General features: G+C 52.6%; 16 protein-coding genes across 24 annotated transcripts; 9 read left to right on the top strand and 7 right to left on the bottom strand.

Annotated features, from left to right (window-relative positions):
- Positions 1-18291: 18291 nt before the first annotated feature.
- On the top strand, positions 18292-27633 carry SEPTIN5 (septin 5). The gene is made up of 11 exons (XM_065739315.1): positions 18292-18381; positions 21421-21517; positions 21879-21965; positions 22516-22639; positions 22791-22925; positions 23582-23699; positions 24006-24107; positions 24587-24683; positions 25730-25865; positions 26764-26866; positions 27006-27633. Exons 1-11 carry the CDS (start codon positions 18292-18294, stop codon positions 27060-27062), a joined length of 1146 nt encoding a protein of 381 aa, XP_065595387.1. The 3' UTR covers positions 27063-27633.
- Positions 27634-32186: 4553 nt separating this feature from the next.
- Positions 32187-86761, top strand: GP1BB (glycoprotein Ib platelet subunit beta). Its single transcript, XM_065739328.1, has 3 exons — positions 32187-32291; positions 32870-33809; positions 86750-86761. The coding sequence occupies exon 2, from the start codon at positions 32955-32957 to the stop codon at positions 33549-33551; it is 597 nt and encodes a 198-aa protein (XP_065595400.1). The 5' UTR covers positions 32187-32291; positions 32870-32954; the 3' UTR covers positions 33552-33809; positions 86750-86761.
- SGSM1 (small G protein signaling modulator 1) lies at positions 40252-63516 on the bottom strand. 2 transcript variants are annotated; one of them, XM_065739285.1, is made up of 26 exons: positions 63498-63516; positions 63367-63410; positions 58064-58139; positions 54056-54218; positions 53243-53395; positions 52655-52722; positions 52273-52418; positions 51744-51875; positions 51488-51612; positions 50332-50399; positions 49748-49911; positions 49442-49571; positions 48150-48329; positions 47215-47353; positions 46790-46854; positions 46301-46446; positions 45878-46006; positions 45561-45743; positions 44415-44486; positions 43598-44179; positions 43289-43413; positions 42194-42276; positions 41888-41997; positions 41579-41675; positions 41196-41363; positions 40252-40754 (listed from the first exon to the last, which is right to left on the bottom strand). In XM_065739285.1, the coding sequence occupies exons 1-26, from the start codon at positions 63514-63516 to the stop codon at positions 40666-40668; spliced, it is 3456 nt and encodes a 1151-aa protein (XP_065595357.1). In that variant the 3' UTR covers positions 40252-40665. The 2 variants fall into 2 exon arrangements, with proteins under 2 accessions (XP_065595357.1, XP_065595358.1); XM_065739286.1 differs by lacking the exons at positions 48150-48329; positions 63367-63410; positions 63498-63516 and having other exon boundaries at positions 58064-58135.
- LOC136050113 (sodium-dependent serotonin transporter-like) lies at positions 66564-71783 on the top strand. Its single transcript, XM_065738731.1, has 13 exons — positions 66564-66756; positions 68112-68246; positions 68352-68571; positions 68734-68872; positions 69008-69142; positions 69583-69686; positions 69820-69947; positions 70110-70222; positions 70297-70428; positions 70500-70599; positions 71066-71166; positions 71376-71543; positions 71703-71783. The coding sequence occupies exons 1-13, from the start codon at positions 66564-66566 to the stop codon at positions 71781-71783; spliced, it is 1749 nt and encodes a 582-aa protein (XP_065594803.1).
- CUNH12orf76 (chromosome unknown C12orf76 homolog) lies at positions 72678-73001 on the top strand. The gene is made up of 2 exons (XM_065739330.1): positions 72678-72816; positions 72889-73001. Exons 1-2 carry the CDS (start codon positions 72723-72725, stop codon positions 72972-72974), a joined length of 180 nt encoding a protein of 59 aa, XP_065595402.1. The 5' UTR covers positions 72678-72722; the 3' UTR covers positions 72975-73001.
- Positions 75673-85357, bottom strand: ANKRD13A (ankyrin repeat domain 13A). Of its 3 annotated transcripts, none has more exons than XM_065739283.1 (16): positions 85311-85357; positions 84633-84775; positions 82499-82631; positions 82251-82375; positions 81825-81870; positions 80996-81139; positions 80362-80557; positions 79732-79798; positions 79520-79601; positions 78973-79031; positions 78593-78729; positions 78089-78246; positions 77516-77629; positions 76741-76892; positions 76467-76525; positions 75673-75997 (listed from the first exon to the last, which is right to left on the bottom strand). In XM_065739283.1, the coding sequence occupies exons 2-16, from the start codon at positions 84729-84731 to the stop codon at positions 75799-75801; spliced, it is 1770 nt and encodes a 589-aa protein (XP_065595355.1). In that variant the 5' UTR covers positions 84732-84775; positions 85311-85357; the 3' UTR covers positions 75673-75798. The 3 variants fall into 3 exon arrangements, with proteins under 3 accessions (XP_065595355.1, XP_065595356.1, XP_065595354.1); XM_065739284.1 differs by having other exon boundaries at positions 84633-84711; positions 85311-85353; XM_065739282.1 differs by lacking the exon at positions 85311-85357 and having other exon boundaries at positions 84633-84831.
- GIT2 (GIT ArfGAP 2) lies at positions 85813-107541 on the top strand. 4 transcript variants are annotated; one of them, XM_065739306.1, is made up of 20 exons: positions 85813-85926; positions 88570-88703; positions 89200-89312; positions 89662-89767; positions 90130-90216; positions 90363-90493; positions 90606-90700; positions 91250-91295; positions 92777-92825; positions 93491-93563; positions 93923-94020; positions 94197-94308; positions 95028-95170; positions 95638-95787; positions 98054-98302; positions 99446-99535; positions 102420-102502; positions 102608-102790; positions 106829-106892; positions 107322-107541. In XM_065739306.1, the coding sequence occupies exons 1-20, from the start codon at positions 85875-85877 to the stop codon at positions 107532-107534; spliced, it is 2271 nt and encodes a 756-aa protein (XP_065595378.1). In that variant the 5' UTR covers positions 85813-85874; the 3' UTR covers positions 107535-107541. The 4 variants fall into 4 exon arrangements, with proteins under 4 accessions (XP_065595378.1, XP_065595377.1, XP_065595379.1 ...); XM_065739305.1 differs by having other exon boundaries at positions 92774-92825; XM_065739307.1 differs by lacking the exon at positions 99446-99535 and having other exon boundaries at positions 92774-92825.
- A 3496-nt stretch (positions 107542-111037) lies between these two features.
- On the bottom strand, positions 111038-116344 carry TCHP (trichoplein keratin filament binding). Its single transcript, XM_065738730.1, has 11 exons — positions 116207-116344; positions 115133-115786; positions 114978-115034; positions 114073-114141; positions 113501-113674; positions 112917-113029; positions 112540-112606; positions 112076-112248; positions 111821-111902; positions 111444-111629; positions 111038-111238 (listed from the first exon to the last, which is right to left on the bottom strand). Exons 1-11 carry the CDS (start codon positions 116342-116344, stop codon positions 111038-111040), a joined length of 1914 nt encoding a protein of 637 aa, XP_065594802.1.
- GLTP (glycolipid transfer protein) lies at positions 116299-118457 on the top strand. Its single transcript, XM_065738692.1, has 5 exons — positions 116299-116445; positions 116962-117023; positions 117106-117239; positions 117391-117541; positions 117786-118457. Exons 1-5 carry the CDS (start codon positions 116343-116345, stop codon positions 117966-117968), a joined length of 633 nt encoding a protein of 210 aa, XP_065594764.1. The 5' UTR covers positions 116299-116342; the 3' UTR covers positions 117969-118457.
- A 1920-nt stretch (positions 118458-120377) lies between these two features.
- Positions 120378-125743, top strand: TRPV4 (transient receptor potential cation channel subfamily V member 4). The gene is made up of 15 exons (XM_065738691.1): positions 120378-120721; positions 121333-121505; positions 121654-121806; positions 122073-122213; positions 122286-122584; positions 123296-123475; positions 123543-123701; positions 123774-123866; positions 123982-124055; positions 124146-124311; positions 124437-124503; positions 124615-124931; positions 125109-125236; positions 125404-125525; positions 125601-125743. Exons 1-15 carry the CDS (start codon positions 120378-120380, stop codon positions 125741-125743), a joined length of 2559 nt encoding a protein of 852 aa, XP_065594763.1.
- Positions 125744-128476: 2733 nt separating this feature from the next.
- Positions 128477-139166, bottom strand: FAM222A (family with sequence similarity 222 member A). Its single transcript, XM_065738690.1, has 2 exons — positions 139079-139166; positions 128477-130254 (listed from the first exon to the last, which is right to left on the bottom strand). The coding sequence occupies exons 1-2, from the start codon at positions 139164-139166 to the stop codon at positions 129068-129070; spliced, it is 1275 nt and encodes a 424-aa protein (XP_065594762.1). The 3' UTR covers positions 128477-129067.
- Positions 139167-177215: 38049 nt separating this feature from the next.
- On the bottom strand, positions 177216-187912 carry MVK (mevalonate kinase). Its single transcript, XM_065739281.1, has 10 exons — positions 187799-187912; positions 187582-187729; positions 186556-186703; positions 185500-185655; positions 182986-183089; positions 181968-182013; positions 181099-181189; positions 180563-180679; positions 178321-178474; positions 177216-178210 (listed from the first exon to the last, which is right to left on the bottom strand). The coding sequence occupies exons 1-10, from the start codon at positions 187868-187870 to the stop codon at positions 178059-178061; spliced, it is 1188 nt and encodes a 395-aa protein (XP_065595353.1). The 5' UTR covers positions 187871-187912; the 3' UTR covers positions 177216-178058.
- Positions 187913-188110: 198 nt separating this feature from the next.
- On the top strand, positions 188111-191985 carry MMAB (metabolism of cobalamin associated B). The gene is made up of 9 exons (XM_065738729.1): positions 188111-188205; positions 188360-188415; positions 188484-188577; positions 188653-188710; positions 189530-189602; positions 189990-190087; positions 190388-190452; positions 190759-190818; positions 191188-191985. Exons 1-9 carry the CDS (start codon positions 188111-188113, stop codon positions 191273-191275), a joined length of 687 nt encoding a protein of 228 aa, XP_065594801.1. The 3' UTR covers positions 191276-191985.
- A 3979-nt stretch (positions 191986-195964) lies between these two features.
- Positions 195965-214874, bottom strand: UBE3B (ubiquitin protein ligase E3B). 2 transcript variants are annotated; one of them, XM_065739278.1, is made up of 26 exons: positions 214665-214874; positions 214451-214571; positions 213181-213240; positions 212739-212843; positions 212543-212639; positions 211944-212029; positions 211186-211268; positions 210115-210220; positions 209346-209466; positions 208525-208702; positions 207931-208100; positions 207076-207243; positions 206238-206409; positions 205337-205455; positions 204644-204758; positions 204197-204296; positions 203766-203885; positions 203260-203436; positions 203063-203173; positions 202813-202950; positions 202320-202385; positions 200604-200662; positions 199103-199285; positions 198569-198680; positions 198109-198201; positions 195965-197668 (listed from the first exon to the last, which is right to left on the bottom strand). In XM_065739278.1, exons 1-26 carry the CDS (start codon positions 214823-214825, stop codon positions 197477-197479), a joined length of 3213 nt encoding a protein of 1070 aa, XP_065595350.1. In that variant the 5' UTR covers positions 214826-214874; the 3' UTR covers positions 195965-197476. The 2 variants fall into 2 exon arrangements, with proteins under 2 accessions (XP_065595350.1, XP_065595352.1); XM_065739280.1 differs by lacking the exon at positions 198109-198201.
- Positions 214875-215953: 1079 nt separating this feature from the next.
- KCTD10 (potassium channel tetramerization domain containing 10) lies at positions 215954-224589 on the top strand. Of its 2 annotated transcripts, none has more exons than XM_065739321.1 (7): positions 215954-215987; positions 216786-216999; positions 221018-221187; positions 221573-221662; positions 222236-222288; positions 222991-223186; positions 223913-224589. In XM_065739321.1, exons 1-7 carry the CDS (start codon positions 215985-215987, stop codon positions 224129-224131), a joined length of 945 nt encoding a protein of 314 aa, XP_065595393.1. In that variant the 5' UTR covers positions 215954-215984; the 3' UTR covers positions 224132-224589. The 2 variants fall into 2 exon arrangements, with proteins under 2 accessions (XP_065595393.1, XP_065595394.1); XM_065739322.1 differs by having other exon boundaries at positions 215956-215987; positions 221576-221662.
- Positions 224590-226944: 2355 nt separating this feature from the next.
- Positions 226945-248685, bottom strand: MYO1H (myosin IH). The gene is made up of 32 exons (XM_065739297.1): positions 248656-248685; positions 240841-240999; positions 240329-240444; positions 239365-239563; positions 238846-238926; positions 238248-238427; positions 237820-237918; positions 237562-237675; positions 237261-237332; positions 236559-236678; positions 236110-236177; positions 235704-235809; positions 235234-235314; positions 234698-234789; positions 233335-233429; positions 233094-233140; positions 232585-232665; positions 232020-232125; positions 231749-231866; positions 231383-231496; positions 231039-231115; positions 230682-230750; positions 230122-230206; positions 229781-229940; positions 229591-229674; positions 229412-229505; positions 228912-228967; positions 228665-228800; positions 228205-228272; positions 227989-228086; positions 227253-227352; positions 226945-227084 (listed from the first exon to the last, which is right to left on the bottom strand). Exons 1-32 carry the CDS (start codon positions 248683-248685, stop codon positions 227061-227063), a joined length of 3129 nt encoding a protein of 1042 aa, XP_065595369.1. The 3' UTR covers positions 226945-227060.
- Positions 248686-258280: the final 9595 nt, after the last annotated feature.

Raw genomic sequence — 258280 nt, 5'->3', positions numbered from 1 at the left:
TGTGGCTGTCTGGTCTATAAAAGCAAGGGAGCGTGCAAACGATTGATGAAACACCGTCTCTAATGCTTTGAATCGATGGCTGAAAGCAATCCGGGAGCGAGATAATGGGTTTTTAAATCTCACGTGCCTGGGACTGCCAGCCGCCGGGTTTGGAGGCGTCTCCTCGTTTGGGTACGAGGGATGTTGTCAGCGCGCCGGTGGAAGAAGGGGTGAGAAATGCTGAGATGGCAGCGCAGGGCTGGAGAGGCCGAGGTCCGCGTCAGTTGTGCGGGAGCAGCAGCAGCTCCGGCGCATCCCGCGCTGCGCTCGGCGCCGTTACGGCCCCTCCCGGTCTGGGGGGGGGGGGGGGGGGGAGCGGGGCTGCCCCGCGCCGCGCATCGTGCGCTCCTACAGCGGAGGTTGTCGGGGGGGGCCCGGGGGGGTCCGGGGGTGCCGGGCCGCGGTGCGGGGCGCCGTGCCCGCTCGGGGCGGGGCGCGCTGCGGATTGGGGCGGGGCGGGCGCTGGGGCGGTCCCCGGGCGCACCCCGCGCTGCTGTCGGCGGCGCCGCGCTCCGGCCGGGCAGGGCCGGCACCATGAGCACCGGCACGCGGTACAAGGGCAAGCCGCTCAACGCAGGTGAGGCGGCGGGGACGCGCGGCCGCTCCTTCCCTCGGCGCGCCGCGGCTCTCACGCCTCGTTCTCATCCCTTTTTCTCTCCCCTCTGCCGGTTCCCGTCCTCGCCGCCCCGCTCCGCCCGGCCCGCCCCGCAGAGGAGAAGCAGGTAGGTGGAGGGGGGCTCCGCCGCCCCGCGCCGGCGCCGCGCATCCGGGCTACGGCCGTTCCGTCGCTGCGCGTCCCCGCGGTCGCGTTTCTTTCTTCGCTTCCCCGGTGCTTTGGGTGTGGGCTCGGGCGGAGCGGGAGGGGATCCGGCCCCGGCTGCGCTCCCCCCACCCCCACCGGGAGCTGCGCGGCGCCGCGGATGGGAGCGGGGCCCTGAGCGCTGGGGCGCGGGGTGATGCGGTCGGGTGATACCGGCGGGATCCTCGCATCGCCGTTCGGTATTCAGAGGCTTTTTTTTTCTCTCTGCGGCGGTTGAACGGCTCCGTAAGGGGGAAGCGGCGGAGCGATGCGGGCAGTCCGCCGCGCCCGGGCTCGGGGAAACCGTCCCGCGAGGGTGGGGCCGGGGGAGGCGGCTCGGGGTACCGTGCGGCGGAGATGGGAGCGGCCCCGTCCCGCCCGGCTCGGGTTTGCTCGTCTTTGCTCCTGGCTCCGCTCCCTCCCCTTCCTCCTCTTCCTCCCCTTCCCGGCCGCAGCGCCGTTGTGCAGCGGCTGCGGAGCTCCCCCCGCGCTGCCGGCACCGCTGGTCCCCATAGCGCAGGGAGGGAGGGAGGGAGGGAGGGATGGGTGGATGGATGCTGAGGAGTACCTGCGCGACTCTGGAGCTGCGGACTGCAGCGAGAGAACAAAGTAAATGTGGTGGCTGCAGGGTAATGGGGCTTCTTCCCCGAGCTGTTGTGTTTTTAGCTACTGTTACGTAGGCAGGTGTTAGTACGTTGCTATTACACCGATTTTCTTGGGGGGAATCGGGCCGTGATTGTAGGTTGAAGCAGGTGATGTGCGTAGCTCCCTAACGCTCGTTCCCAGCGTGAGGAGGGGGGGAGGCAGAGTGCTTCGCTGCTGCGATTCCCCACGGCCTTTGTCACGCGGTGGGGGGGGCGGGCCGGGGCCGCAGTGCCTTTCCCCGCGTGTGCTGCTGCGTGCTGGTGCTGAGCAGGAGCAGCTCCTGCGTGACAAAGGCTGTGGGTCTGCGCCGCTGCGTTCCACGCGGAGGGAAGCCGAGCTGAGGATGCCGAGCAGCTCGATGGAGGGCCAGCGTACGGAGCACAAACGGTGCCGTTATTGTTTGAGCGCGGGTGTTCTGTGCCACCGTGTGTCGATCCACGTGCATCTGGCAGCAGGAGCCAGTCTGAAAGCTTTACTGAAGCTGCAGTGCTTGCCGGAAGCAGTAACGAAAAAATGATCGTGTATATGTATAACAAAAGAGCTAAGCGAGGGCAGAGCAATGAATTGCATGCAGCTCTTGGTAACATCTTGGTGTTCTGAACGGCTTGCTGACTACAAATAAATAAAAGCGGTGTCAGAGGATGTGTGTTCGTCTTCCTTCGTAGTCTGGTTGGGGCTGACGTGCTGTCTGGGGTCAGGGGACTCTGCTTTCTGGGTCTGACTGCCAGATGCTCCCATTTATGAAAAGCAGTAGTTTCTCCACCTCCCTGATTCCCAGTTTTCTCACATTCTCTGCTTCTGATGTCAGCTCACGTTTGACACCAATCTCACTTGCCATTGAAGTCAGTGTTTCCACCTTTCCCAGGAGGGAAGGGTTGTGGTTTAGGACCCTGGACCAGGAAAGGCAGTTTCTGGCCTGAAGCTGTACAGCAGGTTGCTGGGTGGGACCACGCTCCTCGCTTCAGCGCTGCTCCAGTTGAGTTGGTTTCTCTCCTAGGAACTCAGCTGGAGCATCTTATGGGGGATCCTGGTGGGGCACGGGGGGCAGGTAAGCGGCCGCTAACAGTGCGTGCTGAAGAGCAGGCCACGTGGAAGGGGAGCAGAGCAATTTGTCCAAGACTGTTTTGAATACAGATCCTAAAGGGCAAACGATGGCAGCTGATGGACGCTGCCGAAGCCCGAGGTGTTGCTGTGGGTGTACGGGTGACACCCCCAGCCAGACTGGATGCTCCTGGCACGCTCCTGCAGTACGTGTGTGTCTGTCTGGGGTGCGACCTTGTCACGTCACTGGAACGGGCTCCTGCTTGCTCAGTCCCGTGTCTCTAATGTTCTTTGAAGTCCTCGTTCCTCTTCAGGTCAGCGGGATGGGAGCACCTCCTTCCCGGGCTGTTCTCTCCACCGCATCAACTTGCAGAGCTGTTTGGGTGTGGGTGCAGAGGTGATCTGGTGGATCCAGTTCTGTCAGCGGGTTTGAAATTACGGGGCTGTCCCTCTTGTGTTCAGCGTGGTCCTTTATTCCACTGCAGCATATTTTGAAGTGGTCTGATTCTCAGTGGGGCGTGTACGTGGGGGTACAGTATTTAAGGGAGGTGCTGTGGTTGTTAGGCTGAAGAAATGGTGTTGGTGTGAACGCAGGCATCGAGAACTCCTGAATTTGTGGTGTTTTTGTCTGGTTTTAAGATTTGGGATTTTACGTATTCAAAATCTATGGCTTTTATTATTTCTTAGGGAAAAACAACAACAGAACTCAGGGATTTCCATTGTTCCTGCAACAGTAGATATTGCAAAAGCAGAACTGTCTCCCATCTAAAATGGCAACTATGCCAAAATAGAGCATCAGTTTCAGGCCGACCTTCAACCTAGTCCTGCCTTGTCAGATAGCTTTGGCAGGTGGAAATCCCCCATTTCCCCTCAGCCTGTTCTGAGCCACAGCCTTCTCCTTTATGGAGAGGAACCCAGAGGGGCTCACGAGAACCATGTGAGCTGCCCTGAAGGTCCCGCTCTGCGCAGGGCACAGCTACCCGAGCTGTTCCTCAGTGCTGTGTGATGCATCCAGTGGAGACGAGCAGAGTAAGAGTGGGATTCCCATGCCCTGAGCTTGGTGAGGATGACCTTCGTGTCACCCTTGATTTCTGTGTAGGTGTACGTGCGATGAAAATGGATTAGTTGAGTTTTGTGAAATAGGTGATGATGAAAAGTGCTGTGTGAGTAATAGGTTCTGATGTACAGCAGCCTGCTCCTGGGCAGTTCCTGCTCTCTGTGGCATTGTGACCCAGTCTGTGCTGGAGCAGCTTGGAGGGCTCCTGACTGCGTTGGATATCTGCAGCACTTTTATCTCCCATTGAAGTGTTTTCCTTAAAAGAACTGCTCTTGTGATCTTGTGGCCTGGGGAAGGTTCTGCTTGTGCCTGAGTTTGTACAGAAGCACACAGGGCCTGGAAGACAAGCAGAGTGCACTCTGTCTCAGGGTTAATGCTGTGATCCTATAGCTGTGGCTCTTTGAGTCATTGGGAGGGGCGGGAGGGATCTGTTCCTATGCACACATCTGAACACAATCTGTATCCATACGACGGTGTGGGTTGTGCTGAGGGTTTTGCTAGCAGAAAGCAAGGTTTTCTGTTTGCAGCAGGCGAGGGGGATATTTCAGCACAGCTGGATTGTCTCCTGCTGCTGCACATTGCCCTGGGTGAGGCTGCTTCACTTTGACTCCCTTCCAGCCGATGTTTTCCAGCCTTGGTCTTACATCCTGGCTCCTTCCGTGCTGGCCAGGAGCGGAGCCACGCGTTAGTCACAGGGTGACTAGAGGTGGATACTGGAAGCACTTAAAGCAGCACATCTCTGCTTGTGTTTCTGTTGTCTCAGTGTATCTTGGCTGGACACTGTTGGGTGGAAGCTTTTACTTCTCTGCATAAAGCCTTGAGTGTCTTACTTTTAAAGGCGGTGATGCTTCCTTGTCCTCCAGACAGGGCTCAGTGCAGTGTCAGGAGCTGTGCTGGACTGCAGCAGGTCCTGGGCTCAGCCCCGCGTGGCTTTGTGCTGTGCCTGAGTGTGAGCAGCCCTGTGCCCCACGGGTGGGTTACTGTGGGCTGGGGGGGTCAGCTCCATCCTGGGTGCTTTTGGCTCCTTTTGAATGTGTGTTCTTTTTTTTGCTTGGCTTCTCGGAAAAGGACTGTAAAAGCAGGTCAGCACATGGCGAGGTAGTGAAAGAGAACTGCTGGAGAGAGAGCTGGGCACAGCCTGCCTCCTGCTGCTGCTCAGCTTGCTCTTCAATTATGTATGCTCCAAATGGGGGAAGTGGTCGTCAGCACGGGGCAGGGGAGAGGTCCAGCTCAGTGCCACTAGCAGTGTGCAGTGTATGAGAAGGAGGTGTCTCCTGCATGGAGATTTTTGTCCCTTGAATGTCTCTGACCTGCTTACACAGGAATCTGAAGTTCTGCTGTTGTTGTGTGAGCTGTGCAGGGCCCTTTTGGGCACGTTAACCAATGTGTAAGTGTGTCAGGTGCTGTGTCCTGATGCTGGTGAAGGAGCAACTGTCGTTTAACCCCAGGGATTTGTGGCACTGTGCCCAGCTGCTGGGTTGCAGGTGCTGGGATGCACGAAGGGTGGTTTGTAATTGCAGAGGTGAAGGTGTTGCTGCCATCTAAACAAGGAGGAGCTCAGTCCCTGGATGCTTTGAAGCCTCCAAAGTCCAGCAGTCTCTTACAAGTCCTGATGCTCTCAAAAATGATACTAGCTTCCCGTGGATGCTTTTTCTGCTTGGCTGTTGTAGCAGGAAATAGATGTAATGGGTTATGACAGTCCTGTCCCACCCTCTGAGCAGAGGCAGCCCAGGAGTTCAGTGTGTCGTGGTGCCCATACATCCACCCTCTCTCTGTGCCTGAGCTGCTGGTCACTGTGTGCCCCGTACAGCACTGTGCTGGGGCCGGGTGCTCACACAGCTGGAGGCTCACTGTGCTGGGCCAGGTTGGGTCCCTGCTGCAGCTCTTTGGAGCTTTGCTAAAGGAGCTATAGATGTTCAGCCCGAGGGGATCCCCCAGCAGCTTTGGGTCACCCCACGGCTGCAGTGGTGGCTGCTGTGACTGCTGCTGCCAGGCAGAGCCCACCTGTGCTGAAGCCAAGCTTGGAGAGCTCTGCCCCATCTTTGATGCTTCAAGCACTTCTTGCTGAGATAGCTGTTAACTCAGCCAAGACAGTTTCTCTCTTGTTTCTCTTCCAGTTCAAGTGATTTCTGGGCTATGTTTTTTCTGCATAGCACCATGTGAAGTGAGGGATGCCTTCCCTGCTCACCTCCACAGCTCCCTGCCTGACCAGCACCAGCTCTTTGTCCCCTTCCTGCCCCAGGCAGACTTCCTCAGGCAGTGAAATCTCACAGAGTCCTCCAGTTCTCGAGAAGGACATGTCTGGCATCTCTGATAGATGCTCTGTGTGACCTCTGAGCTCTGTGGAGCTTATGCAGGCTGTTCCGTGGCATGCTGGAGTAGCTCCACGAGGGCTGGGCTGTGTGTGTGTGTGTGTGTGTGTGTGTGTGTGTGTGTGTGCGCAGCGTGGTGAACCCGCAGTGCAGGAACAATGTTTGTGTGCTGCTGTGCACTCCTTTTGCCCCTAAGAATCATCCCTGGAGCTGTGAAGAAGTTTGCAGTCATTGTGTTCCCACGGTGATGTTCAGGAGCTGGATTTGTGTGTGGTGCATCAGAGGAGCTGGGATCAGGTCCCAGAACACGTGCTTCTCATCAGTACAGTGTGCTGCTGTTCATCCACGATGCATCCCATGAATGCTGTTTGAAAGGAGTAGTGGAAGGTGGAGCTGAGTGCTGGGAGGAAGGCTTTGTGTGTGCAGTGCTGCCCAGAGGCTGGGCTGTGGAAAGCAGCAGGGATCATTCTGCTCCCAACTCAAGAGTCCTCTGTATCTTGAGGGCCGAATGGATTTGTACTCTTAATTCCCCCTCTCTTGTATGAGGGCATTTGCAGTGTGTTAATTAGGATGCTGCAGCTTGCTAACACTTGGCTCTAGGCTGCAGTGCCTTCCCTGTGGGTCTGTTACCCCCAGCACTGTCACAGGGCTGGGACAGGGACGTGCCCAGGGCTGCAGCAGAGCTCAGCTCAGTGCTGGCTGAGGAGTAGAAGGGGAAGTGAAACCCTGTGCAAGCATCTGCAAAGCTGTGATGCCAAGAGGGGAGGAGGGTTGTTTAGCTTTAGTACGACCGCCTACTGCTGAAGTCCGAAAGAAAGAAAAGCCAGGAGCTGATTTCTGGAAGAAGATGCAGCCATCGCTGGGGGATGCTTGAGATGGCAGACAGCCTGCTGGGTGCAGCTGGGCACTGCTTGGGGGCAGTGCAGGCAGTGTGATGTGCTGGGACCTCACGCTCAGCTCTGTGAGCTGGTGGAGCTGCAGGTCACCTGGGGGTGGGAAGGCCCTGATGGGAGTTCAGCTCTGGCTGTTCTCACACCTCTGGGGTTGTTTCTCTGTGCAGCTACGCTGGCTGGCAGCAGAAGAGCTTGTGGCAGTGCTGGAGCACTCACCCTGAGCTGACTGCTGGGTTGATGGGAGCAGTCTGCCCCGTCCTCAGCCTGGTCTGTCCTGCGCATCTGCTCAGAGCCAAAGAGCTGGAGAGCCGAGCTCCTCTGCTTGCCAGCTTTGCTCAGCTCAGATCTCTGCTCTTCCCGGGAACTTTGGGAGTGCCCTGTTTGTTTTGAAGCTTGTTATCAAGAGTGTCCAGGGTGTGTGTTGGGGTGCTGGGATGGCTTGCTTCCGCCTGACCCTCCCGGGGCAGCTGGTGCCGTTCTTCTGGCCCAGGAACCAGGAGCTGGGAATGCAGGCTTAGCAAATAAAGAGCATGAGTGCTGGCTGCTGGAGCTGTGCCGTGGGGAGCCAGCTCAGCCCGCTGACCTCTGGACGTCCTCGGTGCAGGGATGAGAGAGGGGAGAGAACATCCACTTGGCTTGTGGGAGAAGAGGCTTCGGGGGCCTGACATCCTTCTGCTTTCTGTGAGGCATTGCCCACGGGTACAGCTGTGATCTGTGCTCCTGTGGCTGTTCGTTTTGCCTCGCAGACCCCTGAGCTGTGTGCACGTGAAGAAGAGCCTTTCTCTGCTGTCGTTTGTGTTACCGTTATTTTTAAGGTCGCTTCCCAGACGCATCACTTTGCTTTCAGCAATCTGTAATGGCTCCTGGCCGCTCTGTCAGCGTGGGAACTGCTCGAACCCTGCCTGCCGTGCTGAGCTCGTTCCTGCCATGATGTGTAAAGTCTCTTACATCCACTTTTAAAATAAATTACATACTACTGAAATTACATATCCAGGTGAAACTTGAGTCACAAAGCTGTTCATCTGCCGTCATGCCCTGCCAGTGGTGTCCTGTTGGCTCTGTGTAGTTCAGAGCTCTCCTGAGTCTCTGCATTTGCTGTTAAGTGGTGTGAAGTGCTGTGAATGTAGAATTGGAAATGCCCATCTGGACCAGGAGTAATTTCCCTTTGCCCAAGGCTGCCCATAAAGAACATCAGGGATGTGTGTGGCCCTGAGGATGCTGTAGGGCCTCTGAGCTGCTCAGGCAGCAATGGGAGGAGCATGGCAGCCTCAGGGAGCTGCTATTTGCCTTGGTGTCTGGGGGTGGCTTGCAGCAAAGTCCTGCTGCTGTGATGGCACAGTACTGAGATGAGCAAGTGTGTGCTCACAGCTGTAAGGGGGGGATGCTGTCTGGGAGCATCTCTCCCAGAGGCTGCATGTGCATCCCTGCATTGATGGCTCCTGTGCCATGGCTGGAGCACGTGGAAGGGAAGCTGCTCGTGCCTCGCTCCTGAGTTTAATACTTTGCTTTTTGCTCACTTTCAAGAGCTCTCCTTCCCTTGAAAGGAGCCCTCGGCAAAGTGTATATTTACGAGGGAAGCGGGAATTAGGGCAGACAGTTATTTATCAGGACTTGGTGCTTCTTCTGGGCAGTTCCTCCTGGCACATGCTTGAGAAGGACTCCAGCTCCATGGAGCAGCTGAGTGTGCTGTAGTCTGCCAGAAACCCTGGGGCTGATGCTTCGGACCAGGCCTGCAGAGGTGAGAAAGCCAGAGGTGTTTGTATGTACACCTCAGTACTGTCACACCGATGCGTTTGGGATCCTCTGAAGCATCACCCCTGTGTGGGGGATGTGTTTCTGGGGAGCAGGAGTGTCCTCTTGCCACTTGGATAAGCATCACCTGGCCTGCCCCACCACATCAGCTCACACCGTTTGACTTCACAGGAGTTTAAGTAAAGCCAAACCAACTGGATGGAGCTTGGGGTGCCCCTTCCTCAGTGCCTGCTCTGTTTGGCCTGCTGCTCCTGTTGCTGTGCCATCTCATAGCTGTGTGATGGCGTTATTTTCAGCAGCCCTCATTAATGTCAGTGAAAGCTTTTCTGTTTGAGCTGGTAGGGCCACTCCACAGCAGCTGCTCAGGGGCTCCGGCCGGTGCCAGGCGTTCTGCTGCCTGCTTTGAAAGCCCAGTGTCATTTGAGCATCCCCCTGCTCCTCCTGTGGTCACAATGTCACGGGCAGGTGTTGGTCAATAGAGGAATTGTTCTCTTGGTAAACAAGTGGTGGTGTTGCTGGAGTTGTCCTTCAAGTAGCAGCAGTGCAGGGTGCACGAGGATTGCTAATGAGGGACATCACGAGGCTTGCTGGCCTGAAAGCTCCCTGAACCATCTTATTGTTCTCTGCAAAGTGTGAAGATGTTCATTCGTGTATGCTGCATCCTGTGCTGCATCCTCCTCTGGGACGTGTTCGGTCCTTGCAGGGTGCAGCTCTCAGCACAGTGGTGGCCCTTTCCAAGGGCTCTGGTCCCATCTGTGGTGGCATCACTGACAGTGGGTGTCCAGGGAACGCCTGGGTGAGGCCCTGCTCTTGCTTTTATTGTGTTGTTGGCTGGTTGATATCCCAGGTTGGCCTGGAACAAGGCTGGGGAACAATGGGCTCTCTAGGAGCAGCAGTCATGCTGTTCAGCCCAAGGATGCTGTGTGATCTAGAGAAACTGGCATAGAATTGGCAGTGCACGAGGTCTGGAGTTTGTCTTTCATCTGCTTGCAGGAAATTCTAGAAATATGTGGCATGTGATCCACAGCTGTGCACACCACAAGCATCTCCATTGCTCCTCTCCCCACTGCACTCACAGCAGCTCCTGTTACTCCATGGTGGTGAGCAGTTAGCACGCTCAGGGCTGCTTTGGTCCCTGCACACACTGAAGGCTGTGTGCATTTCGTGCATGGGCTGCAGCTGGTCAGGGTCTGAGCAGCACGTGGGTTGCAGCAGCTGTATTTGCTCACAAAATGGCCCTGAGCACGTGGTGGCCACTACTGTAATGAGACAGGGAATTGTGGAAGGGGCTTGCAAAACCTCAGTGCTTCTCTCTGCAGAACCAAGTCCGATGTGAGGGAGGGGACGGAATCGTGGCCCTGGAGGAGAGAACAGTGTGACCATAATATATCTTGGCTGTTACTGCTTGAGGCACTGCTGGGCACTGTGGTCAGCTCAGTGCTTCCAAGAATGAGATACTGATTCATCTGTGGTCAATGGGTTTTTAAAATGATGCCACTAAAGTCAGTCTGGTTGCTCCTTGCCAAGCTTGGCTGTTGCAGGGCTCTTTTCCTTAGGACGGCCCTGTGCTGCTGACCTGAATTTCCATCCTCCTTGCTCAGCTTGGTTCCTTGAGGTGGTGGGCTGAGGACTGCAGGGAGGGGAGGCTGGAGGGTTCAGATGGCAGCTGACTGGGAGCCAGAGATCAATGAAGTGTTGAGCTCTTAATGGGGAACATGCTCTGTTGATTTGGGTTTCCCTCCCCACCCATCCCACTCTTTCTATTCTGTGGCACAGTTTTGAGAGCAGTTTGAGAACGGAAGTGATCTCAGACTGGTGGTGACCTCATCCATCTCCAGCTCTGAGGTGGAGCAGTGTTTGGAGCTACGACCACAACTTACGTTGTGTTTTGATGCTGCAGGCAATGCCCGGTGCTTCCCACTCCCACTCTTGGCACGTGTGGGGTGAGATCTTCCACCCCAGTGTGCCAGTCGCTCCTCTCTCCTGAGGACTCTCCCTGCTAGGTCCTGGATCTCGCTGTTTGCCAGGGCTTAGGGCTGTTGGCACCAGCAGAGCTGCCATGCTGCTCGGGGAAGGGGTGCAGCTGGGCTGTGGTGCCTGCTGCCCTGCACGGCGTGTGTGCTGGGAGGTGGGATGGCTGTGGAGTGTTTTCCTTCTGTTCTCATCTTCCTAAATGCTGGTGGAAGGGGAGGAAGTGGGAAGGAAAAGAAGACAGAACAGAGTCCAAAGAGTACGGATGGGGAAGAAGCTGTGCGGGAAGCGCTGAGGATCAGAGCAGTTCCTGGTGAAAAGTCAGGCCCGTGCAAATGCTGCATGCAGAAACCAGTGAGGAATTCTTCCTGACGTGGTAGAAGACCCTTCTTCCTCTTCCTCTTGAGGTCACTCAGATTTTCTCCCACCCATCTGTGGCTGGAGCTCTTGGGCTGTGCTGATGTCCAGTAAGCCCAGCACCGTCTGACTGCTGAAGCTGCAATGCCGAGCACGGCCCTGGATTCTGGGGTGTGATGGAGTGCTGTGGTGAGCACAGCCTCTGAGTGCTGTCTCACAAGTCCTGCGGGGGAGTCCAGACGCTTCCCCTTAAGCCTGGATGTCTTCTGGCACAAGCTCAGGCTGAAATGATGCTGAGCTTTGGCAGGCTCTGCCTGGGAAAATAAAAGCAGTCTTCTGTTGCATCTGTGTAGCTGTAGAGGAACCTCCCTGACGCTGGGTAGGCAGTGCTGAAGGGGGATAAGAGGAATTTGCTTTTCTCTTGGCCTCACCCCAGGTGGTATCAAGACTCCTGCCCAGATATAAATTCCCTCCCATCGTTGCTGAACAGAGAGAATTTAACTCTTCCTGGGATCAAACAAGAGACTTCCCCTGCCCCACTGCCCCTCTTCCCTCTTGCACTGGGGCAGGGTCTGGGGACAGATCCTGCCGTTTGTGTCAGTGTGAGAGTTTACAGTCCCGTCTTCCTCCTTCCTGCTGCAGAGCTGTCTTCTGGCCTGTATGTGATGTAGTGGTCTGTAAGTACGTGAATAACCAGGGACTTGGTGTTAAGATGTCGCCTTTCTCTCCCCTCTGCTCAGCATCCCCCAGCTCTGCTGCTAGCACTGGGGCGTGGAGCTGGGGAAGCGTGGCTGGCTGCGTGACAGAGGAGCTCTGCACCCCGAGAGAAGGGCTCAGTGCCGTGGGAGCCCCGAGGAAGACTCAGGCTGGTGATGGAGGACCCGCAGTGCCAGCTCTCGCTGCGTGGTGGGGCTCCGGCCCTTGGCAGCGCTGCCCTCCCCTAAGGAGCCCTTGAGCCCCGAGCTGTGCCACTCCGTGGGGTACAATAACGCTAATGTGTGCGGGCGGCTGCATGATGTGGGGCTCGCGTGTCGGGAACAAAGCAGCCTTTGTGGCAGGCCCTGCCGCCTGCAGGAGGTTTGTCAGCTCTGCACTGAGGCGGTGCTCTGAGCCCAGGGGCTCCGGCTGTCCCCTCTCCGTGGGAGCTCTGTGCTGGTGACAGCGATGCTCTGCGTGGGGCTCGTGAGGGAGGTGTTTCTTGCAGAGCAGGCTGTAGCACCGGACTCACTGATGGAGGATGCCCTTTGAAGAGCAGCCACCTTTTCCAGCTGTGGCTGGGCTGCTCTCTCCAGCTGCTGTCCCGTCCCTGGCTGCGGGGCTGGCACAGAGCTCAGCAGAGCTGTGTCTGCAGGAGCTGCTGCCAGGACACTGAGCACCCCCTGCAGCACCGTGCTGCTGCTGGATGGGATGCGAGAGCGAGGATGGGCCGAGGAGCTGGTAGTGGGTTGAGGAGGCAGGACAGGATCACGTTGGAAGAATCCCCTCTGTGAAGCTGTGTTGGGTGCTCGGTGATTTTGATTCTATGGCAGGTTTATCCAACCGGTGGCTGTGATATCCCAGGCTGCTCCCTGGTTTATCCAACTGGTGGCTGTGATATCCCAGGCTGCTCCTGCCACGTGGTGCTCACGGTGTGTCCTGGTATGCTGTCTCTTCTGACCAGAGATCACCGTTCTCCAGGAAAGCTCTGGTTGGTTGCCACTAAGCAGGACAATGAGGACTTCGGTGGGAAGGAGAGGGGAGTTTAGCACATGCTCTGCCATGATTGCCCATCCACCACTGGCACCGACCCTTCAGAGGGAAGGGAGCTGCAGGGCCTGGGAGGGCAGGCTGGGAGGAGCACGAGGTCACTTCTGGCCCCAAAGAACACTGTGTGATCCCAGAGAGGAAGCAGCAACCACAGGAAGAGGGCAGTTACTGAACCCAGTTTGCCAGGAATTAAGCAATCTATTTCAAAGCATGAAATTGAGCAAGAGAACTCCTTCCCTCCTGAAGCAGGTGAAAGGAGGAGGCAGAGTGCTGCAGTCCAAGGTATCGAGCGTGATCCAAAAAGGTCTTCTGCTGTTTTGCTGCAAACACAGTCTCACTATTTGTATTTTTTTCCCATCCTGCTTAGCATCTCTGATAAGGAGAAGCAACACTCAGCAGTTCCTGACTACCAGTCTTAAGGCTGAGGGAAACACTGTTTAAATTCTCTTTGACACACAGCACAGTTTGATTTAGATTTTCAGTGACCTGAAGTTTTCTCCCATCATCAGAGCATTTAAGAAATTGTAGATCTCCAGTCGCTGCAGAGCAAGCAGCAATTTGTGCAGCAGAGGTGTGGCCAGGCTTAGTGTTTGCTGGAGCAAGGAGGTGGGGGGAGAAGGGGACAGGGAAGCGTTGGACAGCATCCCCTGCCTCCCCAGGTGTGATGCAGAGCGGCTGGAAGGCTCTGCAGTGTGTGCTGGGGGGCTGAGAGCTGCAGGGCTCTGCGTGGGCTCAGGACGGTGTCCATAGGGAACACTGTGTGCTGCAGAGTGTGTGGGGCCAGAACTGACAGATCTCCTCTGCAAAGCTCAGCCTGCACAAAGGGATTGGTGGGGGAGCAGTGGATCCCTGCGGGACAGCTCTCCGTTGCCTTCTGTAGGTGGAGATGTTGTGTCTGTGGGGTTGTATAGCAAACATCAGGGCTTCTGGGACCAGCACCGCTTCCCAGAGAGCAGCAGCTTGATGGCAGGGCAGGATGACATCCCTCCACCTGGCAGCTCTGTGTTGGTTCACCCATCTTTCACGGTCACTCTCCCTTCCTTGGGTTTTGTTTCCTGCAGGAGGATGTGCTGTGATCGTTTTCTGAGAGCACCTCCACCCCCACCGACAAAGATGTGCTCCTCTGAGCCCCTCCCCGAGCTGAATGCGTCGTGCTGCCGCTCACAAACCAGCCGAGCATCACTGATTGCATCCTCCTGCTGCTGAGCTCACTGCTCTGATGGCAGCGCCCTCGCTTGTTTTAATCATGCTCATTTCCTGTGTCACTCTGGAGATGGATCAGGGTGCAGGTGTGGGAGGAAAGCTTCGCCAGGCTGAAAAGGACAAATGCTTCTGCAGTGAAATACTCAAAGCTGTTGTGCAGCTCGCTCTGCTGTTTATAATGAACCAAGAGAAACAACCAGGGGAGAAAGGGAGCAGAATTTCCCTGTGACTAATGCTGCTGGATTGCACAGGGCTGCGGGGGAACTGCCAGGCACAGAAACCATCAGGAGGAAAAGGAAATGGAAAGGGAATCTAATTATCCATCTGCAAAGACACACGTGGCCGTGAGGCAGGGCCCAGCCCGGGGTGGGCTGAGGTTTGTGCAGTGGTCAGGGGGCACTGGGAGTCCCACGTGGGGTCGTGGGGAGCTGCGTGGGGCCACGTAACTGTGTTCTCTGGGGCAGTGCCCCGTGCTGGGCTCCAAGGGATGAAGCTTTGCTGCTCAGCATGGCTGTGTGTGTCTTGGTGAAGTGTGGGCAGTGCTGTGTGTATATCAAAGGAGGAGGATGAATGTCAGCACCTCCCAGCAGGCTGCTCAGGCTCAGCTGGGCAGGTGCTGCATGCCCAAGGGTGAGGTAAGGAAGGTGGAGGTCGAGTGTGCATAACAACTGTACTCTGTTAGTGCAGAGCAGCTGTGTGGGTCAGCAGAGGGAGGGTGGGAGAGCCAGGGGGTCAGGGGGCTGCAGGGGACTCCAGCTTGGAGGATTATGGCTCTCAGGGCCTGGGGCTGGCATTCCTCTTGCTGGATGTCTCCCAAGATTGAAGTTTACTTCTGAGCACTGCCTTTTTGCCCTTGATTAATGGAACTAAAAATGATCTGGTGAGCTAAGAGAGGGGTCATTCTCCTCTCTTGTGAGCATCAGCTACTCCTAAAGTAGTTGTAGCAGGGAGACCCAGACAGAAGTTGGGAACTGTTCCAAGGCAGTAGGTTGTTTTTCTCCCAGTATGATTTTTGGTGCCTGCTGGGAGGTCAGCATGATTAAAACATCTCCTTGCAGAGCTGGGAGCATCCGCGAGATGGGCGTACTGGGGATGAACCAGGAGCATCCCTGCCTGAGTCCCTTTGGTTTGCCCACTGCTTGCTCTGCAGGGCCCCTGCTCGGTGTGCAGTGCCTGGGCTGCCTTCCCAGCCGTGCCTCAGAGCAGCCCTACTGGTGGGTGTCTGATGATGCTCGGAGGCCACAGTGTCCTTTGGCTCAGGATTCAGCCTCTTTGGTAGACAGGCCTGATCCTGCATCCCTTACTCACATGAGCAGTCGTCTCTATTTCAATGGGACTACTCGGTGAGTAAGGATAGCAGGACTGGGACCACTACCTGTAACCCTGAAGTGGACCTTCTGTAGGATCCTGTCCTGAAATTTGTACTGTTTGTGCATGTCAGTGTGCAGCACAAACTTTCAAAACTGCTGATGCTTTTGGCACTTGGATGGAGAGCTTAAGAGCTGGAGAAGCAGTGCCCTTCCATTTCTGAGGATATCATTACTAGTTTCCATTCTCTCTCCAGAGGGCTCCCAGCTATTCCTAGGCCATGGGACGAGATGTACCTGTTTTTCTCCCAAGTGTTCCTGTTCTGGCTTCCCTGGGGCAGGCGGGGCCCAGCACTGCCTCTGCTTTTCCCAGCTGTGGCTTTCAGATGAGAGGGAGAGAATCTATGTAAGCCTGATTCATGCGGCAGATTCGGTGGAAGCAGAAGGAAAGAAAGCCAGCAGCAAAGGGAGTGCTGCAGCCCTTCCTGCGCTGCCTCGTTCCTCCTCCTGTCTGAATGGGACAAATCTGTCACCTCCACCTTTCCCTAAGGTCGTCAGTGTGTTTGCAGTGGAAGGTGCTGGTGCCTGGGACTGTACACGAGGCAGAAGCAGTGAGGCCTTCCTGCCTGGAGTGCAGGGCTCTGTCGGGTGGCTGGAGCCTGGCCAGCACCATATATATTTAGCCAAGGACAGAATTTCCTCTCCCCACCCCAGCCCCACCTCTGCTCTGTGCTGTTCTTGCCTATCATAGTGTTGTTTCTGCTCCTCACTTGTCACGTTTGCAGCTGTCTGCTCCCACAGCATGGCACTGCACTGTGTGCTGCCCATCTCTGCACTGCCTCCTCTGTGCCCGAGTGCTGTGTGTTCTGCAGCGGCTGTTTTGTTCCCAGCTGCACTGGCAGTGACAGCACAGCACTGTGGTGGCTGTAGCTCGGTGCTGCTGGAGGAGCACAGCTCCTTCTTCATTCCTGGGGCTGATGGAGCGGGTGCAGCCCTAGCAAGGCGATGTGCTGCTCTGCAGGAGCACCTCCACACTGCCTGGTGGTGAGTCCTGCTTTCTGTGAGTTGACATCTAATGCTATGAAGTAATGTGTTTTCTCTCCTCTTCTCAGGGCCCATTTTCAGCCCTGCAGGCTAGAAATCCCCTGTAACAAAGGGGAATGTAGGACACTGCTGCTGTGCCCAGCATCCCCTGCACTATCAGGTGTGGCTGCCAAGCTGGCTTCTAGGAGCCAGAGGAAGAAAGCATTTGGTTTTGCTCTGGATGAGCTCCACCTGCGTGGGGAGGTAGGGGGTATCACAAAGGGCAGAGACAAAATAAGGCTTGGCTTGGCTGTCCTGGGGGGTTTGCACATGGACCAACCTGAGCCTGTGGCTCTGGGTGTGCCCTGAAGCCCATCGCTGTGTTATGAACATGCTCTCTCTGCGTCCTGGCTGGATTTCCTCCCTGGCTGCCAGTCCTGAGAGCTGCGTGTGCTGTAGGAGAGCTCAGGGCACTCGGGAGACAGCAGCTCCTTGTTCCTGTCTGTGCTGTCAGCACGGTTCAGGGCCGTGTGGTTCTGCCTCCACCAAATCAGCGTTGACTCCATCCATGATCCCACGGCAGAGGAATGCTCCCGCTGGGTGCCGTGGGCTCTGAGCACGCAGCGTGCTCTGTGTGCCCGGGCAGACACATGCCTGTGGTTGGAGGCCGTGTGGTCTTCAGGAAAGCATGTTTCGTGGTGTGAGAGCTCACGGAGCTTGGAAAGAGTTTGGTTGCAGCCCTTGTGGTTTACAGCGTGGAAGGACAACACGTCTGTGCCGTCACAAGTGAGTTTGGATGTGTCTCTGCTGTCCCCAGGCTGTTGCTCCTGCTGCCCGGCACTGACAGCATCTCTGCTGCTCCTCAGCCCTGCACGAGCTGCAGGCCACGGCGGTGGAGTGCTCCAGGCAGGGAAGCAGCATCAGATGCTGGGAATCTAAGAGGAGAAAAAGGTGTCATGAGCGTGGCCTGACCCGCTGCTGAGTGGGAGCTGCTGTGAGCGTTACTGCTCCCTGAGAAGCAAAGCAGGGAAGAGCTGCCACGTGAGGTGGAGCAGAGATGCCTCTTTTGCCACACACAGATCTCAGTGCACGCTTCCTGATTGGTGTTGCACTCAGAAATGAGTGGGAATGAAACCCAGCAAGCGGAATCAAGGGTGCTGATGGCATCCTTCGCTGTTTGATGTTTCTCAGCCTTTAGGCAGCAGGGTGAAACACTGTCCTGAGTCCATTCTCTTTTCTCTCCGTTTTTCCCCCTCCCTGTAAGATGGCACTGTTGAAGCCCAGGTTCTGGGACCTTCCTGCCCTTGCAGCAGCTCCCAGGCCCCACGTAGCTCAGTACTTGGCAGCAGTGACGTGGGGGAGAGCCCTGGCTGGCATCCTGAGGGCAGCCTGGCTGATCACAGCCCCTGGGCAGGGGCTGCAGAAGCCCGTGGCTCTCAGCGAGGCAGCGGGGGCTGCATCCTGCCCCCCGTGTGGGCAGAAAGCTGCTCAGGACCCCGTGTGTCAGGTTGTAGGTTCCCCCGGTGCTTCTGTCTCGTGTGCCTTTGTTTCGTGTGTCAGCTTTTACTCCCAGCTCCTGGAATCGTGTCATCATGTGAAATGATGAGCTTTCGTTTGTTTCGGATAAGTTCACGTGCGGTTTCTGTGGCTGCACAGAAAAGCTGAATTGCAGGCCTGATGTGTAGGTTCCGGGCCCAGGCTTGAAGGCTGCATGATTTTCCTGTGACTGCTGAGCTGCTGCTGGGCTGGATCCACGGGCTTATCAAATACGCAGGCTTCTTCAAGGCTCCGGCAGCTGCTCTAAGGTCCGGAATAGGTGTGGATTCAGCGATGATGCTCCAGGAGCACCGGGCTGGGCAGCAGGGAGGGACCCGCGCTGCTCGGAGCCCTTATTCCGGGCTGTGCGGGGCTCCTCCCGCACACGCGGGGGAGGAAATCCCGGCAGCCGTGGGCGCCCGCTCACATCGCACCGCTTCTCCTCTCCTTCTGTCGCGGAGCCGCCCCGCGCGTGTGTGTGCGGCCGTGGGCGGGGGTGTGGGGGGGGGGGGGGGCTGCCGCATGGCTGTAGCCGGGGCTGGGAGGGAGCACATGGGCTGGGTGCTCTCCCCTCGGCCCGCGGTGCGTGCGCGTCCTGCCGGCCACGGCGATGGATTCGCTCGTCCTCCAGGAGCGGTTGGTGGAGAGGCTGCTTTCCCCGCGCACGCAGGCACAGCGAAACCACCCCGCCAAGCCGAAGGTACGGGGCTGCGTTGATCGATGGCCGGCAGCGGCACGGTGCCCGAGCAGAGGGGCGGTGCGAGGACGGCGGGGAGCGGCGGGGCTGCAGGCGGCGGGCGGGGGGATGCCATGTTTCCGAGCCGTTATCTCGGGAGCGATTCCCTCCTGGAATGGCCGCGTGTGCCCGCAGCAGCCTGCTTCGCGTGGCCGTGGCCGGGCTGCGTTTGCCGGCACGTTTTCTGCTGCAGACGTTGGTGGGTGAGGGGGATCCGCCGGTGTCCCATGCCCGAGGAGGCAGGTGTCCCAGGGGCAGGGCGTTTATGGGCTGTCTGGCGATGAAAGGAAGCAGAGGGTCCCCTCCTCTGCGGCAGAGCCGTGTTGGTGTGTGTGGATGTGGGTCCGGGCTCCTGCTGCCCCACCTTCCCCGAGCAGCTGGCAGCACGGTGACGCGCTGCTGTGCTCCTGAACGTGAGCAGTGCATTTAGGGCTTGGCCGGGCCGGGAGCACCGTCAGGATCCCAGCACAACCCTGTGGTCTGTGTTCCTACAGCGTATAATTTTAGCACTTTTGGATGCACTCAGTAAGCCTCATTTATCTCCGGGATAAATGGTAGAGATGCATGATGTCTGCCTTGCTCTGATTAGCACAGCCATAAAGGGATGCGGAAGGAATTAGGAGTGATGGAGACCTTGCTGCACACCTACCTCTATCCGTGGCTGTAGGGCAGCAAATACCTCGCTAATGGGGATCTCTCCCCAGGCAGGGCCTGGGCTCGGACCTGCCAGCACCTTGTTTTGAACCAACAAGGGACAGCATGGCCTGCCAGGAGCTCAGCACCCGCCTGGGTGGTGGAGGATGCAGGGATGCAGTGTGCTGCTGCGATGTGCCGAAGGAGGTGCAGATGTTTTCTGCTTGTCCTGGGGGTTTCTGTTTAAAGCAAGGTCCCAAGGGGCAGCCACATCTTTTGGTGGGCTCTGCTGAGGTGCGTGGGGCATATCCTTAGGCATGGGACAAAGGCAGCACAAGGAGGGGTGCTGGCCCTACCCAGAAAGTCCCCTTCTTCCACCAGCCCTCCCCATGCTCCTGTCAGTGCTCTTCATCCTGACAGCATCCATGTTGTGAACTAACACAGATGCTGAGTGATGCAGAGCTTTGAGCGAGGCAGGCACCGGGCTCAGGAGGTTACTGGGGCTCTTGACATGCCCCACCGACTCTGGCACAGCGAGGTGCCTTGCTGTGGCTGGGATAGGAGCATGCACTGTGTGTCTCAGTGCTGAGATGGGTGAACCGTGGGATGCAGTGGCTGCAGTGCAGGGGTTGGGGTGTTCCTTCCCAGTGAAGGGCTGTCGAAGGAGCTGAGCCCTCTGCACTATTTCCCCTGCATTTCTCACCCTTTGCTTTGTGCACGTGGCGGTCACTGGTTGGGCAGGGAGAGGTGGAGCTGGGGAGGGAAGCTGTCCCCAGAGCTCAGCACTGCTCTGTCTTATTGCAAGGGGAACGGCCACCTGAGCCATGCCAGATGGGATTTGCATTTCTCGCGGAGCATCCTGTTTGTGCTATGCTATGGGGAAGTACCAGTGCTGCAGTAAATCCTTGGTTGGGCTGAACAGAAACGAGATCAGGTTCAGCCAGTTACACCTGGCTGAAGTAAGCAGGGTTGCACCAGAGATCTCTGCTGTCAGCCTTTAGTTATCTAGCTGCAAAAACAAAAGAAAGAACAGCAACACGCCCCAAGCTCAGCCATGGTTGCATTGGTCTGTGCCTGGTGCTGTTTCACGTGTTAGGTCTCTGGACAGAGCAGGCAGTTTTCCTTCCAAAGGTTGTTATAGGTTGTTATATGGGTCCCTTCCCTGTGCCCAAACTAAAGGTTGGCTGTATGAGCAGCATGAGGGGAAGGAAGGTGGTGTTTGTGCAGCTGGCTGTGTGCTTTGGTGGTGGCTGTGGTTGTGTTTCGCTGGGCAGCACAGCAGTGAGAACACAGCAATGGGAGCTGGGGCAGAAGGGGACTGCTGTACGTCACTGCTGTGCTGCTTCCCCTGCCCTATGCAGCTTGTGCTGACCCTCACTGAGCCTTTGGGGTGGCTGTGCAGTGTCTCCCAGGCACCTGCCATCACTCTTCACAAGGTCTCAGCACTGCCCTGGGATGTCAGCCCCTTAAACCTGTCAGCAGTGTGCTTTGGGCCCTCTCTGTTTCTCCTCACTTCTCTCTAAGTACATTTGCTCCGTTCCTTCTGTGTTTCCTGGGTTGTGGGCCTGGCTTCAAAAGTATGCAAGAAGGTTTGCCAAGGTCTGCGATGCTCCTCGTGCACTCTCAGTGCCCCTGTGCAGAGCACACTGTGTCTGTGGGGCGGCTGCAGCATCTGTGTGGTCAGAGTGGGGACTGCAGGGCAAGAGGTCATCATCCTCTGGTGATACCATCTATAATCCCCACCCCAAAGGCACCGTACCACTGTTCTCAATCATTCTGCATCACCCCACTTTTGTGCTCCTTCTGCTTCCATCTCCTCAGAAATAACCCAGGAGATTGCTCGGGATTTCCTCTTACTCAGCCAGGAGTGGCTGTGGCACAGCAAGAAATAAGCCCCTCTCGGGTCAGGCAGAAGCCAGAGCACTGCACCTTGAGCTGCACGTGGCTCGGGACTCTGAGTGCCCAGGGATGCTCATCACAGAGAGACTGCTGTGGGCTGCACTGCTCTCTGTGGGAAGAGGGGCACAAATCGTACGATCGTAGAGGTTTTCAGGTTGGAAAAGACCTCTAGGATCATCAGGTCCAACTGACAAGCCATCCCCCCCGTGCCCAATAAACCGTGTCCTTAAGTGCCACATCTCCACGTTCCTTGCATGCCTCCAGAGGTGGTGACTCCACTGCTTCTCCCTGGGCAGTGGCTGTGATCAGGGAGAGGTCCCTGAGTCTCAGGGATGCGTGTGTTCTGCCCCGCACCGCTGCCAGGGCAGGGAGCCACCTCTCCTCCACCCCTGGGCTTTGTCTCAGGGCTGTTCAGCTCGAGCAGGAGTGGTGGCACACCCTGACCTGCTTCTGTCCGCCTCTGCCCTGCAGGACCATGAGAAGCAGTACGTGGGCTTTGCCACTCTGCCGAACCAGGTCCACCGGAAATCTGTGAAGAAGGGTTTCGACTTCACCCTGATGGTGGCAGGTGAGGCCGCCGTGGGGGGGCTGTGCCACGCCGTGGGTGTACAGAGTGGGCCCCGAGTGTGGCTTCTCCCCCAGAGGGGTTGGTCTGGGTGGTTAAGGTAGGGCCAGATGGGGACTGAGGGAGAGAGGGGAAGACAAGGGTGGGAGGAAGAGCTGCAAGAGCACGCTTACACAAGGCATCTTGCAGCAGAAGTCCTCCCACTGCTGGAAAAATGTAATGCCCATAAAAAACTCTTGACAGCTCATCTCTCTCACTTCCTCTGGCTCAGGATTCAAAGCCTTGCTCAGAGTTTTATTTGTAAGTCAATTAGTGGGTCACGTTGCTTGCTTTTCCCTCCTTCCTTTTGCACTTTGTCAATCAGGAGAGTCGGGTCTGGGCAAATCCACGCTCGTGAATAGCCTGTTCCTGACAGATCTGTACAAGGACAGAAAGCTCCTCAATGCAGAGGGTAAGTTGGGGACAAAGGGGGGTGAACAGGGCCTTGTATGCACAGTCTACCCTGTCCTAAGGCCCAGAACTTTGTCTCCTTGCTTCAACAGCAGCTACAGGCAGGATTTTGTTGCTGTGGTCTCATTTGCTGGCTGTCGAGGCATTAGTATTTGAGGATAAAGGGTTTGGCTGTAGGATTCTTCAATGCCATGAAGGAAAGATAAGGCTGCAGAGCAGCACTAGCTCTTTGGGATGAAGTGCTGAGTTTTGTCTTTCGTTCTTGAGTATCAGAGTGCAGCAGAGATTCCCCTTCCCAAGTGATGGGACAAAATGTTGAGAACAGCAGGACTCCAAGCAGTACAACAGTTTTTGTGTCTTGCCAGAGGTGTGCCTGCTGCCAGCCTCCCTTACCTCCCTTCTCCTGAGGCTCCTTAAAGGATGCTCAGGGTTTTTTGAATCCCGTGTTAGTCCCTGTGCTCAGTGATGAGGAGAGAGCCAGCTTGTTGTGGGTGCGAGTTGGGATCCCCACCGTTACTGCAGGGCTTTAACTCATCTGTTCCTGTTCAAAGAGAGAATCAACCAGACAGTGGAGATTGTCAAGCACACGGTGGACATTGAGGAGAAGGGTGTCAAGCTGAAGCTGACCATAGTGGACACGCCAGGCTTTGGAGATGCAGTTAATAACACTGAATGGTGAGCAGGCTGCTGCTTGAGCACATCTGTTCTCTGTGAATGCTTCACTGAAAGGGGCTCTGGCAGTGGAGACGGGATGATGCATCACAGTCCCTAGGGACAGCATGCAGTTATACACATGGTTTGGTTTTGATTGAATTGTCCTTCTCAGCTGGAAGCCCATCACTGACTACATCGACCAGCAGTTTGAGCAGTATTTCCGTGATGAGAGCGGCCTGAACCGAAAGAACATCCAGGACAACCGAGTGCACTGCTGCCTCTACTTCATCTCACCCTTCGGGCATGGGTGAGGCCTTGCTGCAGGGATGGGGCACCACTCAGGCTGGAGGGAAGACCTTTGTGCTCATGGGCTGCCCTTCAGTTGGTCGTTTGCTGTCTGGGCTGTTGGTGCAGGTGGAGAAGCACCCAGCTGCTCCCCTCGATGAGCACAGCTTCCCTCCAGCTCAGACAGGACAGACTGCCCATAATCAGACAGAGCTGATTTCCTTCAGGTCTGCAGTCTGGTTTTAAAATCAGGAGAAATAATACCACACAGACTTACATCTTCCTATCTTATCTACCTGAGCCTGACCGATGGGTAGGAATGAGAGTTTTAAGTTGCTGTCAACCCTGCCAGGCCTTGCTGATCTGTGTGCCAGCCTAGTCCAGAACAGCTGCAGGGGCTGTGCTGGCTGCCTGCGACAGAGGACAGCTGGTGAGAGGCCAGGGCTGCGACCTGAGCAATATTTAGTCTGTGGGATGAATACTCAGCCTGTGTCTGCACGACACGTTTCAGCGTCTGAAGTCTGAAAATGCAGCTCTAGCTGAGGGCTGCTCCAAACTCTTGTGACAGTGCTGTCCTTTTCCTTCTTTTTGGGGACAATGGGTGAAGTGGAAGAGGCTGGAGGGGGGGGAGCTGCTCGTTGTGTCCTTGCTAACCATAATCCTCCTCATCCCTTGCAGGCTGAGGCCCGTGGATGTCGAGTTCATGAAGGCTCTGCATGAGAAGGTTAACATTGTGCCCCTGATTGCCAAAGCTGACTGCCTGATCCCCTCAGAGATCCGGAAGCTAAAAGAGAGGGTGAGATGCTCTTCCTCCACAGGAGTATGTCTGATGTGCTGAGGAATGAGAGCAGTGTATGTGTAAATATATATAGTGTACAGGTCTATTTGTGTGTATATATATATTTAGTATCCGCAGATCTAATTGCAGCAGTGCTACATGAAACCTGTGAGAAGGGAAGTGGTGACTTCAGAGAGGCCAGCTCTCCGGGGAGCATCAAATCCTCTCCCCATCTGTAGGCAACGGCAAATCCGTGGTAGTAAACCCATTGTTTCTGTATTGTTCAGTGTGGCATCCTTCTGTTCTTGTCTTGCATGGACTCAGATCCGGGAAGAGATTGACAAATTTGGCATTAAAGTGTACCAGTTTCCTGAGTGTGACTCTGATGAAGATGAGGAGTTCAAGCAGCAAGATAGAGAGTTGAAGGTAAGGAACCAGTTCAGTGAGGGACTGGGAAGTCTGGCTCTTGGGTGTGTTGGTTGCTTTGGAAGGAAGCAGAGCTGTCCGTTGTGTGCCAGTCCTGTGCAGTGATGCTGGTACCCAGGAGGCAGCCTGTGTTCACGTGGGAGGCAGGCTGGAGAAGGGGGCTGATGTCCTTGCTGGTGTCATGAAGTGTGGCATAGACACCGGACTTCAGGTGTCCCACTGGGTGGTGCTCCCCAGGTGTACGTTTAAGAAGGCAGCTGAGCTGTATGGCATGAGAAGGTCGGGCTGGGCATCCAGCCACCTGCAGATCCCAGTGCCTGAGGCTTTTCTCTGTAATTGTGTTGTGATATCCCGTGCACGTGTGGATGTCCCTGTGTCTTTTCCATCGGCACCTTCCTCTTCGTGTTCTCTGCCTGAGCTTGGCCCTTGGAGGAGGGATCCTCTGGCAGCCACCAGCTCAGTGTCACCTCTCATTCCAGGAGAGTGCTCCTTTTGCTGTCATTGGCAGCAACACCGTGGTGGAGGCTAAAGGCCAGCGAGTCCGCGGGCGGCTGTACCCATGGGGCATCGTGGAAGGTAAGTGCAGTGCCTGGAAGCTGGCCCTGTGGGGCAGGGAGGGATGGGGAAGGGCAGAGGTGGGCACGAACAGCAGAAACTGCAGTGAGGAGCTCACTTCTGCACGGCCTTGACCGACTGCACTGCCTGTGGCACACAGGAGGGTACGAGGCAGGGCAGAGAGGTGCTGTGAGCTGCCTGCTCTGTTCCTGAACACAGCAGTCTCTGTGCTTCTGAAGCTGTGGTGCTTTGTGGCAACACAGGTCCTGGGAGGAGCCTGGGTGAGGTGCCCTGCAGTGGGGCTGCTCTGCTGTGTGTGGGTCCTTTAGAGCAGCAGTGAGCCCTGGAGGGAGGACTGGAGGCTGTACTGCCACGTAATGCATCTGTCTCTTTCTCCTCTTCTAAAGGGAGAAAGTTCATAACGTCCATAATAACCTTGGAGTGGCTTTTGCTGCTGTTGCTGACACCTCTGTGCTGGCATATTGCTGAAAGGTCTTGCAACTTTCGATCCCAAAATGCTGTGTGTGTGCATGTGGGTTGGTGTCAGCTGCCTGGGGCCTGGCCATCCGTGGTAACAGCAGTCTTTCAGCTCTCCAGACTGCTCCCTGCTTGTAGCTTTGCTTCTCGGGGGCTGATTCAAGTTCCCTACTGGAAACCACCCTGCCTACGGTGGCCTTACAATCAATCTAAAATTTTGAGAGGATGATCAATTTGTGTCCAGCAGTTGCTGCCCTCACTGGGGTTGTAATAATGTCATTCTATGTACCTGGGAGCAACGTCTTCTCTCAAGTCTCTGCTATATGTGTTTAATTAATCCTCTTACCCAGAAAAAGTCCTGGGAACACAATGACCTCAGCAGCCTGACCTCAGGGCTGACAGCCACAGAGCATCACTGAGCCTGTGCCAGGGCTGGGGGCAGAGTCTGGCACAGGGAGAGAGGGGTGGGATGGGGAAAGGGCCCTGGGTGGATTTTATTTCAGGCCTGGGTCCTGGGACGTGGAAGGGACTCTGTGGATGGAGCTGGTGAGGTGTGATGTCTGGGTGCTCACCTGTTCTTGCTTCTGTAGTGGAAAATCAGGCACACTGTGACTTTGTGAAGCTGCGGAATATGCTGATCCGGACGCACATGCACGACCTGAAGGATGTCACTTGTGACGTCCACTATGAGAACTACCGAGCTCAGTGTATCCAGCAAATGACCAGGTGGGTCCCTCCCACTTTGCTTTGGGGTGGCAGAGGTATCTTGCTCTCTGGAACCGGGGCTACTCTCAGAGCCTGCATGGGAAATAGCACTGGAAAGTGAAATAGCAAATCCCAGCTTGCCTCCCACAGCCTGAGTCCACGGTGGGGATATTGCTGAGAATCCTTGTTCCTGTTCACCAGTTCTTGCACAGATCTTGGAGAGAAAAAAGCTCTTCAGAAGAGCTGTCCCTACCACTGGCTGAAATGCATCCAGCCTAATGAAGCGTGGGCTGAACTGTGGAGACGTTAGCTGTGTGCACTGCCAAAGAGAAAGGTATTTTCCAGCTGAGGTTCTGTCCAAAAGACAGCGTGACCTTTGGGATGCTGCTGCTCCTCAGACAACAGAGCCCGAGCAGTTAGCTAAGTGCCTCACACCTCTCCAAACATTTCTCTGCTTTCGACTTGTTTCGACTGCTTTCGAAAGGCACTGTGGCCGTTTCTGTCGGTGGGATAAGGTTTCTTCTGCAGAGAAATTTTGGAGGGGGATGTACCGAGCTCCGGAGCAGAAACTGGCTCAATGAGGGCAAACAGTGACTCCAGGCGGTGAAAGCCAGAAAGTGCCATTTAACTCCCAGCTTTTCTACAGCGGGCTCCTCCGACGCTGGGAGGTCAGCTTCCCTTTCTCCCCCGCAGATGTGTTTCTCCTCAGCGTAAGCCCGGACTGAGCTTTCTCTGGCAGTTACCCCCGGGTTTCTATTTTGAAAGCTTTTGCTGAGTGTGCTCTCATTCTGCATCCGAATGCGCCCGCTGTGCCATGGTGCCCCGTGGGCTGTGTGTGTGTGACCAGCAGCCATCGGGTGCTGACACCAAAGCCATCCTGAGCCACAGCTGACTGCGTTTTGTCCCTCTCTGTCTCTAGCAAACTGACTCAGGACAACAGGATAGAAAGCCCAATTCCTATCCTGCCTCTGCCGACACCAGACACTGAGACGGAGAAACTGATCAAGATGAAGGATGAGGAGGTGAGAACCGTTTCTGCCCAGGCCTTCTTAGTGCTGGAATCTTCCCGGGTTGCCCCACAGAGGCTGTTCTGGGGCTTCCCATCCCTGCCTCCCACCATCGTGGGCTCCTGGGTGATGTGCTCTTCTCTGTGTCGTGCAGCTGCGGCGGATGCAAGAGATGCTGCAGAAGATGCAGCAGCAGATGCAGGATCAGTGAGGTGCGGGTACTTGGAGGGCAGAGGGGACCCCCAGCGACCATCTGAGGCCTGCCAGGAGCCGTGGATGTTTGAAAAGAGGTTTCCCATTGTATAGAGACTTGTGGGCAAGAGCTGCGCTCGCATCCTCTAATTTATTAGCAGCAGTGCTGGCTTTGCAGTCAGCTGCTTTGTGGAGAAGGCTGTTCACTTAACTGTTTACTGATGTGTATTTCTTCTTTTAATGATTATTCTCTGCTTTCTTTTTTGTTTTCCTCTTTCTTTTTCTTTTTTATTTTTTTTAAAGGAGAATAGCTTAGGAAGTCTCTAAGACATCCTTAAGAAAGAAAGAAAGAAAAGAAACAGATTTCCCTTTCCCGCGTACTAATCTCTTGTTTGTGAATGCTCTGGTATTTAAAGTCCTGGTTTCTCTGGTGTACGAACTTGAAGAATATCTGTGTCAATGCACGTAAATGTTTACTCCTGACTGAGGTGCTGTGCCCCCTCCCTGCTCCCCCTCGTCCGGGAGCAGTGCAGTTGTTGTCAAAGCAGCCGTTCCCTCCTGGCAGTTCAAGCCGTGCTGCCCAGAGCCCAGGGGTTCTGTGTGCCCTGAGCTCAGGGCTCCTGCTGGCTGTCTGCACAGGTTGTTTTGTTTGGCTTTTGTTCCAATGGGTTGGTTAGGTTTGTTATTCCTACCAAGAAACTCCAGACCTTTGCACCGGGCAGCAGGGAACTGAGCCCCAAAATGTTCATTAAAAGAAACAGCTTCCACTGCCTTCAGCTGTGTCTTTCTGGCAGAGAGCATGAGCAGCGGAGGGCTGCCTGTGAGGAGGTATGGGAGGGATGCCTTCCCAGCCCGAGGCAGGATGGAGGGGCTGGCAGGAGCCCCACAGCTGGGAGCACAGGGCCCTGCAGAGGTGGAGGGCTCTGGCTCTGAGGAGCAGTGCAGCAGCTGGACTTCACGGCTGTGCCTGCTTTGGAGAGAGGGAAACACTCAGGCCTGAAAGCCCGGTAGCAGCCCGCGTTTCTGAGCTTCTCCTGGGGAAAGGGGCAGTTTCTGACGCCTATAGCAGAGATCTAGGAGCTGCCTGAGCAGACAGGCTGCTGCAGGGAGCAGGGGGTGGCAGGGGCTGTGTAGGTCAGAGTGGCAGGTGACAGGAATGGCAGACGTGGCCCTTCCCCTTCCCTTCCCCTGGGACGCAGCCCTTCTCCCCCTCCCTGGTTCTTTGTGTTTCAGTGCCGGGAAAAGTGATGGCTCTGCTGGGCAGAGATAAGAGCGCTCTGGGCAGCAGCTTCTGTCCTATTTTTGTTTCCTGCAGTATTTTTAACTTCTTGCCCAGCCAGAGGAGAGCTCATGATGTGCCTGATGGGGCAGGACTGACCAGCAACACTGCCGGGCTCACAGGGAATCAGGGTCTGCTGGAGGGAGACATCTGGCTCTTGCCTCCAGCTCCAGGGAGTGCTGCCGTGGGATGGCCCCTTCTGTTCCTTTGGCTGCCAGACCAATTTCTCTGTCCCCTTTCTCCCTTCGTGTCAGATCTCATATCTTTGGCTTTTCACAGTAGGTCTCCCTGTGCACAAGGCGCAGTATTGGCCAGGAATACCCAGACCCTGAATTCTGTTTCTTGGTGCTGCATTTCCCTGGTTCTCCCTGCAGGGCTTTGGAGCTCTGAGCAGGGCTTTTCCAGGAGGTGCAGTGGCTGTTTCCAGTAATTCCCTGTACTGAGCCTCTGCTCAACCAGAACATGGGCTGCAGGGACAGGAGAGGGGCCCAGTGTGGAAGGACAAAGGAGGAGTGGAAGCCCACTGATAGAAATGTGCAAGCTGAGCAAGAGCAGTGTCCAAGGCAAGTGTCTCCTAAGCAGCCTTCTGCTGCCTTGGGGGGCAGGATGTGGGGATAAGCTGAGCAGGACAGGGGTGCAGGCAGATAATCTGGCTCTTATCCTCTGTGTCAAGCTCGTAAGTGACAGTGGAAGGGCCAGCCTAGGCAAGGGAATGGGTTCAGCTTAACTTCAGTCCAGGACCAGGTGCTTAAGGAGGAAACACAGTCTTTCTCCCTGCAGTGTTTGTCTGTGCAATGGAGTAGCTGGAGGTAGGAGCTTTCTAAAGGTTTTCTGGAGTTGGTTTGCTGCTGCTGGAAGCAGGGGAATGCTGAGTCCTCAACTTTATCCATGCTAGTGTAGCTGGAAACACCTTGCAGTACCTGTCCCCTCGTTTCTCACAGGAGTCTTGTCTGTTAGGAAGATGTTCTGTTACGGATGAGCCCTGTCCAGACAGACATAGTCCTCTTTAAAATAGACTTATTCCCAAGGAAAAACTGAAAGAACCCCAGACCTTTGCTCTTTAGCATGCACATAAGAGAGGTGAATTTTTTTTTATCCTGGGCTGTGTGCTGGTGAGAGCACAGCAGGCTCTGGTCACAGGCAGGCAGGATCTGCCTGAGCGTGCATCTCCCTCGGGGTGAGGGAAGTCTCCATCAGCTCAGCGTGCACAGCTCCTAGATCAAGTTGATAGTGCCAGCTCTGTTCTCTGCAGCACTGAAGTCTTCAGCTACCAGCTGCAAGGATGCTTTGTGAGGCACTAGAGACAGACGCAGCTTCTACGGAGGAGCGGAGGTACTGAAATCCGTGTTGTGTAGAGAAGGGTCCCTGCCCAGAGCATCAGAGCTGGGAGGCTGCCTGGAGGGGGATTAGACTGACTTTGGAGGAGGGCATCAGGGACCTGGACTGTGGCTTAGGAGGTGACTGTTTGTTAAAGGGGGACTGTTCTGTGCGGTTGCACTGAGCTGCACAATAAGCTGAGGAGATACACCAGAGCAAGTGCAGCTCAGCTGTTGTTGGCAATGAGAAGCACGGCTCGGAAGGCAGCGTAACACCTCCCCTCCCTCACATGCAACCTCTGCACCCCCAGGTACGTTCCCACACTGCCCTGCCGAGCTGCACACGGCAGGGCTGTCCCACTCAGCACAGCCATTGGTCTTGTTGGTACGATGTCTGAGCCCTTCTGCCTGGCTGGGGAGGCTGAACTCCTCATGTGCTGCTGCTGTGCTGGTCCTGCCTGTGCAGTCCCTCCTGCTGCCTCCTGCATGCCCCCCTAGAGAAGGAGCTCTCACTTCTTGTGCTGTGCAGTGCCATTCCCTGCTCCTTCTCACAAACCCAGCCATGCTTGCTGTAACACTGGCTTGCTTCTACCACGTGACTTCCTCACCCTTCGCTGCACTCCTAAGCTCTTTGTTTCCTGTCTGTCATGTTAGGTTATTATAATATATTTTTTGTAAATTTGTTTGAACGTTTTGTCATTGTGGGGAAAAAAAAAAGAAGAAACCTTTTAAAACATATCCATTTTATTAAATGATTATTGTTATTATTAATAATGTTTACTACCTGAATTGATCAGTGAAATAAATACATTAAAAAAAAAAACAACCTATTTCTGTTTGATTTTCAGTCTTCCTCAGCAGCATCGATGATACATGATGAGCAGGAGAGGACAGAAGGACTGCTTGTCCTTTTATCCACTCCCATCGGAGCAGGCTCCATGCAGGCACACCAGTTCTGGGCTGTGCTTATGTCAGAGGCTACACAAGCTGATCCTGAAGCTCTCCTGTCCTAAGCTTCCCCTAAGAAGCAGTCTAAACCAGCAGTGGGTGGGATCCAGTCCCAGGAAATTCCTCTGTAGGAGCTGAAGAAGTGCTGCTGTGCTGCGTGCGGAGCCTGGCCAGGCTCTGGCTCAGCCCCACAGCACACCCAGCCCGAGCTCCTGCTTGTGAGTAGCCCCAGTGCATAGAAGTGGACGTGGCTGAGCAAACTTTGTGTTGTAGCTGAGCTTCTACCAAGTGGAAAGCAGGAAAAACTGGGTTCATTTGTTAGCCTGGATCCCTTTCTTACTCTGCCTGCCTGTCACAGTGAAACAACTGGAATGATCTCCAACCTGCTACAACTTTAAGGTTATTTATTTTATTTCAAGCATCACAATTATCCCTTGGTTAGGGACAAGTTCCACTTTTGATTGTGGTCTGAGTTGTCCTAATATCGGTGTTCCTGGTTCGTTGTGAGTGCTTCACATTCCGACAAGAGCAGAAACAAAAGAGTAACTGTGGTGGCCTCAGCACAGCCAGTGCCTGGAGCCTGGCCCATGGCACAAAGATGTCTGTGAAGGTGTAAGAACATTGAGAACATTCTGCCACAATGTCCTGAGTATATTTTTGACCCTTGTACGTAAGTTGAACAAGTAATTGTTCGAGTATTTATGCGATGCAACTTCTGGATGAAGGATGTGGTCTGTTTTTCTCAGGAAATGCAAACTTCACTTGCTGAGAGCAGACAGCTCCCTGAGCTACAAAAGCAGCTCCTTGGAGCACTATCTTCCCCACTCTGTCCTTCCTGTGCAGCCAACCAGCCTTCACTGGGTGCAGGCAGTGAAGTGAGGAGTTGTATATTACCTCTATCAATCAGGAGAGGATGCACACGGAGCACGTTTCTCCTCGGCTCAACCGCCAGCAGGAGCACTGGAAAGGTTTCTTTCAGATGCCCCACTGCTAATTAGGAGCAGGTTTGTGTCACTGCTTGAAGAGAGATGGCAGGGACAGCACGCTTACAAGTGCTAGGGCTCACCACTCTGCAAATGCAGTCTTCATGATAAAAAGGGAAACCAAAGACCACGTTGCTCAGGGGCTGCAGTGCCGTTGGTAACATCACCTTCCAGGTTTAAGTGTGTTGTTATTACTTTGTAGTTGAGACTCTGTTGTTTCTGTCCGAATGGTGTCCTCTTTTACCTCCTTGTCTGCCCTGCTCGGTTCTATGAGCTTGTTCAGAGGGTCAGAGGATAAAGTGGGGCACTTGTGTGCTGGGGCGCTTGTGTGCTGGGGTGCTTGTGTGCTGGGGCACTTGTGTGTTGTACTTGAATCCATTGCACTGTTTGGTTACTTGTTACCCGGAGCATACGAGCACAGAATCAGCTATTGGTGCTGTCAGTATCTCCTCCAGCAAAAGCATTTTGTGCTCCTGTTTCTGGGAAGGCTTGCTTAATGAAGACTCTGCTTCCGGCGACATGCAGCAACCTTGTAGGATGGCCTCGTGGGGGAGGGGGCCCTGGGGTGGGCCCGACCCTTATCTGGAGAGCCAGCTGCAAGGGGACTATCCGGGAGCTCAGCTGTGCAGCTGCAAGAGCTCCTGCTCTGGCTGGGCTGCCTGAAGACCTTTCTGCTGTAGGTACTGTAAAGCCAGAAAGCAAGCAAGGGTTGTTCGACCTCGGTAAGTCAGCAAAGCGACCTTCTGTTCTCGTTCTTTTTCCCCCTTTCACTGAGCTGACGGGCTGCGTGGAAAAGCAGCGCCTTGGGGCAGGCATGTGCAGCACTTCTCTGAAACAAGTTACAGCGGCTTGTGTTCAGTGATGTGTGAGGCTGCACTCCACGCTGCATGTCTGCTGCAGCAGCGCCTGGAATAGAAAATCCTGGGGATTTCCTCCCTCAGGGGTCTATTCAAAACTGGGAAGACTATCTATAACTCGTGGTAATAGTGCTTGATTTCTGAATCTCCTCTTGCAGTTGACGTGAACAAAGCTTTGCTTACAGATGGAACTCGGAGCTGTGATGAGGTGTGGACAGTTAGCACCTTAGCAATGCTTCTGTAGTAGTGCTGAAAGTATCAGCAGCTCTTACATGCTTCTGAAGATGAGTGGAAATTAATTGGATGGCTGTCGCTAAGTGTCCCAGTGTCCATCAGCTCACGTCCCTCTCCAGACTCAGGGCTGGAAAGACCAGGAGCATTCCTGCTCCTGTAAATAGAGGCTGAGAGGTGTCACAACACCATTTGAACTCTGTTCTTTTCAGATCTTTTTACTCCTAGGGTCTGTGGTGTGTCCTTGCCTGATCTCCACCTCACCCACAGTCAGCACAGGAGTGTTTGCAGGTGAAGATGAGCAGTGGGATTCTCTTCTTGTCCCTCCTTGGCTTCCTCCCACTCGTGATACCTACCTGCCCTCCGCCATGCAAGTGTGCCACCAGCATTATCGACTGTATGTCCAAGGGCCTAACTGTAGCAAAACTACCAGTGGCTTTCCGGCCATCGGCTGAAATTATCAACCTCAGTTACAACAGGCTCACCTCCATTCCCAGCGGGCTCTTTGATAACCTGCAGAGCCTCCAAGCAGTGCACTTGCAGGGCAACCCTTGGGAATGCAACTGTGACATCCTGTACTTGCGCTCCTGGCTCCAGTGGCAGCAGAACCGGACCTTCTACAGGGATGTGAGATGTGCCTCCCCAGCTCACCTCCGGGACCGGGTCATCGCCTATCTGACGGAAGATGAGATCGTCTCCATGTGCCAGTACTGGTACTGCACCCTGGCTCTCTTCTCTCAACTCGTTCTCGTCGTCCTCCTTTTCCTCCAGGCCATCTTGGTCATCTTCATCGTCGTCTACCTGCGGAGATTTCAGAGAATGGCTGCTGAAGCCCGGAGCACCGCCCGAGATCTGTGCCAGCATGCAGACACCTGGTCCCTGCAGGAGCAATAGGAGCCGTAAGAGTGAGGTCCCCCTCTGCTTTGGGTGTTGCTGTGCAGAAGTCGTGTGGTTTATGAGACCAGAGGGGACTGTTTCGTGCAAGGCCTGATCCCGAGTGCCCACAGCAGGACCTGGAACTGATCAGGCACTTGTCTTGTTTCCAGAGAGCGGATCTTGTGCTTCTTAATGCTTGGAACGCTTCAGCACGATCTCCATTGCTTTGCTTTTGCTGAATTGCTGAAAGTACGAGAGTGGGGTTTTGGTTGGTTTGTTTAGCCTAAGGAAACCTTAAACTGCAGCAAGCAGAATGACTCCAGCTGCCGAGCTGCAGTGCTCCAGCCCTCCGTGCTGCAGCATTTCTGTACTTTCCCTGGTGCTGGTGGTTGCTTTGGGTGAGGCCAGGGGCAGAGGTGAGCAGCGAATGGGATAATGGAGGAGCACAAAGCGTGCTGGGATGAGTTGTCTTGATAGAGCCTGACTTGATTGTGCTGCTGCCAGGCTGCAGGACGGGCTGTGTGCTGCCAAAGGATCAGGGTGCTCCAGGCAGCTCCGTTTCTTGAGAGACACTGACGGGAAGAAACAAAGAACAGCAACACGAAACTACACCCAGGTGTGACTGCAGCCTGCATGGTGCAGAGCTCCAGACCTGAGGCGTTTAAGGCAGGTTGGCACTGCTGGAGGAATGGCCATCCCACAGAGAGCCAAGAGGAGCACTGCTGTTTCAGCATCACGGGGCTTCTCGCTGTCCCAGGGCACGTGGGAGGAGAGCTATTTCAGAGATGTTCAGAAATGACTTCTACTTTTATTGTGTATTTGCATATGAAAATGGAGGCTCCCTGGGGCTCATGGGTGTTTTTTATTATTGTAGTAAGTATTTAGAGGAGAGCACGAGGTCTAATTCAGTAGGTTTCTATGAATGATCATCTGTCTGGAATAAAGGCTTTGCAAGCAGCAGGTTGCAGTGCTAAGGTTTGTTTTGAAGACAGTATGTACATACATACTGCATATCTAATTAAAGGTAAATATTCCTTGGGACAGGACAAAGCAGTGCTGTACGACATGAAAGATGTGAGTGGGTTTAGTCCAAGCACACAAACAACAAAAAAACAAGGTGAAATCACCCTCTTTAGGTCCCGAAGTCATTGGACTGTATGGATGACACGTCTGGGCCTCGTGGCACTGATGTGCCATCCCCCTGTGTCACAGCTGCTGTGTGCCACACGCTGCCACTTGTGTCACAGGGAAGGGGAGCTCTGCTCACTGCTGCTAAGGTGCAGTTCCTGGAGCTGCTTCTCATTCTGACATGCAGGCTGGGTTTGCTCAGACGAGGGCAGCAGATAGCTTTTCATCTCCTGTTTGCTGGTGAAACCAACGCGAGGTGGGGGCCTGGCACCTCTCCCGGTGTGAAAGCTCATTAGTGGTGGCTGTGAAGCATCAATCCTCTGCAAAGGAGCTCTAGTTTTCAATGCAGCATCATTGATGATGATCCAGATATGAACTTAACTTCCAGGAACCCAAGTTCACCAGCTGTGGCTGACAAGGCACAGCCTGTCCGTGCGTTCGGTGTGGACCAAAGACTGGAAGTTAATTTTGTTTCATTATTATTTGCTTTATTGCTATTATTAGTGCGACGACAAGAAACGCCAGCAGCGCTCCCCAGGGCTCTTGCTGTTGGAAGGCCCTGCAGCTCTTCCTTCTGGCAGTCACACAGAAGTCTTGTGCTGCTGTGCTGCAGCACGTGGGGCTTCAGAAAGAATGGGAAACAGAGATGGGAGATGCATTGTTCAGGAGCCACTGGGACAGCCTCACAAACACAGTTTGTGGGGTGTGCCTGTCCCTCCTCTCGATGCAAGCAGAGCACGTTTGCACACCGAGGACCTGGTCTCTGGTGATTTGATTGCTAATGAATATCAGGTAATTAACACATCCACAAGGGCTGGTGGAATCCCATCCTGGCGTTTCCAAGCCATCCATCTGGGGGGGAGCATCTTTGTCAGCTTTTGAAGTTCTTCGCTGCAAGTTCAGCAATCAATTAAGCCTGCACTAAAAACTGGGGCTGTGCTATTAGTGCAAACATGCCCTGAGAAGCAAACATACTAAGGATTAATTAAATACCAGGTTTTATTTAATTAAGCCTCTTCTCGTAAGTATATAAAAAGCAGGAATCTGGAGCAAGCACCTGACCTTGCCTTCTCTTCCATCCCATTTTTAGAAGTGCATTTAGGCTCGGCTCTGCTTAAGACACTGAATTCAGGCTGATTCATACCTGTTTTGCCGCTCTGTGTCTGAGCACAAAGCCACGGGGGTGCTGGGGGGCACCAAGTGCCTGCAGTACCCCCTTACCTGCAGCAGGAAGGCACCACGACTGCCGTGCTGCCCACCCAGCCGACCCCTTCCCTGTCCCCATGGCAGTGGGCCATCCTCACCCGTGAGCTCACACTCAACATAGCACAGCCCAGGCTCAGCCATTGGAAAATACATCAACCATAGAGAATAGAGCTTTAATTTTTCTTTCTGAACAACAATAAGGAACGGTTTACATAAAAAATAAAAGCAAGAATAAAATAATATAAAACAGATATTATAGCACAGTGTGGAATTTAAATCATCTAAGAACATTAGCAGCACTTCTACAAATATATTAAAAGCTATAGTGCTCGTTGACCTCAGATGGAGCAACTCCCAGAGACCAAAATGGCATCCAACATGGAAAAGCAGCAATCAGTGCAGGGCAACACAAAGCTGGCATACTGCTTCCATTCGGACACTCACAGCCCGGGGGTCCCAGCACGAGGGAGGTGACAACCGTGGGCCTAAGGTGACACCCAGCTGGGCTTTCCCCTGGGAGTTTCTCTACTCAGCATTCTCCCATTCCTACAAACTGCACCATCCCCACGGTGCCCCCAGCCCCACGCAGATGCAGCTCTGCCGGTCCCTGCTCGGTCCCCACGTGCAAAATCAGTTTTTAAAAGGAACTGAATGATTGAACTGGACGTTAAGGTTAAATATGCTTATCGCTCATCTAAAAAGAGAGCACACTGAAGGAATGGGCCAGCTGTTCCAACAGCGTGCCTCCCCCAGGATGGTTCAGACACAGGTTAGGACAACCCAAGCACCCCAGGCTGTGGGAAGCTACAGCTCCCAGACAGCCTCAGCTTTGGGCCACAGTGCTGTAAACAAAAATGTGGTGAGTGAAACCATGGACCACGGGGACATCAGGCGTCCCCATGGGGGTGTGCTCACAGCAGGCAACAAGGATGCTGACCTTGAGCAAGGTTACCTGAGGGCCCAGCACGAAGTGGCATTTCATCAACTGAAAATCTTTAGAGTGGAGTCCTGAAAACCAGGTTCTGGTGGGAGTTACAGCACATCCCTTTGTCTGCAGGTTGTGCACCACCTCCAATTTGTGCTCATGAAAGGCTAGAATGCAAAAAAATAAAAAATAAAAAAATAAATTGCCCAGAACTGCTTGGGATCAGTGAAAATTCCCCAACAGGGAGAAAACATTGGACAAGTGTCCTGATGAAACTGCTGTGGGTGCACTGAGCAGAGGGTCGGGGCTGCCATGGGCAGAACTGTGGGTCTGCAGCACTGAGCCTGGGACTGTTTGCCACTGCAGCTCCCAGTGCAGCAAAATGGGGCAAGAAAGGAAAACTGGCTGTCCACTTTACACGAGTAAAGTAAGAAAGAAGATCCTCATTCTGTGACCCTGCTCCTGGTCACCCGCGTGGGATCCAGGGCTGGGCTCACAGCTCGCCCACTCCCAGCTCCTGCATCAGGAGTGATCATTTATCTGGGTCTGTTTTTGATTTACCAGGGAAAAAAACACTGCTGATCCTCACGTACTGAGCACAGTGAGGGCTGAGGGTGGGTGTGCTCAGGATGGGAGCAGAGCAGGGCGGCAGCAGGAAGCTCCCAGGCAAAAATCTCTCTCAGTCTTCACGAAAAATGTCAGAAGCAAAGCGACTCAAACACTCACCACAGCAAAACTCCTCTAACAACCACGCATTTAGGAACACAGGCGACTCGTATAGCGTTCACATCAGCAGCACTAAAAGAGGTGGGCACTAAGAGTTCATCAGCAGTGGAAATGCTCAGGTGTGGGAAAGCAGGCCAGGATCCACACGCTGCCATCACTCGGGGCTGAGCTCCAGCAGCAGGCAACTGAACTGCCCAGAGCTGGGAGCACAAGAGGCCAGCCCCAGCCTTGCAGCCATGGGGTGAATCACAGCTCAGGGCACTGCTGGGATGGAGCATTCCTCTCCGAGGAGCCGGACAGGACGACTGCATAAGGGCAGGCATCCCCACGGCAGGCTGCTCCTGCTTGGCTGCAAAGGAGAGTGGCTTTAGGAGCAACTGACATGGAAACTGCCTGGCTGCGTTCTTTGGATCTCCAGCTGCTTTGCAACCCACAGCAGAGCCCAGCTCTGCATCGTGCACTCATGTTAACCCAGGGCAGGCACAGCCCTGCACAGCTCCAGGAGAGCTCTGAAAGCTGGAACAGAGCTTCTCCCCCCATGCTCCCTGTTTCTTTCTTAGCCACAGTCTGAAAATCAGAGCTAACCTCGAGCCAAGCAGAGGGGACAGCGGTGCCTCTGCACACACCAGAGCAGGGATGGGGGCACAGCATGGGACAGCTGCAAAGAGACCACACGGTTCTTAGAAGCAACACATTTCCTCTCCCTCCTCAAAAAATAAACCACTTAGTTCATATATTTTTCTCTCTATAACATATATATATATATGTATATAATATTATATATAGACACTATTCTCTGGTAAACATTTACAAGATATGTTGGCAACACTGAAAAGATATATCTCCATTTGCATCACAGCACACACTCACACACTTTGGTGCACACAGACACACGGGAATGTACAATCAATAAATACTTTCCTTCCCTAAAAGTTACTCAAAAAAAAAAAAAACCCAACAAAAATCCCAAAACATTGCTATTGAGTGGCCCAAAGACACTCTGTTCACACAGACAGCAAATACTGTGCAGAATTTCTTGGCTGTTTTTGCTTGAAAACCAAGAGAAGAGAACCAGAAGCGTGAAGGATAAAGTGTCAGCGATGCTGCTTGTCAGGACCGAGTTAAGTTACCTCCTGGCTCCTGTCCTTTGGAGGGGATGGGGCAGAGCACTGCCCTTCCCCTTTGGGAGGGGCCATGCGGGCCGATTCTGATCTATGGAGACCCAGGAACAATCCGGTAGGGGCACAAGCATCCCACCCTGCTCTATGCAAGGATGAGAGGTGGGCATGGAAACCTTCAGCTGCTCTCCTCCCCCTGCAGTTCTCCTCTTGCAGGTTTTGGGGCACACCGCTGCTCCCTGCAGCCTCTGCATCCCAGCACTGCAGGAAGGCCACAGCTGATTCACTCCCACTGCAAACTCCTTCACCACAGACCTTTCCTGAAACAAGTTTTCTTTCCTGCAGCTGTCTGCCTGTCTTTTTTCTGCAAGCAACATCTAACACATGCCATAAGTCATTACAGAGCACAGCCAGCACAGACACGTTCCTCAGAAGGGAAGGGCCCCTTTCCCCTGCTGGCAAGCAGCACTCCAGCAGTAGGAGAAGAGGAGGGCCCTATGGCACAGAGGGCAGCACGCACACATCACGTGGAGGGGAACATATTTCTTCATCAAAACTCAAAGGAAAGAGCCCTTAACGACAGCTCCAGCCCAGCATCTCCGCCGTGTTCCTGGCAGCCCCCTGTGGCCATGGCAAAGCCCTCCCTGGCTGAGCTGGATCTGCCCATCACCAACACCTCTCCTTTTCCTCTATTATTTTTTTTTTTACCTGAGTTGAGAAATGAATCCAAATCCACACCACAGCCATTGGACGACACAGATGCTCAGCTCCACGCTGGGATGCTGCAGAGGCACTTCACGCAGCATGCTCCAGGGCTGCAATGCTGGAGAGCCACTGCAGGAAAGGTGGCTGCAGTGCATCTTCCAAAAGCAAAGACCACTCAGAGACGTTGGGTGAAAGCAGCCCACCAGGACCTAACTGAAGACTTTTCATGGACTCGGGGGGCTTTCTGAGCAGCCCCATAAGCACTCAGAAACCAGCAGGCACCAAAGGGACCATCTCCAGCACTCAGCTGTAAGCAGCTGGTCTTTCAGCTAACAGGGGAAGAGACAGGCACCTTCACAGGGGAAAGTCAGGACAGCCACTAAGTTAGGAGCTCCCATTTGCCTTCCAAGGAGCTCTCCCCTAATGTGTGTTGCAGAAGGACGAGTAGGAGAGAAGATCCCTAACACAAGCAGCTAGAATAAGGCAGGCATGAAATCCTCATGTCTGGAGCTCCCAGACAAGGCCAGGACCAGATCTTGGCGTTCAGAGGCATTACAGAGGCTGAATTTTGAAAGAGAAACCCAATGCTGAATTTGGAGCTCTTCCAAAAATCCATCTGCAGGCAAAACTCTTGTGTGCTCAGATACCGTAGTAACAAACAATGTAAAAACCCCAGGGAGAGAACAGAGCCCTAAAAATACTAAAAGGGATGCTATGCATCAAGGGACGAGATCAAAAGAAGAGGAATTTCTGTGATCCAAGTCCCTCTCTGCTACTGGCAGAACCTCAGATGTTGGTAAGAATCCGAGCACTGGCAGCATCCCTGCCCTGCCCGGGCTCACAGGGCTGGCTGCATTCCCCACACCACGGGTAACAGCCGTGGAAGGAAGCAGCTTTATTTCCCCAAAGCAAAGACTGCAGAGCCTGGGTTGGCCCCTGGCAAGTCTGCTCTCCCAGCCCCCCAGCGCTGATCCAGGATGGCAACTGCTTCTGCAGCTGGGGGGGTAACCATATGCTGCACCTCCACTGCAGCAGGGCCAGGAAGGGGCTGCTGGGCCCTACCTCCAAAGCAAGTCTTTAGCAATGCAACACAGCTGTACAGATCTTTGGTTAAGTCACTGGAGAACACTGTGCAGACCTGAGCCGGGGCCCCCAGCCCTAACACAGCACAGCACTTGCAGAGCTATGGGTACTGCCAGTTCAGACAGCAGCGTGTGTCCAACTACCTGACTTCCACAGGTGTGGCACGTCGAGAAAAGGGGAGAGAAAGCACTGGAGGGGGAGTCCCAGCCCTCTGTCTGGATGCCTCGTCTCCCCAGGTCCTTCACTTGTTCTCGATCAGAGTCTGCACTTTGTACACAAGGTCTCGAGCCAGCTTCAAGATCTGCTTGGTGTTGTGCCGCTCGGCCATTTCTGGAACACAGACAGAAGGAACCCACATAGAGGCAGCAACCGAGTGATTTGAGGAGCTCCCCCAGGTCCTCCTCCGCCCCACAGCCAAGCTCCTGGCAGCAGCAGAAGCTCTGAATTCACAGCCAAGTCCCCAGGCACCACCCCCTGTGGTCCCCTGACTCTGAATGGCCCTCCTTAAGGAGCCTGCAGGAAGCACAACCCATGCTCAGAGCTGCCTTCAAGCACAAGCAGGGCAGGCTGTGGCCAACGATGGCTCCCCAGGTGTCATCTGAACGGCTGAGAAGCAAGAGAGCCCTTTGCCACCACGTTCCAAACATCAGTGTCACACAGCGTACGCTCTGTTCGTTTTCAGCATCTACCAGCACTGTCAGGACGTGACTGCGTACAGCCAGCCAGACGTGCTGCCTGCCTCTGAGCAGCCCAGCAGAACACACACCGTACCATTGAAAAACTTGATGATGTCTGTAAAATCCATGTTGTTCTCCAAGATGATATCCCGGTACATTTCCACCAAAGCCAGGGCTATGAAGAGCACATAGTGGGCAGAGGAAACGTGTGCTGCTGCCCAGATGGTCTCCCAGACAGCAAACACATCGTCATACACCAGCTCTGTGAGGAGAGGAAAGGCCCAGCAGTCACACATCGGCCACAGGTTTCCATCAGCCTGACTCTCACACATCAGCCACAGGTTTCCATCAGCCTGACTCACAGCAGCATTCGCTGGGGAAGACGTGCCGGTGGTTTCTTCCACAGTGTGGAAGCACAGCAGACCCTGCTTTCAGCCCCCCTTCACTGGTCCCAGCTGCCCCCCTCCCTGCACACACCTCTCTTGAAGTCCAGGAGAAACCATCGGTAGCAGAAGTAGAAATGAGTGTAATCACCATTCTGGTGCATCAGCTCAAAGAGCTCAGAGTCGAGAATCTGACAAGAAAAGCCAAAGGAAATCCATCAGTACACAGCAGAGACACCAGCGTTCCTCTCCCTGCTCCCACGTCTTTGCCCCGGCACAGATTATCCCCAGGCTCTCCTTACAGCCTCCCTGCTCCCCCACTTCCCACAGCAGCCCCTTCTCAGCCCATCTCAGGAACTGCTCTCCCTCAATGAGTTGGGAGCCCACGCCAGGACCGCCCTACCTGGATCAGAGATCTCATGTTGGCAAAGTGAGTGTCCATGGCTCCTCCGTGGGGGAAATTCTGATTCATCCTTTTCATGAGCTCAGTGAAACAGCTGAAAGCCAGGGCCTCTGCACGGGGACAATGGTCACTGCTCTGCTGCACATCACCGCAGCTGCCCCATGCAGGGACAGGAGCATTGCTCTCACTCCACACACACACACACACACAGCCAGAAAGGCACAGCAGGGAACCCCCCAGGGCTCCCAGCAGACCCTCTGCACACCCCACTGCAGTGCTGGGGAGAGGGCAGAGCCCTCCACTCACCGTCATCCAGGATGACCAGGAGAGGGGCCAGCAGGTCGCACATCCCCTGCACGTAGCCGATCTCAATGTGCTGCCAGATGTAGCTGGGAGAGAAAAGGAAAGGCAGCATCAGCCCCCACACCACACACCAGTGCTGCTGCTCTCTGGCATGTGCCCTGCCTTCAGTCCTCAGATGCTGGCATTCTCTGGAGGATGCCATGAGCCCATGGGTGCACTCAGGGCAAATCAGATATGTTTGTTCCACTGCACCCATGCTCTGCTCCCCTGCAGCCGGCCTGTAAATGATTTAAGTTCCCGTGGTGACTTTTAGGGAGAGTACAGCCCTGGATCAACACTGCTGCATGGAGATGGGCGCAGGGAAAAGCGAAACCAGAGAGCACAGCAGGGGCACGGTGCCTGGGCAGAGGGCAGACCTTGTGCTCTTATCTCCCACTCTCACCCTGCCCCTTCATTCATCCCCTTGGCTGGGGGACTGCCAGGGGCCCAGCATCCCAGGAAGCAACCAGCCCTGCAGAGATATCTTCACATATTTGGTAGCGAGACAAAATGTGTTCAGAAAGGATTCTGACCCACTGCTGGCACAGAGAAACAATCCTTTTTTCAACCCGCTCACCCTGCCCCTTAGTTTTCCAAATCCTGCTGCATCGCAGGTCTCATCTCAGCAGAGATCTCCAGCTCTGGCTGCCACAAAGAGCGACAGCTCCGACAGAACAGCAGCTTCTCCTCATATTTGCAATATGAGTAATGATGTTTTAGCCTCTGCTGCCCCTGCAGCAGCCACAGCAGCAGAGCTGGAGCTGCTCTGAGTCGGTGCATGTCACACAGCAACCTGTTAGTCACAGGGATAAGCAAAGAGAATCAGCAGCACCCCCAGGTCTCCTTGCAGAGGCACCAACCACTGCACTGCTTCAGGCACTCCTCATTAGCACCACAGCTCCGTGGGCTGATCCTCACGCTTCATTTTCCAGGTTTATCCCTTGAGCAGGCGGGCTGTGCTGTGTTCACACCCAGGGGGCCCCCAGCTTTGGCCCAGGCCGTGCTCACGGCGTGCCCAGCACCCTGCAGGGCCTGACCCCCACCCCACCCCGTTCCCACCTGCACATGATGTTGCGGAGCTTCTCCAGGTTGGTGGGGGTGAAGTACCAATAGTTGCGGTCGCACCGCTGCACGTCCTTCTCGATGCGGTGCAGGTTCACCGTGTACATGTCCAGCAGCTCTGGCTGCCAAAACAACAGCAAAGTTGATTTGTTTCCAAAGAAGAAACAAAAGAAGGCATCGAGGCAGCGTGCAGATCAGGGTGGAAGCTGGACAGCCCCCCTGCACACAGCTGGTGGATTAGCACGGGGCAATGGCAGGTAAACAGTGTGAGGCTCACAAAGAAACCCAGCAGGGACCAACACTTACAGAGTAGGTGACACCCGTGGAGGAGATGGGAGATGCTTCACTGTTGGCCAGATCAGCCACAGCCAGTGAATCCAGCTGGGGGTACAAGCTCTCCATCTCCGGCTCCTCAGAGAGGTTATCCTCACTCTCCACCAGGCTTTGCTTTTCAGCTTCGCTGTCTGCCCAGCTCTCCACCACAGTCAGGGCCACAGCATCACAGCCACGCAGGACCGCTGCCGAGCTCTCAGTCACAGAAACAAAGTCCACGCCTCCACTGGGGGGAAATTCCCCTTCCAGGCTGTCCTGGCCCTGCAGCTTTTCCTCCTGTGGGGCTCCATCCAGGTCCTGCGGGGCCGGCTCTGAGCTGCCCACCCTCCCCTGCGAGCTGGCCGAGGACTTGGTGGTCTCCAGGGCACTGTCCTCATTGCTGAAGCTGCGCTCTGAGAAGCCCGAAGCAATGGAGAAGTTCTGGGAAGAGGGGTGGCCCGAATCAGGGGAACACGTGCCGTTGGGGACGGTCCCATTGGGGATCTTGCTCTGTTTGCCATCTTCGAGCTGAGCGTCTGCTTCCGTCTGCTCCACCTCATCGACAGACTCAAACACCTGCACGGAGCAATTCCCGGGCATAGGGATGGGACAACCCTGGAGATGTCCTCTCCCTCGGGCTCCCTGTCTGCCCTCGGAAGCTCAGTGCTCGGCTCTGCACAACCCCCCCACTCCCTGCTCCCGAGGACCACGCTTTACCCAGTGTTATCTGAACATCTCTGAGACCGACCGATTAAACACATTACACCTCCACATCCACAGGCTGCACCTCGTGTGTGATGTCTGCTCTCACCTGTGTGCTGGAGCTGGAGTCGCTCTGCAGCCGCACGTGGTTCTGTCGGCCGGAGCTGCAGCTCTGCGAGGACTGCAAGAGGGGGAAAAAGCAATGAAACGGTCTGGGGGGGGAGGGGGCACTTGCACCATGCTGCCAGAGGTGGGCACTTCTGCAGGAAAAGGGGGAGGTAAAAACGCACACAGTAAGTTCTCCCGTGCCAACCATGTCGATTTCTACTAATCTCTGTGCTAATGTGGCTGCAAAGCGACTCGCCCCGTCTCACTTTACACGAACGATGAAGTCACGGGCTATAAAACAATCCCTCAAAGCATATCACTGCTTTTTTTTCCTTTAAGAAAAGGGCAAACACTGATGCTTCAAGCCAGACTCCATCAAGGCAGCCCCTCCAGAATCCAGCAGCACCGTTCCCTGGCTCCCAGCTGAAGCACAGAGGGACGCGTTGGGCTGTGCAGTGAGCAGCTCAGGGCTATGCCCTGTTCCCCCTGAGCCTCCATGTGATGGCTGGAACTAGCAGCTGCTGCACACAGACCTGAGTGTACGGAGCACGGCAACAACATCACAGCGAAACAACGGGGTTTTAGGAGAACACGGTGCTTTCAGGAGCTGTCCCCACCTAGCACTGTGGGTGTTTGCTGGGCAAGGCTCTGCCAGAGAGAGGAAGGGCGACAGCTTTCCTCCATTACCATGGGAGCGTTTTATAACAGCAAATAATTACAGGTTAGGGTGGGAAAAGGGTGAAATTTGGTATGTATTAACAGCCATCTCCCCTCCCAGCACACGTTCCCTGTGCAGGCAGTGAGCACAAAGCCAGAATCACAGCAGAGATGCTACAGGGATGGGAACGATGAGCCAAACCACAGCCCCGTCCTGCTCCGTGTCAGCCCCGGCACGGAGCACTCCCCGCCCTTCTCCTGACACAAACAGACCCCAGAACACCAAGGGATGCTGCACAGGACTGGGGCTGTCCTCTGCCGGGACCCGCTGCCCTGCTTGCAGTGCAGCATCCCTTGTTCTTCCCAGTGCCCGGCAGCAGCATTCAGTGCTGCTGTGAGAAGCAAAGCCAAGCCAGCTCCTCTATCAGACAAGCAAGACTTATCTCGGTCCCTCCCTGCTGCGTGCTGACAGCCACTTCTGCTCTCTCACCTCGTTGCTGATGGTCGAATCCCTGTGCATCATCCTCTGGATGTGGGAATCCAGGCTGGCCCCAGAGGAGCACTTGGCCAGAGCTGCTGCATGTGACTCCTTCTCCCTCTGCCGTACGATGGCCTCGCAGCCCAGCCACTCTGCCATGGTGTGCTCGTAGCAGCTGCGGATCTGCTCATCAGCCTGCAGCACCAGGACAGAGGGTCTCTGAATGGCGTGGGCTCTTGGCAGGCAGGTGATGCCCTGAGCTCAGGATCACCTCAGGCACTCCAGTGCAGCACACCGGGCCGCAGAGCTGGCAGCACGCTCATACCAACCTCTTTCCTTTCTGCTTCCGTCATCCCAAACTGATAGTGGCCCAAAAGGAAGGGCCAGACAGCCTTCCTGATCTCGTGCTGGATCCCACCGTAATAGATCAGCCGCAGCAGCTCCTGGTCCTCGTAACTCTGTGTGAAGAGCTCTACATCAGCACAGACACAGCCAGGACTGTGGATGCAAGCACTGCCCCAGCCTGGCTACCTCCAGCACCCAGACCACTGCCAAGATGCTGACCATCACATGCTCATCCACTACAGCAGCTCACTCAGACCCCCACTTGGGCTCGAGTACAGCCAAAAGCCCCTGCAGATGGGCATTTTGGGAGTGATCAGCTCGCTGCAGCCACAAAGTAGCCCACCAGAGCTACCCAGGGCACCGCCGTGCCTCTGTGACCCAGAACATCCTGACAGCACTGGCCCTACCGTGCTGTCCTCCAGGTATTTCTGCCATATGTCCACAGTCAGGCCCGAGCTAGCACTGCAGGGCACGTCGGGAGACACGATGCTGTGGTTCACCAGTGCAGAGAGGTGGGTTCGCACCGTGGAGAGGTGTCTGCAGTAGGCCAGCCCTGCAACAGGCAGAAGCAAACACTCACCCTGGGGAACTCAGGACGAAGGGCGAAGTGCTGGGGACAGCTCTGATCAATCTAGTCCTTGGAGGAGATCCTCTGAAGCCTGCTGGGACGAGCTGGCATCTCACCGTCTTGTCCCAGCAGCCCTGATGCTTGCTGGGCTGCAGGCTGATCCTCAGAGCAGAGTTCAGCTGTCTGCTCCAAATCCTGAGCACATGGGGCTGATCCTGGTCCCCACAGCCACCATCCTGCTGCCTCAGCACCACTCTGCCCTGAGCCCAGAACCTTATCCCTCGCCCAGCACACATCTCCAGGCACCACGGACTCAGCAAGTACTCACAGCCATAGAAAGCCCGGGAGAGGATCTGGTACTTCATATTGTCACACAGGAGCTTCAGAGGAGCTCTGCCAACAAAAACACACCGGGTGTGAGGGGAGGAAACGTTCACATGCCCTCACACTCCTGCTTGGATCTGACTGCTCCAGCTCTGCCTTCACTGATGCACCTCGGGAGCTCTGCTCAGCGTGAGAGCAGCATTCCTGCATCCAGGAAACAGACACAGAGCAGCTGAGATGTCCCACACAGAACCAAACTTCTCTTCACCTGGACACATCCCACTTGCACCTGCAAACAGCCCCTGGGCTCACACGTGAGGCTGGAATAGCCCTCGCAGTGCAACTGCTCGTTTGGCATCCACCAAAACTCAGCTGCAAGCCCTGTTGCACCTGAGCCTATTCCCCAAAGCAGCAGCAGAGCCCTCCTACCTCTCGTGGCTGCAGCCGTTGGCCGGAGCACCATCAGAAGAGCCACTCTGTGAGCAGGAGGAGCAGGAGGACTTGCGGGTGCTGGGCTGCCACATGGGAGGGAGGCCTGGCCCATGGGTGTCCATCAGGTCCTGGGGCACTGCGAGGGCAGAGAGAGGAGTCAGCTACCAGCACTGCCCTGAGGTCGGGCTGACAGAGGATGAGCAGCTGCAGAACCCTATTGCATCCCAAGGAGACTCCAGCAAGCAGGCAAGGCCTGCAGCAGCTGATCAGAGAGCAGCACCGGGGAGCTCTGGAGAAAGGGGAGGAAAGAAAGAGCATTGATGAGAGAGAGCAATAGAATCATCTGCTAATTAATGCAGTGCCTTCAGCAAGCTAATCTTAAAGCACCGAGTGCTGACTGAGGCAGAAAACAAACCTCAGCACAGAGAGACCGCAGACAACAGACTGTCACAAAGATGAGAAAAAACATGATTGAGAACTGCCGCTGCCCCAGGAGGAGAGGACTGCTGGAAGGGAACAGCGTTCAACTCTTCAGCACCAGAATCCCATCCAAGCCCCAGGGAAAGACAGGAACATCGAAATCACAAGGCAGGAGATAAAGATCGTGATGAGAGAAACAGCAGGAGCGCTCAGCAGCCCTCGTTGTCATTTGCTAAATTCCTGCTGAAACTGAGTGCTGTTGCATTGGCCTCATTCTGCAGACTGGCTGTGTGCAGGCCCTGCGTGGTGAGCACTGCACTGGGAGCTGCTCTGAGCTGGAGCAGCCCCTGCCCTCCAATCTGGGTAAGACAAATGCTGAAATATTCCTATTAAAGCCTTTTCCCTTTCCATCATATGGAGCCTCTGGGTCAGTGACACAGGACACCTCTGCAGGAATCATCAAGTGACAACACAGCGAGCAGTTGCACCAGGCACAAGGACTGCTGCATTACATTGATGCTGAGTGGCCCCCAGAGCTGCCAGGGGGGGTCGGGACACGGTGGAGAGAATCGGAGACCATTTGTGGATCACCACCACCTTGCTTGCAGCTGGAGTCCTCACCACCTTCCCTCTCCCAGCAGTGACGGAGACCACAGACGCAAGGAATGGATGAAAGTGACCACTAATGGTAACTAGAGACACAGAGACAGGACAGGGGCACGAATGAACGCAGGAAAGAATTTGTAAAGGAAAAAGAACCGCTGCAGTCCCACTTCCCTCTGGGAAAGTCTGTAGGAGCTGCACAGACCAATGACACCCGCTGAGGTGACAGCAACAACTCATTCAACAGAAGATTTGGCCCCTGGCGCAGAATTTTAAGGGGTAGATCAAAAGGAAGCTCCAGAAAGGAGCATCTCTATCAGCTATTTTAACCTCAATCAGATTTTTATCTGACTCACTGGGTTGTGTTAGTCAGCTGAAGGCAGAGGGAACTTATCATCTGCAGTGATGCCCCAGAGGAGTCACAGGAGGTGCGACTGCCCCCTTCCAGCCTCAGAAGCATGGAACAAGACTTTGATTGCCTTCCATAGCTTTTCCAAAGCACTCCACAGGCTTTCTATCACAGTTTTGTCTTTCCCCTTCACAAAGCCATCTGTGACGTTTGCTGAGATCAAAAAAGCTTTCTGCTACAGAACAGGGAAGACAAATGTGCAGCACTTCAGCCAAGCACGTTGTTCCCATCCTTCACAGCTGGGCGCTAAGAGAGGTTTCTGGTCTGGTGGCTCCAGCAGCATCACCCCCCTGCTGGGGGTGTTTGGGGGTGAAGGCATGTGAGCCTGGCCAGCAGCACACAGAGAGCTGCTGCCACTGCCCTGTGTGCTGCAGCAGTATGGAAGGAACACAGCTGGACGTAGCACAGCACTTGCTGAGTTGGCCTGGTGGGAGCAAGAGGAGAATCAGTCCTGTGGTCCTGTCATGGTGAAAAATGACCCCATTCACAGGCCCCCACTTCCTGGAAGGAGGAAGAAAACGTGACCAAAGGGAAGCACGCTGCTGAAACAACGTGCAAGATTTTTTCTCCTCAACTGTACAGGCACTTGAGGCCCGTTCTGCAGCTGCTAAGCTCCCCATGGTAAGTGGAAAGTATAAAAACACATAGCATTTAATTAAATGCTATAAGCAAAGCCTGTTCCTCTGCAACTGCTCCCCGGAGCGATGTGCACTGCGTGCCCACCAGCTCCACGTCCCTGCTCACTCACACACCAGGTAACCCACCCAAAATGTTCCCCGCCAACGCACTCACCCAATTCAGACTGTGTCCCAGGGTAGATGATTCTGAAAACATAATCTGTGGCTTCGTCATCTTCCTTGTCAGATGCGGACTCGGAGGAGCCCTGGGGACTTCGCTTCCTCAGCCTGGGAAACACCTTCCCCTGGAGAACAAAACCTGCTCTCTGCAAAGCCCCACCACGCAGGGCAGCTCCTGCCCAGCACAGCACTGGCTCCAGTTGCCCAGGGCAGCAGAGCTGCTCTGAGACATCCCACATCACGTGCCAGCAGGAATCCCCCATGCGTGGTCTCAGGAAGAAGTCCAGCTCTGCGTGCCTACCTTTCCCCGTTGGGACCACAGGGGTGGGTCCAGCTGCCCGTGGGGCAGGAGGCCGTTCTCCAGGCAGGACAGGAACTGCAGTAAGTGCCCTCCTCTGGGGAACCGCAGTGGAGGCCTCTGGATCCCATCCTGGCTCACCAAGACAACCGTCCCACCGCTGTCTACTATTAGCAACAGCAACAGCAGAGAGAAGACACACACACACATGAGCGAGGGAAACATTACTAGTCAAAAAATGCAGAAGGCAGGCACGAAAGCTCTGGGAGTTGCCTCTCTGGCATGCAAAAGGAGGATTTTCATCCCCGTTTGGATTCCTTCCTAAGTCCATTGCAAGCCTGGGGCCCCGGAGAAAGGCTGCGTGGGAGATCAGCCCTGGAAATCACAGAGCACTGCTTGGCAGGGAGTCCTCTCCAGCCAAGCACCACAGCCAGGAGCTGATCTAAAGGATTTCTTAGAAGCAGTTACAGAGCAGTGACCACCTGCTGAATCAAAACATCCCATCCCCATACAGGCACACCCCAGAGATCCAACGATGCTGATGGCAGGGTGGAATCAGCCCCCAGCAGCCCCCCCTCTGGCCTTACCTTGCTGGTGGCAGTGCAAATAGACGATCTCCTCCAGGCGAATAGTCATGGCATAGTCCCAGTACACACTGGAAAAGAGAAGGAGAGCAAGCTGAAGTTGAGGCATGCGTCAGGCTCTGCCTCTCTTCACTGCAGCTCCAGATCCTGCCTCCAGCTATCCCAGCACCAGGGGAAGCTACAGAAAGGCTCAGTCCCAGCAGCAGCGTGAGTGCCACGAGGCCACAGAGTGAGTGGCAACTCCCACCAGAACAGTGCTTCAGATGAAGGTGCTGTGACACAGCTCACACAGTGATGGGAGGTGGGGAAGATGACCTCTGGCAGCTTCATACCTTGTCGTGCGACTCCTTTCCTCCTCGGTCACGTCTGGACACTGGGAAGTTTTAGAGCTTAGGCTGATGCCCAAGACAAGAACTCAGAAAAGCAGTGTTGAGATGAAAATAGCAATTTAGGGGGAGGGTACCAGGTTATAAGGGAACGGCCCAGATGCCAAGGAGAAAGGGGAGATGAAAAAAAACGCAGGTGAACAAAACCCAGAGCGCTAAAACTGAGAATAAACAAAACTGTCAGCAAGTTTCATTGAAGATCTACCCCAGGCCAGAGAAAGCACTGTCCTAAATGCTGCAGCTCTCCTGAAGGATTTGTTTTGCTTTTTTTCCCCACGGGCAAATTGGGACCTGATGTGACTCAGCAGTTGGTCAAAAGACCAGCATCTCAAAATGCCAGCATCTCAAAATGCAGCCCTGGGCGAAGGGGCACAGCCATACACTGCTCAGCAAGTGCCTCCCGAGCAGACCTTTGGTTGAGGAATGAACTCCAAGGGCTCTGTTAAATCAGAGGGATTTTGCACACCTGCACAGAGGATCAGCTGAGACAGCACTACAAAATGAAACCCACTGTGTGACCGAGGTATCATTATCCAGGAACTGGTCTGCAGATAGCCTTCCTCATTAACGAGCTTCTCACCTTCCTAGCTAAATCAGCAACAGAGAGCTCAGGGGGCAATGCATCACACTGCCGGGCACCTTTCAGAACCCTCTGCAGTTACCAATGCTTCCAGCAGAGATGGGCTCCACTCACAGCATCTCCCACCACCACAGAACCCATGGGAACCTTTGGCCCTTCTGCCCCGTGGGAGCACAACAGGGAGCCAAGTCACCTCTTCTCGTAGTCCAGATCCCCCACGGAGCCATTCATCAGCTGGTTGGGAGTCCACTTCAGTGCCATGATGTCAGCAGTCTGGTGAAGGGACAGATAGCCCGGGATCGCCTCCATGTCGTCTCGCTTGAGAAATGGGGAGAGAGAGCTGAGAGATCTCCCAGATGAGAAATGAGCCTGTCCCCTTGTGCGTCACAGAGCAAGCTGGGGCAGAGCCCCGCAGGAGGAGCCCAGCGTTTGCCCCTCATGGTACTCACTGGCTGCACCAGGACGTTGTTTTTGCCATAGAGGAGCGTGGCTCGGGAGTTCTGGTGCAGTGACTCCACGTAGTCCCTGGCAGACAGCGACAGCCGATCGTCCATACTGCCACTCGAGTGCCTCTTCTGAATCTGGAAGAGATCCACCTACAAACATGAGGTGAGCGTGGACACCTCCTTCTTTCTAACAGCTTTACTTGAAAGCTCATTCCCTCCTCACGGATGCTCAAGAAACTCTCTGATAGAAATCTCTCCCTGTGCATCCCTCCCCTAAGGGGATTCCTGGCTCTGGCCAAGCTCGACTCTACTCACAGAAGCCCCAGCAGTGTCCTCTGTGTGCAATAAACTGAGCAGACCTCAGCTGCCTTCTCTTACAGTTCATAATGCTGCTCCCTAAGGACAGAGACCCCACAAATGCCACGCCACGTTGGTCCAGCACACAGAACTCCCGGCTCGAAGATGCGAATCACCTCCACATTTCCACCCTGCACGATCAGCCTGGGAGCTGTGGGGCTGCCCCCCAACTCACGCAGAGCGCCGGGCGCTTGGTGGGTGAGTCCTGGCGGCAGTGGGAGCTGTGGATGCGGTGCCGCTGCACCAGCTCGTCAGCAGAAGGATCCGTCCAGAAGTGGTCAGCAGTCTTCATCTTGGTGTACTCCAGTGCACAGGGCCCCACTGCACAGAGAAAACCACAGACACGAGGGACTCAGCTGCGTTATTCCAATGACCAGAGCGGGGCAGCACACTCTGCTGCACCACGTAACAGCAGCAAGAACTCAGAGGTGGTTCTGCCCAGCCAGAGCCGGTAAGTTATGGAAGATCTTACCAAAAAATAATTGAACTGGGATCACAGAACCGTGAACTCAGGTTTGGGAAGTGAGCTACCGAATAGGGTAAGAGGAAAGCGTTACCCAGCAAAGATGCAAGAATCGGTCCATCCACAGGATCCATCAGGAGAGCTTCCTTCTCATAGTATTTACTAGAAGAAATGATAAAGAGCAGCATGCTGTAGCACTTCAGCCCCCTGGAAGAGCTGAACGACAGAGACTGAGGTTTGAAAACACTGTAATGCCCTCCTCTGTCTGCTTCCCTCCTTGATGGTGAGAGGGCAAGGAGCCTGCTACAGCCTGCTCCTACTAACTGTGACCATCCCGAGGGACAGATGCCCTCCTGCAGCACAACACAAGCATCACTGCCCCAAACAAAACATTCCTGGGGCTGTCCACTTCACCAGGACAGGACATCTTAGCACGCAGCACCCAGAAGACAAGGACAACACGGTCCACAACAACCATTCCATCATCAGGGCATGGCCTGTCCACTTCTGGGAGTACCCAGGGCTGGCCAGCAGGGGCACATCAGCTGGAGTCCCCGTGCTGGGAACAGAGTGACACAACTGGCACAGAGTGACTTCTCCAGCCCATGTGTCAACCAGCAGCACCTCCAGCACGACTGGAGTAATCTGCAAAGGGAAAACGTTGGCTGGTGCCAGCACTCACCTGCTGTTCTCTACTAAGTAATGCACGATCTTATCCAAGACCTTATCAAAGAGGGCTGTGCGGATCCAGAGGTGCTTGATGGCCTGAGGAGACAGGTTGGGCAGCTTCGGCACCTTGCGCACGTTCTCCGGGATGCTCTGGGCTTGATTTCGTCTGTAGAGCCAGAAGGCAAAAATCAACATCACCAGAGACTGTTCCTTTCACCTGCCCCATCCCCTAACCCAGAAGGCCCACGGCTGTATCTGAAAACTGCCTCCAGTAAATCTGTCTCCAATTGTAAAGGCACTCTGGAACAAGTCTCTGCCCCAGCAGAGTCCTCAGCTCCACAGATCTTTCCCACCGGTGCCTGAGGACAGCGGTTCATAAGCATAGCAGCTTATCTCAGCACAGCTGAAAGATTCCTGCCCCCAGATAGCTGCTCCGTTCATCTCCCTGGGTCCTGTCCAAGGGTGCACAAGCCACACTTAAACAGAGGTTGAATTACTGCAGGTTACAGCCCTGTACAGTGAAGCAAACCAGGTTTGGTTCCAGCTGGCTTAACGCACCGGTCCATAAACCGTGACAGTTTGGGAGCAGATGTGTGTAGCTGTCCCTGCAGCGTGACACAAAGGGCAGAGGAAGGAAAAACGACAGCTCACCATCTCCCAGAGAACCAACCCGTTCACTCAGGATGTTAAAAGCCCAGGAAAGGACTCTGCTCCACTGGAAGAGCAAGCTCTCAAGGTGGACGTTGCAATCCACGGCTGCACTCAAACTCAGCACCCCCATGCCAAGATGCAGGCAGTGTGTGGGGCAGCAGCCACGGCGCCTTACGCGTTCTCGATGAGCTGCTCCAGGTCCTGCACCTTCTTGCAAAGCTCCTCTGCCAGAGGGAAGCTCTTGCCCACCTTCATGAACAGGGCTGCTATTTTGTTGCTGCGCAGGAATCCCGCTGCCCTGCGCTTCAGCCCGTGCAGGACACACGCTTCCACAGCAGCTGCAACACAGCAAAGGCATTACTGAAGCAGCAGAGCTCGCAGCTGTGCTGCTCCCACATCACCACGGCCTGGCCCCTGCTGCATGCATGACCTCACCGAGCGGCAGAAACGTTTCCCAAGAGGAAACCGATGTCATATTCTGTTCCTGCCTCAGCAGACGGAAGGTTAAGGCACCCAGATGTTATTTACCCAAAGCAGCAGGGAGTTTGCGTGGTCTTTCCTTCTGCCTATCAGTTCTGCTGACTGTACAGAGAGATTATTTTAGTTATGTTTTAGTTTAGGTATGCCAAGATGCAGGTGCTGCAAAGAAAAGTTAACTGTGCCTGCTGCAGCGGACCCGGGCTCTCTGCAAGTCCCTGTGCACGACCTCAGGGGCACCTTGCATGGCCCTGCTGAGGGCAGCTCAGCTCTCCCCAAGCTCTGAGAGCAGGGGGGGTCGGGGCACCCAGCTCTGCTGCACAGGAGCCCGGCAGCAGCTGCACAGAAGGATGCACACGTACGCACTGCACCGGCCAGTGCCCCTGGGAGGGCTTGGGATGGATGTCTGGAGTCAGACACACACTTACTCCATCAGATCAAAGCACTGGAAAATGTCACAGCCCCACGGTCCCATGAGCAGTGGATGTGTCTGTGCCAAGCAGCTCCTCTGGCACATCAGCACCCTGCTTCCTGCTGCAGAGCCAGCATGCCCAGCCTCCCTGCAACCGATGCTCCTCCTGTTTGGGAAGGCACTTTCCTACAGCTGAACAACACCATGGACACACTGAAAAAGCCACTTCATGGCAGTCCATACACACCAGCTCCCAGGGCTGAGAGATGCTCCCATTATCTCTGCCATGTTTGGTGCTATACCCGAGGTCACCGCAGAGCATTGGGTCTCCAGGTGCTGTGAGATGGCAGGAAAGCAACAGGTTTGGCCAGCCAAGCCCTGCTCACCCAAAGCACCCTCTAGGAGCACCCTCTGCATGGGTACCTGGTGCCTAAACAAGACCTTCCTGGGCTGCCCCTGCTTGGCACTGCATGCTTGATGCACAGTCAGCTCTGCTCTGAGTTTCCAGCAGACAAGTCAGAGCACTTGTGCTTGCACAGAAAAGCCAGCAGATTGCTCTGCTGACATCACGGCCACTGCAGCACACACTGCTGCCAGCTAGGGAGCAGCACACAGAGCTCCTGGAGCACAGAACCTCCCAGCACACCACAGCAGCACGGAGCAGCCAGCATCCATCCTCAGCGCTGCACCCAGCAGCTCTAAAAATGCTGCTCCTGCTGGGAGTGCAGACTGCAGAGAGGGAACTCTCCCTGTGCTCTCCCCAGGGCTCAGAAGCTCGAGTGCACAAACTAAATGCAACCTGCCCTCATTAAATCCAAGAGCAACGGCATTTTCTCTTCTAACCTTATGATTTTTGGAGCCCAGTTTCTTATTTCCCTCTGTCCCCACTGCGAACATCTGCCCTGCCCATCCCTAAGGGCATCACAGAGAGCAGAGAGTGCATGGCATGGGTGCTGTGTCCGGCTGCACCCAGGCCAAAGACTGCAGAGCTGTCAGAGCTCCCGAGCACGCTCCCAACCCACCTGGCTGAGCACGGAGGTGAGCTCAGTGCTGATGCACACACCGTGCCCCATGGCAGGGGCAGCCCCAGCGCTGCCGCCGGCCCCGTCAGCTCCCAGGGCAGCGTGGACATGACAGGTGCCAGCTCGTGTTTGTCTGCTGTCAGCGAGGGCAGCTGCCCTTTGCTGCCAGCCCACTGCTCTCATCAGAAGGGGTTCGCGGTACGCTGGCTGCACAGAGGGCTGGGAGGATGAGGAGGGCCCTGCGAGGAAGGCAGCTTTCCCCAGAGGAAAGGGCAGCTCTGCTTAGCCAGGCTCGAGCACGCTCTGCTTGTCAGCAGCGGGGGTTATTTATAAGCTCCCTCTGCTCACCAAGAGCTGCAGCAGAGGAAGGTGTGCAAAGCATCCAATTTAGAGAGCAGCACGGCCTGGCTCCTGGTCCTTCCACCACCCGGTGGCATCAATAAGGAGCAGAAGGAACTGACGAGCCCTTGTGCCTGGGCACCTCAGCTCCGTGCTGCAGGCGGCTATAAATAATTGCAGGCTGCAGAGCCTCGTGCTGCACAGAATGACTCACACCTTGAAGCCTGCTCTGCTCCTTCGATGCCGTTCAGAGCACAGAGGCATGCAGACCCCTGCTGCACCTCATCCAGGAGCCTGGGACCAAAGGAAGAAGGCACCTTCTGCTCTCCAAAATAGGAAAGGAGAGCTCACCGCCTGCTTCGCTCTCTGCTTTTGTGTGTGCCCATGGATGCTCCGGTCTCATTCAGAGGTGACAGTGCCACACAAGTTAGCAGAGCAACTCCGAACATCGCTTCTGTCATTTACATCCCAGGCTTCAAGTCAGCAAGCTGCCCTTCAGCAGTCTGTGCACGGAGGAGGGCTGCTCCCCCTCTGCACGCTGCCAGCAGCATTTGCTCAGCAGCAGCCACATGGCCCCAGCATGGGCTGTGCTGAAGCACAGCTGAGTGTGGCTCAGAGAGAGTCCCTGCAGAGCAGTGACAGTCACAGTGGACACAGGATGGCCCCCTCAGCAGGAGGAGCCCCGGGCTGAGATGCAGGTTAGAGGTGTTGCTTGCTTTTGGGCAGCCTTGGGCTTCATGCTTTTTCCCTTAAAGAAACCTGCAAGGCTGAGGTGTGCCAGTGCCTGGCAGCAGCTCTCCCATAGAATCACTTGGGTTGGAAAGGACCTTAAAGCCCCCCCGGCCCACCCCTGCCGTGGGCTGGCTGCCTCCAGCTCGGGCTGCCCAGAGCCCACCCATGGCCTCGGGCACCTCCAGGGATGGGGCACCCACAGCTCTAGGCAGCAGTGCCGGGGCCTCACCCCATAAGTAAAGAATGTCTTCCTAATGTCAAACCTAAATGTCCTCTTTTACTTTCAGGCCATTTACCCATGTCCTGGCACTGTCATGCCCTGTAAAAAGTCTCCCAGGTCTCCCAGGAGGGAGCAGGAGCTCATAAGCTCCCTCCAAGCAGGGCAGCTCTGACAGAACATCCTCTGCAATGCCAACTGCTGCTGCGTGACACCTAACACTGCTGAGAGGGGACTGGGAAGAAATTTAAAAGCACCTGGGCAGATTTAGACTGAATATGAGAAAAAAAAAATTGTTTACACTGAGGACAGCTACGGTCTGAGGATGGGGCTGTGAGCGCTGCTGGAGCTGTGGGTGGCCCTGGGCTCTGATGGCAGTGGGAGCAGATGGCCTTTAAAGGTCCCTTCCCAGCTCAAATCATTCTGATTCTACAGAAGCACCGTTGTGAAAGCCAACAGCCAGGTGGGAAGGCAGCAGGGGTCCTGCTCTTCTTCCACAGAGGTCACTGCTTTCTCCCCATAGCAGCAGCTGCTGGGAGGAGGCGGAGGCAGCCGGCACCATGCCAAAGCACACTGCAGCTCGGGGTGAGTGGGTAAACACTCGACACGGGCAGGGCTGGGCACACAGGCAGCACAGCACGTGTCCAACCAACGCTGTGTGCCCGCAGCTGCTCACCCTGCTCCATCCCACCTGCAGCACGAAGCTGAGCAGTGTCGTCGCCCTGCGGCGCTGAGGGGCTGCCTCCAGACCCAGGGCACCCCGTGCCACAACAAACCCACTCAGCCTGCCACGTTCCCTTGTAAGCAACAGGGTGACACTAATTGGGTTCTGCACAGACAGGACATTCACCCGCCCCGTCCAGCACTAACCAGCTCCACGGGGAGGACACACGGACAGTGTGAACAGAAGGGTCAGAGCAGCAGGAACAATCTCATTTTGCCACGGTGACTGCAGAGCCTCCCCCTGCTCCCCCAGGCACTCACCACAGAAGGAGATGATGTGGCTGCTATCTTCATGCACAAACTTCCTCGTCACCGCCTCCTCCATGATCTGCTTCACCTGTCGAGCAAACAGCAGGTCAGAGGGATCGTGGAGCTCCAGCCCCAGGGCACAGCGGGACCTGGCGAGGAGCGGGCACGAGATGGACAGTGTGGGAAACGGGGACAGCACCGGCTGTGACCAGGAACCCCTCTGCGTGGCAAGGCAATCACACTGCCCGCCAGGCGCTGCTCACGGCACATCCCAGGCGCTCATTTCAGCTGACTTGATCAGAAGGAAGCTGTCTTGTAGGTTGTACATCAGGAGCACAATTATGGGAAGAAAATAAATGGTGACCCCATGTGGCTGCCTCATCCCTGGAGGTGCCCAAGGCCACGTTTGGGCCCCTGGGCAGCCTGGACTGCTATGGGGGCACCCAGCCCATGGCAGGGGGTTGGAACTGGGTGATCTTCAAGGTCTGCTCCCAAGCACCCTTGCTCTGCAGTCCTTGGTTTCAGAAAATGTAGGGTAAAAGGCTCCCGGGGCAGAGGTGTGGGCATACGAGCAGCTCAGAGCATCGGGATGTTCTCTTTAAAGGCAAAGAGAAGAGAAAAAAGGGCAGGTCAAGAGCTGGCCAAGCAAACCTTGCATCTGCAAAGCCTCTAATGGCCTCGTTGGGGGAATTAAGCTCCTTAGGAGGATAAAATCAAGGCCAGTTATGCACAGCTGGCAGGCCAATAAAGGAAGCCCTGTTATGAAAATGGGTTAAGAAAGAAGTCTCACCGTGACCAAAGCCTGCAACCACCCCTCTTGGTCACAACACCCACTGGGGGGCATGGCAAGGCCAGGCCAGAGAAACCCCAAAGCCCCCAAATAGAGCTGGGAGGTTCTCCAGATCAGAAATTCCTTTTGCAGCATTGTGATGGGGAACCACCAGGGGAACCGTGAATCATCCAAAGGTGTAAACGAAGGATCCCTATTTTAAACCCTAAAAAAAAGCAAACAAACCCCAACCAACCTGGCAGAAACATGCGGTGTGTTACCAAATAACAAACATAAAACAAGCTGCCAGGTTCACACTGAAGCTGGAGATGTTTGGCAGCTGCTGGAGCCCATCGCCCACCCCACTGGGGGCTCCAGCTCGGATGGGCACCCAGCTCAGTGCAGCAATGCACAAACAAACCCTGCCAGGAGATGCAGCTCAGTGGAAAATTACCCACTGCAGGGAAAAAAAAAGATGGAGAACCCACAGCGCTGTATTGACTGAGGTTATCGCACTGAGCCACATAAATCAGAGGGATTTAAAGGAAGAGAAGTGGGAAGGGCACTGCAACAAGGCCAGTGCAAAGGGCTGCATGAGAAACAGACCCTGTGAGCGAGGGCGTCATGGCACAAAGCAATCCCCCCTTTGCCCACACAGGGCTGTGCTGGCCAGATGGAGGTAACCCCAGAGGAACGGGGTGGATGCTCCATGGGAGCAGAATGCTGCTCCCCACTGTAAGCACAGGGCAGGAGGTGCTCCACCTCCTGGATAAACTTTGTTTGCTTTCCTCGTGTTTGCTTTGCCACCTTCTCATTCTCACTGCTGCTCTGATGACGTACTTGGAAGTTAATTCCAGTACTGAAAAATCCCATCTCCCCATCAGCTTCAGCACAGTGCATCCACACGGGAAGCCCTCGGTGTAACCTGACTGCTCCTTTAATTGCTTCCCTCAATCAAGGTCCCGTTCCAAGAATAAGCTCTGGTTCAGCTCTGCAGCAGTTCCCCACAGCCCAGGCAGGGCTCGGCCACGCAGCACTGCCACTTCTCAGGTCTCACACAGTGCTAAGGGATCGCTCACTGAAACAGAAGCAATATTACCATATGGGAACAGTCCCCGTGGTTTGTATTTGCAGGCAGCGTTCTGCACCAGACTTTCTTTGGAGGCAGCAAGTTGAAGCCATAAATCCATACGTGCAGTGCTAATTTAAGATCACATAAGCTCACGCCATAGCTGGTGCTGTTCCCGTGGTGCTTGTCACACACAAACCTCCGTGCCATCTGCTGGCACTGCTGGCACTGCCATCACGTGCTCGGCCAACACCGCAGCGCTTCGGGACAGACCTCAGCCACATCTCTGCTTTGAAGGCTCAGCCTGGTGCTCGGTTCAAAGCCTGCACGCCCCGACGTGCTGTGGGGTGCTGGGCAGAGCTCTGGCAGCTGAAAGGGGAAGGAATGCTGACCTCGGTCCCTGAGCACTGGGAAGGATGAGGATGAGATCCAAGCAGAGGATGAGACACCAGTGCTTTTATCTTCAGAAGGAGAGAAAATGGCCCCCAGCGGTCAGGAATACTCTTTTTCAGAAGAGATCAATGCAGGCAATCGAGAAACGCAGCATTAAAGCCTCCTGTTTATTTCTGATACAGGGGCCTTTCCAGCAGGCTGACCGTGCTGCTCAAGAGCCCCTTTCATCACAGAGCCCGAGCTTTTCATCCACACCTTCCTTCTGTCTGAGCCGCCCTGACCTGCACACAAAGCCTCACTTCTTCAGTTCAGCCTTGAGAGCACTGACAGCAACCACCACCCGCTCCTCAAATCCCAGTAACCTGGAACTAACCCATAACCTCCTCAATGAAAGAGCTGTGGACCGGCTGGGAGCACAGCCACATGTGCACAGCTCACAGGAGGATGCCACGCTGCAGGAATACTGCTCTCAGGGGTTGCTGTGCTTGGCCACGAAGCAGACAGCACTGCTGCACAGCACGAGCTGACCTGAGGGTGGAAGGAGACCCTGCCTGGTGTGGCTATGTCTGCCCCAGAATGAGAGCAGCTGCAGCAACACCCATCCCAGCGCATAAGGAGCCAGCATGTCCCATACAGATGGAAGGACAAGAGCAGGCTGAAAGCCAACTGACAGCTGGAGCAGGTCTCAGCAACCACGTGCACCCCTCCCAGCACAGCTCCCCACTGCTACGACACTCACAGCTATTCTCTGAGTGGCAGGTCGAGTGAAAACTAAAGCAGCAAGGCAGTTCTCTAATTTCATATTCCCTCCAGCTTTCCGTGCAGCTAATTCCAGGCCCAAGGCAGCACAGCCTGTATTTCACGGGTGACATCTGCTGCCCCACCTATTCTCATACGCAGGGCAGGTTGCCCAGGGGTAGCCAAAACACAAAACTCTACTGAAAAGAGAGAAGAAATAAAAATAAAAGGAGGTGGGCTGCAGTCAGCGTATCTGCAGTCAGAAATTCAAGCTGGGATATTTCGGGGTTTGTAAATCAGCTTCGCTCCGTCTGACAAAGGCTCTAAAAGAAAATGGGAGAAGATGCGATGTTACTGTTCCTGGGTAACAGAACTCCTCCAAGAACCCTCCTGCCACTCTCCCCCTGCAGTCTGCTGACAGACAGTCAGTTTTGCAGCTTTCAAGATCAGTTTGATTTATTATAACCATATGGGCATACACACACACACACACGAAAATGACAGCGACAGCCCAACTCATTTCAATCCACAAATCCACTGCAGAGCAGGACTTCTTAAAAATAAAAATGCATTAACCATGGCAACAACCAAATGCTGGAGTCCATTTGCTCACTGTAGTGCTACGGACAGATCCAGCTATTGTTTACCTATCTCTTCTCATCAGACATTGTCTGCAGGATGTTTTTATTCCTCTGGCTATTGTCCCACGGGTACGGACGTGGTGTGGTTTCCCCAGTGTGATCCGTAGCTGCTCCCATCCCAGTGGACCTCACTGACACATGGGAACCCCACCAGATCCCAAAGCACCACAGCACGCAAAGCAGGTTTGTTCTGATGGGGTGAGAACATGGAGTTCTGTGAAGGGCTGAAAATGCAAGGGGTGGGAAAAGAAAATGAGGATTTCTGCAGTTGGCCCTTAATAGCACTGCTCCAAAGGCTGCTCCAGCTCTTGACTGAGCCTGAAGTCAGTCTAGAAGAGGGAGAGGGAACGAAAATAAAAGAGCAAAAGTGGAAGCAAAATGGGTTTAACGAGCAGAGAGCGGGCAGTGGAACACCCCACCAACTCCCAGCTTCAGGGACGTCGCTGAATAATCGCATACAGAACCCACGGGCTCACATCTCCTGTTTTTGTGTGTTTTTTCTTTAATTGCTAACAGAGCAAAGAGCGCAGAGCACAGCTCTGGCATGGAAGCCCTGCACCTGTGTGTCTGCATGCAAACAGCCCGGCCCACGGGGCCAAGGGCAGCAGCACCGTGCTGGGAGAAACCCTTGGGGCAAGCACAGCTACACACTGCCTGCGTGCCAAAGCAGCCACGGAGCCCAGAGCTGTGAGACTGCCTGGGGAGAGAGGCTGTGGGCACCCCATCCCTGGGGCATGAAAGGCCAGGCTGGATGGGCCCTGGGCAGCACCCAGACCACGGCAATGGGGTTGGGACCACGTGACCTTTAAGGTGCCCTCCAACCTCAGCTACTCTATGATTTTATTTAAAGCTCTGCTCTGCATCAGCACTGCCCTCCCTATAGGGCGCTGTCAGAAGGGCACATCACAGCCCTCGGCTCTCCTCCTTTAGGTACTGTCCTCCAACACAGGGACCCTAGAGAGAAATAGAGAGGGAGCAAAGCCCAGCACTGGCTGCCAGCGTGGAAGATGCTCGTGTCTCCCAGCCGTGGAAGATGCTCGTGTCTCCCAGCCGTGGAAGATGCTCGTGTCTCCCAGCCGTGCCTGCTGAGGCCCAGCACGCTGCAGAAGGAAGCTCCGTCCTCCTCCAGCCGTGTGCCCCATCCCCACCTGCATCCTCGGGAGGAGCCGCAGGCAGACGGCGATAATGAGATGTCGGCTTCACCCAGGATGCTAAAGAAATGTCACAGCCTTTCGCTGGTTTAATAGCTGTCGCCAAGGCAACGAGTGGTGTTCCTCGCCACCACGCCCGGCTCGGGATTAAAGGTGGGGAAGGGGTCTGGGGTGAACAGACGCTGCGCTGCCAGCATCCCCAGCCACGCTCGCTCCCCGAACCCACCGGGGATACACAAAGATGCTCACGCGGTCAGAAAACACAACACCGCCCGCTCCCAGCGCCCAGCAGGGCCGGCCCGCAGGGTCAGGGATGCTCTCGGGGCCGCGGGGCTCCGGGACACATCGTCTCTCCGCAACGGGTCCCACCCGGGGAACGGCCGCCCCCCATCCGTCCCCACCGCCCGGCGCAGCGCACGGACGGACCCCGCGGAGCTACAGCCGCCCGAGGTCGGCACCGCCCATTGCCGGGCACGCACCCACGGACACGCGCGGGTCCCCACCCCGGGCCGCGAGCGGAACGCCCAAGCCGGGCACGGCAGCGGGGCACCCACCTCCTTCTTGACGGTGCGCAGCAGCCGCTGCCGCGTCTCCGCTTCTGCGGGGAGAAGAGGGGAGAGAGCCCCGTTAGCACAGCGCGGTGCGGACCCCCAGCCCTGCCCGGCCCGGCCCGGCCCGGCCCTACCCGCCGGGGCCGCCGCCATGGCCGCGCTCCGCCCGCAGAGTGCCGGAGGACCGTGCGGTGCCGCTCCGTGCCGTGCCGTGCCGTGCCGAGCCGTGCCGTGCCGTGCCGTGCCGGGCCGAGCGGGGCCGCACCGCCCACCGCGCCCGCCGGGGTGGGGCCGGGCCCGGCAGCACCAATCCCTGCGCGCCTCCGTGGGACGGCCGTCCGTGGGGCGGCAGCGGCTCCGAGTGCGGCGTTGCCCTGCGACCCCAAACCGCCCCCGTGCCCGCGGTGGGTCCCAAACGCTGTCCCTGCCCGCTCGGCCAGACCCGCAGCCAGGTTTGTCTCCTCCTCCAGCCGGGGCTCCGTCCCCTCCCGTGGGGACCGCGATGCGGTTTGTCCCCTTAACAGCGTGGGTCCGTTCCTGCGGCTCCCCGCAGCCCCCATCGCCAGGCAGCCCGCTTTTCCTCCAGCCATGCAACCCCTGCACCCCCAGGCCCGCGACCCACAGGGCTGGGTGACACGGGGACGGGGTGACACGAGGACGGGGCTGTGTCTCACGTTTTGGCCCCGCAGAGCCGTGCCAGCCCACCGTGCTCCCGTGGGAAGAAGGAGATAAGGAGCTGCAAAGCCCTAATTCGCAGGAGACCCGGAGAGCTGGTACCAAAATCACAAACACTTCAACGCAAGCCCTGGCTCGCAGCTCCTATTAACGTATCTTCTGTTTTTCTGTTCCTTATTTGATGTTCCAGGACATTTCCATAGAAACAGCAGCCTGGCTCCCCGGCAGTCCGGTTTCCACTAACCGCAAACCGCATCAGCGCGGGGCAGAGGGGTTAAAGGGCCGAGGATAACGCGGACCTCATCCATCCCCGCACTTCGCGTTTGCGCCGGGGCGCGGAGGAGCGCAGTTTCCTCCCGCACCGCTTCACGACGCCGTTCTCTCGCTGACACATGAGGACGGCACCCGGGGGGGCTGTGGGTGCCGGGGACCCCGGGCTCACCCGAGCGGGCAGCACACAGCTCTGCCCATCTTATCCACGTCCCGCGGTGCCGCGCAGGCAATTAAGGCAGGCTAATGAACAGTGACGAAGGCGTCGCAGCCTCGTGAAGCTCCGCCTCGGAGCTCTCCTCCCACTGTGAGCTCTCACTTTCTTTATCCTGGAAAACACTCCCAGGATGAAAGATGGGCGGCACGGGGCTGAGCCCCGATTTCTGGAGAGCTTGAGCAGGAGCACGCCGAGCTACGCTTAATGTGATTAAGTTGCATCTCTGCGTATCACGCTGATTAAATTAAACTTCCCACTGCTTTCTCTGCGGCTCAGTTTTGAGACCGCAGTTCACCTCTCTGCGTTTCACAGTGGGGGATCGGGCTGGGCTGGAAGTGCTGCACTCATCAGGGGGGCACGGGGCTGGGCTGGGCTGGGCTGGGCTGGGCTGGGCTGTTTGGAAACTCGCCCAGCTCGGGGGAAATTCAGATTGCAATCTGATTTCAGCTGCGTTTCAGCAGCACGCTTTCAATGCTTTTTGGATCCGGGCGGCCCTGCAGCCGCCGTGCAGTCAGAACGGTTCGGGTTGGAAGGGACCTTAATTTCCATCTGCTCCCGACCCAGCGTGGGGCCCCACGCAGCCTGGACCGTCACGACGGAGCTGTGGGCGCCCCTGTTCACTGAGGGCAGTGGCACCAGACGGCCTCTGGGGGCCCCTTCGGACTCAGATGATGTGTGTGATGCTGCGGCAGCCATGGACGCCAGGAGGGGAGGACTGGGACCAGGAGAAAGGGAGCTCTGGGGAACGGCCTCTCAGAGCACCCGGGATCTCAGAGCCCACTCCTCATGGGGTTGACAGCAGGTGCCCGGGGCTGGCAGTGGGGCGAGCCCTGTGCTTGCAGCTCAGTGGGCCGGGAGCAGCCTGGGGGGGTTGGGCAGGCCGGTAGCATCCGAGCTGCGGCTCGGCAGCCAGACCTCCCCGGAGGAAACAAGGGTCAGCTGCAGGAGAAGAGCTGCTCGTTCAGTGCGGTTGCTATGACATCAACACTGTCACTGCTGTCACTCACATCGAGGTCTGTCGGTGGGATTAAGGCCCGGCACTCTGCTCACACACCGCCGGCCCCGGGGGGGGCACGGAGCCCCCGCAGCACAGCAGCTGAGTCGGGTCCACTTCGGTTGCTGGAGGGTTTCATACCCACACCCACGAAACAGGAGGTGCTGCTGGGATTCACAGCTTTGAGTGACACCGGTCCCCTGTAAACCCACAGGGGGATGAACCTGCAGCGTGGGGGGCCGGGGGGGCACTCAGCCCCGTGCAACAACAAGCCATGCAGTACTGTACACGGGGCATTTCCAGCAGGTCCCCGCGCCGTGCTGCAGCACTCACCGTGTTGGCGTCACGTCGTCACAGCAACCCTCCCTCCGTGTCCCGTTTTGATCTCGTTTGTAGTTTCTTTTAATTACGGATGAGGGGTGCCTGGAGCACCGTGCCCACAGCCTGGTGCAGGGCTTTGCTGCGTGCTGCAGACAGCACACAGCGCAGGGAGCTGCCCGTTCTGCCTGCAGTGAAGTTTGCTGTTAAACTGTCAGATGGGAGAGTGCCATGGCACTCAGTACTGCACCATTCCCACCCCTCCAAAAAGAGCATTTGGGCTGCAGGAGTTATTCTGCTTCCCAATGGTACGACCACTTGCACCTCCTGGAGCCCGAAACACCTCTGATGGGGGCAGCAGGCAGAGGTGCATCCAGCCTGCACATTGCACCAGGGACAGAGAAACGTTGCACTGAGAGGAACGGGTGCACAGCCAAACCACCACCTCTGCCTTACCCACACATCTGCGTGCCAGCGAAACCCACCCCGCCAGCAGAGCGCTCCCTTGGATGCAGGGAGCAGGGCACGGAGCTGCGAGCCCCCCCACCCCTCCTGCACGGATCAAAGCACGGCTCTCCCCGTCGGAGCCGTGGGTTCCCAGCTGGAGGTGGGGACACATAGGCAGCCAGACCCTCCCCTCCTCGGATCTGTCATCAGCTGGAGAAAAATCCATCCTCCCCTCCCCAAGTTGCTCACCTGACCCTGCAGGGCTCGCAGGGGCGCAGAATGGGGGAGCGCTGCCTGGTGCCTGCCAGTCCCCCCCAGCAGGATGGGGGTCCCAGAGCTGTCGCTGTGCCCCCAGCCCATCCCCGGGACAAGTGGAGCAAGAAAATGGATTTCCTCCTCTCGGTTGTTGGGTTTGCCGTCGACCTGGGCAACGTGTGGCGCTTCCCATACATCTGCTACCAGAACGGAGGGGGTAAGGACACTGCTGGGGCCGCTGCAGTCCTCTGGGGGAAGGAAAGCTGTCTGCGGGCTTTGGGTGCTGGGAACTCGCTGTTGCTTTTCTGTGTTTGTCTCTGGCTGCTCCAGTTCTCCCCACTTCTCCTCCCCTCTCTCCTCTCTGTGCCTTTTCTCCTTTCCCAGCCCTCTCCCACCCCATCCCCGGCACCGTCCGTGCCCTCCCCGTCGGGATTGGAGCTGTTGGGCACAGCAAACTGCTCTGGTTTGGGGTGATGGAGCTGCACATTTGGGGCGGGAGGCTCTTGCTGATCTTAGCACCGGCTGCAAGCAAACTTCTGGCGGGTGATGCTTTGAATAACCCTGCAGACATCCTCGGTCTCAGCTCCGAGCCACACAGCCACGGTGCTGCGGTGTGAGCCCTCCCAGCTCCACCAGCACAGCCCTGCACAGCACGGGGTGATCCCGCCCTAAGAGCTAGAGGAAGGTGGAAAAGCCCCATGAAGGAGGAAACATCTAAATGACAACTCAATAAATTGCTTTAAATAGACCAGAATAAGAGCAAAAAAAAATAATCATATTGAATAGAAATCATAGAAATTACAAAGGAGGAATGAAAATGTTGAGCTCTTTGCAACAGCACAGCGGATTTAATTGCCGAAGTCGGCATTCGGGTAACGTCCTCTCGAGCTTGGGAAGATGAGAAGGAGATAATTAGTACCACACTCAAGGCTACAGCGTGGATCCCAGGTGCCCCACGGAAGCAGTTATTTGTGGCTGACTCCCCTGGGACCGCAGTGAACTTCAGCCGCTCTCCATTGAGAGCTGCGGTCCCTGGGTGGGAGCTGGGGGGGGGGTGGACTCCTGGCCACGACCAGCCCGCAGAGCAGCGTGCCACGAGGCCGGGGCAGCAGGGATGTGATCCCTCTCACAGAGAGAAGCCGTGGGGGTTCAATTAACTGCACCCAGCTGAGCTATCCCAGCAGCACAGCGAGCAGCTCCGCTTCTACGGAGTCCACTGGGCACAGCACAGCTCTGCCAGCAGCACCTCGGGATGAATAATGCAGACAGCAGCGTTAATTACTCGTATCTCGGGGTGGCAATGTATAGGCAGCGAGATTCCCCTAAAACTTTGAGACCTAAGAGGTGCACGGTGCCTCAGCCCCCCATGTCTGCCTGGTTCTGCTCATTGCATCAGCCCGGGGCTGAGCGTTCCCAGTGATGCACCCACGTGTGAGCTGCTTGCTGCAGGGCACCCCGAAGCCTGCCTGCATCCAAATGCCCATCCACACTCCTTCCTGACACATCCCTGCGCACGCTCACCGCATGCTACAGGGCTGTGGCAGTCACCCCACTCTGCTCCTCACCCCACAGGAGCCTTTCTCATCCCATACACGCTGATGGCTGTTTTCGGAGGGGTGCCCCTCTTCTACATGGAGCTGGCCCTGGGGCAGTTTCACAGGACGGGTGCCATTCCCATCTGGAAACGCATCTGCCCCATCTTCAAAGGTGAGCGACTCCCAGCCCCACACAGCCCCACCAGCCCCACAAAACACCACCGTCCCCACGCTCAGGGAGAGGCTGCGAGAGCCTGTCCCCCTCCTCTCTCCACAGGCATTGGTTTTGCCATCTGCATCATTGGCCTCTACGTCTCCTTCTACTACAACACCATCATCGCTTGGGCGCTCTACTACTTCTACTCGTCCTTCTCGGGCACCCTGCCCTGGGCGAGCTGCGACAACCCCTGGAACACACCCAACTGCACCAACTACTTCGGGAGGAACAATGTGACCTGGACCAACTCCTCCAGGTCCCCTGCTGAGGAGTTTTACACGTAAGTGTTCACGTGTGGGCAATGAGTTGGAGTTAGGGCACGTCCCCCAGACAGCACTTGGCTCTGCTGCGTGAGGAGCAGGACCTGGGGCCTGGCAGCAGGAGTACCACTGCCCACGGGCATCGTGGGGGGATGAGACCCTGAGACCCTCTCCGGCCGTAGGAGGAAGGTCCTGGAGCTTCACAAGTCCAGCGGTCTGTACGACGTGGGAGGGATCCGCTGGCAGCTGCTCCTCTGCCTCTTCCTCATCTTCACCATCGTTTACTTCAGCCTGTGGAAAGGGGTGAAAACCTCCGGGAAGGTGAGAGGAACCCACACCAGTGCTGCTGCAGCCCTGAGCTCCTGCTTGGCTAAACGTGGGGCACTGCCTCCCCCCCACCCCCCACCCAGGTGGATGGGTGCTCAGTGCCACGGCTGAGGGCTGCCTCTGCTGCAGGTGGTGTGGGTGACAGCCACGCTGCCCTACCTCGTCCTGCTCATCCTGCTGGTGCGCGGGGCCACCCTGCCTGGGGCCTGGAGGGGGGTCCTCTTCTACTTACGTCCAGACTGGGGCAAGCTGCTGAGCACAGCGGTGAGTCTCTGCCTACCCTCCCTCCTCCCCCACCCCGAGGCCAGCAGCACAGACCCCTCCCGCAACGCACACTCACCCCTGCCCACTGCTTCTGTGGAGATGAGACGCCCTGGATGGGCTCTTGGAAATGTAAATCTATAATTGAATCACCCATCTCATTGCCGCTGCAGTTTGTTCGAGCCCTGCTCTCACCCCTTGACAATAGGCTTCCTCTGGGTAATTACCAGGCGACACTTGAAAATTCTCATTAAGGATAACCAGGGCCATGCTGCTGCCTGGACCAGGCACAGAGGCTTCAGGCTCCCCTGGGCTTCCTCTCCCCCTGGGCACAGCATTCAGGGTTAGGGTTGGCCCGTCCCTGAGCCAAGGGGAGGCCTGCTATGGGGTGGGCACACCGCAGAGCTCCTGGCCAGCCTCCAGCTGCCTGCTGCTTCTGCCAGGTCTGGGTCGATGCTGCTGCGCAGGTTTTCTTCTCCTTGGGTCCTGGATTCGGCGTTCTTCTCGCTCTGGCCAGTTACAACCACTTCCACAACAACTGCTACCGGTGAGCGCCGGCTGCGGGATGCGGTGCAGAGCCCCACGGCCACGGGCTGAGCACTTCTGCCCATTTCCCTGGTGGGTGGGCAGGCAGGGAGGGCTCAGCAGCTTGCCATGTCTCCCCGCCTTCTGTCTTCCAGGGACGCGCTCATCACCAGTGTGGTGAACTGCCTCACCAGCTTCCTCTCGGGCTTCGTCATCTTCACCGTGCTGGGCTACATGGCCGAGATGCGGGACGTGGAGGTGGAGGACGTAGCCAGAGATAAAGGTTGGTCCCCTGCTGCCCCAGAACCCCATCCCACCCGGCCTCGTGGTGCCCCTGCTGGAGCTGGGGGATCTCCGTTCAGCCAGGGGTGCGTGGAGGGCAGTGAGGTCCCACTGCTTGCCAGCACCCAGAAGAAAGGCAAAGCCAACCTGTGCCCCCTCCTAGGTCCCAGTCTGCTTTTTATCACCTACCCCGAAGCCATCGCCAACATGGTGGGATCCACCTTCTTTGCCATCATCTTCTTCCTGATGATGATAACGCTGGGGCTGGACAGCACGGTAGGAGCCCCCGCGGCAGCACTGGCACGGCGGTGGGGAGAAGATTCTGTCTCATCCCTGCGATCCATTGGCAGTTTGGGGGTCTGGAGGCCGTGATCACCGCCGTGATGGATGAGTACCCCCAGGTCCTGGCCCAGCGCAGGGAGCTCTTCGTCCTCGCCCTCATCACGGTCTGCTTCCTGGGCTCACTGAGCACCCTCACCTATGTGAGTACACCACGGGGAGGCTGCGGGTCTGCACTGTGCCCGGCACTGAGCGCGGTGCCAACCCACTCCAGGGCGGTGCCTACGTGGTGAAGCTGCTGGAGGAGTTCGGTGCTGGCTGCTCCATCCTGGCCGTGGTGCTGCTGGAAACCATAGCTGTGTCCTGGTTCTACGGTAAGAGCGGGCACTGGGATGGGACACAGCACTGGGATGGGACACAGCACTGGGATGGGACACAGCACTGGGATGGGACACAGCACTGGGATGGGATGTAGCACTGGGATGGGACACAGCACTGGGATGGGACACAGCACTGGGGTGGGACACAGCACTGGGATGGGATGTAGCACTGGGATGGGACACAGCACTGGGATGGGACACAGCACTGGGATGGGATGTAGCACTGGGATGGGACACAGCACTGGGATGGGATGTAGCACTGGGATGGGATGTAGCACTGGGATGGGACACAGCACTGGGATGGGACACAGCACTGGGATGGGATGTAGCACTGGGATGGGATGTAGCACTGGGATGGGACACAGCACTGGGATGGGACACAGCACTGGGGTGGGACACAGCACTGGGGTGGGACGTGCACCCTCTCAGCCTTGCCCCGTGACAGCTCTGTGCTCCACAGGGATCCAGCGGTTCTCCCACGATGTGAAAGCCATGCTGGGCTTCGCCCCGGGGCTGTTCTGGAAGCTCTGCTGGGCGGCCATCAGCCCCGCGCTGCTGGCAGTGAGTAGTGCATTTCGCAGCCCCTGCACTGCTGTGCTCCGGGGCGAAGCTCAGAGCTGGCAGCCCGGTGTTTGCAGGAGCACCGCGCGGCCCTGGGGCCCCGAGGGCTGTGCTGCAGCCAGCACACAGCCATGCAGGGCCAGCAGGGCTGCCCGGTGCCGGGGCACATCCGTGCACTGCTTCCTGACGGCCCTGCTCGGGTTCTGCAGTTCATTGTGGCCAGCTCGCTCCTGGAGCAGCCGCCCCTGGCTCTCTTTGGTTACCAGTACCCGGCGTGGAGCACCTCGCTGGGGCACCTCGTGGGAGCGTCCTCCTTCGTCTGCATCCCCGTCTACATGGTGTACAAGCTGGTCTGGACACCGGGGTCCCTCAAGCAGGTCAGAGCTACATCAGCACGACCCTGTCCCCACGTGTCATTCTCCTCTTCGACTCTTTTGGGGCCGTCGCAGCCCGATGGCAGAGCAGCAGCTCGGGCTGGCAGAGCTCGAGGTCCCACTGCACGAAGGGAACCCATTGCTTCTCCCTTCCTCCTTCAGCGCCTCGCTGTCTGCGTCCGGCCGGAGAAAACGGCACGAGAGCCCCAGGAGGAGGCGGTGGGCATGGAGCCGGCCCCATAGCATCTCCTGTTCCCGTGCGGCACTCCCTCATCAGGCCGAACCGAAGCTGCTGTCGCTTCCAGCGTGCTCTGGGCTGGCTGCCCCACGGCTGCGGGCATCGGGCAGCTCGGGGCTCCAGCAGCGCGTCGGGGTTCCCTTTCAAAGAGAAAACAAAGCTCCAGCCGTGAGCAGGATGTGTGTTTTTGGGCTCTGTGGGGTTGGTCGCCGTGTCTGGCTGAGGGATGCCCGTGGGGTCACCCGTGACGTGCCCTCATCCGCTGCCCCCAGAGCAGAACAGACGTGGAGGGCGCAGCCGAGAGCTGCGGGCACACGGGGGTGGGGAGAAGGTGGGGATGGGAGACACAGGGAGATGGGACAACACGGGTGGGGAGGACACGGGTTTGGGGGTGACACGGGGATGGGGGCAAACAGGGATAGGAGATAGCGGTATGTGATAGGAGGAGGGGAAACGGCTTTAAACTAAAATGGGGGAGATTGAGATTGGACGTCAGGAAGAAATTCCCACTCAGAGGGCACTGAGACCCCGGCACCGCTGCCCAGAGCTGTGGGTGCCCCATCCCGGAGGTGTCCGAAGCCACGGGTGGGCCCTGGGCAGCCCGAGCTGGGGGCACCCATGGTGGGGGTGGGCTGGGGGGGCTTTGGGTCCCTTCTAACCGAAACTGGACGGCGCAAAGTGGAAGTGGGGAGAACACTGAGATGGGGGGGGATGGAAACGGAGAGAAACAGAGGGCGGAGCGGGGCGGGGCGGGCGGCAGGAACAGGAAGCGCCGCGCCGTGCTGCAGCGGGGAGCGCGCAGAGCCGAGCCGGGCCGTGCCGAGCCGGGCCGTGCCGAGCCGGGCCAGACCGAGCCGAGCCGAGCCGGGCCAGACCGAGCCGGGCCGTGCCGAGCCGGGCCAGACCGAGCCGGGCCAGACCGAGCCGAGCCGGGCCGAGCCGAGATGACGCTGCGGGGCTGGGCGCTGGCCGTGCTGGCCGCACTGAGCCCGGCGGAGCGCAGCCGGCCCTACGCCGTGCTGCAGAAGCAGAACCTGGGTAAGGTTGGGGCGGTGGGGCTGCGCTCTGTGCGGCGCGGCGCGGTTTAACCTGCCGGCCTCCTCCCCGCAGTGCTGCTGGGCAGCATCCTCAGCGCCCTGCTGCTCACCATCGTGCTCGTGGCCGTCTGCGTCTACAAACCCGTCCGCCGGCGGTAGCGGCCCCGCGGATCGAGAGGGCACCGCCGCCACTCGCGCGGACCCCACGGACGCCCGGGAGCCGCCCCGCGTGGGGTCCGCTGAGCATCGGAGCCGTGGGAGCCGCGCCCGGATCCCACCCTTGCATTCCTTTGTTTGGGGACCAATCGAGGCGTTTACACTGAAGTCACACTTGCGTACGGATGCTGCTATTTGTTTTGTTCGTTTTGCACTGCCGGGAGGAGTAACTGGATTCTGCTTGTGAAGTATTACTTGGTATTTAACGTAGGGGTCGGGGCTAGTAATTTATTGTAGGTGTTTGTTACGAGCCGTACCTCCAGAGCAGAGGAGTGGGGCAGCTCAGCAGGCCGGGTCCTGCTCCTCGTGGAGCTGCGGGTTCCCTCTGTGCATCAGCGAAGGAGCCCGGCCTGGACCACACCTCGTTTCTAATCTCAGCGAAGCACAAATGAGGGAGCTAATGGCAGGATGGTCCTTTCTGCTCTTGGTTGCAGAGCCCGGGGCCCTTTGTTCCGTGTAACTGTGCCCAGAGCTGTGGGTGCAGCACTGTTTGTGTTCATTCTTCACCCCCTGCTCTGTCTGTACAAATAAAGGAGAAGTAAACACTGCAGGACTCCTTTATTTATTCATGGACATTGAGCTGCAGCAGGCCCACGTCCCAGCTGGGAGCTCACTGCTTGCAGGACAAGGGAGAATGAGCAAAAGGATTTCCAAATGAAGCCCAGCACAAGTTACCAAGGAACATAACTGCATGAAACAACAAGCCAAGAGCTCATACTGCCCCACTTCCAAACAAACACCAGAAACGGGGCGGATTTACAAGCCCCCAGGCACAATAAGAAGTTATTCATGGGTCCAGAACAAAGACACAGCTCTTTGTGACCAAGGTTCTGCTTTCCCTTCTGAGCTTCAAGCTTGTTCAGGAAACAACCAGGCAGGCTGCTTCTGGACAGCAGTGTTAATATGAGCATACAGTGCAAGTCAGTCCTGCTCTCTTCTTGTTACATGCAAGGAGGTGTGTACAGAACTGCCTGAGAGCCCCAGCAGCCCCCCCTCCTTTACTGAAGACAGTTCACTGATCCCCATTTTGTTTTTTCCTGCTCACCCTTGAAACACCCACTAGGAAAAAGCACAGTCAGAGGGCACTCTTAGAAAGGTAACAGCACTCTTTATTTCCGCTGGAGGAAAAAAAAAAAAACCCAAAAAAACCACCCACAAAACCCAACATGATTTCATCTTCCACCCCACAACGCTGCCAAGAGCTCAATGCAAAGCTCATTCCCTTTTCTGCAACCCTGGGAGTCACAGTAATCCTCACAGAAAGATGCAGTTCCAACACAGCCCTCTGCCCCCATGCAAAGAGTCACATTCCCCATCCCTGCAGCCAGCAGAGAGCTGGAGGGCTGCAGGCTGCACTGCTAAGCATGCTGCACACACTGAGTTCCCACTGCTCACTACAGGAGGAAAAAAAAAAAAAGCATTATTGGTTTAAAATGGAGCATGAAGCTGCCAACCATCTCCGCTTACGTCCTCACGATTTTAAAGGGGCTAACAGTTGGCTGCACAGAGCTGCCCTGGTTTGCTGGGGGAGAAGAGCATCCGTAGCATCAGCTCTCACAGTGCTGAGTGCATGGTACTGCAACGTGGGGCTGCTGGAAGGCCTTCCTGAGGCACACATCACTGCGTGCTGCTGGAGTACACTTGAGAGCCACAGTGTGAGTACTGTAAACACGGACAGAAGTGCAAGTAGAATAGCTACTACTCTCATCGTAGGAGGAAAGACCTGAGGAAAGCTGGTAAAACCTATTTCTGAATTGTTACACCATTTCAAGAAGTGTGGTCATCGTGGCTTGGTTTAAAATCAATAAAAAGATTCAGATAAAAAAATAGATGTATTTACATGAAGGATAAGCGTTTGAATTTTAAAAAGCAACACACATTTTCCCTTTCAGATGTGAGAATTAAAAACTGATCTTGCAATAATTACTCATTAAAATCTCACCCGACTTTTCTCCTGTTGGAATTCAGCAGCACCCACACACATGCACACACACAGGGATCCCGAGAAGCACCTGTACCTATCCCTTAATTCCTTGCTGCCCTCTGACTATGGGAACGAGCTGGTGTTGAATCACTGCAGAAAGTGCTACTTCAGGAGGATGGTCCCACTCCAGGAGCTAAAATTGCACTGGCTGCTTGGTTTGTTCAATTTCAGAAAGCACTGCTTCAATCTCATGCTTGGATTAGCTGTTCAAGTATAACATTATCCCTTGTAAGCAGGAGCATATGATAAAAGGCTCAGTGACCAGAGGAGAAATAATCACATACAAACGAAACTAACAGAACATCTGCCAGCATGAAAACTACCCTATGTATGTAAATGCATACAGATACCTTCCACACGAGAGCTGGAAGGAACAGAGACAATGGCCTTGAATTATTCTGAAGTGACTATGCAGATGAGCATTTCTTTGGTAAGTAATGAAGTTTCCCTTCTGAACTCCTCGTAAATCATGTCTTCAAACTTTGACACAGCCCACAACCCTGGTGCTAAGCAAACCTTCCACCTGCTCTTCAATAAAGATGTTTAGGTAAAAAAGTGTCACAGCTAAGCTGCCAGATTCAGAATGCCCAGTTTCTGAATCTCCATCAAAACCGAACACCAATTTAAAGAGAATCATGATGATCACGATCAGCTGATGACTGCGATGATGACAAAGAAAGAAGCAGGTGAAATGTTTACTCAAGCAATCCAGGAGCAGTCTTCAGCCTGGGAGCTCTGAAAGCCTTCAGCTTCGCACGGATTTGGTCACCCTTACTTCTGGAGTTATTTTTCCACAAGAGAAAGCTGTAAGACTTGCTGCAGCTCTGCATCTTCCTCCTCGCGGCGCTGCTTCTCTCGCTCCTCCTGCTCTCGGACGGACAGCTCCATGGCAAGCTGCAAGTCTTTCTCAAAACTAGAAGGTTCGCTAGGGCTGCTGCACTGTGAATTACCCGTGCTCGTTAGGTAGCTCTCCTGCAGTGCCCTGCAGAAAGGCAGAGAACTTTGAGAAGGAAAAGAGGTGGAGCTTCTTTCGCATCTTCTACAGTGATCCTCCTTAGCAACCTGAGTTCAATCTGCAAACCTGAATCAATCTTAGGGGCAGAAAGCAGCTCTAACAGCCGTGTATAAGCTGCTCTTCCAGGGGTCCTCAAATATACCAACACAGAGGGACCAAACTCACAGCTTTAAGAGCAGAACAGAAGGGCTGTGTTTAACAGAGGAAAAACCAGTTACATGTGCAGGTCAGTTCTGGAGCTGAGCTAAAGGGACACATTACACAGACCAGAAAGCCCCTCTTGCTTCCTGAAAAAAGCAAAGTTAAAAGCAGCACAGCAAGACCGACCTTAACTCTGTGCATTTGCCACCTATGTTCAGAAAATAAATTGCTTCAAGCTACTGTTGGACATTTTTTGGTCTATTGCACATGGCTTAGCACAAAAATAATTAGTTACCTCTGATACTGTATACTGAAGTCCTGTGAATATGCTCCATTGGGATGTGCCCCCACTTCCTAGAAATTGAAGAAAGAATTCCAGAGATTTGTAGTGCAACTTGCTCAGTTCTTCTTCAAATGAAATTACTCTATTTTTCTCCTCTGAGGTTCTTGGAAAAACCCATCCTACGTGGCACTTTGTACATAATGATTTAATTTAGAGATACAGCTACTGCTGCACGTTTCCTGTCAAAGCTGACAGATCTGCACTGAGCAGACTACAGCACACTTACTTTATTCCCACTCGATTCCAACAAACTCTGCTGAATAGCAAACTGCATGATCTCATTATCTTCATCGTGCACATGTATGTTCCTACCATCATCTTGGATGTGGTAAGATTTGGGGATCTCAAACACTGACTGGTCAACCTCAAAATTAGCACCTATGGAAAGAAAATACAGTTAAAAACACGACATAGAATATTTTTGCAAGTTGTTAACAGAAAAAACATCTGTCAAACAAGCATGGTAGTAAGATACAATACAGTCTGTCTTAGATAAGGCAGCTGAACCCTGACAAAACCACAGCAAAAGAAAGAGGATGCAAAAGATAAATACTGCAGTAGCTCTGACTTTGCTGAAGTTATTTGTAATGGATGTAAAAGCTCCTAGGACAGAGCAGTATCAGATACATGCAGTCACAAGCATCCCACTCAAACATAACTCCTCACCTGAAATACCACATGGACTGAGCTGTCACAGCAATTTTTTATCTCACTTCCCATAGCTACAGCTTTCCTGCTAGCTGCAGTGCTCTAACTGAATGCACTACAACTCAGACCTCCAGAAACCTGGGAAAGGTTGCTACAGTTCAGCTGAGTCAGTTCAGCAGGCTTCAAATGGGCAGAATGGCATCATACTACCAGTGCCACACACTTCTGATCATTGCTTACACACCACAGCTTCCTCTCACCTGTGAACATTTCATTCTCTACAGTTAAGCTGTCTCTCTTCTGTGCACTCCACAGACTGAAACGCAGAGATGCCATCCCTGCATCCTTCTCACCTGAATCCCCCTGTGCACCTCCAGCCATTTGTGATGAGGTCCTCTCAGCTGTCCTGCAGCTGTTGACATTTTCAAATGTAATTCGAGCATTCAGCACATGAAATAAGGGAATTTCTATTAAAAAACAAACGAGATCTTTATCAAAAAGAGAAGTCTGTCATTCGTTTTCACACCTGCAGCTGCATATAATTTCACACAATCCATAAGCAGCATGCCACAACAAAGTGAACTGCAACTCCTATCACCAGGAAGCTGCCCTTAGTCATTGTGACTCTGCCTCCAGGTCTGTGAGATTACTTAAAAGTAAGATTTACCACACCGAAGACATTGAAATCACAAGAAAAAGGTTAGAAACAGCTCATTCTTACTAAGTTACCATCTTAAAAATCATCCTCCTATACTGGTCAGAGAATTTGGACTCTATGTTCCCAGGCATATAAATGGCATGCATCTGGGTCCTCAGTTCTAGATAGGGCAAAGATGACTGGTAGAACTAACATGGGTCTTGTACATCTGTGCTGCAAAAACAATACAAAGAGTGGAAATGCTAGAATAAAGGCTGTTAAACATTACCAATTTTGACCGGGAATCCTGGTGGAAAATCCAGAGTGATGAAATCCCTAAGCCTGGCAAAATGAGCACTAGTTCTGGCCATCAGATCAATGATTGGAGTGACTTGCTCCACGAGGGACAAGGGAAACTCCTCACTCATCCACAGGGTTGCTTTAAATCTGAAAGGGTAAGTTGTATAAAAGGATCCTAAGTTTACAGTTTTGGAAACTGAAAAAGCAAAATATGTAACGCTTCCACCTGCTTCATACAAAGAGCAAGAATGGTTGTCCCTTTGAGGAACCAATCCATAGGACTTTACTGACACCTGGCAATAGGGAAGGGTCAGATGTTTGAAGATACAGCACTGAACTAAAAATCAGTCCACAGCTGATTGCTTCAACATGTCTCTTTTCATTAACATTACAAGGAGATTAAAACTGTATTGGATGTTCATAAAATACAGTCTCCAGAGGCTAGAGGACTGGCAAGAGGCAAACTAGAAACAGCTGAAGTTTCATTTCTCACTTCTGCGTTCGAATGGTGACTTCTTTGGGTCTTCCTATGTCTCTGCCTTTCAAATCGAACTCTGGATCGAAGTATTCCTCTGGAGTAATAGCAGTAGGATTGTTACTTGTGGCATACTCTGTTGTCTTCACTGCACTCTACACAGAAAGGGAGAAAAAGGCCCAAGAATTACAAAACGAGCATTATATGCCTCTTAAGGAGCTCATTCTCTTTTAGCAGCTAACATATCTCTATCTGCTACATCAAAACTGTCCAGATTCAATTAGATTCATTATCTAAGCTGCTGCAGAGCTAAGGAAATAGGAGCAGAGCCCACGTGCACACAGCCACCAGAACAGACCTCTGTGCCACAGGGGCCTGTGACAAGGTCAGACACTCACCTGAGCACCATACTCGTGCTCCACTGTACCCAGAAATGATTCCAAGGGGTTCCTGTCAGCTTCAGACAACATGAAGAAATAAAGTTTAGCAGCAACATTTCTGTACACAGCAAGCTAACAACCAAGGCTTCTAACCCAGAGCACAGTAAGCCAGGCACAGTTGATAGAAAGCCCATGCTTCCTGTAGGCTTCAACAGGCAAGCCCAGGACCTAAGGGTGACAGAATAAGATGAATACAACATCCAAAATAGAAACATCTGGAAGTCCTTGCCTCTATCATCAGATTACAATTATTCACAGTGCCCCCACCCGCTGACCCCCAGGGCAGGCCTATGTTTCTGTATGAGGTCACCATCTACTCATCTTACACGTCAGTTTAAATACTAGAACGGATCATGGAACCAGAAATGAACAGAAAGCCTGAGGAAACAAAGCCCAGATGAGCCTTTAAACCTGGCCAAAAAAAGTAAAGGCACAAAAGCATTAAAGAGACAACATCAGAGAGCCAGTGTTGTACTTAAGCCCAGTGATCCCGTAAGAAAACTACCTTTATATCTTTTCTTTTCCTCTTCTGTTAAGTGCTCCGTTCTGATTTTTGTGACTACATTTACATTGTTTGCCATGTACACCTTTAGAAGAAGAGCAGAGGAACAAAAATCACCACAGGTTTAAAAAAACCTAAAATACTCAAGAAATCAAGGCAAAACACAACACTTCAGTTAGCTATAAGACCTCTTGTCTGTACAGAGCAGGCTTTACCTTTGCTTCGTAACCATTTACACCTTCCGCTTTTTCTGTCTTCCAAACCCAGAATCCAGATGTGGTTCTGCCAAAAAGTGAACACAAGTGTCTATACTGTTGCACCTCTACACAGCCCATGGTCCATCTTTTTCCCCAAAATGCTCTAACAAACATTTGATAGGTTATTTGTTTATTAACCCCAGACAAAAGCACAGGTCAACCCATCCTCGTGCATGCACACCATGACAGCACTAAGAACATCGTGCTGCTCCCATTCTTCAGGTCATGGAAGGAGCCCAGAGGCTCAGTCACAGATTTTAGATTCAGATGCAGACACTTGATCCACAAAGGAGGAAGGCAATCTAAAATAAGCGATTTAGTCTAGCATTCAGCTTTCAATGCTGAGATGATTTCAGAAGTAACCTGACACTGTGGTTTGGGTGCTAGCATTGCTGTCTAGGAAGACTCTGTCCCTGGATGTGTAGATGCTGTATTAAATAAGGCTCACTGAACACCACATGGACTAACTCTGGTCAGGAAGTACCAGATAAACAGGGTAAGGACACTGCTAACACACAGCTCACTTGGAAGGTGTGACCATTAATGAACTTGCACTGCTCATTTACTACGAGGAATGCTGTACTTTACCTTTCAAAGGCAATGTTTTTTGTATCAAGGCACGTGTTGATAATTGGAGACGTAAGGCGCCTCTCCACATCTCTCCTTTTGGGTGTCATAGATCCCAGTGTCAAACGCTCCATGTGCTGGGAAATCTCAAAACGTTCCGTGGTAACAAACTTCTCATCGTGGTTGATCTCGATCAGCTCCGCCCAGCCCTCAGCATCTGCTGGAACAGTACCTCTCACTTTAAAAGAGAAACACCACACCAGTTGTGCTGCCCAATGAAAAACTGAGAACGTGCTGCATCTCAAAACAGAGGGGAAGCCAGCTCCTTGTATTTGGCACGACGAGTTGGAGCTGTCTCTAAAATTGCATTGCGTTTGGGGGCAAGGGGATGGAAGGGGGAAAGTATGCAGGAATTGGAAGTAGGATTTTAACCCTATTGTCAGATGCTGACCTCAGGTTAACCCAGGACAAAGAAGTCAAGCTGCTGTGTTAAAGCACAGAACACCACCTCCAAGACATTCATGGAGAGATGCACAAAACTTGCTTAAGATGCAGCACTCAGCCTCAGCAGGTGTGAGCAAAACCAGGGTTTCTCGTTGTGTTTTATCCAGTGTTTGGCAATCAACACTGCTGACATGCTAAAGAGAGTGCATACCTTCTCCCTTGAAGATCAGGCTGCGCCTTCCCCTCTCCCAGCTCATGTTTTCAAATCCCAATAACGTGATATCAACTCGCAATTTGGCGCCGCTTTTCCAGATGCGACAGACATCACTTGGACAAACTCTGGAAACCAGTGGGACTAGAAAAGAAAGCAAGTGATGCATACATAGAAAACATTCAAGACACTAAGCACGTGGGAAAACTGAATTCAAGTAGAAGCGCTATTCCTAATGTGAACTACTTTGTACTGCAACCATTATTTCACAGGAAGCAAGACAACAGCCCTCGCTGGCTTTCAGAGCAATCAGCTCAGGGGCAAAACCCATTATTTTAGAGATAAGCACAAAAAGGAATGAGACATTAGTTCAGACTAAGATGTGAAATGGGCTAAAACCAATCTCAGACTGATAGATAGCTGTCTGGAAAATGAAGTCAGCTGTAAGTCCTAGCATTCGTTCCTTTAAAAGCAAAGCAGGTACTTCCAAGAAGCCTGTGCATCTCTATGCCAGACACACATGGCTGTCAGTCATGGACAACCAAAGACACAGAAGCAAGACTGAGAAGTCCCTTCAGTGACTCTGACAATGATTAAAGTTTCAGTCAAAAACAAACAAAAAAACCCAAACTCCACAAACAGAACAGAAACAAAGAACAGTTGTGCTCCAGAAATACAAAGGCTTATTCTGAGAGGTGATGGTAAGTACTCTGCAGAGCAGGCAAGGATGATGCCAATAAATCTCTCTGCATTGCTTTTGTGACATTTGTACATGAGCAAGTCCTTTTGTCTACTGCTCAGAAGAGGCACCAACAAGTAGGATGCTTACCCCAGCTAGTGAACTCCCACTTCATTTCCACATAAAAGTCAGGAGTCTGGGAAAGGAAAATACTCCGTGAATACTTCACAGAACAGTTTTAACATTCAGTACAGCATTTCCCATGAACGTTTTAGATAAAGGAAAGCCTAAAAAAGAACAGAGCCTCAGACTAACAAGCATATAATACTTGAGCCTGCTGTTGCTTTATAATGAGCTACTCTTCCTTGCAGTAACACCTTAACAGTCATCCTTGAGCACTGAAGCTCACGACTACAGACTTCAAACTAAACTCAGGAAAAAAGGCTCCACCTCCCACAGGTCTATGCAGTATGTGAGCTGAAAGGAAGGAGCACAGTTGTACAAATTCAGATTAACTGGACTCTGAACTGAACAGCAGCAATCAGATCTACAGCCTGGAGCCAACTAAATAACCACCTCATTAATCTTCTGGAGTAATTCAGGGACTCCTCCAAGAGTCCTGGAAGTCTGCTGATAGTCTCGGTGCTGCAGAATCATATGGACCATCTCTGGATCTCCTGTGCTGACAGCCTCGTGTAAAACTGAAAGAAATCCAAGTACAAGCTGGTTTCAGTTTGCTTTCTGAGCAAAATGCACAATGCAGAATCAGCCAAAGCACAGCATCCGTCATAGTACACCATTTCTGTTTTTAAAGTCATCTTTACCTGTCCATCCCTGTGCATTCTCTTTAGTTACATCTGCCTTGTGCTGAAGAAGGACTTTGGCAGATTCTATGTAACCCAAGGAAACAGCAAGATGCAGCAAGGTCCGGCCCCGGGGATCACGTTGATCAACATCCTGTTGAGTATCCAAGAGATAAGTAATGCTGACGTTGCTCTAGCAAATGCAGTTAACCACTGCACACTGAGAAGAGTTCACATGAAGCTCATCAGTAATAATCTAGGAGTCAGCATTCCCTAGGTATTCCCACACAGCTCATGCTGTGCAGTCACTCTGTTTGCAGACACTGCTGTGCTGCCCTTCTGCCTTCGGTGTGCTGCCATCTCACTTCCCCACCAAAACAAAAAGAGAAGCAGGACAGGGCCTACGAACTGGTGTCACTATAAAACACGACTGAGCTCCCAGTGATGCTTCTCATTTCTCTTCCTTTAATTATTTCCCCTTCTGAAGCAGTCCCTTTTAGGAAAGGACAGCTGTGTCCTGTGTGCATTGTAACGTGCTCAGTTATCAGCTTGAGAAGGAGAGCACTGAAGGATTTAACATACAGCAGAACAGGAAGAGGAAAAGAGGGGAAAAGAAACAAAACACCCCAACAGGTGATACAACACCAACTTTGTGTAGCACTTTTTGAGAGCATAGAAGCAAATGGTAAGTTACAAGGCATCCATTTGACTGACACACACAGCACAATGAAGAGCAAATGCATTTCGTACAAGTCACTAAAAATAAAGAACTACACAAGCATAAATATCCAAAACATGCAAGCACAACATACTCATACCTTACATATCTTTCACTATTAGCTTAGAGATTTGAAACAGAAGAGCATCTATAACTAAAGGAAAAGGGGAAAGTCAATAGCAGAACAGGAAAGTTATTATGCAAGTTAACGCGTTATCTGACAGCATCAAGTCTGAAAGATCACACACAATGGGGAAAGCTTCAATTTAAAGCATTCTTTCCTCACTTCTGTCCTGGAATACCCATTCATTCACTTCCCTACTTCCTACAACTCCAACGTTTGTTGCACTAACTGGGGCAGGACCTCTGCTAACCAGTCACCCACTATTCCACCCCTCCTTGCCATTCCCAGTGCAGCTGGCAAAGTGCCTTTTGATTCCTTCACACACCCCCCTGCCAGCAAGAAGCTTATCCCAAGGAAGCAGGAGGAAACAGATCTTTGGAATACTTTAGAGGGAAAAAAATTATTTAAAAGCAGATAAAGTGAGAGCTGGACATGTTCCACCTCAAAATGCAGCTCATTGCCTCACAATGCAAAGTGCTTGAGGCAGGGAGGAGCACTCACAGGTGCAGACTCAGCATCAAGATGTTACTGCAATAGAAATAAACCAAAGCAACGTGCCAGCAAGGTTAAGGACTCCGTTAGAGATCAAGATGATGTGAATTAGGTGAAAACTAATTGCATTCCAAAGATGCTCCTTAAAAAAAACAAAACCAGGAGAGGTGCATGCTCTCAGCAAGCATTAGTAAGTTGTGGAGCACTGTTAGAACTGAGGATGGCAATCACCAGTCAGGGATGGCACAGCCCAACTTGGGATCACGTCCTTGTGGTGCCAGGCAGAATGCAATGAATGTGTTCTGCTCCCCACCCCCACCCCAGTGTGCACCTGAGCTTTTGCACAGTGCCTCAGCACAAAGGATGCCCACAGCCTGAGTTCTGCTGCAGCACTTCAGACTGTTATTCCCTTACGTCATTACTGTTTCTCCCTCACCCATCCCAAAGAGGGAACAGCTTTGTATTTTTCTACTCTGAAGCATGAAACAAAGAGCCTATTTTTTTTTTTTAACAGAGATGCTGAGGACACTCCAGCCAGTATAAAACTACTGCCCCTAAATGCCACTGGTGCTCAGTGAGCTACAGCCTGCTCTCACCTCCACCAGCAGAAGCACTGCTGCACGCTGGTTTCCTACAGAGGTAAGCAGTGCTTACTGCTTTTCTTGCGCTGAAAAGCGATTCAAGCCCATCGCATCGCTACACCTTCTTACCTCACTCCCAAACCCACAAATAAACAGGTGCAGAAGGAGAACAGCCCCACCAGCCCAGCACAGAGCTGGGGCACAGCCGAGGTTCTCCCTGCCTGGGAGGGCAGCAGTTACCTGCTCCTGCAGCTCCTCATCCAGCCGCCGGTACTCATTGTTCCACACCAGGACGTGCAGGGGGAACGCACTGCTGGCCCTGCTGGGGGAGCTCATCATGCCACACACCTGTAGGAGCGGGGGAAGCGGGCAGCCTGCCCTCACTGCCCCCCGCTTTATTTAGGGACACCCCACACAAAATCCACACCCTGACAGGACTGCTCCCCGAGACCCCCGTCCCTCTCCCTCAGACCCCTCCTTCAAACCACTATCCCCAGGCCCTCCTTCAGGTCCCTGCTCCTGGGGTCCCCTTTAGGTCTCAGCTTCTGCCCCCCAACCCTTGTCCCTGAGGCCACGCCCCCTCCCTTCCCCAGACCCCCACCCCTTTCCCTCTCCTTCAGGCCCTCGCTCCTGGACTCCCCCTCGCTCCCCTTATCCCGAGGGCCCCTCTATGGTCCCAGCTCCTGCCTCCTCCCCCACTATTCCTTTCACTATCACCCCCCCGATCTCCATCCCTGAGGCCCTGCTCCTGTCCCCCCACCCCGATCCCACTCCTGCAGCCCCTCCCTGAGACCCTCCCTCCTCCTCCTCCTCCCCCCCAGCCCCCACGCTCCCCTTGGTGTCCCGTTCCTCGGGCCCTGCTCCTGGTCCCCGCAGGCCCCAAATACTATCCCCCTTCCACCCAGGCCGTCTCCTCACCCTCGACCCCTCGTCTCTTCCTTTCCCTCCAGGGCAGCGGTGGGGACGACCCGCAGCACGGCAGGTGCGGGGACAGCGGCCCCGCGCTCAGCCCTCAGCCCACCGCCGGGCCCCAGACAAGCGGAAGTGGCTCTTCCCAGCTCTGCCCCCGCTTACATACGGGCCGTCCCGCCCACCGGCTCTGCCACCGCTCTCCTCGTGGGGGGGCACGGAACACGGGGTGCATCGCTGGCCGAGGCGCCGAGCGCGCACTGCCCACCCCCGCCTGCGGGCAGCGTTGGTTTCGCCCGCTCGCCCTGCAGCGGAAGTAGGGAAGACGAGCGGCCATCGCGGGTGAAGGCAACGCCTCTAGCTGCCATCTTGAGTCAGGGCAACGCAGCGGCTACGGCGCCGCCGCTCTGCCCCTCTCCTCGCGTTGGCGCAAGCCGTTTCGTGAATAGCGCCGGCGGCGTAGCGGGCGGTGTTGCCGTGCGCCTGCGCGCTGCTGGCTTGGCTCGGCCGCCCGGCGGGGCTGCGGCGGCTCCGTGAGCGCGGCAGGAAGCGGCCGCCCCGCTCCGCTCCGCGATGTCCAAACGCCTGAGGAGCAGCGAGGTGTGCGCCGACTGCAGCGCGCAGGGTAGGGCCGGGCTGCACCGCGGGGCCAGGAGGAGGAGGAGAGGGAGGAAAGGGGCGGCCGGGCCCATCCCCACCCCCTCCCCTCAGGGCGGCGCGGGCAGGTGCCGCGGGCGGGGTGGGGTGGGCCGGGAACTCGCCGCGCTCCGCTGGGCCGCGAGGAGCGGGTGCTGGCAGGGCGGGAGATGGGTGCCCATCGCGGTGCTTCAAGTCTCACTCGGGTCCCCGTTTCTGCTCCTCTGTCGCTGTGCCGCTCTCGCGTTCGGGACTCTTTGTCCGTCCGTCTGTTTGGAGGCAGTGCCGTGTGCTCGGGGTCCGCCTCTCCCGGGTGGGTGCGTTCTGTTATTCGTGTTTGCTGTTCGTGCTTCTGTTCTTTGGATCTTGTCGCCGGAGGAGGCGGCGAAATGAATTAAAACGCTGCAGCGGGAGTTGGATGGAGACGGCGGGGCGAGGTGGGGCAGCCGGGCGGGCTTCGTGGGGAAGGGAAGCGCTGTCTGAGCGGACCCGAGCGCTCAGGGCCCGGCACTGCTGCCCAGAGCTGCGGGTGCCCCATCCCCGGAGGTGCCCGAGGCCGTGGATGGGCCCTGGGCAGCCCGAGCTGGGGGCAGCCAGCCCACGGCAGCCGTGGGATGGGGCTGGGGGATCCCTGCGGTCCCCTCCATCCTCAGCCGTTCCGTGGTTCACTTCAGAAAGGGTTTATGTGTCTCCTTGTTGAGTTTTGTGTTCACGGTAAGCAGAGCTTGCAGCCTTGCTTCGGTGCTGGTCCCACCTCATACAAGGCAGCGTGCAAGTCGGCTGTTAAACCGTGGTGTCTGTGCTGAGCTGAGGTTTGTTTAGCTGTGCACTGTTTGTTGGGTTTGTCAGGGCAGTCTGCACACGGCTGGGTCACAGCCAGGTGTGTTTTTGGGTGATGTATGACAGCATCAGCAGACCTGATCCTAGTGGAGAAACCTGCTGGCTTATCCTTGTGTATAAAGAAAGCTTAATGCTTTGTTAAAAAAAAAGAGCCCCTTCTTTGATTGAAAGCAGAGTTTGTGGGGCTGCTGGGAGCTGCAGTGTTTGAGCCAGGTCTGCTTCTGGGGCTTCCCCAGCTCCTATTTGCTTATTTGGGAAACACAAGTGGTTGTCCTGTGCACAAGGAGAGCTTACGTCCTCTTTTCTGATGCGTTTCCGATGCTGGGGCAGGAGCTCGCTTCTCATACCCGCAGAGCACGCCTGTCCTTGCACACTTCCTGTTTTGAAGCACTCTGCCATGTTCCTGAAAGCGAACTCGAGAGGTCTTGTGAGCTTCTGTTGTGTTCTGCCATTGGTGAAAGCGTATTGGAGTTGTATTTGTACCTGTATGGCCTTTAAAAACAGTCTGAACTCCAACACAGACCTGAAATATCAGTCCTCCTCTAACTTGACAGCTCTCTGTCATAACCAGCACTGCTCCCTTTCCCCCCACCTGTTACTTGAGAGCAAGAAAATGGCACTGAGCCATGTGTGAACGGAATGGAAGCCCACCAGTCTTGGTGGAGTTCGATCAAAACATCACTAGTGATTAAGCCAGTGTGACTTTGAAAGCAGGTTGCAGTGCTGAGCTCCCACTGCTGTTTGAGCAGCCTGGTACGTAGTGTGTGTGAGCTCAGGTTACCAGCAAGGCCTCTGCTTTTCTCTTCAGAGGAGTGCTGCAGCCTTCTTTCTGCAAATAAACTTACTTTGCTGTAGCTGAACGGAGCTGGTTACGTTGCACATTGAGGTAAAAGCTGCTGGTGGCTGTTCATCAAAGCAAGGCAGTAATGTTGGTGAGCAGTGACTGGAAGAGGAGCACAGCAGCTTTCAGGAGATCACATTGGTGGATGACTGAGCGTGTGATCAGCCTGTCTGTAATGAGAAGGGACGGGGTTTGTTAGTCTGGAAGGATGCCTCCAGTCTTGGGTTGTTAGGTTGGGGTTTTGTTTTCCTCACTTAGAAGTGAAAGTTGTTAAAAGGATGGAATGGTTTAATAATAAGCACTCCAACTCCTTATTACTTTGTTTTTGAAATGAGATTTTTTTTCTACAACATGCACTTTAATTTGGCTCTGGGCTACGTGATAGTTATCATACATGAGTGGATGCTGCCTTCCCTTGTGAGCTGCGGCTCAAACGGGTTTGCCTGCATTGCCTTCAGCACGTACAGCATCAACTCTGCTCAGAAACCACAACAGTGATCAGATCTCACGTTTCATGGATTCTGTATATTTCTTGCATGGGTCACAGCAGGATATTTTTGTGATGCACAATTGCTTAGATGTATTCTGACACGATGCAGAAGATCTCTCATCGGATATGGGCTCATGTTGTACTCATTCAGCCTCAAACCTGTTTCTGCATTTGGAGTTAAGTAGTTTTCCAAAACAGAAGGGATCTTGAATTCCTTTTTCCTCCCGCAGTGTGCTAGCTCTGACAGTCTGTCTTGCTGCTCAGTTTCTCTTCCTGCAGGGTTCCTGGCCCACGGAGCCTCTTCTGTCTCTGACAGAAACTGCAGTTGCTTCTGAGCACTGCACTGAGAGCAGTAAAGCTGATGTTAAAAAGCAGAGATTCTAAAACACAAAGTCATTTTGTGCTCTGAAATAAGAAGACATGTTGCCTTCTGTGGTTGTAATCCGTGTTTTCTTTTTCAGATCCTTGTTGGGCATCTATAAACAGGGGAATTCTGATCTGTGATGAGTGCTGTAGCGTCCACCGGAGTTTGGGGCGTCATATCTCTCAAGTGAGACATCTCAAGCACACACCATGGCCTCCCACACTGCTGCAGGTAAGGAGAAGAAACATCTCCTCCTTCGTCAAAGCTGGGATTTCTTTGTGGTGTTTCTATTTAAGTATTATTACTATTGATAGCCCTTTATTTCTCTTGCTTTCTGCCATGGAATATTGTTAAATTCAGTAATATCGATGTTTTTTTTTTCATTTGATACCTTTGTTTTGGAAAGGGCCCTTCAGTTTTTCTTTCAGACTGGTGCAATGCATCTGCTTCTACCTAAATTTTCAGGGTATAACAAGCCTCTCTTTTTGGTAGAGATGTTCTTGTGGAGAGGGAGAATTGTAAGGGGGTTCATATGACTTTCCACGCAGCAGCCTCCTGAACATCTGCTGGGCTCTGATATCCCAGAAGGTGTTGGGCACTAGTACACAGAATATGAGCGTGCCATCCTGCTGCTGGGTTCACAGTACCTGCAGCTTTCTGATGAGTCAGTGTGTGCAGCTAGCAGCAAACATTCTTCACTCCTGCCTGTATACATTTTGGATTTCAGATGGTTGAAACACTGTATAATAATGGTGCTAACTCCATATGGGAACATTCCTTGCTGGATCCTGCTTCTGTTATGAGTGGAAGGCGCAAAGCTAACCCTCAGGATAAAGTGCAGTAAGTGGAAAATTACACATCTTTCCTTTGTAGAAGTGTGATTGTTTTATTCAGCAGTGACATAGGCAGCGAGGTGTACGTAGGAACCTGATCAGTGTTTACCTCTAAGAAAAATAGGCTACGTCCTAGAGTCTGGTGTTTGTAAGAAGATGTTCTGTGTAGTTACCAAGTCTACACTGGGTTACTTTTTTAATAAAAACATTTCTCTGTGTCTGACTTTGCTTCTAGTTACATGCAGAGATCTACTGCAATCTTCACTTGCTCTAGAAAAAGGAAGATTGATGTCTGTCGTTTTGAAGGCACTGATATTTCTTTTCTTTCCGTTTTGTTGCTTGGGGTTTCTCTGCAGTCCCAACAAGGCCGAATTCATTAGAGCTAAGTATCAGATGTTAGCATTTGTCCATCGCTTGCCATGCCGTGAGGATGACAGTGTAACTGCCAAAGATCTCAGTAAGGTGAGTTTTTTGGTGTTTCTTCTTCATCCTGGCAGTGTACGGGAGCTGCAGCTGTGTGTAACAGCACGCTGAAATCTCACTGAATTTAGTTGCTTCTGACTTAAGTGCTGCTGCTGTTCAGTGCTGTTATGTAAACAGACACAGCCTGACTTCAGCCTGGAGCAGCTTTTTTATGTAAGATATGAACGTATAGAAAGTGTGGAGCTGCAGATGGTTCAGGGACATTGATTTAGGTTAACTTGGGGAAAAAACGTTACATAAAACAAACATCTGCAGCAAGAATTCTTGTATAACTGTTTCTAAAGGCATTGCTGGATCACTGTTGCTGCCTTTGGGTTAAAAGAATCCTCCTCTTTTTTCAGCAACTCCATTCCAGCGTCAGGACGGGGAACCTGGAGACGTGTTTGCGGTTACTCTCCTTGGGAGCCCAAGCCAACTTCTTCCATCCTGTACGGACCTTTCGTTGTTCTGATGTGTGGTCTGTTTTTAGTGTTTGTAGTATTTATGCAGGTTTCAGCTGATGCACGTTATTTTCCAGCTGTGTATTCAGAACTGTAGATGAAATAGTGATGTGCTTTTTCTGACTGACCTGTAGGAGAAAGGAAACACGCCGCTCCACGTCGCTGCGAAGGCAGGACAGACTTTACAAGCAGAGTTGTTAGCAGTGTATGGTGCTGATCCTGGTACGCAAGATTCCAATGGAAAAACTCCAGTTGACTATGCAAGGTAGAAGGCTCTGACGTGTGGTGTTTAAGGGTTAATGTTTAGATTTTTGTTTTTGTGTAATGAATATACGAGTAACTAATGAAACTCTTCTGTCCGTGTTTGTGTAAACCAGACAAGGTGGGCACCATGAGCTGGCAGAGCGCCTGGTAGAAATTCAGTACGAGCTCACTGACAGGTTAGCTTTCTATCTCTGTGGCAGGAAACCAGGTGAGTAGAAAAATGTGCTCCCCATGATCTTTCTGTGTTAATTTTTGGGCAGTTCAATCTGTGGTATATATTGTTTCCATGTTACTACACTTTTAATATCCCTTTCATATATTATAACATTAAAAATTAAGAGCTTATTATATGTAAGGTCAGATGAGTACTCTGCAGGATAGAGTGCAGAAGCACTGAACTAAATAAACTATGTAGTTTATTCTCATTGAAGTGCAAAAGTGGAGGAGTGCCCAGTTCAGTGTGTGCCTCTCTGAAAATTTTTAGCCATCAAGTTCCATAAAGGCACCTGCATTGGAATTGAAGTTTATTTAGGAGAAAAAAAAGAATTTTAATACGGTTAATAAGACTTAATTTGAATCTTTTACAACATGAGCAAATCGTGGTAGGAGCCTTCTTTTAAGACTTGTAGCTTCCTGTAGTTGGAAAGTGAGTGATTGCTTGCAAGATTATCTGTCCTGGGTTTGCACGTGTTCCTGAGTTTGTCTTTGTGGTCTCCCACTAGCAGCCTGTTAAAATATAGTTTGTTTTCAACTCTAGATCATAAGAATGGACAGCACTTCGTTATACCTCAGATGGCAGATAGGTAAGTTTCTGATCCCGTGACGTGCCTGAAGCTGCCTGTAAACAGACAGTCCTTCACAGGTTTAAAACTTTCCTCTTTGAAGTAACTTCTAAGCTTGTTGACATTTTAACTTTCTAATATGTGCTTTTATCAATCTTGGACAAAATCAGGGCATTTTAGAAGCTTATTGTTTGTTAAAATGCAGATGGAAGAATTAAATCAAACACAGGGATATTTCTGGGAAAGAGATTTGGTAAAACAATGTGAGGATCTGTTAATTTCCTGATACTGCATTTGAAACAAAGGTTCATAGAAGAGCAGAATTTCTGTCAGTGTTTATACTTCTGGTCATGTGAGTGCTCTTAAGTTTTGGTTGCAGTCAATTAAAATGTTTTTGTATGAAAGATATCAAGTATTAATCATAAGTCATAAACGTTTTTCTTTTATTGCCACGCCATTGGAAATAAGACGGCTGTAAGTAAACTGCTCTTCAGTTTCTTGCTTGTAAAATGTCCGTTGAAGTCTGTAAGACCAATAACAGATATAGACAGAGACCATGTAGTTATTGGTAGGAAAAAAACCTAACACCTGCTGATTGGATCTGTGACCTTTAATTTGGTGTGTTCAGCTGTTGGATTAAGTACAGTGCATAGAAGCTTGCAGAGCAGGGTACGCGTCGCTTGGCACGCTGCGTGGAGAAAGGAGCTGATGTGGGGGAAGCAGCTTCTTGGAAGGTGCATTTGAAGTTGCAGAGCATGGAGTGCGACTCGACTGCCTCACCTCTGCCTGTTGTCCTTTGCTGGTTCATTTTCTATGATTTTTCTTACATAGGCAACAGCCTACGTGATTCCCTGTGATGTTTAATCATGCAGAGATTCACTTGAGCTGTTTCATCTTTGTAGTTCAGGGATGTCATCCCCTGGGTGATATAAATATGGACTTAAAATTTGTCAGCTTCCTAATCTGTGTCTTTTATGATTAATTCAGTGGAACTGCAGAATTTTCATCTTGTGCCCCTTGTTCAGGGCTGGGAACTAGCAGAACAGATTATTTCCCAGTTGGTACAGGGTATTGCAAAGCAGGGGCCTGTGGCTGCAGCCCTTTGGCAGCCTGATGGTCACATACCTCCTGCATGGAACAAATCCTGTGTGTTTCATATGGACTCAAGTTCTGGTCACAATTAGCATGTTTTTCAGGTTCTCTACAGAAAACATTTTATTGCTTTACGACTTTATCACTCCTGGAGCTATGCAAATAGGTACTTACATTCTGAAGGGTTGTTGGGATTCTTTTGATTTAGATTTAGTTTTATTTAGTAAAGCTTAAGAACGTGCTAATTAGTATATGAGTAATATTGGAAAGATTAATGTGTTACAAACTGTATAAAATACTAACAGATTAAAGAGTGTCAAATAAAAGAGATTTTAATCATTGAAATGCATGGGATTTATATTTTTCTTAAATGCTGTAGATTTAATGATCACTTTTTGATTTCGTAGCAGTCTGGATTTATCAGAACTTGCGAAAGCAGCTAAGAAGAAGCTTCAGTCTGTAAGTAAAACTTCTGTGTGTGCTGTAATGTGGCAAATGCTGCACTTCATCTTTCAAGCTGGTATTTCAGCTACTATTAATTTCTAAACAACATACAAATTGTGACATTTAAATGCTGTTATTTGCTTTTAACTTTCTGGGAAGCCAAAATAGAGCGTTGCTGTCTGCTGGTTAGTTGTTGGTAGTGCAAACTGTCTGGTGTCAACAAGGTGTTAGTGGCCAAATCCTTGTACAAGATAGGTTAGGGAAGAAGCTTTTAGCTGAAGGAAATTGGACCAGAAGATGACAACTTGTGGCTGGAGGAAGCACAATCATGATGATATTGTTCTACTCAGCAGTGTCTATTTTGATATGCTGGTACAAGTTCATTTAAGTGCATAGGTAGCTACAAGCAGGAATCTGTCTACGTTGTATTTGGGCAAGTTGGGGTGAGTTGACCCCAGCCAGCAGCCCAGCACCAGCATGTGTTCCCTGCCAGCAGGACTGCTGGGTGACTTACACCTGCTTAATACATAACTCAGCTATGCAGGCTGAGAAGCCAACAGTTATATAGGGTAGAAGTCTGCCCACAGAGAGCAGAGCTGTGCACTTCTACTTTCAATGTTACAGAGATCTTAATAGGTTCTGTTTGATTTTGAGCTGTAATTTTTCTCTTCTACCCCTAGCTAAGCAACCACTTATTTGAAGAACTTGCCATGGATGTGTATGATGAAGTTGACAGGAGGGAAACAGATGCAGGTGAGTGGGATATATATTTGTATAGGACATAAATTGTTACGTCACAAAGAAGATGCTAGTTGCAAGCATGCATTCTGTTTAAAATACTTTTGTGTTGAGAAATTACTGATAGTGGTAGTTTCTTCTACTGTGTTGTCTTCAGGTGCATGTTCATTTAAAAAATAATGTGTTATTTTGTTTGGTTTTGCTTTTTCCAAGTAAAGAGGACTCGGGGGGGGGGGGGTGAGGGAGGGAAGTTTTGGTTGAATGGATTGATTTTTGTGCTTGAAACTTTGGTCTTTGTTTCTTTGACAAAAACACTGCCAATCAGCAGAGGCAGTTTAATCCCTTGTTATTTTTTTTTCCCCTTCCTTGGGCAGTTTGGCTTGCTACTCAGAATCATAGTACGCTTGTGACAGAGACCACAGTGGTTCCTTTTCTTCCTGTAAATCCGGAATATTCCTCAACCAGGAATCAGGTATGTGATCAGAGGGTAAAGAAGTTTTGCATTACCTCTTCCCTAGAGTTCTGCAGACACCTACACTGAGCTGTCTGCTTGCTGTAACTGCTGCAGTCTTTGTTTTGCCTGAAAACTGTGCTGTTCATCTAGTATATGGCACCCTTTTATAATAATTATGTTATTCTCTAACTTAGGGAAGGCAGAAGCTGGCTCGGTTTAATGCTCATGAGTTTGCTACGCTAGTTATAGATATTTTGAGCGATGCCAAACGAAGACAACAGGGGCATCCTCTCTCTGGCTCAAAAGGTGAGTTTTGGTTGGCAGCTCTTCTTCACGTTTCTGCACACAGTCTTGCAGTAATTCAATTGGTGTGATAGGGTAGCATCATTCGTATCACTGAAGAAGGGAACTTAGTATAATGTTTTTATATGACAAAAAGAACTAAATTAGCACGTGGGTGATGGCATCATATGTTAGGCTTCAAAATTAATGGCCAAATAGGGAAGATCTGTATGTGAAGGCTGATTTTCATAATGCACACATCCCACTGATCTAATTGTAACTCAGGACCGTGGCTTTATGAAAGCTGTGATTTGATAGTAACTTGATAGAGTTTTCCAGAAGGCTCCAGAATGGTTTGAATGATTCTTCATTTAATTGGCACTTAAAATTAATGTCAGTTTTTAGATGCAGTTTATGCCAGCTTTGCTGTAATTGGGATGCTTCTGTGCTTATTGTTAATTTGTCTGAAGGTGTCTTTGTTCTTTCTTGAGCATCATAGCCATCAGAGAGGACAAGTACCCATGCCAACAAAAAAACATAGCTCAAGCCATAATGCTTTTGGTCAACATTTGAATCTTCAGGTGGATCTAAATTAAGTTATTTTGAGCTGGACTAGTTAAATATCTTATTACAGTGTGTGCTGTCTCTCTGGTGGAAGAGCTTATCTATTTAACTATTTTTATGCACTTCCATTTCTCCTCCAAACTAATTAGTACATTTTTAAAATGGGTTTTGATTGACAGAAAATGTGGAACTGATACTCAAATCAATCAGCAATCAACATAGCAGTGAAAGTCAGGATAACGACCAGCCTGATTATGACAGTGTTGCTTCAGATGAAGACACAGATCTGGAAACAAATGTCGCCAAATCAAATAGGCAGAAGGTAGGTTTGGGGTGTTGATGCACACACCAAATGTCATTCGTAAAGGTAATCTGAAGTCGAGGAAAGTTGACATGTATAAATAATCAGATAATGAATATTTTAATTAATTTTCATCTTCGTTTTGAAGGGAGTTATCCCTCAGTATTTGTACTTTCTAACAGAATTAGATGTTGTGATGTAAAGAATTTACACTGTAAATAAAAGGCACCTTTAGAAGAATAAACGGTGCCACGGTGTGTGTCTTAAGGTGGTAAGATCTAATTGCACAAATGAAATTGGATCTGCTGAAACGCCTTACATGGTGTTGTACAAACGTTCACTTCTTTCCACTAAAAAAGACTTTGGGGAATATCAATACTCACTTGAGTTTTTTAGACTGTTCTTGGGAATAATGCAGCATGGTGAGAAAGGGGCAGTCATTGTCTTGTTTTCTTTCAGCAGTCTCAGTTTTCTCTCTCTGTTCCTAGAGCCTGGATTCAGACTTGTCAGATGGACCGGTGACAGCCCAAGAATATATGCAAGTTAAAAATGCACTGGTGGCTTCTGAGGTAAAGATTCAGCAGTTAATGAAAGTGAACATCAACTTGAGTGATGAGCTGAGGATCATGCAGAAAAAGGTAACAAGCACAATGATATAACCCCATCCAGTGATGTGTTTTCAATTGCCCAGAAGAAAACTGCTGAACAAAGATGCACTGACCCAATATGAGGATAGTGAGAAAACCTTTTAAAATGGACCTGCTTTAGAATCAGACAGGAGGTAGGAGTGTGTTTTTGAGCTCACTATCCTGGTTGTCATCCTAGTCTAGAAAGGGCTGTCTTTTTCTTCGGATGGATTCCTCTACCTAGTGTTAAAAGCCCTGTTTAATAATAGTTACAATACTGCAGTACATATAGCATGTCCTGCAGGAAGCTTTCCTTAAAGTTGGCTTCAGAGTGTTCAAGGTGTCCTCTTGCAGGAAAATCTGTGCTCAGTATTTCTTTTTCCTGCATTCTTTTGGGGCAAGGAGAGACACCATTGACCTCTTAGGATCTGAGGCCCAAATAATTCAGCAAATTCAAATATCCTTGTCTATTCAGTGCCAATTTTTTTTCCAGTTGTGTTTAGCCTTTGAGATCTATTAGAGTGGTGACTACAGAGAGGAACCAAAGAGACCTCAGGATGTTTTCTTGTGTTTTTTTTTTTTTAACAGCTTGTACTGATGAAGGATTTTTCTGCATCAGTTGACTTAACTTTTCATTGACATTGAGTTTCTTGAAACAGTTTTAATCTACATGTGGGGAAAAAAAATAGGGCCTATGAATTAATGACACTTCAGTGTATGCTGATGTGGTGTGGCAGAAGAGAGATCATTTTGAAAAGCAGCACAGCCAGGGCTCACTCATCCTGGAGATGCTGCACTCGTGTTATGTCCTGGTGATGTGCATAGCTGTGGGACTTGTATAGCTCAGTGAAGAAGCAGTGCAGCAGTGTGCCCCTGTGGGACTCAGGGCAGGGAGGAGCAGTAACAGCTGGGTTAGCTCTGAGCTGCTGTGAACTGCAGTTCAGTATGGGAATTGTCTGCTGGGCTATTTGTGGCAGGATACCAATATGTCAATGGATGTCATTCAGAAAGCTCTCTTTTATTACTTCATTTTCTAAGCAAGAGCTTTGAAGGTCACAAACCTATTAAAAAAGAATTAAGGAGTCCACCTCACATATCACCTTATTAGCTAACAGAGTGCCTGATCTTTTGCATGACTGTTACTCAAATATGCTAAGGAAGAGGCAAAGCTATGCCTGATGAATGCCACTTTAAGGTAGATCATGGCTAAATGAAAAGGAAAATAGTTCTGTTACTTCAGTGGGTATTCTGATGGGAAAGGGAAGTTTTCATGCCTGCAGATTTTTCTAAAGATGTATAGGTGCTTAAGAGCTTGCTGTGTATTTGCATTAGCTGCTGGTTTAAATGATACCTAAAGCAGATTATAAGGAGTGGCAGCAGCTGGGAGAAGGAAACCACAAATCTTAGTTCTAGGAAAGAAAGTGATTTGAGTAGGACACGTTCTTGAGGTTGTGTACGATGCCACTTAAATGCCAGCAGCAAACACAATTCAGTGTTTGAAAGGCCATCGTCTTCACTCAGTGCATTGTTAGAGAGTTGCTGATGGATACTTTTTTCCTACATTTGTTCTTTACGATGTGTTAATATAGCAAACTTACTCTGAGTAGCTCCATAAAAATTCGGACTTGTTGCAGTTTTACTATCCATGGACTGCATACAATGAAAGAAAGCTTTAAAATTATTTCTTGTTTGCTTCTTAGAAAGCAGTAGCTGATTCTTTGTTTTCATAAGCTAAACTCTCCTCTTGCTTTGCAGAGCAAGCTCTGGTTTTCTTTGCACTACCTCTGATGTCTGTGCTTTAATTTGGGCCTTTTCAGATTTTGTGGGCCTTGTGTTATAATCCTCTTTAAAGTTCTCGTGTTGACTGCTGAAGGGGATCACCTTGCTTGAAAGAATTGTTCTGCTGGCAGTCCTTCCCCATGCATCCTCTTTGTGTTATGTGGTTCACATGCCAGAACAACCAGGCTGGAAGGAACAGATTGTGTGGTTTTTTGTTTTGTTTTTTTTAACTGCAGCAGCCAATTTTAAGCTCCAATTTGACTTGCATCCCAGCAAACAAGTGCTGGAAATCGGCTCATAAATATTTGCCAGATCTGCAACGTAGACATTTCTGTGCTTGTACTAAACACATCAGATAGGTTTTTGAAGGATAAATCAAACCCCAGCTCCTGGAAGCTGGATTTGCTAGTAAAGCAGACAAGCGTGTGATGCCTAGTCGGTTTGCTTTTGACGCTTGCTATTAGAAAAACAAAGTCCCACTGCTAAACGTTTATTTCAGCTTCAGACGCTGCAGAGTGAAAATACCAACCTCAGAAGACAGGCCACAACAAATATATATCAGGTCCAAACTGGTTCTGATTACACAGACCCTACCAACAATTCTTCCTTAAAGCGGCGACCGTCTGCACGGGGTAGCAGGCCCATGTCCATGTATGAGACTGGATCGGGTCAGAAACCCTACCTCCCCATGGGAGAGGTCACATACCCAGAAGAGAGCATAACGAGACTGCAGCCCTTTCCTCCACACGTAAGTAACACTGCTGATGCTTCTGCATTTCTCCTTTTGTTGAGCTTTGCTGTCTCTTTCAACTATTCTCGCTTGCCAAAGCTGCTTTGGAGGGAATTCGAACTGTGAGAGTTGTTACTGTTTGCTGTATTAACATGTCTGCAGGAGCTTGATGTTTTGAAAAGTAAAAGCTGTAAGGGCTCTGGAATATTTAAGCTGGAGCTTTTGGCTTCTGCTCAGCTGTTTCTTTTAACCACAGTACGTTTCCAAATATCAACGTGTGACTGAAAGCCAGGAGGGAGGTAAAAAAAAAATAGTATTCTGAGAAGGTAGGTACAACTCATAGATTTATTTCTTGAGATATACAGGTGCATGACCATTTGTGGAACCCTAGGAGATAGAAAAAAAATAAGAAAAACCTGATGCCAGCTGTTTCACTAGGCAGCCAAGTTTCCTGTTCTGAATTTGGAACTGGAAGCTGAAGGTGGTTTACTTCTGTTAGTTGAACAAATTCTTCTGGATTCATTTTTTCTCATATGATGCATTGGTAGTGGAGAGAGAGCTCTGTTTTGGCCATGAGGATTCTGCACTGATGTGGGAGGAGGGAAATGCTCTGTTCTGAGGAGGACAGTGAGTGCCCCAGGGAATCAGTGCAGAATTTTGTGTGTTCCCTCTCCTTGTCCCTCCCTGCACTTACGTTAAAAAGAACTGCATAGTTTTAAATTTGTATGGTTTTAATGCTGTTGACATGTCAGTGTTAAAGGCATTTCTGACAGAGGAGCACCAGAATTCTTTCATTGGTGCCTGTGCAGAGCACAGCAGTGCTGTGTTTGGTCCTTGGCTTTCTGTGTTGTTTTGAAATTTGGATAGAGGCAGTGGTTTTGAAGCACTATGGTGGAGGCTCCTTAATTTGGTATTATGGGGAATGTGTTTTATTCTCTGTGAAATTCAGTGCCTCTGAATATCAGGATTAGAATGGCCATGAAGCCAATTGAATATTGAATAGATTGAGCCTGCTCAGGCTCAGCCACATTCTCAAAGTCATTCTTGCTTTATGTCACCTCTCACAGTTTTAAGAATGCTCCTTTATTTCAGTTAAGGATTATTTGTGTTTTGTTTTTGGTGTTGGTTTGCCCGAGTGTTTTTCTCTTTCCCATTTTTTAGATCGGGAGGAGTGCGTTTGTGACCTCCTCTTCATCTCTACCTTCCTTCCCCTCCACGCTTTCCTGGTCAAGGGATGAAAGCACCCGAAGGGTTAAGTACCTTCCCAATTTTACCTGGAGGAGGTGGCAATCTCCGAGAAGGCTTCTGCCTCTGTCCTCTCCCCTCCTCTGCTCTCTTGCCTCCATGCTTGCACGAAGCAGCGTTTCATCCCTTTCCGTGCTGTGGACACTCTCCTCTCTAACTTCACACCAGCTAAAATCTCCAGCGTTTAACCCCGTGCACAGTCACTCCAAATCACTTGTTGAGCTGCGTAACAATGAGAGCAGCCAGAAGACAAGTTGGCTGCTGTTTGGAAAGGAATTTGGCAAGCACTCACTGATGTTTCATAAGCCAAAGTGTAACTCTTCCTATTGACTAAAATGCACTGCATGAGGCACGTGCATGTCCTAACTTCTGAGCCTGCTTTCTCTGGGGGCCATCAGTCTGCACCAGTCCACATCGATATGCACTGATTGTTTATCTTACAGGTGTTCATTGCTTTGTTTGAAGAGAGTTCTTTAAGCATCCAAACACATTGCCCAGCAATTCTTCCAGTGTTGGCTACCCTGCTTTCTGCTGACCTTAACAGATGGAAGTCAGAACTGCTGTTAGCAAGGCTGTTTTCAGGTCAAGGTGAAGGACGCTGAGTGTATAGAAAGGAGGTTTACATGGTATTCCATCAGGCTTTACAAAACTGTATTAAAAAAAAACCCACCTGACTTCAGGGAAAAGAAGTAGCAGTGTTAAACACATTCTGCAAGCTCTCATTGTTCCGAAGGTGCTGTCCTGACTGCAGCTTCTTGTGTCAATGCGAGCTATTTGGGGAAGCCTCAGGCAGCTTCTTAATCTTTTCAAAACATTTTTCACTTTCTTGTAGCAGGATGTTCAAATCTTACTCAGGTTCATTTGTTAGGAGAAGCCTTAAATGCCACCTTGCATGAGGTCACGTTCAGCACAACTCAGCAGTTGATAGCATGGTCTGTGCCAGCTTCTTTTGGCCTTACTTTTTAGTGTGGGAAGCTTATAACAACTGTAAAAGCAAGTTCTCTTTGCAGCTCCAGTATAGCATCCATTTTTGCTGTGAGGAGGCCCTGAGCAGCTAAGTGCATCACGAGCTCACGAGTGCTGAAGGTGAGCAGCCCTTGCTCAGCTGTGGCCGTGTCACCAGCACACACTGCTTGCAGGAGGGATCTTCTGTCATCACAAGGAGCTGATTACCTCTCAAGATCTTGCTGATCAAACCTCTTTAACTTTGAAGGACATAAGGTCCTTTTGGGTGTTTTTAGATGTTTATGGCTCATTTCATAGAAACTTGTGAGTAGCTTATATTCATTTGGTCTTATATGTTCAGGATTTAAGCTCATCTTAAAGCAAGACTCCCAAGAGTAAGCTTGAGAGGGAAGTGTTCATATTTCTTCTAAGACGTAACTGCTTTGGAAAAGATCTTTTGGGAAAAGTTCTTTCTCTTTTTGTTCTGTGTGGTTAACATCATGAGAACAGTACCATCTCACTCATTTTCTTGGAAAATCGTTGCAGAGTCTCTGCTCAGATTTTTGACATGACACAGGACGTTTCTGAAAGCAGTCTGTGGGTTTGGGTGCTGGGTGGTCACACTGTGGCTTCTTTCCACCAGGATAAAGATCACGCTTTCCAAATCCTTCTGTCTTTCTTCTTATTATTCTGCCTCTAATGTATTCCATATCAATTTAGAAAATAGTAGACTTACAAGGAGTGCTAGCTATTAAAACTGCAGACTGTGCATATGAAGTCCTTATCCTCAAAATGTATGTCACTTTCTAGAGTTTATCTTTAGTGGCTGTCCTCAGAGGTGAGCATTCAAAGAATCCTTGTTTTTCTTTCTTCTGTGCAAAGTAGCTTTAAAATGAATGGAAAGCATTGGTACTCAGGTGTTTGAATTTGGTGGTGGTAGCAGTAGGTAAGTAATGAATGGAATAGTTCTTCACTGAAAAATGTTTCCTCGACACATTTTTGGTCCACCCTCCATACAGAAGCATTGTTTCCTAACTGAGGATCTGGGATGCTCCTTGGAGGTATCTCTTATGATCTAACGTTAGAGATTCCCTTCATCTTGACCTCAGAGTTTCTGTGGAGCTCCAGCTTGGGTTCTTCATCGGGAAATGCAGAGGACCCTCTTGGTGAGCAGTGGGAGCTGACACTGAGCCTGAGCTGTGTGTGCAGTGACACTGATGTGTCTGGTTCTGGGGGGCTGAGCTGTAACGGGTGCTTCTGATGAGCATTGCAGTTCTTAAGACTGGACAAGGCAGATGTGTGCTAATCTCAGGGCGTGCCAAAAGATGTGGATTGTGCCTCTGAATTGCAGGTCTGCGTGAACTGCAGATTGGTCTGATGTTAGGTGTCCCAGGAGCTTGTAATGCCAGGTCAAGAACTATTCCAGAAAGATAAGCTTGGTCAGAGAAGGAAGCCTAGCTGTGTATTTCAAAGTCTGCTTTCGGTTTCTCCCTGACAGAGGGAGAATTCTCTTGTATGTTAGCATGTGCTGGGAGAGCAAGTGCTTTTGAGCTGTTGTGGTGCCAATATGGTCTCCTGTATTAGCAGCCCTCTGTTTGGGAGGGTAAAAGAACAAAAACAAACCCAGACTTTGAACAGAAGTTTAGAGTGAAAAACAGCATCACCCTTGCCGCATGGGTTGGGTGCAAAGCTGGTCTGCTTGAGATTAGGAGGTAGAAAATATTGGGCTTTTGGCTCTGTGAGTAACCATCTTTTGTTCTGTGGTTGGCCTTAACTCTGGTTGATCTGTCCTCCCACCCTTGCTCAGGGGACAGCAAGGTTCATCAGGCTGTGGAGTAGCAGCTGGTGCAGGGGCTGTCATGTTAAGGAACAAGCCACATGTGGGATGCACTCTTGGGGCTCTTCTTTCTTGCATGGTGCTGAAACGGACCTGCCTTTGTTGCAGGCCTCGAAGCTGGAAAAGCAGAGCAGCGTCCCTGAGAGCGACTACGATAACACCACTGCCCCTCTGGAGCTGGAGGAGACAGGGTAGGTGCAGTGACATGGAGCTAATGCTGCAGCACCGTGCTGTGGGAGGTCGGTGGCAGTGGAGCTCTGCACTGCAGGGCTGACCTCAGCTTTGTTCCTCGGCAGGTCGGGCAGGAAGGGAAGGCAGAGGAGTGTTGTTTGGCAAGGAGAGGGATCCATCCCTGAGGACACCGACACAGCCCCCAGCTCCAGTTTGCCCAGCACAGAAGATGTGATTCGGAAGACTGAGCAGATCACAAAGAATATTCAGGAGCTGCTGCGTGCAGCACAAGAGAACAAGCATGACAGGTAAGGCACGTGTGCTGGAGAAGCTCTGGAGGTTACGAGAAAATGAATGAAATGCAAGTGATGTCAGAAGCACAGCTACTAACGGTGTTCATGCTGGACATCCTGATTTCACACACGTGAAGGTGTGGGTCTGTGGTGTTCCCTGGTGTGTGGGAGGATGTCTGGGGTAAGCAGGGACAATGGAAGCACATGCTCCTGGCCAGAAAGCCAGTGCAGGCCCCTGCAAGACCGGGAGTGCGGGGCAGCAAAGCACTTGGGAAGACTTGCTGCAAATTAGGACTGTTTTTTAAGATAAAAATCAAATGAGTGTTGCAGAGAAATTCTCTTGAATGTTCAGACCTCAGTCCTTAGGTGAGGACACTCCACAGAAGTGTGATGGTAACACTAAGTCTTGTTCCAGGAAGCACACACAAAGCAGGGAGCATTTGGCTTTCCTGTGTGCATGGCAGGTAATGCATAGCTTCAGCTCCCTTGGGGAACTGTGGTCCACATGAACAATTAATTTCCAGAATAGCCATGAGCAGGTAAATGCCTTAGCCACAGACTGCTCATCAGGTAGTGCTCCTGCACAGCTCTTCTGGACTGTAACTAATAGGTGCATCTTCCAAGTACAGACACGTTTTAGATCTGGAGCAGTGTTGGTCTCCAGAAGGGCTGAACACAGCAGCTGCAGCTCTGACTGAGCTGCATGTCCTGCCTCCAGCCCTGAGTTCTGTGCCCATCTCAGCCCATCGAGCTGCTGGTGATTTGTTCAGCCCTCACTTCCTGCCTTGCTGTGAGAAGTGCACAACAATGGGCTGCTCTTGTTCTGTGTTTTTTCCTTCTGCTACTTTTCTGTTTTTAGAAAGGACAATGCATGGCCTTTCCTTCTGCTCGGGATGTCGAGTTGGAACATGTTAGTGCTGGGCTCCTTGCCCCTGCCCATAACCTCTCCCACAGTGGTCCTTTGTTTCTTGATTCTCACAGATAAGGAGCAGGAGTAAGAGAAGTTTTAAGTGAGTTTGGGTGTTATGTACGTTGTGGCTTTCAATATTTGAATTAAAAAAATCCTTGGAAAAAACAGTGCAGTGTGCCTAGCTTGTAGCTGTTAAATTGAATAGCTGTGTGAACAACCTGTGCTCTTCTTCGTGCTCCCTGTGCCATGTGTGGGCTATGGTGATTGCCACTACTTTCGTACATGAGTATAATCTTCACTGAACTGTGAAGCTGTTGTTTTCCTGTTTCCCAGCTTTGTCTCAGGGGGTTGAGAACTGCTGAGGATGGAGGAGAATGGATCCTCTGCTCCCTCCCTGCAACAGGGGAGCACTTCTTTGATAAACTGACTTAGCTGGGGACGTAACAGCTTCCAAACTCCTGCAGGCAGTGCTGTGTATAAAATGCACATAGATGCATCAGTGATCAGACAGCAATAATGTGATGCAAGGGTACAATCTATTAATGAAACGCCTTCTTCCTTGTTTTTATTTCCTCACTTTCTTCCATTCCTTTTCCTGTGCTCCACTGCCCAGTAGACCATTCAGGTGTGTGAGCACACTCAGGCTCAGACACAGCCTTGGCTGCTGCAGCACCGTGGTTCCCTGGGCCGAGAGAGCTCCCCTGCAGCCCGCTCCTGCCTCCTGGTACTCTGGCCTCTGTCCCTGCCTCCCAGGCACAGTGTCCTTTCTCTTTCTCTCTGCTGCCTTCCTCCCTCACACGCTGTCTGCACAGGGGGTCCTTAAAGGCTATGCATGAAGTGCTTGGGATCATGAGGACACTTCAGGTTCAGGTGCGGTTCGGTTGGAGCTCCCGGTATTGATTTGATGCGGAGCAGAACTGCAGACTGAACTGAGCTGTCCTGGTTCAGGAGGTTCCTCTGTCTCTGTTGCACCTGCTGTCCGTGGAGGTGATGAATTGTACAGCACAGTACGTGCTTGCAGCTTCTCTGCACTGTTGCAAAAGTAGCAGAGTTTTCACAGTTCCCTGTGTGCAGCGTTCCCACTTTTCAGCTTCAGGTCTTTAGCTGTTGAATACAGCCAGCATATTGAGCAAGAAGATAATTCGGTCTTGAATCAATTAAAAAAAAAGTGGTTAAGTAATGTCTTCTAACCTGGCCAGATATTTTATAAATGCCTAAAATAAAAATGAAGTGAAATGTTTTTGATTGTACGAATGTAAGTTCCCAAGATTTAACCCCCGGTGTTATCACCAGTGATGTGTCAGAAATGCAGAAGAGGTTGCCACCAGTTACTGGTGATGATGGATTCTCTTTTCTGTGGTGTCCTCCTGGGACGTGTGTGGACACATCCAGCATGCAGGTTATTTCACTGGCTTACCGAAGCATTCAGACTGCAATAAAGCCATCCCTCCAGGACACACCACAGACTTCACAGTAACTTAGAGATGTTGTGAAACGTGCATCACAAATCTTCACTCCGGTACTTTTAGGGCTTTATCCACCTTGCTGGAGGGATAATCAGCAGAGCTGGTTTTCACCAGGTGCAGTGCTGCTCAGTGTGGCTGGCAGGGAGCTCGTTAAGTTTTCAGTCACTTGCAGAATGGAAATTGCAGTGGACTTGGAGGATTTCCCCCACTTTTAGGGTATTTGGAAGATGCAGTGTGATTTGAAACATACAGAAATACACTCCTGTTAATTTATTTTGTAAAGCCCTCTTCCTGCATTGCCAGATGACCCCACTGTGCTGCTTGCTTCTCACTGTCTGTGACTGACCCATTACTGCACAGTGTTGCAGGATGGCTGCAGAAAACCACTGTGGGTTTTGTTGTTTGGTGTTGATGCTTGGAAGGGCAGTGATCTCCTGAAACCTACGGCTGCTGGAGACCTTTCTGAGGCTCTTTGGCTCAGTTAAGATGGAGCTGTATTAATTAACTAACCCTGAAATGCAGCTTTTGAAGGATCAGAATGAATCTGGAAGTAAAGCTGTTGACTAACAACGCAGCAGCTCGTGGTGAACAGATTTAAGATGTGTTTTGAATGGACTAATTTTCATCCAGTGTGCAAGTGAGAAGCGAAATGTGTGAGGACTAATGGAATCTGCATTCATTTGGTGAGCTGTCACTGATCAACTCCACAGCATTCCTGGATGTTTAGCCTTAAACTGAACCTCTGTGGGAGCAGTTGGTGTGTAAAGCTGCATGCCTCTGTGAACTGTGGGATGAGAACTGTGACCTGTGTGTTTGCTGTGTCTTAGTGCATCATGAAATGGATTGAAACGAGGACTCAGGTCTGTTTTTAGCTGCTTAGATCCTTAGTGGCTGAACTGCTTTTCCTGGGGTTGTGTGGTCTGTTCCAGTTTATGCAGAAAGGGCTCTTTTAAAACAAAGGGAGATTTTTCCTGAAACAGCAGCGAGTTAAACTGACACAGATCCCACGTGGAGAGGGATGTGTTTGTGTCCACTTCTGGTTGTCAGCACTGCACTGAGTCAAAAGCAGTTGTTTTTTCCCCCAAAGTGACACCAGATTTCAGCACTGTCAAATGGTGCAGTCCTTACTGTGTCTGACTTCACACACGGGTTTCCCTGGGCACGCTCTCTGCACACTGCCAGCTCTGTGTGTAGTGCAGGCACCAAGCAGAACCAGCTGAGCAGCTTCCTGCTGAGTCTAGGGGCAAGCTCTGGGGCAGGGAGGAAATGCCAGTTACGAATTAACGTGCAGTTAATATTCAGAGACACACGCTTTGTAATTGCATACAAATTGGGGCTTGGCATAACAGATGTGGTCAGCCCTTCCTTCAAGCAAACACTGAGCGAAGAGTAATGGAAACTGAAGAAATAATTTTGTGTTATTTCAGTTCTGCTTTTCTCTGAAGTCACAGTGTTACACACCAACCTGAGCTGCAGTGCTGGGTAAGGAGGCACCACGGATCCCCCACGGAGTGCTGATCTCCTGCAGTTGCCTAAAGCACAGCCTGTAGAGGTCTTCTTGGAATACAAACGGGGTTTTGTTACCCAGTTGTTTCTGGAATGATAGCCACTGAGCAGGGAAACTGAAGAGGAAGGGCTGCCCAGGCACCATGAATAATGCATTGCCTCTTTTTGCAGCTATATACCGTGCTCTGAGAGAATACACGTGGCAGTGACAGAGATGGCAGCCTTGTTCCCCAAAGTGAGTATGCTTCTGGCTTTGTTCTTTGTTGGATCTCCTTGCTGTAAACGAAGAGCAGAAGGGAGGGGACGTGACTCTTCCGTCCTTGTAGTTACTCACGTGCTAATCAGGAAAGGTTAATTATTCAGGCCTCTAATTTTACTCTTGGACTTTCAACTTGACAAGGTGCGTGCAGCTCATCAAAACCTGGAAGCGAGTTGCCTTTTGCTCAAGGAGTCATGGGGCTTTACCAGGACTCAGCTAGACCCCCTGGTTTCTTTTTGAATGCCACTGCCTGCGTTCCTTAATGCAGATGCGTAGACCTTTCTTCAAAGGAAGTTTCAGGGCGTGAGCAGCAGAGCCTACCTTAAAGAGCACTGGTTGAGCCGGGTAGTTACAAGCGATCCTAAAACACTGTTGTCCTGTCTGGCTCCACTTCTGCTTTCCCAGAAACCCAGGTCTGAGCTGGTAAGGACTTCTTTGCGCCTGCTGACATCTAGTGCCTACAGACTGCAGTCCGAGTGCAAAAAAACCCTTCCTGTGGAGACGTGCCCCACCACAGACATCCAGCTGGTCACACAGCAGGTCATCCAGTGCGCCTACGACATCGCCAAGGCGGCCAAGCAGCTGGTCACCATCACAACCAAGGAGAACAACAACTGAGGCACGCTTGGCTGCTGCTTTTTTCTAAGGTTGAATTTCAGATGTAGGTGTGGAACTGCTGAGATTCTTATGAGGAAAAACTAAAGGGGCAAGAAACTTTTTTTTTTTTTAACTCAGTATTATTTTTGCATGTTTTCTAACAATTTTAATGGTTAATTTAACCCACTGCCTTATTTTGTGCCTGTGTTGCCAGTTTAGTTACAGATAATAGCATGCTGCAAATAGCTGTTGAGCCAATATCACCCACCAGCATCGTATCAAGCTCTTGCTAGATGTTTCCTTGGGGCCACTTGCTGCTTTCAGATATTGCTTGCCAAATCCCCACCGAAGTCAACTGCACATATCAGAGGGCAGAATCCCCCCCTGGTCTGTCCTTCCTGGAGCCTCGTGTGCAGTGCTGCTGCTGCTGGAGAGAGCTGCAGTGAAACAGGCCCTGAAGGCTCCAGGACAAGTGCCCAGCAGCAGCAGGAAGCTTGTAGTCCTGGTGATGGAGTGCAAGCCCAACGTGACCTGTTCCCATATCAACTGTTGTGCAATAACAGTACGTTTTTAGTCTGCTGAAACGACAGTAGCTGTGGGCATCCAGCTTGTTACATGTAACTAGACAAGGTCGTTGTCACTTTATCTGTTTTGGAAGGAATTTGAACTTTAATAGTTACTTCTTTTAGTTGTCACTATGCCATTAATATATTACGTTTGATGTTACTTTAGGGCATTAGTGGTTAAAATATTATCCTTTGTTTCTGGCTCAGTAACTCATTTTGAAGTTTCCTATGGAGCTTTTCAGTCATCTTCAAGGCAGCACCATGTCTGCAGCAACACGGATGCAATTTCACTGAAGATTTGTGATTTAAAAGGAAAAAGAAAAGGAAGTTATAGTGCCAGTTCAAAGTGTCTGCCATAGCATAGAACCTCTGTACCTCTTTGTATCCAAATGTGAAAAGATTTCTCATATGCAGGAAGGTTTGTGCAGCGTTTTCCAGGCTGTCTGAACATCCCATGCTAGGCTGCCTTTAGGGAGGTGGTCGGTGTGCATTTCCATTCCTAACAGCTTTATGGCACTCCAGAAAACACCTGAGGCCACAAGTACAAACAAAAAGAGCTCTTTGGGAGTCTGAAGGGCATGGAAAAAGGGCTAGCATTCCTGCTCACACCCTCGTAGCAGTGCTGTGGTGGTGAAGGAGCCAGCTCAGCGTGTCAGCAGCTGATGGGAACCTTCAGAGTGCACAGAAACGTTTGAGGCAGGAGCTGCTTGGCAGACAGGGCTGCAGCACGCAGCCTGCCAGGGAGGCTTCCTGCTGGAAAGAGGCTTCCTGCCTTCCTTCTCAGGTCACACTGTGTGCGTGAACACCGAGTGCCCTCACGCTGTGGGGTTTTTGCATGTGGTACTTAGCTCTGTTTTTTAAGTAGGAGGGAGGGGACTGAGAGAGTCGGTGACAATCCAGTAAATTAATCTGCTGCAGGGTGACTTTTGATTTTCCCTTTCTATGCTTCTGATCCTGGAGCTGTCTCTAAGCTGGCAGAAATGCAGACAGGCCGGGATTAGAACTGAAGGAGACGTTTAATAAACCTACTTCCAGATTATGCTGCTGGCAGTTAAATACATTGGTAATCTTCTGGCAGCTTGTTCGTAACGTGATGTCACTGAAAGGCAGCAGATGGCACTTTTGAATCTCTCTGGCTTTCCTTTAACACCTTCCCTGATTTCCAAAGCTGGGTGACCCTGAGTTTTCCAAGCTGGTCTCAGTTTACACCTGAACTGAAACAAAGGTGAGCAGCTGCCAGGCCGTGCTGCAGCCAGGCTACTCCAGGGTTTCCTGAACAGCCCTCAGCCCCTTGGAAGGCCTAGCTATAAAAACAGAGCCTGGAAGGGATTGATTTTTGCCTTCTGTCACTTCAGCAGCACTTCTGGCGATCCCCACCATCTCTGAACGAGCATTTATTCGATGGTCATCGTCACAGAGCATGAAGCACAGAGCATGAGGTGTGGGATGTGCAGGCTGGAGGAAGGGCAGAGGTGGTCTGAGCTTATGTGCTATGTCAGATCTGTTCTCAGAGTGGAGAGGTGGTCTGAGCTTATGTGCTATGTCAGATCTGTTCTCAGAGTGGAGATCTGTTCTCAGACTGAGAGCAGAAACCAGCCCCAAAGCGCTCAGCACTGCGGGGCAGAACACCCGTAAGGTCCTTGGTTTTGTTGTGTTGTTTCCTCAGTAGATGCCCTTTATTCCCTTGTAAACAAACTTGCTTTCTTTACAGTATACTGCATAGGAAAGTAAAGAATGTTTTTGCCTTTTCCAAAACATGTATTTTTCCGTGTCATGCTGTCTGATTAAGCTTTTGTTTACTGTATTACTATAAAATGCTAAAACCTTTTCCACGTGTGGAAGTATTTGGGATTACTTGTCTGTATTCTGAGTTCCCATAGCTGAGTCAAGATGGATCTGAACTCACCAAGCCAGCTCAAGTGCTTGGCCTGGTTTTAGGCAATTGCAGTCGATGACAGCAGTTGAGAATTAAGTGTAATCATCAGCTGAAACTCCCTTTGCTTTCTGCACTGCAGTAATTTGAAAGTAAAAAGAAACTAGAGCAAGTGCTCAGCTTGTAATTATTCATTGTGAAACAAGCAAGGGAAAAAAAACAAAGTTCATGGAAACCTTCAGCACGTTCTGGAGAGGAACTGGACACGTGAACGGTCACTGCCATGTTATCTGTCTTACTGATCTGTGATGTGTGATGAAGCGACCCTTAAAAGGCAGCAGGGGCTTCCAGGCTCTTCCTGCTTCCTGGTGGGAATGGGCTTCTAAAGCTTAAATAGGAGACAGCAGCTGGAGGGGGACAGCCCCTGTCCTGCAGGAGGCACAGCTCCTTCCACGATTTAGGTCCAAAGCACAATTTGATTGCTTTGCTGTTTTGACCCAGGGCTGCATCACAGCTCCTGAACAGTTCAGGTGGAGTGCTGAAGCATGCCCAAACCCACACTGAGCTTGTGCTCAGCTGTGCCACAGCCACGTACCCAGCAATGCACCCTCTGCGTCGAGTCGTGCCCTTGTAGGCTAATCCAAACCCTTAAGTATTTCAGGAGCTGCTTGATTCTTTCTGTCATCTGCAGCTTCATTTTGTGCTCACTCCTCAGCTATAAAGGACAACCATCTTTAGGCCCACGCTGCTTTTGGGTAACCAGAGGAACAGTGGAACAGAAAACCACTGCAACGCTGTGGGCTTTATCTTTGGTCTTCCACACGTGCTATCCAGCAGGCAGAGTGTACATCAGCCAACACAGAATATCTTTCAAGAAAAATCAGACACTTTTTGAGGGTTAACACTGGTGCAGTAACATCCCCTTGCAGCTTTCTCTGCCCCTTCTAGCTACTCTCTCTCCAGTGACAGAGGCAAGGTACTCTGCTCCTGGTTTAATATGAGAAATGTGGTCTCCTGGTTAAGCAGGGTAACTCGCATTCAGATTTGCTTTCAGCAGCACAGAAGACCGAACCACAGGAGGAGTCCTAACAGCTGATAACATTCATGTTCACATGAGGGGCAGTCACCTCTCCTGGTGAGGAGGACCTGTCCCTGCTGCCCTGCTGTGCCACGTGCCTTTCCTGCTGCACCAACTCCACGCAGCGCTGCCTGTGAGATCTCTCCTCTTCCTCCTCCTCTCTCTGGCGCTGCTGCTCCTCTTGTTCTCGTCGGCGCCGTTCTGTCAGCTGAGCAGAGACAAGATGAGGGCTGTTACAGGTCACAGAGATTCAGGCTCGGCCAGAGCACGTGTGTGGTTGGAGGCAGCAGCACAACAGGCTTAACAGAACGGATCCACTCGGAGTGGATCCCTGCAGTGGCACTCTCCCACGCACTTTGCAGAAGCAACAGCATTTTCCACACTTCAGTGTCTCTTCGAAAAGCATACTATACCTGAGCTTCCAGCTCCTGCCTGCGAGCTGCCTTCAGTTCCTTCTTGTGCTCTCTCGCTCGCCTTGCCAGTTCTTTTGCCTCCTCGAGCTCTTTAATCAGTTGCTCTCGCTGCTTTATGGACTCTTCCTGTGCCCGTCGGTTTAACTCCATCTTCTCCTGGATCTGGCGCTGCCTGCCCGCAAGGACCTGCGTGAAACGAGAGGGCTGAGAGACAGGGAACAGGCCAGACTTAGAAACAAAGCTGGGGAAACCTGAGGACTGTTCGTACTGAGAAAGGCACGACAGAATACGGAAAAGCTCGGGTTCAGAAGGCTGTGACCCTCTGGAGGAACATCAGCTTTGTCAAACCGAGACACCTCGTTAAAAAAAGTCATCACCTCTTTCATTAGGCGATCTCTGGCTCTCTTCTCTCTTTCCCATTCTTCCTCCCTCTTCTCCCACACTTTTCTCGCTTCTTCTCTAAGGGCGAAAGAAAGATTCCTTTCCAAGGTTACTCACAGTTAAATAAATGGGCACATCTTACAGCAGCAACCTCTTTGTAACGTCCACCTGAGTAGCACACAGAAACTGAGCTCTGCCGAGCAGGCGAGGAACTCAGCACACACGTTCTCTTTAGACAGTGTGATACACACCTAAAAATGATCTGCAGCTCTGCCTCCCTCTCCTTTTCTAACTGGAGCTGCTCCTCAATGACACGTCTCATCCAGGCCACGTCTGCGACAGCTCTCTCTCGTCGTTCAGACCGGCGGCGCTGATCCTCATCTTCTTTCTCGAGGAGGGCTAATAAGATTTGTCTGTCTGTTTCCTTGAGAAAAGCCTAAAGATTAACATGCATCCATCCAGCAGGCTCCCAGCCTGTGCACTTCTGTACTCGGTACAAATCGCTGGGGACACAGTGGCACGGGTGTCTCACACAGACACTCTGCCAGCTTCTCTGTGATCTTTTCACCCCAGCCCTGTTCATAAGCCAGAAGAGGCTTCCTAACTGCTTATCTGTAGGCACCGGAGGCAGACACGTACAGGAACACAAAGAACAAGCTCCTTCAGCATGCAGTATCCATACATAGTGTATAAATCAAAGGGTATTCTCTCTTACCAGCTCCTCCTGTATCTGCTGGGCTCGTCTCTTTAGCTGGGCATTACACTGCTGCCTCAAAAAGCGACTGGAGGAGAGAAAACAAAGCTTCAGACTAACTCTAAAGCCCTATTTTATTATATACCAGCATTCAAGAAAATACATTCATGGCAATAAAATACATAAAGGCAACAAAGATGCCTGCTACTTCTACCGTGAACAAAAAGAAGTAACGGCACCAACACACTTGCTAGTTAGCTGTTCTGGGCACTTCCAACAAAAAACAAGCATTTGTACCCAGCCCTGCTACTTAAAGCACCTCCTCCTGCTGCAAGCACTGCCGTGGTCACAGCAAGAGATGCTACCCATCGCTGCCTGCAGCTGCACTGATCCCATACCCAAGCTCAGTCTTCTTCCGGTGCTCTTCCATTTGTTTTCTTTCCTCTTCCAAGCTTTCCAGCTCCCACTGCTGCTTTAATAAATTATCTTGTTCTTTCTTCAGCTTTGTCGCCTGATATTTTTGAAAAGGAAAAAACAGTGACCAAGACAGTACTTCAGAGAGCTAGGAAGTCCCAGGGAGAGCCCTTGGACCACGCTCTGCTCCTCTGCAAGCACACAGAATCATAACTGTGGTAGATACTCCACATCATTTGTGTCTTACTCAGCATAAAAGATGAGGTGAGGAGCTGAAAAAGCCTTCCACCCAAACCTCTCACACTCAGATGTTTCTATGCATCTTTTTCACATCTGGTACAGCACAGAAGAGTGCTCATATTTCAAGAGGAGCAGATGAAGTGTACCAGAAGTCAGTTAACGTGCATTCATGGAGAGGTCTGCACTACTGACACTATGCAAGTCACAGCTGACTTTGTTCCAGCTTTGATCTAGGGGAAATCTGGAGGGGAGAGGTCAGGTCAGCGTTGCTGTGTTTCCAAGTGAAGCAATGAACTTCCTTCTCACATGAGGAGAAACTGAAGATTACCTCTGCCTCCCGTAATTTCAGTTCTTCTATCTGCCGAAGCAACATCTCTGCTTGTTTCTTCTCTTCCAGCTGACGCTGCTCTTCCTCTCGTCTCATCCTTTCCAGAGCTTCCCTTCGTGCCATTTCATACTCATTTTCATAATACTCTCTCTCTTCTCGTTCAGTTGCTTCTTGCTTATTGAGCCAAAACAAAGCATTGCATTTCAGGTTAGACTAAAGCTGAAGAAACAGCCCGAGGCTGAGGAAACGCACAGATCAGATCCCTGGAAGCTGACACACGTTTTAAGATACGTTAAGGAAGAAAACAAGGACTAAGCAAAACTACAGGTCTGTTCAGCAGATGGTACTGGATTTTCTAGGAGACGAGACACTTGCTAGATATGAACAATGGCTCTTAATTGAAAACATCCTTCCCAACAACTCCTGCCATTCTGCAGACACCAGAACCTCCCACCACTACAGCTGCGAGCAATGCAAACTCAGCCAGCTCCCATTCCTCCTGCAGCCCAGTCCTGGAGGTTCAGGAAGGCCAGCTGTGTGCAGCCTGCATGTTTCAGCCAGCCCCAGCTTACCTGCTGCTTTTGCTTCAGCTGCTCATCCCAGGCCTCCACCACATGCTTCTGCTGCATCTCCGACTCCAACTGCAAAGAGAGGCAGCACTGCCATCAGAGGCTTTCCCAGTGCCAACAGGACCCAGGACTGCCTGGAGCCCTGCAGCTCGCCCTCTGCACTGCTGTCTCCAGTGCTCACAGGTCACAAGCTCAGGCTGATGTCACACAGCAGCTCTGGGACACTGCAGCTGTACTGAAGCCAGTTTTTGGAGCAGCACGTCGGCAGAGCAGGAAGCAGGGAAACACCAACCATCTTTACATCACAGGCAACGAAAATCTGCTTTCAGTAGCAGAACAGATTTCTGGCCCTTTGAGAAACATCTGCTTTGGGGTGAGCTTTTACAGTTGGGCCTTTTTACTTCTTTGCCTTCTGCCTGTCAGACCTTGGGACAGTGACTGCTGGGAGTGGGGGTGAATGACATCAGCAGATGTGTGATGATGCTCAGGTTAAATTTGGAGTACTACTGCAGAGTCCTCGGTACAGGAGAGATGTGGACCTGATGGAGCACGGCCAGAGGAGGGCCACAAAAACGATGGATGGAGCACCTCCCTGTGAGGAGGAGCGGAGGGCTGTGCAGCACGGAGAGCAGCAGGCTGCGGGGAGAGCTGAGAGCGGCCCTAAAGGGGCTGTACGAGAGGAGGAGGCAGTCTTTAACGGGGTCTGTGCGACGGGACAAGGGGAAAAGGCTTCAAACCGAAAGAGGGCAGATTTACACTGGGTATAAGGCAGATGTTTTTACTCTAAGGGCAGTGAGGTGCACGGAGAGGCGGTCCCTGCGCACACCCACGGGGCCGCGAGCACTGCTGGAGCTGCGCGTGTCCCTGTGCCCCTTCCCACCCAAACCGCTGTGACGCCGAGCACTCACCTCCCGCAGCTCAGCACAGTTCCGTTTCCAGCGCTCGCGCAGCATCTGCTGGGCGACCTGCGGGAGCGCGGAGAGCGGCGCGGGAGCACAATGCACCGCACGGCCCCGGCACCGCGCGGCCCCCCCCGCAGCGCGGCCCCCCCCGCGGCTCTCACCGTCCTCCTCCGCCCCTCGCGGGCGGCCTTGAGCTCCGCGCAGCGCTCCCTCGTGGCTGCGTGCCCCGTCCCGCGTTCCTCCCGCAGCTCCGCCTCCAGCGCGTCCCGCTCGGCGCCCAGCAGCTCCCGCAGCCGCTCCCTGCGCTGCTCCAAGCGCTCCGCCGCCTCCCGCCGCCTCGAGCTCGGGCTGCTCTCGCTCCACCGGGCCTGCGCGGAGCAGCAGAGTGCGGCGCGGGCGAACGAGCGGCTGTAGCTCTCCCACTGCCGCCGGTCCCGCTCCTCCTGCTCCCGCCGGCGCACAGCGGCCCGCATCTCCATGGCCGTCGCTGGAGGCCGCCGCGCGTCGCCGTGGCAACGGGTACGGGCGCCGCCGAGGGACAAAAAGCATCGGCGCCGCGCTTCGCGGAACGGAGCGGCAGCGCGGGGAGGGCCGTGCCTGAGGGTTTGAGTCTTCACGGCGCGGTGAATGTTTCGGGCGGGCGAAAGGTTTGGGTTTCCTCGGCCTGACCCCGAGCGCGGCCGCCGAGCACCGACCGCGAGGGGACGAGGTCCGGTGCTGCCCCGCGGCTCCGTCAGCGCAGTGCCCGCGTTGTGGGGGACGGCCCTCCCGGGGGCTCCGCTGGGGGCGGGCCTGAGCCGGCCGCAGCTCCGAGCCTGTAAGCAGGAGAGCGGCTTCGTACGCAGCCCGAAGGCGGTGGGACGGCTTTAAATGTTAGCAATAAATTCGCTCGGAGGGCGCTGAGGCCCCAGAGCTGTGGGTGCCCCATCCCTGGAGGTGCCCGAGGCCGTGAGCAGCCTGAGCTGCTGGCTTGGTGCTGGGCTGGGCTCGGTGCCGGCTGCTGCCCGGGTCGGGTCACCGAGCTGCGCGCCATCTGCCCACCGTGAAACCTTCACCTCCGCTAAATAATTCAGTGCCACTCGATCGCAGCGCCTGGCGTGGGGCCCGGCTGTACAGGTGTGGGCATACAGGAGAGCGGGCGGGGGGGCGCGGGGGTCCCGGCGCGGACCGCGTGCTCCCGAGGATCGGCGCGCCACAAGCCCCGCCCCTTCGTGCGATAAGCCCCGCCCACTCACGGCGGCAAGTCCCGCCCTCTCGTTCCGATTGGCGGCCGCGCTGGTGGGCCGTGCGCAGGCATTGGCTGAGCGCTGGGAGGGGCGTGGCGCGGCGCGGCGCGCTGCCGGGTCGGTGCCGGGTCGGGCCGGGTCGGGCATGGCGCTGCTGCTGGAGCACGAGTTCCGGCCGCTGCCGGCGGACAAACAGATCGAGACGCTGCCGTTCCTGGAGGCCGTGGCGCACCTGCCGCCCTTCTTCGGTAAGAGCGGGGCGAGGGGGCTGCGGCACCTGCTGGACCCGATACCGGACCGCGCCGGGACGCTGCCACCTGCGGGCACGGGGCGCTTCCCAACCCCCGCATGGTGCAGGCGCGCCCTGCCCGGTGCCGGGACCCCCTCCTGGTCCCGCACCCCCCACACGGGTTCCATCCCCCCCCCCCTCCCACCCCCCGGTCCCGGTCCGCAACCCCCCCCCGTTCCGCCCCCGGTCCCGCCCCACTCCCCCGCCCCGCCGAGGGACGCTGCCCGGCGGCTCCGGAGTTGCGTCAGGGCCGGGCGTGGCGCCCCGTCCCGTCCCGTCCCGTCCCGTCCCGTCCGACCCGCCGAGCAGCAGCGTTGGGAAACGGCCCGGCCCCCCCCGGCGGTGTCCCGGGATGGAACGGGGCGGAAAGGGGCAGAGCCGCCGCGCTGCACAATGCGGCATTGTACTCCGCACGGGGACAGCCGGGCACGGGCCGAGCCCCGCGCGGTGCCACGCTGACCCCGCGTCCCCGCAGACTGCCTGGGGACGCCCATCGTGTACTCACCCGTCAAAGCCGACCTGGCCGGGAACATCAAGGTACGAGGGGGTCACGGCCCCGTGCACGGTGCTGCGGGACTGGGGGAGCCCACCCGGACCCCGCAACTCTGCGCCCTTGCAGAAAATCCGGGCGGTTTATGACTCCAACCCCACCAAGTTCAAAACGCTGCAGAACATCCTGGAGGTGGAGAAGGAGATGCACGGCGCTGCCTGGCCCAGGACGGGCGCGACGCTGGCGCTGATGTGGCTGAAGAGGTGACACGTTTACCCCACTGTGCATCACCGCGGGGCTCAGCCCGGGATGTGGGGCTGGGGGTTGTGTAGGGCTCGGGGTCAGACTGCAGCCCCACACTGGGTTGGGGCTCCAGGGCTCGGGGTCAGGGTATCGGTCCCCATCTCCCGGCAGGGGCCTGAAGTTCATGCTGGTGCTGCTGCAGAGCATCTCGGATGGTGAGCGGGACGAGGAGCACCCCAACCTCATCCGCGTCAACGCCATGAAAGCCTACGAGATCGCGCTGAAGAAGTACCACGGCTGGATGCTGCAGAAGCTCTTCATGGTGAGAGGGGGATGAGGTGTTCTGAGGGGTGTTTCATGGGGTCACAGAGCCATTAAGGCTGGGAAGGACCTCCACGATCACCAAATCCACCACGTCCCACTGGTTGTGTCCCTAAGGAGACGTTTCCAGACTGCTGCTGATGGGGTCATCCCGGTGTGGGGTGGGCAGGGGGCCCTAGGGGTCTCATTGGGTTTTGGGCATCCCCGCAGCCAGGGCTCAGCTCTGCTCCCACCCCATCCCGCAGGGCTCGGTCTACGCGCTGCCCTACAAGTCGGACCTGCTGAAGGCTTTAGAGAAGGGCAGAGAGGTGAAGGAGGAGGAGAGCATCGAGAAGATCCATCAGTTCCTCGTGAGAGTGACGCCCATCCTGGATGCCATCTATGAAATGTACACCCGGATGAACGCCGAGCTGAGCTACAAAGCCTGATGGGGTCGGTGCAACAGCAGGGCCACTTTGCTCCACAAATCCCATTCTGCTCTGGATCTGCAGCTGATAGCCCCTTTTCTAAAAAGAATAATTAATTTTCTATCGAGAATATAGCAATAAACCAATTGTACCCGGGGGGGGGGGGGGGGGCACCTCGGGATCTCCCAAACTTTTGTACCACAGAGGAAAAATCCGCGTTCCTGGGAACCCTCTGCTGGGAGTGACGCTCGGTGGGCGGCCGCATCCTGACGGTGCCGCTGAGCCCTGGGACTGCCCCACTCCTGACCGTGCCGTGGGGTCCCGGGCACCCAACGCCGCTCTGACCCCGCAGCGGAGGAACGGAGGATCCCAAACGATCACCATCCCGGTACCCCCAACCCCTTCGGCGTCGCGGATGGGAGCGGTGCCGGGACGTCCCGAGCTCTGTTTGTCGGATGCCTTAAAGGACCTTTCACAGCGGGAAGCAGAACTCAATAAATCTCGCCTTAACCTGGAGCGCAGTGCGGGACCGGGGCGGGGGCTGCGCCGGGGGCGGCCCTGGGGCGGGGAGCGGGGCGGGACGGGCACCGGGATGGGCACCGCGGCGGCGGAGCTGCGGGAGCTGCGCGGGACGGGCGGCGGGACGGGTACGGGGATGGGAATGGGACGGGTACGGGGCTGGGACGGGTACAGGGCCGGGACGGGGATGGGGCCGGGCCGGGCAGCGGACAGGGACGTGGGCAGCGGGGGCTCCGGGGTCCGCGGGCAGCCACATCCCCAGCCCCAGGGTGAGGGTGACCTCACAGAGGGGGCTTTTGGCTTTGGGAAGGCGCTGGGGCTCGTTGGGGTGGGCTCTGGGTTCCGCGTTTCCCTCCAGCCGGATTTCACTTTGTGCCTTAACGTGACGCAGCCCGGTAATGGGGCGGCGGGACGCTGCCTGCCCCACCGTGCCCCGCAGGACCCAGTGCGGCCGTTGCCGTAGCCCCGGGGTGGGCAGGGGGCTGCGCTGGGCTCGGGAGGGCTGTGGGGCCGCGGTGGGGCCGTGCCGCGCCGAGCCAGGCATTGACTCATTCACTCCGTGGGGTGAGGACGTCTGAAAACCAAAAAACCCAAATAACTGAAAGAGCCAAAGTCAACCCGATTGACAACACCTTTCCTGGCAGCGGCCGTGCCGTGGGAGTGCCCCCACTCAGAGCCCGACATCTCCCCAGCAATTCCCCCCCGGCTGGCAGCGCTTCCCCCACACTGCCCCAGTGACCCCGTGGGCTCACTCCTGCGTGGGGCTGCAGCTGATGGCCGTGGGGACGGGGACGCACGGCCCCGCTTTGTGCTGCTACGGGTTAAGCCCCAGTGCAAACCGGTCCGAGCCTCCAGGAAGAGGCAGGAGCCTGATTTCCACTTGCGTGCTGCTCAGGAGGTTCCCCCGCCGTCGTGTCCCCTCTGCCGGGGTCACACGCACCTGGCTCTGCTCCTGCGACCCTACGGGCGCTGCCAGTGGGGGATCCCCATCTGGGGGCTGCGGGTGTGGGGCTGCAGAGTGCAGGGCTGCAGTACGTCGGCCTGGCCAGAGCCAACCGCTGCAAAACCGCTGCAAGTCAGACCCACGCTGTGCACTCCCCTCCCTGCAGTGCTGGCGGCCCCCGGCTTTGGCAGCCGGGGCTATATTTGGGCTGTGCCCTCTGTGCTGTTCTCCAAAGCCGTGCTTTGCTGTGGTTTGGGCTGGGATTCGCAGCACAGCCGAGAGACGCTGGGTGCTCCCTGAGCTGTTCCCTGTCTGCTGCTGGTAACGTGCAGAGCCCGTGTTTGCCCGGGGTCGGGTGGGTGGGACACGGGGTCCCCGCAGCTTTGGCAGGTGCTCGTGGAATTTCGTGCAGGAAAGGCAGCTAGAAGGAGATGCTGCCTCTCCCGGGGCCGCACTCCCCGTTGCCCGTGGTCTGTTGTGGCTTGTCATACAGATCTGCAGGAAATGATATGTTTTCCCCGTGTGCTTTTTCTGTCTCTGAACCCCACAGGGCTGAGGACGAGGGCTGAGCAGAGGCAGTGCCGGGGCTGAGCGCTTCGGGACCTCACGGTGCGTTTTGGTGGGGAGGGGGGCAGGGGGGGCACGGGGGTGTTTATTGAAATCCATCATTTCTTAATGAAATCCGTAATTCCTTGTCAGAATTCGTTTCTTATATATATATATATATATATGTATCTGTGGTTTCAAATTGAAATTCATCATTCCTTATTGAAATGCACAATATATTCCACTTGTCCCCTGGCCGGGCCGTGTCCCCGTGCTGTGCCGGGTGGGTGGGCATCACATGATGCCAGGGTCAGGGTGGGACCCTGCTCCTGCTATGGGGCACGGCCATAGGGTGCTCATAAAGGAGGATGGGAAGGGTGCCGGGGAGTGACTCCAGGTTCCCTCTGCTCTCAAAGGGGAGTATGGCAGAGCCCGAAGACCCCCGCGACGCCGGGGATGCGCTGGGGGATGACTCCTTCCCACTGTCCTCACTGGCCAACCTGTTTGAGGTGGAGGACACCCCGTCCCCCGCTGAGCCGTCCCGGGGCCCCCCCGGTGCTGGGGACGGAAAGCAAAACCTCCGGATGAAATTCCACGGGGCGTTTCGCAAAGGTGCCCCGAAGCCCATGGAGCTGCTGGAGGCCACCATCTACGAGTCCTCGGTGGTCCCTGCACCCAAGAAGGCCCCCATGGACTCCCTCTTTGACTACGGCACCTACCGGCAGCACCCCAGCGAGAACAAGCGCTGGCGCCGGAGGGTCGTGGAGTGAGTATGGGGGGCACATGGGGACGCCGGAGCCGTGGGGTGCAGTGCTTTGGGTACAGGGTGGGATGGGGACAGCCCCCCCCCAGGGCTGTCCGGGTGATTTCAGGAGTGCTGTGGGTGTGGAAATCGGGGCGCCGTGGGGCCGGGATGTGTCCCCCCCTCCTCCCCCGTCTCCTCCCTTCCCCGCGCCGTGAAAGAGGGCTCTGTGCCGCGGCCGCTCCCTCCGGTGCGGGCGTCTGGCTGCCCTGGCATGAAAGGGCTTTTCAGGAGGGCCTCCGCCCTGGGTCTGCGTCAGGAAACCAGAGCCGGGGGGGGCCGCCCGCGGCCGGGGCACACAATGCCCGTCTGTGCCCGGCACCTGGGGGGGACCCGGTGGCATTGCACATCCGTGGGCTGCGAGTGGACCCGAGGGGTGCACCCCATCCCTGGTGCTCCGCAAAATGCAGCAGCACCTGGCTCCTTGGGTGCTGCTCCATCACTGCTGCACGACTGCTCTCCGTGGTCACCCAGCGCTGGGATCTAGGAGCACCCCAGATGGGTGCACCGGAGGGAAACTGAGGCACAGATTTAAGGAATCAACCCCAGTGCGCAGCTGTGCTGTTCTGTTGCAGGAAGCCGGTGGCAGGCACCAAGGGGCCGGCTCCCAACCCGCCGCCCGTCCTCAAGGTCTTCAACAGACCCATCCTCTTTGACATTGTTTCCCGGGGGTCCCCGGAGGGCCTGGAGGGGCTCCTCTCCTTCCTGCTCACCCACAAGAAGCGCCTGACGGATGAGGAGTTCCGAGGTGAGCACCTGAGGTGGGCTGCCCCGTGACTCTGCTGTGCCATGGAGGGTCCCCAGCGGTCCCCCCACGTCCCCCATGCCCCCAGTGGCCATACCCAGGAGGCACCAGGTGTTTGGTGGGTTGGGGTCTCAACACCTTCCATTCCCAGAGCCCTCAACGGGGAAGACGTGCCTGCCCAAGGCGCTGCTCAACCTGAGTGCAGGCCGGAACGACACCATCCCCATCCTTCTGGACATAGCTGAGAAGACGGGCAACATGCGGGAGTTCATCAACTCACCCTTCCGTGACGTCTACTACCGAGGTGGGGGAGCATGAGGGGACCACGGGGAGGTGGGAGACCGAGAGGAGGCGAGGGAACCATGGGGAGGGAGGGGACCACGGGGAGGTTTAAGGGCCGAAGCGATAGGGATCTGGGGAGGATGGAGGACCCCAGCAAAGCTTGGGACCGGTGTGGTGGGGATGAAGAGCCCTTGGGGAGCTCAGGAACCAGACTGGGGGGCAGCGGGGAAGCTAGGAGTCTGCATCTTGGGGCATGATGGGGAGCACGGTGACAGGGATGCCACACAGGTCAGACAGCGCTGCACATCGCCATTGAGCGCCGCTGCAAGCACTACGTGGAGCTGCTGGTGGAGAAGGGCGCCGACGTGCACGCCCAGGCCCGTGGCCGCTTCTTCCAGCCCAAGGATGAGGGCGGCTACTTCTATTTTGGTGAGCAGAAGAGACCGACGGCGCCACGGCCTCATCCCCAGGGCTGTCCCCAATCACGTGCTGTCCCCACAGGAGAGCTGCCCCTCTCGCTGGCCGCCTGCACCAACCAGCCCCACATCGTGCACTATCTGACGGAGAACGGGCACAAGCAGGCGGACCTGCGGCGCCAGGACTCACGCGGCAACACCGTGCTGCATGCTCTGGTTGCCATCGCTGACAACACCCGCGAGAACACCAAGTTCGTCACCAAGATGTACGATCTGCTCCTCGTCAAGTGTGCCAAGCTCTTCCCCGACACCAACCTCGAGGCGCTGCTCAACAACGATGGCCTCTCGCCGCTCATGATGGCCGCCAAGACCGGCAAGATCGGGGTATGGCGACGCTGGGCCTTGTGGATGTGCTTTGGGCTAATTAAACCCTCTCTGCATCCCATCCTTTTCCTAATTAACCCCGGGCCCTTGTCACATTCTGTTATAGAATCATAGAATCGTTAAGGTTGGAAAAACCACCATTGAGTCCAACCATTGACCCATGCCTGTGACTGCTCTAGATCATGTCACTCAGTGCCACACCTATCTAACTTTTTCTTGAACACCTCCAGGGTCTGTGTCTCTATCACCTCCCTGGGCAGCCTGTCCTTTCCTGTTGCTCACTGTAGAATCATAGAATCACCAAGGTTGAAAAAGGCTTACAAGATCTTCCAGTACAACGGTCCACCTACCACCAATAGTTCTCTTTAAACTGTGTCCCTCAATACAACATCTAAGCGTTCCTTGAACACCTCCAAGGTTGGTAACTCCACCACCTCCCTGGGCAGCCCATTCCAGTGCCTGACCACTCTTTTGGAGAAGAAGTATTTCCAAACGTCCAGTCTGAATCTCTCCTGGCACAACTCGAAGCCATTCCCTCTAGTCCTATCACTAGTTACATGAGAGAAGAGGCCCCCCCGCCCCATCATGATGTGGGTTGGTTAGAAAAGCCCAAACTACACCAATTTGGGGATTGCAGCAGCATCCCAGCACCCAAGGGTGAGTGGGAATGGGTACAACCCTCGTCCATCCATCCTCTTGGTCCCCCATCAGATCTTCCAGCACATCATCCGCCGGGAGATCGCAGACGAGGATGTGCGACACCTCTCACGCAAGTTCAAGGATTGGGCGTACGGCCCCGTCTACTCCTCGCTCTATGACCTCTCCTCACTGGACACCTGCGGGGAGGAGGTGTCCGTGTTGGAGATCCTCGTCTACAACAGCAAGATCGAGGTGCGCGGGGAACGGGGAACGGGGACTCAGGGCTGGGGTCCCCGCTGAGCTGCCCACGTCCCGGCAGAACCGCCACGAGATGTTGGCCGTGGAGCCCATCAATGAACTGCTGCGCGACAAGTGGCGCAAGTTCGGTGCCGTCTCCTTCTACATCAGTGTGGTCTCCTACCTCTCTGCCATGATCATCTTCACCCTCATCGCCTACTACCGCCCCATGGAAGGCCCCGTGAGTGTCAGGGGACACGGGGGGCAGAGCGAGGCCTTGGGGTGATGCTGATGATGTGTACTCTCCCCACAGCCGCCGTACCCCTACACTACAACCGTCGACTATCTGCGGCTGGCCGGGGAGATCATCACCCTCCTCACTGGCATCCTCTTCTTCTTCTCCAATGTCAGTGCCAAGAGGAGTGGGTGGTGACATCCCCATGTCCCCAGGCACCGGTCCCACTGTGATGTCCTCCACACACCGGAACCCAGCCCCTCTCCAACCTCTCCTCTCTTTCCAGATCAAGGATCTCTTCATGAAGAAGTGCCCAGGTGTGAACTCGTTCTTCATCGATGGCTCCTTCCAGCTGCTCTAGTAAGCAGGGATGCCCATGGGGCCTCTTGGGGTTGGAGCATCCCTCCGCTTGATGGGACAGTGGTGGGCAGCAGTCATCCCCTTCTGCAGCTTCATCTACTCGGTGCTGGTGATCGTCACGGCGGGGCTGTACCTGGGCGGCGTCGAGGCGTACCTGGCTGTCATGGTCTTCGCGCTGGTCCTGGGCTGGATGAATGCACTCTACTTCACACGGGGACTCAAGCTGACGGGGACCTACAGCATCATGATCCAGAAGGTGAGATGGTGTTGGGGTCTTCTGGCCTTCCCCGAGGTGGTTGGGTAACCCAAGTGATCTTTTCCCTGAGGGACCACTGCAGCCCCCAGCGTGGGGCTCAGAGCCATCATCTCTGACACTTACAGATCCTCTTCAAAGACCTGTTCCGCTTCCTCCTGGTCTATCTGCTGTTCATGATTGGCTATGCCTCAGGTAGGGCTCCATCCTGCTCTCTTCCTGCGATGGAGAAGGAGATGCCCTGGCAGCATGGTGTCCCATCCTCATGCTTCCCCCGCAGACTCTGTCTCTGTTGCTCCTCCCCAGCGCTGGTGTCCCTCCTGAACCCATGTCCCAGCAGCGAGTCCTGCAGCGAGGAGCACTCCAACTGCACTTTGCCTACCTACCCCTCATGCCGAGACAGTCAGACCTTCAGCACCTTCCTTCTTGACCTCTTCAAGCTCACCATTGGCATGGGTGACCTGGAGATGCTGGAGAGCGCCAAGTACCCCGGTGTCTTCATCATTCTGCTCGTCACCTACATCATCCTCACCTTCGTGCTGCTCCTCAACATGCTCATTGCCCTCATGGGAGAGACCGTGGGCCAGGTGTCCAAGGAGAGCAAGCACATCTGGAAGCTGCAGGTACGGCATTGGGAGTGTGGAGCTCCATGGGGTCACCATGCCACAGGGCTGCCATGCCAGGGGGTCACCAAGCCTCGGTGTCACCGTGCCAAACTCCATCCGAGCAGCACCACCTTGGCGAGGGACCCCGATGCCTCCATCCCCAGGAGGCTGAAGGGTCCCTGGTGTCCCCGGCAGTGGGCCACCACCATTCTGGACATCGAGCGCTCCTTCCCTCTCTTCCTGCGGAGAGCGTTCCGCTCTGGGGAGATGGTGACCGTGGGGAAGGGCACAGATGGGACCCCCGACCGCCGCTGGTGCTTCAGGTAAGGGCAGTGACCTACAGTTCCACGATCCAGAGGGAGTGGTGAGGCTGAGATCTTGTTAAGCCAAATTAGAGCAAAATGGTTTGCACTAATGTGGACCTGAGTGGCACCACAGGTGCCGGGATGGCCTAGGGACATGGGGACATTGAGCTCCGCCCTCTCCGCAGGGTGGATGAGGTGAACTGGTCCCACTGGAACCAGAACCTGGGCATCATCAGCGAGGACCCGGGCAAGAGCGACACGTACCAGTACTACGGCTTCTCCCACACCGTGGGGCGGCTGCGGAGAGGTGAGCGGGGCGGGGGCAGCCCGAGGCCCAGGGCCGAGCATGGAGCCGGGGGCTCTGAGCGCTCCGTCTCCGCAGATCGATGGTCCACGGTGGTGCCGCGCGTGGTGGAGCTCAACAAGAGCTGCCCGGCAGAGGATGTGGTTGTGCCATTGGGGACCATGGGCACGGCAGAGGCGCGGGAGCGGCGGCACGGGCAGACCCCCAGCTCCCCCCTCTAGCACGGACTCTGCCTGGCCCTGCAGCACCATTGCGTGTCTGTTCCTCAGGGATCTGTGCAGCCGCTGTCCCTGCAGTGCCCATCCCGCTGGGCTCCCGCTCCGGGAGCTGGGTGCTGGGACCTCCCCCTGCCACCAACCAGCACAGCCAGGGGGCTTTTGCCACAAGGTTTTTCTCTTGTTGGTCTTTTTTGTTTTGTTTTGTTTTGCACAAAACGGCTCCGACTATTTATTTCGTAATAAAGCGCAGCCACCACGGCCTCGTGTCCTCGCGTGGGGGCAGCGTGGACCCGCATCCTGCACCGCGGGTGTGCCCCGCCGTGCTCAGCGTGCACGGCCGTCGTGCACAGCCCTTGCACGGCCCCCGTGGCAGAGCAGCCCGCTCCCGGAGGAGGGCAGCACACACCGCGCGGTGCCGGGCTGAGGCTCGGGAGCACCGACCCGGGGACGCCGGCGGACGGTGGCACGGTGACGCGGTGGCACGGCAGCACGGCTCGCTGAGCGAAGGGATGACCGAGCAGAAAAAAAGCACGCTCCGCCTCACGCCCCGACGGCTCCGCCGTCAGCTCGCACCGCGCCGTCTCCGCTTAAACGTGATTTACATCCCTCTCCCGTACCGCGGTTTAAGTGTTTCCCCAGGGGGAGGGAATGAAGAAGTTTCATTATCGCTACTTAGGAAGGGCTGAGCGCTCTGCTCGCGATCAGCCGAGCTGCAGGCAGCTCTCCCTTCACGCCGGGAGGAATTCGGGAACGATGCTCTTTGATATCCCCGGCTGCGCCGCTGTCCTGGCTGCAAGGCTGCTACCTCCCGGCGCAATGGGAATTAAACCCATTCCCCTCTCCCCGTGCAAATTCTCAAGTCCTCAAGGTGCAGAGACGTGCACACGAGGGCTGTGCGTGAGGCTGGGGCTGCATCTGGGGTGGGTGTCCATGAGATGTGGCTCGGTGACAGTGGGGACACCGTGGCCATGATGGTGGCAATGGGAACACCACAGCCATGGCAGTGGCAATAGGAGCACTACGGCCATGCTGGTGGCACCATAGGATTGACCCTGTGCTCCTTCCACTGCACGGTGGCACAGGGCTCGTGTTTGCCTCATCCCCACCCCCCCGCGCCCCACAGCCCCGTGGGCACAGCCCCCACCTCCCACGCCGCCGTGCCGGCGATGACAACCCCAACAAAGGGGAGAGAAAAGCGCTCGTCATCCAGCACGAGGAGCGCGGAAGCAAATTTATTTTTAGATAAATCTAAAGCTTAATTTGTGAAGCTAATATCAATCAAAATGAGAGATGGGTTTTTTTAAGTCCTTTCGCAGCCGTGCCATTTATATTGCCTGTCTCTCCTCCTCGCTCTCAGCCTGCAAAGGCGGCTGCGAAGTTTAATCTCAGCCTGGCGTGTGCCTGCCTCGAAAATGATGATGATTATTTTAATAGGAAGATATTTGCGGAGCAGAAGAGCCGTCCTTCCTCTGGCGGGGAGAGGATGCTGCCATGGACGTGGCCCTACCCCGTGTGCTGGGGCGCAGCTCAGAGTGCTCCTTCCCACCTCTGTCTGGCACGCAGCCGGGCTGTGACACTGCTGGGTGTCCCCATGGGACGCTGCTGTCCCTTTGCTTGTCCTTTTGCCCCAGTTCCTCTTTTTGTTGCCTTGACTGGCTGTTATGCTCGCTTGCTGTCCCCACAATTACATATGACAGAGAGCGACCAAAGTGGGTGGAGCTGCTCTGCCTCATGCAGTCACGGCCCCATCCCCGTCCCCGTGCCCGTGCCCGTCCTGGTAGGTTTGGGAAGAACACATGTTCACCGTACCCTAATGCAACCCACTTGTCACTTGGGATGGGAAGCTGCCAGCTTTATGGGACAAATAACTTCACCCAGGTGGGAGCGGTGCCACACACCCGATGGCATCGAGTGGGGACAGCGCTGGGCTGAGTGCTGCCCCAGTGCCCCAGTGGGGGCACACCCCACACACATGCGTGCATCCCTCCTGCTGCCACCGCCGGATTAATGGATCAGCAGTGTTAGGAGGTTATTTATAGGTGCTCCTCCGTGCCCTAAAATCCGCGGGGTGAAGTCGGGCTGGGGGTGGGACAGCGGGTCCCCATAGGGCTGGGGGAGAGCCACAGGAAGCAAACAAAATCCAGAGCACACGTCCAGTGACATCCTGGTTTTACTTTGGGAAAAACAACATCCGGACACACAGCTTGCAGGTTTTGTGGTTGTTATTATTATTTTTTTTTATCTCGTTTGTTTTCTCTCATTTTTAAAACAATATAAGTGCAGACAGCACTTCTCACAGTAGAATATAATGGTCGATTTTAGTATAAAAAAAAACATTCTCAGAGATTTGTAAATGCACTTAGTGCTTGAACAGGCCTTTCAGGGATACAGTACCTCTTTTCTGAGCACAATCACCTTAGGTTTCATTGGGGTAGGGTTTCGGTTTCCTTGAATCATCAGGAAACATTTTGTGATGCAGAGCCTTTTCTAAATGAGCAAACCTATTAAGCACATAATTACACCGAGTGGATAACGGAGCGCAACGAGCGCTTCTCAACTGCTTAAAAAGAAAGAAAAGGAAGAGAGAAAATATGAGGAAAAGGAAATACGCCATACCCCACTCTGGTGTGAGGGCTGCATGTGGTCCTACGTATTGTCTGCCTCTAGAATGGAGCAGAAATATAACAGGCAGTCAGAAAAAAAAGGGGGGAAACAAGGAAGTGGAAAAAAAAAAAGGAATCAAAGAAAAGAGAGAAAAAAAAAAACCTAAAACCTTGGAAGTCTGTAAGATGGGAGCAATGCTGTGGGCTCATCCCCCTCGTTGGCCAGCACCAAAGATGCGCGCTGTGGGCAACTGAAAAAATGAAAAGAAAAAAGAGAAAAAAAAAGAGAGAAAAAAAAAAGAAAAAATCTGTTCAAGTTTTCAAGTGTTTTTTTTCTTAAATAGTGTCCAGGCTGTCCCCAGTTATGAGCTTTAATCAAAGCAGTGCAAGTTACGGACTTCAGCTAAAGGTGAGCGCGGCGGGGCCCTGCCTGCGGCCCACGCCGTGCGCAGAGCGGAGCTCCTCTCCCTGGATAGCAGCAACTCGTAGCGATTCCCTGTTCACATTCGTGGAAATAAAATGATTTCTGAGCTATATAAGACAAGCATTCCTTCATCCTTGGCTTCCAGCGGGCGCACCCGGTTCGATGAGCCCGGTTCCGTGCCAGTACCTGGGGGACCCGTGTCGGCAGCCAACCCCAACCAACCCCATCACCCCACCACGGCCTCGCGGCGCCGGAGGGCCCGGCCGCCATCCTGGCTTTGGGAAGAGCAGCGGCCGCCCCTTATCTGTAGACGGGCAGGCGGATGTGGGCGTGCTGGTGGTCCAAGAGCCTTGGCACAGACACGGTCTCATAGCCCTTGCCCAACATCTGCTCCTTGATGCAGGGCGGGTGGATGTCGTTGATGAGATACTCCAGCGACTGGAGGCTGCTGCTGAGGATGGAGGTGTTGCAGAGCGCCTTGCTGGGCAGCCCGTCGGCCGGCGGCACGCCGAGCTCGCGCGGTGCGGGGCCCAGCTCGGGCGGTGGGTTGTAACAGTCGCTGGTGGGGGTGACCAGGACGCTGTTCCACGGCGGCACGAAGTACTGCCCCACCGCGAAGTTGCCGTGCATGCAGTTCAACGGCGACGAGCTCACCTTCTCCCCCGTCGGCCCATAGGGCCGCGAGGCGGCCGCGCAGGCTTCGGGCGACTTGCTGAGGGCCCCGCTGCCCCCGCTGTACACCCGCAGGTGCTGCTGCTGCTTCTGCTGCCACAGCAGATAGTCCACGCCGTCGGGGTACAGCCCCGCTTTCGGCCCCAGCGCCGGGGTGGAGCCCAGCGGCAGCTCGGCTCCCTTGCGGCACTCGGGCAGCACGGCGTAGGCCGAGGCCATGGCGGGGAAGGCGCCGTGCTTGGCCGGGCTGGGGTGGGCGGGCGGCAGCGCCGGGCAGGCGGGCTGCGAAGCCTGGGCCTGGCACTGCTGGTTGAGCTGGTAGATGATGCTCTGGATGGAGGGCAGGTTGGAGGGCGGCAGCGCCAGGCCCCGGCCCGCCAGCGGCAGCGCCGAGCCCGCCACCGTCACGTTGGGGGGCACGGGGCCCTCCAGCTGCTTCTGGTGGTAGCTCAGCGGGCCGGCGCAGGAGGGGCCTGGGGCTAAAGTGCTTGAGGATGGGTAGGGAGCGACGCCGGCCTGCGCAGGAGACAGCTTAGTCCGCTTGCCCTCCGCGTTCTTCACCACGCTTTTGCTGGAGGCTTTGACGATGGCCAGGAGGCCCTGGTAGCCGCCGGCGTGCACGGGGTAGGGGCTGTAGCGCTGCCCCGTGGTGTCGTAGCCATTGACCGTTCGGTTAAGGTGCTTGTGCTGTGGGACCCTGATGTTGGTGGGGAAGATCTTGATGGTCAGCGGGCTGTTGGCCACTTTCTGTGCATAGGCGTCCAGCTCGGCGGGGCTGGGGTAGCGCGGGGAATGCATGGGCGCTGCCGTCTCGCCTGCAGAAGCAAGGCACAACATCAGCCCCACTCCAAGACCCGCGGCCGTCCTTCAGCCTCACCCACTCCTCCTCCTCCTCACCTCCTCCTCCAGCATCGCCCTCCCAACGGAAACGAGGTCACGGCACAAACCTGCCCCCTCGCGCTTCGAAAGTCACTTCTAAGTGGCCTAAAATAAACCCGGTGTGGAGAATGGAAATGTCACTTTACCCAACGGGGGAATCTTTCTCCGAGATTGGATTTAAACTACATTATACAAGCAATTTCATGGGTGCTTTGCGCTGCTACGAGAAGCTCACCAAAAATGGAAAAGCATTGCATTTACCAGCCATAAATCAGCAGTTCCTATAATGAGCACAAAAATGTCACTTTTATGCAATTTTACAGATGAACAAAACTGGTGAAATTAACTGTGGTAACCTACTGTAGTCAGCAAAAGCCACTGCAGGGAAAAAAAAAATTAGATATGTATATATTTTTGTTCCTTTCAAACTCTTTCCCAAGCAAGTTTCTGCCATTCTGGTGTGAAAACTCATTTGTCGTACCCATTATACTTTCATTTGGAGTTTATCTTGAGTATCCAATGAGCCACCAACTGTGAAAATGATTAAATCTACAAAATCTATCTAATAGATGGAATAAATTAGGTGTTTAAAATCTGCACACGCGCGCACACGTCCACACCAGCACGTGTGTGCAGAGGGGTGCTGGGTCCCAGTGCCCATGCATTTGCCTCTATCCACGGAGACACTGCTAACAAGGAGCTGAAGGAGGCAGGCCCCATGGGTCTATCCACCGCCCCATTACCTCCCCACATCTTCCAGTGTGGAGAGGGCTCAAGCACCGTGTTGCTCCAAAAAGTCGCGAGCTCGACTGGTGGACACCTGCCATCCCCAGCCCACCCCACGCCAAGTGCCACCGAGGACTCTCGGGGGCCCTTCCCTGTGCCTACAAGAACAAGGCCTGACTTTAAAAGCAGTACTTAGGGGGATGCTGGCGCACTCGCAGCCCTGGGCCCTGGTGTACAACAGCCATGGGGGAGCAGGAACATCCACGGGGAGCGAGGCCATGGATGGCCACCTCTTTCCTCTCCATTAACACGGCCTACCAGCAGTTTAAAAGGCAGAATGGCACAGTGCTCACCAGCCATTTCTCCCATTAACTTAATGTTATGGGCTTTTTACAGGTGTCTTAAGTAGACACTGTTATTAACGAGTATATTAAGCCAATTAAAAGCAGGTTCTTTGAGCAGGATTTAATGTTACAGCCTCTAGCAGCAGAACGTGGGCTCCGCTCATGCTGGGCAAACCCACCCAGTATGACCAGTCCTGGGACCTGGTGGGGGACTGGGGACACCTGCCCAGCAGCACCGCGAGCACCGCACATCTGCATTCCCCTTCACGCCGGCACCGCTGCCCTTGGAGGTGGCAGCGTCGTGAACGCTCAATTAACATGACACTAATTAGCTGGTGACGCTCGCAGAATCCCTAATGAACCCATTCCACCGAGGGAGGAGAATACTCCTTTCTGAGCAAAAATAAATAAATACCAAAACAAAAAATGAAAACCAGAGAAGGGGGACTGGGTGGACGGGCGGCATCGCCCCACGCAGCGGCACTCGTGCACGGCTGCCAGCTCGCCCAGGGGGAGCCAGGAGGAGCCAGGAGCCTCCTTTGTCGCCTTCTTCACACCAGCTGGGCTGGATTTGACAAGTCACAAATTCAGTGTGTTGTCACATATCAGGGTGACGCACCAAACCCCCACTGGGAAAATTACAGAGCTACCAATTTCCAAGAGGCTCCTGGCGCGCTCCCGCACGCTGCTGGTAAGCGGCTCCCCCTCTCCGGAGTAATTACTGCTTTCTAAGGGCTGTAATTACTGAGAGATGCAAACTCTCCCGAAGCAGTGCCGTCACCCGTCAGGCACAGACAGCCTGCCCGACGCTCAGCCGGCCGCCAGCAGCTTTCTCCCCCCCGCCCCCTTGAAGCTGAACCCTTGGGGACGTCACGCCGAAGGTGGGGGCACGTGGTGGAGCCCCCTCTGCTCGGAGCAGTGAGCGGCTCATCCACGCAGCCATGGCAGGAGGAGATGTGGGGGATGGGGAGGCAGCACTGTGATGCGGGTTAGTGGGCGCGGTGGTGATGGTTGGTGGTTGGATTTGATGGTCTTGGAGTCTTTTCCAACCTTAACGGTTCTGAGTGGGCACGGTGGGGGTGGGCTGATGGCTGGATTTGATGATCTTGGAGGTCTTAATGACTCTCCGAACAGACATGGTGGTGAGAGGATGACTCGTTGAACTTCGAGGTCTCTTCCAACCCTTATGACCCCACAGTTCCCATCCTCACAACACCCTTTGGTGCTTGCCTCTCCCATCGGGTGCCACGGGACATCTCCCACCTCCTCTCACCTTCTCCCCGGATAACACACAGCCAGCTTTGGGCTCTCCCTCCCTGGCTTGCTCTATTTTTCCTGCACTCAATAACAGCTAAATAATTGAATCTGCTCAGCAGCCAAAGATTTGTTTTGAATTTTATTGGAATTTTAAATTGTTTTGTTTCTTCAGTATTTTATTACTGTAAATGGAAAATGCATCGCCCGCAGTAATAATCCTATGGCTTTTTATATTACTCCAAGCTTCTGCTCAAAGCATTATTGGAAAGCCAGGCAGAAATGAGAAGCCATTATAATGGCAGCATAGGCTTATAAGATTACGCCTCCAGCTAAACAACTTTTTACTTTAGCAAATTGGCCACCAAATTCGGTTCAAGACACAGATTTAAAACCCAGGCCCTGACAACGTGGCAATCCGAGATAAATCTTTGTTTATGGATTGGGGCAGCCTCAGCCCTGCTGTGCTCCGAGGGAAAAGCCTGTGCAAAATGTCTGACAAAAGGCACGGGAACGCTTTGCCACCAGTGGCAAGAGAAACTGGACGAGCTGTGCCACCCGGAGAGCTCCCACATAGAGCTCACCCAGCACTGGGACAACGTGCTCTGCTCCCACGTAGTGGGGAAGCCTCAGCATCGCCAAAGCTCCTAAAATAGAGCAGCAGTCCCCTTCTCTCTCTGTGAAACTTGGAGCAGCTTTTCAAAGCCTAAATATTTGCACAACACTTGGAAGAAAACAAACAAAGCGTGGTGAGTGTTGACAAACACACAAAGCCCCGACGCTGGGGTCCGAGTTGCTGTTGACAAAGCTCCATGGGTAGCAGTGGCACCACAATGGCACCGGGGAGGACACGTGGGGACACGTGGGGGTGCTGCCCCGGCTGAGCTGCACTCGGGCTGCCCCTGCCACGCGCCTTCCTTCCTTCCCTGTCGGGTTCTGCTGTTTTCCACCCTTTGAAGCGCGGTGGTTTCTATGGTGATGGTGTCCCCAGGATGGGTGCTCTGCAAAGGCCGTGTGGCGGACGCAGTGGAGGGGGTCTGCACCTGCGTGGTGCCCAGCCCCCCGCCAGCACTGCCTGGGGCACACAGCAGCCTCATGGCATCCCCGGGTATGGCACAGCGGGCTCTGCCACGCCACCATGGGATCCCCTGCTAGCATCGCTCGCAGGAGCCCCTCAATGGCAAGAGCCCTCCAGTTGAAGGGTCCCCACGGTGGGAGCCCCCAGCCCTGCTCTGCACGCAGCTGCCACAGAGCAGAGCCACCCCGCTAGGAGAAAAACGCACAGCGGCTTCAAGGTCTTAAATTAACAACAACTACAGGAATAATAGCTGCAGAAATCCATCTGAATAAACGTAGGTGGCAAACCTCGAGCGGCAGCAGCGCAGGAGCCGTAATGTGCAAAGACAACAAAATTCATGACAAAGCACAAAGGGAAGAGCAGGGCTTTGCCATCCCGAGATATTCATCCATTAACACGTTCCCTTTTTAGGCTGACATGTCATTTCAGACGGGCCTTTTTTCCTCCCCTTTATTCTCTCCCTTGAAGGAGCGCGGCGTTGCCGAGGCGTTTGCTGAATTGGATCACCTCAGGGCGAGCACTTTATTATCTGCAGTCAAAGCGTCACCACAAATACCAGTCTACACACACATGTGTCACTTTCTATTTGTCTCCTCGCCGAGGTATTAGCACTGTGTGCTGCCGTGGCCAGCAGCCGGGCAGGAGGCGTGGGGGTGCTGGCTCTGGGGGCACGCTGATGTCACCTCTGTGTCCATGTAATGGCAGCAGGACGGCACCCCAGTTCCACCCCAGCAGCACCACGATGGCACCCCAGTTCAAATCCAGTGGCATCCTGGGGCCACCCCAACCCTGTCCTGGTAGCATCTCAAGGCCACCCCACTGTCATCCTGATGTCACCCTTATCCCACCCTGATGCTGCCCTTATGCCATCCCGGTGCCACCCCACGGCTGACACAGTGCCAACCCAAGGCCACCTTGACGCAACCCCACCAAGCAGCCACCGATGGGAGCAGGAGGGACCCCTCCACAGCCCTGCAGCTCACCCCTGCCCCTCACTCTGTCACTTGGGCCAGATGCATGCCAAGGACAGCGTACTAACGTCAGATCTTGTGCCTTTCATGCCTGTGGTTGGTGTGACCGACGGAGCACAGCAAAGCTCCTGAAGCCACAGCTCCCATTGAGGCCCAGGTAGCAGAGAAACCCCTGCAATGGCTGAGAAAGAGTGATGGGGAAAAGTTTGAACGCAAATAAAAATCACTCAAGGGATGGGTCACCACGGGCTGAGCGCACCCAGAGCTTCAGGCCCAGCTCCATCCTTGACGACCACGGGGTCTCACCCAGACAGCATCCCCGTGCTCAGCTCCCTCACCCACCTGTCTCCCCCAGCACACGTGACCGATCGAAAGTGTTTCTGCAGCGTTTCCTGGCAGGGAAAGTGCAAGTCAACAGCACATTTTGGGCATGGCAGTTAATTGAACTCTTTTTTTTTTTTATGGCACGTATATAAATACGCAGAACCGTCATTAACCGATCCCTTCCAGAAACTGAAAATGAAAGAATTAATCTTATTTCACTCATGTGTAACCCCTCATGAAATTAAAATGATATTTTATGGGTGTGTACAAAAGCAGAGCTTAGCTGCAGCTACTCTAATGAAAATGCCCTTGGTGTAAGTGGAACTGTGTAATGAGAAGCCATTCAATGCAGTTTTATCCCATATGCAATTAAAGAGTTTTATCACTCAGAGGTGAGTTGCCACGGGTGCATCCCATCGTGCACAGGGAATCTGGGATGCCCCAGAAGCAGCTCAGGACCCATATACGCACAGCTCAGAGCTGCCCCTGCAGCATCCAACCCTACAGCAGTGATGTCTGCAGCAAAAGGTGGCACTTGATGCGAGCACGTCAGCCCCCTTTTGTTCCACAACAGGGCCCCGTAAACAAACAGCGCTCGTTATCTCATCTTTCTAAAAGGCATCTGAGAAAAATAAAAAGGGAGCAGAAGAGGAGGGAGAACACACAGCTCAGCAAAGCTCCCGATGTGCCACAAACAGGTGGGGTCGTTCCGCAGCCCTTCAGTGCGTCAAGGTAAGGACACAGCATCCCCCTCCTATGCAGCTGTGGTGCTCAGAGGGACTGCTTTGGCCCTCCTCATCCTCCCTGTGCTGTGACACCGGGTCCTGCACTGACCCTGAGCCAGGCATCCCAGTGAGCAGCAGCCATGTGTTCTGGGGAACGTGGTGGGAGTGGGAGCGAGGTGAGGGCACGCAGCCACACTGCCTGTATGGCTGGTGGAAGGAGAGCACACAGAATCAGGGCAACGTTCCCCTGTCTGCAGCTGGGCTGCACAGTGGAGCGACCTTTCCAAGCAGCCTGGGCTTCCCTGCACTAATGGGGCAGCTGGGAATAACGAGACGAGCCTGCAGCTGTCAGCACCACAAATGGGCAGGTGGAGAAAGCACCAGCAGGACAAATCTGGCAGGGACAGAGCCCTCTGCCCTCCCAGGCAGACCCACAGAACACCGGGGCATCCCACAGCCCCAGGGCTGCAGCACCACGAGCCCCTGCACAGCCCCGCAATGGGCAACTCAACGTGAGATGTCATGATGGGAGTTCACATCCTAAAGCTGAAGAGCTCGAGGGGCTGCCCACCCCTGCTGGCTAACACTCCACGGCCCGGCCAGCTGAGGGCAGCACGGTGGGCTCCAGAGGGGGGCACTCAGAAAGGGACATTTTATTGAATATCAGCCATCGCTGCGGGAGTGAGAGGAGCAAAGAGTTTGGCTGAGCCACGAGTGGTATTGTTTGATTTATAATTTAAATAAAGCTCAGGGTTCCTGTATCGCACACGGAATAAAATGAGAAGGGAGCAGCCTGCCGGGCTTCATTGGAGGTGATATTTTCCCAAGGATGCTGCTCCTTCTGAAGCTCCTGATCCCCTCTGGAGTGGGGCACCGTCCCAGCGCAATGTCCACCACACAACAGCAGTGACAGCAGTGGCTGCTGCTGTGAGCATCTCGGTGCCAGCACCCACAGGGGTGCTCGGGGGTGGCTGTGCCACAGCGCAGGGCACCACGTGTTGGGGCAGGGGTACAGGGAACAACCGGGGGGGGTGAGGCTCCCACCACGGGCAGGAAAATGAATCCGCTCACCTTCTACGTGAAATTAATACAAAAATTAATCAGTGGCACCGGCGGGGTAATAGGATTTCACAGTGGTGCCGGGCCAGACGGCCGATGTGCCGAGAGCCAGACTCATTTAATATCGACAGAAACAATGCCAGAGGACAGAAATAAGACCCATAAAGATAATTACTGAGATACTCAGGAGCAAATTAAGTAATCAGAGGCACTTCTAAATTGTGTCTCATTTTAAGAAAATGCTGTCTTGTCCGAGTAGCCTGGCAGGCACTGCGGGACGAGCTCCTCCCTGCCCCGCTCCCCGCAGGTGCCATAAATAAAGAAGGGAAAATTGTATTCAAAACCAGATGCGTGGCCCTGAATGTCACCTGCAATTTAATTTGAAATAGCAGGAGGCAGAGAGGAGAGAGACATGCTGTATTTTCCCATAATGAGCGGAAACATACGGTCAGCTCAACTTTGATTAAGGTGACCTGGCCAGCAGCGAGCGCGCTGGGGGAACGCGGCCACGCCGGGGGTGGGAGGGATGAACCCCAGAGTGTGGTTCTGCCCCACGGGTGGGGGCCCCCAGCCCCTATGCACTCCCCTCCTGCTTGGGTCAGGCTGCAGAGGCAGCTCTGCGAGGGATGCAGTGTGGGGATCCTGGGGCAGAGGACCCTTCTTGGGACACGGGTGGCTGTCACTGCTGGCGGTGCTTTGCTGCGTGGCAGCACCACTTCCAGGCTCTCAGATTGTGTTGTTTTGGCATCTCGTCCATTTCAGGAGCTGGGAAATGACATCTCAGCAGGATGGCAAATCCCGGGAAGCACTGACTCCCCACACCAAGCTCTAGGGTGCTGCTCCACTGCAGCTGTTGTGACAGACCCCAGCCCTCAGCCACCCCCAGGATGCCCAGGGCACACCACAGGCACAGGCAGCTGCATCCTGACCTCAGCATCACAGCGGGCACAACACAGAGCACGCGGTGCTGTGCTCCTGGGGTCCCCGTTGCACCCCACCAGGCTCTGCCCTGCAGCTCCTGGCCTCGTGGGCACAGCTCCTCATTAGCACATGGCACCAAGGAGCACCGGGAGCCGCAGCCCTCGCGCCAGCCCCGTGCTGCTGCTCAGGCATGACGGATTAGGAATCATTTTACAAGAGCAACATTCATTTTCCTTGCAGACACTAATAGGGAGGAGACCTGAGCAGCACAGATTCAGTGCGAGCACACGGGCCCTGCCTGCTTTGCCAAGGCCACGGAGAGCCAAAAGCCCAGAGGTGCCTGGGTGCAAAGTGCTTGAGGGGTCACTGGTCCCATCCGCCCCGTGCCCCACACGGCAGCCCCAGCTCCCACGTGTACCCCTGGGCAAAGCTGGTGCCACTCTGTGCCAGCGGTGCCAGGGCACCCAGGTAGAGGGGAAAACATCTCCGGGAAAATACAGATCATTAAACAAATGCCTAGGGGCTGTCACACACTAACAAGCAGAGCTTTAGCAGCTGATTTGTCTTCAGCCTGCAATGTTTAAAAATCCAACTGAGACCAGCAGAAAAATATCCACTCCCCTCTTTAAAACACACATTCATCACTTGAGAATCTTAATGCGTCTTTCCCAGCCGGGGAGGTCAAACATGCCTGCCTAAAGCAGGCTCATTAAATATACATTTAATCATGGTTTGGATTGAGAGACAAAGGCTGGGAGAGACAGGTGCTTTACTGGAGTGACCTTTTGGAACCCATTTTAATGTAACTAGTTTACAGCTTATCTGAAAGGCCAGCTCGTCGGGAAGGCGAGCTGCAGCAAAACTGGGAAAGTAATTACGGGGGGAAGGGATGGAGGGAAAGGAGGGAGTGGGGCTGGAGGCCTGGGAGCTGTGAGCAGGTAGAGGCATTGTGCCGAGCTTTGCAGGCGGTTGCACGAGGTTTTCTGAAGTCCCACTTATCAGCCCCGGCGACCCAATTTAATTTGCTTATCTTGTCTTCTTCCTCCCCCAGCCCCCCCACCCCCGCTTCTCCTGCTCTTTTTAATTATCAGTTAAATAAATGTCTTTTCCAATAAGACAAGGAGCATCAAAGCAGCAAGCGGCGCGTGCGTGCCCTGGGGATGCCGAGAGCGGAGCACCAGCTTGGCTCCAGAGCATCCTGGACATGAGAGCATCCCATACCTGGGAGCATCCCGGATCTCAGAGCATCCCAAACCTCAGAGCATCCCAGATCTTGGAGCATCCCAGACCTGAGACCCCCCCCCCATCAGCCCCACAGTGCTGCGACGCCATCCCTCCCCGCAGCCCCAGGCACTTACACTTGCGTGGCTCCAGCACCTTGTTGGGGTTGGGGCAGGCCAGGTGCTGCCCGGGTGGGTTCTGGGTTCGCTGCAGGCACGCCAGCATGGTCCAAGAGTCCCGGCCGGCCGCTGCAGCACCGTGCACTGCTGAGAGAAGAGGCAGCAGTAAGGAGGGGTCCGGCCACAAACCCGCACCCACCGCTGGGCAAAGCCTGCACGCACGGAGGCTGGGAGCTCCCCCACCCACTGCGTGGGGGCCTTTGCTCTTTTGGAGATAAATAAATAAGTATGGAAGCCTTAAATAAATATGAAGCTCTATAAAATAAAGATGAAGGGCTCAGTGGGTGGTTGGTGCTCCCCGTGATGCTTTCTGCTCTTCCTGAAGGAAACAGAGCAGCTCCTCCTGCTCCCGGGGACAGCTGCAGCCATTGGAGGCACTGCAGGGATCCGGCCCGCAGGCAGCAAAATCCTGCTGGGTCCTGGGGTGTGTAAAATTCCAGCAGGAAAATCTGCAGGGGCTGTTCCCACCACCAATCTGAACTGCACGTCCTGCACATGGCACGTCCTGCAGGAGCCACCGTGGCACTGAGCGAGCTGTGGTGGCAGCAAACCCATCCACAGAGCAGCGCTTTTTGGTCCACATGAGGCGTCAGCACTGGATGTCACAGAGGGTAGCTCACTTCCCCAGCTCCACCACAGGGACCGCTGCCCTCCCAGCTCCATCCTCACCCCTTGGAGAGCTCCCTCACATCCTCCCGGTCGCAGCAGGACACTGCACAGTGCATCCTTGTCCTGCCCACACCAGGACAACGCAAGGTGGGGCCAAGAGCGGCAGCACAGGGACTGCAGCCCAGCAGCACAGACTGCTCAGCAGCCACAGCAATCACTGCGCGATCTTTACTCCCTGTGCACAACGGGCGGACGCTGTTGGGAACCATTCCCACCCACCTGGAGCTGAGCAAAGGCTGCAGGCCTTGCTCCCAGCCACCAACACGAGCCTGGGACCCCGAGCTCCTGCCTCGTCCCCAGGGTGGGGACACGGCAGCCCCCAGAGCTGCAACATTTGGGATCGGAGGCACTGAGAGCAAGGTGTGAGGAGCAGGAGGCGAGGAAGAGCCGCGGCACACGGAGCAGGTGTCTGGAGAACCCAAATGGTGCTGTTTTCCCCTAATAATGAAGTATTCATGAGTAAAAGCCTTTTTCACTACTTTCTTAAGATACTAATTTCACAACAAGCGCCTTGTTACCATGCAATTATTCCAATCTTGCATTTCTCCCAGATTCCATCTGTCCTAGCGCTCTCTAAATGAAAGACAATCATGTAACCACCTTTCATTATTCACTATTTTACTTTCAGCAAAGGTACCCTGAAAGAAATGATTTCCTCTGAAAGGGACTTTTATTCAGTTTCAAAACCAATTTTCTCCTATTACTGTCTTAAAAAAAGGAGGAGGGGGGCAGGGAGGTGTTTTTATTTCGCGCATTACATATCCTTTGTTAATGCAGCTCGCAGTAAAAGCAGCCGTATCCATTTTCCGGCTTCGATTTCTGGTAATTTTAAAATATGCCATTACAATCAGGCAGAAATTATACAGTTTGAAAAGAGAATGAAGTGCTTCTTATTCAGAGCCTGAGCACACTTGACTGCTCGGGAACTGGCGTGCCCCACGGGGACCGGGCCCGGCTGCGTCCCCCACCCCCAGCGATGGCTGCGGCCGTGGGAGCGGGGATGGGACCCCCACCCCGGGCTGTCGCCATCTCCCACCCCGGTGCCTCGGGCTGACCCTGGCGCGAGGTGGAGACCTTCAGCCCCCGCACAACGGGCTCCTGTCCGCTCGGTGGCATTTTGTTAATGCTGCCCACAAAAGCCCTTGAATCAGCTGATGGGAGTTGGACGCCGCGCCGTTCGAACGCTTAGCGCCAGCTTAGTGAGCTCCATCTGCACTGGAGCTAATTCCAATCAGCAGGATCCGATTTAGTTCAAGCTGCTCTGGCTCTTTCATGGCAAGAAAGGCAACACTCAGCAGTTTTATGCCCTGCCCCGAGTCACGGTGCCCCTGCCAGGCCCACGGCCGCCACGGCACAAATCACAGCAGGGCTGTGGGGTGAGGATGGGGCTGCCCGGCTGACAGCCCCACAGCACTGCTGCCAAGGGTCTGGGGATCACTCCTCCTTCCTTCCTCTGCTGGGATGGGGACAAGGTTAACCCCGAGCCAGCGAGCCCCCAGCAGGCGCTGTCACCATGGTGTGCTGGCACAGGGCACCGCTCATCACCCAGGGGCGTGCAGGGAGCAGGAGGCGGCAATGCCCTGCTCCCGAAGGGTTGGGGACACTGTGTCCCCACCATCCTCCTCCTCCTGCCTCTGTTCCAGCCCCGTTCCCACTGCCTCCCTCCCTGCCCCCCAGCCTGCTAATTTCCAAGCCCTATCGCTCCATCGGACTATTTATAAACCCAAGGTCTTTGTGACTTTAATAAAAAAAAATAAATACCCTCTGTGTCTAAAGCTCCAATGACAGAAGGGTTTGGCACCTTCTCTGACATCAGAGGCCGATAAGACGGTCTTATCTCCTCCGAGAGCCCCACGAAGGTCCCTCCAGAGAGATAAGGCCAGCGCAGCTGTCGATAGAGGCTTTCATAGGCGAGGATTTAGATAAAAGAAAATGTGACAGGAGGGGGGGGGGGGGAAGAAAGGGAACTTTCAAAGTCTCAGCCTGAATTGGGTCTGTGCCGTTCGCCTCGGCAGAACAATGAATAAAGGGGATTGCAGAAGCTGGCCCCTTGTTAGGGAAAGAAAGGGCCGTGTCTGCCACCACCGGGCAGGGATGCACGGCGCTAACGAAGCTGAGCGGGCACCGCATCCCCAGCGCACAGCCCGGCTGGGCAGCGGGGTAACGAGCCAGGGGAGATGGAGAGGGGCAGAATGGGGATGCTATGAGCCCTTAAAACGAGCAGCAGGCGCGGGGCAGGAGGAGGACGAGGGGCAGGAGGAGGACGTGGGGCAGGAGGAGGACGAGGGGCAGGAGGAGGACGAGGGGCAGGAGGAGGACGCGGCACGCGATGCCGACAGCTCAGCGCAGGAAAGGTCACCTCGCGGTAAATCACGGGGAGCGTGAGAGAGAATAAAAAAGAAAGTTTGACGACACCTTGCCCAGGGCTGCAATAAAGCACGGCGTGCTGCTGCCGCCCGCGACCTTCCCCTCCGCACCAGAACATCTCCACCGGGGCCGGCTGCACCGCGCGCCCCGCTCCCCTCCGTGCTCCAGCCCCGGGCCTTTCAGGGGGCCCTGTTAATAATTAAATGTTAATCTAAAAAGCAATTTTAGCTGCAGTGCTGCAGATCTGGTTAGAGATTACATTAGCATGTAAGAGTCAAGGGTAATTTTCTCTAACCCCTCTTGTGATCTTTAAAACCCGCAGATCTTAAAGCGACACCGGCTCCTCTGATTAAAATTGGAAGCCGGGGTTTGTAGCGGATAATGATGCTGAAAGTGATTATTATTCTGCTGCTCAGGGCCGGGTTAGGGCGTGGGGAGCACGGCTGCAGGGTGCTCTGTGGGGACGTGTAAGCAGTGGGGCACACGGCTGTGAGCCGAGGCTGAGCCCAAGCTCAGGTCCTAAAGCACATCCCAAAAGCAACGTGTGTGAGGCCTCGTGCTCCTCAAACTGCTCCATCGCCTGGGGGGTACAGACTGAAGGCAGAGGGTGCAGTGAGCAGGGGGGGCACGGGCTGCTGCGTGGGAACAGCACGGTGCCTCCATAGGGACACGAGGACGGGCACGCGGCCTCAGTGCCTGCTCAGAGCAAGGCTGCTCATTCCATGTGCCAAGCATCCCCACGTACGGCATGTCGAGCCCCTGCCTTTCCCCACAGAGGAAACACCTTGCTGCCATTTCCCGAGTCTCCTCCAAGCCACACTACCAACCCAAGGGACCAGCAAGGAGGTGGGGACCGACGGGCACGGGACTGAAGGGTGTGGGGACGGGGATTGTGTGGGGACCTCTCCATCCCAGCAGAGCCCCAGGCAGCTGCTGGGACGGGGCAGCAGCACAGCCAGGCTGGCACTGCCTGTCCCCAGCATCACCTCGTGCCAGCTGCGACAGGCACCCGAGTGTTAGAGCAGCAGGGAGACGAGAGGGAGCTCTGAGCATCCTCTGCCCCGGCAGGATGTGGGGCAGGACCCGTGCAGGCAGCAAGCTGGTGCAGAAAAAAAGAAGATAAAACCCACCAAATAACCTTCTGCTTGCACGCAGGGCCACAATAGCCGTGGTGACCCCGCGAGCTGAACGGCCGCGGGAGCACAGAGCGCAAATTGAATCAGAGCACAGAAGTAAATTGCCTCCTGACTGTTACAAACGATCGGATGGAAGAAATGAGGTATCAGATGCGTCCGTAACAATGGAATTAAAAAAAAACAATTCAAGTGCTACTGAGCACTTGCAGACATCCTTGCGGAGGGCTGGGGCGGCCTGGTTAAATTTATGTGTCAGCTTTAAGGAGGCCTCTCATCAAATGAGCTATTTTGGGCAGAGATTAAAGATCTATTTTCGCCATGAGCGGGAACAGCTCTCTCTAACAGGTTAATGATGATTCTGGAAAGAGGAGCGGGCCCCTGTGCCGTCCGTGGCTCTGATGGAGCCAACAGCATCCCAGAGCTGAGGGCTGTGGGGTTGGGATGGCAGCGTGGTGTGGATGGGACACGTGGGATGCTGTGCTCCATAGCCTTCTCCCACCACTCTCCACGCAATGCCCCGGCTGTGCCCCGGGGAACGCTCCCACCGAGGGCACCCTTGGCTGTGCCATTCCATGTCCCCAGCTCTGGTGTGGCCATCTGCCACCGCCGGGTCCCCGAGGTCTGCGGGAGCTGCCAAGGACACCTGCAGGCAGCACGTGCTGGATCAGTGGGGCTCAGCTCCGGGAGAGACTCCCACACTGCGGTGCGGGGGAAGAGCGGCCTCAGCACAGCTGGGGGATGGGGAGGAGCTCGGGGACACCCACGATGTGGGACAGGAATGAAACGCTGGCACCCAACCACGGAGCAGGACTCTCCTTCATTCCCGTTCCAACACAACCTCAACAGCATTCCAGAACGGGAAAGCATCCCCACGGGACACGGGCAGGGACCTGGGGCCACATCCTGCACCCGAGGACCAGCAAGCCCAGTACCCGTCCTACACCCGAGGCCCACCAGGGCCGTTCCCATCCCATAGCCAAGGCCCTGCAGTGGGGGCTCATGGCAGCACCCAGGGCCCTGAGCACCCATGGGCACCGCAGCACCGCCGCAGCCCCGCGGAGCTGTGAAAGAATCCGACCCAGGAATTCGGGGTGGATCGCTGCCGAAATTCCTATAATCAAAGGCTTTCACAAAGGCTCCAAATGCAACCAATTACCCCGAAAGGCAAGGCAAGAAAGAAAACAAATTAACGCTGTTTGCACGGAGCGCTCCGCACCCTCCGCACGACCCCGGCCCCGCGTCCCCACGCACACAAAGGGGCTCTGTCCCGGGTGTGGGGCGGCCACGGACCGACCCCCGGCACGGATCCTTTCAGTGTGGGGCCGCGAAAGGCGCATTGAGGCCGCCCCATGCCCGGCAGACGGAGGCCATTCACAGCGTGGGCTCCATGAAGTGATGCTCGCTCTGCGCCGCGGGGCTGGGGGGAGGAAAACGGCAAAAAAAAATACCCATCGCGGCAATCAAAAGCCGCCCCACGCCGAATTCCCTTCTTTTAAGGTCCGAAAGGAGCCCGCCGCCATGAAGTCCGTTTCGCGACACAACGCTGCGGGGATCCGGACCTCTCTCACACGGAGGGGGGGCAATGAACGGCGCCCTTTAACGAGCTGCTTCGGCGGGAAGAAGATGGATTTCGGAGATTACCGGAGGAATTCTTATAATTGATGTGTACTTTCGTAACGAGGATTATACCACCACTGGGCCGAGCCGTTCCCCCCCTCCCCTTGCCCATGTGCCCTCCCCAGGGGAGCAGAAGGGCTCCCAGCAGCAAGAAATGAAACGGGCTCCTCTCATTTAGCCATAGATAACGCAACTCAACCTCTGAATGGGGAAAGAAGGCATCTATCAAGATTTATATATTTGTTTTTACAAAGACCTACTTTCTCCTGCCTGTTCCGCGAGGCCAGATGAGCGAAGTAATTAAAATGAACACAGAACAATACACGAGCCCTCTGAAGAGCGTGGAGTTTCCCTTTTATGTTTATAGCAATTGTATGAAAATGTACAACACGGAACGGCAACAGCTGACAGCCGAGATGAAGCAGACATGATTGCGAGTTGGCTTCCTCCCGCAGCTGATTGGCACTAATTGTGTGCGTTTGCAAAGCAGAACAGAAAGTCTGACATTAGCTTCAAGCGAACGCTCCTTTCTAATAGTCTTAATGATTACGACGAGCGCTGATGATCATCGCCGCGGCGGTGCGGGGAGAGGGTGCAGAGGGCTGTCCCTGCCCCTGTGGACCCGTGCCTGGGGGCTGCCCCACATCCCGGCCCGGGGCTGGGGGTGCTGCCCGCGTGGTGGAGATGATGGGAGAGCAGCGTGCCAAGAGCCTCCATCACGGAGCCTCTTATTAAAAGCTGACTAATTAAACGTGATCCAAGTTTTCAGCGCCGGCTCTTTGCTGGGTGCCCTACACTGTGCACAGCCAGGACGTGCAGGACCCCCCCGGCCCCAACCCACCCAGGTTTGTACGGTGGGAAGAAACCAACCCGCTGCCATCCACCAACCACGTGAGCACGGCACCGCAGGGCACGGGCATCCTGCTGCCCCCACAGCAGTGGCTGCACGTGACTGCAACGCCCCCAGCCCCGAAGCTCTGTGGCTGCACACCCCATAAACCCCACTACGAGCAGATAGGAAATACTCACCACACACACACACGGCCCCTTGCTTTATTGGCCATTCCCTCATAAAACCCAGGGCTGCCGTGACAAAGTAGGGCTGTTTTCAGCGTGTCATTAACGGGCACAGTGAGACACGGGCCCAGCGTCGCCATCCAGCAGGCCAAGTCCTGCCCAACCCCACAGCCCCACGGACCCGTGCAGCCCATGGGGACGGCCACAGCTCTCAGACATGCCAGGCATTTTATCACCTGTGTTGGCCAACGCACTGCCAGGCTCCGGGAATTCCCACATCCCTCACTCGTTCCCAAATGAAATCAAGGCATGAGCCCCTCCTCCTTTCCTTCCCCCCAAAAAGTCCGTAAAGAAGAGCTATAAAAATGGCTTGTTATCTCACCTAGCGCGGCTCAGACTGTATGTTATTGCTAATTGGGTATAACATCCTTGTCTTGTTCTGCTCTCTGAAGCTAAATCAAGAAAGCACCACTGCTGCGAACTAATTATATCTCTGGACTGCAGACTCCAGCTTGTCTTTCCCTTTATTGAGTTAAAAAATGGTCACTAACCTTAATCTCTCATATCCCCAAGCATTAGGGCTACTGAAAAACTGCTGCTTCCACCCAGCCCGTGCTGGGGGAGTCAGAGCACGTGGCCGGGGAGGGCTCTGCCTGCTCCTGCTCACTGCTGCTCTTCGGCTTTTCCTTCCCAAAGGGAAATCCGAGCTTTGTGGGATGGCATTTTTTAACCTGAACGCTGCTGTGAACGTGGCCACAGCCCAGCAGGAACGGCACCGGGAGCAGAGGGGGTTACCACCAGGCTGTGCCTGCCCACCAGGGATGTCCCCGGCATCCCTGGCCCCACATGGCCACACCGGCACAGCAACCAAAGCACAAACCCAACACAGCTCCTGCAGCGAGCTCAGCACGGAGCAGCCCCGTGCCCCTTCCTGGGGCAACCCATTCATTTCCCCTTGGAAAACCAAACTTGGATTCTCTCCTTTCCATGAGCAGTATGAATATTTATCCCTGGCAGCTAAATCTCTCCGCTGCAGGGTATTAAGGCTTTATTCGTGCTTGGTTACTGCCGGTGGTAAGCCAGCCCCCACCACAGCCTGCAGCATGGCCAGATGACCCACAGAAGGCAGATGGTGCAGGGCTGGAGCATCCCCTCGCCGGGATGAGGGGCAGGGCACCCGGTGCCAGCCCAGCCACGTGCCCCTTCTCGCCCCAGCCCCGCGGTGGCCCCACGGGCCCACCCTGCTGCAGCACACGGGACGAGGCACGCTTGCTGTTTGGGGTGAAAACGCTGCTCTGTTCTCTCTTTAGCAAAAGGAGTCCCAGGGGCTATAAAAATTCCCAGCAGGCTCTTGTCAGTCTCAGGTCATTAACTTTCTTTCATTGGGAGTTTGTTTACAGGCAGCCATAAATAGCAGCGCCGGTGCCGCGTTCGGGGCCGGGGCTGCGGGCGGTAGCGGGGTGCAGCACCCCGGGGTGCTCAGCAGCACCCTGCCCCCACACGGCACCCGCTGTCCCCAGCTGCCCTTCTGCCACCACTCCTCAAGCTGTCCCCGGCCACCCCGTGTCCCCGCCAGGATGGGGACAAAGGACGAGCGAGCTGCGCGACGCGGCCGCGTCTCACCAGGCACTGCCCTGACCTCATCCAACGGGAGAAATTAATTACCGAGCTGTCGTCACGCCACGGCGGGCTGCTGGGAGCGGAGTCACCAGCCGCCTCCCACCCGGCGTGTCTGGGCGTGGGAAGGCGCTGCGGTCCCAATCTGCCATGTCCCCGACCCGGAGGAGGTCCCCAGGCACAGCCCCGACCCACCGCCTCCGTGCCCACTGACCACGTCTGCCGGTGCCGCGTCCCCACGCTCCTGGATCACGCCGTGGGATGCTGAGCCCACCGCGCCCCTGGGCGGCCTGTGCCGGCGCCTGACCGCTCGCTGAGAAGGAACAGCTCCCGACATCCAACCCAGCATCCCCACTGCGCCGTGCGAACGCAGCGGGTGCAGCCCTCGCGTGGACGTGGCACGGCCCAGCAGCTCGGCTGCGTGCAGACACCGCTTAAACCCTTACACCCCATCCCAGCGCAGCAGCCTCCGGGGAGCCCTGGGGCTGCGAAGCGGGAGGGGAGCGTGGGGCTCACCAGCCCCGCCAGTTTTGGGGCGAACGGATGTCAGGAGCGTGGCCTGCACGGGGCTCACCCCCGTGGGACACGGGACGGAGCGTTGAATGGACGCGCTGAACCCCAAGGACACACCGTAGGATCCGTGCGCCTCCATCCGTCCCCGGACCAGGGACCGGCCCCATGCCCAGCCCCCCCGCTCCCCCACGTCTGGGGAAATATCCGTATTTCCAACCGCACGCTCGCACAACCTGTAATCAGAGCAACACAAATAGCCCCTGCTTCCCATGTAAATTAAAAACACCCATTAGGCAGATTTCAAAAGATGTCAGTAGGCTTATAATTATACACGACATCCTTCCGAGATAAAAGCGATTACCGGGGATGCAAATCACTTAGCAACCAATCAGTGCCCCCAGAGTGCAAAGCACTGACCAGCCATCCATTTTCGCCTCGTCCTTTTATTCCCTGCATCGAGCAAATACAAACACAGATAAAGAGAGGCACAATAGCTCTTGACACGCAAATAGGTTAACATAATAAAGCCAGCTTTAGCCGGCTCACTCGAGGGAGAAAAGCAATTCTCAGGCAAGCAGGAGGTAATAAAACAGGGCTTTTGTGTTCCTGGCTCCCATTCTCACCCCTGCGCCAGCTTTGCTGCATTAGCTGATAGGCATCGCGGTTTGATTGAATTACCTTTCATGAATATTAGCTTTTTGAGGAATGCGCAGGCAGAAGAAGAAGAGAAAGAAGCAACGTCTTATTCTTGCATGCATGCATGCACCCGACGCAGACGGACACGCACAGAGCGGGGCTGGGGGGTCCCGGAGCGGTGACCACCCCCAGAATGGGCACCCCCAGAGCTGGGGGGGGGGGGGGCTCAGGGTGCTCGGCGGGGGGAAGGGGCACGGCGAGGCCCCCACCGTCAGGATCCCACCGCGACCCCAAGCCCGGTACCCACCAGGCTCTGGGCGTGGGCACCAAGGTCGGGTCACCCGGGGCTGTGACTTTGACACCCAGCTCTCTGCGGGCACGTGCTGCAGGCACAACCGAACCGCTAACGGGGACAGCACGGGGACACGGCCACGGGGTCACGGGAGCCAGGAACGCTCATCCAACGGGTGCGATTAAAATCCAGCACGGAGCGATGCCAGCCCGGCCCCGCTCGGCCGGGATGGGATGGTCCCCAATAGAGGGACCTCTCCGCTCCGCGCTGGGGCTGAACGCCCCGGGGCCCATCGCGCAGCCTGCGCTGCTCCTCCGTGCTGACCTACAAACGGGCACGGAGCCGCGCGATCCGCGCGTGGAGCACTGCTCTTCCCCCCGCTCCACGCAAGGTCACGAGAAAACCCCGCGTGGGGCTGATTTTGGGCAGCCTGATCCCCACACCGCCAGGGGGAGGCCCCAGGACTGAAAGTTTTGCTGGGAAAAAAGGGGGAGGCAGCCCCCACCTGCATAGGGAGAAAGGCGCTCGGGGGTGGGGGGGTTGGGATCACCGGGATGCTTCGCTCCCCAGCGCGGCACAACCCCGCTGCAGGGGCACGGAAAGGCGCAGGGCGGGCGACAGCCACGCAAAAAGCACGAGTGGGTCCCAGCCAAGGCCGAGCCGCTGCACCGAGCACTTCGCACCCACGGCCGCCCATACACACCCTTATCTACACCCTCCATACACGCGTGCACGTCCGAAAGCTCCCGAGCGCACACCGAGCACAACCGAGCTCCGGGAACCGCACCGGGGGGGGGGGGGGGGGGACCGGGCACGCAACGCGGGGATCGGCTCGGGCTGTGGGTACCCCCCACCCCATCCATCCCGGCCCCACCGTCCCCCCGTTACCGTCAGAGAACGATCCGGGCCGGCTCCTGCCGCTGCGCTGCGGGGCGCTCCGGGCCGCCCCCCCCGGGCCGCCCCCCCCGGCCCCCCGCCCCGTGCGCGGCCAGCGTGGGGAGGGGGGGGGGTTGTGCGAGCGGAAAAACCACGGGAAGCTCCGAGGAATTAAGAAGAATAAGGTCCAAATACGAGAGAAAAAAATATATAGAGATAGATATTGATATATACGGTCCGGATGGGGAAAAAATGGTCCAAATAGGGAAAAAAAAAAAAAAAAAAGAAAAAAAATACGGTCCGGATAAAGAAAAAAAAAATTATATTAGAGGTCCAAACGGGAGATAAAAATATTAAAGGTCCAGATAAAAAATCGAAAATGTAAAGGTCCAGAGAGGAAAAAAAAAATACAAATAATAAAATAAAATTAAAGCTCCAAACGGGAGGAAAACAGGAAAGGACGCGAAGCCGGCTCACACGGCGCACGGAGCCCCGGGCGGAGGGGCCATGGCATCGCGGCTCCTCCTCCTCCTCCTCCTCCTCCTCCCGTCCTTTGTGCGCGGCGCCGGGTGCCGCGGCCGCTCAGCGCTGCATGGCGGCGGGGCCGTGCGGGGCCGTGCGGGGCCGTGCGGGGCGCGGCCCCGGGCGCTGCGTGCTCCCTCCGCGCGGCTGCGGCGGCACTGAGCGCCCCGCGTGGGGCCCGGCGGCCGCACGCCGCTCGGCCCCGCCCCCAACCCCCCCCCGCCCCCTCCCCACAACCGTTGCCGTGGAGACGCCGCCGCGCGTCCTGCGGGGGGGGGGGCGGGGCTTCCCGGCCACGCGGTTTTTTCGCGGGAAATTTCGAAGCGGAGCGCCGCGCTCCCGTCCCCGCCCGGCGTTCGGGGACTGCAGCTCCCGGCGTGCCTTGCGCGCGGCCGCCGCGCCGATGCGGCCCTGAGCGCCGCGGGGCACCACGGGAGTCGTAGTTTTACTCAACGGGAGCGGCGTGGGCAAAGGGACGGCCGCTGTCAGGGTGCCGCAGCCCCCATTTTCCTTCCTAAGGCGCGGTGTGAGAGGTCAGTTTGACCTCGTGTGCTCTCTTCAACCCCCCCCGGTGCCCCACCACTCCTCCCCGTGCAGGAGAGCCTCCAGGTTTCCGTGCGCTCCTCCATCACTGCCGCGGCCATCTTCTGCCATTCCCCGCTCCCCTTCGCTAGCGGCGATCGCCCGCTCGCTGTCTCAGCACGGCAGAAGCTCTCCTTCGCGCTGTGTAATGTCATCTCTGTTCCACACCTCCAGGCTGGCACCGTTCCCTTTGCCCCTTGCTCTTGGGCCCCAGCATTTTGCCTTTATCTCAAAACCCACCGCCCCCTCCGGAGCTCGCAGCCCTCCTCCTCGCTCCTCCAGCTCCTCCTTGCCCTGGTGGGGGAGTTCTGGGGGGTCCTGGCTTCCTGCAGAGCCTTCCCAGCCCCTCTGGTGCTTGGGTGTGCAGAGCAGAGCTGGGACCAAGCAGCTCCCGTCCGTACTTCTGATCCGGCGAGCTCTGAAGGCTGAGACATGAAAATAATAGCTAGATCTGCTTTCAGGAGAGTGATTCCTCTATGTAATTATAATACATGTTATCCTCCCCGTGAAAATACGTGATAGCGAATAAGTTCCCTCTGCGTGCGGGGCTATTCATACTGTTCATTTGTTTCAGTTCAGACACTCTGAGCTCGGTCTGGCAGGCTCTCGTGCAGTGCTGGAAGTTCTCTGCAGGTTATTTGTCTGCTCGCCGTGTTGCAGTGAGGGCTGGGGACAGGAATAAAGCCACTGCAGGTCTGCCAGCAGAGCTTAGATTCTTCAAAGATAATTTAATCAGAGCTATTAGGAAGTCAGAAAGAAAGATTGCTGTTTTATTCAGCCTAAAGAGGAACCTTCGCTCTGCTCGGGAAATGGTGGGGCACTCCGAGTCACTTTTGGGCACTTCAAAGGGCTGATGGTGGGACTGCATGCTCTAAGAGGTCTTTTCCAACCTTAATCATTCCATGGTTCTATGAGGGGCATCATCTGGGGTTGGGAGCACCATTAGGTGGCTCTGAGCTCCTCATTCGCATCCTTTAAATATATATATCTGTAATACATTTTATATTTTTCTGGAGCAGGAGCTCTTTTGTGCCACCGCTGCCAAAGGAGAGAGATTTCTGAAAGTCCTTCGGCCTCAGCACAAATAAATAATGCATTGTCCGGATCGGCGGCGGAGCCCAAAGCCCTAAATCCCATCTGTGTGGGGCTGATCTCACGGCGAGCTGCACAGCCCCGTGATCTGGGAGCTGACAGTGTCCCTTTAATTTAATATCATTATTTCTGACTGGTGCGAGCAATCCGAAGGGCTGAGCGTTTTCATCTCTCATTGTGACAAATACACGCTGTAATTCTTTGACCAAAATGTCAGTCTGCTCGGGAAATGAGTGGCCCTCAGAATGAGAAAGATTTCCAGGGGATTAAAACCGGGCCATTACTCTCTGGCTTAAATGCATTCAAGGCTCTGAAAGCCTATCTGCTTTGGTTCCTTTTGTACGAAAAGTTATTGACTTATCAAGGTTAAAATACATTCAGTATGGCCCAATAAAACAGGGATATCTCAGCATTCATGCTGTCATTTGCAGGTCCGTTTTCATGGCAACAGGGCTCTTTTCTGCACATTAAACGGTTCAGTTGTGCAAAGTTCAGACATTACATAAACAGAGAGGTAACAACAACAACAACAAAAAAATCAATGAGCTCATGGGCATGGAAAAAGGAGATAGCATTGATTGGGGCCGGCATCGATATTTGGGATCGCTGGCTCCTGCCCTCCTCGGAGTCCTCCCGGACACAAAGGAGAGGCTGAAGGACACCAGGGGCAGGCTGTGCCTCCCTCCCGTTAATTAATGCACCTCGTTATCGGCAGACAGCACCCACCCCCGTACCACCTGGCAACGTTAACGAGGTCACATCACTTCATATGCTCTGGGGGATCCCTGCTCCCTGTTTTGCTGCAGGGAGGACACTTGGGGCCCTCTGGGTGGGGGACAGCCCTTGTCCAACCCGTGTCCAACCCGTGTCCATCCACAGACATCACAAATCCCAAGGCAGAAAGCACCTTCATCCCCAGGGAAAGGCATTCCCATTCATTTCCAGCAGCAAAGGACATCACTTCAGCCCCATGCCAACAAAAGGTCTGTGGCTGTAGGGGAAGGGGGGGACACGGGGATGATGGGTGGTGGCATCCTGGTGCCATCACCTTGTCTCCATCCTGGCGGTGGAGTTGACACTGGTGGGTGGCAGCAGGAGGGTGCGGGGCACAGGGGTGAGTGGCGTTGATGCTGATGGCAGATGTCAAGCTTTTTGCTTGCTGGTCTTGGGGGTGTGAGAGAGATTCAGACGCTCGTTGGAGGAGAGACACCAACATCTGCTGGGGGAGCAAATGGAGAGCTGTGAACAGAGGGGAGATGGCCATGGGGCAGCTGAGTGTGAAGGGGAGGAAAGGGAAAGGGGAGGAAAAGGAGGAAGATGAAGGAGGAGAATAAAGGGGGAGGAGGAATGGGGAGGAAGAGGAGGAGGATGAAGGAGGAGGAAGAGGAAGAAGTAGGGCAGGAGCAGGGCTTGCCCTGAACTGTGCTGGAGGATCTGCCACCCTGTAGTCCCCATCCAGCCATGGACTTGCTCCCCAGCACCTTCTGCATCCCAAATGTCCCCAGTATGGCCCAGAGCAGATCTCAATGAGAGGAACTGCTCCTGTCCTGTCCTTTGCTGAGCTGCAACAGCACCCTGAGCACCAGGGGCCTGCCCAAGGGCTGATCCGAGGTGCAGAAAACCCCACTTTGGGCAAGGAGACACCGCAGGGTGCACATCTCCATCCAGGCTCCATATCCTGAGGCATCTCCGTGCTGGCACTGGGGTGCTGGAGGTCAAACAGGCAGAAGCTCATGCGCTCCATGTTTGTTCTTTTTTCTTCCAACCCCCCCATCCCCCCCTCACAGTTTATTTATAGATGGCGTGAGTTATTCATCTGCAACAAATGTCTCTCCCAGCCAGGTCCTGGGGCAGCCTGCGTTATCTCCCAAGCAGCCTGCATCACCCAGCACGTTTTCCACGGGGGCATCAGCACTTGGCACCAATAACCCCAGCGCGTGCGGGGAGGTGACCTGACAGCACAGTCCTCAGTGAGTCCCCAGGACACCAGATGCAGATCATTTCCACAACCCATGTCCTGGGGGTCTGCTTAGGACCGTGCAGAGACAGAGCAGGGATGCTGGTACATTTCCCTTCTACCTGATTCAATTCTCTTGACAGTCAAGAATTTAAAATGATTTATTAAAAATGTATAAAGCCCGGTTGTTGGTGTCTCTCCTCTTGATAAGAGCATTGTCTCCCGCGCCGCTCCCGTGTCAGATATGCTCAGCTTTGGTTTATGTTCCCCTCACTCAAACTGCTCCTGAAATGACATCCTCGCTGGATAAGAAGGATCCCGCCACTGTGCATATTAATTTTCAGCAGACTGCCTCAGGCAAACAAATTCAGGCTTCAAGAGTCATTACAGCTGATCCACGACCTCTGGAAAGGCGGCGGCGGTGGGAGATGCTGACGTGGCGCGAAGGAACCCGTGCCCTGCCCATGTCCTGCCCATGCCTTTCCCATCCCTGCCCTCCCTTACCCACCCTTTTCCCATCCCTGCCTGCCCATCCTTGCCCATTAGATGCCTTTTCCAACTCTTAATTATTCTATGATGTCACACCCTGCCCATTCCTGCCCAGCCTTACCCGTGCCCAGCCCGCCCCGACCTGTGCCATCCTGTTCCTGCCCATCTATGCCCATCCCACAATCTCCAGCTCATCCCAATGGGATCAGGAGGTGGAAGGACCCCACCCCATCCCATATGGACATGGGGTTGCTTCCCGATGTCTCGGGCACTGCGAACGCAGCAGGAAGACGAATGAAGATGTACACAGCATACGAAGAGCTCTGTCCCCGTGTGATGTATTCCAGCCTTCAGCCATAAATCCGGTTACGGAGGCTCAGAGCAGAGGGCAGATGGAGGCTGAGGCACCAGCATCCGCGGCGCAACAAAGGTCGGGGCGAGCACGAGGTTGGGCTCCGGGGGCTTCAGACCCAGGAAGGATTTATTAGGAAGAATTGGGAACCCTCCCTCCGTGCACCCATCCCGCCGGTGCCTGAGGTGCTCTAGGCATTTCTCTTGGGCGGCGACTGCTGGCACAGGGGTACCCATCACATCTCTGGCACTGAGTGCATGGGTTGCAGGCAGTGCCAGTGTAGGTTTGGCTTCCATGGGAGCAGAGGGGGCCGGGGCTGGCGTCACGCGCTGCTGAGCTTTACAAGCATTTATGGGTGTCCTCCTGCTGCGGGGCTTTGATCCCAGTGGAAAAAGAGCAAATGCAGCCAGCCCCTATACGGTGGGAGCAGGGTGGCTTTGAAGTCTCCCAAAATCAAACAGGAGGCACAAAGGCAGTGCCTGTTTATTCCTCTGCCATTCGGACGGGAAGGAAGGAGCCTTCCTCTCCCTTTTTATTTGCTTCTTCTCAATGAGGAGCCGCCTCCGGCTCACACCATGAAATGTGCAAACTTTCCCTGGGCAGCCCCGGGTGAGAAAATGCACTGGATGGGGTGTGGGGATGAGATGGGATAGGGGAGGGGTTAGGGATGGGGTGGGATGTGGGATATGGGCTATAGGGTATGGGATATGGGATTTGGATGGGATGGGATGGGGTGAGATGGGGATGGAGATTGGGATGGGACGGGGGTGAGGAATCTTTCAGAGCTCTGGCCCAGCCCCCACCTGCCCCCCACGGCCATGCCCAGCCCCTGCCATCCGCTCAGCTCCTTCCCCTGGGGACCTCACGTGGCTCCAGGTGACAGCAAGCAGGTCTCCACCTCCGCCGGGCGATTAGGCAGATTATAGCAATTAGCCCTGTCCCTAATTCTCACCCCGTTTTATCTTTTACCTTTCAAAGGCAGGAGAAAAGAGCTGCTTTTCCTCCCCCCCTCCCTCCCCCCCTTCTTTTTCCCTTCTCGGTGGCCTCTTTCAACCCTCGCAGGGGAAGAGGAGCCCAGTGTGTGCATGTGAGCGTGTGTTTTTGTGAGAAAAATACGCATTGATCATTTCTGGGAATCAGACTGTGTTTTTTACTCTGAAGCATCCATTATACACAGCTGCTTAATTGACGAGTGCTGCCTAGTCACCTCGGATGCCGGAGTAAAACAGCCTAAAAGCTCCAGCTCAGAGGAAGTCCGTGCTTTATAAATTGATTCAGGAGGAGAGAGAGCGAGAGAGCGAAAAAAAGCATTAATTACAGATGCTTCTGTGGGCACTGTTTTATGGCAGAGAGACCAGGATGTGGGCAATTCTCCTAAATGTGCTGATTAGACAGCACTTCATGTCTCGGAGCACATTAAATGGGCTCTGTAAAGCTATTAAAGATGCAGCACCATAAAGAATTGAAGAGGGAAAGGGAGCGGGTGAGCTCCAGCCCCGCTCCTGCAGGCAGAGCACAGCAACAAGTGGGTGGGGGGTGCCCCGTGAGCCCCCCATCTGTGGGGGATGGCGTCTGATCTGGGAGCTGCCAGCCCTGGGGATGTCACCCCAAGGATGGGAGAGGGGTTAGATCTCAGTCCCGACTTTTCTGACTGTCCCCTGCCCAGAAGGGACTGTCCACACTCATCCTTGCAGCAGGGGCTGAAATGGAGCTTCCCCGTGCCATCCCTGCTCCCAGCGGGTCCCTCCTGGCAGCACAGCTACACCGAGGTGGTACTGGCTGCTGGCGCGGGCAGGATTACCCCCAGAGCATCCCTGGAGCATCTCTGGAGCACTCCTACAGCATCCCTGGAGCACCCCTGGGGTATTCCTTGAAGACAAACTTCTTCCTCTTCTACCCAGTATTCCCATGTTTGTCACCCTGTGCCCCTTGGAAAAAAAAAAACAGCCCCCAAGCCTACATGGGGTGAAGTCATTCAGCCATGCTCTGTGGCCACCCAGGCAGCCCGGAGGTGCTAGGAGCTGTAGGTAGCAGGGCAGCAGCATCATGCCCCCCCAGCAAGCATCCCTTCAGTCCCATCCAGACTCAGCATCAATATTAGAAGTGCTTTCCTCACACGTCTGATCCCCCTCATCCTCAGCCTTGGGTCCAGCAGGGCATGTGATGTTAACAGAGCCCCTCTGTGCCACCGTGCTGACAAATCCATTTGTTAGGACGCAGCTCACCAATTAGCATTCAGTGCTATTATTATTCATTTGCACACTGCAGATTTCTGGGAATTAATCAGAAGCTTGGCAGGGAGGAGACACAGGTACCAATGGGTCCCAAAGCTGTGGTACCAAGAGGTGGGATGAAGATGGGGATGGGGATGGAATGGGGATGGGATGGGGATGGGGATGGGATGGGGATGGGATGAGGATGGGGATGGGGATGGGGATGGGATGGGGATGGGATGGGGATGGGATGAGGATGGGGATGGGGATGGGATGGGGATGGGATGGGGATGGGATGGGGATGGGGATGGGGATGGGATGGGGATGGGGATGGGGATGGGATGGGGATGGGATGGGGATGGGATGGGGATGGGATGGGGATGGGGATGAGGAGATGCAGATGGGATAGGATGTGGGGCTGTCATAGGCAATGCTGAATGACATCTGTCATCCACCTTGCACCCAATCTAGGATGACCCAACGCTGGTGCCAGTGCTGGGGGCTCTGGGCAGCAGATGGGATCACTCAAGTGGCTTCAAGCGTGTGTGAGCAAACAGGACAGGAATTCCCATTTGGGGCTATTTGATAAGAAAGCACCGAGCTGTGCTGGCTCAGCACGGCCCCATGGGAGCAGCGTGGCCCCAGCACGGGGCACGGCCCCACGCAGCGCTCACAGCACCCGCGGTGCTCTCCACGAGGCCCTCTGATGGATAATCAATTTCCCTGAGTCAGAGAGAGACGCACTGTCCAAACGCATCAGCCTTTAAATGCCAGCTTTCCTAATGCGATTTTACAATTTCCTATAATTGAGTCGCAGCGAAACTTCCCCCCTTCCCCGGTAATTAGGAGGAATGAATTCAGCGCTCCCCCAACCCATCACAACCTCCGGTCTGATAGATCCTACTCCCCCCCCCCCCCCCCCCGAGACACATATTACGCTGTCCCCAGCCTGAAAACCCACCTGGGATGAGCCGTGGCTTTGGGGCAATGCAGTTTGGTGCCTTGGGAGCCACCCTTGGCCAGCAGCCGGCTTCAGGGCCAACGCACATCTGCCCTAAACACAGCCACGCCAATGCACGGCCGCCCTGTTTTTTGGGGGGAAAAACCCTTGCAGATGAGGAAGAGGAGGGCAGGACCCCGGAGCAGAAGTCCCACATCCCATACAGGGTCTGGTGCAACAGTGCCCGTGAGCTCGACCCATCCAAGGCTTTCACATCCTCTCTGTGGGGCTGGGCAACCTGTGCATGACCAGGGGGGCACTGGGGGGTGAGGAAAAGCCATGGGGAGAGGGATAGGATGGGATGGGGATAGGGAAGGGGCCGTGCCACCACGAGATACGGTGCAGCTCAAGGTTAACGCTGGCAATTAGAGGCTGGGATTTGCATGCAGCAAATACCTCCAGCTAATTACAGGTTTAAAGGGAAAATGATTGGAGATAGGATTGTTTGCAAAACTGGGGCACGGCAGAGGAGCAGCACTGCAGTCGGGAGGCTTCCCGGCTTTAACCCAGAGCTGGCCGAGGTGCTGCAGCACTTCTGGGGATGTCACATCTGGGTGCCACATCTGGCTGGCCATGGCAGAAGATGGTGATGTCCCATGGTTGGCAATGGCCCTGCTGTGACAAGGTCATGAAGCCCCAAGGGTCACAGAGGGATCCTCACCCCTGGGGCTGCTCGGTGGCACCCGCTGCCCCCCACCCCTGGCACAGTTGACCAAAGTGGGGAGCAGCAGGGTGGCCCGGCCATCTCCAATCTCCCCTCTAAACCCAGCATAAAAAAAACCCAAAACAACCCAGGACCAAACGCCAGCGTGCTGAATGGATTCATTTAATTTTCCTTTCTCATTTGATCAAGAGCAGGGTGACATTTGGCAAAAGTTGCTGATGAGGGATTGAATGATTAATTGTCATGACAACCATTCCTGGTTAATGACAGGGATGAGATTGTGGCGGCATAAAAGGCAGCGAGTGGCCTTGAGTGCCTTGGTGCTAAATTACTAGGCATGTCACTGTTTGTGCTTTTGGTAAAACGTGGCCATGCGTTTCTAATGAGAGGTTAACTGTGTCCCCAAAGTAATTACAACTGATTGAAGAGGTAGTTAGTAATTAGAGGATTAACTGTAATGAGTCTCACCTGCAGCAGTTGCTATGGTGACAGTATTTTAGATGATTGGAGTTAAAATAGGACGGGTGACGGGGTGCTGGGGGCTTGGGGTTGTGATGGGGGTGCCCCCTGCACCCACGGTGCCCCACGGGGTGCCCCATAGCCAGATGCCCTGCCTCATGAGCTTGGGAGCCACCCCAAGGGGACCACAGGTAGAGGTTGGGATGTCCCCATGGCCACCAGCAGCAATGTCACCAGGGCCAAGCGGCGCTGCTTTGACTCTGCTCATCCCCTTCGTGCCCAGATCACAATTTACAGTCCCGTGTAAAACCATCAAGTACAGTATCTTTAATTATTCCATCCATAAATGATAAGAACCATTCATTTCAGGGCTCTCATTACAAATTTATACCTCTGTTTAATGTGCTCACCAACATCAGCCTTCCCACGGCTCCGGGAGAAATATTGAACAATCCTTTCTGAAAAAGCCAAGTGGGTACCACTCGTGCAATTTTGGACTTGGGAAGAGAAATGGATGAGAGCAGAATGATATTGGTTTTCAAAATGAAAACAGAGTTCAGCCCATGGGGGCCAGGTCTGGACAAGCTGGAAGCCACGAGTCAGTGCTGGGGCTCAGAGCTGCCCGTGGAGGCTTCCAGAGAGGATTCTGCCTCCGGTTTTGGAGTCGGATAAAAATGAACTTTGTGTCTGTATGAAAACATAGGTGTGAACGTCGTATTTTGTACGTAGAGATGTATGTAATATGTATCTATGAGATCAGCATGCTGATGTCCAGGGAACAGCTGCGTGGTGGATGGGGACAGAGATGGGGGTGGAGATGGAGAAGGAGACGGGCTGGGGCATGAGATGGGGGTGGGATGAGGATGGAGAAAAGGATTGGGATGGAGGTGGGGATGGGGACACGGATGGGACGGGGACAGGGACGTGTCACCACCACACCCCCAGAGCCCAGCGCACGGCAGCAGGTTTCCCTCCTGCACTCTGAGTCTGTCTCTGTGGGTACAACAGCAGCACACAGGGAAGCACAGCAAGCCAGCAGGCCCTCTCCTTGGCAGACAGGATGGCTGCCCGCCAGTAGCATTTAATGCCATTACACCGCAGATACAAGCATTAAAGCTGGCTTTTATGCATCATAAAATCTATTATTACTGCTCGCTGCAGCCACCAGCCCGGCTGTGTGGGTGCCACCAATGTCCACTCCTGCACCGTCCCATTTTTAGAGTCACTGCTCAGGAATCCCACGGGTGGGAGCCACCATGGTGGGGACACCACACGGGAGGGAGGGGGGTGACAGTTGGGGCGTGGGAATGGGTTCATCTCAGAGTGTTTGGTGAAAATGAGAAAGAAAAAAAAACACAGATGTTTGGTGGGAGCTGGGAGGGAACCTGGGTTGGAAGCACGTGCTGTTCCTGGTGAAGGCTGAAACTGAAAACCCTCCAAACACAAAATAATTAACGAGAATATTTGCACGAAGGTCCAAATCTTAAATTTAGGGGCAGCTATTACCTGCCAGGGCTCCCTTAAAGAGGAATTAGTAGTAGCTGCTGTAATTGCACACAAGAAGGAGTATCCTTCTGTGAGAGATAAGCTTATAATAAGCTGTCATTGCTGGATAGCTTTAGAGCATTAACATGTACGTTAATAGATGTGTAATTGGGTGTCCCCATCCAGGGATGGCTTTGGTTCCTGTGTCCAGCACAAGGGAACCTGTGAAGCTGTTGCTTCACTGAGGCCGTGCTGTGCCGTGCTCACCGGGCAGGATCCTCCATGTGTGGGATGCTCAATGGCTGGGATGATTGCTGGGTGGGATGATCCACGAATGGGATACTCAGTGGGTGGGATGCTCCCTGGGTGGGATGCTCCACGAGCAGGGTGCTCCAAGGATGGGATGTTTGCTGGGTGGGATGCTTCATGGATGGGATGCTCCATGACTGAGACACTCAATGGATGGGATGCTCCATGAATGGGATCCTCAATGTTGGGATGCTCCTGGGAGCTGTGCTCACTGAGCAGGGTTGCAGGTCAGTGTGGTGCTCACTGGATGGACTCACTGCTTGCTCCAGGGCTCACTCCCACCTCTGCCCCAAGCTCCCCTCCACAAGCACAGCTGAGAGGCTCTCAATTATATTAACAACAGTTTTCATTGAAATTAAAAATATAATTCATGAAAGCCCTTCTGCTCGTGTCGGGCTCGGCACACGCTCGGTGCTTCCTCCCCCTCCTTTTTAATAAAACCTAAACTGCAAAGCTAAACTACTTGACAGAGTCCTTTAAATATGTGCAAATATATATTTGCACTCTCTATTTTTTTCCTCCTGGAGGCTCTTCCATTAGGTAATATTTGTTGCCAACATTAATTTCATTAGATTTGCATGGCATTTTAATAGGAGCACCGGTGTTTTTTTGCATATATTAGCATGCAGAAGGAAGAGAAGATCGACAAATTATAGCCAAGTAAAAATCGGGTTTAACAGCAGCGAAGGGAACTTCTCAGGAGCACGAGTGGGATCTCGGCCCCAGTGCTGGGAAGATGGAGCCCACAGCCCAACCACGGCCACGGCGTGCTGCTGAGCTGGGCGGGCATGGAACAGCAGAGCCACTCACGTTGGGAGAGACCTCTCAGAGCACCAGATCCAGCCCCAGCCCACCCCACCGCGCCCAGCCGTCCCTCAGTGCTGCACCTCCACGCTCCTCCAGCACCTCCGGGGTCGGAGACTCCACTGCTTCCTATTGCAAGTTGGAAATGGGATCCGGGACGTGACAGGAGCTTAATGAAGACATTTCAGAGCTGATTGCCACGCGCACGCACGGGGTCTGATTGCAGCCCGAGACCCAAGTGGAAGAGCTCACAAATTAAAGATGCGTTGATTATGCAAACTTGATCTTGTGTTTATTTCTCATAAATAAGGCATGAGCGCGGTTCAGCTCTCCCGTGCACGCTTCGACGGTGATATTTATTGTATGCAAATGGGAGGAGAAGCAATCAGCTGTTATCAGACGGCGCCGATGATCAGCCTGGAAATAATAATGACTGGGGAAACACTTTCACGCGGATGAGGACGGGGATGATACGGTCATCATCTGGGATTTATGGCCCCGCTGGCGCACGGCAGCGCTCGGTAGATGTGATCCCCTTACAGCCATCCCAGAGACGTGTGGAGGAGTGGGGGCATTTTGCTGCTGGATCCTGCAGCCCCAGCCCCCCCGGCACGAAGACAGATAGCACTTTGAGCTGCGGGGACAGCAGAACTGTGTGGTCCTGCCCGCCGGTGCCACTTTGGGAAAAGGTTTGGGAAGGAACCTGTGATGATGATAAATGCACGGAGGATTTTTTTTTTCCTTCCTTTCCACATCATTTTATAGGAAATACAAGTTGGAAACGAAATAGAAATGAAAATGAATAAATATTTCATAGAATACAATTACCGTGGCTCAGGACCAAGACAACTGCGGCAGATCCTGCTGCACAGAGTGCCTCAGCAATTCAGCAGCCCCCGATCACTCTCTCGCTTTCTAACCCGATTTTTTTGCCAGCACAAATAACCCCATCACCCCAGGAAGTGCCAGGGTGAGACCGAGGCATCGCCGCAGGGCTGGGGCTCGCGGTGCTGCCGCGCCACGCTGGCTGCAGAGCAATATGAAGGAAAATCGAGTCAAATCCAATTCTGCGCCATAAAAGCAAGAAGGGGATACAAAAGAGCAGAGGAACAATGAGGAAGATGGCAAATTCAATAAGAGGTCCTGGCGCAGCGGGTCCCCGAGTCCCACGGCCTGCAGTCTCCGTATTGATTTCCCATCCGCTCTCCCCGTGTCGCTGCTCCAGCAGACGGTGACAAACGTCCCCCTGGGCCACCAGGCCGGGGCGGGCAGTGGGACGTGGCCGTTCACAGCCATTGCCCGTCTGCTGGGAAGAAAAAGAGCTTTTTGCAGAGCACGGCGGGGATGCGGAGGATTTATGGGAAGCAATTTGGTGGAGAGAGTTTATTTGGTTTGTTTGCTTTTCTGGCCGGGGCTCTGCAGAGCCCTGGGGCTGTGACGGCGTTGGGAGCAGCAGGAGCAGAGCTGCTAGTGGGGTGGCATGAGGCAGGGGGTGGGATGGGCCAATGGGTGACACAGGCAAGGGATTGACAGGATGCAGGGTGTGGCACGAGCCAGTGGGTGACATTCACTGCTAGGTGACATGAGCTGATGGGTGACAAGACCCAATGGGTGAGTAATGTGATGGAAAGCACGGCAATGACAGCAGAGCAGCAAGGTCCTAAGCTGCAGCAAGTGAGAATTTACTCAAATGCAACCGCCATAGGCACAGGAATCAAGGGAAGAGGCCACTTATTTCCTTCAGAAGACCTCAGGTAGGCAGGGATCTCCAGCGAGATGCCTCCACTGTCAGCCCTTAAATGAGGCCTTGGAAGGGATGGACGCTGGCTCCACCCCTTCTGGTCACTCAGGTACACTGCATGCAGCTGACCTGCCCTGGGCTGGCCCTGCCTTCCCACCAGGGGCTCCGACGGGTGACATGAGCCAGAGGGGGCAGAAGCCAGGAGGTCCCACGAGCGGCCGGGTGCCACGACCTAACCCTAACCCTAACCCCGCTCACGCTCCCCCGTCACCAGCACTCAGCTCCCACCCGCAGCCTTCAGACTGCGGCAGGAGCACGTGGGAGCAGCAGACCCCCTCCCCACGCAGCTCCGGGCCCCCTCTGTTTGCTGTCAGGTGCTCACGGGCGGGCGTGGGATGCGAGGAGCTTTGATGCTCGGCAGGCAGCGCTGGCGGCGGGCACGCGGGGCCGGCTCAGCCTTTGAACACACATTATGGGGAAAACTCAACAAAATGGCACATCCGCACTGCCTCGGCGGCGGCGTGTTTTCCCAAAGCAGGCATAAAGCAGACACGCCGACGGTGCTTTGCAAACAATTTAATTTGCGTAATGCTTTGATATAAATGAGGATGGGGCGAGTCAGGCTCGGAGACGTGAGAGCTGTCGGATGCGGGCGGTGCCTGCGTGGAGTGTGACTTGGGATCGGAGAACCACGGCACGTCCCAAAGCTGGGTGCACCGTGCTCCAGTGTGCCCTGTGCCCACCCAAATCTGGGTGCACCATGCTCCAGTGTGCCCTGTGCCCACCCAAAGCTGGGTGCACCGTGCTCCAGTGTGCCCTGTGCCCACCCAAAGCTGGGTGCACCGTGCTCCAGTGTGCCCTGTGCCCATGTGCTGCTGTGCCACGTGCCAGCTGGGCCATGTGCTCACGTAACTGTGTCCGTGTGCCCACGTGTCCGTGGGTTCATGTGACATAGGGCCAGTGTCACCCCCCCACACACACACCTGTGCCACCCAGCCCTGCCCAGCACCCCCACGGCACCGTGGCTGTGGGAAACCTCCCCACACAGCACCCTAAAGAGGCAGGGCTGGGCACGCTGGAGGAGCGTGGCTGTCAGATATGGGGCACGCTGAAATATTAATGGAACTAACATTTCAATTACCTTTTATCTGTACAGGCTCAGGCGGCAGCGAGGGGGCTGGGGCTGCCTCCCTCCTCCCCTCCCCCCCCTGCATGCTGTCACCCAGACATTCATGCTGTGCTGGTTCTTTTTATTGGTTTTCATCACTTTTGACATTGCCAACAATGAACCTTGAAGTAAATTTTCAGTAGTGACTGTGTCAGTGGAAAAGCGTCTCCCCGTCATTTTTCTAAATTAGGAGATGATTTGAGTCCTCCTGGCCAGGGCTGGGGGAGAAGCGGTGGGGATGAGCTGGGGGACATCAGCTGTGCTGCAGGAACTGCCCTGAGCAGTGCCCAGAAGTGCCCCATCTCCAGGTGTACTCCATAGCAGATGTTTCCCGTTCCAGATGTGCCCTATTAACCCGATGCCAGGTGTGCCCCGTCTCAGAAATACCCCACACGTGATGTTCCCCTACCAGATGCGCCCCATAGCTAGATGTACCTAATACCAGAGGTTCCCCATAACCAGCTGTGCCCCATTACCAGCTGTGCCCCGTGCTGGATGTGCCTCACTCCAGCTGTGCCCTGCAGGCTGTGCCCCTCACTCATCCCAAACCCCCCACAGCACCATCACCCCCCCGCTGCTGCTGCGATGGAGGATGTCAGGAATCACTCATCCTAATTAAATCGCTACTGACTTCCACTTGCATCCTCAGTCGATAGCTCCTCGAATGCTATCGGAGACGGAGCTGGCTCTCAGCTAAAGACGTTCCCTCTGCACCTGATGCGTTGTGACGGGGAGCGGACGGCTGGCCACGCTGCGGGAGGAGGGCTGCCCGCCAGGGTGTCACCACCACGTGGGGATGTGGGCTGTGACACCGCCGTCCCTTGGCACTGAGCACCCCGAGGGCTGGGGACCCCCACCCGGGAGCCCACCCCGGGCCCCTCGCTGGTCCCTGAACCCCAAAGCGTTTGGGGCCAGAGCTGAGACCCGAATCCTTGAGTGCATCCCTGCTGGCCACTTCCACAGAAGGGAGGTGAGCAGGGCTGCGGGTGGGGATGCAGCGGGGACACGTGGGCTTGGAGCAAGCACCGCGATGCTGCAGATGTCAGCCCCACTCACAGCACACGGGGGGCGTGGGGGGAAGCCCCACCTAACCCCACAGCACTCGGTGCCGTCCGATCGCCGCGCGGTGCCTCCGTCGAGCCCAGCCCTGCCAGCCCCGGGGGAGGCTGAGCAGAACTTTAATTTTAATGTTCATCGAGCATGTAAAGGGAAAAAAAAAATCAATTTAATAACCTCTCCCTCTCTCTGAACAGTGCCTGGAGGCTGCTGGGCAAACATGGCTCGCAGAACTTCCACGAGTCGCCTCCGTGTCACCGTGACGCACGGGAGGCACGCGGCTGCGTGGGGTGCACACGGGGCATGGGGGGCACAGCATGTGTGGGACACGGAGGTAGCACGGGGTGCACGGGATGCACACGATGCATGGGATGCGTGGGGTTGAACATGATGTGTGGGCTGTGGAGGATTCGTGGCCCGCGTGGGGATGTATGGGATTGCGTGGGACTGCGGCTGCGTCCGCTCCGGGGGGGAGAAGCTGGAAATGCTGTTAGGCCATGAAAAGAAAGGAATACACACGGAGGGTAAATAACTACAGCCAAATTTGCCTCCATCTGGGGGTGTCACGGGGGTGGCAGGGGCACAGCCCCAAAGCTGGAGGGGGACCCCCAGCACTGCCACCTCCACCCCAGATGGGAAGCAGCCCAGCTGCAGGGCCCTGCCACCAAGGGGCTGAGCTCAGCTTTAATTTTAATGCTCGTTGAGCGTGGAAAAGGGAAAAAGAGAAGAAAAAAATCAATGGAATGAGTTCAATTTGCCATCAGCCAGAAGGCAGCGAGCAGCACCAGGGCACACCCCACTGCACAGGGCACACAGGCACACGGGGTCACGGGAATGTGGGGACAGGGAGGATGCAGGGAGATGGGAACAGGGGGCGTGGGAACATGGGGCACAGTGATGTGGGGACACTGGGGACACAGGGATGTGGAACTGTAGGGACAGCAGGTGACAGCAGCCCTACAGCGTGGGGCTGGGGACGGCCACCGCGTGGCCCTGCTCCTCTCGAACACCAGATGCAAAGCAAACAGCAAAGCAATCGATTCCTTTAGCCACAATTTGGGATTATAATGATTTTGCATTTAAATAATCATCCGCTCTCTCCCCGTTAGCTCTGCTGAGTCGGGCGAAAAATGTTGCATCTTATTTATGAATATGGGTTCCTTTCGTCGTCCCCTCTCCCTCTCCCCGCTCATTAAACGTGCTTCCAGCACACACTTCAAATGGCACATTCCTCGCAACGCGCCTGCCCCAAAGTGCATATTAACAACTGTTTGCTATCAGCTTTTGATTACATTCCTTTTTATCTTTACATTTCAATATCATTACAAATCCTAGTGTTATTCAAATGACATCAATTATTCAATTTCTACGCGGCACAATGGCTGCGCGGCGCAGCTCCAGCCCTTCCAGGATTTACAATTCAGATGGGATCCGTCGGGGTGCCGTTAACCTTTACTTTGGGCTCCTGATAAAACCAAAGCATCGATTCTGAGATGCTCCTCAAGTCCATTTCGGGAGGCGGTTTGTGGCAGGGAGCTGTGTGAACCAGTTTCGTGTTGGTTTTGGTGGCAGTTTCCCAGTGCTGTTGGACATGGCCCCCTTTTGCTTTGCTGTTCCCATTGGGCCCCTCGAGGACCCCACTGAACCCATTGGGATCCCCACTGACTCCATCAGGATCCCCAGTGGCCTCGCTGGGACCCCCAGTGGCCCCACTGAGATCCCCAATGGTCCCATTGGGACCCCCAATGGCCCCACTGAGATCCCCAATGGTCCCACTGGGATCCCCATCGGCTCCATTGGGATCCCCACTGACCCTGTTGGGATCCCCATTGCTCCCAGCCCTGAAGCCCCCTCCGTCCCTCCCCATTCCTCCCCTCTGGTGACACACAGATAAATAGCCCCTGTCATCGTCCCCGTCCTGCCAAGAGGAGGTGTCACTGTGATTTATGGCACTATCTGCAGTGGCCGTGGTGCGCACTGGGGCCGGCAGCCAGCGCTGTGCCATGGGGGACACAGCCACCCCAGGGACCCTATCAGGGTTGGGGGCACCGGTGCTGCCCCTACGATAGGTGGGACCCCCAGATGTATCCCTTTTTCAGTTCTTTTTGCCTGGCACAAGCGTGATTAGCACATCAAAAGGCTGCTTTGCTTTGCTTAACGATACGATATGCTTAACCGCTCCATTAATTGAATCGTGGCAGGGTTTGTTTGTTCAGGTTGGATTCACGGTAACGAGTCTATTTTATTTTGACTGGTTTTGTGTCTTGGGAGTGGTTTTGAATTCTGGCTCTGCAGCACATCGGTGGGGCTGGGCGGGAGGACCTGGTGGACCTGAGCAGCTCCCGGGGCTTTAGTGGGACATCCTGGCATCCCAGTGCCATCAGCGTCCCCGAGCATCCACCCCAATGTTCTCGATACCCCGATCACCCCAATGCCATCGGTGTCCCCGAGCATCCCATGTCCCCGTCCTGCCCTCGGGGTGACAGGTCCCACTCGGGGCACGGAGCAGGGTCAGCTGTGTGTTCACTGCAGCACAGCAGCGTGGTTTATCACTCTCGTTCCATCCCATAGCTGCTCCGGATTCCCCACAGCTGCTGGGATGCTGTCCAGGCTGAGCACAGCCTGGGAAGGGGACACTCTGGGGCTGGGAGGGAGTGAATCTGTAAGGAATTCAGACAGCAAATGATGGGGATATGAAAAGAGCTGCTGATGCCTCATTAACAACTTTGAAAAGCATCCGGTGTAAAAAACGCTCTGCCCTTGCATTTGGTGGGGTTTTTTTTCGCTCATTCCTCCTCTTGTCCTTGATTAATAAGGACATTTGCATGTAGATTGGCTCCTGGCTCTTTACTCACCTGAAGCTCATCCAGCCCTGCAGTCAGTGCCCTGCCAGGCCTGGGTGCCCACAGCATGACACGGCACGTCCAGCTGGGACACATCTCTGCTTTGCTCTGAAGTGTCCAAGTTGAGCTACTGACATCTGTAGGGCTGGGACATGCAGCGGGGACATGGGATGGGGACAAAGGGATGGAGCACAGGGATGAGACACGGGGATGGGACATGGACATAGGACACAGGGATGTGACACGGGGATGGGATGTGGACGGAAGAGGGGATGTGAGAGGGACGGGACATGGGGATGCACCGCAGGAACCAGGGAGGCCAGCAGCCCCGCAGTGCCTGCGATGCAGCGTGCCGCTGTTGTGCGTCACACGTCGGCTCTGAAATCCTATCCTGTCACACTGAGAAGTGCCTCTGAAATGACTACTTTTCTGTTTATTGTACAAAACCATTTTACAATTGTTTGAACAAGCTCCCCTCTCCGAGCCCGCGGTCCCCGGAGACTTCATTTTCAAAAACAAATGCATTTGCTGAATGCATATGGAAAAGCTCCTCTCGGTTGGGCGATCCGTCTGGCTGGGTTTGATGTGTCACTCCCGCGTCGTGTCACTTTTTAAGGTAACACTTTGGTAATGGAAAACACTTCGGGGCTGTTTCTTCCTCCAGCCTGGGCAGCTTTGGGGATGGGTGAACGGACGGGGTCGGCCGCGTGCCACCATGGGAGGCACACACACACACACACCCCACTGCCAGCGGTCCCACCCCCAAAACATCCGTCCCCATGCACGTGGAGCTGTGGGGCAGTGGGGACGCAGATGCCACGCGTGGGGGTGAGCCCCCATCTGTGTCACTTCCAACCTGCCATTGTGAATCAAAGGAGCTGCCACGCACGCTGCCACCCATTCTTCTCATATCACTCACGCCATTTCCATGCTACATTGTGACAATGGGGTATAATTAAGGTGTCAGCATATCATTTAGCCTTTTCAATATAAAACCAGGAGACAGGCTGGGAAATCTGTAGTCTTCTTTAATGAGGAATGCAGGGGAAAAAAAATAGAGAGGAGAAAAAGAGATAGCGACTTGGAGAGGGCGAGACAAAGGGCCCTTGGTGGAGTGGGGCACCACAGGATGTGATGGCACTGCTGGGGAGCCCTCTGGGCTGTAGGGGCATCCCTGGGCTCTGGGAGCATCCCTGAGTTTTGGGATTATCCGTGGGCTTTGGGATGATCCACAGGCTTTGAAAACATCCCTGAGCTTTGGGAGCATCCCTGGGCTTCGGGAGCATCTACGGGTTTTGGGAGCATCTCTGAGCTTTGGAAGCCTGTCTGAGCTTTGAGGTCTACCGTGGGTTTTCAGATCGTCCACGGGCTCTGGGAGCATCCTTTGCCTTTGTCTGCTCTGGGTGTGGGCTCACGGGGAAGTTTCTGCAAGATGGATGTGCAGCCCCGTGAATGCAGACATGTTAAATATGAGATCCCGGCAAGAGGTTTCCTTAGCAACAATAATGAAGTGAGAGAGAGAGAAAAGCTCTCATGGCTCCGTTCCCTCCTCTTGGGACTTTTTAGTGGTTTCGGGTACTTCTGATAATAGAAGTGCATTTGCAAGCACACGGACTGGCTGCAGGATTGGGATGCTTGGGGAAGGGATGCGCACAGAGCATCGCTCTGTCCTCAGGGCTCTGCACCACACAGAGGGGCTCCACTGGCTTTGGGGACAGCCCCGTTCCCATCCCAGTGACCCACCAGCCCTATTCCTCACCCTTTGGGTTTCTCAATCCCATTGTCAAGCATCACGCTGCCCTTTCCTCTTCAGCTCTCTGGGCGATGGCACTGTGCCTCGAAGCACAATTACAGTAAATAAATCCGATTAGAAGTACTTTTACTACCGCATGCGTCTCATTACAACGTGCCAACACCCCTGGCTCCTGGGAGCTCCGATATAATGAGGCCAGGATGTATGTATGCTGGAAAAATTAATGCTTATACGAGTTAATTTGTTTTTATTAGCACGCTTCGCCAGGCAGCGTGGATGGGGAGGAGGAGACGCAGGGACCTGCGTGCCATCGCCGTCCCACTGCACACCAACTCGAGCTGGGGATGTGCTGAGCTATGGGGCAGTGGCGACCGAGCAGTATCTCTGCAGTGCCTCATCCCAAAAGGATGTTGGGCGAGGTCACGTCTCATTAACAGACTAATTAAGAGGAGTGCTGTGCCCAGGGAGGCGGTGGGGTCACTCTCCCCGGAGGTGTTGAACCACGGAGATGTGGCACTGGGGGACGCAGTCAGCACGCACGGTGGGGGACGGGTGCGGACGGCCTTGGCGATCTTGGAGATCTTTCCCAACCTCAGTGGTTCTGTTAACGGCTCCGTATTGATTACCTGGGGGGGCATGGCAGGGGTGGGTTGACAGACGGACTCGGTGATCCTGGAGGGCTCCTCCGACATCAGTGATTCCTCGATTCCGTGGTTCCCGCAGCGTAGCCCACATGGGGATAACACCACGGCCCCCCAGCGCAGGCAGCGAGCCAGCCCCAAACCCAAAGCACTGTGTGAGAGCCTCGTGGGAGTGACGGGCTGCAAGGAGTGCTCATCCCTTGGCCACCAAGAGCACCACTGGGTCGGCTCAGCCTTCTGCAGGTGGGGGAAATACATTTCGCACCGTTAATAATACATACATTTATTAAAATTAAACCACCGGCAGATATTACATCCAGCAGCTCTAAATTATGGATAGGCCTTATCCCCAACCTTTGTTTTTAATTAAAAAGCCCATTTCAGTAATTCCATTAAGGCCGTAGCTTATGTTTTCTTTCTCTTCCTTTCTTTCAGTGCCGCAATCCGGCAGCATTTGGGTTGTGCCGACGAAACGCCTTTGAAGTTTCATGAATCGCTGATGTAATTGAATAAAAATAATATTATGGAGAGAGAGAGGGAGAGAGAGAGAGAGAGAGAGGCTGTTCTCTAAACCCAAATCCTAATGAAATCACCTTACTGCACCGAGCAGAGTGACAGCGAGACTCGGGATTTGCGCATATTCCGATAATCCTAAACCCATTAGCGCGGAGGCACCGTGCGAGCCACATGTTGAGGATTATGGCCCAGAAAAAGGCTCCAAGCAAATCCTGGGCCTGCTCCGGCTGCTAACGAGCCCCCGGCCCCGCTAACGAGCCCTGCGTGTCCCACCCCCGTGCCACCTCCTCGCCCTTTCTTAGCGTGGCTCTCCGCTGTTGCGTGGCCCGCAATTAAAGCAGAGGGCTTTCCAGTTATTTTTCCCGAGCGGTGTTATTAATGGAAATATTAATTTTACAGAAGCAGCTCTCCCACCTCTCCCCCGCTCACCAAACGCTGATGGAGCCCTGAGCCAGCAGCAGCTCCAAGGATGCTCCGCAATGGCCCGGGAGGGTTTTTGGCTCCGTTTCCCCCGTTAGGTCTGATTGCAGCTTCCACCTTGCGTGCTGATGGCACAGCAGCTTTCTGGTCTCCTGTTCTTTAATTGTAATCACCTTTAATGTATTGTACCAGCCGCTGTTAACAAAATGATAATGGCAACATCGATCTTGCAAAAATCAGTGCGGAAAGCACCGGCTGCTGCACGCTCACGTGGGGGTGAAGGGCAGCTCAGCAGGGCTGGGCTGCAGCCGGCCGTCCTGCAGCGCCTGGTGGGACGGCTGTGGGAGCCCACGGCGTGGGGTGGTGCCCGGGTGCGAGGTGATGCTTCCACGGGAGGTGATGTTTGGGTTGGACATGATGCTGTGGTGAGAGGCGATGCTTGGGCTGGAGACGACGTTTGGGTGGGAAGCAATGCTCAGGTGGGGCGTGATGCTTGAACAGGAGGTGAGGTGATGCTCAGACAGCCCCCAGCATGGCTGGGTACCAATCTCACCCCCCACGATGGGGACCCGCGCTTGCTGGGTCAGGGAAGACCACCTCGCCTTTCCTTCCTCCCCTCTTTTCTAATTTCTTTCTTCCCAATTTAAGCTCCTCTCCAGGATAATGCAATAAAGACATGAAGCACCTAATTTTCACTGGGGGACAACAGACGCAATGGTATATTTACCCAGTCATACCATTATGAAATCCTACAATTAAGGCTTCAATCAGATAAATGCAATTACATAATACGATCTCCTACGATATAATTAAAACCATCTGCAATCCAACCGAAGCCGACGGTACCGCCGTCCTCCCTCGGCTCCGGGGCTGCAGGCGTGGGAGACGAGCCGGGCACGGCCGTGCCGTGGGGACCAGGGCTCTGGGTTGGCTGTGGGTGTTGAAGCAGAATTGCCTGTGTATTCAGGGCCTTTCAAACACGAGTAATCTTCATCTGGGAGACGGGAAGTGAAATATGCTATGGCCGGCCGCAGTAAATTACCCGTGCCAGCCCTCGCGTGTGAAACATTACAGTTGCTGGCCAGTGCACTCACTCACCCACACCGCCTGAACCCTGTGATCAATGAGGAAATAAAGCCGCGCTGGGAGCGGTGACGGTGGGGTTTGCGTGGTGGCACCAGCACCACGTGGGACGTGTGGATGGGGCTGCATCGCGGCCTGGAAGCGCTCAGCCCGGAGCGTGGAGCAGCTGCTCGCAGCTGATTGATGGCAGGGGATGGGGTGCCCCGTGTCCCCGTGTCCCCGTGTCCCCGTGGCGGGGGGACCTGGCACCGCGGCGCAGCAGGTGCCGGTGCCGGCATGCCTGCCTCGTCAGGGCTAACGAGCTGCAGTGACCCCGGGGAGCCGGGGGCAGAGCAGCACCTCCGACTCATTTATTTCCCAGGGAAAGTCTTTAGGAAGCCAAACCCCGAGCCGCAGAATAAATAAAATAAATTCCTGCAACTTTAACAATCATTGTGTTGGATTTGGGAGATGTTATTCCTAGTGACAGACAAGGGCAATTATCTGCTATCCGCCAGCAGTTTTAGCCTAATTTCATTACTGCTGTGCAATTCTTCCCGAGCCGCTAGTCTATCACTGTCTCACAGAAAGGATTAGCCGGCACTTTCTTCATCTTCAAATGAATTTTAGCTGTCATGCCCTTGATGAATAGAAGGGGAGGACTGCGAGCCCACGCCGGCGGGGCCGGGAGGTGCGGTTTGGTGCCGGGGTGTGCTGGGCATGGAGCTCCTACACAGCCCCGAGAGCTCTGCCCTTCCCAGAGGAAATGTGGGAGTGGAACGTCCCTCTCCAGGCTGCAGTCCGCAGCAGGCCTCCACCTGGCACCCACGATGGATTAAAATGACAGCGCCTGTAACACAATGAAATAACAACAGCCATTCTTCTCCCCCCTCCCTTCTCAGGAGATGTTTATCTGTCAGTCCGGGCTGCTGAGTAATAGTGAAAAGCAATTTAAACCTCTGAGATGAAACCCGAGCGGATGCCACAGGGATGGATGTCCAGGAGAGAGCATCCCACGGGGACGCGTGGCCCCAGCTGCCTCGATGTCCTGCGGGGGAACGGAGACGTAGACCTGTCCCACCGGGAACCACAAACTCATCCCAGTAGGAACAAGACTCATCCCAACGAGAACCAAAAAACGCACCCCTAAGGGAACGACAAACCCTTCCCAGCGGGAGCCACAAACCCATCCCAGTGAGAGCCACAAACCCATCCCAGTGAGAGCCACACAGCAGCCCCAATGGGAACACAGGGCTGTCAGGCAGGGCTCTGTGCCCACCTTTCTCCCAGCTGCCAGGCTCCACCACTTTGCCCATGTTATTTCCCCACCGGAGGATTGTCCCGGTGGAATATTTTAGCACCTTTAATGCAATTTCCTCCTCTCTCTGAAATACCATTTTAATACAAGGCAGTCGTAGCGTATACCTGCTCCCTAATAAACCTCTGCGACTTTAATGAACTAAATAGCAAATTACTTTTTTATTCAAGAATGAAATTTCATCATATTCATAATTCATATTTTATTTCAGACATCTGCTGCTGATTACATTACATTTAACTAAAATTAGATGATGCTCAGAATGTAATTAAGCCCCTGCCAAATTCTCTGGCCCACCAATACCAGCCTTGCTCAGCGGGGGCCGCTTGGAACCTAATATGTAATTAGGAGCTATTTTCTAGCTGTTTTTAAAGTCTGAAAATTAGCTGCCTTTATTAATCACACAGACAAATATAAAGTGGAGCCAACGCTCGCTGAAATTTCTAAAAAGGATTTTTTTTTAATTATACACCACATCGCGCTGAGACTCATTTTGAATGTTGATTTGTTGTGCACTGACATTTTGACAACTAGTTCTCAATTTGTCTGTCGTAGTTAGGCAACAACAAAGCAGACAGTAATACTTAACTTTCAAAACCTTGGGCACGGGGAGGGGACGGGGACACGGGCACAGCTGGCACCCCGTGCCCCCGAGCAGGGGAAGGTCGGGACTGGGTGCACCCATGGGTGCTGCTGGCTCCTAAAGCACGGGCTGTGTCCAGAGGAAGGCTGCCGGAGGGTCCCCCTCCGTGGGTGATGCTGCATGGATGGGATGGGGTTAGGCCTCACCCCATGGCCGGGGGCCCCGGAGCGGCGCGCTGACATTTCCTCTCTGCGCCTGACCCTTTTTCTGTTCTCTCTGTTATCTCAAATAATGTCACTGCCTCTTTAGCATCTATTCATCAGAGCAGAAAGAAGGCACTGCTGACACGGATTAAACAAAAATACCATCTGTGCCTCGCGGGGCAGGGCAGCACCCAGCGGCCCCACAGCAGCGAGCAGGGTTAGCACGGGGGGGGGGGAAGCAGCTCAGAGCAGCACCCCCAGGCACGAAGGAACAGGTTTGGGAGCGGCTTTTTGCATCAAGGGGCTCCCTGTTTCTGGGTCGTGCCAGCGCCTTGCTGCGAGGGAACACATCTCCATCCTCCAGCACCTGTGAGTTCAATATCTGGAAAATCCAGGACCCAAAGGGACCCCGTGAGAGCGCTGCACTCACGCACCTCCTGCGGGAGGATGGAGCACAGCTCCTGCCCGCCCCACTGCTGGCTATCGCAGGCAAACCCCGGCTCGTCTGTCTTCCTGCAAAGCTCAAAACGTGAAAAATGAAGCTCAAGAAAAATTAGCCAAATTACCAGGCTAATCCTTCAGCAGCAATCGCTGCTCCGCTGCGCATCACTGAGATGAGATGGGGCAGCGTGGGTGGGAAGGGCTCCTAGGGCCGTGGCATGGGGCTGGATCTGCGCTCCCCACGCAGCTGAAGGGACATCGGGGTGGGTCCCACACCCACAGCCCCACAGGTAACCCCACGATGCTGACGGAGCTTGAGAGGAGGAATAAATGGAGGGCACAGGTGCCCCAGTGCCTGCAGACGGATGTGAAATCCGTGCTTACTTCCAGCAAATTGGGATGGCTCCAGCTGCTGACTCGAGCAATTCTGCTCCTGGCAGCACAGGGAACGCCGAGCCCAGCACAGCGGTGGCTGAGCAGCATCCTTGCTGTGGGGCAGCAGTGGAGCTGCAGGAAGCCTTGGGGAGCTTGGAGCCCTGCTCACCCCACAGCACCCACCGCAGTGTGGATCACTCACCCATCACAGCACCTTCCCCGTGTCACCATGCTGACAAACTGGAGGCCACCAAGGTAAGGCTGGAAGCGTGCAGCCAGAGTTACAGGGTGCAGATCCCCGTGGAGTCTGCTCTGGGTAGAACTGAGGCCTTTGGCTCCAGCCCTGGCACAGCTGAAAGGTGAAAAACGAAGTGGAGACAGCGCAGCCAGCATGGGTGAGTGCTGGTGAAGGGCTGGCACGGCCCAGCAGGACGGTGCCTGGAGAAGCCCATGGCACAAGGAGCCAGGCAGCACAGGGCTACTGCCATCACACCGCTCTTTGGCAGCTGCTATAAAGCGAAGGGGGCCGATGCTCAGATGTCTGCGTTGGAGACTGCCACCCCAGCACATCCCTGAGGCCCGGGAACCTCGTGCCAGGTGGCAAAGCCTCAGGAAGAAGAGGCACGAGGCAGCTGGCCGATGCCTGGGGCTGACTCGGAGCCTGGATGAAGATGAACCTGCCGTGCCAGCATCCTGCAGAGCTGGGCTGCACCATCCTCAGCTGCACGCCTGCAGCTCAGCTCACAGCACACTGCAGAGGCACCAGCACACTCAGGTTGGGTGCAGCCCAGGGTATCCCCCAGGAGGGCTGCACTGCCCTTCCCTTCACAGTGCCAGATTTCCCTGTGCTGGCTAAAGAGTGGAGCCACTTAAATCTCCTGTTTTAATTACGACTTAAAGCAGCAAACTGAAACTTCTATTTCAGTTCTTTCCCTAGCAGGGCTGCAAGGCCTCCTTCTAAGGAGAACAAAGCATCCTAATGAGGATCCAACCCCAGACACGTTGTTCTGAAGCAGTTTCTTTGCAGAGGATCTGGCATCCCTTTGTGCTCACCAGGAGAAGCTACAGACACATGTAAGCAGTTAGGGAGTCAACACGCATCCAGATACTTGCATTGATTACGCTGTATTAGGAAACAGTAAATTATTTATCAGGCTTTCTGACTCATGATTAGTGTAAAGCTGTTCTTGGATACAAATTGGAATCGTAATTAGGCATGCAGAAAACCAGCATCTGAAACCTGTTTTACCGAAGCAGCGTTAAGGTATTTTTCCCCTTTTGTAGCCAACATAATTATCAAAGAACGCTTTGCATGTATAAAATATCCATTTATTAAAACCAGAGACAGCTCTACGTGTGATCAATGAACTGAACCTGGTCACCAGGAAGCCACGATCCCAGAGGTGGTGCAGCTCAACTTCTCACACTTGACTTCTTTATCGATTAATCCCTGCACCCCCTCCCCTGCAGCCCTACACCCGTCTCCAATGGAGTTACCTCTCCACAGGTAACAGCCAACGTCTGAACCAGACCTCGTGCACGTGAGCAGAATCCAGTCTGGCCACAGGACCCTGTTTATCAGCCCAGAGATTATGGGAAAGAGGGGAAACAGTGATAATTTCATTAGAGTTGTGCTGCTTTTTTTTTCCCGTTTTAATTATCTAAGTCTTAATTAGTAGCAGGTAAGAGCTCTACTTGAACGTTTCTCCTGGACTCTAATTCACAGTGGAGAGGAAACAAGAGACCCAAGTGTCAAGCCCCGAGCTGCCAGACACTTTCCACCCAAAAATGTCAAAACACTTCACACATCCACCTCATACCCACACAGGATGCCAAGGGAGACACGAAGAGATGCCACATGCATCTGAAGCAGGAGAACCCAGCAAAGTGTCATCATCCGTGCTGGAATCCAGCCCGAGCCCTCCCCTCCTGCCCCTTGAGATTAGCACAGCAGTTGAGTAAGTAAATTCAAACCAGGATTTTGCCTAGAGGACAGGACTGACCCAGACCCAGCACGAGTCCAAGCAATCACTCCTGGATCCTCATTGCAGTCCCTGCTCCCTCTGACACCAGACCTGAGCTCGGCTCTGCACCCAGCAGCAGGGCACAGCCAGTGCCCGCTCTGAGGACACGGAGCCAGGAGCTCGAGCTCAACTTTCAGAGAGTGCCTGCAGCACTTGGGCACTTAAAGACGAGGAGGAGTGCAGGGTCACCCCAGGGGCACCGATGTCAGTCTCCCAGCATTCAAATCCACAGGCACACAAGTCCCGCTTGGCTGCTTCCACGGCCAGCAGCGTGGTGTCTGCCAAGAGGAAGGCAAGAGCAGCCAGCGAGTCAGCAGAGGGAAAGGAGCAGGCAGCCACGGGGGACTGCACCCTCCCCGCTTTGTGTGGGGTGAGAAGGGGCACTGACCTGGGGGCAGCAGGGTGATGCCGCAGCCGCCGCCGCCGGCCCCGGTCAGCTTGCTGTGCAGGCCATGCGAGGCTGTCACCCGGCACAGGCGGTCCAGGGAAGGATGGCCGACCCCGAGGACGTTCAGGTGGTGCTGGTTTATGTCAAAGAGTTCCTAAAAGCAATTGCAGACACGGGAGGTGAGCACGCACGGTGACGGCTGCTCCTCCCAGCCGACCCACGGCCACCTCGTTTCCACCATTTGGTCACCAGCGCGTCCCAGCACCAGGGACGAGGCCAGAGCCCGAGCGCTGCCGGCCTGCCTGCCTCTGCCCACCACTGCTTCCCGACCTCCTTGCTCAGAACAGAGAAAATCCTGGCCAAGCTGCTGGCGGATGTTCATTTCAGGTGCTAAATCAGAGCTGCCTGACACCTCCCAACTCTTCCACCTCCCCCGTCACAGGAGCATCGAGCTGGAGTCTGAGCGAGCCCCCTGCTGCCGTGGGAAGGGCACGAAGCCAGCACTGCTCATCGCTGCCTGTCACCCTGTGCTGAGATCTGTCCAGGGGACTTCTGACACAGCCAACTCAGAGGTGACACTGCTGGGGAGGTGATGTGGTGCCTTCCTCCCCGGGCTATGAGCCAAGGGGTCTCGCAGCACTGCCAGAACCCGGCACCCAGCATGGCAGGAGAGGGCCTCACACCCTCCAAGAGCGGCACAAACCACACCGTGCCACGGCTGTGGGGCTGAGGGACAGAGGGAAGTGCCTGGAGAGCCAGGAGGGATGCTGCAGGCAGCAGCAGTCACACTGCATGCCCTCAGGTCTCATGCCAGCATCACGCAGAACGGGGACTCCACCTGCAAGGAGATGAATCAGGCAGCTGCATGCAGTGTGCATATATCACAAGCTCTGTGCTGGGCTGGACACACGTCCATCCAGAGGCAGCTTTGTATGCCTGAGCGAGGGCACAGTGCTCTCTGTGATGATCCAAGACACCTGTCATCTCCTGATCCAAAGTCTGCCAGGAATCAGATGACAGCTTATGACACACTAGACTAGTTCGATGGTTCACGTACAGCGCTGTCCAGAACTGCCTATTTCAGAAGCAGCCAAATATATCTATGTATATGCTGCATATAATTATCCCTGTCTCCGTGGGCTCTTCAGACTCGAGACAGGCCAACAGATCCGATGAGGGACCAGCTCACTGCAGTTCTGCTTCCCTGGCATTGTTTGCAAGACTGTATGGCACCTCTCACACGAGGATCTCAAAGCACACCTCAGAGCAGCACACAGAAGCACTCCTCCTCCCCGTGCTCCTGACAGCTCAAGCAATGTGGCACTGGGCTGGGGAGGAACTGCCTGAAGTCACACTGCAAACGGCCTCCAGATCTCCCCCAGCTCTGCCTTCGTCCCTCCACAATGGGTATCAAAATCCCACCATCCTCTTGGTGAAAAGGGAGCGGGACTGTGCTGTCCTGTGCAAGGACAAGCAGAGGTCCTCACGGAGAGTCAAAGGGAGGATTCAGACGCTGTCAGGCTGTACTGCTGGTACCAAAAGGGTCCTGTCCAAGTCAGCTGGCACCCAGGGCCGGGCCAGGTTTGCACCAGCTGGGATGCTGCCACGTGTCCTTACAGCTGGAGGAACTGATGCTGCAGCATTCTCAGCTCTGCAAAAAAACTTCTTCCACTTGGAAGAGCATCTCCCCCCCCCACAGCAGCCTCTCCTACTTCAAAGCCAAGACAAATGCAGATCTTTGTATGCACCTCATGCATCAATGTCAGGTCAGCTCTGGCCATCGTTCCATTTGTTATTCTCTGGAGCCAGGACGAGTGGTGAGCGATGGGAGCTGGCTCATAACCAGTCCATCACAAACCAGTGGCTCCTGGGCTCTCTGCTTTTGCTCCAGACCTGGCAGTGACAGAGCAGTGGCTGTGTCTGGCTGCAATGTGGGGAGGCAGTGTCTCGAGGCCAAACACACTCCCTGTTTCTTAGCAAAGGGAAACAATACCCCCAGGGCTCCAAATCCCCAAAGCACCAGGGCCACTCCACCCCTGTGCACTGCTGTGGAGAGGCACGAGCACCATTTTGTCCCTTGGTTCCCAGAAGGGCATTAAAAGCACCACACAGAGACCACAGTTTCACTCTGACTTGAACACTTCCTGCTATCAAATTCTTTCTTAGACCTAATGTTCTTTAAATGACATTTTGATGTTCAACAGTAACAGTGTCTAAAAATAATGGTGAACAAGCCCCTCACCTCCAGCACAGGGTAATACTCCGGTGATGGATTTGTAGGCATCGCTTCCAGAACACTTTGGCACTGCTGAGAAATTGCATCGATGGAGTCCAGCACAGGGTTCATTATAGCAGGGAACTGAGAAGCAGGGAAGGAGAGATGTGAGCAGACTGCTCCCCCGACCTAATGCCACTGTGATAATGCCAGCCTTGGGCTCCTGGAGCGGGACTATTCCTTCCCCATTCAGTGCAACTCATTGACAGAGAAGCACAGTGCAGAGCAGCGTGACACTAAGCAGCTCACTCCTGCAGAAACTGGAGGAAGGAGCTATTCTTCTCACAGTTGCAAAGCTGTGATTTTTGCAGCAAACCCTGCTAATGCTGGAGAGGAAAGGAAGCCGAATTCTCGCTCCCGAAGGAGCTGGTGTTAGAGAGGAGCAAGCACAAGACAGCTCACAAGAGCTCCCGTGAGCCCTGTGCAAGTCTGAGCTCGCAGGGTTGTGTCCCCACAGCAGCCCAGCTCACACCCCCAGACCCACAGCCACGTGGACGCTGCACCTTCAGGATCTTCTCCTTGACCCCAGCCACCAGGACCTTGGTGCTCCGTGGGACTTTCGTGTTGGTCAGCAAGATCCTCAGCGTTGGCACCCTGCAAGCAACAAGACATCCCCCTAGCCCTTCCTTTCCCTGTACCCCAGCAGCTCCTGAGCCCCACGAGACAGCTGCTGCCCCCCCAACCCTTGAGGTCCATCTGAGCAAGATACCCAAGATAAAGAGTCCCATCAGTTTCGGGAAAGTTAAGCAGGCACTCAAGTGCTGGCTGGGTTCACACTTCTTACTCTTAGTTACAATGAACGACTGTACTAGAGTCATAAATAGGACTGGGATGTATTTACTGAAATCTGTGTTTTTCAAGGAAAATTTTTCCTTTGAAATACTATCTGTGAGACCAGCCAGCAGCAGCCATTAAGCACTAATAGAGCAATTTCATGCACTGTGAAAGATTTTAATGGAGTCAGATTATAGTTGGTTGGCAGGAGGCAGAGGGAAGATTCGGGACCCAGGCTTACTCTCTGCAGCTTGGTTTTCACACAGTCCTGCCACCAGGTAAGCAGAAGTTCCCCCTCCCCACAGTGTCATTTGCTGCCAGGAGCAGATCCGTTCCTGCTGCCCATAATGCCATGAAATTAATATTGATCCTTTGCTGTGTTCATTTAATGTCAGATAATGACCAAACATTTCATTGTTCTCGTCCACCCCAAACCAAGACAACACTCAAGCTACCCACACCCACGGCAAGATCTGGCTCCCCTTCCACCACACTGCTAGCAACCTCATCAATCTCCTGCCATGTCACATCCACCCCACACGCTCCTGACAGCTTCCACCCACCGTACGTAAGCGTTATTTTTAAACTCCAATATTACCTTTTTAATGATGTGATTTTTCCTGCTTGGTATCTCAGGGCTCCACCTAAAGTGAAATCCACGCACTGTGTGAGCACACAGCGAGCCGAGAGGGAACGCAGAGTCGTAAAGAGACAGAAGGTCTTTCATCTTCAGAAGCTCACCCACAGCACATGACAGTAATTGCAAGAAACACCAGCTAAATGAACCATGTTCTCAGACAGCGTGGATCTGCCTCACCCCACTGACTTAATGAGGGGGTCTGGCTGGACACAGTTAACCCAGTGCCTTTCCCTTTGCTCTCCTCTACTCCAGGGCTGCTTTTAATTTATTATTATTACTGATATTTTTTCTTTTTAAAGGCAGAGTTTGGCCAGCATTAAATCTTCACCAGTGAATCCAGCAGTGACTGCCGGGGCAGAGCCAAGCATGCAGCTTTCAGATTGGAATTCCATTGTCCGGAAGGAATCTCTCGCTTGGCTCCCGCTCTCACAGACACACTGAGATTAGGTCTCATTAGAAAGATTATTAAAAGAAAATCTCCACAGACACTTCCAAAACACTTGGAAGTCTCTGCTAATTGAAGGTAAATGGCAGCTGTCTCACAGCATTTTCTCCTGTGTTGTTTCTGGGACGGGATTACACGCCTTTGTTCGCAGCAGAACGTGGAAGTTTCAGCACTCTGCTGCAGGGTCTATGCCCAGGGATGCAGATGTGCAGAGCTGACGCAGCATCATCCCAGTTGCAGCTTACAGACAGGGCAAGCCAACACAGAGAAGGCTTCAAACAGGGATCTGGATTTGGAGCTTCTGGTCCCTTTGCTCTCCCTCGGTGCAGTGAGCATCCCTTTCCATCCAGCCTCCCTGCAGCAACCCCAGACAAGCCTCATCACCTGCAGAACTGCAGCTCGTGGCATCTGCTGCCTTCCACAGCTGACATGCGGTCTGCAGCACGGAACAGAAACGTGGCAGCTACTCCACCACCCCACAACACCTCCTCACCTCCTCCCCGTGCCGGGGAGCAGCAAACACATACGTACCCCATGTACCAACAGCATTATCCACACCCGAGGGATTGCCGTGGATCACACGCTCCCCCTGGAAGGCCCAGCTGTTGATCAGAGTCATCTCCTCCTCTGTCCACCTGCAAGGCAAGAAAAGGACTCAAACACACAACCAAAACCAGCACGCAAGGAGTGAGAGAAAGAAGCACATCAGGGGTAACTTCACGTGAGCCCAGACCCATCACCACCCCGACATCATTCCCACACACCGTGGCCTGAGATCCTGACATGCAAGACAGTGAACGCAGACACGATGTGAGAAGAGAGCACTAGAAGCTGCATTTCACACACGCAACCCCAGCCTCTAATTGCCAGCTGCTCAGCTGCAGAAGCCTCACAAATTGGGTCAAAAGATGCTGTTAGGACTGATTTACTAGCTCCAGCAAAGACTTTGATTTTTAGGGATTAACTCCTAACACTTGGAGGCACGCTGGGTGCTGGCACTTGCAACACAAAAGGGAACCAAATGCTGAACCTCGAGGTGTCATGCTAAAAACACAGGAACGGGGCTTTCTGTTGCCTTAAAAGCAGTCACACGTTGGTAAGTGCTTTGAGAGTTTAAATGCTGGCACAGAGGGCTTGGTGCTGGGTCACACTCGGCAAGGATCAAGGCCCCTGACTGAACATACTAATTAACAGACTGCAGCAACACAAAAAGCAAACACAGAGCTGCCAGTTCCCAAGCACTTGCTGGCTGCAGCTTCTCCACAATTCCACAACTGTACCTTCATAAAAGCCCACAGCTCTGGGCCTGCCTGTGCAAGGCAGCACCCACACAGCCACAGCTCTGAACTCGCAGTTTCCAAGCCCTGCCTCTCACTGTGCCCTCAATGAAAGCCTCAAAGCCAGCCCCAGGGATCCAGCTGGCACCCCTGCACCCCGCTGCGCCACCTGGGCTCTGCAGCCCACACACAGCACACGCACTCCAAGCTGCTCTTGGGATGGCCTGATGCACAGGAGCATCAGATGTATCAGCAGAGTTGTTCTGCTCAGACCCAAGCTGGCGTTCGAGAACGCACGTTCAGGTTTTTAGGACATGGAGCCCCAAACGGGGGGGGGGGGGGGACAGGAACAACATGACAGAGGCACAGACGGATTTTAGATGAGCATCAAGCACCCTTAAATAAAGGGGAACTGTTACTGACCACTGCTAGGGCAGGGCACAAGTTACAAGGAGCCACCTGCTAGCTGGAAGCCTCCTCCTCGAGCTCCCCGTTTCCTCAGGCCGCAGCTGAACATCTTTATCCATCTCCACACTTCTTTAATTTCACTTGCCAATGTTTAATCTGTGAAGCATTCAGGAAAACAGCTCACACCACCGCTACTCAAAATAGAAGCGCAGTTTGCTGTAAACCACTTGTTTTTAATCCTCTTTGAGAGGCTGTGATTCTTCTCTACACAGGAGTCATTATATCACGCTGTTCTTTTCTTGCCATGTTAAGCAAAAAACCTTCTGAAGTCTGACACCCCCATCTCTCGCCCCTCTGCGTGCCAGCTGGAAGGAAAAAAATCATGCTGTATTCAAGCTGAAGCTGAGAAGTGAGAGCGGGGAATGAAGACATCCTCGCTGCTCACTGCCTGGTTCAGAACTGGCCTTTCATTTCTCACGTCACGATGGGGAGATTTGCCTGAGCACAGCTCACAAATGGCTCCACTGCAGGAATGTGTTTCTGGGTCAGTCTGCTAGCTCAGGTTCTGGAGCAGAACACAGCCATCCCCTCTCGCTGTCTCACTTTCAGGCCCACACAAAATCCACAGAAGGGAGCTATAAAAGGTTGCACCTGGCAGGCAGTGAACAATGGAGGGTTCTGCAGCTCCAGCTGTGATATGCATCTTTAAACAGAGCCTCCTTAGACACACAGCAGAGCAGACCAGTTTTTCAAGATTGAGCTCCAATGGAAAGCAACACGGGGCGGAGGGAAAGAAACTCCCTTTCAACAGCCACTGATAAAGGGGAAACTCAGGCAGGAAATCAGAAGGAAATGGACCACATGCAGAAAAAAAATAAATCCATGTGAAAACAGAGTTTAAAGAAAGAAAGAATCCTCGACTCCTTGAGGACTCAAAGCAAAACCTAAAAGATGATCACAGAGAAGAAATAGAGGTTAAAAAAACGTATCTACCACGTTAAAGGGTGTGCTTTATTTTCATGACAAAATAAAGCTTTCTGTATCTCACGAACCAAACAGTGGATCAAACGTGCAAGTTTTACCAAGGCTCTGCACCCAGTTGCTTTTGTCAGAAGGGAGGAATTGTGAATGCTGTTCGTGGGCCAGAGCCTTGGGCAGGGCACGCTTCTGCTGCTGGGAGGACAGGCAGCAATGGGAGGGGAAGGGAAAGGAGCTGGGCTCAGGGGGCCACTGCCACCACCAGGACCCCAGCCCAGCAGCTGGCCACAGAGACTGGAATTTGCTACGAACGGGGCACAGCAGAATCCCCCACAGCCCTGAGGTGCGTGTTGGAGGCAGGGAGGTCTCCTGGAGGCATTACCTGGCTGTGGCCTCCCCATCCTTGAGGGGGCAGGAGATGGCTCCGCAGGCACGCAGCAGCGCTGCCCCCAGGCACACGGCGTAGGCAGCACTGGAGCCCAGCCCAGCTCCCGTGGGCAGCTCAGACCACACAGTGATGTCCACGCTGGGAACATCCCTGAAACACAAACATAGGTGGGGATGGTGAACCTCGACTTCCATCCTGAAACGTTTCAAAGGCAAAAGACGCCGAGGAGGACAGATCGTGGGAAGGGCTGGTTGAAAACTGGCAACATCAGCATTGCATAAGGCATCCGACACACAGGGCTTCAGTTAGCACAGCTGAGTAGCCTCACTAAGCCATTGTGCTAGAACAAAGCCCTGCTGAATTGGATCTGTGATTAGCACAGCTTGTCAAGCTGCTAGCAGGGCACTTTGTAACTAAGCACTTGGGTAGAACCGTAAAGAGACCCTTCAAGAGTTGAAAATACATTTTACATTTATTTCTAAATCAAGCCCAAGTATCACAGATTCACAGCTTATCACTGCATCCCACTGGAGCAGGAAGATGATGGACACTGAAACATGCACGTCTGTGCCCACACACTCCTGCTCTCCACTGAACTTGCCTGGGCTGCAACAGCCCTGAATTGTTACCCCAGGCTCTCAAATTCCAAAGGAGATTCAGCCCACAAGAGGTATCAGACACCGAATTCATAGCTCATCTCCACGGACATTCTTCCAACCTAATCCAGGATGACAGAAACCGCCTGCTGGGGCCAGAACAGATGTCTGTCTATCTGCTTCTGTTGCCTGTACAGGAAGGGTACGACACTGAAGCGTCTCAAAGTCAGGTGCTTAAGTGAGAGCAGATGACTCCCAGCCCACCTGCCTGAGGCACCCCATCCAGCCAGCACTGCTCAGAGCTCTGAGGCACACAGAGCCTAAATAAAGCACCGTTCCCTTCAATTTCCCCTTTTGCATCAAACATTTGCCTTCTTCCTGTGACCCCGGAGAAGCAATTAACAAGGAACACTCAAGCCAGCAGGTTTATTTTGGGGCAGGAGGACAACCTTACCCATACTTAGCTGAAATAGCCAGACACATATAGAGAAAGGCAAGAATGGCAAGGCAGTCAGGAGCTGAGGCATCGGCAGCAATTCCAGCAAACTCTCTCAGCAGATCCAGCTGTTCTGTGCTGGGGGACTTAGATTCATCAAAGTCAGCTACGGAGGCAAGCAGGGGAGAACTGAAACACTTAGAAACCAGAAAAGTGTTAAACTTGAACGCTGTATTTACAAGAACAACATCTTCGGTTACACCAGACAGAAACAGACTCTGAGCTAGTTTTGCATGCCACCTACGAGCCTTCTGGCTCAAAGAACACTCGAACATCCCATGTGAGAAAGGGCCCATAAGGATCATCCAGTCCAACTCCTAGCTTCACACAGAACCACCCCAAAATCAGACCGTGTATCTGAGAGCACTGTCCAGGCACTTCTGGAACCCTGTGGAGCTCAGTGCCATAAGCACAGCAGCGGGGGTCTGTTCCTGGAGCCAACACTCCTGGTGAGCATCTTCCTGATATCCAACGTGAGTGTTAAAATAAAGCGACCTGAACAAGCTGTATTTCTTCAGCAGCACATCTGCATTACACAGAGCTGTTTGGGTCAGAAGGGCCCTTTAGTGGCTGCTCCCACTGCCCGCAGTGCACAGGGGCACCCACAGCTCACAGCCCCATCCCCGGACCGTGGCTGTGTGCAGGGACGGGGCAGCACTGCCCCTCTGTGCACCCCGTGCCACTGCCTCACCGCCCTCAGTGTAAACGCTGGTTCTTTACACCCAACCCAGACCTCCCCTCTTTCAGCTTGGAGCATTTCCCCCTGCTGCATCGCAGGGGACTCTGCTGTGCCCCCCTTTCCTTCAGCCCTTCTCTCTCCTCGTTTCTATCTCAGCGTGCCCGCCCGGAGCTCGGCCTGCCAAACGCTCCGTGGGGATCCCCGCTCAGCGCAGAGGAGGTGCTCCACGCGGCCCCCAAAGGACGCACCGCGACCCCTCACCAGCCCGGGGGGGGGAATCAGTGCGTGAGAAGCGTCGGCCCCACCTGCGAGGCGGCCCCGCAGGGCGCGGAGCTCGGCCACGTCCCATCCCCTCCGCACGCCGACTCCGGGCAGGTGGACGCGGAGCCGCTCTCCGCCGCCGGGCCGCAGCCGCAGGAAGGTGCGCAGCCCCAACGCCACGGCCAGGGCGGCCTGCGGGAGAGACGAGGACGTGAGCGGGGCCGCACCGCCGCGGGGAGCGCTGAGCGGCGGGGCCCGTACCTTGCCGTGCACCACGGCGTGCTCCCCGTGCAGGATCACCTTCCCCGGGGCGGACAGCAGCAGCTCCGCCATCGCCGCCGCGGACTCGGAGGGTCCCGCGCCGCCGCGGCTTCAGCCACGTGCCGGCCGCGGGGCGGAGTGACGGCGCCGCTAGCCAATAGCAGCCGCGTCCCGCTTCACGCGCCTCACCTCAAGCCAATCGCGTCGCGCCGCGCGGGGGCGGGGTTTAAGGGCAGCCAATCGGGAAGCGGCGGCGCGGAGTGGCGCGGCGCTGGGGTGACGGCGGTGAGGCGGTACGGCGGCCGGGAGGCGATGCTGCTGCGGCGGGCAGCGGAGCGCGCCATCGGGACGCGGCTGCGGGCGGCGGCGGCGGCGGCGGGGGAAGGGCAGCGCCGTGCGGCCGGCAGGTGAGCGAGGGGCCGGGCCTCACGGCTTTGGTCGCCATGGGCTTCCCCTCGGAGCTGTGCTCCCCTTAGGGCCTGGATCGGGCCGCCCTGCGGGGCCGGGGCCTCTCCTCAGGGCCGTGCCCCCCCCCCCCCCAACGTCCGGGTCTCTCCGCAGCCGTGAGCGGGGCCCTGGCAGCACCCCCAGGATCTACACGAGGACGGGAGATGAAGGTAAGGCGCTGGAGGCGGTGGGGGGCACGGGGCAGAGCGCGACCCCTCACCCCGTGCGATTCTCAAAGGCTTTTCCAGCACCTTCACCGGGGAGAGGAGGCCCAAGGGCGACCGCGTCTTCGAAGCGCTGGGGACGACGGATGAGCTGAGCTGTGCCATCGGGTGAGGCCTGCTGCCCTGCTTTTGCTCAGGGAATAGCACACGCGGCTTGCACTGACCCCGCTCCTCTGCCTGCAGGCTTGCCAGCGAGCTGAGCAGTGAGAAGGGCCACGCGTTTGTTGGACAGCTTCACAAGGTGAGCGTTGGTGGTAGGCCCGACCTGCTGCACGCACTGCGTGTACTGAATTAACTGAGTATCACACGTTACTATAGAGCACCTGGTAAATACTTCAGACTCTGAGCCGTGATTACTCTCCAAGAGGTAAACTTCTGTAGCCTGAAAGGATGCTGGTAGATGGAGTAGGTTAGTTGTGAGCAGGCAGACGTGTCTGGGTGTACTCAGGTTGTTGCTCTGTGCAGTCACAGACACGAGTTAAGCTGTGCATGTAGCATTGGTTTTGAAACGGGAACATTACCACGTGGAGACAGCTCCCACCGTAGCAGTGCGTGGGAGATATGGTTATACTAGTTAGCTTTGCTGTGTACAGGAACTCAAAAGGAGCTAATTAGAGGCCCTATAAAGTTTTACTAAGTTGCCTCTGAAATATCCCAGGCAGTGGAGAGATGCTCCTCTTGGAAACAGATGTGCCATCGAGCCAGTGTTGTCTCCAGCTGCTTGTCACTGCTCTTCTCTTCCTTCTGAGGTTGCCTCTTTGGTGTTGTACCAGCAAAGGGATTATTTGAGCACGTCCCAGCGTGCTCTCTGCACAGTCAGCCAGGGTGGCTTAACGTGCCAGTGAAAACGAGTGCACGCAGTAATCTGGCTTCTCGTAAAGCAATTAGGGAGCACTTATCTGATCCCCCCTGCCAGCAGGCTGGGGATGATGAACAACAAGGGTAGGATCTTCTTTAATCAGCACAACCAGCTGTCGCCTCCCAGAGCTTGCTGGGTTGTACTGGAGCATCAAAGGATAATGAAAGCACTTCTCATTTTTGTCCTGGTTGCCACATCTAGGTCCAGTGTGTGCTGCAGGATGTGGGCTCCAACATCGCCACGCCTCTCTCCTCAGCCAGGGAAGCTCACTTAAGTAAGCTCAGAGGTTCTTTCCTGGGAGAACAGTTCTTGCATCCAGTCAGTGCCACACTGGTGCTGGGGAGGCTCTCCCAGCACGTGGTAGTCAGAGCTGCCCAGGGGCTGCTCACAGCACGTGTGTGGGTACTGGATGAGCAGCACGTGATCTCACAAGCTGCTGCAGCTGCATCGTGTGACTGGAGTGTAAGTTGCCCTGGGGCACTGCCCCAGAATTGACAGCAGCCACCGCTGGTGGATGGGAGCTGGACTTGCTCAAGCAGGGCGATTTTGGGGGGATGCTTTCTTAAGGCATGCTAGTCTAAGAAATGTGAAAGTAGAGCCCTATCTGTAGGCTGAATGACTTGCACATTTCTTATAGCTGACTTCGCTTTTCCCTCTGTAGAGAGAACATCTTTTAGTGAGGAGCCTGTTCTGGAGCTGGAGAAGTGGATTGACAGATACTCAGAGCAGCTTCCTCCGCTTAGAGCTTTCATCTTGCCAGTAGGTACTGCTTATGCCACTCCCTGACAGGGGAAGGCTGGCCTTGTTAGGGAAAACCTGCTTTACTGTTCCCCTTGGGAGCTGGGGGAAAACAGGTTGTGAAGCTGTTACTTGTGTGGACAAACAGCAAGGAAAGCAGAGAGAAGGAACAGGTCGAGTTAAATTTCCACATACTTGTGCCATAATGCAGCGCTCAGTTGTGCACGTGAGGGATGTGATAAGCTTTGTGCAGTTACACAGTAAGGTGGATGGTTATGTGTTGTTAGCAGACACTGATGTGCTGTTTTGTTGTCGTTGCAGTCAGGAGGTAAAAGCAGTGCTGCTCTCCATTTGTCCCGAGCTGTCTGTCGCAGAGCTGAGAGGTGGTGAGTGTTGGCTGAACAGCCACAGCTGTTCTGCACCCAGCTCTGTTTGTGTTGGTCACATTCTTAGAGTGCAGTCAGCAAAAAAACCAAATCTCTCTTCCTTCCCTGGGCTGGTTCATACGAGCTACAAACTTCAGAAGGGACAGGTTTACATTGAGATGTGTCTGTGTGTTCACTGAGAGCACGTGGCAGCTGGGGCACTGGCAGGCCGAGTGTGGTGAGCTCTGGTGCTGCAGAAGATTGGGCTCGTTTGTTTGCTCAGAGATAGCCAGATAAATTCACTGAAACTCTCCTTTCGTTGCCTAGTGTGGTTCCCTTGATACAAGCAGGGGAAGCAGATCCAAACGTGGCCAAATATTTAAACAGGTAAAGAAATCCATCTCCTTTTTCTGTACTACTGAAGCATGCTTGGTGGTGTTCCCTCACTCTCACTGTAAAACCGTGGGGCTTCACCTTTCAAGGAGCTTACCTTCTAAATTAAGACCTTTGAAGTCTGAAGAAGCAGCTTTTAAAAATGTACTGTTGCATGGCCTGTGTCTGCAGAGGGGTGCTGGGGGAGGGGGCGGCCACTTGGCTATCTTCTTCAAGGTGGGAATCACTTCTTGTGTGCTCTCCCTGCCTTGCTTTACCTGCAGTTGGTGTGCTGGAATGGAACGAGCTTTGTTGCACAGCTGCATGCTGCTGGGTACTCCTGATGGCAGTAGTTAGTTTCATTGCTTTTCCCTTGGTTTACAGACTGAGTGATTACCTCTTCGTTTTGGCACGTTATGCTGCAATGAAGGAAGGGAAGGAAGAGAAAATCTATACAAAGCCAGAACCATAACTGGGAGCTGGGATGTTTGTTTTGTAGACCTTGGAAAGCTAAATCCAGCAGAGTGCTTTCCCCAGGCACGGATGGGAAAGAGAGCAAGCCTGAATTGGGAATGTGAGCTGCCAAAGACTTCCAGTTAACGTGATCAGGACCTTGTTCATAATTGCTGTGAGGAACACAGCTGTTCTGTTCACTAGGCCTCCTAGTAACACAGTGCTGTTGCTTTCAGAATTACTCTTCCCCCTGGATCAGAGCTGAGACAGGAGACTTCTAATAACTCCAGCTCATTTCTGAGTTGTCTTAATTTCCCTGGGCAGCAGCAGGTTCTGTGGGGAGGCTTTGACAGGGCTCTGAGGTATGAAGAAAAGAAAACAATCAGCTTTCCTTTGTAAGTCATAATGCTCATACAGAACAGGCACTGTGCTGAGATTCAGGAACTCTGTCCACAAGCTTTGAAATAATAAATGTGATTTACTTGTACCAAAGGGCCCTTAACTGTCATGCTTTAATACTGAGCCCAGCTTGCTTTTCTTTTTTAAGTTGCTTTCAATCCATCAGCCCTGGCTGAAGCTGAGCTGTGTAGATTTACAGGAACACACTTAGAATTCTTTGGCTCTGGCTGTCTCTCTTTATGCACATGAAAAATGTGTCCGTGCTGACAATCCCACACATCCTCTGCCAGGAACAGGCTCGTGCAGGACAGGGATTAAAAGAGGAAGGGCCAAATCCCGCAGGTCGTGTGCAGGCAAGATCTGCTCAGTTAGCTGGGGTTAACTCCCTGCAGGGCTGCCCTCCCAGCACACAGACCCCTCGAGAATTGGCTGCAGGAATTAGAGTCCAGATACCTGGACAAGTATCTGTGAGCCAGGGACCACTCAGGTCCAGTCTGCGCTTAAAGGGGTTGAGATGAGTAGCAGGGGCCTGGAGCTTTTTCAGCTGATGCAGTGAGAGGTGAAAGATAGAGACCAATAGCTACAGGAGTTCGTATCTCACACCCAGGAACGGCCTCAGGAGTTTCACTCCCGTGGAGCTTTCAGCAGAGGGCAGTGGAAGGTGTCCTGAGGCTCAGAGAACCGGGCTGCAGACATCACAATGGCATTTCCAAAGCAGAAGGCAGTGCTGGGAGCCCACCGAGCTCAGCTGAGCACTCCGTCCTGCAGAACAGCTGCAAGCTTTGCTGCGTTTCTTAAAACATTTCTTCACTTACTCTTTGTGGCAAATTTAATCGTGTCAGTTTTCGTGATAGAATAGCCAGACATTACAGTTGAAGTCCAAGTCTCTTACAGGTTGGTAGTCTGGAAGGGTACGTGTGAGATGTGTTGGTTTAAGCCTTCTCCTCCTCCTGTGGAGGAGCATCCCAGGAAGGTGGGGGCTGCAGGGTGGTCGCAGGGGTTAAGAGAGCCTGCCCTGCAGTAAGGGTGGCACTCCTGGTGGTGGGAGCTTCTAAGCCACACAGTTTCCACTGTTCAGTTATTTCAAGTAGGAACAACTTTGAAGTTGTTCCCCAGAAGAGGCTGTGGCTTTTGTGTTAACCTCTGATAATCAGAGTGGGGTCAGCGTGAAGAACACCCAGCACTGAGAGACACTGCTGTCTCATTATTCACCCCTTTTTTGTTGTTTTTTTTTTTTTTAAACACATATTTCATGGCTATTGTTAATGCACATTTTTCACAGAGTCATTTTCCAAGCCTTAGCCTGTAGCACATCCCAGTGACAAATGCTCTTGATTGGGACTGTACCGTCAGCTGCAATGTCACATCAGACATTTCCTCAATGCCTGCTCCAGACAGGCCATCCACTTTTATGATAGCTCTGTCTCGGTGATCACTATTGAACCTTAAGAATCTAGAGGCTTTTCAAGTTTAATTGAATAAAATTCTTTGCAGTATAAATTCTTCATGAATGCTATATAAATCAGCTCCAAGATGGATTTATAGTATTTTCTTTTTTTTTCCAGCTGGGGGGAAGAAATCTCAGTACTGTTTTGGGACCAAAGCTAGTATTGTTTTGAGTGCAAGGAGGAATAAATTTAGCTACCACGCTCTAAATTTATTAGGGTTCACTCAGCTTCCAGCTCTCTCTTTGTACCCAAACAGGTCCATGCAATTGTTTCTGCATGGCTGAAGCTGAGGGATGCTATGAGGGATGGTAGTGGCTGGGGTGCCTCTGCTTTCCAGACAGGCAGGCACAGGGAGAACTCGGGCTGAGAGCAATCCCAACCCCACGGGACCACACTTGGCTCTCAGTGAGCTCACAGCCTGCAGTGTTTGCCCAGTGCTTTAGCACTGCGTTGTGCAGCACTTGCCTGTATGCTGGTCCACGCAGGGACACGGGACCTTTTGCACCAGCTTCTAGTGTGGCTGAGCTGGCAGCTGCTACCACTCGGGGGGCAGCATACAGGAATGCCTCAGAGCCTAGCAAGAGAAGGGACAGGTGAGCAAAGAATCACTGCAACGAAGTACAAGCTTTAAAACTAGTCAGGTGTTGGTGCTGGGCTTGGTTTTCCCAAGTCATTCAGTCGCACCCAGCAAATGCAGCCATACAACACAGGCATTCCAGTGCCTGCACCTCATTAATATAACAGGAGAAAGGCAGATGCTGTGTCCGTGCTGACCGTCTGCAGAGCCCAGACACATTCCTGCCTAGCAGGGTTCCTTATTTATGATCACGTTGGAGCTGCCAGCAGAGACATATGCTGCTAAGGGTCGTTTATTCTTGTTTGTAAAATGTATGGCTGCTCCTAGCTTACGTACTGTCAAAACTGGAAGAACTGGCCCCAAAATCTCTTGCTGCATGATTGGATCAGACGCCTGTACATCTGTTAACGCTGTAGGAGCTGTAAAATGAAATAAGTTTCACTATAACTCAAGCACCTCTATTACCACCACAACGCGAGCAGCAGAGCTGGCTGCTGCTCTTGCAGAAATGACACAAACATACATTTTGCCAAGTTGTATGTAAATTTATACAAGGCACCGTTCCCTCTGCTGAGGCAGAGAAGGATTGGTGTGGGCACGTTCCCCCACGCTGAGGGATGCAGCCATAGGGGAGGTCTTGGGGTGCACACAGCCACCCTGCACCAGCCCCTGCCCAGAGCACAGTGCTGTGGAAGGCAGGAACCACCGGGCTGCAGGGAAGTCAGGGACTCGGGGTGCTAGGAGCAGCAAGAAGAGCTGCCTGCTCCCAAAACGTGCCCCTGCCTGGGGGGGAACCCCAGCAGCACTCCAGGTCTAGCAGTCCAGCTCCGCTCTGTGCCCCACGTGCACGGGCCCAGCACCTCAGCGTGCACAGAGCCAGCCCTGACTAACTCCCGCTCACTTCTCAGTGCTGGAGAAGCAGGCACTTTGCAGGCCTGGCTGTCTGTTGCCAGCTTTCTGCCTTCACAGCATCTGCTGCGAGATTTCTTTTTGCCGTTTCTGACAGTGCCATATGCCTCAGTGTCAAAACAATGGTACTTGCACACTGACTGGGAGCCCTGGGCCATGCTCCCACCGAGCCCGAGCCCCAGCTGAGCCCCAGCTGAGCCCCAGCACCCACGGGGCTGCCCCAAGCACTGCAGGGAAGCAGGACCAGCAGCCACAGCTCTGTGCCATGTGAAGGGCCCCGCCAGCACCTGCTTGCACTGAGGACAACAAACCCCACTTAAGGGCTATCACTGCACCCTGCAAGACTACACACAGCGTTTCTGCAAGCATATTCTACAACACAAACCCTGCTCCAAAGAACCCTGCCAGGTCCCTTCAGGCTCAGAACTGCTCACAGCCACACAGGCAGTGCCCCAGGGAGCCCAGCTCAGGGCTGCCAGAGCACGTGTGCCAGGAACCAGCCTGACAAAAGGGATCCCCAGGCACCCAGCAGCCTCCAAGCCCACCCCACCGCCTGCTGGCAGAGGCACCGATGCCCCAGAGGTCTGCTCCCACCCTGCTGTGCTCTCTGCACATGATACTCTGTGGTTTCCCTACCCCTGGGGAAAGGAAGAAGAACCATCCGATCATCATACCAGCTTTATTTTCCTCTTCCCTGCGTTGCTTACACAAGGGATGTACCAAGGTCTCCACAGCAGCAAGTCTTCTATAGAAAAAATAGTCATTAATCTCCCGTGGCAAAGCCATCCCTGTCCTACAAAGGACACCCGCACAGAACACAGCAGTGCAGGCAGGGACTGTGCTCAGCCCCCACTCAGCTGAAATCGTGTTAAAGACTCTCAGTCACACAGGAGTCAGCTTCTCAAGAGGAATATGACTGCTGCACACACAGTCACCAGGGTGACTACTACACAATCACGTTTTATCCACTAGCTACAGAATTGGGTGTACTGTCTCGTAGTGCAATATCTCCAGGTTGGGAGGGACCAAGCTAAGACCACGTTAAGATCTTCTCTAGGAATTGTACTCCTGAGGAATGAAGGGAAAAAAGGGGAGTGAGGATTTCACTTCATTGTGTTCCAAGTGTTTCACACAACCATCCCTGTGCTCACACCGCGACTCCGAGAGAAAGGGATCCTGTGTTCAGTTTAACCCAGGAATGGTACAACTCAGAGCCTGAACCTCTCAGCTACACAGTGAACGCCTCACACTGAAATGCTCTTCAAATAAAACACAAAGCAACTACAACCCAGCCCCAGACAATTATTACTATCATCTTTATCCCCTTTGGACTCAGTCCGGAATCTGGGATGCTCGGGACGCAGACATGCGTGTCCTCACTGGCCTCCCCAGTCCCTCCTGCTTTGTATCACTGAGATGGTGAAGGAAAAGCACTCAGCGCTGCTTTCCCGATGCATTTCCAGGCACCTTCATTTTCCATTTTCTCTGAAAAATCAGTTAATGCCATGTAGAGCAGAGAAAGATGAAGCAAGGGGCATTTCTGCACCCCTGGCTGAACGTCAGCAGTATTCTCTGGTCTGACGTGCAGCACGCAGTGGTTATGGTGGTTAAGAGGGACATCCAGAGAGCCCAGGGACCTCTCTGCGTGCTTTGCTGAGCACGCCTGGGGAGAGGAAGGTGAAGCTGCAGAGACATGACAGATGAGGCTCTGAATTTCAGTAGAAACTCCAGGAAGGGTCCACGCCTTCCCAACACGCACACCTCCACTCACACCCTTCCTTTCACAAAAACCTGAAGAAGCTGCCTGCTACAGGCCAACATCAGCTTGTAAAAATAAGGCCAGGAAGAGACAAAGCAACTAAAACAAAGACTTTGGCAACAAAGCAAATGTGGCTGTTACACAGAGGCCAAGTCTGGGTTCACAACAGCGCATCTCCCTAACAAAAGGGACTGCAAACCAAGTGAAACTTCCATCCAAGTAGAGAAGCTTTGCCAGCAGAGGTTTCCAGAGGGCTCTGGGCAGCCCAACACATTCCCCTTCCAGAGAGCGCAGGGGGCACCGGTCCCACTGCAGCACTGCTGGGGAGTGAGGGCCACCCAAACCACGTGCCAGCTTCCAGCTAAATCAAATTAAACCTTTTCTGCTCCCAAACAAATTCCAACAACCCCTTTTGTCCAAGTCACAGCTCTAGCAAGAGCTTGGCAGAGGCACAGCTGGCTCAGCACGCTGACCCCCACGCCTGCTGCTTGAGCTCTTAACCTACAGTGCTCCAGAGCCTTCCTGAGAACGGCAGGGTCCATCTGCTTGCATTTAACCTGCTGCTTCTCGAGTCTGGGCTAGTGGTTTGTTCTCTGAGACAAATGCAAGGGCCTTGCATGAAGTAAGAGCATCAGGAAGCCCCCACACACTGCCTGACCTGAGTAATGAGCGCCTGTTTGTGGCACGTCCAGCTCTGCAGCTTTGTGCTCGTCTCCTTGTGGGCTCGGTCCCATTTCTGCCTTTGTGCAGCTATTCACTGATCAGCTTCCACCCAGTAAGAAACCAGACCATCTCCTGGGAAAGGAAAAAGAAATACTCCTGCAGAGGCAGCCGCCCGCTGAGGGTATGACGGTCACTAATCTGACTGGCACTTTTAATGTTCCTTTTATGCTCCCCCGGGGTTTGCTTTTAAAGATGATTTACGTGGGTGTCAAGTGAAGAGTATTGGATCAGGCCCATCGCCTCCTTCATCCTGGAGGAGTGCCCAAGAAGAGCCAGCCCTGTCTAGCCCAGAAGCTCTTCCCTGTAAACCTCCACCTCCCGTGGAGCTGATGTGCTCTGTGCGTGAAGGCCTCCACCTCCAGCAGCAGCCCTGAGAGCCCCCATCAGAGTCCAGGGCCGTGGCAACTAGGACAACTCGAAGCCAGTGTTCATGCTGATGGCGTAGCGCAGCTTCTCCCGCAGAATGCTCTTCTTGCTGTAGTTGGGAAGCTTGAGGAGGTTGAAACACGTGGAGGAGGTTGGGAGACGCCCACCTGGCTCCTTCTTGCGGATGGTGAAGAAGCCCCGCAGCACGCTGCCCAGCGTGTCACCCGTGTCCTGGAATGGGGCAGAGATGCTGAGCTCATCTGGCGTTCGTTAAAGGCAGAGAGGTGCTAACAGAGCTGGGAACAGGGAGAATCAGATCCTAAAGCCCTAACGTCCCCCACAGCTGCCAGAAATGGGCTTTTGTGAACTCCAGGTGCCATTACACATGCAGGGGCACTATGGAACAGGATCAGAAGCATGGGGAGGTGACGTGTGAGGAGAAAGCACAACCGCAGAAAAGCATGAAGAGCCCAGCTGCTGCTGTGCTGGGAAGGAGGGAGGTACAGCTACGTGCGCCCTGATAGCAGAAGGCTACTTTCACCTCCATCTGTAGAATACACATCTTTGTGGGTTAGTTTCCTGGTTGGACAGAGATGAGGAGGCTGGGCAGGGAAAGAGGCCTGCCCAGCATGGCAAGGAATGCTGGAGACAGGAGCCAGCAGGAGGCCTACCTGGTCATCAGAGACTTCCACACAACGGATGGAAAATGGAGGCTTGAGGTAGGCAAAGCCCAGAAGTGGAGGCCTAGAGCAGCTGGTAACAAACTGAAAAAGTGATGGACAGTGAAAGACAGCAGCAGTGAGAGCAGCCTGGCTGTAACAGACACGTGGCTAATGCAGTCACAGCAAACTGCTGCTTAGACTGGCATCTGAGCAGCCCACCATACAATACTGCTGAGCTTCGTGCTCAGCTCTGCTAGCCTTTGAAAACTGCCATCTAAGCAGCACTATTCACGTTAACAAAAGAGTGTTTGTAGAACTCTGCTTCCCACCAGGGGAGCAGGGTGTAGATTTTAAGGCACTAAGCATTCTGATGTTCCTTCTGTTAGGACAGAAAACAGGTAACAGGTGGAGAGTAGCACCAGCCCAACCACCCTGAAATTCCAGGTGGGGCTGAAGAGACCACACTTACCTTCAGAAACATGGCTCTTTCCTCAGGGCTGAAGTCATTGGCTAGGATGTCCCACAACCAGATTATGACCCGATGACTCCCATGGAAGCCCCCATAGTACACTGTGTGTTTTCTGGGGATAAAAAGGTTGTGACAGGTTTGTGTCCCATTCCAGCAGCGGGGTCACAGCTGCCAGCAAACAAGTGCTGGAAGGATCAGTACTGCTGCCCCGAGTCAGGGTTCAGTGCAATAGCAAACACTGCCAGCACAGAGCCCCACAGTGCTTACTGGGTGCTTGATCAGAAAAAAGGAAACGCTGCTCTTGAGAACCACTGCACAGCAGTGGAGGAAAAGACCCTTCACATTCATTAACACTCTGTCCAGATTAGCTTTAAGGAGCCTACTATTCATTTCACTTGCTTCCACCTGCTCCCAATTCCCATTAGGATGAACAGATAGCTGGGAAAGAGTCAGCCTCCCACAGACCTCCAGATAACCACACAGTAATTTGGTTTGCTGCATGAAAAGACCTGCACAACTCAGTTGGTCACTTACTTTAAGTCCTCGAGGTCAATCTCAGCATTGTCACCAGAGATGAGCCGCTGCAGCTCTGGTGCAGAGAACATACGAATCCACTCAGGCTTGATGATAGACCTGAATCCACTGATGAGTGCTGCTGTCTGACTCTTGATCTGCGTGTGCATCCGGAAGTGAGCCATGAGATGGATGTAGCTGATCCTGTGTGCAAGAAGGAAGGTGGCAGCCAGGGAGACAGGGCAGCAAGAATATCCACCCTCAGACTATGAAATACTTTGCTATCGTGCCAATAGAGGCCTTTTTTCAAGGATTAACAGATCATGCTTCACAGAGCCCTCACTGCACCTGGAATCAACACACTACGAACCCTGAGGAGATTGTCACCTTCACCTCAGTAGTACAGAAGAAGGGGTGCACTGATTACTGAAGGGAGGCACCATCAGACTTCCTCTGCTTACCACCAAAGCAACAGAACTTGCTGCTCATCAGCTCCCAGGCAGACACCACCACAGCCATGCTGTCTGTGTAACCTCACTCTGCCACTGCGAGAGAGAACTGCTGCTCGATTGCTTCCACGTTGTAATGCTTCTGCTCCCTCCCAGCTCCCAATTTGTGTGCACATCTGCACAGAAGCTTCAAAGTTGCTGCTGTAGGAGAGCACAGCAGCATACAGGACTTTCAACTTCCTCCCTGAGCTGACTTCTGACAAGCCACAAAAAGATCCTTTCAAATGCAAACTCCTCGGTAGGAGCCCAAGAGGGAAAAAGCCTGGGCACATCACACTGCAGAGCACACCAACAAAGATGAATCTTCAGGTAGGATCCAGCTTTCACTTGCCATTAAAGAGAACAAACTCCAGATTACCAGTTCAAACACACATCTGCATAATAGGTATTTTATCCTGCATTTATGATCACTGAAGGGTAGAGAGATGAAAAAAATGAAGGGAACAAAAAGGTGGGTTTGGTTTTCAGGCTCCCGAGTTGACATTTACGATCACTATCTAAAAGCTGGTTATCTGTGAAAATAGCTGCAGGGCTCAGTGTCTCCTCTGATTTCCTGTGTCTAAAGTACGACTGTCGACTACATTTGAATTCAGCACTGTCTCTTCTGAAGAACGGTGCTTTATACAACTGCCACATGTTATCATTTTGAGAAGATCTGTCTGCTCCAAGGTGTCTTTGAGCATCTGTGCCCTCTATGTTCATGACTGTGTGCCTGAATTGCTTTGAATCCATCTGTCTGCATCTATCACCATCATTAAATCCTGCAGAATCTCACAGCCTGTGTGCCTTTGACCTCAGAAACACTGTTGCAAGAAGTAAATTGTCAATTTCTATTTTGCAAATCGAATTTAATACAATTTCTGCCGATGAACTGTAACCAGTAAATTCTATTAAGATATTTATGGGCTCCTTCTACTCTAATCTATCTCAATTCATTCCAGATGCAAGCCCAAGGAACTAGAATAAAGTATTTTGCAGTGGTGACCTTAAAAAAATCTAATTGCTGTACTTACTTATTTTCATTGGTAACGGGAATGGTCTTCCCTCCAGGAACAAGTTCATGGCAAACAAGCTGAGGGAAGAAATGATTGTATTGCTAATTACTGCCTGGAACCACAATGGAAAGAAATGTCACGCTAAGCTGTTACCTCCCCATAAAACATTTATTTTTACAATAAAACAGTAGGATTTAAGTTTTAAGTAATAATCCTGCTTCTGCCTCAAACCAGATTCACTTAACTGTTAACACAGCAATTGAACAGCGAGAAACTCTCCAACTCTCCCACCAGCACATCCTTGAGCACACTGCCTGCTCTGTCACTGATGAACCACGTGCAAATCAATTCAGAGAGCCCTGGGGAGCTGCCACAATCCCACAGTCCTGAGACCCAAGAGCCTCAGAGCCCAACCCAAAGCTATCTGCTGCAAGGTCTCACCTGGGGCTGAGGAGTGACAGAGCTCCCTGGAGTTCACTGTCCTTCCAGATGGGCACTCAAAACATGAAGCAGAGCACACTTGGAAAGTGAGACAGCTGGGAAGCACCTCCTTCCTGCCCCATCAGGCCAAGGCCTGGTGTTTAAATGCCCCTGAGAAGTGCTCCATGTCTTACAGTTCTCCAAGCCAGCTTACTCTAGTAGCTGGCTTCTCATAGACAGAGCAAAAGCATCTTGTTCTTACCTACCCATGTCTTCCAGCTTTGCACCCACAGCATCACTACTGCACCAGTGGCTGAGCAGAGCTTTACAGAAACCACTGCACAAGTGCAACTGCATTGCATCAAACCTCTGCACAGAGCTCTACCAGCAGGCTTCTCATCTCAAGGCCAAGTGCCTCACTGTCAGTCTTCAAGTACCCATCACAGAAACCACTACATATAGATTTCCTCCCTAATCACACAGATTCTTTTCTTCAGAGAGAGGAAAACAAGTTGTACAGCAAAAACACAAACCCATGTTTTTCAAGTAGAAAAAAAAAATCTCAGCACACAAAAAAATTAAGGGTCGGAGGGCAAAGTTTTTGTTGAAAAAGCCATTCTCTGCCCACAGATAAATACTGAATGAAGCCACAGCACTGAGTTCAGACAAGCTCTGAACTGGAGCCAGCCTTTGAGCACAGCCACTTTCTATGAAAGGAAGAGCAGAGCTGAGTCCTACCTGCAGTCACACACAAGGTCATTTATCAGTCAGTCTCCTCACAACCCTTGGTTAGATGAGGCCAAATAAAGCATCCAGATTACATATCCAGAATCACAGAGTGAAAAGCAATCAATGAAGCACAAGCTTGGACAGATTATGTTATAGATGCTTAAGATTAGCTATGAGAAAGCTCATCAGAGAGCAACAGATGCCTTCTGCTGGCCACACGGACTGCAGGTGAGTCTCTCTGCCCTAAGGACACTACAAAAAGATAGGATACTTCTGCTCAGGAGTCAAACCTAATTCTGCTGCATACTGCTCACGTTCACAATGTGTCACTTCCAGGATCAGAGGCTTTCCAACAGCAGTGGGCAGTGAGCAGTCCTCAGGATTGCTTTCAGTGCTTCAGCTCTTCCTGGTAACACGAGCCAGATAAGCAAGGGAGGTGGTCCCATAAGGTGCAACTAGGATCTAACCACGAGGGACTGCCCGAGCCAAGACCCTGGACTCAGAACACAGTACCCAGGACTCTGCTAATCGACAGCTAGCACAGGAGCTGAGATAAGGTCCAGAAGTCATTGAATGAAAGCTTACCTGACCCATCACATCTTCATCGTAGGACAGTGTTAAGCCCAGGTCACTGATATCACCATCATAACGCTACAGGGGCGAAAGGGAAAACAGAAAGGAGTTAGTGTTAAGCAGCAGGAACAGCAGCTCTGCATTTCTGTACCACGCTCTCATTAAGTGATCCCCAAAAGGCACTAAGCATGAAAGCACAATACAGACATGTGCAGTCTCTCTGTAACTTTGAGCAAGTCAAGAGATGAGGCTAAGACTCTGGAACTGGAAATCAGTAATTCCTAATTTACACCTTCAGACTCCTTTCTCATCCCTGCTTGCCTCAGAAAGGATGCAGGACAGCTGCATGTTATACTGCTTCAGAACCAGCAAGCATCTCTACTGCCCTGTTACCTTCAGGGTGTTTTTCAAAACAATCAGTACCCTAAAGGCATTTGCAGATCTAGTATTCCCAGCAGCAGCCAGTGATAAGGGAACTGAACAGCAGAAAAAGTAATACTCAAACCTTAATTGAAGTGAGATTTTTATAGAACTCAGAGTCCAAGGAGGGAAGTTCATCCACAGAGCTGTAGAAGACACTGTGGTGATGTCCAAGGAGCTGACTCAAGAAGAAGGAAGCAAATGGTACATCCACAACTATTCCCTGCAAACAAGAATAGATACATGAGGTCACAGTGTGCACTTGCTACGTGTGATGTCTTTGGTTACTGCTATGCTAACAATAAAAACATCACAGCACAGCACCTTTGTCTCACCTCATATACAGCCTTCCCAAGCATCTTCCCCACGAACTCAAAGAGCTGCAGGTAGTTCTCATGGATATAGGATGTTGGGGATGGATACAGCCTCTCATCACCGCTGGTCGTCTGTGCAGAGGTAACAGTACAGTGAGCCAGCCTGCTTCTGTCTGCAGCTGCTCATCACAGTCAGCATCTGCAGCCCCACATCGTACCTTGAACAAGTTGAGTGCAGGGTCAAACACTTTCTTGATTATCTCTTCCAGAAACTCTTTGAAGACACCATCCTGATCGATACCAGCCTCATCCACACCCAGATCATTCACAAATTTCACTCGGATCACTCCCTTCATGGCGTTCTGGGAAAGCTGCCGTAGCTGTTCATATCCATCCTACACAGACCAGAAAACCCCAGGGCAAATGTGAGGGAAGACACGTGAAACACTCACACAGAGACAGGAGATAGAGATACCCCACAAAAATCTCCACGTGTATCATTAAATTTTGGTGTCCAGCATTTTTCCTAATCCCAACTCCAAACCTTAGTCTGAACTGGACTAAGGTCCAGCGTATTTCTGTATAATCACTTCACAAAAGAAGGCAAGTAGAATTGCATGGGGAGGCCCTCAGTATCTACAGAAAAGATAAACATATGCACACCTCATTTTGCCAGGCCAGGTTAGAGGCTCATTAGTTGGCTTCTGCAAACCACGTCACTCACCTCCAACATTCGTGAGCGGCGGATAGTGATGTGTGTGACATGAGGTGATGCAGAGCTGGTTTCAACCAGCCCAAGCTTCTCCTTCTCCTTTGTAACCATGTTTCGGAAAAGCAGCACCCTCTTAGAAAGAAACGAAACATAAGCCTTCATCCACAGGGATTCCAGCCACCCTCCAATGCAGCAGGGCTTTCAGATGGTCCTAAGGTATGCTCAGATCTGGCTCTTGGTTGGCCATTCCCAGGTAGACCCCATGATGCTACTGTCACTAACTCACTAGAAACAGGGAGATCTGCCTCCTTATTCCCCAGTGAGGCAGATAAAGGCCTTCGTTTAATTAGCATTTCAGTCACAAACTCCACAGAATGCCCAGGACACACATCCCTTCTGTCCAAGGCCACCACCTTCTCAGCCTCCACCCTTTCCCCACTCACATTCTTGTGAGGAATGACATGTGGGATGTACTGCAGGAGCAGCTGAGCTCGTTTCTTGTCCTTGTCCAGCTCCTGGAAGAGCACGCTGGGTTTGAGGTCCCTTACAAAGAAAGGAACAGACTTAGAGATCCCAGGGAAGTGCCCAGGTGTGGTAAACAGCTGGGGGTAGAACAGAGAGGAAACCTGCAATGATTTTAAACATGACTTAAACACCCTCCACGAGTGGCAGCTAATCATTAAGAGAAGCACCTCTGCTGAGTATTTAAGCCACAAAGAAGGGGTGTTCTTAAATGCAATCAAGACAGGAAGTATTTCTGACCTCAGGTACAATATGAGATGCACCCAAGTGAAAGGAAGGGATCCCAGACCAGCCTCCCAGAGGGAGGCCAGCACCGTGGGGCAAGCACACAGCTGCACACAACCCTTGCTGTGTGCTGGGACACTTACTTCCGTAGCCAGTGGTCCTCAGGAGCAAAACGCCTGCGGCAGTCCCTTTCATACAAGACCATGAGCCAGCCATGGACAGAGTGAAACAACTCCAGTGTCTCCCCCCTGGCATTCTCTGAACAAAAGGAAGAAAGCAGCAATGTCCAGGCACCCTAGGTACAGGAGTGTCCAAGAGCAACATCTTGATTGTCTCCCCGACATTAACAGGAGAGGAGAACTTCTCCTAACCTCCACTGCCTTCAGAGGAAAGTGAGAGGCTTGTGTGTGTCCCAGAAGACTTCTCTGATCGAAGTGAACAAGTCTTAGCCACATCAGAACCATCTCAGAAAGCTCCAACCAAGTGATCAGAATAGAAATGGACTGCCTCATCTGATTGTCAGAACTCAGCTGCACTCAAATTATATCCACATACAGATGGACATGACATTTTCAGAAACTCTAGCAAGATGACAAAAGCTGATATGCCCATCGTGCCTGGCAAACAAATTCTCTTTTGTAATAGATGAGTGCATTGTATTTGGTGCCAAGCATGACAGCAGCATCTGGACACCGAAACACTGGGACATGTTCTCAAGCCACATAACATAATATGTTTCTGTGCAAAGTAATAATTAGCAGGAGCTTCAAGTTCCAAAATTAATGCTGTATATTGTTCTACTAGCATCCTCAACTTAAGCTACGAAAAGCACTTACCCACAATTCCATCCCAGATCATCTTAAACACAAAGGAATTCAGAAAAGATGAGATGGTAACAAGCTCTTCCAGTTTGAATGAAATCTGCTCCTCATAGACTTCTATGTCATCAAGAATCCTATCAGAGAAAACAAATGCAAATGTACAAGTGTTGATTTAATTCCCTTTTGAAATTTTCATAAGGGCACATTATCCTTTAGCTGCAGCTTATTTCTATGACAACTGACACCCATGAGAACCTGAAGTCACAAACAACTAATCCTCATTTATTGATTTTGATTGACATCTGATTGTAACATTAGACAGCATGAAAGGTCTGAGATACAAGCACAGGCAGCACTTCACAGCTAAAAGGAACTGTGGACTAGTTCCACAGAGAGCTTTTTCATCATCAAAACAGTCTCTACTGACCAGCAAGGACAATACTGACCAGCAAGGACAATTTTCCACCCTTTTTCCCATTCTTGGTGCTGCACAAGCCGATGAGCAAGACAGCAACAGAGCTGCAAACAGAAGCTCGTTAGCTGCCAAGCTTTCTTGCAGCAGTACTATATCACCATTCTTCAAAGACACCTACACCAAGGTATATGCTTTGCTGCCCTTAAGCTGTAGGGTAAATGTTTCTCCCTCCTCCCTCACTAGCTCTGTCATCTTTTGCTGCCACTTCAGCCAGCTGTATGTTCCTGAAGCAGTGAAAGGCTGGGGGGGATGAGCAGGGGGGAAAGAGATGTCCTTCTGAAGTCCTCTTCCTTAGGATCACATTCAAGAAACCTGCTGCTTTACACTACCTTGTTATCTCTATGCAAAGACAGCAATATCTTAAGTTATTCCTCTTGAAACCTAAGGAACACACGAGTTTTAGATTACAGGCCTAGAGAGCACCCTTTGCTTGCTACCTACGTGATAAGGTGGCGGGAGCAGTCACAGAAGAGCATCAGCATGGCCAGCAGCCTCTTGGATTCTTCCGTATCATTATTCAGGCACTCCAAGAAGAGCTTTAACCCTCCCTGTGGTCCCAGCTCACAGATAAAAGCCCATAATTTTGGCAGCAGATCATCCAAGTAAGTGAGGCCTAGCAATGAAAAAACACAACACACTCAGTAAAGCTTTTCCTGCCTGCTTACTCATGCAGGCTCAAAGAGAAAAGCAAGAACTTGGTGCTCATAGATCCTTTTGCAAAGTAATCTTTTCCTTGAAGTGAATGCAGGCATCACACTGGGCTCCAAAGCCCATCTGCACTGAGAGACATGCAGTCACCAGGAAAGCAGAAAGATCTTTTTAACAAGGTATGAACTGCTTGCACATCTGCAACCCCTTCCCACTCTGGATTCACTCTTCTGCTCCAGGCACTAAACCAAAAGAGTGCTCCCCTCCTCCTCCATCCATCTGGAGGATCAGGTAATTTGTTCTTGAAAACACATGAAAACATCCAATGTTTCCACCACAAAGTTTAACACCGTGAGGCTTCTTGAAAAGACTTAGTCTTCAGTTTGATATGGAGTAAGCATAGTTTCCTGTAAAGAAAACTTGCTTCTATTTGTATTCTGGAGAGCTCATGCTTGATGAAGAAGTGATGAATGCTATGATCAGCTGTACAATTCAGGATGGAACAAGCCTTCCATCCAACCACTCAATCGGCAGCTTTATCACAGACAACAAGTCAACAGAATTTCATAAGAAAATGCTGTTTTTTCCCTCCACCTTTGAAGTGATTCAAAAAGCACAGCTGTGCCCTGACCTGTGAGTATCTGCAGGCGTATCTGTGTCAGCGTTGTGAGAGTGGTCTGGTACAGGACACAGACACTGCACACCTTCTGCACCTCTGCTGAGTCCACTCGCTTACCCCCAACGGGCTTCAGAATGTGGCGCACGGATGCAGACTTCTGAAAAGCTCTCTTGAAAAGGTCTGCGGGTGGAAGCACACAAAACACTGGCTCAGGACACAGGTGTTATTCCAAACCATCTCTTGTCCTTAGCAGCTTTGCAACCCTGTGATGGAGGGTTTTAGCACAACGGGTCACCAACAGACAGTAGGTTTCCTTACAGAACCCTGTACAGCTGCTAGTAATGCAGGAGAATGTTTCAGTGGAGGCATTACCCTTCAGCCCAAAACCTTACCAGATCTGCAGTAACTAATGAGCCACAGGATCCAGCACTATGGCTAGCAGCTAGAAAATTGCTAGATTACAGCTGTCTTACTCTCAATACTCTTCTGCAGAATCACCATGCAACATAAGCCCCCAAGCCAGCTTCACCTTGCTTTTCACCTGGGAAGCTGGCCTCCCTCATCTTGCCTTGGGAAGCACTAAGCAACGCAGTAAGCACTTTACTACTTGCAAAACAATGGAAAAAAAAACTGCTAAAATAAGCACATATTTTCACAGCATCAAAGTAAGAGACTTGCCCCAGGTCACAGAGGCACCGTGAGCAGGAATTACAAATAACAGAGATCATATCCCCACCTAAGCAGCAACAGCTGCTGCAAGTAATTACTCAAAGCTTTTAGCTAAGTGGAAAAGTCCAGCTCCTCTGAGACTGGGAGACAGAAACACACACACACAAATGTAGACAAAAGCAACTCTGCAGAACTGACTCTTCATAGGGAGGCTGTTCTGAGGGGAAGCTGGCTGTGCTGGCAGCTGAGCTATTTCCTGATTCTCTAGCAATTTCTTGCTGAGCACATCACTGAAGAGGATGCGGATCATATGGACTCCCCAGAGATGCTGCAGTTGCTTCGTCAGCAGAGGCATGGACTCATTCAATCTAAAAGAAAAGTCAGAGACATGTTAGGAGGCAGGCTGGAAAAGAAAAACACCATTGATATTCTGATACATTTAGCTCGCAGTCAAAATGGAGCACACACCCACACTGCAGATGGTCCTCACAGGGGAAAGAAAAGAACAAAATGTATGAGAGAACAAAAGACATACAAGTCCTAAGTCAAGTGTGCCAGCACAGCCACTGTTACCAGTCTGACAATACTAACTGAATATCCTCATGTAATAGTTTGTCTATGAATGAAGCAGTTTCTGCTGTGCAGAGACATCCTGAAATATGATAAATTATTCTGAGTAGGGTTACACTGCTCATCTCAAAGCACAAAACACTTTGCAGCTTAAAAAAACACACCTGTAATAACAGTAAAAGGAGAGGCTTAACCATCTACCACCATAAGGTCCTCTCTTACCCATAATCCACAGTCTGTGAAAACCAGCCCAGAACAGGATGCCAGTGGGTCAGATTGGATTTCTTCTGTGAAACATACTTCTGGCAGTAGGAGAGCATGTGAATGAGCACACCCACAAAGTGAGCTGTCTCGTCCTCAAGAACTCTATCGTTCAAGGAGCCCAAGTACACAAGATTACCTGGCAGAACAACCAGTAAAGCAAAGCTTAGAAGAGGAACAGATGCTGCAGGACAGAGGTTACAGACAAAAGAGACAAAATGAACAAACATCTATTTTCAAGATCATAAAAGAACTGTGAAAAATGACTCTTAGAGGTTACCCTGCAGGAAGCCATTTCCACCATGTCAGCCATGAAGCTGGGATGTCACTTTGGCATCCTTCTGCAGCCTTCTCATCTGTATCTCACCAACAGCTTCTACAAAGTCCTGTAAGCTACAGCTATGGTTATTCCTGAGTTCTGACTGTTCCTTGTTGCTTTCACAGAAATGTCTACTTAAATATTTCACTAGCACATCTATTTAGGAAAATCAGATTCAAATCTGCTACACTATAAGACCTCTTCAGAGCCCAAGTGAAAAGTTAGATAAAGTGGAGATAACACTTCACAATAATGCAAACAAGATCAGGTCTCTGACCCTGCCTCATAATATCCCTAGTGTTAAATCATACTTGCAATATTCTAAATTAATTCTCAACTATCATTTAGAAACTATCTAAGAAAGAATAAAAATGGTGAGCTGGAGGCAGCTCTGACCTGTGGAGAATGATCTGTCTCAAGACTCTTTTCCAAGCACAAAAGAAGCAGCCTTGCAAGGGCTTACCCAACAAGCAAAGAGTGTGACTTCCTTCCAGGCACACGCAGACATCTCGACACTGTGCTTCACAGCTTAAAAATACGATGAACTTGTGGAAAAGATCGTGAGATTCTATCACTGCCAGACGCTGAAATAGAGAATTTAACTGCAAGTGAGGCTGACAAGCAGCACACACAACAGCCACACCTGATCTGCCACCAGTAATTTGGACTAACTTTTCTTTCCAGATAAATCAGCAAGTTAAAAGTGTTGGAGAGATAAGACGTTGAAAACCTCGCAGTTGAGTAGGCCAGGTTCTAGTTGTACACATTCAGCTGTCTGTCTGCAAGAGCACAGAACGCCCATCTCACACAAAACTTGCTTGTACCAAGCTACATAGGGGAGCTGTCATTAAACTAGATCAGTGGACAGCCTGCTAGTTATATCACAGAACCTCTGCCATGCAGCAGACTGATTTCTACTTAGTCTCCGCCCACGATGACAAAAATGGAAGAATAAGAACATACAAAGTGTGTAATACATAGATTTTCATCTGTGTTTTATTTACTTGAGGGCAGGTCAGTCCAACACCTCACTGCTGTTAACAGCTTCTGGGGTATTTAGAAATCAAACACTCCAGAACACTTCCAGAACAGGTCAAACACTTCCAGAACAGAACTGAAATAGGGAGAGACTTTTAAAACAGTGTTCTGTTTTAAAAGTTGATAAAGTGGAATGACAAGTGCTGCTGTGCTATGCTCAGTGCATATTTGGTACTATTATCTCACTCACTTACCTCAGGTGTTAGAGTAGCAAGATGAGTCATTATAGCAGGAACAGACATGATGTGGATCAGAAAGGATCTCAGCAGATTGTCTGAAAACTGTGCAGCAACCACAGGGCTACAGAGAAAAAGACTTTAGTGCAAGAAACTCGATCTAGTGAAGTAAGAAGCAGCCTTTCTAACTGAGTCACTCAGGGCTGGCTGCTGATTCTGCTCTCATCAAGAAACAGCTGTGCTTTCCAGTTGGAAAAAAATTCACTTATATTTCTGTTACCACAGCAAGTTCACAAAATTGATCATGACACGATATAATGCAAGTCAAACAGTTGACAGCATGATGTATTTTTTGCACAGCACATCCACACCACCTAAAGTTATAAATGTTATGTAGTTCACCTCCCAAGTTCCCCACCTTCCCACTGCCATGCTGACAGTAATTAAATAGTGCTTTCCTGAGGCAGAAGTTAATATCTAACAGCATCCACTGCTACTCCACTGAATGTCACAAATTCAGAACCCCAGCAGCGACAGCTATAGAAGAGGGACAGAAGAGGGACAGATGAACCACTGATGTCTTAAAGAATGCCTGTTACTGGCTACAGGCTGCTAAAGAGGAAAGACATGAGCTCTTTGGGGACAAGGTCAGAGTTACAGCATACTTTTCTTCAGGAGAATAGATTGAACCACCAGAAAGACCTGTATCCAGCTTGTGTTTCAGGGGCAAACTTTGCCCCTGCTAATTAAGGAACAGATACACAGGCATCAGCAGTTCATTGTGGAGAGGCACAACTACACTGATCCAGAGAGCTCCACCCCCTTCTGATGGTTCAACAGAAAAAGGTTTCCACATCCCATACTCTGATCTGGAATTGCACTCAAGTCTGGGCTTACACTAATATTACTGACATAACACCACTCCAACCTGAAAAATGATGACAGTAATGTGAACTATTTGCCTAAAGCAGTTCTTTCACCAGGACAATACCCTCAAAAGCACAGACGGACAGGGAGAGAGAAAGAACTTCAAAAACTCTAAGGAGAATTCTGGCTGTGTATCACTGCCAGCAGCTGTGGCTGCCTTACCGCAACGCAAGAGAGAAGATGGCAGTTAAAGAGCCTTTGGACAAGGATGGTCTGGATCTTGCCAAGCCATTAGTTAGCAAAATCTGGAACAAAACAAACATTAAAACCTGCAGAATTCAGGAAAAAATCATAACTGTTCTTGAAATGTGTGTTTACTTTCAAAGTAGAGAAAGAACTCAAACACTAGAAACTAGTTACTATTCATCACTGGGCAGAACTAGCAGAGCTCTTGGTTAACAATGGCACATACAGAAACTTCATTCAAATTAGATCATCTTCTGCTCTTGCTTCTCTAGGACCTGTACTCAGAAGATTCCCAGGCTTTTCAGAATTAACAGGCAAGGCTCATAGCTGCTCAGTAGTATCGTTCTCATTTAAAAATATTTTAATTAAAATGACATCAGTTCCTTTCCCCAACAGAACAGTAAACCCCAATTCATACAATAAGTCAGCAGCAAAGTTTGTAAAAAATAGCCAAGAGCCCTCGCTCGCTATGAACGAGCTTCCTCTACAGCTCATTATGAGATTAAGTAGCATTTAGATTCAGCAGTGGAGACAAAAAGGAGATGATGTATTCGGTCCTTACTGCTCTGAATTAAAATATGACCACACAGACATCAGCAGTGCTCCACATCCAGCCTCCCCCTGACACACCATCACATAGAGATCATAAAAGCTTCCTCAGAACAAGGATTGCAGAACAAAACTGAGGCTTGTTTGGAATAAATAGGAGACAGTTGCATCAGCCTGAGACTGACCTGCAGCACAGAATAAAATCCCTTCTGATTTAGATGTCCCATGATGTTAGCACAGATGTGGTTCATGGCAGGCCGCAGGGTTTCACCTTCCAGGTTAAAACAGTGACATTACTAAAACAGTATCACGGCTGCCCTGCTAATCCTCTTACAAGCTACAAAATGACTTAGCAGCTCATAAACCCTTCTTGTACCAATTCTTTTCCCCTACATGAAGAACCATTTTAGCAGTGTTTTACATCAAGGCTCAGTAAAATGGAACACTTAAGCTATAGGAGTCACATTTCCTCACTATACTTATCTACATTTTCTACGTATCCCCTGCAAAAACACAAAGTACACGTTCCTATATCCTCTGAATACTTCTGGTGTGAGAGACTCTGGAGCACTATAAAAACCTTGCAACAGCTGCTGCTGTTCCAAGGGAAGTAGCCTCTTTCACCTCATGGGAATCCTTACTGCCATTGTATGCTTTGTGTGAGCAGAGACACGTAACAAATCTTTGTGGTAAGCACAGGGAAAAGACAAGGTGCAGAAATAGTGTTAAAGGGATTTTAAGAGGACCTATAGACGTGTGCCTTTACTGAACTGGATGCACCAACCTTTTCCCCGAAGGATTTTCCAAGTAGAAGTGTCTGTGAAAGTGACAAGCATTGTGAGGTGCAAATTGACCAGTCTAGAGTCTTGTAAGATGTCAGGCTGCAACAACAAACACCAGTATAATAAATCTAATTAGCTCTGTGCTGAATACAGGTCTGTTATATGCAGGCAGATTAAACAAAAATAAACATTATTTACCTTAAGCTGCTTGAGAAACTCACAGCAAAACCACAAAATGTCTTTGATCTGTTTGATCCACAAGAGTGTGAGGTCCTTGGAGAGTGCCAGCGACACATACCACACCTGAGGTCAGGACACAAATGGGAGCAGTGATCAGTATTTGTGCTACTCATAGACAAGACATTACCAGGAAGTTCTGTAACAAACCACCTCCTCAGGGCCCTGCTGAACCCAGCAGTGGAGCCACATTATTTCTCTTAGAAATCACCTGGTCAAAGCATTCCACCCAGCACAGAAAGACACTGTACAAACACTAGAGGAATACTGAGGAACCTGCCCAGACATTGACCATGGCATCTCAGCAACACCTGGGGGCTTTTGAAAGCTAAGCAATTTAAACAACACAAACCTAAATCTCCACACACAACTCCCCTCTCCTCCCACCCCAAATCCTGCTGACCTTTGGTTCACTCTCAACATCCATGCTATTAAGAATACAACGGCACAGCTTTTCAAACCTCTGCAAAACAAAAGAAAAGAGGTGATATTAGCTCTAACTACAGAAAGGGCTATTCTGGAAAAGCACTAAGTGCAGCTCAGCAGAAGGAGCAAGGTATCTGCACATCAAGACAACAAATGTTCTACAAGCATTTCCCATGGACAGTGCTGATGTTCATTCCCTGAGAGCTCATTTATACATCACACCAGAGCAAGGCTGAAGAATCACCTTCTTGGGCACAGTTTTTATCAGCAAGAGGAATCTTCAGCTTTCCCAGCTAAACTGCCCCCTCAGCAACAGGAAAAGCATCTTCTAACTGGGGTTCAGCTAAATGAGCTTAACACCACTGAGTGCAGCAACACATTCCAACCTCCTGACCACCAGTGCTCTCAGCAGAACATGGCAATCACATACAGAACTCATTAATTACTATCTCAGTCCACTTGTTTTTGCCAAATGCTTGCAAGTGGTAGCTCAGAATGGCTCATAGGATTGGCTGCTCCTGTTCTATTATCTGAGAGCAGTGTCCAGAACTGTGGCAATGAGCACAGCTGAGTCCCTGGCCCAGCAGGAGAATGACTAGCTGCTGGATAATGCAAAATGGATATCAGATGCTTCAAGATTTTGCATGCTGTAACTACAGAAAATTACATATGCACTACTTGTACCTTGGTCAACAGAAGAGTTTGTCGAAACAGTGACTTTTTAAAATCTATCTGCCTTTGCAATTTAAATACAGCCTTTAATTTTCCAACTGCTTTCCTTTTCATAGTCTCTTTGGGGCAAAAATCATCATTTCACAGACAGACACTACAGCAAAGGGCTCTACCCTGAAACCACAAGGTCAGGGCAAGGTCAGAAAAGCTGCAAAATAAAAAGCCTGCACGCTGCTCTGTGCCAGGACAGATCTTTGTTGGCTTGCCACAATGCATGTAACCTTGAGAACTGACAGGGTTAACAAAATTGCAAGGCACTGCTCAATTACTGATGCTGGCATGGTCAGCAGGAAAAACATCTGTTAACCTATGCCCTGAGAGCAGAACCACTACTGAAAAATTCAAGGGTTCTTCTATTTCAGTCCTATGGGCAGACCTCTCCAAGAAGAGCAGAGATCACATTTCTGAAGCCAAAATATACTGCAAGAACCTACACAACCACCAGGTGATATATTAATGTGTTAAATTTGTTTAAACAGCATCATGAAAGAAGAATATCAGAGTAGAAGCCTTACCTCTTTGTCTTCCCTTTGATTAAATACAAACAGCAGCTTTCTAGCAATTCTGAAGACAGAAAGAGCACTTCTTTTACTTGCCCCACATTCGGTTGCCCCAAAGAAATCGTCCACTTCTCTCCTAGGAAAGAGAGGAACGTGGACAGTGATGGTTACAAACCTAAGGCCAGCTCTCCAGGTCAGAGCAAGGCACAGAGGGCAGAACCCCACCCACCTGATCTCCTTCTGCAGGTGGCATCGGCAGAGGAACCTCCGGACCAGTGCCTGGATCTGCACGGCAGCACGCTCCCGCTCCTTCAGCTCACGCCGCTCCTCACGGGCCTGCCGTGCCTTGTCCAGGAACTGGGCCTTGGAGGACTGGCTGGCACTGAACATCTTTATGACTGACCAAGAAGTGAATGTAATGGAGCGATCCTTGCAGCAAGCACCTGGGGAAGGAGGAGCAAAGAGGAGAAAACACACTAAGGCAATTCAGATTTAGGTGTGTGTGCATCTGATGTTTAAGTAGGAGGGTATCCAACAGCACAGAAACAATGAGGCAAAATGCAGGGTAGGCAAAGGCCAAGTTACCTCACGAGACCGTAAGAAGAAAACGTAGATATTCATATGCACATAACTTGAGTGAAGTCTGCATCCTAACGCAGGCATGTAGACGTTAACAGCAAAGTAAATGAGCGAACAGCAATCATTGTGCTGCTGTCATTGTGCTCCTTTCCTCACGCTTTCCCCTTCGCAGCCTGACGCGTTCTCTGTAAACAAGAAAACGCACATCGCTAGGAAATGTAGAACCTTTCCTGATTATAAAAGGGAACGGGCACAAGGGAACCTCGGAAGGCAGCTTCTTGCTGCTGAACGAAACAAAACGCACAGAGCCGCCACCACCCGAACCTGAGCTCATCTGAGCGCAAACCAAGCGCCCCACACCCGCTGCCCTCAGGCACGAGCCCGCCCGGCGGCCCCACCCCGCGCAGGGGGCGGCCGAGAGGGGATGTGCCGCACTCACCTCTGCCCACACACCCGCGGCTGAGGCGACGCGGCCCAGCGGACAGCAGCACCCGGAGCTCGAGCCGAGCCCGGCGCAGGGAGCGGCCTCACGCGGCCCGCAGCAACCTGCGGAGGAGCCGAGCCCGCCGCCACCGAGCGGGGCCCCGGGCAGCCCGCTAGGCCGAGCCCGGCAGCCCATCCCGCGCCGCGGCTCCGGCCGGCAACCTGCCCCGCTCCTACTGTTCCGCGCGCCCGCTGCCTCCCTCCTTTCCTCCTTCCCCCGCGCCGCTCCGGTTGTGCCACGGTTCAGCGAGCCCAACCTGCTCCGCTCCGCTCCCCGCCGCGCGGCCGCGCCGCTCTCCGGCCTCCCCTCCTCTCGCGGCCCGGCCCCGCCTGACGGAGCTGTGGGGGCGAGCCGGAACGCTTTAGGCGGAGCACCAGCGCCTCAGCGGAAGTGGACGTCCGTCGGACCGGAAGTGGGCGGAGCAGGGCGGAAGTTCCCCGCCCGGCGCTCCGCTCGGTCGCTCTGCGGGGCTGCGTCGCGCCCTTCATGGTGAGGAGCGGGCGGGGCGGGGCGGTTCGGGGGCTCCGCTCTGCTTCCTGGGAGGCGGGGGTGAGGCCGAGCCCCCGGGATGGGCTTTGGCGCGGCGGGCGTGGGCCGGAGCCTCGAGGTGCTCTGTGAGGGGAGTCGCGGCGGCCCCGGGGCCTAGCGCGGCCGCATCGCTCTGCTTTTATTAGCAGCGGGGCTGAAATCAATTAGCGCGGTAATCAGCCGGCTGAAAGGGGTCGGGCCCGGAGCTGTCCGCCTGAGGTGGCTGCAGTCTTCGCGTTACAGCACGTTGCGGCGTGGGCACAGAGTTTAGTGTAACGCTGACTTGTTCCTGCCACAACACGAGGTCTCGTTAGCTACCCTGGGTCAGTTGGGAGTGAAGATCAGGGGCAGAGCGGCAGTTCTGGGTACTGGGAGGTATGGGAGCGCTGTGGGGAGCTTTAGGGAGACAGAAAGCCTCGAGGAAACGTGGGGATATTCTGCAGTCAGCATACCGGAGGTGTGCTGGGTCTGCGTGCTGGGAATGGCCTCAGTTACACACCAGGTTATGTATGAAATAAAACTTTAAAAGTTGCAAAAGAAATGAACGCAGCTTTTGTCTGACTGTGGCAACGTTCTGACTTGCACAGTGCTCAGCACCTGAGGAGCCCTTTCCTAGCCGAGCTGCTTGGCTCCCTTTGGCTGCTGTCTATCACTTCCAGCCAGAAGGCAGCATTAATGCCCAAAGTGTTTGGGTACATTTCAAAGAGGTGCTGAGGCTGGGTCCCCTCGGGGCTCTGGTTGATGACTCCTTGCTTGCAGGAAGAGATGTCGGGAGAAAGCGTGGTGAGCTCAGCAGTGCCGGCAGCTGCCACCCGCACAACCTCCTTCAAAGGGACGAGCCCGAGCTCCAAGTATGTCAAGCTGAACATCGGCGGGGCCCTGTACTACACCACCATGCAGACACTGACAAAGCAGGACACCATGCTCAAGGCCATGTTCAGCGGGCGAATGGAGGTCCTGACAGACAGTGAAGGTAAGGGTGTGCCTCGCAGCCCTCCCGCTGTTGGGAGAGGTTGGACCAAGAGCTGGAGGAGAGAGAGAAATGTGTAGTGATGGGCCCTTCTCATCAGTGTTGAAGTTGATCTTAGATGACTGATGAAAGGTGTTGGGTGAGGGGTGTGTGTGGCTTGACTAGCTGGCTAAACACTAACGGGGTGTTGAGATCCAGCAGGGGCTCCTCTCAGGCCCAGATAGCACAGGCTGGCTTTTCCTTTTGAAATACTAACACAAAAGCTCTCAAGTATGTGGAAAATTGTGAGGGTTGTGGTTGAGAAACTATGAGTCAGGACTTGCGTATTTACTTGGAAGCTCAGTAGGCTGTTTCTTCATCTTCTTCCCTTATCTGGAATATAAATATCTAACTTGGTAGTGGTGTGCTTTTTAAGTGAAAAGATGATTTTTTGAAGTCTGAGTTTGTTTTCATGTGGGAATATTGGTTTTTGTCTTCACTGGAGCTAAAGCAGTGCAGGTTCTTCAGAAACCTTTCTATGGTGTTATGGACAACAAAAGAAGGGAGCTGGGAGGAGGGTGTCTTCAAGTTAAATGTGTGGAAAGCAGGAATGTGCAGCGTGTCCAACTGCAGCCTTGTAAAGGAGCAGCATTCAAATACTTTGCCTCCTTACCAGATACATTGGTTCCTTCTTCCCCTGGGATACTTACAGATGTTCACATTCGAGCCAATACTGAAGCTGAAATCAGTTTGTGTGGTGGCTGATGGCAGCTGCTGGTGTCATTGATGTCAGTGTTTTCATACTGTGGGAGCATTGCAGTGCTTAATTCAAACCAGGGCTTTCTATTTATGTGCTGGCATTTTGCCTCTTACAGCATTTATCAACTTGGATACCTTTTCTGTAACAATAGCTGCCATGTTGCTGGTCCTAGAGCTCTGAAACACCTTTCTTGTGACTAGTTAATTACTTGAAGTTTTCGTTTGAACCCACTGAAAGCACAAAGTGTGTTGCTTGGTCAGATGAATTAGACTTAAGTGCTTTAGAATAGCCTGTATTTAGAGGGCATGGGGAACAAGTGATGGATTTAGTTGGGTTCTCACAATAAGCTTTCTCAAGATAGGAGGAATTGGATTTGAAGGAAAAATAAATAGGGAAAAAAACAACTCCACCAAGCTAATCATCAGAATATCCCTGTTTTAGCTACAAGTGCTTCTTTTTAAGCTGGGGAAGGTGAAAGGCTGCATTGTTACCGTGCCTTTTGAAAGCCTTCAGCTGTTGCATGGCATTAGCACTGGAGCTGTGGTCTCCAGGTCAAGGTGCAGAGTCTGTCTCTCTGTAGGTGCAGGTTGTGCCTCCTGGAGAGCAGCAAGCAATATTACTCCAAATACGGTCCTGGCCAGAGTTTACTCTGCTAAAATGTGGTGCTTGAGATGTAAAATCTCACATTTATTTTGCTGGGAATTCCACTGTGTCTGCATGGGGCTGTTCCATTTAGCTAATTTGTGCTTTAATAGGAATTTGATACTTCCTGTATATTGTAACTGAGACACTCCGGTGGCAGTAGCTCTTGCTTTATCTCCCTCACCCTGGCACACTGCTGGAAACTGGGACAATAGCATTACAAAGGAAACTCTTCATGTGAAGTTGTTCAAAATGCTGTCGATTGGTCGCACCCAGAGTCTGGCACAGAACAGTGTTTCTCAGGAAAAGGAGCCAGACTTGTGGAGAAAACTGGAAAGAATGAGGTTTCTTGCAGTCTGTGGAATGCTTCACGCTGCGTGTGTTCATTTGGATGCATTCTTCTGCCCCCAGTGCCATCTCCTGAGCTCTTTCTCATAGCAGTGACAACAAGCTGCTGCTTGGACTGCAGGAGAAAAGATGAGTTCTGTGCTGGGGAGTGACAGATGCTTATTTTCAGCTTAGAACTTGTTCGTGAGCTGCAGCAAGTCCACGTATTTTGAATGCTTTATTTCATGGTAAGAAGAGCGTAGAAGGCTGTGGGTTTTCTAAGTGCCTCCATCTGTTTCCAGATCTCCTTCCTGCAGTGTGAGCTTTCCCTGACTGTTGCCCTGTTGATCAGGGCTGGTGCTGCCTCAGCCAGCTGTTAGTAAGGCTGTCGAGCATCAGGCATCAGTGTCAGGCTGGTGTTTCATCTGGCAGGGCTGGGTCAGAAAGTGTAGCCTTCTTCAGTGGTTGGAAGCTGTCCCTGAGATGTTAAAAAGGAAAACTGATTTCCTGAAGATGAAATGTGCATACATGCACTTCATGGATACCATATTCCCCCTGCACTACGTGGATTGCAGTATGGTTTTGGTTTTTTTTTTGTAATGCTGCAGATACAAATGGCTTTAGAAGACTGAAAACCCACTTCTTAGGCCCTGCACAACCATAACAGAGTGGCAGCAGGGTCACCTTCCTGTGAGTCATCTCCTTTTGGCTGCAGCTTTGGCTGTTTGGTTAAAACAGAAGGGTTTTCTGAAAGCTGCTTTAGCAGCCGCTTCTATTTTGCAACGCTGCTCAAAATATTTTCTCATCTCCCCCATCCCCCCCCCCCCCGTCTGTCTGAAAGTGAGCAATTCTGCTTTGGGTTTGCCATCTGTAAGCATAAAGTTGCAGCAGATTTTTACAGCCTACAGAGGGAATTGTGGCAGAGATGATGACAGGGAAGTTCGGGGGTCATAATTCTGCTCTCAGCCTGCTCGTTACATCCCTTCAGGTTGCTGAACTCTAGTAAACACTTTGGCAGTGGCTGCTTTTTTGGGAATATGGATGTTGTTGTTTGTTAGCATGCCTTGTCTCTTTAAAATGGGAGAGCTTGCTTTCCTGCCTCTTCATTGACAAATGGGCTTTTTCTGCTCTGGTTCGATAGGTGTACCGTGTTCATTAGCCTGGATCAGTCTTCTGTTCTTTTATTTCTCTGTTTCTAGTTATCCTGCCTCCAGCTTTCCCATTTGTTATTACAGTCTGTAAAATCACAATGGCAAGCATACATTGTGTAGACAGCAGGGTAATGAGGGAGATGGAGAGCCCATAGTAAACTGCTGGAGAGCGTCTCAGTTTTTCCTCAGAACAGCACGGAAGGGCTGTGTTCACTTCCCAAGTTCACCCAAATGTGCAGACTTTTACTAGTAGTTCCATTCATGCAGAACACACAGGCTCTGCTTTAACCTACTTTCCTTATTTGTCCAAAATATGACTCCTTCCCCACAACGTTTCCTCGCTGCATTCCTGAGCTGCAGCCCTGAGGGTGAGCATCTGTTCGTTTATGGAAACTTGAGGCTCAGCGTTGCACAGCGCTTCTCAGGGTCCAGCAGCAGAGGATCAGGAACAGGGATCCTCCCTTCTCAGCTAATTGGAAAGTGCTGTGTTGTAGCTGCTTTCTTTCCTTTACCCCGTTCTCATTGCCCATGTGTCACAGTCTGCTGACACGTGCTGTTGCATGGATTTCACCATTTCCATGCATTCCAGCAGTTTCAGGCACTGTGCCAACAAGCATTTTGCTCCACCACATAACTGCACTTTGGGAATACGGAGACTGGAACGGAATTGGCAGTGAGATCCGAAGTCTGAGCTCTCTCCATTTCTGACCTCTTTCGCACAGCTGTTGGAGGTGGTGGATTGTAGTGGGTCCCCACGTGTTGAGATGTGGAAACCTGAAGGTGGCTGAGTGTGGTTGGCTGCAGTGAGAGGTGTGTCTGTAAGGACCAGCCACGTGTATGCGTAACAGGGCCCTTGGGTGTGAGGTAGGGTGAGTAGAGGAAGAAGGGAGCTGATTGCATTGAGAACGAGAAGAATTCCTTCCTCTGTAACAGTTAATCATTTGTCAAGAACTGGGATCTGTGAGAAACAAGTGAGCTTCCTACCTTACTCCCACAGACACACTTGAAAAATGCAGGAGGAGGCAGCGAGTTCCCCGTGCAAGTATGGCATTGCACTGCTCTGCTTGCCATACTGGAGCACAGAGCCTGCCTGGTGCAGCAGGCCTAGCCTGGGCTCGAGGCCTTCTGCCACATTTGCTCTACCGCAGTCTTCTTTCCCTAGGCTGGATCCTGATTGACCGCTGTGGGAAACATTTTGGGACCATACTGAACTATCTGCGTGACGGCGCCGTGCCGCTCCCCGAGAGCCGCAGGGAGATAGAAGAGCTCTTGGCTGAAGCAAAGTACTACCTGGTCCAGGGGCTGGTGGATGAGTGCCAGGCAGCCTTGCAGGTAGGCTGTGCAGCTAACGAGGGGCTGGGTTGCTCTGGCTGCCGTGAAAGGTCGAGGTGAGGAGGCTGCTGGGGGTGGGCACAGCTCCCGTGTGCATGGCGAGGCAGTCTGCTGGTGTCCACCTGCTGCCTTTCCAGAGCAGTCTGGAGACATTGCAGATATTTCACCCATCTGCTGGGGCCTAATCACGCCCGGTGTAAAGCACTGAGTCGCAGTGCTGTCCAGTTGTGCTGAGCTCACTGCCAGCCTGGCTCAGAGCACGGGCCGGGAATGGCTGCTTGGTGTAATTGTAGCTCTGTGCCACAGAGCACACAGGATCTTCCCAGCTCACGTGAGCATGCTGTAAGGTCTGCTTACATTCAGCTGCTGTTCGTTCTTGTTTCAGCAGAACAAAGATGCGTATGAACCGTTCTGTAAGGTACCAGTCATCACATCTTCCAAGGAGGAGCAAAAACTTATAGCCACTTCTAATAAGGTAAGAGACCAGGCTGTGCCGTGGCTTGGAAGGATGCTCTGCTGCTGTCCTGGGGCGTGGGGATCTTCACCAAGTCTTTAAGAAATGATGTTTAACATCTGGGCTACAAAACAGTGGAGACCTACAGCAGGCTAAGTGTGTCTTCTAAATTAAAAGTCAGATGTTGATCAGGCCACGTCTGTCTCCACGTAAGGTGTTACAGTAGAGGCTGTAGACAGAGGCAGGCTGCTGGAGCAGCTCCCCAGGGCTGTTAGATCTTCCGTTAGTTTGTCCACTCTGATAAATAACAACAGATGGTTCCTTTAGTCCCAGTGAATAGTGAGTCCTGCTCCTGCCTGCCGTGGGTGGGAATGAATTACGCTGTGGTCCCAGAAGGGATCAGAGGGGATTGTGCCCCCATCAGCAGCCAGTACACAAACACTTCTGCAGCAGCAACAGAAGCTGAGTTTGGGACTGATGGTGTCAGTTCAGGTTGCAGCTGCACTGCTGTGTGACCTCAGACAGAGCTGAGGTTCCAGTGCTCACTGCACGTCCTTTAACCGATGCATGTTTTTGTTTGCTTGTTTTCTGCAGCCAGCAGTGAAGTTGCTATACAACAGAAGCAACAACAAATATTCCTACACCAGGTAAATGACTTAGCGTGTAGTTCTTTGAAGCTGTTCATAGACTAAATTAAACCATGAGACCTATTTGCTTTTCCTGCACTCAGAACTGGTGGCAGATTGGAGCTGGCACGCCCTCAATTTTTTCCCCAGTTAATTTCTAACTTGAGTCAGGAGGGAACCTGCTGCCACACACAGGAGGGTGAGCACATGTTTCTGTGACTGGGGTTCCTCCAACACCCAGCTGCAGCTGGTGGAGGTCTGCTGGCAGACTGCTGGCCTGCATTCCCCATGGGCTGCTGCACTTTGAGCGCATAAAGCCTGCCAGAGCATCGTCAGTAAGTGGTAAAATGAAGGACAGGAGCTCACCTGCCACTCCTCGTGTCTGTGTTTAAGTTCTGTGGCAAAACATTGTCTTCATCCTGCTGGTGCTAAGCTTGAACTCAGGAAGGGTTTCATCTGAGTATTGGGATTTTGTATGTGAATGAAGTGGGCTTTGACATCCATTTGGATGTCAGTGCTGCTGATGTCTCTTACTGCTTCAGCAGCAGGTTGTCCTGCTTGGTAAATGAGACCTGGATCCCATCTTTAAACACTACCTTGGTAGAGACACAGTAAATCAATGGGAGCTGGGCTTCTGGGCCTGCAAACACTCACTGCCCCAATCCTTCCTCTGCTCCACATTACCACTTTAATTGCCTGGTGTGCCTTCTTTGTCCCTCACAGCAACTCTGACGACAACATGCTGAAAAACATTGAGCTGTTTGATAAGCTGTCCTTGAGGTTTAACGGGAGAGTGCTCTTTATAAAAGATGTGATTGGAGATGAGATCTGCTGCTGGTCTTTCTACGGGCAGGGACGGAAGATTGCTGAAGTCTGTTGCACTTCCATTGTGTATGCTACTGAGAAAAAACAGACAAAGGTACGGGTAAACAGCAGCAGGGCCTCGCTGCTTTCAGGCTGGCACCCTGACATCTGTCCCATTCTGAACACGCTTTCCATTGTCCAGCAGCTCTGTAGAATAATCAGTGCCATTCAGAATGGGAGAGCAGCACAGAGGAGCTCATCCTGTGGGTGTGTTAGGGCAGGGACTGCTTGGATGTAACGCTCACCATGGGGCAGTTATGATGTTACATGATGCAAGTTCAGTCCTGTTCTAACCTTCAAACAAACTCATAATGCTATAACGGGATGGACAGTACCTCGATAATGGTGTGGTGGTAAAGTCTTTAGTTACAGCAAATGAGAATGAGCCTAAGTACAGCAGCCACAGAGATGAGGGGAAGGAGCTGCTTACCGTTAGCAGTCCCCAGGCAGGTTGGGGTCTCCAGCAAAAGATGCCCTCACCTCCACTGCCAGCCATTAAATGAGGCCTGGGAAGGGGTGGATCCTGGCCCCAGCCCTCCCTGTCACTCAGGCACATTGCATGCAGCTCTGCTGTTTGCTGAATGTGCCCCGCGAGCAGGCTGGTTCTCAAAAAGCTGATTGCTGGCTCCCAGAGACCAAAAGATGGCAAAACGTTTGTGCTAGGAGAGGTTTCTGTGGGTGGGGGACCACGAAAGGCACATTTAAAAGCAGAGATTTGAGGAGGATCGAGGTGACCTGGTGCCTGCAGTGGGTGAGAGCGTCCTTCTCTCTCGGCGGGCAGGTGGAGTTCCCAGAAGCCCGCATTTACGAGGAGACACTGAACATTCTGCTGTACGAGTCCCAGGATGGCAGGGGGCCCGACAACGCGCTGCTGGAAGCCACGGGGGGGGCAGCTGGTCGCTCCCATCACCTGGAGGAGGATGAGGAGCGGGAGCGCATCGAGCGCGTGCGCAGGATCCACATTAAGCGCCCGGATGACAGAGCCCACCTGCATCAGTGAGCTGCCTGCAGGCACTGCCCTGCTCCTGGTGGCTTGTCTGCAGCAGGGGACCAGGCAGCTTGTTGTCCAACGAGTCTGTAAATCACGTTTTGTAACAAACTAGGTTATCTGGGGTGTTTGAAGGCTGTAGTTCTAGGAGGAGAATAAGTAAGGTTCCTGGGCACACAGCAGGGATGTAAAAAGCCCTTTGAGCAGCTGGAGAAATGCCCCGAGTTTGTAGCCCTCTTGTCTTTGCTGTTTTGTGGTTAGTAAGGAAGAAGGCTGGCTTCCTTTGGCTTCAGTAATGATCCTGCACTTTAAAAAACAAACGAAACAACAGAAGTCAGTCAGCCCTGTACCTGCTGTCCTGGCTCCCACTGACCCCATCTCCTGGGCATCGCAGCACAGTGATCTCAGCACAGAGGAGCTGCTGCAGAGCTCCCTTTCTTGCAGGTCAGAAGGTGGTAGGGTTGGTGGCTCGGGAGTGGTGTTGCTACCAGACAGAGCTTACAACTTCAGCTTGACCCCGCACCTCTGCTGGGAAGTGTATTTCCCTCAGATCACCCTTCAGTAAAGCTGAGCTTTCTTTACCACAGGTTAGAATTCGTAGCAGGCTTGGCACGCAGTGCCAGCCTAGTGCAGGCAGGAGAGCAGCAGCCATAGCTCAGTTCTGCAGCTGATACAGGAGTGCTGGCTTTGAGTGAGGGCAGAGCAGTGGTGCAGAGCTGAAGGCAGCAGCCCAGAGGAGGTTAATCACTGCTTGCCTTTACCCTGAGCATTTTCCGAGTCTTGTGGCAGAAACGGCAGCTGTGTGTGAAAGGATGAAGCTGAAATGTTGTGCAGAGAATGCTGTAGTGTCTGGTTTTCTGAGAGTAGTAACGGTGTATTTATCTACCTCCTCGTCTCGTGTTGCCTACTGTGGGGTCAGGTAGTGGTGGAAGTGGTGGAAGAGTGTGTATTATTCACTAGGATGGGATGCTAATAGATAGTGAGAAGAGCTGCAGCTGTAATGGTTAATGTACCAAGCTTGGGAGAGAGAGAAACCAGCAGCAGGAAGTCTTAAACTTCAGTCGGTGCCACTGTGACAGCCCAGAGTACTTCAGCCATTCAGAGCTTCTCGATTCTTCATCTGGAGTACCTCTTGCTGACCCCAGTGGCTGGGTGTCCCCCCAGCAGCTCCGTGTCACTCACTGAGGTGCTCATTTGCTTTGCACGCTTCCTGCTGTGAGGATTCCTGCTCCTGGCTCAGGGCTGATTGTGGTATGTTGCATTTTAAAAACCAAAGGTGTGTTACTCTGATTTATCCCAGTAGTGGCTAGCAGCCGAGTCCTCTGGGATCTGAAGTAAAGCAGTAAGCATTCTGGTTGCTCAGTGGTACAGCTAACAACGTTCAGAGTTGGGCTGAAGTTGTCTTCCTCGTAACCAAAGACTTTTCTAAGCTTCAGGCAGCCGCTGGCTGGGGCAGAGTGGGTGGTGTCCATGTCTCCTCTCTTTCTCATTGATAAATGAGAGCTCGGCAGTACCCACACGTAGAGGTTATGCTGTAGTCCAGCAGCTCTGGCTGCATCCTGCCTCCTTGGCTTCTCTTTTAAGCTGCACTTACACGTGTTTGCCCCCAGTGCTGTGCTCTTCAGGTTCATCCAGGCCCATAGTGCAGGCTGCTGCGTGCAGGACGCAGTGCCTCTCCCTTCTCGCCCTCCACGATGAGCTGGGGAGTTTGGCACCGCGTGCTTTGACATGAGCTGTGTACAAGGTTCTGATCAGCTGTGACACACTCCTCACTCCACTCTGATGGCTGCAGCTGTGTAACAGAGCTGCACTGCTGTCCTGTGGTAGAGCAGCCCTCACCTCCTGGCTGCTTGTCCTTCTTCATTAAGTCAGTAAAACCAAAACAGCTCCCCCAGCCACTTAATGCCATTGCACAGATGCCCTCAGCTCCTGAGCCTTTTACTTTAAATGGTTTGGCCAACGGAGCTTTCAGAGGGAGATGGGCTACGGGGCAGCTCCCCCGGCCCCAAGCACTTCTTAGATTAGCTCGTGCTGCGTGATGTTAGCCATGCTGCCCTCCAGCACCCACCAACAGCTGCCACTGCTGACAGTACAACAGAGCCAACTGAAATCTTATGCCTGGAGGCAGTTTTCCCCCCCCCTCCATTGGAGCAACGCAGAAAAGCTTACCTAAAATCAGTAGCTTGTGTTGTAGTTCGGGCCAAACAGCACAGTAACATCAGCCCCTGGCTCAGGGCTGAGCTGGGAGTGCACCTACACCTGCAGCTCAGCAAAGCAGCACTCCTATAGTGAGACAAAGCAGATTCCAGAGCCCACCCTGAGCTCCTCCTGCTGCAGGACATCACCTCTCCAGAGCCCCCGTGGAAGTCCCCAAGCTCCAGGCTCACCTTTAGTCTTAATGGAGTTGGTTTGTTTCGTGTTCTGTACAATCATTCCCTCCTGGTTTCTGCACACAGTACCTTCAGATGGATTTCGGTGTACGGTCATTGTTTGCAATGTTTTGTTGTTTTTTGTTTTGTTTTTTTTTAAGTATAACGTGAAATAAATTAGAGGATATTTCATATTTATGTGAGTTTGATTTATTACTTGCTTGAAGCTCAGTGGTTAGGCCTGGAGAAGCCTTTTTCTTCTGACTCCTTCCTTCAGAGCTCTGTTTTGGGTTACTGGGTGCAGACACTGATGGTTGAAGTCTGCAGCTATTTAAACACTGCCCCTGTGACCATCCATAGCAAGGATCTGTGCATCCTGGACCATTACAGCAAGGTGAAGAATTTATTTAGATACGACTGAATAGTTTTAAGCTATAAAAAAGGTCCCTAAAGCCAACTCTCAAGTCACAGCAGCCCTATGGCAGCAGAGATTGCAGCAGTGCTGCAGGTGCTGGTCTCAGCCTGCAGGCTCCTCCCCAATCCCAGCCACCAGAAACTGGAACTGCTTCTCATCAAGACTTCGCCTGGTTTGACACCTGGGATGGGAGAAAGGGGTCAGTGAGTTAAGTACAAACTGTGTCCTTCAGATTCCTAATTAACAACTGTTTCACAAAGACAACTCCCTTCCAAGGGCGGCTGCATTTCCCATAAGGGTAAGAGGGAAAAGCTAAAGCCATGTTCCTATTGCCTGGATGAGGCCTTACCACTGTGAGCTGTCCATCTTTGGCTTTAAAGACGTGGGGCTCCGGCCCAACCGTGAACACCATTGTCCCCTCCTTCCCAGAGCCAATGCGAAACCGAAGGCTGCCAACACAGACAAGCACTCCTGTGATGCTCTCCTCACAATATCTCCTCACAATAGGCTTTACTCTAAACCCACTTTATTTCTGTTCCCTTGGCAAATCTCGTTAGATTAGAAGATCAGAGCTCTTCAGCTTAGGTAAATTTCCTAAACGACTGCATTATACCATAGAGCCCAGGAGGGTTTGATGAATGGAGCATGCCTGCCTGCTCTGGGCACCTGAGTTTTCCTGGAGCTATTAAGCACGAGAAGATAAGCAGATCTGACCTGGAGAAGACCACTGAACACAAAGAATCCAATTACAACTGAAACGCAAAGGCCAGAGAGAAAAGCTGGAACAGAAGTACAGGTTTCATACGTCAGTTCCAATTTCTGTACGGGTTTGAGGGACGGACTGCATCCACCTGCTGTGACCGAGGAGGTTCCTGTGCTCAGCCAGCACAGTCAGAGGCCTCCTGAGCTCAGGGAGAGGCATTTATCCCTAAGTGACCCCCAGCTGAGCCCCGCAGGCTGTCCTCAGCCAGAGCCAGCGCTAATGGGGTGTGCTGGGAGGATATGGAGCCCACGGCCCCAGGCCCAGGTCACAGCAGCAGGAGACAACGACAGACCCCACAGGTCGTGCTGCCTGCCTTCCTTACCTTCCCTGCACAACTTTGACCAGGTTCTGCTTGTTGGCCAGCATGCAGAGCTTAGTGACCGTCTCAAAGATGTGTTCACACTGAAGTATCACATCTCCCTGGAAGCAAAGAGGGGCAGCACGAGGTCGGTGGGCACCACCCCCCCACGGGGCCCCCCCAGCAGCTGTGTGCTCAGAGGAACTCCTTTCAGTTATCAGTGACATTTCATCTTCCTACCTTCTGTTTGTTGTCCTCGGGAACATGGATGACCATGATCCCATCACCCAGGTTGCTGGTAGAAATACCTGCAGGGGAAACCCCAGAGTTAGAGACAGCCACGGAGGGACACAGCGTGGACATCGGGCACTGTTCTGATGTGGGCAGCAATTCCAGCACTCACTGTCCACAGATGGACATCTATTCTAAACAGGGACTCTGTATCTTCAAGTGTAAAGCAGTTGAGCAGTCAGGCTAGGTGACATTTAACAGTCTCTTCCAACTCAAAGTGATTCCGTACAAGAGTTTTTTGTCCCCTGAGCCTGTGAAACTAAGATCATCAGTGTCCTTTCCAGGCACTTGGAGACTCCTGATCCCACTGCAGAGCAGTGCTCTGTCCCCGGACCACCAGCTATTTCCAGTTCCTTAATCCAAGCAGAAAACACAGCACACAAACCCCGCCATGGGTTTGCAGCGTTACCTTTCAAAGTGGCATAGTCGATTTTCTGCTTGATCTTGGCCATCTCCACCACGTATGCCGAGGACTGTGTCAGCAGCAGCACGCGCTCCCGCGCTTTGAAGCCGTTCCTGTCGTATTTGACCACGGGGGTTGCATACTGTGAACAAGGAGCTGGGATCAGCATCTCCCTCCGCAGCATCAGAGATGGCGTTGCAGGACCTGGGATGAGGACGCTGCTGCTCTGCAAGGCTGCTGAGCTCCAGCTTACCTTCACCTTCTCGCCTTGGATGAGCTGCAGCACTTTGGGGTTTATATCAGTCTCCTCTGAGGATCAAAGCAGAAAGACAAAGTGAGTGGAGGTGGCAGTGAGAGCACCAAACAGCTGCATCCACTGCCTCACTGCCATTAATCCTCGTCCCATTGGATCACTCTTCTAAACTGATGGTTTAGAAGCCACCCCGGTTCTATGTCTGTGACACTTTGCCTTCAGCATGCTTTGCACCAACAGAGCAAAGCCCTCAGGCTCACACCTCCTCCCCCGGCAGCTCCGGTCCTTGGGACCAGCTCCCCACACCACGCTGCAGCACCCAGCTCTGCTCCACTCCGCACTGTACACACACATCTCCATCAGTCCCAGCTTTTTCTGCTTGGGTTTATGGCTCAGAAGTGATTTCAAGCACCCCAACCCGATGCAAGGTCTGGGGCACTGATTGCCAGCAGCCACCAAACACAATGGGACGAAGGAATGGGAACAGTGGGGTCACTCACTCAGCCTCGTGTCTGCAAAGGGCAGCTTTATGCTCCGCTGGTAGCCCTCCTTCTTTCCTCTGAAAATGGCACTTGTGACAGCTTTCTGCTGTAGCTGTTTAGAGAAGGAACACCCTTCACCCTCTGTTTGGTGTGCAGCACCTTTCAACTTGCACACTTGCACCCCATGCATTCGTTACCTGTACTTTCCTCTCAGGAGTGACACCGCGGCAGTATTTCCTCACCAGGTTCCTAATGCAGATCTTCTGTAGCATCTCAGAGGTCTACATTAAAATAAATAAGAAAAATAAAAAAGGAAATGTGGTTGTTTGAGCAGCTTTACAACCTGAGCAAGGTCAGCACCCACCGAGGGCCTGCAGCAGGACTCACCTCTTCCAGGATAGAAGGAGGCTGGAGCCAGCTCTTGTCCAAGACATTTCTGGGAACGTGGTCTCTGAGCTTCATGAGGTATTTGTACTGCACAAGCCGTACAAATTCAATGTTTTCTGGGCACAGAGGTTTCTTCCGATTGATGAAACCCTTTACGAATCTACAGGAAATACTCGAGTCAGGACTTGCACCTTAAGTCAACCAAAGTGACTGGAGGCACATAACAGACTGATAGATAGGGACAGTTTAGCAATGGGCACAAAGGAGCCATCGTCTCCCTGTCCTGGGGCCACCATCACACCGTGACCCCCCGCCCACAGCCCTCCCCACGGGGTAGTTACTTCCTGATGATCTGAACAGCCCACGTCCTCTTCTTGGCCTCCTTCCGTGCCAGTGCTCCTCGCCAGCAAGCCTCCAGCTTGATAGCTGCAAGAGTCATGCATTGGGATCAGAGGTCCTGCACAGTGCCCTCTTGGGGCAGGAATAACGCCTGCCTCTTCCCATCAGCTGATCTTTACAGAACTGCAGAACGTTAAGGTTGGAAGAGACCTCCAAGATCCCTAAAGCCCAAGGTCACCCCATCACCTCTTGCCCACTAAACCACATCCCTAAGTGCCACATCTCCACATTTCCTGACACCTCCGGGGTCAGTGACCCCACCTCCTCCCCGGGCAGCTGTGCCACTGTCTGATCTCTCTTTGGGGGAAAGAACTGTTCCTAATTACCCAACCTGAACCTCTCCTGGAGCAACTTGAGGCCATTAGTGAACCTAGCACTATCAGGACCCCAGGGAAGCAGAGAGATCCACTCACAACAAAACGGATTCATGACTTTTCAGGGCTCCAAAACCCACCAGAAAACACAGCTCATAGAAGAGAGCTCTTGATCCCAGAGCCCATACCTGCTTTTCTCTTCTTCTGGTAGTCTCTCTTCCCAAGGCATCCTTTGTATTTGGCTTGTAGTCTCGAAACTGACAAAGAAGCAGAGACACGCCTGTACCTAACAGGATTCCCTGAGGTCGGAGGCGCAGCTCCTAATCTCAGTGATCAGACACAGGAATTCCTGCTCAGCCAGGTACAAAGGACTAACAAAGCAGGAATGGAGGCAGCCAGAACAGAGCCCTTCAGCACAGAGATTCAAGCAGCTACAATCAGGGACCACAGTGTCAGCTCTCATTGCTGTGCACCTGGAGCCCACAGGCACTGCCTGCTCAGCCTCTGCTTTTCTGTCTATACCATAAAGGGAACTGGAACCATACCTAACAGGTGCTTCCTTATTTCAAATGCATCTTCAGTAGCAAACAGAGTCTTTGGGAAACGGATGAATATTTTGGTTCTGAAAAAGAGACCAGGAATAGGTTATTCACAGAGAGCCTGCACTGCCTTGGACTAGCAGGTCAAGTGCTGAGCCAAAGGAACCCATTCCTCCTAACCTAGAGGTGGAAGGAACTAGGCTGGATTCAAGCCCTGTGGAGATACAAGCATGGAAAGGAAGTGAAAACCTCTCGCAGCTCTCTGGGTTTGTGGTCACAGCCAGAACAATCAGAATGGCCAGCACTGTGCAGCCAACCAGCAGAGATAAGAGCTGGAGAAAGAAGTTTACCTTCCCAATTTGTATTCCTCAGGCTTATAACCAATGTGCTTGATGAGCCTCTCCACGCCTTCGGCTGCTGGCCCGTGCCAGTGTGGCCAGGTAGCAGGACACAGGGATTTGTATCTGAAAAATTATCATGACATCACCATAAATTAAGTGATGTTGAGGCATTTCTCCCTGAGCAGCCCCCGGTTCCTACTCCTCATTCAAAGCAGATTCAACACGGGTCAGACCAACACCACCTACAAACACCACGTTTGGTGCAGAGAAAAAGCCCAACATCTCTGCACCCTATAACCAGGACAAGACATTGGAACAAACCTTGCTCCCACGGGGGGGCAGATTCTGCCGACTCAGGAGAACAGCTCTGCTCACCTTTGCAAGAAGTGTTCGTACCTCCGCCGATAGGCAAAGCCAGCCCGCCTCACACGCAGGTGCTCCATCAGCCCCAGGTATTTCACCTGGTGGCGGATCAGGCAGTCATCAAACCTTCCTGCAGTAAGAACATGCACTCCCTGATAAATGCTGCCTGGTGAGCTCACTCGTGTGTCCACTTATTGGGAGAGACACGGAAGAAATCCAAGCCACAGCCACCAGCAGCTCTTTGTCCCGTTACCTCGACAGTGTGCTCAGCCTAATGCCTTACCAGGCTCCTTGTTCTCATTTGGTTTAATGCATCGGACATAAGAAGGCTCCTTGGACATCAGGATTTCTATTAGACTCATCAGGCTGTTTTTGAACTGGGTTGCAACCTAAGATAACAACAAGAAAAAGATTTCTCAGCTTTGGAACTGAAGCACTGCAGCATTGTAGTCAACTCAGTCACTGTGCTGCTTTAAAAACCAAGATAAAGGCTGACACGTGCATTAGCACAATTTAGAAACACAGTTAATCATGAGCTAACTCGACAGAGTGCTTAGCTGGAGAATTTGAGCCTCTGCCATACATCTGGACACGCAAGGTAGCCCTTCAGCAGCCAGAGGATGCTCGATGCTGAGCGCAGAGCTCATTTTAGGATGATGCATTAATAACAACAGCAAGCTGTGGCACACTGCTTGCTGCTGTCTCAGCAACATCTCTGTGTGCCTACCACAAAGCTGGAAAAAAACCCTCAATGCAAACACACTGAATGTACAGGAGCAAAGACAGGGACAGGGAAGACTTGGGAAGTGAAACTAATGTTCAGAGTTCAGAATGAGTGCTGAACTCACAGTCTCTGGCCTCCTCCTGCTGTCCAGTTCTGACAATAAAAAGCAGTCTCTAACAATTCCATTTTTAGAGTTGCACAGCACCTGAAACGCAATCAGTGAGATACGGTCATGTTTTGCACACGTGCTCTTCCCAGGGCACTGTAAGGACACAGCACAGAGATTCAAGCAGCAGCCTCCAGTGCTGGAAGGCAAACCTAGAAGGGACCCCTCCCCAAGCACAGCTCCGGAGCCAGAAGGCAGGGATCTGCTGGAAGGACAGCCAAGCTCAGGTCAGCAGGCCACCTATGGCTCCAGCACGAAGCTGCTGCCTCTGTCCACTAAGAGCCTTCCCACTGATTCTGATCTCAGTGGAGGACAGTGCTCTTCTACCCAGACAGGATTCAGGGCAATGTCAAATGCCAAGGAGAAACAGTCATTCCTGACTGCTACTGAGATTAAATATAGCTTCTGCAAAACATCTCTTCTAGCAAGATGCTTGCGGGAACAGCATCCTCTTTTACTGCTCTTACCTCTTTCAGGTTTCTGTACAGGAGATCATTGTTCTTCTCCAGAAATCCTAAAGAGAAAAAGGGTTTGTTCCATTAGGAGCCTCTAGCACGCAAGGGCAAGAGCTGGCCTTGCTGGGAGGCAGCTGGGTGCCACCCCAACGACCCAGGACAGCATCCTCACGTGGAGTCAGTGCCCACATCCCATCTGCTGTGCTGGAGGAGTGTCAAAGCAGCACCCAGAGGGCTCCGTGGTCACACTCACCGACTGCGCAGTACGTGACCTCCCCTGCGTAGTGGAGGAGGCGGAAGTCCACCCAGTCAATGGATTTCCGTGTTTTCTGATCTGCAAGCTTGCGACTGCAGGGAGGAAAGGAACAAAGCAAAGCAAAAAGCATCAAGAGAAACAGCAGCACAAGTTTCCTCAGCCTGCAGAAAGTCACCTGTGCAAGTGTGCGACAGCTAGAAGTCTAAGTGTCTGTTCCTATCAGTGTGGCTCTGATTATACGATCATGGCCCATAATCAGAAGGATCACCTCTCCTCTCTCAGCAGCTTACAGCAAATTTAGTGCTGGAGAATGGGAATCATCAACCACAAACTCCCCAGAATATCTCCACAATATCCCCACAATATCTGCCTGGATGGCAGTTTCTCCCTATAACATTTAAACACATTCCCGTTGCCCACATGCTAAGATCACCACTTTCCTCAGCTTTAAACCAAAACAGAGGGAAAAGCATCGTTTGAGAAACCATACCCTAGGACAAGAATACAAATAAGGAGGAATCAGAGCTTTAGAAAGTGAAGATTGGGGAAAAAAAAAAGAGCAACTTCACAGTATAAATCTCAGCTTCGCAAGCAGTCACTAACAGCACAGAGCTGTGCCACAATAGCACATCAGAGCATCAGAAGTTTCATTCCAGGAGCACTGCCAAGTGCAGCTCCTGTTTCAGTAGTGCTAACGCTCCTGATTAACACTTCTGATCACACAGAGTGCTTATAAGGCGCGTTGCAGGGACGAGGAAGCTGGCTACAGATTTTCCACTTAGCTGTGAGGATCAGAAACAGAAAGTGGCAGCTCAGCAGCGTGACTCCAGGCTGGTGATGAGCAGAAGCCTCTCAGCAGGGCTCTGCTGGGAGCTGGCAGGACAGCCTCGTGTCAGCCAGCAACACAGAAACTGCAAGTAACACCGAGTCCTAACTGAAGTACCAACCACTGGTCTGGATCTAAAGCTCACACGTGTATCCAAGTGGACTCTTGAAAAAACATCTACATCCGCCACACAGCTTTAGTGTCTCAGGCTCCTTGTCACAATCCCTACAACTTCCCCCCAGTGGGGCACAAAGCAATCCAATATTCTCAGTCAGCAATACAAAGCAAGAACCCCCAGCACAACCTCCTTAATACCCCCAGGCGTTATTAGAGGTTACAGTGGTGGACAGTGGACAGGTTGCTTGATTTTTCTCTAGTACAGAGAAAAACTGTTTCCTCCCCCAGTACTCAGAGAACCACAGAACACCCCCCGCTGGAAGAGACCTATAAGAATTAGAGTCCAACTTCTGCTCTGTTACAGATAAGAGATGGAAGAGCTTCCTTTGTGGAAGGATACAAAGCATAAATGCATACGTCACGAAGTGGGCATGGTCTCCTACTTTCTCTTCCAGCTTTTCCAAGAAGCTCAAGTCAGTTGCTTCACCGGGTCGTAAGCACTCTTCATCCTGAAACAGCAAAGCATCAGAGGGATGCTCCAAACCGACCATCCCCTCCTCAGCAGCATTCAGCATCACAATGTTAAGCAAAGCCAAAGAGTTTGGTTAGAATTGAGCACAAGGTCTGCCCAATACAACCAGTTTCCTGGTTAAATGTAGAGCTCTGCTAGCTGATTTCAGTAGAACTAACAACATACATCAAGATAAATCAGATCTGCCATTTTCTTCCAGATTTGGCAGTGTCCTGTCCCATCCCTTACTGTTTATAGCCCATATGAACAAAAAGATGACACGACACCAAAATCCACACAGATCTACAGGACTTTTTATCTGGATGAACCAGTCTTTGTTTCCAAGGTCTATTTGTTTAGAGCCTGAATAACACAGAATCACCACATAATTAGAAGAACTGATTATGAACCACCACAACATGGTAATTTAAGTAGTACAAACCAGAATGGAAATTATTCCTTTGTGCTTCTGCTCAACCAAGTCACAGATGATCTTGTTGTTAAAATACGGAATCGGTTCCCACTGGAAATAAGAGGAGAAAGAAGTGTTTGGGGAATGTTCTTCCCCTTTCAGAGGTGTGAATTAAAGTCTAGTCCAAATTAAACTTCAAAAGGGCACAGAATGAGACCCTTGGCTGTCTTATACATCCCACAGGAGCAATGCAAAGATGAGCTCTCCAGATTTGGGAATGGGCTCCTGGGCAGAAAGAGCACAAGGCATACTGAAGCAGAATGAGCTTAGAGAGGAATTGTTTAAAATGAGAACATACACATACTCAAGCACAGCTTTCCACGTGGGCAGAAGGAAACACTGCAATTAAGGCAGGCAAGATGCCTTCTTCCTTAATGAACAGAAGTAATTCATGCAGTGGCTGTTCAAAGGAAACAAAAGGGTGGAGAATAACGAATTACCTCTATTCCTTCCATTTCGTACTCCTCCTGCTCTGCCTTCAAGGTCATCTCAATCAACAGCTGCTGCAGTTTCTCGTTGCAGTAATTAATGCAGAATTGCTCAAAGCTTCAGGGTTGTTAAATTAGAAATATTTTTAAATTATTTCATGGACACAGTCCTACTTCTCCCACCACCACCTACTGTTTTCCAGCCAAACAGCCCAGCTCCCTGCAGATCAAACCTCAGAATCTTTATTAAAAAGCAACAGGATCAGTGTTTACTTACTGAGCTAACCCAGTGCATTTGCAGCCACCCGTGCTTGCTTCACTGGGACAAGACTACGTTCAAGAAGTCCTGTGGCATTCAGCACACACTCCCACTGCCACAAGCACAGATTTTTCCCCCAGCCTCAGGAACTGCTGTTACCTGTTTGTGTCCAGCACTTCAAAGCCATAGATATCCAGCAGGCCAATGACTGTCTTACGAGTTGAGTCCTGTTAAAGAAAAGTTGTAGCTGTCGCTTCAGCTGAAGCTTCTTCCCCTATTTCATGTTGTTTTCTTCACTTCAGTCCTGAACTTCCACTTTGAGATGCCAAAGGAGCAAACCACAGCATCATTAAGGTTGGAAAAGACTTCTAAGGTCATCAAGACCAACCATAAACTCGTCACCACCATCAGCAGCCACTTTGAAGCAGGCAACTCATTGCTAGAAGTATTTAATGTACCATGCTTCATACCAAGCTAAACAGTTCTCCAACTCAGAGCTGTGGGATGACCCTACGTTACTGAGTGTGCATGGCATTTGACCATGAGCACTGTTGGGCCATACTGCAGGAGCTCCAAGAGTGCAGGAGGACACCAAATGAAGAACCAACCTTGTTGGCCAGGGAGCCATTAATTTTGTTGACCAGCCAAGTGAATGTCCGTCCGTAGATTGCCTTTGCTACAGCATCCCGAGCGTAGAAAGCCAGATCAACATTCAATGGGCTCAAGACCTAAACAGAAATAGATGCACGTCAGATGTGATAAAGAACACACCTCATCACAGCACATTTCTGCAAAAGTCGTTCATAATTCTGGCACAGAGAACCAGCAACTCTGCCTGCAGTTTTCTTGGCCATTATCATTATTTCAGTCTGGTGCACCTCCAGACGTCAGCAGGACTGACACTACATTTTGGAAAGAACTAAACATGGGAGAACTGCAAATGCCTCCCCTCGCTTCTTTTTAGTTTTATTTTATTAAACTTATTACAATCTGCTCAAAGAACAGTTTATACCAGTGCTTTCTTCTCTTTATGCCATCTGGTTTCCCAAGAAGCACTCCAGGAGCTACACAGAAGGAAACTGGCTCACACACACGGCTGCCTGCAAGTCCCCGCTCCTGGCTTTCTAACAGTTCCCAGTTCATTCAGCCATGACATTCAAAACTAAAGTAGCCCTCCGTATTAAAGTGTCAGACTAGAACAGCAAGGCAACGTGGATGAGGAGGACAGCCAAATTAATCTGTTTCAACTGAAACACCAGTGGGAGCAGAGCACCTCGCCCGCCCCTGCACTGCCCCCAGCTGCTCTGTACCTCTTCAGAGCGGGCTTCAATCTTCCGATGGGTGAGGGCTTCCTGCAGGATGGACAAGTGGACACCCAGGAGCTGCAGAGAAACAAATGCTGCTCTCAGTATGGGCAGCAGGAGACTGCATAAACAGTACTGTGTGATCACTAGAGCACATCTCCTACAGTTTGAGACTGTTTGTAGCTCTACGAACACCCAGCTCTTGCTATCATTCTGCTGTAGCGAACAGACCCAAAAATAAATAGCAAGGTTAAGGCTTCTTCCACACTATTTGTAGTGCTGACACTGTCTAGGAAGTGGGAGATACCTTTGAAATCCACTTGATCTGAGCACCGTTGCGAATGATGGCATGTCCATTGCTATCTTCTTCAAACTGAATGTTCCCAAGGTGCAGGACACTAGCAACTATTCCAAAGAGGTGCTAATAATAAGAGATACTGTTAGAAAACGAGTTCCCACATCTCACTACAGAGCAGTGCTAATTCCCTCTGCACATCTCAATCCTCAGACACATCTCCCAGCCACAACTCCTTCCATCACTTGGATGGACGTTGGACTTCCATACCTCCAAATCTTTTTCAGTGAAGTCGATGATAGAAAAAGCTTTGCGGACTATTTTCCAGTCATTCTTGTCATTAATAGAAAACACTTTGGCACATCGACCCTAGAAGAAAGATGAATTACTAAAATTCACTGGTTAAGTGATTTTATCAACAACAAACACAGCCTGGCCATAATACTTCAGTTCCTCAGCTTGTATAGATGCTGCCTGCAGCTGTCTGGTAAGGTTATTGAACTCCTAAACGTGAAACCAGCTAATTTGATCAGCTCTTTCAGCAGCAATTACTTGAAACACAGCACTTGGATAGCTATTACCACCAGGTGGCTTAAAGCCCACGCTCTTCACACGACTGCCATTATCTCTTCTTATGGTAATAAAAGATCCCTACAATTCTATGCATAAAATTGAGAGATGGTCAAATTCTCACCGACCTGGATGAGATAAGCATACTTCTGAGGGTTGCGCTCCAGCCCAAGCCAGCAGAGAAGATCCTTCTCTCCACCCTCCAGTAACTGGTAGAAGATATGGAAATTCCTCTCTCCGTGGTTTTGATGGACAACTCGGGATTTCTCAATCAGGTAACTGAGGATGTGCCCTCCCACTGGAGCTCCCTAGAGAAATGAGGCAGTGACACCAGAAAGGCGATGGCTGTTCATCCAGCACAGGAGCAAGAAGCAGCACCAGGAGATGAACACTACCTTGTTTCTTATCTGCTGCCTTTTTCTAATAAAGAAATAGTATCCACCAGCACTTCAAAATATATCTGCAGAGTTCTCTGTCCGTCTAGTGCAAGTCACCCTGTACAACTGTGTACATTAAAATTCTACCAAGCACTGGCAGAGTTGCAAGTAATGAAGCTTTCAGGATGTATAACTAGTCACCCCACTCACAAAGTGCAACACATCTAAAAATAAGGTCAGAAATCTGCAGCGTTAGTAAGAACTAACAAATGCTGTGCTGCCTGGAACGCATCCAAGAGGCTCACTGATACAGCTTATCTGAGCAGTGGTTCATTAAGTTTGTTCTCACCTTAAAGTCAAATTGGATGTCCATGTATTTCCCAAATCTACTCGAGTTGTCATTTCGCAGAGTTTTTGCATTTCCAAAAGCCTGTGGATAAATAGACAAATCAAGCCACTAACAGAGAACCCGATACAGCAGGATAAAGGTTTGCTGCATCAGTCAAGTCCTACTACAAAATGTAGAGGGGTTAAAGTAACGCAAACTGATGTATCCCACTGCTTTCATATGGACCTCAGCTTAATAACCGACTGTAGGCAGCATCATGAGGAACTGTTGTACGTTGTACAGACCCCTCATACTCCCAGTTTCAGCCATCCTCCTGCATAAAAATGATTTAATATCACTTAATGTTTAGAAACATTAAGGGGTTGTGCTACCAAGAGGCATAATTTATGCTGTTACTTTTGCCATGCATGCAAACCATGAAAACAAGAGGCCATTCCTGGGTGTAAGTGTGCAGACAGGAAAGTCTTGTGAAGGGAGGCCATCAACAGCTCTTCTTCATCACACCCATCCAGTTTTTACCTCCAGAACAGGGTTTGACAGCAGCAGACGATCACGGACAACCTGCAGCTGCTCTGTAGTCGGACAGGTGACCGCGTAGTACTGCAGGATCTTCTTGGAGGCCTCTGTCTTCCCAGCTCCGCTCTCCCCGGAGATGAGGATGAAATGGTTGTTGTACTCACTGCACATCACCCGGTAGGCATTGTCAGCTATGGCATACCTGAATAAGGGTCACAAGAAGGATTCAGAGGGGGGAGCATCCATTGGGTATACTCCTTAACTAACATCACAAGCACTGGACACGTTGGGAAAGCAGAGCTCAAAACAACAGTCTGCTAGCCACGGTGATCAGCCTCTGAGGGGCAGACTAAGCTCATTCTTTTTCCACTGTTGAGATAGGGTTTAAATGGGCTGGGTATATTTATAGTGAATGTTGCTCATACACACTACTGGCTCCTTCCAGGGAAGAGGGGCCAGTTCTTATTCCAGTGAATGAAAATCCCAACTTCTGCTTATAGAGACAGACCCGAAGATAATCAGTGGAGTCTTCATCAGATATGCCACTTATGGAAGAAAGAGGAGGAAAACAAAACCAAAACCTGTCAACCTCAATCCCACCTGGGCAATTTCCAACCACCAAAATAACTCCAGCTCAGAATTCTGAATTACCAATTTCCTCCTCGTGTCAGAAGTCCAAGCAGAGCTGTGCTTGAGCACTGTGCTAGTCCTGCAGCTGCCTGCAAGAATGTCTCAGAGTTTCTTCCTCATGCAGTCCCCCCCCCCCCACTATTTCTCAGCCCTTCTGCTCCCCTTTCATTCTCTCAGCCAGCTAGAAGACGACTACAACCTTACCTCCTGAAATATAGGAATATTAACATTCACCAGACTCAGTAACTCTGGATACACATCCTTGTAGCTCACACACAGCACCACAGACAACATCCAATATACTCAGATGAGCTGAAGTCTTAAGGATTCTACGTACAGATGTGGTGGCAGTTCAAAGAAGTTCACCCCTCGGTAAAGCTGCATCTGGGTCACTGTGTAGATATCCAGCTCTTTGTAAGGGTTGACAGAAACAAGAAGAGTGCCAATGTATGTCTGCAGGGAGAAAACATGTAGAGGTGGGAGAGCAGTATTATCACCTGAGAGACAGCTCCTTGAAGAAGAGTCACGTACATCACAACATTTTGGAAGAAGGCAGCACAGAACTTGTGAGAGGAACAAACAAAAACAGAAAGCAGAAAAACCTCACCCACCATTTCCAAGCCTCCAAACCCACAGTAAACTATCACAACCAACCCTGTTAAAATCGGAATTGAACCACAAAGCAAATGTAGAGCCATACAGCATGCACAGAAAAATTCTGTTTTGACATTCTACTGGGTGAGCACCCGCTGGGTACCAGCTACATCGTCAAGGTTTATCGTCTCAGTGCTCAGTGCAACCACAGTTGGACGAGCACTCTCAGCAGCACTCACTGAAGCAGGCACTCACATAGATGAGGTTCTCCTGGTATCGCTTGCGGAGGTTGTTCAGGAAAGCAGCCTCGCTGGTGTGGGAGTCCAGGAGCACAAAGTCCTGCACCCCAACTCTGTCCCGGGCTATCAGAGCCCCCTCCATGATGACGTCAGTGTTATCTTCCACCTCTTCCTTCTACAACACATGGGTCAGGCTTAGGAGAGGGCAGTAGGGACCCTAGGAGACAACCATTCCCTCCCCATACCTCAGGGCCAGATCGACCCAGTACAGGTAATACTGAAGGGTGGTTAACATCCTCCCCAAACCAGTAGTTTCATATCGACGAGCACACACCGATCTCTTTCCGATCAAGAAGTTTGGGACTCATTACTTCTGTCAGAGAGGAAGCCCAAAGCTTCCAGCAGCTCTCACTATGGGAACAGTTGCTAGAAACCCAGTTCCAAAGATCTGGGCGTGACCTGGCACACGTCATTAACTCCATCTAGACAAAGTAATTGCAAGGACCTCTAACTACCCATCTCAGCCCTCCAACACTACCCTGAACAAGACCACTAAGTTACTACGAGCAGCTCTCAAATTCGGGCAGCAGATGTCTCCACACACCAGCGAGAAAACGAGAAAAGCCCATCCACTGATCGGATGAATCTGAGCAGAGATTGGGAATAAAACCCACTAAACCTTCACTACCCTCCCCAGCTTGCTTTTCAGAAGGCTGAAACAGGCAGAAAAGATGTCACATCATTCCTTTGCACGCTCCACTTCCGATTGTTTGTAATGAAATTTGACTTTATATTGAAAATACTGCTGAGGATCAAGCTCTTGTTCCAAGGGCCATACAAATTAACCACATACATGCTTTTTTTTAATTAAAACAAGCTGATAATTTCATGATAGCGAGCAAGCAAATAAGATATTCTTTATTCTATAGTAGTAAATATACCATAGGATGTTATTAAATATAAAGACACAGGGATTGCACAGATTTCATAGAATAATTCCTGCTGAAATGCTTTCCTTATGATAGAAATTGAAGTTTCAAGGAACTTACCTTTTATCACTCCTGAGCTTCACAGAGATGTGAACACGAGCCCATCACGTTTGCTATTCCCATACAGCCCTCATGACACTGGAGTTTTTACATTTTGCTGCTCCACTGCTCAAGAGGTGAGTGAGTGGGGGTTTGAGCAAGCATTAAAAGAGAGGGCACAGTGTAAAAGGTTTCTGCTAAGTTTTGCCAAGCCCTGGCTTTAGAGGTCGGCTTTTCTAAGACTGCAGAGCTCTGCTGGAAGACAACAGCACGTCGGACACTGGGGGCTGGCAGGTTTAGATGCAGAATTTCACAAAAATGAAGGGCTGAAGCCCCAAGCTCGTAGTACTCTGACAAAACCAGAGAGCTCTTAAACAGAGATTTTAATTAGTCCCATTTTTAAGTGCAGAATTTTTTTTAAGCACTCCTCTGTATCTTTGTGAGCTTTGCAAATTTGAGCTCAGCAGCGCTACCAAAATTCTACGGAGGAAGATGTTCTGCCAATGTGCTATTTAAATCCTAGCCCAGTTTAAGAAAAGTCATGCTACACTAATTTCATACAAGGAATTCCTGCCTTGCTGTCCTTTAGTTTTGCCCTGAACAGCTGATACTCATTTTTCCACTCTGATTTGGCCATAGCATAGAGCTGCCTGAGAAGATCAGAGTTTATCACTTTGGCAGAGAGGTGCCCCATAAACATTGCTTGCTGGCACTTCAGGTGGGTTTGTTCTGAGCAGTCACTCAGGACAACCTGAGCAAGAGAGCTTTACGTCCTTTCCAAGCCAGGAGACCTGAAAGAGGAATGCTGAAACCACAGCAGCCATCTAGCTGATCAGGTTTCCTTTAGCCTAATTCTTGCACTCGTATGTTAACTGCTAAGTGACCCTCTGTTCTCTGGCAGACAAAAAATCTCTCGCTCTTTTCTGGGCTACTTTGTGCTCAGATTTTGAGCATTTTGCTATTGCTGAGGTCGGGCAATTTTATGATCGCAGCACAGCTTACCATTTCCCCCCAGCCCCACTCCGGGCAGTTCTGTCCTTACCTGGTGTCATCCTCAGTAACAGATACCCCTCAGGACTCATCAGCAGTACACATTACCCCAGCACGGTGCTGCTGACTGCTCTTTCTTAAAAGGATTGTTTTCCTTTCCTCATCACTTAACTATAAGCACCAGGAGATTTCTTTCTTGCCTACAGAGACACAAGCTCTGCCAGAAAACCTACCCCTGGCTACACTGAGGGCTTTGTTTTTCCCAAAGGGATTTGTCTATTGACACTGAAAGCCACAAGGAGCTAAACTGGATCAAAACAATTTCATGAGATGTGTGGCTTGAGCAGGGGCTAGAATGAGGTCTGGAGCAAAGGGCAGTGTGTTAGGCAAACTTCTCAACTCAGAAACAAGTCCTGGCAAGCAACAGTTACGAAAAATTAAATTAAAATCAAGAAAACTTTGGAAGATTATTACTCATCTTTGCTAATGACTTAGAACTCAGTTTAAACAGGTTCCTAAGTTAATGTTGCTGTTTCTCTGATTTAATGGCATAGAGCTGAAGAGATCAACGTACAGGGGAAAGAGAGGAACAATGCCACTGCTATTCTGGAAGCACTGAAGGAGCAAACCACGGCACATGCCTCCTACACAAGCACAAAGAGGTGGGGACTGCCTGTCCCAAAGCATCTTTCACGTAACCTCATACCCACCAGGTGAGCTCCCAGACCCTCAAAGTGCCACACACACCAACAAACCCCAAATCTATTAGATCCATCCATAAGCACCAACCTCCACCACAGCAGCAGAGCTCTCCTCAGGGCTCCCCTGCTGTCCCCCAAACCATCCCAACCCAGCGAGATGTCGGATTTCTTCAGCATCACCCTATGCATTCAGAAGCCTTTTCCTCCACGCTTTACCTCTGTCACCCAAGCAGATGTGCCATCTCCTGCCAACTCCTTCTCCAAAACGTGCTTCTTCCATGAAGAGTTAACGAGGCTGGAGGGAAGGCCTGCTGACACCGCGTATCGTGTGTCCTGCTTGTGTGCCTTCCTCCTCGGGCAGGGATCGTAACATCCTCACTGTTTAATGAATTATCTAACACACGCTCAACAGTCGATCTGTGACGAGGTTTATGCTTAAGAACTCATCAAGGTACTGTAAAACATCACCAAAAGGCTGGAGTAGGACTCTGAAGGGAAAGACATCCACTCTAACCCTTCTGATGTGCAATTTGAGCAAATCCATGCACAACCCGCCGCTCCTGGACGGGCTCATCCCTTCCAGCAGCTCCCAGCTTCGCTCCCCACCAGAGGTCACTGCGAAACCCATGTCAATTAGCAGCCGAAGTTTCTGAAGGCTCCCCCTGCCCCACCGCCCCTGAACGTCTCCAGCCGGGACTCACGGTCAGTGCTGGCTCCCAGATGATGCCAGACGCTCCTTCCACCCCCCCACCCGCCCAGAAGTCAACAATCAATAAGTTTTCCCACAGTTACTTCTCTGCATAAGCAGCCAACAGAATGAAACCCCTCTGTCTGGGCAGTCAGCAACCCACGAGCAGCAGCGAGTGCCCTCTGACTCCCGTTCAGCCATACTCCCTAGGTGATGCTCTCAATCGTGTTAGGAGCTCTGTATTTAAAAGCTTCACACCCAGGTCCAACCTCACGGAGTTGATGTCCTTCAGAAGGAACTCAGAGCAAGACAAGAGTCTACCCACAGACCACAGAACAGCTGTGCCTGGTCTTACAGCAACATCAAGGAGTTAAATACCTTACCTCATGGCTTGGAGTCATCAAGGAAAAAAAAGTGAACAGCAAGGTCTGGGAAACTGAGTAAAACAAAAACATTTTCGATTTGCCCCCAACTAGATCGGATCAGGAACACTCAAAAGACTTAAAATTTAAAAGCCCAGTGATTTGTGTTTCTAATAGAGAAATGGAAAACCACCTGTCCAACCTCTGTTTCCCAACAGGATCAATCAGTTTTTGTTAACAGGCCCAGATAATTCTTACTGACAAGAGCACTGTTGCATTACGATCTCTGCAGTCAGGCTTCCCACCCCCACTGACAGCTCGAGCCTTATTTCACACTGGACGCAGCCACCCTAAGGCACAGCTCAGTCTGTTTGTTCAGCTCTGCCTCCAGCTGGCGTCCTAGGGATGCCATTGTGACACCCAACTTCTTCTTCTGCTGTCCCTCTTGAGCTCTCAGCAAACGAAGTTCGTGCCACAGGAATGCAGCACAGTAAGCAGGCAACTCTGGAGCCGTCTGCTGTGAAATACAAGTGAGAGCCTCAGGCCTGCTCAAGGCAGATGAGCTTGGAGCAACAGTGCTAACAGATTCCTTTAGGAACGTCAAAGCTCTGTTTTGGAAATAGTCACTGACTGCAACGGGCAGCGCTCCTTGACCCGGTCCTGCACCCCTCATGCTCAACAGGAATGTGCTCATTAAGGCTCATCAAAATGGGATGGAGTCACTGCAAGGGTTACACCGAGGAAACTCCTTGGGCTCTGCTCCACTAAGAGGCTGTCCAAAAGGGCAGTGACAGGACTAGACCATATAGAATAGGGTAAGAAAGATGTCCCGAGACACACAGCTGGAAGCAGAGGCTGCTGCCCACGTGGCCAGGTCAGCAACAGCAAAGATGGGCCCCAGCAGTCCAACGTCCTCCTGTCAAACCCAGCAGCAACCCTAAGGCCAGGCTCACAGCGTGCCATAGTGGTGGTGGAAGGCTGCATGCAGCTGCTCCGAGGGGAGCCCGGACCCTTCCCTGCCCTCCCCGAGGGGCATACCATCACAGAGATGGTACTGCTGCGTGCATGGCCATAGGACCTGGGGCAACGTGCTCCTGCACCTGAATAATGGCAAGCCCAGGAAAATAACTTCCCTCTTGCTCTAGAGGCTCTGGTGTGGCTCATAAGAATAAATCTGTTCGGAGTAATTTTCACGATTAAGGGCGCATAAAACCAACAGAAGCAGATCAGATCTGCACCAAGTAATCACACTACATCTGTATAACTGCAGCAGCAAAATACATTAATTTTAATATATACATATTTAAAAATATTTCAGTTGGACTAGCCCCTGTGTCTCTGGAAATCTGTACCACATTTTTACAGAAACCAAAACACTGCACTCCAACTGAACTTGGGAGCACTGCAATGTCTTGGGTCTGCAAGGCATTGAGAAGCACATACAGTAGCTTGGGACATCCCAAAGCAGCAGAATTCATAAATACAATTATACTGCGGAAAAATTTACACATTGTAACCTAATTTTTTTTCAAAAGAATACAGAATAAGAGGGTTTTAAGGTTAATCAACAGCCTAGGGAAACGCCAACAGTTCTTAAGGCCTCTTGTCTGTATCCAGGGAATAGCCCACTATAGACTTGTTAAAGGGTGACTGTCTGTCTTTCTCAATAGAAGAGAGGTCGAGGTGAACTACTTCACTTTCATAAATCAAAAGAAAGAAAAAAGTGAGAAAATCTCCAGAGTTCAAACATTTCTTTAAAACCCAAACTTTAAATACTAAATGGGCTTCATGGCTGCCATTTTGAAAAACATTAGTTTGCCAAAGGACCCTTTTGATTTCTATTTGAAATGTAAGAGCTCACAGATAATCCATTGAGAATCAAGCCCCCACAAAAGGCTCCCTGAAACAATCGTGGTGCTTGTGAAGGACAACATTTTTGTGCGCAAAATAAAACATTTTAATGCGCTACAATCCATTACACATATATTCCTCCATTTCCTTTCAGTAATTATTCATTAGAAAACATTTAACGTCACTGCAGATTTCACACTGGGCAGTCCGCACACAAAGGAGAAGAGTTGGCCCATTTATAAGGGACTGAGGCCTTCTTTTCTAATCTGAGAAACTCCAAGGAGGTGGGGGCTGCTGGACACAACGGGCAGGCTAAATTGTGCGGTTAACGGTCAAAGCCCCCCTGCCTACTTTGACACTCATTTAAAGATGACAGCGAACAATAGAGATTTGTTCTTAGCAACTCTTTCTTGTTATGCGGTCTACACGGGCTGAGCCGGGCAGCTCAACGCGCCGAGCTGCTCCCGGTGCTGGGTCCCACCTGCCACCACTCGTGCCCCCACCCACCCCATCCCCCCATCCTTTCCCCACTTTAACACAACGAGACAGGTAAAGAATATCATTAAAGAGAGTCCCATTCAGCGCGTCAGCTTTAATAAAACAATTGCTCGTCGGGTTAATGCGAGCAGCTCACGTTTTGGGTGAGGGCCAATAGTGCTGCTCCTCGGGGCCAGGTTGGTGGAAGCAGCCCTTCCCAAAACTCCCAGCCCACCTCTGCTGCCAGGTTACAGCGCAGGCAGCAGGCACCAGTGCATTAAGAGCACCTGACTTACAGTGCATAACCATTTAATTGACAAAACGACTACAAGACCTGCAAGGGACCGTCGCTTCCCTTTGTCAGTGTGTGTTCAGCAGAAATTCAGCCAGTTCACCCCAGATACACCAACACAAACCCTGAGGGTAGAATGCTTTGGACCTCAGAAAGCACGGAAAGGTTGGCCCACATGATTGCCTCTCTTGAGAGGTGTAGAAACTGGAAGCAAACTAGGGAGGCAACACCTAGACAACAAGTCCAAACCAAGATTCCAGCACGAGGTCCCAAAGTAAAAGCCATTATCTGTGCACTGGAGCCCAGAATCATAAAAGTGAGCTGGAAGAAACCATTAAAGGTCATCTAGTCCAACTCCCCCACAGTGCACACAGACACCCACAGCTCCATCGGGTGATCAGAGCCCCATCCAGCCTGACCTGGGGTGCCTCCGAGGACAGGGCACCCCAGCCTCCCTGGGCAGCCTGTGCCAGTGCCTGAGTCTCACAGTAAAAGCCATTACCTGTGTGTTGGAGCCCGGAAACACCAGGGGTTCCTCTGACAACTGCTGCAAAGCGGGCAGCTGCACAGGCTGTAGTGCCAGATCTGATCCATGTGAATTACAGCAAAGGTCACCCACACGCTCACGTTAACTTACAGCGTGTGCTCACTCTGGGCCTGGCTTGTCAGGCTTGAAGAGGCACCAGATGCCAAAGCTGCAGCTTTGGATGCAGAAAGAGAGAGCTGAGGGTTTATTCGAAGAGGCTGTGAGCTCAGCCTCATTCTTCAGCTGCGAGTTTATTGGCAAATGCACTATTTCAGCAGAGCCTAAAGGCAACCACAACGCAGCAAGGGAACGTTCTTGGGAACGAACAGCCAGCCCCCTCAAGTCGATCCAGCAAACATCTTCATCCAACTTCCCTTGTTGGTTTAGCTTTCCTGGACCACCACACACACAAAGCACTTAGCTAACAAGCATTTCAAAGCTATAGTCAAGCACGAAGATGTTTTGCTGATAGGACAAATCTGGTCACAGCAGCTGCGTGAACACATGAGAGCAAATGACAGTGCTTCCTTTCACTTGTCACCAGGACGGGGTCAGAGGAGAAGGAAGGAGCACTGAAGTGACATCGAGGTCTAAGTTATTTTTCGCTCTGTGCTGAGTACAAAGCAGAAGGACATCTTCACCACTTCTCCAGACCCAGTTCTCCACTGAGCACAAGAGCACCCTCTGCTCTCCTACTTCCAAGGAGGTGACAGTTAGCTCCTACTCTCCTCTCTAGCCACACTGCTCACCCCAAATAACCCCAGATATGGCTCTCCTTCTCTTCCTTCAAGCAGGAGGAAAATCATTATTCCCCATACAGTGCCAACCAGGAACGCAGCCTGCTAACAGATCAGTCCCTCCTAGCTTAGCCAGAGGGCACACTGGCATAGCAGCCAAGGAAGAGCTCTGAACTTACCCTTACTTCTTCTGTATTGCCATAAGACATGGCCTAAAACAAGCCAAGCAGAAAAAGGAACAAATCAACCTCCACCTTCTGGAACAGAAATTACTCTCTAACTGCATTACACGCAGCTACAGCAGTACGGGATGGAGAGAGGAGTGACTCAGCTGTAGAGCCTATGATTAAAAGGCTGACACAGGGAAATGTAATCATCTGCAACAGGGAAAACCTGCTAAAACAGGTGTACGAGTACAGGGAGAGGAAAGTTTTAAAGCAGCAACAAAACTAATACCATCTCAGCTGTGATCCTTAACAAATGGCTGCTGCAGCACAGCTGGAGCAAAATCGAATCCTTTTTCCCTCCCATAGAAAGGGGAAAATGGTCTGTTTTAATAAACTAGCAATATTTAAGAAGAAAATGCAATTGGGAAAAAAAAAGTAATATAACGTACATTGAATTATTTATGCTAAACAAGGATAAAAGAAGAAATAATCATAGAATCAGATGTTACTACTAAGATCTATGTTCCTGGCTGTCTTGAAAATTAGGTCTGCTCTCATGTGCTCAGGCTCAGGGCTCTGTACAGTGCCTGGCTGTCCCGGCTTCATATGGAGCAACAATTATCACAGTAATGAATGCTCTCAGCCCACTTGCTGTAATTCTGTCTCTTGTCATTAATACAGTAAATAACCAGATAGGGAGTCCTGTCTGAGGATAAAAATAAAGGCTGTGCCAAACTCAAACCATATGCAAGTTGCTGTTCGGTCCCCAACAGCTCGCACGGCAGATAATGTCGCCTTTGTCTCGCCTTTCATTCTGTTTGTAAAATCTCCATTTCCACGGCAGGTGGCCACGTCCCCTCCCCCCAGCCTGCAGCAGAGTCCCCAAAGAGCCCCGAGCAGAGAACGGGAGGAAAGCTTGGCTCTAAACAGGAGAAATTCCTCCACACCTCACAGCAGCTCTGCACACCTAAAGATAAATGCGTGTCAGATTGGACAACGCTGCTCGTGCCCCTGGAGGCGTGCAGCCCATGAAGGAGCTGCTCCAGGAACAAGTGGCATGTGACATGCCAGGTCTGGGGACACCAGAGCTGTGTCACAGCACCAGGGCTCACGAGTCGGTGAGAAGTGTGATGGGGACACACTGAGTGCACCGCACAAGGAAAGCCTCCAGCTCCTGAAAGCTGCTCATAAGCCTGCATCTGTCCAGGGAATATACATTAATTGGGAACGATAGGCCTTTTGGAATTGAATTATATATATATGCATGTATACACACACACACACACACACGCACATTTTTTTCCCCTGGGTAGGAATTACTTTGGAGCCCTCCACAACTACTGCTGAGAAGAAATTCCCTCATTCCTATATCACCTCGAAGTCCCACAGCAAGGAACCTATCCCACCTCATGGACTACCCTTACCCTTTCTCTGAAGTAGAAGCCCAACTAGACCGCTCTGCAGTCTCTCATTTAGCCAGACCAAACACTATGCAGTAGCACCACTGACAATCCCATGCATAGTGAAGTGCTTCCAGTGCTGCACTAAGCAAAGCTCTAATAGATACAGCAGGATGACACTGCAGCTGGACATCCCCATCATCTCAGTTCAGCACTCAGTGCCCAGCTGACTCAAACACACCCCTCTATCCCTCACTGAACGCCACTAGGACACATCAAAGCCAAACAGATACTGCTTCCTTTTGCTCTGTGTTCTCACCAGACATAAGATGTGGAAGGAATTAATTACAGCTGATTAAAAATTAAATCCTCCGTCTTGCCTTTGGTTACTGTATTTCTCTCTCTGACTTGGAACATGCAGATTAATGCTCCGTTACGCTCTGCCTCTGTTCCCCTTTGTTTGGGAATAATTTGCTTACTTCTCCTTGGCTTCAGCACTGGGCTCTGTCATTTGGTGCTCATGGTGCCAGCTGCTCAGCCCTTCCAACCCAGCCTTCCAGGGTCCCTTCCAACTCAAGCCACTCTGTGATTGTTTCGTTCTGGAGTGGAATGCTTGCCAGGTAGATCACAAGAATTGCTCAGAGCTATTCATTCATCTACAAGCTCTACATGGAGAACAGCCAGGCTACAAGTTGGTCTGCCCTACAAAACCACCACTGGGTTCTGTGATGAGGTCGGACGGAGGCTGCTGGAAGCACAGAGTGCCACGTCGAGTCTGTGACCACCAATGGCACAGGCCAGCTTCGAAACCTCTGGAGCATTCAGAAACACTAAAATGGACTATTTAAGAAAACAGCCCGTGCTAATGATGCCATACATCCACAGAGGTCTTAGAGAGCTTTCCCTGGAAGTTTTGCTGCAATCTATGGCAAGAGAAAGTCACAAGCAGACACCTAGAAGCGTTCGTCTTCATTGCAAGAGCTGTTAGGGACCTCTGACTGTTAACATCCTGCTGGAAAAAAAGAGCAAGTGGTTTGAACCTGGAGTTCCATCTGTCACCACCTCTGTCAAGACCTCATGAGCATGCAAGTGAGGTGACACTCAGTCACAGCTTCCAAGAAATTTCCTCGCTGAAGTCCACCAAATTCAATGACTCAGTAGAGAGGGAAAATGCACATTTATAAACACACAGGCTACACGTAGTCCTCACGGCTGAGGGCGCATTGTCCAAGATAAATGCAATTTTGCACCTCAGAGTTTGTTTAAAAGAGTCTAGATATTTTTTGATTGAATTATAACAGTTGTGTGCTTTATAAAAATATTATTTCAAAGTCATTATACCACCACCTAACCTATGGAAATGCACTACTCAAACACTTGCTAATGCAGTTAATAGAAATTGGAAGTACATCTCTAGCTGTTAATACATCTATCGCTACAGCCACTCATAGTTAAAGTTACCTGGGTATCCATCTTGAATGCTGTTAAAGTCAGCTGATAACAATTATTCCAGCTAAACCATTCAAAAGGTGCTTTGAACTTGTTTATGGTCCTTCGTCACACTGTGCAGCCAGGGAGGAGGCAATGTTCTCACCTGAACAGAATACCATCAATAATTCACTGTGTGAGTCAGGGACTTTGTCCTGTGGCACTTGCATACGCATCATGGCCACTTTTCCAAGATAAGAACTAGAAACTGTATCTTCCTTGAGATTACACTGCCGACACCAGTGATCTTTGATTAGTTGGTAGAAGTGTTTTATGTTGATGACAAGCCACCAAAATAAGTGAGTGCATCTACCTGCTGTATTAAAACTGGAGTCAGCCCAAAGCCGGACGTTGCAGACTGGGTGGTGGGTCCTCACCTGCTTGTTGAGAGCCCTGCAGGTCAGAGGCTGTAGGAGCTGCCTGAGCTGGAAGCTCTAAGGTTAATAATGTATATTCCCTTGTTATAGTATCCCTTTTCCCAGGTTGAGGCTAAGACATGCTTAAAAATTAAAAGTGCAGATATCCCACAAAGGAGGAGCAGATGCTAAGAGTACACATTCATCTTTAATGTGATTCCAGCTCAGAATGCCTATTCTAACTTCCCTGCACTACTGCAGCCTCTGTGATCTTTAACCCCACTGTATAAGGTGTTATTCCCTAAATAAAACAGAATCAAAGCAATGTTATAAAGGGCAAGTACCTGACACTCACATTCACTTATCTTTTTTCTTTTTTTTCCCTTCTTTCTTTCTTTCTGCAGCATCCTGATGTTGCAACCAGATCCTAAGGAAAGGCACTCCCACCTCTGCTGGCATCCTCACGGTGCTGTCCTCACAAACTGATAAGAAATCAGACCATTTCTATTGATTTCTACAGCTGCTTAAATAAAGAGAAACAGAAAACATTTGCTCATTTTTTTTCAGGTTTACCCAGCTCATTCCCCATTACATACAGTGTGGGGCATCTAAAGGGTGTGTGCACAACTCCATGGTGCCCACGCTCCCACAGCAAAGCAGCAGCATGCGTAGAAGTGTAGAGCAAGGAACTGTGAGCACTACCATCAGCAAACTAAGAGCAGCACAGGCAGTGCCAGCAGTCCTGACTGAACGCTGGAGCTGCTGCGTACATTCGCATCGCAGGAAATAAACGCTGTGAGCCACTCTCTCGTGAGTGGTTGCCCTCGCAATCACTTACCTGCTGACTAAAGCTTTTGGGCCCATCCTCATCCCAGTGCTCCTGCCTATACAGGCAAGGCTGTATGTTTTCAGTAAAATAAACTGCTCAGTTATTTTAATGTACAATGGTGCTGTTACCTTGACCACCAACAAAAGCACTGTTACTCTTTCAGACAGTTACTACTTTGAAGTCGCCACCAGCCCTAATACCAAATGGACCTTTTCAAGCCATCCATTCTCAGTGAGGCACGCTGAAGAACGGCTTCACACAGAGGAGGATGAAGCAGCCATGGAATTAAAGGACAGGAGGAAACACTGCTCTTTGCTGACAAATGCAAAATGACAATTTTACTTGGAACTGCTGCGCTACGATGGGTAGACAGAAGGGGCTCTTCAGTAGGAAGAAACCAATTTTTTTGTTACTCAGCCTTGAGAACTGAACCCAGAATTCAGCATCACGTCAGCATTCACATGGGTAGAAATAGGGATGAGAATGTTATGCTGCATTCCCCCTGGCACCAGGGGCTTTCTCTACGGATAGCTTGTGGCAGTGTCTCACACAAGAAACCGTTCAATATCTCCTCTTCCTCAGCCATACTGCACCTGGGTAACTGGCCTCATTACAGAGGAATATTTTAGCAGTCAGACGTGGCTTCATGCTACAGTACCTCTGTGCAGACAGATCACCTTTAGTGATTATTTATTTCAGCAGTTCAGATTCCTGCCTTCCTGTGACATGATGAATGACTTTTAAGTAACATAATATCTGGTTTCTGCTTCTTTCACACACCCATTTCATTGCCACTTGTCTTCAGTGACCAGATCCAGGATTGTTTGCAGTCAAATCAAATGGGAAAGAGAAACTCTTTACCACGCACCCAGCCTCCTCTTGTTCATTTTTAATTGAATTCTTGCTTGTTTTAAAATCATTATCAATTATTCACTCCTGAACTTATTAACTCTGAACATCGCAAGTAATAAATAGGACTGCTCTGCTGTTGTGTCAGAATTCCCAGAGCCTCTCCCATCATTGCTGGGCACTGAGAAAGAAGTCCTGGCCTTTGAGACCAGCACTTGGTCCTCCCTTTCAGCCCCGGCTTTAACATTTGAAAAGAGTATTTTTTTTTTAATGAGCTAAATTAAATCCTCCATGTGTTTTGTTTACAGCCCACCTTTGTTCCCAAGCCAGCTGGGAGAAAACAAACAAAGCAGTAAAACAACCACAAAAACCCAACAGAGGGAATGAGAGATCATTTGATCCCGATAACAGAACTGAAACCTGCTCTCTCCCTGTGATCTCAAAACCTCTCTGTGCAATCTGCTCTCTGTACCATCACAGGAGACCAAGCACTTCAAGATGCAAGGCTCTTCTGCCAGAGAAGATCCAAACATTATTTTCACGTTGCATTCCCAGTGGTAACTGGGAATGATAAATAGATTTCTTATGATTTAAGAAATGCACCTGTAATTTAGCAACCTGTGGAGCTTATGACTGCACAGAACAAGGACTGATAAAGGGTCTGGGGGTTTGTGGGACCAGCGTGCAGCCCTGCTCAGCCACAAGCCTCTGCTGTGCATTTACCAGAAAATGCCTTCTGTGCTTAAGATAACGCAGCACAAAGCAAATCTCATGCAGTACAGACAAACTCGGAAACTAGCCTGCTTTCCAGGACCTGAGCTGCTTAGGTCTGCCTCCTCTCAGCCTTTCCACGGCAGTACACTATATGCATCACATAAACACACCCTGGAAACTTCACTTTCACATGAGTAAAACGCAGCTAACAGTGCTACTTCTTCCTTGCACGGCTGCTGTGAATATTCAGACACAAACTGTTGTGCAGGGCTCAAATGCTAATGTGAAAGAAAGCCATTATAAAAGCCAAAGATAGGTAGAGGGCTTCTGGGGGCACATAAAGCTGTAATAAATCTATTTCAAACTCACTTCTCATGCAGGTCACTAAATCTGTGCCTATAATATTAGGAGTGTGCTAGCTAACTGGCCACTAACTATACAAAAGCCTTTTCTCTCCAAGTTCAATCAAAAGGACAACAGCATATGACAGACCCCTTGTATCTTTTGGTATTTTAGCCTGTCACAGCAGGGACCTCCTGCAGTGCTGGGAAAAGAGGGGTTTTTTGCTGGCCAAGCTAAAGCTAACAAAAATATCTAATGAGTAGAGGAGGCTGAGAAGCTCGTGCATTTAGCTATGTCTAAAGTAGCATGTGCACACTGAATGTGGGCATAAAAAATTCATTCCAGAGATCCTATCAGATATACTCCCAGGCGACTGTTTGGAAGAGAAAAAATACTGCTTTCTGTAACTGTTTTTACTTAATTAAAACTATTTTGGGGAGGAAATATATGCAACCAACACATCCATCTACAGAAAGGGAAAGGGAACTTGTGCCCTATGGCCTGAGCACTATCAGTACCTTATGTCCTGCAGGCTTCTGGTCTGACTGTTCCCCTCCTCTCCCTGCTGGTTACCTCCACCCCTCTCGTCCATACCACAGTTTCTCACCATCTCAGCCAACTTTCCCCTTCCGTGGCATGAAGCCAGCTGAGGCTGACGGGCCTTAGTGCACACTGTGTGCTGTGCTTTGAGAATGCAGAGGAGAAGCTGCAGGTGAGAGAGGTGTGTGACAGTGTGTCCTCCCACCAGGGATACCTGAGTTTCATATCAGGCTTTCAGCACAGAAAATATTTCCTACTGTTGCTCTAAAACAGTGTGCATCCTTGCATACAAAATAAACTGGGAAAAAAAAAAAAAAGCCAGATGGCATCTAGGTACAGAAATGAACTTCATCCCATAGGGGGAATTAAAGGTAGGGCAGATCTCACCTGTGAAGGCACTTTTCTTACAAAAAAGCTGAGCGTGGAAAAAGAGCTAGCTCCTCTGTTCAGAATCAGAGACAAAAAGAAGTGCTCATTCGGATGCTAGCTATGCTGCAAGTGTTACATGCTTCAGAAGGAGTCAAGAGAAGACATAATTGACATCTGGGATGGATGCCTATTTGCAAGCCAAGGAGAGCAGTTAGAAAGCTGCGGTCACTGCACAAACACTGGGCAGTCCTTGTCCTTCTCCAGGACAAATTCAGTCTGCAGACTTGACAAAATTTCCACAACTATTTGTTAATTAAACACGTAATATATCACTGTTACGTGCAAGTTGTCTGAGCTCTTCGGAAGTCTATTACGTGGTGTTCCAAACAGGATGCTTGTCTGGGATTCCCATACTTACACATTTTGTGGGGGAAAAAAAAAAGAAGTTCAGTTTGATTCTGTTTGTCACATCCCTTTAGAGCAGTTGTGTAGTTTACTTACCTTCAGGCAAACATGAAGAGGGAGCTAAAGCTAATGCATAATGCGAGTATATTCAAGGAAATGTACTTTGAAAGAAGTATCCATTAACCTCTCCTGTTTGAAGGAAAATCCAATATTTAATCAGTCTTCTGTAATTGGGAAACTTGGGCCCACAGTCATTAATCCAAAGAGGAGTATTGCTAACGGATTAGTTGCTTGAATGAAGACTGGCAGAGCCAAAGATTCAATAAAAATTGATGTTGTCTTGCAGCCCACTGTTGACTCGCTATATGCTGCAAAGAAAGGGCACAGAGAAGGACTTTTCAAACTCTTGTATGACTTAGGACTGCAGAAGCAAGGCTTGTGAGACTGACTCCTTCTCCAGTATGGATTGGCATGTTCCTTCCTGATGAAAATTCGGTATATGATCACTGATAACATCTAAAGCAGCATGCATCTGAGTAACAAAATGGTTAAATTCCTTCTTTACTCAAGGGTTGTCTTTACAGAAAAATGCCACTTGATAGTGAGAAAAATGCTGGATTTATGATAGAAAGGGAAGAGATGCTCTGTTACAATGTGGGAAAATTGCCTTTGTTCAGGGATACACAGACAACTTCATTGTAAAGTTCAAAATAAAACTTCAGTGAGGACTTTGGGAATAATGCTTAGGACTTTCTTGTATCAGTGATGAAAACAGGGCTGAGTTTATAGAAGAACAAGGAGCTTTTTATCAGCCCCTCACACCTCTATTTTCAAGTTCCATATAAAAGCATGCATAGCAATAAGGTACAACAGGTGCCCGATCAGGTCACATTCTGATGTATGTATGTACATATCACCATGCAGTAGACAAGTTTTATCTGACGTGAAGCTCAAAGCAACAGAATTATGTAAAAGCAAAGCCTGGGATAAACAAACTGTTGTTTCATTAAACTTAAAGTACAATTTGACTCTGCCATACCAATGTATATGAGCTATCTGCGTTAAATTGTGTTTAATTTAACTCTAGAACTATAGGGCCCAATTAAAAATAATGAGGCCTGTCTCCAACTGTCAGGCTCAATTAGAGATAATGGGAACTGATAGTTCCTGGAATAGATTCATTTTTGTCTGATAGACGAACTAGGGCAGGGGTCTTGGCAGGGGTCATTGGAATAGACCTGGCAACAAAACATGGGTCACTCAAGCTTAAGGAGTCTTAAGGAACCTAGTTATTAAATAAGGAAGTAGGAAGTAAGTCAAATCCAAAAGCACATGAATAACCCCAATAGATTCTCTTTTTCTGTTAAATGTGCATATATTGCAATTCATCTAATCATTAAGCTGCCCATTTTAAAGCACAAAATATGTACCACACAAAGGCTAAAACTGACAAGATGAAAGAAAAGCTAGAAAAATAATAGCCAACTTATTCAAGAGTGCAAGAGGATCAATATTTTTCCAATGTGATGCTCCAAATATTTTACTAAAACGGCAAAGGATTTATTTTACTCCAGTATTATAAAAATTAAACCCAGGAAAGAATATCTGAATGCATTAGGAAAGCCAGTTGTCTTGATAGATGTTACTTATGATGAGCAGATTACTTCCTCCTCAGTCTCAGCAGCAAACATAGGAAAAACTTGTCAGCTTCTGCTAAGCACTTTGAAATATGTAATTGAACAGTCAGGCAGATTCAGAAACACGCCTGTGAGGAATGAAGACGTGTCCTTGAGGAAACATGAATGGATGATACGGCTCGTGACAACTTTTAGGCACTAGACAGTAGCTGTCATTTTAGATGAGTAATTAATCTTGAACTGAGAGGGAGATGTGGAGCACTGTTGGCTGTTTATTCGGCTAGAATGACAGCCAGTGTCTGTTAGCACCGCTTGTACCCTGCCTGGAACCCGTAACCTCTCTGCGGCAAAGCTTGCCTGTGCATCCATTGTCAACAGCAATGACTCTGAAGTTCGTGTTGGGCAATGCTGACGTGCTGTGCCTTGGCTCGCCTTTTGTTTCTCTCTGAAGACACTTTTTTAATCTAATGATATCTTTCTCAATGTCTAACGATGCTCAGGCAACGTGCTGCCGATGGCATTTTATCCTCTGTTCCCCTCCCCCTTACACGTACAGGCCTGCAAAGTCATGCTTTGCATTTTAAATCTGTTCTCTGGGACTCCCAAAGAATGAAAGAAGGGTTGAGCGTTAGAGCTTCCCCACAACACGATTTACTCTTTGTGCCGAAAGAACAAAGTGCAAATTTATAATTGGATGTGATATTTTTC

Source organism: Cyrtonyx montezumae, unplaced genomic scaffold (assembly GCF_038088225.1).
Source record: "Cyrtonyx montezumae isolate F1298 unplaced genomic scaffold, pur_monq_1.0 scaffold_23, whole genome shotgun sequence".
Classification (NCBI taxonomy): domain Eukaryota; kingdom Metazoa; phylum Chordata; class Aves; order Galliformes; family Odontophoridae; genus Cyrtonyx; species Cyrtonyx montezumae.
The sequence above is the reverse complement of the archived record's forward strand: the minus strand, read 5'-3'. Positions and strand labels throughout refer to the sequence as shown.

Coding starts and splice junctions, on each gene's coding strand:
- SEPTIN5 (XM_065739315.1), top strand. CDS start 18,292: ATGGATTCGCTCGTCCTCCAGGAGCGGTTGGTGGAGAGGCTGCTTTCC. Junction 18,382..21,420: donor ACCACCCCGCCAAGCCGAAG/GTACGGGGCTGC, acceptor TCTGCCCTGCAG/GACCATGAGAAGCAGTACGT. Junction 22,926..23,581: donor ATCTCACCCTTCGGGCATGG/GTGAGGCCTTGC, acceptor CATCCCTTGCAG/GCTGAGGCCCGTGGATGTCG.
- GP1BB (XM_065739328.1), top strand. CDS start 32,955: ATGAGCAGTGGGATTCTCTTCTTGTCCCTCCTTGGCTTCCTCCCACTC.
- SGSM1 (XM_065739285.1), bottom strand. Junction 47,354..48,149: donor GGGGGCCACTCAGCATCAAT/GTAATGCAGCAG, acceptor CTGCCCTCGCAG/TGCCCCAGGACCTGATGGAC. Junction 46,447..46,789: donor CTCCCGGGCTTTCTATGGCT/GTGAGTACTTGC, acceptor TGCCTGTTGCAG/GGCTGGCCTACTGCAGACAC.
- LOC136050113 (XM_065738731.1), top strand. CDS start 66,564: ATGGGGGAGCGCTGCCTGGTGCCTGCCAGTCCCCCCCAGCAGGATGGG. Junction 68,873..69,007: donor GGGTGAAAACCTCCGGGAAG/GTGAGAGGAACC, acceptor CCTCTGCTGCAG/GTGGTGTGGGTGACAGCCAC. Junction 69,143..69,582: donor GCAAGCTGCTGAGCACAGCG/GTGAGTCTCTGC, acceptor TGCTTCTGCCAG/GTCTGGGTCGATGCTGCTGC.
- CUNH12orf76 (XM_065739330.1), top strand. CDS start 72,723: ATGACGCTGCGGGGCTGGGCGCTGGCCGTGCTGGCCGCACTGAGCCCG. Junction 72,817..72,888: donor GCTGCAGAAGCAGAACCTGG/GTAAGGTTGGGG, acceptor TCCTCCCCGCAG/TGCTGCTGGGCAGCATCCTC.
- ANKRD13A (XM_065739283.1), bottom strand. CDS start 84,731: ATGATGAGCTCCCCCAGCAGGGCCAGCAGTGCGTTCCCCCTGCACGTC. Junction 81,871..82,250: donor TACTCCAGAAGATTAATGAG/GTGGTTATTTAG, acceptor TTCCTTTCCCAG/ACTCCTGACTTTTATGTGGA. Junction 81,140..81,824: donor GTGGGAGTTCACTAGCTGGG/GTAAGCATCCTA, acceptor TTTCTTTTCTAG/TCCCACTGGTTTCCAGAGTT.
- GIT2 (XM_065739305.1), top strand. CDS start 85,875: ATGTCCAAACGCCTGAGGAGCAGCGAGGTGTGCGCCGACTGCAGCGCG. Junction 89,768..90,129: donor CTGCCAAAGATCTCAGTAAG/GTGAGTTTTTTG, acceptor CTCTTTTTTCAG/CAACTCCATTCCAGCGTCAG. Junction 91,296..92,773: donor ATACCTCAGATGGCAGATAG/GTAAGTTTCTGA, acceptor TTGATTTCGTAG/CAGTCTGGATTTATCAGAAC.
- GLTP (XM_065738692.1), top strand. CDS start 116,343: ATGGCGCTGCTGCTGGAGCACGAGTTCCGGCCGCTGCCGGCGGACAAA. Junction 117,240..117,390: donor GCGCTGATGTGGCTGAAGAG/GTGACACGTTTA, acceptor ATCTCCCGGCAG/GGGCCTGAAGTTCATGCTGG. Junction 117,542..117,785: donor TGCTGCAGAAGCTCTTCATG/GTGAGAGGGGGA, acceptor CCCATCCCGCAG/GGCTCGGTCTACGCGCTGCC.
- TCHP (XM_065738730.1), bottom strand. CDS start 116,344: ATGCCCGACCCGGCCCGACCCGGCACCGACCCGGCAGCGCGCCGCGCC. Junction 115,787..116,206: donor AGAGGGCGGGACTTGCCGCC/GTGAGTGGGCGG, acceptor TCCTGCTTACAG/GCTCGGAGCTGCGGCCGGCT. Junction 111,903..112,075: donor GAGCTGCAGATCATTTTTAG/GTGTGTATCACA, acceptor TTTCGCCCTTAG/AGAAGAAGCGAGAAAAGTGT.
- TRPV4 (XM_065738691.1), top strand. CDS start 120,378: ATGGCAGAGCCCGAAGACCCCCGCGACGCCGGGGATGCGCTGGGGGAT. Junction 123,867..123,981: donor TCCTCTTCTTCTTCTCCAAT/GTCAGTGCCAAG, acceptor CTCTCTTTCCAG/ATCAAGGATCTCTTCATGAA. Junction 124,056..124,145: donor GGCTCCTTCCAGCTGCTCTA/GTAAGCAGGGAT, acceptor CCCCTTCTGCAG/CTTCATCTACTCGGTGCTGG.
- FAM222A (XM_065738690.1), bottom strand. CDS start 139,166: ATGCTGGCGTGCCTGCAGCGAACCCAGAACCCACCCGGGCAGCACCTG. Junction 130,255..139,078: donor GGTGCTGGAGCCACGCAAGT/GTAAGTGCCTGG, acceptor TTGCTTCTGCAG/GCGAGACGGCAGCGCCCATG.
- MVK (XM_065739281.1), bottom strand. CDS start 187,870: ATGGCGGAGCTGCTGCTGTCCGCCCCGGGGAAGGTGATCCTGCACGGG. Junction 187,730..187,798: donor ACGCCGTGGTGCACGGCAAG/GTACGGGCCCCG, acceptor TCTCTCCCGCAG/GCCGCCCTGGCCGTGGCGTT. Junction 186,704..187,581: donor CCTGCGGGGCCGCCTCGCAG/GTGGGGCCGACG, acceptor TTGCCTCCGTAG/CTGACTTTGATGAATCTAAG.
- MMAB (XM_065738729.1), top strand. CDS start 188,111: ATGCTGCTGCGGCGGGCAGCGGAGCGCGCCATCGGGACGCGGCTGCGG. Junction 188,416..188,483: donor CACGAGGACGGGAGATGAAG/GTAAGGCGCTGG, acceptor CGATTCTCAAAG/GCTTTTCCAGCACCTTCACC. Junction 190,453..190,758: donor TGTCGCAGAGCTGAGAGGTG/GTGAGTGTTGGC, acceptor TTCGTTGCCTAG/TGTGGTTCCCTTGATACAAG.
- UBE3B (XM_065739278.1), bottom strand. CDS start 214,825: ATGTTCAGTGCCAGCCAGTCCTCCAAGGCCCAGTTCCTGGACAAGGCA. Junction 204,297..204,643: donor GAGGACCACTGGCTACGGAA/GTAAGTGTCCCA, acceptor TTTCTTTGTAAG/GGACCTCAAACCCAGCGTGC. Junction 202,386..202,812: donor AAAATCTCACTTCAATTAAG/GTTTGAGTATTA, acceptor TCGCCCCTGTAG/CGTTATGATGGTGATATCAG.
- KCTD10 (XM_065739321.1), top strand. Junction 217,000..221,017: donor GGTCCTGACAGACAGTGAAG/GTAAGGGTGTGC, acceptor TTCTTTCCCTAG/GCTGGATCCTGATTGACCGC. Junction 223,187..223,912: donor CTGAGAAAAAACAGACAAAG/GTACGGGTAAAC, acceptor CTCGGCGGGCAG/GTGGAGTTCCCAGAAGCCCG.
- MYO1H (XM_065739297.1), bottom strand. CDS start 248,685: ATGTCTTATGGCAATACAGAAGAAGTAAGG. Junction 238,428..238,845: donor ACATCCAATTTGACTTTAAG/GTGAGAACAAAC, acceptor TCATTTCTCTAG/GGAGCTCCAGTGGGAGGGCA. Junction 237,919..238,247: donor AGTATGCTTATCTCATCCAG/GTCGGTGAGAAT, acceptor TCTTTCTTCTAG/GGTCGATGTGCCAAAGTGTT.